Source organism: Trachypithecus francoisi, unplaced genomic scaffold (genome assembly GCF_009764315.1).
Source record: "Trachypithecus francoisi isolate TF-2019V2 unplaced genomic scaffold, Tfra_2.0 Lachesis_group0, whole genome shotgun sequence".
Classification (NCBI taxonomy): domain Eukaryota; kingdom Metazoa; phylum Chordata; class Mammalia; order Primates; family Cercopithecidae; genus Trachypithecus; species Trachypithecus francoisi.
Window position 1 is genome coordinate 168,465,342 of NW_022681453.1, and position 288,358 is coordinate 168,753,699.

General features: G+C 40.0%; 2 protein-coding genes and 1 pseudogene across 4 annotated transcripts; 1 reads left to right on the forward strand and 2 right to left on the reverse strand.

The window, feature by feature from the left end:
• Positions 1-20,847: 20,847 nt before the first annotated feature.
• Positions 20,848-139,491, forward strand: KAT2B (lysine acetyltransferase 2B). Of its 3 annotated transcripts, none has more exons than XM_033212776.1 (18): positions 20,848-21,793; positions 53,799-53,925; positions 77,831-77,976; positions 82,447-82,539; positions 83,855-84,036; positions 94,732-94,923; positions 98,370-98,476; positions 103,660-103,785; positions 107,004-107,140; positions 109,960-110,168; positions 111,174-111,300; positions 122,097-122,207; positions 125,476-125,619; positions 131,304-131,418; positions 133,003-133,039; positions 133,280-133,343; positions 133,440-133,524; positions 137,429-139,491. In XM_033212776.1, the coding sequence occupies exons 1-18, from the start codon at positions 21,491-21,493 to the stop codon at positions 137,620-137,622; spliced, it is 2,499 nt and encodes an 832-aa protein (XP_033068667.1). In that variant the 5' UTR covers positions 20,848-21,490; the 3' UTR covers positions 137,623-139,491. The 3 variants fall into 3 exon arrangements, with proteins under 3 accessions (XP_033068667.1, XP_033068668.1, XP_033068669.1); XM_033212778.1 differs by lacking the exon at positions 20,848-21,793 and adding an exon at positions 47,471-47,559; XM_033212777.1 differs by lacking the exon at positions 133,440-133,524 and having other exon boundaries at positions 21,368-21,793; positions 137,429-137,570.
• Positions 139,492-155,031: 15,540 nt separating this feature from the next.
• Positions 155,032-171,686, reverse strand: SGO1 (shugoshin 1). The gene is made up of 8 exons (XM_033212779.1): positions 171,538-171,686; positions 169,117-169,265; positions 168,839-169,035; positions 163,743-163,819; positions 162,053-162,111; positions 159,745-160,548; positions 156,600-156,789; positions 155,032-156,375 (listed from the first exon to the last, which is right to left on the reverse strand). The coding sequence occupies exons 2-8, from the start codon at positions 169,256-169,258 to the stop codon at positions 156,264-156,266; spliced, it is 1,581 nt and encodes a 526-aa protein (XP_033068670.1). The 5' UTR covers positions 169,259-169,265; positions 171,538-171,686; the 3' UTR covers positions 155,032-156,263.
• A 92,575-nt stretch (positions 171,687-264,261) lies between these two features.
• LOC117084591 lies at positions 264,262-264,362 on the reverse strand (annotated as a pseudogene).
• Positions 264,363-288,358: the final 23,996 nt, after the last annotated feature.

A 288,358-nucleotide genomic window follows, 5' to 3' on the forward strand; every position in this document is an offset into this window, starting at 1 on the left:
CTGAGACTACAGGCACATGCCACTGTGTCAGGCTAATTTTTTGTTGGTGGGTTTCTTTGTTTTTCCTTCACATTTTATTTTATTTTATTTTATATTTTTTGAGATGGAGTTTCACTCTTTTTGCCCAGGCTGGAGTGCAGTGGCCCGATCTTGGCTCACTGCAAACTCTGCCTCCCAGGTTCAAGTGATTCTCCTGCCTCAGCCTCCTGAGTAGCTGGGATTACAGGCGCCTGCCACCACACTTGGCTAATATTTGTGTTGTTTTTTTTTTAAGTAGAGACGTGGTTTCACTATGTTGGTCAGCCTTGTCTGGAACTCCTGACCTCAGGTGATCCACCTGCCTCGGCCTCAGAAAATGCTGGGATTACAGGCATGGGTCACCGTGCCTGGCCTACACATTTTAATCTTAAAAATAAACCAATTTAGGCCAGTTGCGGTGGCTCACGCCTGTAATCCCAACACTTTGGGAGGCTGAGCTGGGCAGATTACCTCAGGTCAGGAGTTTGAGACCAGCCTGACCCACATGGAGAAACCCCATCTCTACTAAAAAAAAACAACAAAAAAAAAACAGAATTAGTCAGGCACTGTGGCGCATGCCTGTAATCCCAGCTACTCAGGAGGCTGAGGCAGGAGAATCTCTTGAACCCAGGAGTTGGAGGTTGTGGTGAGTTGAGATCATGCCTTTGCACTCCAGCCTGGGCAACAAGAGAGAAACTCTGTTTCAAAAAAATTTAAAAACAAACCAATTTAAAAGGAAAAAATCATAAAAATGTACTTGCTTCTTATTAAAGTGGAAAAAGCTAAGCAAAGTCAGGCTCTGATGTGAAAGTGTTCTTTTCCTCCTTCCTCAATCCATCACCCAAAGATAGACTCACTGGAAGACATGAAACATTCCAATATGGGTCAGAAAGCAGTTTTATTATATTTCACATATACTCAAACTACAGAAACAGTTTTTTTAAAAAAAACTTATTTTTTAAATTGAGATGGGGTCTTGCTATGTTGCCCAGGCTGGCTTCAAACTCCTTGGCTCAAGCAATCTTCCCGCCTCAGTCTCCTGAGCAACTGGGACTACCAGCATGTGCTACGGCATCCAGCTGAGACTATTCTGTCATCTGCTTTTTTACTTAGCAATGTGAGTATGCAAAAAGTTATCTAATACTTTCTCTATTGATGGACATTTAGTCTGTTAACAGCATTTGCCTTTTACAAACACTGCTGCAACAACAACAACAACAAAATTTGCATATGTGTCTATTAGATAAACTCCCTGTAGTAGAATTCCTCTGTCTGTGAATAAGTAAATTTTGAATTTTTCAGATTAATTCAACACTTTATTGAGGATGTACTATGTGCCAGGCACTGTTCCACGGAAGAAAAATTGACAGGCCAGGTATGGTGGCTCACATCTGTAATCCCAGCATTTTGGGAGTCCAAGGCAGGAAGATGGCTTGAGGTCAGAAGTTCAAGACCAGTCTGGGGAACATAGTGAGACCCCCATCTCTATAAAATTACAAAAATTAGCCTTGCATGGCAACATACACTTGTTGTCTCAGCTTCTCAAGAGGCTGAGGTTGGGAAGACAGCTTGGGCCTGGGAGGTCAAGGCTGCAGTGAGCCATGATTGCACCACTGCACTCCAGCCGGGGCGACAGAGTGAGACCCCGCCTCAGAAAACAAAATGAAAAAAAAAGAGAGAGAGAGAAAATGAAAAGACAAGCCACAGACTAGGAGAAAATATTTTGTAAAACATACATCTGATACAGGACTTGTATTCAAAATATGCAAAGAACTGTTAAAACTCAATAAAAAACACAACTCAATTTTAAAATGGGCATACAATCTGGATAGACACTACACAAAAGAAGATACACAGATGGCAAATAAGCATATGCAATGATGCTAATAATGTATGTCACTAGAGAATTGCAAACTAAAACAAAGAGATACCACTACACACCTATTAGAATGGCCAATCTAAAACACTAGCTACAGCAAAGGCTAGTGAGGATGTGGAGCAACAGGAACTCTCATTCATTACTGGTGTGAATGCAAAATGGTATGGCTACTTTGAAAGACAGTTTGGCGGTTTTTTACAAAACTATACATAGTGTAACCATATGATCTAGCAATGCTACTTCTTGGTACTTATCCAAATGAGTTGAAAATTTATGTTCACGCTAAAACCTACGAACAGGTGTTTATAGCAGCTTTCTTCATAATTGCCAAACTTGGAAGCAGTCAAGAAATCCTTCAGTAGGTAAACAGACAAACTATGGTACATCCATACAATAGAACGTTGCTCAGTGATAAAAAAATAAAATAAATAAATAAATATAAATAAAAATAAGCAGGCACAGTGGCTCAGGCCTGTAATCCCAGCACTTTGGGAGACTGAGGCGGTCAGATCACCTGAGGTCAGAAGTTCGAGACCTGCCTGACCAACATGGTGAAACCCCATCTTTACTAAAAATATAAAAATTAGCTGGGCGTGATGGTGCGTGCCTGTAACCCCAGCTACTTGGGAGGCTGAGGTAGAAGAATCGCTTGAACCTGGGAGGTGGAGGTTGCAGTGAGCTGAGATCACGCCACTGCATTCCAGCTTGGCGACAGATCAAGACTCCGTCTCAAAAAAAAAAAAAGAAAGAAAGAAATGAGTTGTCAAGCCCCCAAAAGACATGGATGAATCTTAAATGCATATCACTATCACTAAGTGAAAGACGCCAACTGAGGCTGGGCATGGTGGCTCACGCCTGTAATCCCAGCACTTTGGGAGGCTAAGGTGGGTAGATCACCTGAGGTCAGGAGTTCGATATCAGTCTGGCCAACATGACGAAACCCTGTCTCTACTAAAAATACAAAAATTAGCTGGGCGTGGTGGTGCGGGCCTATAGTCCCAGCTACTTGGGAGGCTGAGGTGGGAGGATCACTTGAGCCTGGGAGGCAGAGGTTGCAGTGAAGCAAGAGCGTGCCACGCCACGGCATTCCAGCCTGGGTGACAGAGTGAGACTGAAGAAAAAAAAAGGAAGAAAGGAAAAGAAGAAAGGAAGAGAAAGAAAGAAAGAAAGAAAGAAAGAAAGCCAGCCAATTGGAAATAGCTACATACTATATAATTCCAATTATATGACATTCTATAAAAAGCAATACTATGGAGACAGTAAAATGATCAATGGTTTCCAGGGGTTCAGGAGAAGGGGATAAATAGGTGGAGAACAGGAGATTTTTAGGGCTGTAAAATTATTCTGTATGATAACGTAATGGTGAATGCTTGTGACACGTTTGTCAAAACCCATAGAATGTACAACACAAAAAGTGAACTTTAATGTCAACTGTGGACTTTAGGTTATAATGATATATCAATATTGGCTCATCAACTTTAACAAATGTACCACATTAATGCAAGATGCTAATAAGGGAAAGAAGTGGTGGGAGGCAGTGAAGGGTATATTGGAAATGTCTGTACTTTCTGCTCAATTTTTTTGTAAACCTAAAACTACTCAAAAGTAAAATTTATTAATTAAAGTGGTATGTGTGTTTGTGCGTGTGTGTGTAAGTAGGACATTCTAAGAAAATATCTTTCTGGAAGTGCATCTAGTAATTTTTCCTCCTAATTCATATCTAAAACAGATACACATAAACAGTGAATGTTGTAGGAAATTAGAAGACAGACCACTATCTTGGGAAGGCTAACAACGCAAGAGAAGAATTCCTTTAAGATGGTTATTTCAATTAATTATTTTATATATTGAGCACCTACCGGGGTAGGCACTAGACATACAGGCCAACAGCAGGTCTCTGTGCTTGTTGAGCTCAGTGCCTGTCACGGGGAAGACAGACACACAGATGCACTACTAGATAATAACATTATCAGTGCTGACCATGTGCTGTGCTCTTTCTAAGCATTCCACCCACATTGTCTCTCAACCATACAACAACCCTACACACAGGCACTAATAATCTACTTTACAGACAAGGACCCTAAAGCTCGAGAAAGTGAGTTAACTTTGCTGCAATAAATGGCAGAGCCCAGGTGTGCTGACCTGCAAACAATGTGTCAGAAACTGCCAAACTGTCTTCCAAAGTGGCTGTAAAAATCAATTCATTTTGGAAGAAGAGGACAATCAGTGATACATTTGCTTAGATGTTTCTTTCACATTATTTGAAAGCATTGAACTTCAAATACATTCACAAATCTTAATATCTGATTCTCATTCTTCTGTTCTTGCCTTTCTTTCACTGGAATAAATTCTTTTTTTGTTTGTTTGGGTGGGTGCGGTGGCCGGATCTCAGCTCACTGCAAGCTCCGCATCCCGGGTTTACGCCATTCTTCTGCCTCAGCCTCCCGAGTAGCTGGGACTACAGGCGCCCGCCACCTGGCCCGGCTAGTTTTTTGTATTTTTTAGTAGAGACAGGGTTTCACTGTGTTAGCCAGGATGGTCTTGATCTCCTGACCTTGTGATCTGCCCGTCTCGGCCTCCCAAAGTGCTGGGATTACAAGCTTGAGCCACCACGCCTGGCGGAATAAATTCTTTGACTTGTCATCCTTCCAACTGCAGGACAATCAAATACATGTGGCTTAATGGGAAGGTGGTCAGATTAGAAAATAATGAAAGTCAATCTCTCCAGTAGGGAGCCCTTGTTTGGCTTGAAACTGCCCATCAAATTCAAGTTTCTTACATGTTCCACAACTATGATTGTAAAAGTCAAGGCAGCAGGCACCAGACTGTGTGGAAGAAAGTTATATTTAGTATTCCTTTCGGAGTTGTCTCTTTGGATATCGCGGAGATTCTGGTACAGGCTGTTACTGTTTGAGGGCTTCTGGGCCTGTGGCAGAGAAAGAGTGGGTGGTTTGCTGACAGTTCTTATAAATACCCCCAGTATTTATTTAATGGCAGAAACACACAGAGAGAACACACAGAGCATTAGAGGAGAGAACATAGCTTAGCTCCATTCATCCCCTGGGCCCAGGACCAAGCACTTCTAATCTGTTCTGAGGAACTGCTTCTGGGGCCAGCTGCAGCCCTGTGTCTGGGGAAGTCACCTGCCTGCTTGCTAAAGGAGGAAGGAAGGAAGGAACAGGGAACAATGAGGCCCTTGTAAAAAGCCAAGTTTTGCTTTTTTTTTTTTTTTAAAGTTTATTTTCTAACCATGTCACTCCTCTGCTTAAAATCTTTCAGTAGCTTTCCACTGTTTCTGGAATAAAGGTCAAAGGTCTTAATATGATGAGCAAAGTTCTGTAGGGCCTGGCCAAAGCCTGACTCTTCAGCCTAATCTCTTCCCACTTTCCCATTCATTAACATTCCTCAAACATAATCCACACTCTGCCCACCTCGGTACTGGACATGCTATTCCCTCTGCTCAAAGGCTTTTCTCCCCACTGGCACTCAGTTAATTCTAACTCATTCCTCATTTCTCATTTAAAACCTCATTTCCACAGTTGAACTTCAGCATCATCAGAAAAGTGTTTCTTGATGCTTCACAGGAATCCTCCACACTTTGTCAAATGCCTCCACAACTCCTTATGCTTTGCATTGATTCAAGTTTTTTATTTTATTCTATCATATTTTATTTATTTATTTATTTACTTACTTACTTATTTGAGTCAGAGTCTTGCTCTGTTGCCCAGACTGGAGTGCAATGGCACCATCTCAGCTCACTGCAACCTCCGCCTCCCGGGTTCAAGCGATTCTCCTGCCTCAGCCTCCTGAGTAGCTGGGATTACAGGCATGTGCCACCATGCCTGGCTAATTTTGTACTTTTAGTAGAGACGGGATTTCTCCATGTTGATCAGGCTGGTCTCGAACTCCGGACCTCAGGTGATCCGCCACCTCGGCCTCCCAAAGTGTTGGTATTACAGGTGTGAGCCACCAAGCCTAGACTTTTTTTTTTTTTTTTTTTTTTTGAGACAGAGTTTTGCTCTTGTTGCCCAGGCTGGAGTGCAATGGCTCGATCTTGGCTCACCACAACCTCTGCTTCCCAGGTTCAAGCGATTCTCCCGCCTCAGCCTCCCGAGTAGCTGGGATTACAGGCATGAGCCACCACGTCCGGCTAATTTTGTTTTTCTTTGTTTTTTTTTTTTTTTTTTTTTGAGACGGAGTCTCGTTCTGTTGCCCAGGCTGGAGTGCAGTGGCCGGATCTCAGCTCACTGCAAGCTCTGCCCCCAGGTTCACGCCATTCTCCTGCCTCAGCCTCCGGAGTAGCTGGGACTACAGGCTCCCACTACCTCGCCCGGCTAGTTTTTTGTATTTTTTAGTAGAGATGGGGTTTCACCGTGTTAGCCAGGATGGTCTCTATCTCCTGACCTCGTGATCCGCCCGTCTCGGCCTCCCAAAGTGCTGGGATTACAGGCTTGAGCCACTGCGCCTGGCCTAATTTTGTATTTTTAGTAGAGACGGGGTTTCTTCATGTTCGTCGGGCTGGTCTGAACTCCCGACCTCAAGTGATCTGCCTGCCTCAGCCTCCCAAAGTGTTGGGATTACAGCCACCACACCCGGCTGGTTCAAGTTTGCAATGTTAGTAATGATGTACTTGTTTATTTAAGCAATGTCGGTCTCTTCATTCCCATTCTGCTTGCCTTTTTAATCCCAGAGCCAATTCATAGATTTGTAGTAAATATGCCTGCTATGTAGTAAAAGTTTCATAAATATTTATTAAACAAATGAATGAACAAATAAAGTAAGCATTTGAGCTCTTAAATATTTAGTTTTTAATAGAGGGAGTAAGAAAGATTCCCATGTTTTTCCCTCATCCTCAGTTCTTAGCAGTGAGGTCTTAGTCTGAAGATACGTGCCTCAGAAGCTGGCCAACAGAATAGCTAAGAGAAAGGAGAGTGGAGTATTAGAAACTCCTGGACTCTGCTAAGAATTCAGCTACCAAGCAGTCATCCCCTTTAGAACTGTGCTGTCCAATATGGTAGCTACCAGCCACATTGGCTATTTAAATTCAAACTAGTTAGAATTTTAGCTTATCAATCTTAACCACATTTCTCACACTCACACATGGCTAGTAGCTACCATATTGAATAGTGCAAATAGAGAACATTCCCATTATCACAGGAAGATGTATTGAAGAGTGCTGCTCTGGAATAGAAAATACCGTCTTCTGCACAGAGCATAGGATTCTCAGCAGGGTGACAGAAGAGAGCCCATTTTCCCCTCTGCTTTCAAATCAGGAGATAGGGGGAGACCCTGTCTCTGTTACTACTTTTGTTCTATCACATGTAATTGTAGGTGCTGCAGCTGAAGGTGCTTTATTGCGATTAAAACCACTAAATGCTTCCAAATATAGGGTTGTTGTGAAGATTAAATTAGTTACAATCCATGTTCAGGCCCTTAGTTGGCTCTCAATAAATGTTAGCTATTTTGCAATACTCATCATGTGAATGAAAAAACAAAAAAGGTCAATTTAAATTTAAAAAGTTGGACACGGAGGTTCACGCCTGTAATCTCAGCACTTTGGAAGGCTAAGGTGGGAGGACTGCTTGAGTCCAGAAGTTTAAGATCAGCCTGGGCAGTGAGATCCCTGTCTATACAAAACTATTTTTTAAAAATTAGCTGGGGCTGGGTGCAGTGGCTCACGCCTGTAATCCCAAAACTTTGGGAGACCAAGGTGGGTGGATCACTTGAGGTCAGGAGTTTGAGGCCAGCCTGGCCAACATGGTGAAACCCTGTCTCTACTAAAAGTACCAAAATAATTAGCCGAGCATAGTGGAGCACCTGTAATCCCAGCTACTTGGGAGGCTGAGGCAGGAGAATCGCTTGAACCCAGGAAGTGGAGGTTGCAGTGAGCCGAGATCACACCACTGCACTACAGCCTGGGCAACAGAGTGAGACTGTGTCTCAAAAAAAAAAAAAATTAGCTGAGCATGGTGGTGCACGCCTGTAGTCTAAGCTACTCAGGCAGCTGAAGTGGGAGGATCACTTGAGCCAGGGAAGTCGAGGCTGCAGTGAGCTGTAATTGTGCCACTGCACTCCAGCCTGGGTAACAAAGCGAGACTTTGTCTCAAAAAATAAATTAATTAAATAAATAAAAAATAAACAGATGGTAGTCACAATCGTTATTGGCTGAAAATCAAAGTGTTAAGTGCCGGATAGACTCTGGTGAAAATAATCTAACTTCTCTGAGCCTCAGGTTCCTCATCTATAAAATGAGAATAGCTTTTTCTATCCTGGTAGGATTACATAGCATGTTTTGCAAAAAGGGGTTATCATAGTACCTAACATGCACTAGGTTCCCCAAAACTGTTAGCTCTTCTTGTTTTTGTTGTTGTTGTTGTTGTATTTTTTTTTTTTTTTTTTTTTTTTTTTGCGATGGAGTCCCGCTCTGTCACCCAGGCTGGAGTGCAGTGGCGTGATCTCAGCTCACTGTAAGCTCCGCCTCCTGGATTCAATCGATACTCCTGCCTCAGCTTCCAGAGTAGTTGGGATTACAGGTGCCCATCACCACACCCGGCTAATCTGTGTATTTTTAGTAGTGACAGAGTTTCACCATGTTGGCCAGGCCGGTCTTGAACTCCTGACCTCAGGTGATCCACCCACTTCAACCTCTCAAAGTGCTGAGATTACAGACATGAGCCACCGCGCCTGGCCAACTCTTCTTGTTTTATTATTGGTGAATGCTATATCAAATTTGACTTTCTCAAGAATCACCTTAGAAATTGGATTCCAGCTGTTAAAACATTCCAGGTGTGTGTTTTAAGATATACGGATGTGGCTAGTAGTGCTAACTTCCTGAAGCTTTCATTTGGTTTTGCTAGGGGCTGGCAACCCAACCTGTAAGTCAAATTGTTGGCATGAGTTAAATTTCCTTTGGTCCCACCCGCGTTTCTTAGTGCCCATTACTTCTCACTAGGTCAAGAAGTGCCTGGCAAATGCTGTATGTCAGAATTCTACTAAAAAATGTTATTCATCTTGAAGAACTGAACTTCTAATTTTTCCATTTGACCTTAGCTAGGTTTCTCTAATGTCTCCTGTCAAATCTTCTGGCTCTGTTATCTTCCAAATTTTAGGATTGTTTCCATAAAGCAACCAAATTTCAAACAGGATATGTATGTTTGTATTCGGAGGGTGGAGAGTGGGAAAAGAAAGAGGAAGGGAAATGATGTTTAATCTGATGTCAGGTTAAAACCAAGAGAGAGAAAGTAGGGGTGGCAGAAGGGGACCCCTAATACTTACTGAAAATGCACCATTTGCCAAATACTGTTTTAAGCACTTACTTTTTTCTTATGAACCTTCTTTTCCTCCTTTAAAAATTTTTAATTCAAATTAATATATGTACATGGCTAAAATGTTATTACATGTGCATGGTTTAAAATATAATTGTAGTCAAATTGTTCAATTTTTTTTTTTTTTTGAGACAGAGTCTCACTCTGTTGCTCAGGCTGGAGTGCACTGGCATGATCTTGGTTCACTGCAACCTCCACCTCCCAGGTTCGAGCAATTCTTCTGCCTCAGCCTCCCAAGTAGCTGGGATTACAGGCACAGGCCATCAAGCCCTGCTAATTTTTGTGTTTTTAGTGGAGACGGGGTTTCACCATGTTGGTCAGGCTGGTCTTGAACTCCTGACCTCAAGTGATCTGCCCACCTCGGCCTCCCAAAATGTTGGGATTACAGGCGTGAGCCACCACACCCGGCCAAACTGTTCACATTTTAAATGTATTTTTATCCAGAAAATATGAATGACAGTAAATGTAAAAAAATCTAAAAATTATTTTTCACATAAAGTTCTCTTTTAAAATATTCAAAATGATCTATCAAAACTAAATGGCAAATGAAGTTGTGGTTAATCACTCTCAGATTTTTAGTCAAAGATATTTAAATAAGGCTGAACATATTATTAGTTTTTTACAAATTTGAATGAAGGTATTGTTTTGTTTTGTTTTGTTTTTGAGGAGTTTCGCTCTTGTTGCCCAGGCTGGAGTGCAGTGGGACGATCTTGGCTCACCGCAGCCTCTGCCTGCTGGGTTCAAGCAATTCTCCTGCCTCAGCCTCCCAAGGAGCTGGGATTACAGGCATGTTCCACCACACCCGGCTAATTTTTTTTGTAGTTTTAGTAGAGACGGGGTTTCTCCATGTTAATCAGGCTGGTCTCAAACTCCCGACCTCAGGTGATTCATCTGCCTCAGCCTCCCAAAGTGCTGAGATTACAGGCGTGAGCCACCGTGCCCCACCATGAAGGCTGTTTTCTTTTTTTCTTTTTTTTTTTTTGTTGAGACGGAGTCTCGCTCTGTCGCCCAGGCTGGAGTGCAGTGGCCGGATCTCAGCTCACTGCAAGCTCCGCCTCCCGGGTTTACGCCATTCTCCTGCCTCAGCCTCTGGAGTAGCTGGGACTACAGGCGCCCGCCACCTCGCCCGGCTAGTTTTTTTTTTTTTTGTATTTTTAGTAGAGACGGGGTTTCACCGTGTTAGCCAGGATGGTCTCGATCTCCTGACCTCATGATCCGCCCGTCTCGGCCTCCCAAAGTGCTGGGATTACAGGCTTGAGCCACTGCGCCCGGCCTGAAGGCTGTTTTCTAAGAATGTTTAGTCTTTGCATTCAATGTTCATCTATTTGTCAAAAAATCCATGTCATGTTTCCCATATGTAATATTTAGATCTCTATATATACAAATGTGAGGGTAAAATGAATTTATACTACGAAATGTTTCTCAGCCACTCTGTGCAATGCTAGTGAACACTGTGCTAATTCATGAGGATCTTCAGAACCATGAATTGGAATACAAAGAGAAGCAAAAAAATCAGCTGCTTGGCACTCTGGGAAACAATACTTGGTTGTGCAAGAATCTTTTGCATTCATGCTAAGAAGGAGGATTTGACAAGCTAATTAATTTGTCTTTTCTCTTACCTAAGTACTCCTGCCACTCAAATTCTTTCTGCACTCCAAAGCCATGCCTCTTTCACCAAAAAACTTCTCAGCATTCCAATGCGGGTGCCTTTTGTTTTAAGGATCTAGGGCAAGGGATATGCTGGAAGTGTGTCTCCCCAGGGCTTGAAGATTGTTAGGCAGAAGGGTGAATGTCTAGGTTTACAAGGTCGCCCTGTCTAGAACTCATACCAACAGGCAATAACACCACCACCCCCATCTCACAACTCACACACCTTTTGTTTGTTTGTTTGTTTTTTGAGACAGTCTTGCTCTGTCTCCCCGGCATGATCTCAGCTCACTGCAACCTCCACCTCTCAGGCTCAAGGGATTCTCCTGCTTCAGCCCCTTGAGTAGCTGGGATTACAGGCGCCCACCACCACGCCCAGCTAATTTTTTTTGTATTTTTAGTAGAGGCAGGGTTTTTCCATATTGGTTAGGCTGGTCTTGAACTCTTGAACTCCAGCGATCCAGCCGCCTAGGCCTCCCAAATTGCTGGGATTATAGGCATGAGCCTCCACACCCGGCCTCACACACCTTTTTTTTTTTTTTTTTTTTTTTTAAGTGTTTATGACACGTGGAGCTCTCTAGACTATGAGACCTGGCATAGGATTCCTCTTGCCTGAGTGTAAAAGTGATCCAGCTTTAAAAAGAGAGTTAAGGCTGGGAGTGGTGCCTGGCTCAGGCCGATAATCCCAGCACTTTGGGAGGCCGAGACAGGCGGATCATCTGAGATCAGGGGTTTGAGACCAGCTTGGCCAACATGATGAAATCTTGTCTCTACCAAAAATACAAAAAAATTAGGTGGGCGTGGTGGCACACACTCGTAATCCCAGCTACTCAAGAGGCTGAGGCAGGAGAATTGCTTGAACCCTGAAGGTGGAGTTTGCAGTGAGTTGAGATCCTGCTGCTGCACTCCAGCCTGGGCAACACAGTGAGACTCTGTCTCAAACAAACAGCCAAACAAAATAGAGTTAAAAGACTGGGCGCGGTGGCTCATGCCTGTAATCCCAGCACTTTGTGAGGCCGAGGAGTGTGGACCACTTGAGGTCAGGAGTTCGAGACTAGCCTGGCCATCATGGTGAACCCTCATCTCTACTAAAAATACAAAAATTAGCCGGGCATGGTGGCAGGCGCTTGTAGTCCCAGTTACTCGGGAGGCTGAGGCAGGAGAATTGCTTAAACCCAGGAGGCAGAGGTTGCAGTGAGCCAAAATAGTACCACAGCACTCCAGCTTGGGTGACTGAGACCCTGTCTCAAAAGAAAAAATAAAGAGTTAAAGAAAAAACAATCATTAAAGGGATACAATAGTATTCTTTAAAAGCACTACAGTGAACTTACAGTAAAAACTGAGCTATACTGGCTGGGAGCCATGGCTCATGCCTATAATCCCAGCACTTTGGGAGGCCGAGGTGGGTGGATTACCTCAGGTCAGGAGTTCAAGACCAACCTGGCCAAGATGGCGAAGGATTTGAGGATTTGCCCAGTCTTTCTTTCTTCCTTTCTCTCTCTTTTTTTTTTTTTTTTTTTTTTTTTTGAGACAGAGTCTTGCTCTGTCACCCAGGCTGAAGTGCAGTGATGCGATCTCAGTTCACTGAAACCTCCGCCTCCAGGGTTCAAGCAATTCTCCTGCTCCAGCCTCCTGAGTAGCTGAGATTACAGGTGCCTGTCACCGCGCCCGGCTAATTTTTGTATTTTTAGTAGAGACGGGGTTTCAGCATGTTGGTCAGGCTGGTCTTGAACTCCTGACCTCAAGTGATCTGCCCGCCTTGGCCTCCCAAAGTGCTGGGATTACAGGACTGAGCCACCGTGACCGGCCACTTTCTTTTTGTTTTTGAGACAGTCTCCTTCTGTCACCCAGCCTGGAGTACAGTGGCACAATCTTGGCTCACTGCAACCTCTGCCTCCTGGGCTCAAGAGACTACCTGAGTAACTGGGATTACAGGTGCATGCCACCATGCCTAGCTAATTTTTGTATTTTTAGTAGAGACGTGATTTCAACATATTGGTCAGGCTGGTATCAAACTCTTGGCCTCAAGTGATCCAACTGCCTCAGCCTCCCAAAGTGCTGGGATTACAGGTGTGAGCCACCATGCCCAGCCAACACTGTCATTTTTATACACTGGGGATAGGAGTTTAAACTGGTATGATCACTTAGCAAAACTGGAAGTATCTATTAAACCAGATGTGGTGGCAGGTGCCTATAATCCCAGCTACTTGGGAGGCTGAGACAGGAGAATTGCTTGAACCTAGGAGGCGGAGGTTGCAGTGAGCCGAGATTGCGCCATTGTACTCCAGCCTGGACAACAAGAGTGAAGCTCCGTCTCACAAGAAAAAAAACAAAGAATAGTCATAACAACTTTATTAATAATAGTAAAAAACTAGAAATGTCTATCAAGAAAATAGGTAAATAGTGGTAGAGTCATACAGTGGAATACTACATGGCAATTTAAAAAAGTGACATGAGGCCAGGCACAGTGGCTCATGCCTATAAGATGAGCACTTTGGGAGGCCGAGGTAGGCAGATCACTTGAGCATAAGAGTTCAAGACTAGCCTGGTCAACATGGTAAAACCTTATCTCTATAAAAAATAAAAATTAGCCAGGTGTAGTAGCGCCTGCAGGTAGCCCCAGCTACTTAGGAGGCTGAGGTGGGAGGATTGGTTGAGCCCTGGACGTTAAGGGTGGAGTAAGCCATGATCGCACTACTGCACTCCAATCACAGAGTGAGACGCTGTTTCAAAATCTAACAAACAAGCAAACAAACAAAAAAAGTGACAAGGCTAAATGGAACAACAGGATGGACTTTATAAACATAATACCTTTAAAAAGGAGGCCAGGCGTGGTGGCTCATGCCTGTAATCCCAGCACTTTGGGAGGCCGAGGTGGGTGGATCACCTGAGGTCAGGAGTTCAATAACAGCCTGGCCAACATGGTGAAACCCTGTCTCTACTAAAAAAACAAAAAACAAAAGAAACAAACAAAAAAATTAGCCAGGCGTGGTGGCAGGCGCCTGTAATCCCAGCTACTTGGGAGGCTGAGACAGGAGAATTGCTTGAACCCGGGAGGTGGAGGTTGCAGTGAGCTGAGATTTCGCCACTGTACTCCAGCCTGGAACAAGAGCAAAATTCCATCTAAATAAATACATAAATTTAAAATAGCAGCCCAACAACAAGAGTCCATGCTGTGTTATTTTTATATGAATTTTATGAATAGGTGAGACTAACCTATGATGATAAAGCTATTAGCAATTGCCTTAGGGTGTTGATTAGAAGTGGGCAAAAGGAGTCTTTTTTTTTTCTTTTTTTTGAGACGGAGTCTTGCTCTGTTGTCCAGGTGAGAGTGTGGTGGCGTGATATCAACTCACTGCAACATCTGCCTCCCGGTTTCAAGTGATTCTCCTGCCTCAGCCTCCCAGGTGGCTGGGATTATAGGCGCATACCACCACGCCTAGCTAATTTTTTGTGTTTTCAGTAGAGACAGGTTTTGCCATTTTGGCCGTGCTGGTCTCAAACTCCTGACCTCAAGTAAGCTGCCCGCCTTGGCCCCTCAAAGTGCTAGATTAGAGGCGTGGGCCACTATGCCCAGCCAGGAAGTCTTTCTGGTGTTGGGAATGTTCTATATATTGATCTGGTTGGTGAGGAATCAAGTGTTTCCATATATGAAAATTTGCTGAGCTGAACAATTAAAATTGGTGTACTTAACTAAAGCATATTACCTCTTATTGTATTTATTTGCTTATTTTAGAAACAAGATTTCACTCTATCCTCCCACACTGGAGAGCAGTGGTGCCATGATAGCTCACTGCAACCTGGAACTTTTGGGTTCAAGCTATCTTCCTGCCTAACCCCCCAAGTAGCTGGGACTACAGGTATGTGCCCCTGTTCTCAGGTAGCTTTTTTATTTTTTGCAGAGACCAGGTCTTGCTATATTGTCCAGGCTCATATTATCTTAAAAAAAAAAAAATTGCTGAAAATAGAATACATATTCTAGAACAGAAAGACAAAAACAGCTGAAGACACATATATATTGGGCTCTGTCTCCTTTTGTTTCTTTCAGTGTTAAAAAATGCATAAAAGCTTATTTTAAAAAATTGATGTTAAATGCCATTTGGAGTAGATGTCATTTTTCTTTACAAGCTAATAAAAATATTAAACTCAACAGAGCCAAATATAATACACATTTGTTGGCAGGTGTTTCACCTCCTACAGATTAAGGCCTTCCCTGAGTAGAAGACTAGCTGAGTAGTGGTTTAGATCCTTTCGGAAAGAACTGCTGAAAGATATGTTTAGCAAGAAAAAAAACCAATGTAGAGTGAAGGAGATATTGAGCATAGGAATCGTTAAAATATATTGGAAATGTTAATGATCTATTGATTGCATGTTTTGGGCTGAATTGTGTCCCTCCAAAATTCATCTACTGAAGTTCTAATCCCTACTACTTCAGAATGTGACTGTATTTTGAGACTGTCTTTAAAGAGGTAGTTAAGGATAAATGAGGTCATGCGGATGGGCCCTAATCCCATATGACTAGCGTACCTAGAAGAAGAGATGAGAACACAGAAACACACAGAGAGAAGATCACGTGAAAACACTGGAGGAAAACCACCGTCCACAAGCCAAGGACAGAGGCCTCAGAAGAAACCAATCTTGCTGTTACCTTGATCTTGGGTTTTTAGCCTCCAGAATTCTGAAGAAATAAACTTCTGTGTTTAAGCCACCCAATCTGTGGTACTTTCTATGGAAGCCCTAGCAAACTTATATACTGCGGTAAAATCAGAAGTCGGTTTCTGTCATAAAAATGTAGATAAAAAAGTATAGACATTAACAAGAAAGATGGGAGCATTTGGTGAGTGCTTATATACTAATATCTTGCTTAATTTTTAACTATGTAGGATAAACACACGTCCTTTCCTAGAACATGATACCTTGGCAGAGTCGAGTAGTTATGAGAGATGACAACCCACAAAGCCTCAAATGTCTTCATCTAGCCTTTTACAGTGAAAGTTCACTTGATCCTTCTCCACGGGTTTATTTTGCAAACATCAAAAAACATGACCAAAGATACACTTCCATACATATTTACTTCTGGGGTGGGCAGGGAATTGGGAAATGAGATAAAGAAAGGTATAAAAGAGCAGTCTTTAATTATATATTTAATATATATATTTATGGAAAATGAAAACATTAAAAACCTGGTTGGTGAATATACAAATATATCACTTTATTTTTCAATGTATTTGAAATATTTTATGACAATATAAAATTGTTGTGGTTTTGAAGGGATATCATGTTACTATACTAAACAGTTGTCATTTTTCTTTGTTTTTCTTACCCAAAGCATTTGCTGATGTATAGCACCTATTTCATACATTGGAACACACTGCTCTGTGCTTTGATTTTAGACTTAAAAGGTCAGTGGCCGTGTGCTCAGCCAATCAGGCGTTAGGGTTAAGAAATGGAAGCCTTTTACAGAAAAGGCTTCCCTTATAAGGGGACCCTGAATTAGAAAACCTGTTCTGAGAAAGATATTTTTTCCTAATTTGTGAAACTATATGTATGAATGTTTTTATACATTTAGGGAATTAGAATCCCTCAGGTTTATTTTAAACAATTATCTGGCACTAACAGGAATATAATTTACGATGTTCTTATCATTCCAGAAAATCAAGGTCATATCAAAGTTTGGTTCTTTGGAAATTTGATTTTCTTATATAATTTTCAAGGTGCTTGAAACAGTAAATTCTCATGTACTGCTTTTGAAAAGTAGAAAGTTTAGAGAGCTGACTTCATTTCTTCTACTTATATTGTACTTTCATTGTAAATGATAAGTAAACTGGTGAAACAAGTATGTGTTAATATTTAAAACAGAAAGCAATAGAAAAAACCCCTCTGTCTTTACAAGGGCAAGGCTTAGCCAAATATACTTAGGTCTATTCATATTAATAATAGAAGATTGTTACTAAGAATAACTAACAACAAAAATAAATAAGGTTGGGTAGTGCAGTGGCTCATGGCTGTAATCCCAACACTTTGGGAGACCCAGGCAGGAAAATCGCTGAGGCCAGGAGTGAGAGACCAGTCTGGGCAACATATTGAGACCTTGTCTCTAATAAAAATTGGAAAAAAAAAAATAGCCGAGTGTGGTGGCACATGCCTGTAGTCCCAGCCACTTGTGAAGCTCAGGTAGGAGGATTACTTGAGCCCAGGAGGTGGAGGCTGCAGTGTGCCTTGATCATAACACAGCACTTCAGGTTGGGTGACAGAGCTAGACCCTGCTTCAAAAAGAAAAAAAAAAGTTGAATAAAATAGCACTAATGGGGCTGGGCATGGTGGCTCACACCTGAATTCGCAACACTTTGGGAGGCCGAGGTGGGTGAATCATGAGGTCGGGAGTTCAAGACCAGCCTGGCCAACATGGTGAAATCCTGTCTCTACTAAAAATATAAAAAATTATCTGGGTGTGATGGTGGGCACCTGTAATTCCAGCTACTCGGGAGGCTGAGGCAGGAGAATCACTTGAACCCAGGAGGTGGAGGTTGCAGCGAGCCGAGATAGCACCACTGCACTCCAGCCCGGGCAAAAGAGCGAGACTCTGTCTCAAAAAAAAAAAAAAAAAAAGAGCACTAATGGTATTTGGGGCATGGTTAAGATTCACACTGGAAATGATGATTTAATTCATAAATGCTTGAAAACTAGGGAAGGGGATTTTATGTTTCCCCATCCTTTTTTTTTTTTTTTTTGAGACGGAGTCTCGCTCTGTCGCCCAGGCTGGAGTGCAGTGGCCGGATCTCAGCTCACTGCAAGCTCCGCCTCCCGGGTTTACACCATTCTCCTGCCTCAGCCTCCCAAGTAGCTGGGACTACAGGCGCCCACCACCACGCCCAGCTAGTTTTTTGTATTTTTTTTTAGTAGAGACGGGGTTTCACCGTGTTAGCCAGGATGGTCTCCATCTCCTGACCTCGTGATCCGCCCGTCTCGGCCTCCCAAAGTGCTGGGATTACAGGCTTGAGCCACCGTGCCCTGCCTATGTTTCCCCATCCTAAGATTCATTTTATTATTATTTTCAATACTTTTTTCCTTGGAGGATTTATTTTATTTAATTTAAAATTAAATGTTCAGTAATTATAGCCACTTCCCTCAGAGGAACGTTGGCCCAAGGGGCCCCACTGAGACACTGACCTCACGTCTCTTTATTTCACACTCATATCCAACTGCTGTTTCTAAAAGCAGGTGGCTGGGAAGAATGTCAGTCATGGGCCATGCACTGGGTCAAACCTGCACTTTGACCTTTGACCACTTGATCTGTACCCTTAGCATCTGTGCCTTTACTGGGGACAATTTCAATCCATCTGTGGGATTCAGGGTTAGTGGTACATTACAGAAGTTGTGTAGCCTTAGTAGGAAGGAATATGGCAAGAAACTCTGCTAGATGATATAACAATAGATGGCCACAAAACTTGCCTTTCTTAGGAAGGCATCTTGGAGCAAGGAATACCAGATGAATAGGGCTAGCCATGCTGTTTGGTGGAGGGTAGCCACATAGTACAGCAAATGCAAAGGCCCTGAGGTAGGAAAGCGTTTCCTGAGTTTGGCTGAAGTATACTGCAGCACCAGGGAGAATGGGAAGGGGTGGACCTTGTCAACTTCTTGTTATATAATATCATGTTGTGAAGTTGAAATTTTATTTTATTGCTATGCACCTTTTAAAATCTTTTCATTACTTTTGAATTTCCCATGCCTTTATTGAACATATACAAAATTGTGCTTATATGTCAATGTGAGTTTGTTTTTAACATAACCGCTGCACTGAGATTTATTCAACAGTGTTTCTTACAGATCTGTTATTATATTTTTATAAAGGTCATTCTGTATAACAGCTATAAAATATTCTATCGTGTGAATATACCACAAGTAACCTCCAGTGGTCAGCCTGCCTCTACTATGCCCACTCTCCAGGCTTTTATTTCCTGAATGTAGCTTCTTTACCTCAGTAAGTGGTAAACACTTTGTAAATGAAAACATTGCCTTTTATTTTCTTGGTAGTCATTTCTTAAAAGTACTGTGTGCACAGAAAGAGCATACTGAATGCTTACAACAACCTAGTTATGGAAAAGCAATAAGCCTCCTGAATCCTTTGCCCTTGAAATTTCCTTGCCTGGTGCTCATAACACACTTTGAATAGGTCTTGAAACTGCGGGCCTTCAGCCTAAGGCAGTATGTCATCTGGGTACTCTGAGCAGGGAAATAATGAAAAATAATGTTCAGTTAATGGCACAAGCCATTCACCACACAGACAGTGATGGTTTTCAGAGTGGATTGAAAGGAGAATGGCTACTTCTGCTTCAAAACATCCTGGAAATTGTCTGCCTCCTGAATTCTGAGGGACGCTTGGGAGGAGGAGGTGATAGGTGCCTTAATGTTAAATCTGGGTTCCCTCCCTCAATATGTTCCTGTGAAAATTTTCAAACATACAGAAAAGTTGAAAGAAATGCGCAGTGGGCCCATTACCTAGACTCTACTATTATATGGTCCCCTATTTGCTTTATTGTATCCCTGTTCATCCACCCTTTACCCATGCATGGAGGCATCCATACAGCTTATTTTTGACGCATCTCAAAGTACAAACAGCACCATTAAACAGAGTTCAATGCTTGTAATTCTTTTCTTTTTTAAAAAATTTTGAGGTAACATTTACATCCAGTGAAATGTACAGATCTCAAGTGGACCATTCCATCAGTTTGACAAACGCCTACAAGGTGGAACCCAAGCTCTTATTAGTATCTGTTAAATCCATGTTAGAGTTTGATTAGAGAAGCACAGCCTTTAAGACTCTCACCCTGCTTTGAGGAGAATGGCAAAAACCTGCGAAACATCTCAGCCGAGTCAGGAGAGAGTAACACTGGTAACGTGAAGCACGTCAAGCTAAGAAAGGAAGCACTGAAGTTAATTGTCCTGAACGGAACTTGATAAGAATCTGCCATTTCATCCCCTCAAGACTGCACTCAAGTTGGGAGAGAATATTGCCTTTTGCCCTGTCTAAACTAATATCACTGTTTAGATCTACAAAGTCCCCCACCTTCCCATGTTTATATATTACCCTGCATTACAAGTCAAAATAACACAGAGAATCTGGAAAAAGGAGAAGGGGAATGTTTCCAACGAAAAGCACACCCCTTAAGGCGTCTGGCCTGAGAGCTATATAGCATGTATAAAATCTGATAATAAGCACATTATGACCTACATTGCATATAACAAAAAGTAGGGCACTTCTGAAGGGTCCTGAGAAACAGCCCTGGACTTTTAAAACCTGTTTTAGGAAGGCGATCAAGCGTACGCCACTTTCAAACGCAGCACTGACATGTATGCTCCACAGTCATCAACAGAGAAAACAAGTTTTCAACAAGAGTTGAAAACACTGAGTTGAGGGTTTTTTTTTTTTTTTAAGTTTGAGGCCAAAATCGGTATTTATTCTTTTGAATGATGCTTATATCTTTTTCCTGGTTAATATGCACGCTGGTGGTACAATTTTGAAAACTACGTAACGTGATAGAACCACCATCCAGAAACGAATCCTGTTAACAAACTTTTTGTATTCAAACTTTTCCCACTGCACATAGTTTTAATTTTGACAATGCTTTTAGACAGTCGTTCTTTTAGCAACCAGCACTTTCAAACAAAAAGTACAGGGAATAGTAAGTTTTTTCCCCTCTTCTGGCAGATCTGACCCACAAATTGCTATAGGAAGAAAGTGTTAATTATATTAAAACATAGTTTGACAGAAAGTATTTAAGAAGAGAAAGGGAAAACATCACGCTTTTATTTTGGTGAATTAGCAACAAAGAAAAGGATTAGCATGGACGGGTACTTTTCAAAAATATTTTTTTTTCCTCTGGCTCCCGCTAGGGTGGAGGAAGTTGTCTCTGCTCAGAGACAGGGTGGAAGAGAGTGGAAGGACAAACGACTGAGAGGCGGCCCTCTCCTACTGGTGCGGGCGTGCGGGGGTCGGATGGGGGGCCGCGGAGGGGGGAGGTGGCCAGCAGGTGCCTGGGCTCCAGTCCCCTACCCCCACCCTCATCCCCACCCTCACCCACACCCAGGGATTGGCCTCGCCCCCTGGCGGGCGAGCAGTAGGTGTCGAGGCACTGGGGTGGGGGGTGCAAACCCCGCGGGCAGCGGAAAAGAGGCCGTGGGGGGCCTCCCGGCCCCGGCACACACTGCGAGGCTGGCACCCGCCCGCACGCACACCCAGTCCGCAGCCCCGAGGAACATGTCCGCAGCCAGGGCGCGGAGCAGAGTCCCGGGCAGGATAACCAAGGGAGGGCGTGTGCTGTGGCGGCGGTGGCAGCGGCAGCGGCAGCGGCAGCGGAGCCGCTAGTCCCCTCCCTCCTGGGGGAGCAGCTGCCGCCGCCGCCGCCGCCGCCGCCACCATCAGCTCGCGGGGCCCGGCCGGAGCTAGCCCGGCGAGCGGCGCGCGAGGGGGAGGGCGGGGGCGGGGAGGGGGGTGGGCGAAGGGGGCGGGAGGGCGTGGGGGGAGGGTCTCGCTCTCCCGACGACCAGAGCCCGAGAGGGAGACCCTGGCGGCGGCGGCGGCGCCTGACACTCGGCGCCTCCTGCCGTGCTTCGGGGCGGCATGTCCGAGGCTGGCGGGGCCGGGCTGGGCGGCTGCGGGGCAGGAGCCGGGGCAGGGGCCGGGCCCGGGGCGCTGCCCCCGCAGCCCGTGGCGCTGCCGCCCGCGCCCCCGCAGGGCTCCCCCTGCGCCGCTGCTGCCGGGGGCTCGGGCGCTTGCGGTCCGGCAACGGCAGTGGCTGCAGCGGGCACGGCCGAAGGACCGGGAGGCGGTGGCTCGGCCCGAATCGCCGTGAAGAAGGCGCAACTACGCTCCGCTCCGCGGGCCAAGAAACTGGAGAAACTCGGAGTGTACTCCGCCTGCAAGGTACGCGCTCGCCGTTCTCGGACCGCGGATGGGTGCTAGGGGCCCAGCCCGCGGGACCCCCCTCCCCCCCCGCTTCCACCTCCGCCTCCCGCCTTCTGCCTCTCGCCTCCCGCCTGGGGCCGCTGCACCGCGGAAGTGCTCTTGTCGCCCGCGCCCAATTAGCTTCTTCTTGGATAAGAGTCCTGCTGGGTTTGAAGAAGGGGATCACTAAGACGGAGAGCCCTTCATTCCTTCCGCTTGAAAGGAGTAGCTTCGGAATCCGAGCTCCCAGGCTACTCTGGGGTTTTGTTGCTCTGTAGGAGCTCGCTGGAGTCACTTTCCTGGGAGTGGAGCGGTGCTCTCCATGTGGCGGGCGACCCAGGGGCAGGGAAACATCTTTTGGGGGACTGAGTGGTCCCTTCTGCAGTCGATCCCTTACCGTGTCCCACTGGGAGGAACTGGGTGCAAGGAGTCGGGGTGAAGAAGACTCCCGGACTCCTGGCGCTTTGGGAAAGCGAAGGGGAGGAAAGCGGGGAGTGCGAAGGTGGGCAGAGCCGGAGGCTAGGGTCTTGTGGCGCCTGAAGCCCTCGGCTGGGGGCGGAGGCGCTGCCGCGCGCAGTGACAGCCCTGTCATTATTGTATTATTACTTGTTTAGTTAAAACGCTGTCCCAGCTGCTCGAGGTGTAAACAGGATTTGGCAAGGTGACAGCCCAGCACCGCGGACGCTACTGCTTGGTTTGAGGACACTCATTTCTTGATACCCACTCTCCATGCCAGTTTAGGCACCCTGTCATCCCCAGCTGCACATCCAGATGTGGGGGCCGTGCTCCCGAGGTGGGAGGATTGCCCGAGGCCGCGGGGCAGGCTGGCCCTGCGCTGTCAGCAGCGGCTTTGTTTTGACAGGGTGACAGCTGAGGGGGGCGGGGACTTGGCCTTGTCAGCTCCTGCGGCCTGTGGCAGAGGCAGGGAAGAGACACACTCACACACACTCACACACCTCCCTATATTCTTCCTGCCTGCTGCAAAGAGGGTCAAGTTCCCAGATTCCGGATTCCCAATTCCCACAACCAAGCTGCAGTGGCCACTTCTGAATTTTGACATAACTATTATGTATTCTGCTGGAACATCTGGGTTGTACTCTTCTTAGTATTTACAGGAGCTTCTTGGTCACAATGGAATGTCTGTGCTTGCTCTTTTTCCACACCGTATCCTCATGTTTATGTTGAGCACCTCTGTATCCTATACTGGTTCAATAAATATTTGTTGAGTGAATGTGGGATCTAGCCCAGTGCTCCTCAAACTTTAATGCGCATAGGAATCTCCTGGGAACCTGGTTAAAATGCTGATTCTGAATCAGGTGGTCTGAGGTGGAAGCTAAGAGTTTGCTCCCAAGTGGTACTACGCTAGTCCACAGACCACATTCCAGTTCAGACCTGGACAACATATTATTTGTCCCCTTTGAATTTAGCAGAAAAGACAGAAACAAATAATAATGCCGTGTGGTTATTTCTGAAGAAGGAATGCAAAAAAGATGAAGTGGGGAGTGTGCTTTTTGAAAGGTGCAAGCCCAGGAGTTGATCATGAAGGGCATTAGATGAATGAGAACAGGACACTGACTGTAGTAGGCAGAAGGGAGAGCTATGTACAGAATTAAGAACAAGGTCACGGGTTCAGGGCATACTGCTTGGGTGATGGGTACACCAAAATCTCACAGATCACCACTAAAGAATTTATGTAATCAAACACCACCTGTTCCCCCAAAACCTATTAAAAAAAAAAGAGCAAGGTCAATTACTTGGTGGCCTTGGTGTTTTGCAGCCAAAGTGGGCTCATGCAGGAACTGTGTCAACTCTGTGTTTCTGTCCTGGCTTTATTTTAACATTTATTTATTGGGTTATCATTACCAGCACCTCTTAAAGACTTCCTGCTGCCTGCTGTAGCTTTAATATCTGAGAACTTTCCTGAAGTTTTGGTTTTGTCTAAAACCATGAGCATATGTGGCCTGCATTGATATTTTTGATCTTTTCAAATTTCCATGGGTGAGATGTAGCACCACTTCCAAAGTTTGGGATTTGAGTGTTTTCTGGTTACTTTCATGACCAAACAAGAGAAAGAGAAAATTTATTTTAAGGCCCTTTTGTTTTTTGAAACAGGGTCTCACACTGCCTGCAGGCTGGAGTACAGTGCCATGATTGTAGCTCATTGCAGACTCAATCTCCCCGGGCTCAGGTGATCCTCCTACATCAGCCTCCTGACTAGCAGGGACTACAGGCATGCACCAGTACACTATTATTACTATTTTTGTATTCTTTGTAGAGACAGGGTTTCACCTTGTTGCCCAGGCTGTTTTCGAACTCCTGAGCCCAAGTACTTTGCCTGCCTTGTCTTCCCAAAGTGCTGGGATTATAGGCATGAGCCACCATGCCCGGCTGAAAGTGTTCATTTTTATGTGTCCATTCATTCAGTAAATATTTAGAGGGTTACCAACTGGGTGTCAGGCATTGTGCTAGGTGCTGGGCCTATGACACACAGCATTTGTCCTTCAGGAGTTATTTACTGCATGTGTGCACAAGTGCATGTGTGTGTATGCATGTGTTGGGGCGTAGGGAGGGCAGTGAACCAGAATTACAGAGAAGTTCAGAAAAACTACTTTCTTGGAGTACTTGCAGACCCAGAGCAGGACAATTCATAGACTGGGGCACTGGTGGGGTGGGATTGCCTTCCTGGAGGAGGTGTCAGGGGCTGCTAAGAACTCTTGGCAGGGCAGGGTGGGGTGGGGTGAAGCTTCTTGTAGTGGAGAAACTGAAAGCAGTTCTGGAAGCTTGGAGGTCGGCCAACTCGAGCCAGACCTTTGTTGCCTAGGGCCACCTGGTTGGGGGTGGGGGGTGCGTGGCCAAGAGGGCAGTGAGGAGTGCAGGAATCTTAATCTGGGGAATGACACTATCTCAGATTTGCTTTAAAAAAAAAAAAAATTAACTGGGCTTGATTGGATACTAGGGAGTGTGAGAGAGCAGAATCTGTGGTTCTCTCTTGGCTTGTTTCTGCACTTAATATGAGCAAGCCCAAAAGGACAGATTGCTCTACCTTTGCCACAGGCCCCTTGGCAAGTTAGATTAGAGAGATTAGAGAATGAGGAGGAATCTAGAAAGAGATAAGGTAGTTTACTGGGGGGCTTTTGAAAGAAAAACAGGTCCCAGGCCTGATATAAATCTGGCCTTTAAACTTCACAAACAAAACCAAAAAAGAAGGGAGCTAACTCAGCCAGGGTGACGTGCCACACCCCAGAGAAAAGAAAAAGAAAAAAAAAAAAAAAGGAAAAAGAAAAGAAACAAACAAACTTGTTTTGCAGGATCCAGATCTTTGAACTGTGTCCTGGTAAAGGTTACTTCAGAGTCATTTTGCTTATGTGTGACACAGCCAGAGTGATCATTAAAAATGTAGATCTGGGCCAGGCGCCGTGGCTCATACCTGTAATCTGAGCACTTTAGGAGGCTGAGGCGGGAGGATCATTTGAGTCCAGGAGTTTGAGGCCAGCCTGGGTAATATAGTGAGACTTCGTCTCTACAAAAAATAAAAAATTAGCCAGGCGTGGTGGCAGAGGTTGCAGTGAGCTGTGATTGTGCCACTGTACTCCAGCTTGGGTGACTGAGCGAGATTCTGTCTCAAAAAAAAAAAAAAAAGTAGATCTGACAATGTTATACCCCAATTTCAGGCCCTATAATTTCTCTTTATTGCGGTCCACAACGCCCTGCATGGCCTGGCTACTGCTATCTGTGGCTCCTTATTAAGGCTTCAGACACATGGTTTCCTTTCACCTAGTGGGGGGTGAGGTGGGGTGAGGGGCTTTGCACATGCTGTTCCCTGGGACTGGACGCTCTTCTTTCCACACTTTAAGATTAGCTACCAACCCTTCCTACAGAACTCAGATTCCTTGCCTTTCCTTTACCGTCCTGAGCAGCCTTCCCATTAGAAATTTTTGAAATTCATCCGTACTCTTTCTGGTGCTTTTATTATGATTTTTATGATTTGTATGATTATTTGATATGCATTTATAATCTTTGAATAGATTCTTAGTGATGCGGTTATTGACTAAGTGAATGAACCAGAGAAGAGAAAGTGGAAGAAATGATTAGCTGTGATGATAGCAATTGTGGCATTATAACTTAATCACTTCTTGACAACTGAGTAGAGATTTGTCATATAGGACAGTTCTAGGTATCCCACAGATATTGATAGGATTGGGTTATTTATTTATTTATTTATTGAGACAGGATCTTGCTCTGTCACCCAGACAGGAGTACAGTGGTGTGATCTTGGTTCACTGCAACCTGCACCTCCCAGGCTCAAGTGATCCTTCCACCTTAGCCTCCTGAATAGCTGAGACCACAGACATGCACCACCACACTCAGCTAATTTTTGTACTTTTTGGTAGAGATGGGGTTTCGCCATGTTTGCCAGGGTGGTTTCAAACTCCTGGGCTCAAGCAGTCTGCCCGCCTTGACCTCCCAAAGTGCTGGGATTACAGGTGTGAGCCACCACACCTGGCCTATTTATTTATTTATTTATTTATTTTAGAGACAGGGTCTTGCTCTGTTGCCCAGGCTGGGGTGCACTGGCATGATCATAGCTCACTGCAGCCTTGAACCCCTTGACTCAGTTGATCCTCCCACCTCAGCCTCTTGGGTAGCTGGGTCTACAGGCCTGCACCACCATGCCTGCTTGGGATTGGGTTTTTAATGTTATAACAAGAAACCTCAAGTGAATGTATGAGTAGGCCAAATCCAAGTCTTCTTGAATTAAAGTGTATCATCTACTAACTTCAAAAGAGAAACAAAACCCATTGACTAACCCTTCCTAAAGGAACAGGCTATTTATATTAATACATAAGGGGAGACAATAGGTTATAGTGGTTAAGAACATGGGCTTCCGAGTTCAGACTAATCTGTGTTCAAATTTTGGGATATCCAGCTCTGCAACCTTGGTTAAGGATTTCATTTAAGCCTTTATTTTCCTGTCTGTAAAGGAATGATGCTACCCCCCTCATGGCATAACAGTGAGGTTTTAAAATGGGCTGTATTAGACATCCAGCATGGTGTGTTGCCCATGGCAAGCCCTCAGAAGGTAGGGGAGACACTGTTAACTTGGAAGTCAAGTAAGAGCAACAGACTCAGTCCTGAATCCACCCCAGCTCTGCCACTTGTGTGATCTTAGGCACAAGTCACTTAGTTTTTCTCTGAGCCTCAATGACTGCATGTATAAGGTGGTAATCATGACTTCAACCTTAAAGTTAAAAGAAAAAAGTGTCCCCAGAATTCCTAGAACATAAAGATGCTAGGTTAATGCTAGCTAAACTGAATTGCCTGGTGCTTTACTCATATATCAGAGCCAGTGGCCACGAAGCATTTATGGAGAACCCAGTTGCGTGGGTTCTAGGCAAGGTGCCACATTTAAGGAGTTTCATGGACACAGGACTATAAAATTAGTCTTAATTGAAAAAATAGGGCCAGGGCGTGGTGGCTCATGCCTGTAATCCTGGCAGTTTGGGTGGCCAAGGCAGACAGATTACTTGAGCTCCCGAGTTCAAGACCAGCCTGGGCAACATGGTGAAACCCTGTCTCTACAAAAATTAGCCGGGCATGGTGCTGCATGCCTGTAGTCCCCAGCTACTCAGGAGGTTGAGGTGGGAGGATGGCTTGAGCCCAGGAGACAGAAGTTGCAGTGAGCTGAGATCATGCCACTGCAGTAGACCTTGTCTCAATATAATAATAATAATGATGACTTATTAATCTAGAAGTAGCACTGGCTGTAGAATATACAGAGAGCATAGGTGGATGTGCCCCCATAAAAGAAAAAACATCCTCTGTTGGCTAAGGGCTGGTGGGTGGGGCACTAGAACAAGACTTACAGTTGGAAAGTGCCCCTAACACCTTTGTGTTTGTCAATCACTCCCCCAGAGAGCAAATGTCTTTTTCAGTTGTCAGCATCTAGAGCAGAGGCTCTCACCAAGGAGCTATTTCACCTCCCAGGGGACATTTGACAATATCTGGAGACATTTTCTTTTTTTTTTTTTGAGATGGAGTCTCGTTCTGTCACCCAGGCTGGAGTACAGTGGCCGGATCTCAGCTCACTGCAAGCTCCGCCTCCCGGGCTCACGCCATTCTCCTGCCTCAGCCTCCCGAGTAGCTGGGACTACAGGCGCCTGCCACCTCGCCCGGCTAGTTTTTTGTAGTTTTTAGTAGAGACGGGGTTTCACCGTGTTAGCCAGGATGGTCTTGATCTCCTGACCTCGTGATCCGCCCGTCTCGGCCTCCCAAAGTGCTGGGATTACAGGCTTGAGCCACCGCACCCGGCCGAGACATTTTCAGTCTTTGCAGTTGGGAGGAGGGAATGCAACTGGCAACTAGTGAGTGGGTCAGGAATGTTGCTATACATCCCACAATGCACAGGACAACTCCCCCCAACAAAGAATTATCTGGTCCAGAATATTAATAGAATTAACAGAAGCTGAGAAAGCGTGTTTTAGACAAATACCCTTGCAGCACAGAAAGAAAAAAAATCAATGTTTTTTGTTTTGCCCTTTTTTTTTTTTTTTTTTTTGAGGCTTTTTTGAGGCAGAGTCTTACTCTGCTTCCCAGGCTAGAGTGCAGTGGGCTCAGGTGATTCTTCCACCCTAGTCTCCCAAGTAGCTGGGACACAGGTGCATGTCACCATGCCCGGCTAATTTTTGTAGTTTTTATAGGGATGTTTCGCCAACCTGGGTTTTGCCATGTTTGACAGGCTGGTCTTGAACTGCTGGGCTCAAGCAGTTGGCCTGCCTTGGCCTTCCAAAGTGCTGGGATTACAGGCATGAACCACCACGCCTAGCCTAAACCATTGCTTTTAATATGAATTTGACTAACACTTAAAATCTGAAAAATCTCACTTTGAATCATGGGCACATATTTTAAACAGTTTTATTGCGGTATAATTTATAGATCATAAAACTTGCCCACTGTAACTGTGCAGTCAGCTGCTTTTGAATTAATGTATATAGTTGTACATCCATCACCACAACCCAGTGTTATGACTTCTTCCATCCCCCAAATTTCCTCTTGCCATGAGTACCTTTTTTTTTTTTTTTGGGACGGAGTCTCACACTGTCACCCAGGCTGTAGTGGAATGCAGTGGTGTGATCTCAGTTTACTGCAACCTCTGCCTCCTGGGTTCAAGCAATTTGCCTGCCTCAGCCTCCCAAGTAGCTGGGATTACAGGCAAGTGCCACCATGCCGTGCTAATTTTTTTTGTAATTTTAGTAGAGACAGGGTTTCACCATGTTGGCCAGGCTGGTCTCAGACTCCTGACCTCAGGTGATCTGCCCGCCTGCGCCTCTGGAAGTGCTGGGACTACAGGCCTGAGCCACCACACAAGGCCCATGACTACCTTTTTAAAGTGATATTTTGTATCAAATTGGTTGTTGGTTTGCAAACAGAAACTAAATTAGAAATACCTTTTTGGCAACGCTTCGAATAGGCAATATTGTCACAGCAAAGTACAAAACATAGAGGGAGGTGGATAAGATGTTTTAAAAGATCAATCTTTAGCCACATAAGTTTATTGCATACAATTATATCCTGTGGTGACTTCTCTAAATTGCAGTATCATAAAGCCAAGCATACAAAGGAAAAAATGTTTCATTTGGCAGGCACAATACAAAAAGCCTGAGAGAAAGATGTCCAAGTTTAATTCTGTGTCCTCAGAAATTTTCAGGAAAGATGGAAATTCAAGCCTGCAAAGCCTTCAGATTGCAATTTGTAGTTTTATATAACTGAGAAAGTAGTTTACAGGGCAAAACAGCAAAATCTGCTGAGGACTGTTTTGTTTTAGGAAGTGTGTGCTTGCAAATAGCGATTTGTGATGTAGCACTGTTTAAGGTTTTTGTTTTGTTTTGTTTTTAAAAATCACCCAGCAGATTTAAACCCAGTTGCCTTGGTGTTAGCCAGATTTAATTCTGTGGTAGTTAAGTAAATCCATAGGGTCCCACCCTTCATAGTGACTATGGAGGGTGAAATATACACTTTCCTGTAAGATGCCTGGGAGCAGTCAGCACATCTGCTTCTCAGCTGAATACTCCATGTAGTGCCAATAAAATTAGGATTTTCAAGGCTCAGTGGCTTCTGATTTAGTCTGTCGTTAAGAGAAAAGTGGCTATTTGGGAAAAATTGTCAACAGTTTCCTACTCTTGCATGATACTTTTCTGCTGTGGTCATCTGATTCAAAGGGGGAATTAGAACAGGCACATTGGCTACTTGCACATTTGGAGAGGAGGGGAATCCTTGCTTCCTTCCCTCTATGCTGGGTGCCCTTGGGCAGCGCCCCCCTTTTCTTTTTTTGGAGACGGAGTCTTGCTCTGTCGCCAGTCTGGAGTGCAGTGGCATGCACTGCAACCCCCGCCTCCCAGGTTAAAGTGATTCTCTCCTGCCTCAGCCTCCCGAGTAGCTGGGACTACAGGCGCGTGCCACCATGCCTGGCTAATTTTTGCATTTTTAGTAGAGACGGGGTTTCATCATGTTGGCCAGGATGATCTCGCTCTCTTGACCTCGTGATCCTCCTGCCTTGGCTTCCCAAAGTGCCAGGATTACAGGCATGAGCCACCGTGCCCGACCGCGCAGCACCTTAACTGCCTAGTTTCAGTTTCCTCTTTGGTGAAGTAGGAGTCCAGGTGCCACCTCATTGACTTATTGTGAAGATTAAATGCTTCAGCATATATGAAAGTTCTTGGAACCTAGGCATTCCACAAATGTCTATTTAATTTTATTTGTAAAAACATTCCATTGATATTAGCAGTTTGTGTGTTTGCCAAAGTGTTATGTCTCACGTCATTTGATTCTTCTACCCGGGGTAAGTGGAAGGTAAGGGAGGTCATTTTACTAGCAGGGAACTGAGACCCAAAGAAGTTAGGTGACTTCTTCAAGCTACAGTGGTTACTCAGGAAAGCGCCCGCCCAAGTAGATCCTCTTTCCTATGCACCATTTTGCCTCCTCTTCCAAAACTTTCGCATGGGGGTGGAGAGAGTCGCTTTTCTTCCAAATGGTTTCCAGAGAGGATTACATTTGTTTTAGGCATTCTGCTATCATTTGAAATTTATTGTACTCCATTTGAGAGGTATGTTTAAAGGATTTTCTAGTCCATTGAACCTGTGCAGGCCATAAAGTGAACAAAATAAGTATTCTTTATTACTGGCCCAGGACAGACATATACATGTTCTTGATTGTTTTAAAGGTGACAATCACGACTGGTCACTGTGCTGGCCCAATAGAATTCCCTGTTGAAGGAAGATGAAAGCGATACCTACTCAGGCTATAGAAGTGCCAAATGTGTCAGAAAGTTAAGAAATTGACTGTCTTGAAAGTTTAGAAGTCCAGCTGGGCACTGTGGCTCCCCCTTGTAATCCCAGCATTTCGGGAGGCTGAGCTCAGGAGTTCGAGACCAGCCTGGGCAACACGGCGAGACCCGGTCTCTACTAAAACAACAAATATTAGCAGGGCATGGTAGCTTGCGCCTGTAGTCCCAGCTACTCAGAAGGCTGATGTGGGAGGACGGCTTGAGCCCAGGAGGCGGAGGTTGCAGTGAGCTGTGATCACACCACTGCACTCTAGACTGGGCAATGGAGTGAGACCCTGTCTCAAAAAAAAAAAACAATTTAGAAGTCCCCCAATCAGTTTATATAAGACTGTTCACACAACAGTATCTCAGCATGATAAAAAGGAGTCATTAAAAAAAACTTTCAGTTGCATTATGCATAAAGGGCTCAAATCATGTTTACAGTGCAATTAATTTTTACATATGTATACATCTATGCAACTGCTACCTAGATGAAGCTGTAGGACATTTCCAGCATCTCAGAGGGTTCTCTTGTGCCTCCTCCCCACTCCTGGTAATCCTTATTCTGACTTCTATTACCGGTGATTAGTTTTGTCTGTTCTTAAACTTTACATAAATTGAATCATATGGTATGAATTATTTGTGTCTGGGTTCTTTCACTCAACATTATGTATGTCAGATGCATCTGTATTGTTGCGTATAGCAGTAGTTTGTAAAGACACGTTTTTAAATTAAAAAATTAAAACATTGCCAGCAGTTTTCAGGATGGAAGTCATTGGACGTGGACAACCTCACGGGATGAATCTTTAACTAGGCTTTTGAAAGAAAGGATGGGAATTTGATAGTCAAATTCAGAAGAACCCAGAATGGCAGGAATGTGGATAAGAAATCAAGGAGGTAGCCGGGCGTGGTGGCTCACACCTATAATCCCAGCACTTTGAGAGGCTGAGGTGGGCAGATCAGTTGAGGCCAGAAGATCAAGACCAGCCTGGCCAACATGACAAAACCTTGTTTCTACTAAAATACAAAAATTAGCTGGGCATGGTGGCATACACCTAATAGTCCCAGCTTCTTGGGAGGCTGAGGCACGAGAATGACTTGAACCCAGGAGGCAGAGGTTGCAGTCAGCCAAGATCGCACCACTGTACTGTAGCCTGGGTGACAGAGCAATACTCTGTCTCAAAAAAAAAAAAAAAAAAAAAGGCCGGGCGAAGTGGCTCAAGCCTGTAATCCTAGCACTTTGGGAGGCCGAGACGGGTGGATCACGAGGTCAGGAGATCGAGACCATCCTGGCTAACACGGTGAAACCCCGTCTCTACTAAAAAATACAAAAAACTAGCCGGGCGACGTGGCGGGCGCCTGTAGTCCTAGCTACTCCGGAGGCTGAGGCAGGAGAATGGCGTGAACCTGGGAGGCGGAGCTTGTGGTGAGCTGAGATCCGGCCACTGCACTCCAGCCTGGGTGATAGCGAGACTCCGTCTCAAAAAAAAAAAAAAAAAAAAAAAAAAAAAAAAATCAAGGAGGGGTACTTGGCCACGTAGATATAGATAAGGAATACAGAAAGGAAGAGAGGCAGAATGATGAGGAGATGGGTGCATGTGGGCTGATGATGTCACTGCTGGTGGTATGTCTAGCCTGCACGGCTCCTTCTCCCCTGGAGTCCGTATTGGTGAGTCCTTACTGGTAAATATTCATATGAAATGCTGTTGCCACCTGTCCCTGGTTCTGGAAGACGACTAGAGTTGTTACACATTGTAGTCGGTGAGCCATGCAGAAGCATACATGTTGAGAGTGATGGCAGCTTTCCTAAAAGGTTGACCAGAGCCCAGTACATAAAGATCCAGTGGGCAGTGCCACCTTTGTTATATGGGCCTAGTTGATAGAGATGTTCACGTGTTCTTTAGAACTACCTGCTGAGGCCATTCAATGCCACCGTCTCCCCAGGAATGGCAGTGAGAAGCAAAGATTACAGCTCCACAAAGATTTTTCATAACAACTGGCCCTGAAAAGTAGTATCGAATATATGATTAACTTGTTATTTAATGGCTTCATTCGAACCATCCACTTATAAATTAGTCTTTTCCATAATTGATATATTTAACAAAATGGGAATTTACTTAAAGATTGTGTGTTTGGACACATGGGGTGTTATCTCTATTGCCATTTATTTATTCATTTAACATTAAATTCCATGGGCTGCTTTGGAAGATTTCTGCTCAGGTACCTCCTGTTCAAACTTCTTAAGATAATTTATCACCTAGTTATAATTGAAATGGAATCGAGTCCTTTCTAATTTTGAATCACATTCATCTCTAACATCTAATTGTGCGTGTGGTTACCTGCCGCTTTGCATACTTTTCTCTCCCATGTATCTCTTTATCTTGTTCTCAAAGCCTTATTCCAGTCTGTTCTTAAATGCCAGCTTCTCAGAGAAGCCTTCCTGACTCTCCGGTCTAAACTAGCAGCACCCTATCTATCACCCCATAATCTAATCTTGTTTTGTTTTCCTTTACTGCACTTACTAATATTTGGAAATTGTATTTTTAAAAATGGTTTCTTGTCTGTTTGCCTTATGACAATAGAAGCTCCATGAAGCAGAGATTTGAGTTCATGGAGCCCGTAAGGCCTCAGCCCGTGAGGGGTGACAAGTTGTATGGGGATGAAATTCCATTAAATTTTCCATTAAAGTCATATCCCAGGTGGATCATACCTTGCACATAGTAGGCACTTGATGAATATTTGTTAAGTAAGTTGGTAATTTGCTATTCACAGGCTTTGTGAGATTGGTGGAAAGGAAACTGTGTTGTAAAGATGGCCAGGCATGGCGGCTCATGCCTGTAATCCCAGCACTTTAGGAGGCTGAGGGGGTGATTCAGCCTGGGCTATGGAGAGAGACGCTGTCTCTTAAAAAAAAAAAAAAAAAAAAAGAGAAAGAGGCTGGGCATGATGGCTTATGCCTGTAATACCAGTACTTTAGGAGGCTGAGGTGGTGATCCAGCCTGGGCTATGGAGAGAGACCCTGTCTCTTAAAACAAAAAGAAGAAAAAGAGCCCAGGCACGGTGGCTTATGCCTGTAATCCCAGCACTTTGGGAGGCCGAGGCGGTCGGATCACCTGAGGTCGGGAGTTTGAGACCAGGCTGGCCAACATAGTAAGACCCCATCTCTACTAAAAAAAACCATGAAAATTAGCCGGGTGTGGTGGTGGGTGCCTGTAATCCCAGCTCTTTGGGAGGCTGAGGCAGGAGAATCGCTTGAACCCTGGAGGTGGAGGTTGTGATGAGCTGAGATTGCACCACTGCACTCCAGCCTGGGTGACAAGAGCTAGACCCTGTCTTCAAAAAAGAAAGATGAGGAAACTAAGGTGCAGGGAGGTTTAGTAGCTAGCTTTGTGGTCTGCAGCAGGGCAGCCTCCAGCTGAGGTTGGAACAACACCTACTTATAGTTAACTGTGGTTCCCCTTGGTTCATGGCAGACTTGATGACAAGCAACACTTATCTGATGGCATGAACGTCTCCTACAAATCAAGCAAAGAGGAATCACCTATATTTTAATCCTCTCCAACCACTGTTTCCTCTTCTGCAAGTTACAGTTAAATTCTCAAGGCCAGGAATGGTGGCTCACGCCTATTACAGGTGTGGGATCCTACTTTTGGGTGGCCAAGGTGGGCAGATTGCTTGAGCTCAAGAGTTTGAGACCAGCCTGGGCAACATAATGAGACCCCATCTCTATAAAAATACAAAAATTAGCTGGGCATGGTGGCATGTGTCTATAGTCTTAGCTATTCAGGAGGCTGAGGCAGGAGGATCACTTGAGTCCAGGAGGTCAAGGCTGTGATGAGCCATGAGTGTGACGCTGCACTCTAGCCTGGGTGACGGAGTGAGACCCTGTCTTAAAAAATACAAGACAAAACGAAAAAACTCACAAAGGTATCATGAGTATTATGAGATCAGTGAGTTAAAAGCTACGAAGTGAGACAAAGTTTTAACATATAGTCTAGAAGTCTGTACTGTATTAGTAAACTTAAAAAAAATCAATTGTATATGAAGGCATTCTTTACTATTTATATTTTTTGCTACTTTGTGGCCTACTTTAAAGTCTACAGTAGACTTCTTTATTTGTTCTTTTACTGTTTAGGCTTATTATTTATTTATTTTTATTTTATTTTATTTTTTGAGACAGAGTCTCACTCTGTAGCTCAGGCTGGAGTGCAGTGGCATGATCTCAGCTCACTGTAACTTCCACCTCCAGGTTCAAGTGATTCTCCTGCCTAAGTCTCCTGAGTAGCTGGGATTACAGGCACGTACCACCACACCTAGCTAATTTTTGTATTTTTAATAGAGATGGGGTCTCGCCATGTTGGCCAGGCTGGTCTCAAACTCCTAACCTCAAGTGACCCACCCGCCTCGGCCTCTCAAAGCGCTGGGATTACAGGCATGAGCCATTGTGCCCGGCTTTAGGCTTGTTTTTATTTTTGTTTTTTGTTTTTTTTGAGACAGAGTCTCACTCTGTCGCCCAGGCTGGAGTGCAGTGGTGCGATCTTGGCTCACTGCAACCTCTGCCTCCCAGGTTCAAGCCATTCTCTGCCTCAGCCTCCTGAGTAGCTGGGATTACAGGGGCCTGCCACCATGCCCGGCTAATTTTTGTATCTTTAGTAGAGACGGGGTTTTACCATCTTGGCCAGGTTGGTCTTGAATTCCTGACCTCGTGATCCACCCACCTCGGCCTTCCAAAGTGCTGGTATTACAGGTGTGAAGGAGATGGATGCATTTATTTTGGAAAAACAGTGTGAATAACGTCTCTAATGATCCACTTGGAACAATACATCACTTAATCTCAGGAGGAGCCTTAAGGTAATCTTGTCAGGGACCTCAGGGCAAGTTGTATGGGGTTGCTTCCATTCAATTCCGTGCCATCCTAATCAGTCCCCATGCATTGCATACTCTTGGCTTGTGCAGCCTTTTGCGAGGTTTGTGTGGTATGCAGGAGGTTCCAGAAGTACGAGGATGAGACCTGAGTAATATCATAGTGATTGATGGTGGCAGTGCCAATTTGCATCAGCTCTGACAAGCTGGTGTTGAAACTAGATGGCAGAATGCCAAAGACGCCAAGGTCAGCATACTTTGAAATAACGAAGTGAGTCATGTAACTCTGGATTTGCACATACTCACAGGACTACCTGACTCATCCCAGCTCTGAAGGAACACATCTGTGAGCCCCGGTTAGGGGCCTGTGGCCACTTCTCTGCTACACGTGCTAAAGGAAGCAAAAGCCACAAGGAGCCCTTTTCTTGTTGAGGAGACAGATAAAGAGTGAAAGAAAAATTAAAATGAATAATCAAGCATGAAGTCAATGCAGGGAGAAACCATCATGAGCTAGGGGCAGGTGAAAGGGTGGGAGAGAGGCCCAGCCCAGGTGGAGGGAATAGAGTAAAACCGAGCAGAGAAGCAAAACTGATGTGAGCCAGACATGAGAGTAGTTTAGAACATGGACCTGGGCACCAGACTGCCTGGGTTTGAACCCTGATGTGTGACTGTGGGGAGGTTACTTATGCTTTACAAGCCTCAGATTTCGCAGCTGTAATATGGAGACAGTGATATATGTCAAACTTTTTCCGTTCACTCAACACATTGTTATTTAATGTGCCAGGTGTTGATTTAGATGCTGGTGATACAGGGACAGATGGGTCCTTATTCTTGCAGAGCTTGCTTTCTGGTAGCAGAAGCAGACAATAAGCCAGAAAATAACAGAAAGTGGTAAGTGCCTCGCAGAGAATGAAAACAGAGAATTAAATGAGAGTGCCTGGGGAATTCCTCTAGATACATGCCCAGGAAAGTCCTTCCGCAGAACGGACACGGACTGAGGCCTGCATGTCAAGAAGTGAGGAAGAGGGTGCCGTGCAAAGACTCTGGGGCCAGAAGTGGCTCGGTGTGTGTGAGGCCTGTCAGGAGACCTGTGTGGCTAGATGGAGGTGGGTGGGGTGGGGGGCCTGAGTGTAGGAGATTAGGTGTAAGGGATAAGTAGGGTCCAGATTGCCAACATAGAATTTTTACACAGTGATGTCAAGATCTTTAATTCTGGTAAGTTTCAACAAATATATATCAAGACACAGAACTTTTCATCTCCCTAGAAAATTTCCGCCTGCTCCTTGCCGTTCAAATCTCTCTCCCGTGGAAGTAACCACTGATCTGATTTGTGTCACTTTAAGTTAATTTAGCTGTTTTTCATATAAATGTTACCACATAGTACATACTGTTCTTTCACTCAGTATATTTTTGAGATTAATCCACGTTGTTGGATGCATTGATAGTTAATTTCTGTTTATTACTGAGGAGTATTCTGCTATATGGACATACTAGTTTGTTTATCTGTTGACTTGTTAGGGACATCTGGGCTGTTTCCAGTGAATTCAAATTAGATTTCCGGTTTGAAGTGACCCCCCTGGCTGCTCTGAGAATAATAAAGTATATGAGGGAAACAGTAGATAAAGAAGGCCAGTTGGAAGTTATCGTAGTCTAGGTATGAGTAGATGGTGTCTTGGGCTAAGGTAGTAGGAATGGAGGGGTGAAAATTAGTTTGGGCTATATTGTGAGGGTAGAGGCAACAGGACTTAATTTGTTATGGGGGAGGGGGTGATGAAAAGACAGAAATGAAGGATAATGTCTAGGTTTTTGGCCTGAGCAACTGAATGGATGTAGTTCCATTTACCAAGATAGAGAATACCATAGGAGAAGCAGGTTTGGGTAAGAATAAGGAGTTCTTTGTTGGAGGTGATACATTAGATATGTCTGTTAATAGAAAAATGCTGTTTTGATGATAAAATGAAATAATGTATTTAGCAAATTGGTATAGCATATAGAACATTCAGAATGCTGCATAGATGTCAGTTACTATTACAATCAAAACAATGCTAAATAACTTGGAGGAAAAGAGAAATACGGGCAAAGAGAAACTGGGAAATAGGGTCTGCTAGGTTAGGAAGAAATGAGTTGATAGAAAGTCTTGAATTTCAGGCAGAAAATTTTGAACTGAATCAATTTGGTAATAGGGTCCTTGCCCTTTAAGAAGGAGGAGGCACAAGGTATTTTAGAATGCCACAGAGGAGTTCTAGGTTTTGGTGTTGGCTCCTTGTTCTTTGCCAGCTGGGTGAACTCAGGCAAGCCACACCCCTTCTCTAAGCATTGAATTACTTGTCCTACAGGGTTGTTGGGAGAGGAACATGACATGATTTGGACTGCAATTGCCTTGGAAAGTAGCAACACAAATGCTTGACATTCTTAAGTGATATTTTAGAGTAGAGTGATGTGAACTGGTATTAGGAGGAAGGTTGGGAGTGGGAATGTATTGGAAGAGGGGAGGAGGTATTTCTTTTAGTTGGTGATAAGGGCCTGAACTGGGGCCCTGGCAATGAGAATGGACAAGGTATAGATCTGACAAAGTTTGAAAGAAGAATCAGTTGGCCTGGATGAGGGCATTGAGTGCAGATTAACTTTAGGAGCTGGGAGAAGGACAGTGCCAACAAAGGGAATATAAAGGGAATAGGGTAGTTGAAAAGGGAGTATTGGGATGGAGGGCAAGCCTTTTTATAAAACTTACTGGGCAGAAATGCTGGATGTAGGCAGTTAGAAATGAGGGCTGGAAGTTCTGCTTTACAGGTTGGGCTGGTTATGTGGATGTGAGAGTCGTCATCTCAGATAATGACTGATACCATGAGAACGTGAGCTATCCAAGGAAACAACATATAAGGCACTATTTATTTTGCTCATCCTGGTTGATTTGGTGCCAAAACAACAGGCGGAAGAGTGAAGAATTCTGTTAGTCAGCTGGTTGTCTCAACTGCTCAATGTTAGCCAAGCAGTTTGACAGATCTTTCCACTGTGTGTGTCGAAGTCTAAGTTGACCCCTCTGGCATTTTGACAGATAATTTCTGATAAATTCTGTGTGTGTGTATTGAATGGAAAGAAATTGTCTTGGATTTAGCATTCCAGGGTACTAGTTACTATGCTCTAGTGTCACTCAGGACCTCCTGAGGCCCTTCCAGGGCTGATGCATGCTTAGGTTTGCTCCTGGAGAGGTCACTCAGATGTAATGAAGGGTCTGGCCAACCCCTAGGCTATTTGGTAGCCACTGGAGCCATTCCAGCATCTTCAGAGAGCCAGCCAAGGGGGTTCCAGACCTTTCTGTCAGCGGGGCCTAATTATAATATTTAGCAAAGGGAGGGCAGTTTCTTATTCAACTCCAGCATAAACACAAGGATTTCTTCCAGACAGGGATGTCATGAAGATTTTCTGTTGATTTGATTTTGGAGGAACCATGGAGAGCATAGATGAGAATTTGAATGAGGTGTTTATTTATACCTGGGTTGTTTTGTCTTGGGTCATTTCCTCATGATATGCTTTCCACTCTCCTTCTGTAGCCTTGACCACTCTTTAATATTTGTTTTTTTGATTCCCTGTGGCTTTACAGACCAAAATGGTACTCTAAATTAAGGCATTCAGCCAGGTGCGGTGGCTCACGTCTGTGATTTCAGCACTTTGGGAGGCCGAGGCAGGCAGATCACCTGAGGTCAGGAGTTTAAGACCAGCCTGGCCAACATGGTGAAACCCTGTCTCTACTAAAAATACAAAAATTAGCTGGGTGTGTTGGCAGGTACTTGTAATCCCAGCTACTCGGGAGGCTGAGGCAGGAGAATTGATTGAACCTGGGAGGCAGACATTGCAGTGAGCCAAGATTATACCACTGCACCGCAGCCTGGGCAACAGAGCGAGACTCTGTCTCAAAAAAAAAAAAAAAAAAAAAGGTTTTCAGAGGTGCTTCTGATAGTGAATTACCTAACTAGTTTTTTCTCTCTTACAATTCTATTTCTATCTCAATTCCAGCAATTTTGTTCTCCTGAGGGAACCCCGACCCCCACCTGGTACACTTTCCTCTTTTCACTTGTGTCAGATTTTTAAAGTTTCCATAGTTAAAAAATCCCAGCTTGAAGTCATAGCATTACGGAATCTTCTGCTGGCCTTCCATGTGCAACTGTGTGAACTGGAAGGATTGTCTCACAGTGGAGGAAGAAAAAGGGCTTATGTCCCAGGGAGGATTACTGAACCATTTAATCTGTATATGAAAAGCTAAAGTTAGTTCAGGGAGAAGAGAAAGGTGTTTCTGAAATCAAACCTTCTTTATCTCTTCAAATCTTTGCTACTCAAAGAGTGGAGTTCACCCAGGAACTTTTAGAAATGTAGAATCTCAGGTTCCACCCGATACCCACTGAATCTTAATCTTCATTTTGACGAGATCTCCAGGTGATTCCTGAGCAGACTGGAGTTTGAGAAGCACTACTCCAAATTACATCAGCATAATTCAAACTGCTCCTTTCCAAAGAGAAAACTTTTGGCAATCCCAGCTGCTTACAGTGGACTCCAGGTGTTGTTTTTTAAAAATATAATTAAAATGTCTTGCTGGGTGTGTGGCTCACACCTGTAATCCCAGCACTTTGGGAGGCTGAGGTGGGTGGATCACTTGAGGTCAGGAGTTTGAGACCAGCCTGGCCAACATGGTGAAACCCGTTCTCTACTAAAAATACAAAAATTAGCCAGGTGTGGTGGCGTGCGTCAGTTAGCCCCAGCTACTTGGGAGGCTGAGGCAGGAAAATTGCTTGAACCTGGAAGGCGGAGGTTGTAGGAAGCTGAGATCATCATGCTACACTTCTCCAGCCTGGGTGACAGACTCTGTCTCCAAAAAAAAAAACCCAACCAAACCAAACAAAAATATCTTTTTCAAATACATGTACACAGTTAAGTGGAAAACTCAAACAGTTGGCAATGGTAGCAAATGAAATTGAGATTTTAAATCCTGTCACCACAATCCTCCCTCATTGTCTGTCTCACTCCTTATTCCCTTTTAATAACCATTTCCAGAAACTCTTAGTCTCCTTTCCCCACCCTTAGGCTGTGTCTTACATGTTACATGGCAGTTTTGTTTTTCATGTTTTTTTTTTTTTTTTAGATGAAGTCTTGCTCTGTCGCCCAGGCTGGAGTGCAGTGGCACAATCTCTGCTCACTGCAACCTCCACCTCCCAGGTTCAAGCAATTGTGTTCCTCAGCCTCTCGAGTAGCTGGAATTACAAGTACACCCCACCATGCCTGGGTAATTTTTTGTATTTTTAGTAGAGATGGGGTTTCACCATGTTGACCAGGCTGGTCTTGAAATCCTGACCTCAAGAAATCTGCCTGCCTCAGCCTCCCGAAGTGCTGGGATTACAGGCATGAGCCACTGCATCCAGCCTGTATGGTAGTTTTAAGAAGGGAACTAGAATAACTATGTAGAAATTCTCTTTAATTAATTAATTAATTAATTTAGAGATAGGATCCTGCTTTGTCACCCTGGCTGGAGTACAGTGGCAGGATCGTAGCTCACTGTAGCCTCTAACTCCTGGGCACAAGTGATTCTCCTGCCTCAGCCTTCTAAATAGCTGGGATTACAAGTGTGAGCCACCATGCCTGGGTAATTTTTATTTTTATTTTTTGTAGAGATGGGGCCTGGCTGTGTTTCCCAGGCTGGTCTCCAACTCTTGACCTCAAGTGATTCTCCCGCCCCGGCCTCTCAAAGGGTTGGCATTACAAGCCTGAGTCACCACACCCAGCCCAAAGATTCATTTCGATTTCAATTTGGCTCTAATGAATTTGTGAAAAGACCAGAAAGTTGGACTTACTTGCTGAAGTAGAGAATCCCAAAATGAATACCAACACCACCAGTCTTTATTATTAGCAAGTTTTAATTGTTTCAAACTCTCCATTAATTTCAAAAACAGGGCACCCTACTTAATGACTCACTTGTCTTGTCCTTTGCTATTTATCTTTTGCCAAGTCAGATTCTGACAGTGAAGGAAGGACCACATAAAGAATGTAGCTTCTTTTGCTTTTTTAGATCTGAAAAGGACTGGGTTTGGACAGAGAAGAAGACCCCCATGTGCTAGTCCTATTAAAACAATTTTGTTTTAAGTTGTAAGTGTATCTGTCTTACTAAAGCTTCCTTAATTTGTGAGGAGAAAATAAGCCCCAATTCTGCGACGCATTTTGGGGAAACTTTTCAGAATGCCTATCTTTGAAGTGATAGTTACTATCAGTTCTTGCCTTCTAAAATACAACTTTGTTGAGTTATAATTTAGGTACCATGATATTCTCTAGTTTTAAGGGTACAATTCAATGATTTTTAAGAAATTGACAAGTTGTGCAATCATCACCACAATCTACCTTTTAGAAGGTTTCCATCACCTCCAAAAGATCCTTGGGTCCATTTACAGTTCACCCTGTTCCTACCCCCAACCCCAGATGGCCACTAATCTTTCTGTCTCTATAAATTTGCCTTTTCTGGATAGTCATGTAAATGGAAGTATACAGTGTGTGGCCTTTCATGACTGGATTCTTATGCTGAGTGTGTTGTGTTTGAGATACATCCATGTTGTAGCATGTGTCAGCACTTCTTTATTTTTCATTGCAAGTAATAATCTGTGATATGGCTAGAACACGTTTTGCTTATGTGTTAACTAATTGATGGGCATTTAGATTATTTCTGCCTTTTGGCTGTCATGAATAATGTTGCTGAGGCATCTGCATGCAAGTCTTAGTATAGATATATTTCTGTTTCTCTTGGGTAGATTCTTAGGAGTGGATTTGCTGGGTCATGTGGTAAATTTATGTTTAACTTTTTGAAAAAATTGTTGTTTCTTTAAAAAACTGTGGGCCGGGCACGGTGGCTCACGCCTGTAATCTCAGTACTTTGGGAGGCCGAGGCGGGCAGATCACCTGAGGTCGAGAGTTTGAGACCGACCTGACCAACAGGGAGAAACCCCATCTCTACTAAAAATACAAAATTAGCTGGGCGTGGTGGTGCGTGCCTGTAATCCCAGCTACTGGGGAGGGTGAGGCAGGAGAATCACTTAAACTCAGTAGGTGGAGGTTGCAGTGAGCCGAGATCACGCCGTTGCACTCCAGCCTGGGCAACAAGAGAGAAACTCTGTCTCAAAAAAAATAAATAAATAAACCACTGTGGTAATGCTGGGCATGGTGGCTCATGCCTGTAATCTTAGTACTTTGGGAGGCTGAGGTGAGGTGGGAAGATCACTTGAGCCCAGGAGTTTGAGACCAGTGTGAGTAACATAGTAAGACCCTGTCTCTACTGAAAAATAAAAATTAAAAATTAAATTAAAAAATTATCCAGGTGTAGTGGTACATGTCTGTGGTCCTGTCTACTCAGTAGGCTGAGGTTGGAGGATTGCTTGAACCCAGGAGGTTGAGGCTGTAATAAGCTGTGATCATGCCACTGCACTCCTGGGCAGCAGAGTGAGACCCCGTCTCAAAACAACAACAACAACAACAAAACTGTGGTAAAATATACATGATACAAAGTTTACCATCTGAACTATTTTTAAGTGTCTAGTTCATTGGTATTAAGACATTCACATGATTGTGCAATCATCACCACCATCCATCCACAGAACACTTTTCAGCTTGCAAAACTGAAACTCTGTGTTCATTAAACAGTAACTCCCTTTTCCTTCCTCCAACCCCCCGGCAACCACCATTCCTATCTCTATGAATTTGGCTACCATCGACACCGTATCTAAGTGGAATCATACAGTATTTGTCATTTTGTGACTATTTTACTTAGCATAACATCCTCAAGTTTCATTCAAGTTGTGGCACGTGTCAGAGTTGCTTTTCTTTTTAAGGTTATATAATAGCCCTTTGACTGTATATACTACGTTTTACTTATTTATTCATCTCTCAAGGGATGCTGGGGTTGCTTGCACCTTTTTGCTATTGTGCTTAATAGTGATGCTGGAACATGGGTGTCCAAATATTTCTTTGACTTCCTACTTTCCATTCTTTTGGGTATATACCCAGAAGTGGAATTGCTGCATCATATGGTAATTCCATTTCTAGTATTTTGAGGAACTGTCATACTGTTTTCCATAGCAGCCGTACCATGTTACATTTTCAGCAGGAACATTCAAGGTTTTTCAGTTTCTCTACATCCTCTCCAACACTGTTTTCTGTTTTTTGTAGTAGCCATGCTAATGGGAGTGAGGTGGTTATTTCATTGTAGTTTTAATTTGCATTTTCATATATATATGAAATATTATATATATATATATATATATATGATGTAGTTTTGCTTAGTCACCCAGGCTGGAGTGCAGTGGTATGATCTCGGCTCATTGTAATGGCCGCCTCCCGGGTTCAAGTGATTCTCCTGCCTCAGCTTCCCGAGTAGCTGGGATTTCAGGCATGCGCCGCCATGCCCAGCCAAATTTTGTATTTTTAGTAGAGACGGGGTTTTGCCTTGTTGGCCAGACTGGTCTTGAACTCCTGACCTCAGGTGATCCACCCGCCTCAGCCTCTCAAAGTATTGGGATTACAGGTGTGAGCCACCGTGCCTGGCCCATTTTTGTAATTATTAATGATGTTGAACATCTTTTCATGTGTTTATATATCTTCTTTCAAGTTTCAAGTTTCATTCACGTGCCACAACTTGAATGAAACTTGAGAGAGGCACTTCTTTGGAGAAGTGTCTGCTCAAGTCCTTTCCCCATTTTAAAATTTTGTTGTTATTGTTGTTGTTGAGTTGTAGGCATTCTTTATATATTCTGAATATTAACCCCTTATCAAGTATATGGTTTGCAAATATTTTCTCCCATTCTCTGGGTTGCCTTTACACTCTGTTGTGTATGTCTTTTGGTGCACAGAAATTTAAAGTTTTTACTAATTCCAGTTTATCTGTTTTTCTTTTGTTCCCTGTGTTTGGTTATTTGAAAAAGGATCTTGCCCTGTTGCCAAGGCTGGAGTGCAGTGGCACAATCATGGCCTGTTGCTGCCTTGAACTCCTAGGCTTAAGGGATCTGCCCGCCTCAGCATCCTGAGTGACTGTGACTACAGCATGCATCACTATGTCCAGCTAATTTTTAAAATTCTTGTAGAGATGGAGTCTTGTTTGTTGCCCAGGCTGGTCTTGAACTCCTGACCTTCCCAAAGTGCTGGTATTATACACGTGAGCCACCACACCTGACTGCCTGTGCTTTTGGTGTTATATCCAAGACACCATTGCCTAATCTAGTATCATGAAGTTTTTTTCTGTATTTTCTTTTAAGGTATTCTTTTTTTTTTTTGTCTTTTGAGACGGGGATCGCGCCCTGTTGCCCAGGCTGGAATGCAGTGGTGCAATCTCACCTCACAGCAGTTTCTGAGTAGGCCCTTCTTTTTTTTTTTTTGAGATGGTTGCTCTGTCTCCCAGGCTGGAGTGTAGTGGCACAATCTCAACTCACTGCAACCTCTGCCTCCCGGGTTCAAGCAATTCTTCTGCCTCAGCCTCCCAAGTAGCTGGGATTACAGACTTGCACCAGCATGCCTGGCTAATTTTTGTATTTTTAGTAGAGACAGGGTTTCACCATGTTGGCCAAGCTGGTCTCCACCTCCTGACCTCATGATCCAACTGCCTCGGCCTCCCAAAGTGCTGGGATTACAGGCGTAAACTACCGTGCCTGGTCGAGATTCATAGTTTTAAGTTTTATGTTGAAGTCTTTCATCTATTTTGAATTCATTTGTGTGTGTTATTAGCTGAGGCTCCAACTTCATTCTTTTGCACGCAGGTATCTAGTTTTTCCAGCCCCATTTGTTGAAAAGACTGTCCTTTCTTTATTGAATGGTCTTGGCACACTTGTCAAAATCATTTGACCATTATCTGTGAGGGTTTATTTCTGGGCTATCTATTCTGTTCCATTAGTATATAAGAAGCTAGCAAACTGTTTTCCAAAGTGACTGTACCTTGTTACATCCCACAAACACTGTATGAGGATTCCAATTTTTCACATCCGTGATAATTTGTTATTGTCTACTCCATTTGAAAAAAGAATTTATTTTGTGTTTAATTGACACTTAATAATTATACATATTGATGGGGGCATAGTGTGGTGTTTTGAAACATGTATATATTGTGTAATGGCCAAATCAGTGTAATTAGCATGTTCATCATCTCAATCACTTGTCATTTCTTTGTGATGAGAACATTCAATATCCTGTCTTGTAGCTATTTTGTAATATGCAATATTTTATTGTTAACTGTAGTCACTCTACTGTGCGATAGAACACCAGAATTTACTCCTCCGATCTATATTTGGTTAGAGATATCTTATTGGGTATGAAGTTACAGTTTTGATCTTTGACATTTAAACATTATGCCTTTGTCCAACATGGAGCAGAGAGGTAGTGAATAAGAGCGAGGCCTTCCTCACTCACAACCACAGTGCCAATTACCTGCCTGGCCACACTTTGTGCTCCTGCGGGGTAGAATGAGTAACCCCAGGCAAGTCTCTTATCACCTAGAGCCTCAGCTTTCTCTTTTAATAGTGGCAATAATTCATACTTTCCTTATGTCAGGTGAGATAAGAATACATGTACATTTTTAATTTTGGGAGCTAAATAAATGTTGGGTTCACAGTTATACTGAATAAGTTTTCCATCAGCGTGTTCTTGCTGTGGGACATCCTTGACACTAATTTAAGTTTTCCAACAAATGTGACTTTCCAATATTTTAAGCATGACAGAATCCTACTAGACAGCTGGCTGTCTTTCTCCTGTTCCTCTGGATGTCACTCAAATATCCTCACACCCATCTCACTCATTAACACAGAGTGAAGTGTGAGCTCCCCACCCCTTGTCTGTCTGTGATCTGGGTTGTGACCACTTGTTTATCCTGTTTATCTTCTTTCTCATCATCCATCCTGGTTTCTGCCTACTATGACAAAATCGGTTGCATGCTTTTGATCTCTAACCCTGGATCCTGTTGGGATGAAAACATTATCCCAGTCCTGTTGAAAGTAGTGCAGTGGCCTTTTCTTCCTTCTTGATTCTGCAATGTCTGCAGAGACTTGCTCTTGGGGGAGATGAAGTCATCTGGTTAGCTTTCCCCTCCCTGTGCCCAGGTTGCTAGCTGCTACAGTAATTGGCTTGGCAGTGCACTTCCCAAAAGGTTGTCCTTCTGCTGATACTTCGTTAAAGCTGCAAGGCCAACTCCCTTGGGAGTTGCCTTAGACAGCAGCTGTCATGCCTAATTAAGGAGAGACATGGGAAAGGTGTTTTGAAAGGAGACCTCTTATCTCAAAGAACAGTGGCCAGACCTGAACATTAGAATGGGGAGATGAAGGCCAAAGTGGAGGGCATGGTAGCAGTAGCTCAGAAAACTTGGCAGAAAATGCTTTGCTGGCAGTCAAGGATAAGAGCATTGACTCTTTTTTAAAGGACATAGTATGTCCTTTTTAGCAAATCAGTGAGTCCCATATGTATTAAAAATTTTGTACACTTAGGTTGTTAGGTGTCCCATGGAGCATGCACACGTGCAAGAACCAGTTTTCATATCCTACAAAAAGTACTGAAACAGGTAAGGAAAACTCAAGGGATTCTTGGATATATCAATAGGGTATAACTTTAATGAGTTAGGACCACTTTGGGATGCTGAGACTATTCTATGCTTCAACTGTTAGGGTCCATAGTGAAGACCTGGGGCTTGGGGGTAGAGTTCCTTTATAGTCCAGTGCACTAATATCCAATAGAAATATGGGGGCCGCATATATTATTTAACATTTTCTGGTAGTCCTATGTATTAGTTTCTTAGGCCTGTCATAACAACCACAAAATATGTGGCTTAAAACAACAAATAGAGTTTTTTTTTTTTTTTTCATTCACTGTTTTGGAGGCTAGAAGTCTGAGATCAAGATGTCATCTGGGCCACACTCCTTTTGAAGGTTATAGGGAAGAATCCTTCCTTGCCTCTTCCTAGCATCTGGTGGTCCTTGGCATTCTTTGGCTTATAGTGGGATCCAGCCTCTGCTTCTGTTTTCACTTAGCCTTCTTTGCTGTTGGTCTGTGTCTGTCTCCAAATCTCCTTCTTTCTCTTAGGAAAACACCAGTCATTGGTTTTAGGGGTCAGGATAATTTCATCTGCATATCCTTAACTGATCACATCTGCAATGAACATATTTCCAAATATGACCCCATTCTGAGGTTCCAGGGGAACATGAACTTTATTTACTATTATGATTATTTTTTGAGACAGTCTCACTCTGTCACCTAGGCTGGAGTGCTGTGGTGCCATCTCAGCTTACTGCAACTTTGGCCTCCTGGGTTCAAGCAATTATCCTGCCTCAGCTTCCTGAATAGCTGGGATTATAGGTGCGTGCCACCATGCCTGCCTGATTTTTGTGTTAATAGAGACAGGATTTTACCACGTTGGCCAGGCTGGTCTCGAACTCCTGACCTCATGTGATCCTCAACCTCGGCATCCCAAAGTGCTGGGATTACAGGCATGAGCCACTGCACCTGGCTGGGACAAGAACTTTAGGGGACACACTGTTCAACCCACTGCACCGGATTAAAAAAAAAATCAGAAAAGCCAAAAATTAAATTTTATTAATTCTAATGTTTACTCTAACTGAATGTTTCAAAATATTATTATAATATGTAGTCAATATAAATTAGTTCTTAATGTGATATTTTAACATTCTTTTTTTAATACTAAGTCTTTGAAATTCAGGGTATATTTTCAAACACGCATAACACATCTCAATTTTTATTGCCAATTTTTAAAGACTCCGTATTCACTTGTGGCTGGCTGCCACATCTTGGACAGCACAGTTGGAGTGCTGCAGGGCTGACAAAACTTTTATACTTCTCAGTGTTTCACCCCATGTTGTCTCCCTCTCTTCATTCTTCTTAGTTTTCAGGGAATTTTAATTTGTTTCGAAAGTCTCAGTCATTATGAACAAAAGAAATAAAAATCTACTTTGTACTGGGATCCCAAGACTCAGTAGAGGAGGTAAAATCAGCCAATTTTGAAAGAAAAGATCTTTATTCAGTTACATTTTTAAGCATCAGTGTTTATTGTAGGGTAGAATTCATTAACCACTCTGTCACAAGTGGTTTCAACACGTGTGGTTAATATTTAGGATGTAACTTTTTTTTTCTTTTATTGAGTAGGGGGAATATAAGACCTTATTATTACAAATCTCCCTGCCATGAGATTTGTGACTCACCCATTTATGAGCCCCCAGTGAACACAGCCATTATTCTCTGTCATGTTAAAACAAGAAGAGGCATAAATAAACTTTTTTTCTGGGCTGACTGAACTTAAGTCTGTTGCAACAATGAAGATCTACATCTCTAAAACTCTGTATTGTCTTCTCCAAGAATTTAAAGCTTGTTACTTGTTAGCATGAATCTCAGGGCAAGGCAGAGTTTTATAAGCAAGCCCATAGGAAGAAAAGTTTTAGATCCTTGAATTCTTTATTTTATTTATTTTTAATTTTTTAAAAAAATTCTGAGACAGAGTCTCACTCTGTCACCCAGGCTGGAGTGCAGTGGTGCGATCTTGGCTCACTGCAACCTCTGCCTCCCGGGTTCAAGCGATTCTCCTGCCTCAGCCTCCCAGGTAGCTGGGATTACAGGCATTCACCACCATGCCTGGCTAATTTTTATATTTTTAATAGAGACGGGGGGGGGGGTCTTGCCATGTTGGCCAGGCTGGTCTCGAACTCCTGACTTCAGGTGATCTGCCTGCCTTAGCCTCCCAAAGTTCTAGGATTACCTGTACCTGTCCTGTCTGGCTTAATTTCATCTCTTTTCTTTTCTTTTCTTTTTTTTTTTTGAGGCAGGGTCTTACTCTGTCACCTACGCTGGAGTGCAGTGGCATGATCTTGGCTCACTGCAACCTCTGCCTCCCGGGTTCAAGTGATTCTGCTGCCTCAGCCATCTGAGTAGCTGGGATTACAGGTGTGCACCACCATGCCAAGAAATTTTTGTATTTTTAGTGGAGATGGGATTTCACCATGTTGGCCAGGCTGGTCTCGAACTCCTGACCTCAGGTGGTCCGCCTGCCTTGGCCTCCCAAAGTGCTGGAATTACAGGTGTGAGGCACTGTGCTCGACCCTGTCTGGTTTAATTTCAACATGTCTTCACCCACTGTGCTGTAGCCACATTGGCCTTTGCTTTCTGTTGAGCAAGCCAGGCAACTCTCTTGGCTTTGCACTAGCTGTGTTTCCCTTATACTGGATACCTAATGACCAGCTCCCTCCTTTTTTCAAGTCTTTGCTCTAAGGTCATCTCAAAAAGTCCTAGTTAAAATTATGCCTTTTATCCCACCCTCTGCTAAGTTCCCCGTACCCGTCCTTTTATCTTTCTTTCCATAGCACCATCACATTCTCCAGTATATTCTATAATTTACTTATGTGTTAATCTTGTTTTCCCCATCCCCGGCCACCCCTAATGTAATCTCCAGGAGAGCAGAATCTTTGTTTCGTAGTCAACAGTACCTGGCATGTAGTAGGCCTCAATAAATATTGTTGAAAGAATGAGTCAGTGTGCATAACTCTTTGGCTCGAAATGCAGTTCTCCAAACTCAAGGTGTTTTTGGTTATTACTGTTTTTTGCTTCTAGGTTTGACCTGCCATCCTTAATTGCTTTGTGGGGGCTGTGTAGTCATTTTTTTTTCTCAGACTGAAGGTCCTTTGGGAAAGGGCTGTGGATCAGACCAACTACTCAGAAGAGCTGGAGGCTTAGGGAGTTCCTGGAAGTAGTTATGCAGCAACTGAGAGAGGTTAGTCCGCAATAAGAGTGGTTTCCTCTGACCCTACAAAATCTTAGTGATACTTTTGTAGGGGAAGAAAGCTGTTTTCCCTTTACCATTTTAGATGCATCAGTTGGGGCCCCGTCAGTCAGACTAACAAAATACATGAACAAGAGAAAAACAAAAACAAGTATATTGATGTATTCATTGTGCACGAACATGGGAGCGCCCGTGAAGAGTACCTCAAAGAGGTGGTTAGAACTTGGGCTTGTGGGCTATCTCAGCAGACCAGCACATTTTTAGAGAAGTGAGGAGACAAAGGAAAAGGACCTTGAGCTGCTAGGGACAGCAGATTGTGGGAAGGCAAGTAGGTGCGGAAACCAATGGTAGATTAGGGCTGGTTTTAGGAAGGTTTGTTATGTACATTCCCCTGGTACCTTGTCTGGGCTGATAAAGGTCTAGAGTTGTCTCCATGATCAGCTTCTGTCCTTCTTGGTAGAGAGGGAAGAAGGGATACCTTTAAGAATTTATGTCCTGCTTCTGGGGATATAGGGGAGGGCAGAGAGCTTTTCTTTTTCTTTTTTTTCTTTTTTTTTTGAGACAGACTCTCACTCTGTCGCTCAGGCTGGAGTGCAATGGTGTAATCTCAGCTCACTGTAACCTCTGCCGCCCGGGTTCAAGTGATTCTCCTGCCTCGGCCTCCCGAGTAGTTGGGATTACAGGCGCCTGCTACCATGCCCTGCTAATTTTTGTATTTTTAGTAGAGACGGGGTTTCACCATTCAAGACTGGCCAGGCTGGTCTGGAACTCCTGACCTCATGATCCACCCGCCTCGGCCTCCCAAAGTGCTGGGATTACAGGTGCGAGCCACTGCGCCCGGCCAAGCTTTTCTTGTATCTGCATTGTAGTAACCCTTATACCAAAGCTATATATTTTGGCTTGCCATATTCTGCTATTCACTGTCTTCATTGTAAATTCTCATGACAATTTCCCTCAAGAACATGGCCCCTGAGACCTTTGCAGCCTCTGAAGAGGTGGATGGCTCATTGCAGAGAATTTCAAGGCCAGGTTCAGCCTGGCAACAGAGAACTCTGGGGGTAAAAGTTGGGCCTGCATGATGCCTAGACAAAAGAGGGTCACGTGAGCTACTCACTGGGGGATGTAGCTATGGGGATGCTAATGTAGGTGCTTCTCCTGGCCCTGCCTTCTCCATCCTCATTAATACAAAATGGGAAAAGCAATCAGGTTAGGTGTTCCAGATTCACATGGCCCACTGAAAAAGACTCATTCAAAAGCAGATTTTTCTTCTACCGTGACCCTTCTTACCTTGCCAATGGTTTATTTTCTTTTCTTACACTGTTATACACAGTTCAGAAATGATCTCTATCTTGGAGAATTTTATGTATGAAGTCAAAGCAGCAGCCTCTAACATTTTCTTCAAATTAGACTTATGCTGCTGGGCATGGTGGCGCACGCCTGTAATACCGGCACTTTGGGAGGCTGAGGTGGGTGGATCACCTGAGGTCAGGAGTTCGAGACCAGCCTTGGCAACATGGAGAAACCCTGTCTCCACTAAAAACACAAAACTTAGCTGGGCATGGTGGTGCATGCCAGTAATCCCAGCTACTTAGGAGGCTGAGGCACAAGAATCACTTGAACCTGAGAGGTGGAGGTTGCAGTGAGACAAGAACGCACCACAGCACTCCAGCTTGGGCAACACAGAGAGACTCTGTCTCAAAACAAAACAAAACAAAACAAAACCCAAAAAGTTTGGATAACTGTATTACAAAAGTAAAAAGAAGTCAATATTAATAATATCTTTTCTTTAACCCATATATCCAAAATAATACATTTAAACATATAATTTCAATATATAATATATAAATCATTAATGATATATTTTATATTTTGCACTAGCCTTCTAAATCTGTATATTTTACAACTACAGTGCACTTTGATTTGAACTAGCTGGGTTTCCAGTGCTCAATAGCCACACATGGCCAGAGGCTTCTATACTGGATAGTGTATGTAGATGGCTGTACCCTAGAGTGACTTCATCTGTGTTACATGTTATTCTAACAGTGTACTTTCTGGTTTCCCAGCCATAGCTGACTTGAAGCACAAAATAAATGGTGAGAGCGATGGAGTGCTAAGGATAGTAGAGAAGGGGCAGAATAATTATTTTTATAAGTGGCTGGGGTCATTCATTGCGAGCATGCTAGCCTTTCATACCTTGAGACCTGCCAAAGCACACAGGGTGGTACCGGGTAGAATAATTGATAATTTTTCACGCTTGCCTTCCATTTCATGGGTCAAATCACTTAAAGAAGGCCACATCATGTTCACGCTTGTCTACAAACATAGAGAGGTGTGAAGAGTATGTGGACAAAGTTAAGGAAGCTTTCTATCAAGTGTTGCTAAAATAATGGTGTTCTAGTACAGGAAACCTGGAGATATATGTATAAGTAGAAACCCAGGACTACATGATGAAGCCCTCTTCAGTTCTAAAGCTGGGAGCTCACAGAAGTCTTGGAGGAGCCTGCAAGTGTGTCTTCAGCTGGGTGTGCCCCGTCTCATCTTCCTAAGATTGCTAACTTCTTCAGTCCTGTGGGTTTCCCTTCTGGTCCATGGGGCAGAGATGCAGCTGGTGCCTTAGAGCCTGCAAGGCTCAACCTTAGCCTAGACCTTAGCTGTGTTTGTGGGACATCAGGAGTCTGGCTTGTGGATTTGGAAAGTCCATCTTTGAGATGGACTTTCTTGGAACTGACCACTTCATGGATACCCATTGAGGGTAATGGGAGCAAAGTGTGTGGGTCAGCTGCATGAGCTGTAGCATGCAGATTCCAGCCAGCAGAAAACAAAAGAAAACAAAAAGCAAAGCACCGAAATCAAACACCACCTTTGGCTTTTCTATTTTTCTCTTGTGTATATGGAAGACGACAAAGTCAGGGTGAGGGGGTAGCTGTCATATAACTAGTGTACATTGTTCTCTTGTAAAACTATCAGTCCATGGCTGCCTGTTACAGATAATTTTATCTGTTTCTTTATTCCTTTTTTAGGCTGAGGAGTCTTGCAAATGTAATGGCTGGAAAAACCCTAACCCGTCACCCACTCCCCCCAGAGCCGATCTGCAGCAAATAATTGTCAGTCTAACGGAATCCTGTCGGAGTTGTAGCCATGCCCTAGGTGAGTTCCTAAATCTTCAAGGAAAGTATAACGAGTTCATTGTTGCCTGAGACTCTTAACTTACTGAATTCTGTGGGCTCACCAAGTTTGAATGCTGTGTACCTCTGTATGAGACCAACAACAAGAGCCTCTCTAGTCTCATGAGTTTGCTGGGAAGGGCTTCTTGTGAGAGACAAATGCTGCACTGTGAGCAATGACTTTGTCCCTTCTTCCTTTCAAGAGCTGAGTTGGACTGGGGGATTGCCAAGTAAGATGAAACATGACAGTCGTGCTAGTTAGCATGAATAATGTGTAACATGTCCTGATTCATTTTGGGGGTTGGGGCCTGAGGGTCTTTGACCTCAGGGTTGAAACCTCAACCAATGGGTTTAATGATAATAATTATCATTTTGATTATTTCTGTTGCCCTGAACTTTCTGGGGTGCTTCATTTTATCTTCATGTTCCTTAGTTTTGTGTATCTCATAGCTCTTTCTTCACTGGGTTGCTCTTTACTGTGTTTAGTGAATGTTTACTGGTGGTTTCCCTTTCAACTTTCTTATCTTACCCTGCAAAATAATCATTGTCAGTGATGGCACAGTAGGCCCTGCTGCAGTTACTCAAAAGGACTGTGCTAGTATGTTGTTCTGTGTCCTGATACTAGTTTTATAATTAAAATATTTTTTAAAAATCATATGTTGTTTGAGTAGATAAAAGTTGAGGAATTAGTTTTTCCTAGATACTAAAATTTCAGTCCATGAAGAATCTTAGAATATTCTTTTTTATTTTGAGATGGAGTCTCGCTCTGTTGCCTAGGCTGGAGTGCAGTGGCACCATCTCGGCTCACTGCAAGCTCCGCCTCCCGGGTTCACGCCATTCTCCTGCCTCAGCCTCCCGAGTAGCTGGGACTACAGGCGCCCACCACCACCCCGGCTAATTTTTTGTATTTTGAGTAGAGACGGGGTTTCACCGAGTTAGCCAGGATGGTCTCGATCTCCTGACCTTGTGATCTGCCCGCCTCGGCCTCCCAAAGTGCTGGGATTACAGGCGTGAGCCACCGCGCCCCGCCAAATCTTAGAATATTCTTACTTTTCTGCCTTCAGTTATACAGTCTCCCCCAAAATGTCAACAAGGCCAGTTTGCTGTCCACGACGGCAAGGATATAACACTGGGCAGAACATTCTTGCTAAGATGCCTGCTCTTTCCACCTGACCGTTAAAAGTGAGTGACTTCTTATGCCATCATTTCTCTAGAGCTTCCTGCTTACAAGAAATGGTGTTGCCTCCAAGGTTAGCATGGTGTTAGGTCATCTGAAATTTTATTTTGTACTCAGAGAGTATTTCAACATTTACAGAGCATAAAAGTAGATAATGTGATCTTCCCAAGAAGTCATCACATTGGAATAACCTTCTGAAACTAGAAATAGTCTTGATCTCACAAAAGAAACACATTAATAATTTCATCATTTTGTCAACTTAACTGGTATCTCAAATAATGTAAGCTTTGAGTCTTGAAATACCCAATACAGAGCAAAAATTTCAAAAGTTTGAGAACTATCCTTGATTATAATCTACTTTTTTTTAAAAAACAAAACAAAACAGAACAACCACTAGCTATGACTGGAGTGAATGGAGTTTAGGATTGCCTCAGGAAATATGATGTAATAAAAGACTGGACTCAAGAAATCCTTAAGCCCTAGGCTTGAAGTGTATTTGTTATTGATTGGGAAATCCTATTATCCTACATCAATTAATATTTAAAACAGGATCTTCTTTCTTCCTTAGCTGAGCAGATTGTCTCCATTCTAAGCACGTAAACACACATGAATGCCTGAAGGCAGAAACAGTGCTTCACACAAAAAAGCCAACTTTGTTTCCTTTTTTATTTCTTAACAAGCTTTGAAAACAAATGCCCTCATTCTGCAATACATAATCAAGAATGCAGACTGAAAAAAAAATCACATATCCTTTGACCTGCCAAATCCATGCCAGAAATTTAGTCTATGTGTAAATTAAGGCATGCCCTCAAATTAAACTAAAAGGATAGTGACATGTTTTATGGCCTTACTTATAATAAAAAGCATGAAACAACCTAAATATTCCAGAGATGATTGTGAAGAAATCAGGTAATAAAGCAGCTTGATAGGAGGTTTTATAGTTTAGGACTAAATTATTGGATGTGTCAGCCTGAGTTCAAATCCTGGCTCTATAACCGGTAGCTGTGAGTAGCAGCACATTACTTAATCTGCCTGGACTTCAGTTTTTCAGTTCTGAAATGGGTTAATACGTAGTAGTATTTACCTTGTAGGATCATTGTGAGGATTACATGAGATAAGAAAAAATCTTAGAATAGTAAATACATGATTATTAGCTGATGTTTTTAGTAGTAGTGGTATTATAACACTATCAAGGTTCTTTCACTTCACACAACAGATATATACTCTGTCTAGCTTAAATAAGAAAACAATGCATGTAAGAAGGATACTAGTAGCTTCTAGAAGCTGAAAACAGTGGGAAAACAGGTTTTGATCTCATTTGGGGATCTCAGCTGCAGAACTTCACAGACCTTCTGTGCAGTCTGCTGCCACTGAATGACTTAGGATTCAGCTCCAACTGCCTCTGTCCCTGTGAGTATTGGTTCCGGATTTAAATACCCTGTGGAGGAGATGGTGCCTGTCATGTGCCTAACCCCGAATTTTACCCCAAGGGAACTAAGAAGTTGGTCCTTTCCCAAATACAGGATGCTGACTGAGGAACAGCATTGATGTTTCATGAGTATTATCCCATTTTTTTTTTTCCGAGACGGAGTCTCGCTCTGTCGCCGGGGCTGGAGTGCAGTGGGCGGATCTTAGTTCACTGCAAGCTCCTCCTCCTGGGTTCACGCCATTCTCCTGCCTCAGCCTCCCGAGTAGCTGGGACTACAGGCGCCCGCGACCTCGCCCGGCTAGTTTTTTGTATTTTTTAGTAGAGACGGGGTTTCACCGTGTTATCCAGGATGGTCTCGATCTCCTGACCTCGTGATCCGCCCATCTCGGCCTCCCAAAGTGCTGGGATTACAGGCTTGAGCCACCCGCACCGGCCTGTATAATCCCATTTTATTAGTTAAGAAAATATAATACTATAAGGCCGGGTGTGGTGGCTCATGATCCGAGATGGGTGGATCATGAGGTCAGGAGATCGAGACTATCCTGGCTAACACGGTGAAACCCCGTCTCTACTAAAAGTGCAAAAAATTAGTTGGGTGTGGTGGTGAGCGCCTGTAATCCCAGCTACTGGGGAGGCTGAGGCAGGAGAATGGCGTGAACTGGGAGGCAGAGCTTGCAGTGAGCCGAGATCCCGCCACTGCACTCCAGCCTGGGTGACAGAGCAAGACTCCGTTAAGAAAAAATGGTGGCAGGCGCCTGTAGTCCTAGCTACTCGGGGTGCTGAGGCAGGAGAATTACTTGAACCCGGGAGGTGGAGGTTGCGGCGAGCCGAGATCGCGCCACTGCACTCCAGCCTGGGTGACATTGAGAGACTCTGTCTCAAAAGAAAAGAAAATACAATGCTGTAAAACTTTTTTTTATTTTACTCAACACAGAATACTTCTGTGACCAGCTGTGTGTGTGTGTGTGTGTGTGTGTGTGTGTTTGTGTGTGTGTGTGTGTGTTCACTCACCAAGCAGTTCTCCCACTCTGAACACTAGCTGGATGTCCCATAATTCATTTCAGTTCTGTCATGACCTACCTGGAGATAGCATCACATCCCACAGGATAAGGGCTCAGTCCCACAATACTGCTCCTACTTCAGATGCCAATTGCAAGTCCCAGGTTGTGACCTTTGCTTCTGACCGACTGGCTATAAATCAGGGTTCCCACCATATCCCTTCCTTGGTTTCAATACTTTGCTAGGATGGCTTACAGAACTTAAGGAAACACTTGAGTTTACTGGTTTAATATAAAGGATACACAGACGGCCAGATGAAGGGGATGCACGTGGCAAGGTTTGGGGAAAGGGAGTGAAGCTTCGTTTCCCTCTCCAGGTGCACGACCCCCCAGGCACCTCCACATGTTCAGCAACCTGGAAGCTTGAGACTGTAGTCTCAGCTACTTGGGAGACCGAGGCATGAGAATCGATTAAACCTGGGAGCAAAGGCTGCAGTGAGCTGAGATCGTACCACTGCAGCCTGGGCGACAGAGCGAGACTCCATCTCAAAAAGAAAAAAAAAATTTTTTTTTTCTTAGGGCTTTATCTCTACACTTTCCCTCCCCTACCTTTCTTGTAGGTTGATGGGAGGGGCTAAAGGTTCTAATCTTTTAATCCTCTAATAACCTGGTCTGTCTGGTGAGCAGCTTCATCTTGGGTTATCTATGCACTACACCTTAAGTCACCTCATTAACATAAACTCAGGTATAATCAAAAGGGGCTCTTGATGAACAATGAAAGACACTCCTCCTGCTCAGGAAATCCCAAAGGTTTTAAGAGCTCGTGACAGGAACTGGGACAAAGACCAAATATATTTCATACTATACCACAAACATAAATTTTAATATAAATGATCAGGAAAAGGTCTGGAAGGATGTATGTTGATTTGCTGACTGATTTTCTTAGAGTACTGGGGGTATAAGTATTTTAAAAATATTTTCCCCTACTCCTTCCTTTTTTCCTTGTCTCTTCTCTATTCTTTAGTCTGTTCTCTTAAAACTGAAATTACTGCACATTTTCAAGTGGTCTTGGAATTATTGTTGGAATGCCAGTGTTTATTTATTGGTCTTAGAATAACGGCTCTAGAAAACCTTTTCCTGAGATTACTCTTCCTTCCTCCCTCCTTTCTGTGCTTTTTAAAAAACTTTTTTTTCTTAATGGAAAGTTTTAAACACCCTTAAAGGCAGAAGGGATAGTTTAATGAACTGCCTTGGACTCAGCACCCAGCTCTAATGATTATTTACATTTGCCAATTTTGTTTTATCTAACCCCCTGCTTTTATTTGCCAGAGTATTTTAGCAAGTTTCCTACATTTTTTCTTATCTTAATCGTGCAGGTATCTTCTTAATTGTTACTGACAAAGTACAAGTTGGGGTCTAGGGAATTCTGTTAGGAATTATGCAAGCCTGAATTCTCAAATACATTTCAGTTGGTATACATTGTTGTTCTGTTTTCACATACAGTAGTCACCATTCTGAGCATGGTTGATTTACTCACCAGTAATTGTACACACGTGTCGATACGAAATGTTATTGAATTTGTCAAAACAGAACAATACTGGCTTATTGATTGAGATGGTATCGATTCTATTGATTAAATGTTGGGTTTCTTTTGCCTCAGCCATATATGTTCTTTGGAGCTCTGGTTTTATGTAATCTCCTGACAATTTCTTTCATCCCAGACATCCTTGTTCTGACATAATTTAATACTATTCTGTGTTTCATGGACATAAAACACAGGAGTGAGATAGTCTGATCAAGTAGAAAAAACATTCATTTGGGAACTAGGAAGTAAGAACGTGGTTTGAGCCTGTAATGGCAGCTACTCAGGACACTGAAATGGGAGGATCCTTTGAGCCCAGGAGTTTGAGGCTACAGTGAGCTGTGATGGGGCCACTGTATTTTAGCCTTGAAGACAGAGCAAAACCCCACCTCTAACAAAACAAAACAAAACCAAGAAAAGAATTCTAGCTTGGCCCTGCAATTTACCAAGTTCCTTAACCTTTTTGCTGTTTAGTATCTCCATCCGCAGAATGAAATGTTTGGTCTAGACCTGTGCTGTACAATACAGTAGCCACTGGCCACATGAAATGTGTTTACTTTGAATTGAGATATGCTGTACGTGTAAAATACACACAGTTTTTGAAGACATCATAAGCAAAAACAATGCAGAATATCCCAGTAATTATATTTTATATGGATTATATGTTGAAATGATAATATTTTGAATATGTTGGGTTAATATATTATTAAAATTATTTCTACTGGAAAATTTGAAATTATGTATATAGCTCACATTATATTTCTATTGAATTGTGCTGGTTTAGAATATTCTAGTTCATTCTCTGAAATTATATTTGGGATTGGCACAATAATATTCAGTTTACAAAAATTTTACAAAGGGCTCTAACAAAGTGCTTTAGTTGGTCCCAGCATTTCTCCTTATTTTAGTATTAATAAAGATTTTTCTTATTTTGGGGCTGCTATTTAAAAAGCAGCTTGGTTCTTGCGTGGTGGCTCACACCTGTAATCCTACCATTTTGGGAGGCTGAGGCAGGTGGATTGTTTGAGCCCAGGAATTCGAGACCAGGTTGGGCAACATGGCGAAACTCCATCTCTACAAAAAATACAAAAATCAGCCAGACATGGTGGCATGTGCTTGTAGTCCCTGCTACTCGGGAGACTAAGGTGGGAGGGAGGATGGCCTGAACCTGGGAGACAGAGGTTGTAATGAACCGAGATCGCACCACTTGTACTCCAACCTGGGTGACAGAGTGAGTCCCTGTCTCAAAGTAAATAAATAATAAATAAATAAATAAAAAAGAAAATAAAAAAGCAGCCTGTTTTTACGAGCAGCAAAGTAGGAAGCAAATCCTTGTGATCAAAACATGGTTGGAATTTCTGTTGTTATTTTGGAGTCCATTGTTCTGAACTGTTTCAGAACAGACTGATTATTAAATTTGTCTAGTAATAGTATTTTAGTTTATGTAGAAGTTTTTTGATTATTTTTCAGCGTCATCACCTTTTTCTTTCTCTTCTCCCTGGGCTGGTGTGCAGTGGCGCAATCTCAGCTTACTGCAACCTCACCATCTTGGGCTCAAGCTATCCTTTCACTTCAGCCTCTTGAGTAGCTGGGACCACAGACATGCGGCAACATGCCCAGCTAATTTTTTTTTTTTTTTGTATCTTTGGTAGAGACGGATTTTGTTATATTGCCTGGGCTGGTCTCAAACTCTTGAGGTCAAGCAATCTGCCCACCTCGGCCTCCCAAAGTGCTAGGATTACAACTACCTCACCCTTCACCTTCTTTCTCTGATACGTGTGTGTGTGTGTGTGTGTATACACACACACACATTCAGCAGTGGGAACTCACTGTTTTTTGTCACTATAGATTCCTTGCTTTCCTGCTTGTTTACAGTAGGAAATTCCTTTTCTGTTAACTTTTAAAATATCGAGTTAGGCAGACCCCTCACCCTACAACCAGAATTGATTCAAAGAGACTCCCAGAGTTTTTTTTTTTGTTTTGTTTTTTGAGAGGGAGTCTTGCTCTGTTGCCCATGATGGAGTGCAGTGGCATGATCTCCATGATCTTGGCTCACTGCAACTTCCACCTCCCAGGTTCAAGCAATTCTCCTGCCTCAGCTTCCCAAGTAGCTGGGATTATAGGCTTGCACCATCACACCCAGCTTATTTTTGTAATTATTATTATTTTTATTATTTTAGTAGAGACGGGATTTTGTCATGTTAGGCACACTGGTCTCGAACTCCTGACCTCAGGCAATCCACCCACCTCGGCCTCCCAAAGTGCTGGGATTACAGGCGTGAGCCATCACACCTGGCCTTTTTTTTTTTTTTTTTTGCAACAGAGTCTGGCTCTGTCACCCAGGCTGGAGTGCATTGGTGCAATCTCAGCTCACTGCAACTTCTGCCTCCCAGGTTCAAGCTATTCTCCGGCCTCAGCCTCCCAAGTAGCTGGGATTACAGGAATCCACCACCATGCCTGGCTAATTTTTGTGTTTTTAGTAGAGATGGGTTTTATCGTGTTGACCAGGCTGGTCTCGAACTCCTGATCTCAGGTGATCTGCCTGCCTTGGCCTCCCAAAGTGCTGGGATTATAGGTATGAGCCACTGCGCCTGGCCTGAGACTCCCAGAGCTTTTTAAGGAAGGTCAAGAATTAGCTTTAACAATCACACTAGAGCTTACTTCTTGAGTATTATGAAGAAAATACCAGTATTTTTCTCATGGATATTTCAAATATTTAAATCATTTAGGCAGATCATTTGACTCAACACATTTTCTTTGGTCATATGACATTTGCATAGACTTGTACCATATAATCGCCCCCTCAGTTCCCATTTACACATGTACTGTGCAGATGCCAAAGGACGTAAACATGGGGCCCAGCTAGCACAATGACACAGCCTTCTCAATTGAGCCAGCATATTCCTCTGGCTGGGTGTCCACTGTTGGCTAATGCAGGCTTTCAGATGCTGGTTTCAGAGTTTTCAGGACCTATGAGTCGGGCACAGCAGGAGTTAAGGGGATAATACTGGTAATGTTTTATCTGCTCATTTGATATAAGTTACGTCTCCCTGGCGTCCTCTGGTCATGAAGTCCTGTTTGATACTCCCTTCAAGTCCCTCCCTCTAGCGCTGGCTGAATTTAGGCTTTTCCTCATTATTCCTTGCCCGTGTCTGCTGCAGCTTCTGGAGTTCTTATTTCCATTCCTGCATACCTGGCTTCCCCATAAAGTGATGATACAATGTGTCACACTCTCCTGCTTAACCCCTCTGAACTTCCCATTATCCTCAGAGAGAAGGGTGATCTGTAGTTGAGCAAGCAGGTTCAGTTCATTGAGGCCTCTTTATTTTCAAAGCTTTTCTCCAGTTATCTTCATTGCATTTTGGCCATCAGGCTGCTCCATGTTCTCCAAAGGTTCTTTGAACTTTCTCTCCCTTCTGCCTTAGAATCTGGAAGCTCACACCACCTGCAATGCCTTTCTTTCATTTTCTGCCAGGGAATTCTGCTTATCCTCCAAGGCTTGACTACAGAACTCTACATAATAAAGGCCTTCTTAGAGCTCTATGGCAATGTTCCTTCTTATATAACCATAATTATATACCAATATGTACTGAACTGTGATTAAGAGTTGACTTTTTCTCTAGTTTGTAATATATTTAGTGCGTTGAGCATACTTGTACTTATTCTTTTGTTGATAAATAGTCATTGAATTCAATAATGCTAAAATGAGGGCTGGTTGCATTTATTTGCAGAGGAGCTTTCAAAGTTTATAATCTGTACCTACTGTGTCCAACACAGTAGCCACTAGCCATTGTGTGGCTATTGAACACTTGCAGTTTCACTAGTTTGAATTGTGCTGTAAGTGTGAAATGTACACAGGTTTTTTAAACTTAGTAAAACAAGAGGGATGTAAATAGTAACTTTTAATATTGCATAGATATTGAAAGAATAATACTTTGGTATATTTTAGGTTAAGTAAAATGTGTTATTAAATGAATTTCACCTATGTCTTTTATCTTTTTAAACACAGCTACTGGAAGACTTAAATTTACATACTTGGCTTGCATTATATTTCTACTGGACTGCTGTCATCTAATGGGCTCTTACTCTTAGTCTTCTCTTTTTTTTCCATTCCAGATCTGCGATTACAGAAAATGAAACCACTTATAAATGATAAACCTTTTTGCACATTAGTCAATTTGGCAGATTTCATTGCAGTCATTAATTTTACCTCTTCTAGCCTCAATGCCAAATTCTCATGAACAAAAAAATGTATTTGAGCAGCCTTTAAATCCTACTGTGTTGTTTGCTTCTGGTCCAGAGGAGCAGGGACGTGTTAGCTGCCTGCCCAGCTGCTGCCTGTTCACACTGCAGGGCATGTGAGGACTGGCTGGCTGTCTTCACGAGAAGTGCAGGCCAGTGATATATGGAGCCAGCCAGAGCTTAGTGAGGGTCACAGCACACAGTGACAGTGTGCTTCCTGTTCTCAGCAAGGTTGACAGCTGCACCGTGATTCTTGGCAGCAGTCATATGGCGGGTCACTCTCTGGCACCCTGGGTGTTTGCAGGTCTGACACAGCACCGAGAGGTGCCAAGGTACACCCTTCTGGAGAGATCTAAAGAAGGCAAAGCCTCCCCTCATCCCCTCACTTGCACCTTCTGTCTGCTTGCTTGTGCCCTTCACACAAAGTGGACACTGGGGGAACTGTGGCCCACCAAAAGGTATAAACTTTGCCACAACTCAAGGGTTGGTCAATCTTGGGTAATTAGTGTATATCAATGTTTTGTATCAGGCTCTTGGGAGACTATTTAAAGTAAAAGCAGGATTCTTTAATGATCAAATTCAGGTGGAGGAAAGATTGTAAAAAAACTTTTGATTTGCAAATAATTAAATATTTACATAAAAGTCATGAGAATAATAATGAAGAATATCCCATAAATCCTTTCCCTAGATTTACCTATTAGTAACATTTTATTCTATTTGCTGTTATTGGCTCATATATATGTATAAATGTATATAGAGAGTCTCATATATGTAATATATATATGTCTTTATGTATAAATTGTTTTTTCTGGAACTATATGGGAATAAGTTACTTATATATCATAGCCCTTCCTCCCCTAAATATTTCAACATACAGTTCCTAATAATAAGGTTTCCTATTTTTGAAATGAAGTCTCACTCTGCTGCTCAGGCTGGAGTGCAGTGGTGTGATCTTGGCTCACTGCAACCTCCACCTCCTAGGTTCAAATGATTCTTGTGCCTAAGCCTCCCAGGTAGCTGGGATTACAGGTGTCTGCCACCATGACTGGCTAATTTTTTAATTTTTAGTAGAGATGGTGTTTCATCATATTGGCCAGGCTGGTCTTGAACTACTGACCTCAAATGATCTGCCCACCTCAGCCTCCCAGAGTGTCGGGATTACAGGCATGAGCCACCGCGCCTGGCCAAGGTTTTCTGTTAATAACCTCAGTTCAATTACCAACTTTAGTAAATTTACCGTTAATATAATACCTTTATCTAATCTACTCTTTGTTTTCTAATTTTATCTGTTGACCCGAAAATATTCTTTATAATATATTTTCCATTAAGCATCCACTCAAGAATCACATATCTGTTTATTTGTCATGTCTCTTTAGTTTTCTTTAATCTGGAGTTCCTCAGCATTTTTATTTTATTTTTTGACTTTTATAACATTGACATTTTGATGGAGGAATGTTTTAAACTTTAAAAACAAACTCTTTAAAGAGCTAGGAAAAATACATTTTTTGTTATTTTTCGGTTATGTAGAAAAACCTTTGCAAGCAAAACCTTAAAGAACTGCCAAATGTAGATATGACTTTCTAAACAAATTAACATTTCTTTACAACCAAACCAAATAAACCAAACAAACCCCTCCCCACCAAATACATAAACATTTGCAATGAATATGGCAGACTAAAGGTTAGTACATAAGGTTTATTCAAGGTGGTAAGAAAAAGACTAACATCCTAGAAAACCAAGCAAAGGAACTCAAATTGGCAGTACACAGGAGATCAAATACAAATGGCCCATATTATGAAAAACAAACAACTCCCTGGTCTTTCCGTTGAATGCAGATCAAAACAGTGGAGGGTGCTTATTAATTTTCAAAAGATTGGTTAAATTACCAAAGATGGTTCTCCACTGTAGGCAAAGCATAGGAAAAAGGAATATTCTCTCACCACAGATACAGTGTACATTGATGCACATCTTGATGAGGGAGGTTAAATTAGGGAGCAATACATCAGAGCTTTAAATAGCAGCGACTTAATATCTTGAGTTTTGCGGCAGGTTGACTGCTATAGATTTGTGCATTGTTGCTTACAGATTTTTATTTTATTTTTGAGTTTTTAATATGCTCCTAGACTCATAAATAATAGAAGCCTGTCTCTTTTAAGAAAACATGCTTTTAGATAATTGAAGGGAGCCTATTTGCATCAAAACGTCTTCTTTATAAAAGATTAAGAGAAGGGTTTCTTTTAATAATGAGTGACTCTTTTTTGGTTTAATATGAATTGATTGTCAGTATAGTAAATAGTTTAGCTTTGCAGTTAGAGTGAGGTTCACCTGGGTGTTGACATGGGTTGGGATTAATCAGGTGACTGGTAAATCTAGAGATAGGTTAAACAAGTCTAATTCTGGTCAGCATCCCCAAAGAGCCAGGAGTAGTCTCTGGATTTGGTAGATATGCAGTTGTTTAAGGAAAGTGGTATTTTAGGAAGACTACCCTGGCAGCAGAGAGAGCAGTCTGGGGGGCTATTTTATTACTGTAGGTTTGACATTCCAGTGGAACAAAGGTAGGAAGGGGGAACGCAGCGTCTCTGAAAGAGAATGAGGAAGCTCAGCGGAGTCTGGTGGCTGGTAATGTGTGGAAGGTAAAGGACACTGAAGGAATGAATGATGGGCTTGTTGGCAGAAACAGGGCCAGCAAGAGGTAGCTGCCATTTTGAGGAGGGCCACGAGGCGTTCAGTCTTCGAGTCATTTTCCATGATGGTGGTGCACCTATCTTGTTGGGATAGGGAGGATGGAAGGTGGGGTTTGGGGAAGATTGGAGCTGTAGAAGAGATTAGCTGGTGACATGTATGTGTTGAGAACAGAAAGCTCAGTGCTAGTTCCTCGGAGACGGAATTAGGTGAGAACTGAAAAGGATTTTTGGTCAAAAGAGATCTGCATTTGGCCTCCTTGGAAAGGGGCTACATTGGAGGGTCTGAGAAGTCGGCACATTTAGACAACTATGTATTTATATAGTGTAGTCATAGCTGTTCTTGTCTGGCGTTCTTATTACGGGAAGCTTCTCTTTGATAGCAACTTGTCTGGACCTTTCCCCCCCTTCCCCATCAGAGTGTCCACTCCATCTACTTTCATTTGATCTTCCTCCACCTCATTGTTTATTCTAGGAAGCTTAACCTTTCTCATACAATACCCTCCTGCCTTAGTGTACTCCCTACCACCCCAGACCTACGTTTATTTCCCTCTCAGAGGAAGAGATATCCTCTTCTGCTGTGAAAGTTACTCTTTGTACAGTAGAGCCTTTCTTCTCTTCTGGGAAACTGTTGCTGCTTTATTTACGTTTTCCCCCATCTCCACCTCCCTATTCCTTTCTACTTTGGGTTTCACACAAAGCTCTGAGGAGAGATCACACATTGCAATATGGTAATAAATAAATAAATAATAAATAAATGCAAAAAAAAAAATCACAAAACCACAAACAGATTTCATTACGGGCAGAGTCAGAGGGAAACGAGCCTCCCCAGGTCTCACTTAAGCATTTTAATTTTTGTGAGGTCTGTTCTTCAAAATATGCAAAAAGTTGGTTCTAAACAGTGGTTTTAAAACTGCAGAATCCCAACAAGGGAATGGGATGGGTTCTTGAGCCTTCTGAAAATAGAAGCTTTCACCTCTATTTCATCCAGAGCAGCTCCTTCTAATTCTGATTAGTAATTTATTTTGGTAAAGTGTTTTGTGGCTTTAAAAAAGTAAGCTACTATTTCAAAAGTAAATTATGGCATGTATTTCCATGCGTTAAATCTACTATATGTTAGCACCTTAGATGGTTTCATATTATGGAGCATCTGAAGGAATTTACTTGATATTATATACTGATTGCTTTCATAGCTTAGCACAAAAAGAGATTAGAAGTTTATAAGACAGGCCAGATGCAGAGGCTCACACCTGTAATCCTAGCACTTTGGGAGGCCAAGGTGGGAGGACTGCTTGAGCCCAGGAGTTTGAGACTAGCCTGGGCAACATAGTGAGACTCCATCTCTATGTCTGTTAATTAAAAAAAAAGTTTATAAGACAAAAATAGTCCTAAATAAAATTATTTCTGTAAATAACTGACATAAAAATGTTGACCTAGTTGTCTCCAGAATGAGGCCTGTTTCCCAAAGGCTTCAGACTGACCTCAAGGAAAATTTTGCAGTCTTAAGAAAAAGATGACCCAGCAAATGTTCTACCTAAAATGAAGTCCGATTTTGGGTTCTTTTAGAAAGTGATGAGGCAATGTATTGTATAGCCAAATAGAAAATATATTTAAACATTAATTTTTGTGTTTACACACACACATCATTTTTCTTTTTTCTCTCTTTCTCTCTCTCTCTCTCTCTCTCTCTCTTTCTTTCTTTCTGTCTGTCTGTCTGTCTCTCTCTCTCTCTCTCCTTTTTGCGTGGGGGACAGAGTCTTGCTGTCTCCCAGGCTTGAGTGCAGTGGTGCAATTTTGGCTCACTGCAGCCTCTGCCTCCCGAGTTCAAGTGATTCTCCTGCCTCAGCCTCCCAAATAGCTGGGACTACAGGCATGCGCCACCACACCTGGCTAATTTTTGTGTTTTTAGTAGAGACAGGGTTTTGCCACACTAGCCAGGCTGATCTCGAACTCCTGACTTCAGTTGATCCACCTGCCTTGGCCTCCCAAAGTGCTGAGATTACAGGCGTGAGCCACTGCGCCCTGCCTAGATGTAATTTTTCTATGATGTAAATTATTTATATACTTAGAAACAATGTAATTGATTATTCTTTTTCTATTTGATAATGCAGTAATATGGTGTTGACATTTTATTCAACACTGCTGAAGTCAGACAGATTATAAAGATTACTTCCCCTCTTCTTACCTTTTAAAAATGCTGTTTTGAGCGGGGCACGGTGGCTCACACCCATAATCTCAGCACTTTGGGAGGCCAAAGTGGATGGATCGCTTGAGCTCAGAAGTTCGAGACCAACCCGGACAACATGGTGAAACCCCATCTCTACATAAGAATACAAAAACTAGCTGGGCATGGTGGTATGTACCTGTAGTCCCAGCTGTTTGGGAGACTAAGGTGGGAGGATTACCTGAGCCCAGAAAAGTTGAGGCTGTAGTCAGCCATAATTGTGCCACTACAATCCAGCCTGGGTGACAGAGTGAAACCCTCTCTCAAAATAAATAAATAAATAAATACAAATTTAAAAAGAGGGCCGGGCGCGCTGGCTCAAGCCTGTAATCCCAGCACTTTGGGAGGCCGAGACGGGCGGATCACGAGGTCAGGAGATCGAGACCATCCTGGCTAATACGGTGAAACCCCGTCTCTACTAAAAAATACAAAAAACTAGCCAGGTGAGTTGGTGGGCGCCTGTAGTCCCAGCTACTCGGGAGGCTGAGGCTGGAGAATGGCGTAAACCCGGGAGGTGGAGCTTGCAGTGAGCTGAGATCCGGCCACTGCACTCCAGCCCGGGTGACAGAGGGAGACTCCATCTCAAAAAAAAAAAAAAAAAAAAAAAAATAGGAAGAAAGAAAAACAAGCTGCATTGGAGGCTGGGCATAGTGGCTTACACCTGTAATTCCAGCACTTTGGGAATCCGAGATAGGAGTATCCCTTGAGCCCAGGAGTTCAAGACTAGCCTGGGCAATATGGTGAAACTTTGTGCCAACAGAAAATACAAAAAAAATTAGCCAGGTATGGTGGTATACATCTATAGTACCAGCCACTTGGAAGGCTGAGGTGGGAGGATCACTTAAGCTCAGGAGGTTGAGGCTGCAGTGAGCCGAGATCACACCATTGCACTCCAACCTGGGTGACCGAGGGAGACCCCGTCTCAACACTGCCCCACCCCCCAAAAATACTATATTGGGGTGCACACCCATGCATGTTTCTCATCACGGGCCCATCACTCTTCCTTTCAATTACTTTTCTGTAGTACAGAGGAATGAAAGGTGAGTGGCCTGTACCACTCTAATTTTAACCCCTTTAATCTGTCTTCCTCTAGGACATTTGTGTCATTTAAAAACAAATAGAGGTTGTTTTGTTTTGTTTTGTTTTTTTGAGACGGAATCTCACTCTGTCGCCCAAGCTGGAGTGCAGTGGCACAATCTCGGCTCACCACAACCTCCACCTCCCAGATTCAAATCATTCTCCTGCCTCAGCCTCTCAAGTAGCTGGGATTACAGGCGCGTGCCACTACGCCTGGCTAATTTTTGTATTTTGAGTAGAAACGGGGTTTCACCATGTTGCCAGGCTGGTCTTGAACTCCTGACCTCGTGGTCCACCTGCCTGGGCCTCCCAAAGTGCTGGGATTACAGGCGTGAGCCACCGTGCCCTCCTGAGATTTTTTAAAGGGTACAAAATTACAGCTCTATAGGAAGAATAAGTTCTAGTGTTCTATGCCACTGTGAGATGACTATGGTTATGGTTAACAATGATACCTAGTTTTAGATATCTAGATGGATGATATCGAGTGTTTCCAACATAAAGAAATGATAAATGTTTGAGATGATGAATATGCTAATTATACTGATCTGATCACTATATATTAAATGTATCAAAATATTGCTGGGTACCTCATAAATATGTACAATTATATGTTAATTAAAATGAGAAAATAATTTAATTTTTTGAGCTTTATTAAGATTTAATTAACAAAAATGTATATATTTATTGTGTATGATGTGATATTTTGAGATATATACATTGTAAAATGATTAAATCAGGCTAATTAGCGTATCTGTCAACTCACATACTTTTAATTTTTGTGGTGAAAATATTTAAAATTGATTCTGTTGGCAATTTTCAATTATATGATTACAATGCATTATTATTAACTATAGTCACCATGCCATGCAATTGATCTCCAGAACTTCTGTGTAAATGAAACTTTGTACTCTTTGACCAACATCTGTACACATACCCCACATTCCAAGCCCCTGGTAACCATCATTTTACTTTCTGCTTCTCTGAGTTTGACTTTTTAAGATTCTACATATAAGTGAGATCATGCAGTATTTGGCTTTCTGTGCCTGGCTTATTTCACTTAGCATTAAGACAGGCTCTCACTTTGTTGTCCAGGCCAGAATGCAGTGGTGCAATCATAGTTCACTGTAGCCTCAAACTCCTAGGCTCAAGGGATCCTCTTGCCTTAGGTTGCTAAGTAACTGGGACTACAGATCCGAGCCATCATACTTAGCTAATTAAAAAAACTTCTTTTTTTTGTAGAGACAGGGTCTTGCCATCTTACCAAGGCTGGTCTTGAACTGGGATCCAGCAGTCCTCCTGCTTCAGCCTTCCAAAGTGCTAGGATTACAGGTGCGAGCCACTATGCCTGGCCGTTTCCTTAGTTTTTAAGACTGAATAGTATTCGATTGTGTTAATATAGTACATTCTCTTTATCCATTCACCTGTTGCGGTGGACACTTAGGTAAATTCCGTATTTTGGCTATTGTGAATAATGCTGCAGCAAATATGGGAATGCAGATGTCTTTTTGACATACCGATTTCCTTTTCTTTGGATATACATCCAGAAGTGGAATTGCTGGGTCGGGTCATATCATAGTTCTTTTGGATTTTTTGAGACATATCCATATGGTTTACCATACTGGCTGTACTAATTTACATTCCCACCAACAGTGTGCGAGGATTCATTTTTCCCACATTCTTGCCAACACTCATCTTTCATCTTTTTGATAATAGCTATCCTGAGCATAAAGTGATATCTCATTGTGATTTTAATTTGCATTTCTCTGATTAGTGATGTTGAACATTTTTCCATATATACCTGTTGGCCATTTGTATGTCTTCTTTTGAGAAATGTCTATTCATATCCTTTGCACATTTTAAAATTGGGTTGTTTTCTTACCATTAAGTTGTATAAGTTCCTTATATATTTTGGATATTAGCCTCTTATCGAATGTATGGCTTGAAAATGTTCTCTCCCATTCCATAGGTTATTTCTTTACTCTGTTGATTGTTTCTTTTGCTATATAGAAGCTTTTTAGTTTGATGCAGTCCAGTTTGTCTGTTTTTGTTTTGTTGCCTGTGCTTTTTGATCATATTCAAAAAATCTTGGCCAAGACCAATGTCAAGAAGCTTTTTCCTATGTTTCCTTCTAGTAGTTTTACAGTTTCAGGTCTACATTTAAGTCTTTAGTCCATTTTGAGTAGGTTTTTGTATATGGTTTGAGATAAGGGTCTAATTTCATTTTTTTGCATGTGGATATCCTGTTGTCCCAACAGCATTTATTGAAGAGACTGTCCCTTCTCCTTGACATCTTTGTTGAAAATCAGTCGACTATAAATGGATGGATTTCTGGGCTGTCTATTCTGTTCAGTTGGTCTATGTATTTGTTTTTTATGTTGGTACCATTTTGTTTTGATTGCGATAGCTTTGTAGTGGATTTTGAAATCAAGTGTAGTGTGATGACCCTGCCTTTGTTCTTTTTGCTCAAGATTGCTTTGGCTATTTGGAGTCTTATATGGTTCTGTACAGATTTTAGGATTATTTTTTCTATTTCTGTGAAAAATGTCATTGGAATTTTGATGGGGATTGCATTGAATCTGTAGATCGCTTTGGGTATTATGGACATTTTAACAGTATTAATGCTTCCAACCTGTGAACATAAAAGATATCTTATCACTTATTGGTGTCTTCTTCACTTTTTTTTTTTGGAGATGGAGTCTTGCCCTGTCACTCACGCTGGAGTGCAATGGCACAATCTCAGCTCACTGCAACCTCCGCCTCCCAGGTTCAAGTGATTCTCCTGCCTCAGCCTCCTGAGTAGCTGGGATTACAGGCGTGTACCACCACACCCGGCTAATTTTTTTAATCTTTAGTGGAGATGGGGTTTCACTATGTTAGCCAGGCTGGTCTCGAACTCCTGACCTTGTGATCCACCTGCCTCAGCTTCCCGAAGTGCTGAGACTACAGGTGTGAGCCACTGCGCCCAGCCTACTTTCTTTTATCAGTGTTTTTTAGTTTGCAGTATACATATCTTTCACCTCCTTGGTTAAATTTATTCCCAGATATTTAACTGTTTTTGATGCTATTATAAATGAGATTGTTTTCTTGATTTTTTGTTTTGTTTTGATAGTTTGTTGTTAGTATACAGAAACAGGGCTGGGCATGGTTACTCTTGCCTGTAATCCCAGTGCTTTAGAAGGCTGAGGTGAAAGGACTGCTTGAGCCCAGGATTTGAGAAGACCAGCTTGGGCAACATCGTGAGACTCCATCTCTATTAAAAAAAGAAAAAAAGAAAAGAAAAGAAAAAAAATAGTACTGGTCTTTGTGTGTTGATTTTGTATCCTGCAACTTTACTGAGTTTGTTTATTAGTTTTTAAAGTTTTTTGATGGAGTCTTTAGGGTTTTCTGTTTATAAAACTATGTTATCTGCAGAGACAATTTAACTTCTTCCTCTCTGATTTAGATACTTTTCATTTCTTTTTCTTGCTTAATTGCTTTGGCTAGGACTTCCAATACTATGTGGAATAGAAGTGGCAAGAGTGGGTATCTTTGTCCTGTTCTTAATCTTAGAGGAAAAGCTTTCAGCTTCTCACCATTGAGTGTGATGTTAATTGTGGGTTTGTCACATGTGGCCTTTTGGTGTTTCGGTACAGCATGTTCCCTCTATGCCTAATTTGTTGAGAGAGTTTTTATCATGAAAGGATGTTGAATATTGTCAAATGCTTTTTCTGTATCTTTAGGGATTACCATATGATTTTTCTCCTTCATTCTGTTAATGTGCTGTATCAATTTATTGCAGAACCATCCTGGGATTAATTCCTCTTGCTCGTGGTGAAGGATTCTTTTAATCTGCTGTTGAATTGAGATTGCTGGTTTTCTGTTGAAGATTTTTGTATCCATGTTCATCAGGGATATGGGTCTGTAATATTCTTTTCTGGTAGTGTCCTCGTCTGGCTTTGGTATCAGTATAATGCTGACCTTTTAAAGTGAGTTTGGAAATATGCATCCCTCTTCAATTTTTTGAAGAGTTTTTTTTTTTTTTTTTTTTTTTTTTTAGAGTTTCACTTTGTCATTCAGGCTGGAGTATGGTGGTACAAGCATGGGTCACTGCAGCCTTGATCTTGTGGGTTCAAGCGATCCTCCCACCTCAGCTTCTTGAGTAGCTGGGACTACAGGCATGTGACACCACACCTGCCTAATCTTTATTTATTTATATTTTTTGTAGAAACAGGGTCTCACTATGTTGTGCAGGCTGGTCTTGAACTCCTAGGCTTAAGCATGTCTCCTACCTCAGCCTCCTGAAGTGCTGGGATTATAGGCATAAGCCACTGCACTTGGGCTTTTTGAAGAGTTTGAGAAGTAGTGTTAGTTCTTTTCAAAGTGTTTGGTAGAATTCAGCCTTGAAGCCATCAGGTTCTGGGTTTTCCCATGATGGAAGATTTTTTAATTTAATTACTGATTCAGTCTCCTTTCTTGTTATTAGTTTGTTCAGATTTTATATATTTTCATGATTTAGTTGTGGTAGGTTGTACATTTCCAGGAATTTATCCATTTCTTTTAGATTAGCCAATTTATTGACATAATTGTTCATCATAATCTCTTACAATCCTTTGTATTTCTGTGGTATCAGTTATAATGTCTTCTTTTCATTTCTTATTTTGAGTCTTCTCTATTTTTCCTTTTGTAGTCCGGCTAACAGTTTGTCCATTTTTTTATCTTTTCGAAGAACCAACTTTTAGTTTTGTTGATCTTTTCTATTGTTTGTCTTGTTTCCATTTATTTCTGCTCTGATCTTTTTTTGTTTACTCTTTCTACTAACTTTGGACTTTAGTTTGTTCTTCTTTTTCTAGTTCTTTGAGGTATAACATTAGATTGCCTATTTGAGATCTTTTTTTCTTTTTTAATGTAGGCATTTATTGCCGTAAGCTTCTTTCTTTGAACTGCTTTTGCTGCATTTTGTAAGTTTTGGTATGTTGTATTTCCACTTCTGTTTGTCTTAAGATACTTTTAAATTTCCCTTTTAAGTTCTTCTCTGACCCACTGGTTGTTCAGGAGCATGCTGTTTAATTTCCACCTATTTGTAAATTTTCCAAAATTCCTCCTGTTAATGATTTATATAGGTTGGTCCAAAATAATTGCGGTTTTTGCCATTGAAAGGAATGGCAAAAATACAATTATTTTTGCACCAATCTTATAGTTTCCTACCAGTGGGGTTGGAATAGACACTTGGTATGATTTCAGTCTTTTAAAAGTTGTTAAGACTTGTTTTATGGCCTATCATCTGATCTGTCCTAGAGAACATTTCACGTGCACTTGAGAAGAATGCATATTCTACTCTTATTGGATGGAATGTTCTGTATATGTCTGTTAAGTCCATTTTCTTTAAAGTATAGTTCAAGCCTAGTGCTTTGTCATTGATTTTCTGTGTAAATGATTTATCCATTGTTGAAAGTGTAATATCGAAGTCTCCTACTATTACTGTATTTCATTCTATCTCTCCTTTCAGATCTTTATTTATTTATTTATTTTTGAGCTGGAGTGTTGCTCCATTGCCCACGCTGGAGTGCAGTGGCATTTTCTAGGTTCACTGCAACCTCCAACTCCCAGGTTCAAGTGATCATCTCCCGTCAGCCTCCCAGGCAGCTGGGATTACAAGCATGTGCCACCACATCCAGCTAATTTTTTGTATTTTTAGTAGAGACGAGGTTTCACCATACTGGCCCCACTGGTCTCAAACTCCTGACCTCAAGTGATCCACCCACCTTATCCTCCTAAAGTGCTGGGATTACAGGCATGAGCCACTGTGCCCAGCTCAGATTTACTAATGTTTGCTTTATATTATATTTATATTTTATATATTTACAGCAAACATTAGGTGCTGTAACATTAGGTACATATATATTTACAATTGTTATATTCCCTTGATGAATTGATCCTTTTGGTCTCTCTGTATAATTTTTTTTTTTGAAATAGAGTCTCCCTGTGTCACCAGGCTGGAGTGCAGTGGTGTGATGTCTGCTCACTGCAATCTCTGCTTCCCAGGTTCAAGCAACTCTCCTGCCTCTGCCTCCTGAGTAGTTAGGACTACAGGCACGTGCCACCATGCCCAGCTAATTTTTGTATTTTTAGTAAAGATGGGGTTTCACCATATCGGACAGGCTGGTCTTGAACTCCTGCTGACCTCGTGGTTTGACTGCCTTGGCCTCCCAAAGAGCTGGGATTACAGGCGTGAGCCACCACGCCCAGCCAGTTTTTGACATAAAGTCCATTTTGTCTGACGTAAACATAGCTACTCCTGCTCCTTCAGGATCCCCTACTCCTTGGTATTTAATCCTCTTAACTTTCTGAAAATGCATTTGTTTAGATATCTTAGTTTGAGCTCCCCAAGAAACAGACTGTGAGACAAGGATTTGAGTGCAGGTAGTTTATTTGGGATGAGAGTAGGAGATTGAAAAGTGAAACAATGAGGAAACGGTGGCCAATAAATAGTGAATTACTAAGCCAGCTCTCACTGTGGGCAACTGGTACTAAATTCTGTGGGAGAAAAATTGGGAGCTGGTATAGAACACTTACCTCAGAGTTATTCCATCTGAAGAGTAAGGAAGTGAGTATTTATACCCTAACTTCTTTAGTCTTTGCCTAAGAGCTGCTCTTGAGGGGTATCTAGGTGGCAGAGTAGGTTAGGGTGATAAGAAAAGCCCTTAGGCCAAATGGAGCTGCTGGTAGTTGGAAACCAGGAGCTGTGGTAAGGAGGAGGGATATATAAGTGGATATTAGTAGTGTCCTCTATCCCAGGCTTCTGTCTCAGCATTGTGGCTCAATGGTGAGTGCATCATGGTCTTCAAAGTAGATTGACCCATGTCCACCACCTACCAGATATTCCTCAATAGCCTTTAGTTTCATCTCCCTTTAAAAGAACAAGGAATAATCTATCACTTTTTAAAACGTATTTTAATCTTTCTTTAAAAATCATTTCAAGCACTTTAATGTTCAAGCATTTTTAGGCCAGTACACTCGGAGCTATACCTAAGAGGATCATTCTTGAAGTGCTGCCTCCTGTTATGTGGCAAACATAGTAATAGATGTTGGGGATAACAGAAATAAAAGACATAATTCCAGCCCAGAGGAGTTCCTGGGTGAGTGGGTGATTATTAGATGGTTTATCTAGAGATACTTTTTCAAGTGAAAAGGGACTTGAAGTGAATCATTTAATCCACAAAAATATGTTTGTAGGTGCTTTAGAATTTGGGTCAAATCTTTTTCAGTTTCAAACCCTAGCTCTGCCTTGTTGGCTGAGGGACATTTGATGAAACAATATTTAGTCTGTCTGAGACTGTATTAGTTCATTTTCACACAGCTATAAAGAACTACCTGAGGCTGGATAATTTATAAAGGAAGGAGGTTTAATTGGCTCACAGTTCTGCATGGCTGGGGAGGCCTCAGGAATCTTACAATCATGGAGGAAGGTGAAGGGGAAGGAAGGCAAGTCCTACATGGCTGCAGGAGAGAGAGAGCGAGCAAGTGAGGAGGGACTTGTTGAACACTTTTGAACATCAGATCTCATGAGAACTCACTATCATGAGAACAGCATGGGGGAAACTGCCTCCATGATCCAATCACTTCCCACCGGGTCCCTCCCTTGACATGTGGGGATTGCAATTCGAGGCGACGTTTGGGTGGGGACACAGAGCCAAACCATATCAGAGCCTTAGTTTCCTCAATTGTAAAATGGAATTACTAATGCCGACTACATGGGATTGGGGATTAAATGCAATAACCTTAAAAGATGGACTGTATTTGAGTAGAAGAGATCACAAAAGGATGAGTGAAGAGAGGGTCAATGGATAGGTCACAAAACCTAGAACAAAGATGCAAAAGTGGGTTTGCAGTTGAATCATGGAGGATGTTGAATCTCAAGCTAAAATAGGCCATGGGGACTTTGCAGCAGACAGTGAGGTTTTAGTGTGTCTCAATCAGAAAGGCTGAAGAAAAAGGCCTTCAGTTTTTACACTATCATGATATTCTTTGGTGAATGAGCTCTTCATAGGAATTAGAGCTACACCTTTAGGGAGCTTGGTTTTCTGCATCTCTGAACCACCAACTTACAAATCCTGCATTCATGACTAGGACCATAGAGAACCCTCTTGACATGGTGGAGAATTTGCTTTTATGGAAACCTAAGAACTTGACCCTATCAGGACTAGTCTTGGTGCTACCAGTACTGGTTCTTAAAATGTGCATTATTTGCGTACATTAGTCACCAGCCCGTTTTTAATGTTGAACGGGGAGACTAAGGCTCAGGAACATGGTAGTCTCTTAATTATAGGTAGATTTTCTGAGAAGACTTCAGTCCTATAGGAGTTCAGAAATTTTCTTTTATTCCCAATGAGCTTAAAGGATTGATGGTAAGATTGATGAGAGAGAACCTTCTATTTTAAAATGGGGAATGTTTGGTTTCCAATTGAGTTCTTACATATGTTTCTTTGATCTTATCATAAGCTGCTCATGTTTCCCACCTGGAGAACGTGTCGGAGGAAGAAATGAACAGACTCCTGGGAATAGTGTTGGATGTGGAATATCTCTTTACCTGTGTCCACAAGGAAGAAGATGCAGATACCAAACAAGTTTATTTCTACCTATTTAAGGTGAGATTTTTAACATTTTAAAAACATTTTCTCTCATTATTCAAATGTGCTCAGTCTCCATATGCCAGGTCATGGGTGTGAAGGCTTTCAGCTCGTGGTATATTTTGCCCTCAGAGTGTGCTGAACCATACGTTTCTTCATGATGGATTCTCTAAAATGACCCATCATACTTTGAACACATCACTCTCTTTGAGAGCTTTCACACTTGTATGCAAAGTTGAGTATCTTGATTTGCATATGCAAATAGATTTTTCCATCCACCCAACAAATATTTATTGCACATCTGCTCTGTATGTGGCACTAATGTAGGCATGAAGGATAGAACAGTGGACAAAACAGAGTTCTTCCCCTCATGAAATATACATTTCAGTAGAAGAGACAGTCAACAAGTAAATAATATCTTTGCAGGTGGTGATAAGTGTTCTGAAGAGAAACAAAGTAGGATAAGTGGAATCAGAATGGCAGCGATGGTGGCAAGTTGGGGACATGCCAGCGAGGAAGGTCAGTTAGGATAGCCTCTCTGAGGAGATGGAAGTTGAGCAGAAACCTGAGTGGGAGATAGGAGCCATCTGTACAAAGTGCTGGGTGAAGAGCCTGCCAGGCAGAGGGAAAAACAGGTATTTTAGGCCGTGCACTAAGAGAGCTTGAAGTGATGTCCAAATAGCAAGGAGGGCAGTATGGTGGAGCCCAGCGAGCAGAGGAATGGGTGGGAGGAGATGTAGTTGGAGGAGTGGCTGTAAGTCCTGTATCTCTAATGCTTTCAGAGGAGGAATCAAGATATTCCAAATTTATTTTGGTATCTTAGCCACCATTATCTGTTTCTCACTGACACCAGTCACCGATTATTGCTACCATTCCTCTACCTGTCTCTTCACTAGTTCTGCCTCAGCTCCATGTGGGTCACATCCATTCCTTTCCCATAGATGTACATCTCGTCAAGCTTCTGATTAGACCCAGGACTAACAGATGTGGGAAGCAAACTGGTGGTGGAAATGGATAGCAAAACTTCAGGTTGCCAAAAATAGATCTATAAACGAGGCTGCCAGAAGGAATAACCTTAAAAGAGAATAAACCTGCTATTGAGGGCGTTGTAGATTATGTTGTATTGTGTAACCCTCACAAGGATGTTAAAAGCAAAACAAAAGCACTCAGAGATTACAGGTAGGAAAAGTTTGCCTCTTCTAATAAGAAGCACTGTGCTTCATTTTTGGAAATAACTCCCCTTTAACTCATTTATATTTATTTGTGCTTCATTTTTATATGACAAAAATAGCTAAATTTTCCAGTAAGTTCCCTCTTTTGCTTCGGCTGCTAGGAATCTTAGTGCAAATTTTATATCCAATTCCTATAGCTTTTTTCTTTTCTTTGTCTGAACTTATTTAATTCATAATTTTGCCTTTCCCCCTTTTTATTAACTTATCTTTTATTGTACTAATGGGGTTTTTTGGGTGGTTAGGAGATAGGAGAGGGAGGTAAAATTATATTTTTAAAATTTGATAGATATTAAATTTGGGGATATTAATTTTACAAAGAATAATAGGAGAGAGAGAGAAAGAGAGAAAGAGAAAAAGAGTGGGGGAAGGGAGAGAATATGAACAGCTGGATTCCCCACAGCCATTAACAGGCACTAGACCACTTTAGGCATCCAGGTGACAACTTGTTGACGTGGCTGTGAGGCTTGAGTCATTCAGCTCGAGCCCTGGTAGGTTCACAGTGTTTAGAGCTTCTGTGGAAAAAGATCTTAGTTGAAGAAAAACAAGGTCTGCATGACTACAGCTATTATTTGTCTTGGAACTGTGCTCCCTGGCAGCTCCCACCACCCTGCTGGAAGTGAAGGTGGCGTCAAGGTTTCCATCCTGTCAGCCTCTTTTTGGTTTATAACCAACCAAACAGGCCAGAAAGCATTGCTCTGCTTTAAAGTACATCTTCTCTCTCTTTCTTCCCTCCTTCATCTTAAAATAACAGTGCATATATATTTGCTTGTGGAAACACAGTCCAAAATACTAGCATTCTCCCCACCTCCTGCAAAAAGTATTATTCTTGGGCAAATGAGTTATAAATAATCTATTCCTTAGCTTCTGAAAGGCAATTCCTAAAAACAAAACAAAAATAATGATTACAATTTTTAAAAATTTTAATTTTATTGAGACAGAGTCTTACTCTGTCATCCAGGCTGGAGTGTAGTGGTGTGATCCCAGCTCACTGCAACCTCCACCTCCTGAGTTCAAGTGATTCTTCTGCCTCAGCCTCCCGAGTAGCTGGGATTGCAGATGTGTGCCACCATGCCTGGCTAATATTTGTATTTTTAGTAGAGATGGGTTTCACGTTGTCAGTCAGGCTGGTCTCGAACTCCTAGCCTCAAGTGATTTCACCCCCCTCGGCCTTCCAAAGTGCTGGGATTATGGGTATGAGCCACTGCACCTGGCCCATGATTTTTTAAAAAGAACAAAGGAGAAAGGCAGTTCCTGTGTCTCATGTGTCAATAATTAAAGTAAAATGTGTTATGTATTTTAGTAGCATTAAAAAATTTCAGTCTTAGTCTGGGCACGGTGGCTCACGATTGTAATCCGAGCACTTTGGGAGGCTGAGGCAGGCCCATTACTTGAGGTCAGGGGTTCGAGACCAGCCTGGTGAACATGGTGAAACTCTCTCTGTACTAAAAATACAAAAATTAGCCAGGCGTGGTTGTGCATGCCTGTAAATCCCAGCTACTTGTGAGGCTGAGACAGGAGAATTGCTTGAGTCCAGGATGCAGAGGTTGCCATGAACTGAGATCATGCCTCTGCACTCCAACTGGGGTGACAGAGTGAGACAACATCCCAAATAATAATATTAATAAAATCAGTCTTACATGTTGAACATAAATCCAGTGGAAAGCTGCGTCCTAAAGTTGAAGTATGCCTTAGTGCTTACAAGTGTGGCTCTGGAGTCTAACTACCTGGGTTTAAAACTTTGCTCTATCACTTACTAAATGTGACTTTGGGCAAGTTAATCTGCCTTGTTAGTAGTAGCACCTACCTCAAAAGGTTATAAGTATTAAATGAGATAATACATATGAAGAACCATGAAGATCGTCTGGTGAAATTAAGGATGCAAATGCCTGCTGCTATTAAGAACTTTTTTATATGCCCACTTATCTCAGCTTCATCATCTTATAGATAAACTGAAGTTCAACATCTCCACAATCCATCAGTTTACCTCCAAATTGAAACCCCCAATGGGCCAAGTTCCTAAATGGTCTTATTTTAACTGGGGGAAAAAAAGCAAGCAACCAGAATTATTTGTATTTAATTTTTATGACCAATCTTTAGATATTCTTAGAAACATATACAATGACTTATCTTTATTACAAATTTGCTTTTATAAAGATGGGCATAATACTTGAAAGGATGAACAAATGCCCCATACTCATAATTTGTGTGGCACCCTTGGAAGGAGTTGAGGTCTTTGTAAGACCCAGTTCAGTGGTAAGACATGGTCATCTTCAACCTTGGTGGTTCATCGATTTCCATTTACCCCTGAGAGAAAGGTTTTCATGTTTTGTTTCTACTGAAAAGGCAGTAAGCAGAGAAAGGAGGGATTGATGTTACTTAAATAACTGTGTGGCCATATCTAACTGACCCACATGTAAAAGTTACAGAAGATTCAAGCCAAGATTGAAGGTAAAGAATTTCAATATCCAATTTATTTTCTGCGTTGTTCTTGGTAAGTGGCTCTGTGTTCTCTTTTCTGTTTGCTCTTTGAGAGCTTTAAATTCCAGTGGCAGGAATTAAGAGCAGTGTTTTTGTTTTGTGGGCCTTGAGATGCCAGAACAGTTGGCCTGCCTTCTACGGATGGAAGGGAAATGAAAAAAAGACTGCAACAGTGAAAGTTGCCCATTTAGAACTCTGCAGACTTCCTTCCCAAAAAGCCTGGGCCCTAGATGATGCGTATGCCATGCAGCTGCTGTAGACAGCTCCTGTCCCCTGGCCTCCTTTGTGCAGAATAGATCTTGGTCTTTCACGTCTTTAAATAAGATCCTCTAGAGCTTTAGCACACCTACAGTGGCCTGGAGGGGCAAGTGCCAAGTGTGTAGGGTTGCATACCAGGCCTCTGGGTCAATGGAAAGCCAGAAAGAGTAGGAGAAGAGGGAAGTGAATGGGACACTGGTGTCTGTTGGACCAGCATGGGTGGCCTAGGCTGCCCAGAACATGAAAGATGTCCAGTTCCTCTTAACTCTGGCTATGGATGTGAAGGCCAATTTGGGTTACCTGATATTCGTTGCCCATTTGATTGACTTAAGGATTTGTTTATATATAGTTAAGATAAATAGAATATGGTAACTTCCTTTAAAGGCTGTGTGTGTGTGTGTGTGTGTGTGTGTGAGAGAGAGAGAGAGAGAGAGAGGAGAGAGAGAGAGAGAGAGACAGGAGAGAGGAGAGAGAGACAGACATGGCAATTAAGTTTTTTTTTTTAATGATTTCTTTGCAGCTCTTGAGAAAGTCTATTTTACAAAGAGGAAAACCTGTGGTTGAAGGCTCTTTGGAAAAGAAACCCCCATTTGAAAAACCTAGCATTGAACAGGTAAAAAGATTTTTAAAAGTCCTCTTTTTATTGGCTTAAGGCTGAAGAAATCTTTTAATCCTCCTTTTACATGTCTGTCTATGGCTTCCCTCCTGCATACCGAGGTTAGAGATGTTTACCAGTCTGTGGAAATTGTCCTGGAGGCTTTGGATCAGAGGTGTATACCTAATTTAATACATGATCTAGCTTTTGCCTTTTCGGGTTGTTATATACTCAGAGTTTACTGTGTGTGTGGGGAAGAAAAAAATTAAGTAGAACATGTAGTTTGTAAGAATACGTGAAATGTGCTTTTTCTTGTTGCTGATGCTTTAAAATGAAGTCTTTGTCCATTTGCTTGGCACTGTCTGAGAAAGCCTATTGAGGTGAGGGAATTTAGTAGCAATGTGAAAAACATTGTAAGTCAAGCAAAAAAGAAATAAGATTTTGTACCCAGAAATGGACTTCCTGCTACATTATGATTCCTGGAAAGAAGCCGTTTTACTCAGGGAATGTGTTAAAATGTAAAGAGTTTTTCTGTTAGGTGTTGTCAGTGTCTTTCATTAGCATCACTTTTTTAGCCTTTCATTGTTTGGCTAAACAAAAACACTCTGGACTGAATTTTTTGATGAGAATGCCTACTGAAGTCATGATACCAGAGTCCTTAAAAATAAATGCATTTTTATCAGTCAGTTTTCAGTAAATTTTATTTTGCCTCCAAACTCTATTAAATAAGAATTCATTGCTCTTTTATTTGAAATTAGATGAGATGGAATATTCTGTAGAAAGATTAACAGTTTTTTAAGAAGCCCATAATTCTGAATGATATATATATTTTGGTAAGCTTATTGACTTCAAACAAATGATGGTAAAGAGTTTAAATTTTAGTTGTTTAGTTCAGTGGCAGGCATGTAGCAGCCTTTTGATTAGCATTTTTGTACTGTAAAAACATAATATTTATCTAAGAACTGCATTATATGTGGGCTACTCTGCTGATAGTGAAGCAATAATTATTCTGCACAACAGTCATATTTTCTTGATTCAGGGTTTTGACCTTTTCAGTTCATGGTTTTGATTTTCTCCTTAATGCTTCAGGATTTCAGCAGGCGTAAAGTCATAACTCACAACCTCTCTGTCTTGTCACTTTTCATCCACTGTGATCTGAGGCAAGATTCCCACTGGGGATTGCTATTTTCTTTTAGGGAAAAGGAAGAGATTTTTGTGAATAGAGAAATGTCTGTTCTTTTGCTAATAACCACCAGTCGTGCTGGCTGTGTGGGTGTTCAGAATTAGTATGATTGCATAGCTGCATGAAGAAATTGCCTTCCCTCTTTTTAAGGGTGTGAATAACTTTGTACAGTACAAATTTAGTCACCTGCCAGCAAAAGAAAGGCAAACAATAGTTGAGTTGGCAAAAATGTTCCTAAACCGCATCAACTATTGGCATCTGGAGGCACCATCTCAACGAAGACTGCGATCTCCCAATGATGATATTTCTGGATACAAAGAGAACTACACAAGGTAATCAGATGCAAGTTCTTTTCCTTTGGCCCCATAAAGCCTGTTACAGACATAAAATTCTACTTGACTCTGTAAGTAGAGGGTTGCCTAGTTATCATTATGACTCCTTCTAATTCAGAGATAATGTCTTTATAATTTAACTTACAAACTCCTACTTTTCATTACTGTCATAATATGTTGAGGGGTGAGGGATGTAAATCATCTATACCCAGTATGATAGCCACTTGCCGTATGAGCACTTGAAAATGTGGCTAGTTTGAATTGAGATTTCTATGATTGTACCAAACAAGAGTTTAAAATTGCTCATTAATAGTTTTAAAATATTGATTACTGGCCGGGCGCGGTGGCTCAAGCCTGTAATCCCAGCACTTTGGGAGGCCGAGACGGGCGGATCACGAGGTCAGGAGATCGAGACCATCCTGGCTAATACGGTGAAACCCTGTCTCTACTTAAAAAAAAAAATACAAAAAAACTAGCCGGGCGACGAGGCGGGCGCCTGTAGTCCCAGCTACTCGGGAGGCTGAGGCAGGAGAATGGCGTAAACCCGGGAGGCGGAGCTTGCAGTGAGCTGAGATCCGGCCACTGCACTCCAGCCTGGGTGGCAGAGCAAGACTCCGTCTCAAAAAAAAAAAAAAAAAAAAAAAAATATTGATTACTTGTAGAAATGATAGTACATTGGATATATTGGATTAAATAAAATATATTAAAGTTAATTTTACCTGTTTTTACCATTCCATTGTGGCTACTAGAAAATTTAAAATCCGGCCGGGCACGGTGGCTCAAGCCTGTAATCCCAGCACTTTGGGAGGCCGAGACGGGCGGATCACGAGGTCAGGAGATCGAGACCATCCTGGCTAACACGGTAAAACCCCGTCTCTACTAAAAATAGAAAAAAACTAGCCGGGCGAGGTGGCGGGCGTCTGTAGTCCCAGCTACTCGGGAGGCTGAGGCAGGAGAATGGCGTAAACCCGGGAGGCGGAGCTTGCAGTGAGCTGAGATCCAGCCACTGCACTCCAGCCTGGGCGACAGAGCGAGACTCCGTCTCAACAACAACAACAAAAAAAACAAAAAAAGAAAATTTAAAATCCATATGTGGCTTGTATTATTTATCTATTGAGTATTGCTGACTAGATAGCTACACTAGAACTCTGAAATTAATTAGAGCCCTCACTCAAAAAATGCAATGACCATATAATGAAGTTAAAGAATTTTTTTAGGCTGGGCATGGTGGCTCACGCCTATAATCCTGCACTTTGGGAGGCCAAAGTGGGTAGATCACTTGGGTCAGGAGTTCAAGACCAGCCTGGTCAATATGGTGAAACCCCATCTCTACTAAAAATGCAAAAATTAGCTGGGCATGGTGTCACATGACTGTAATCCCAGCTACTTGGGAGGCTGAGGCAAGAGAATCACTTGAACCCAGGAGGCAGAGTTTGCAGTGAGTTGAGATTGTGTGCTACTACACTGCAGCCTGGGCAACAGAGCAAGACTCTGTCTCAAAAAAATTTTTTTTTTCTTTTAAAGGGAAGATTAGCTTAGATCCAGAACTGTGATGGAACTGATATCTTATACATATTATCTTCCAGGTTTTGTCCCTTTAAATAACATTTTATATTAGTTATAATGAAAGAAAATGTAGAATTTTGTAGCCTTTGTCTCTTTACTTAACATCATATCAAACATTTCACAGGTTACATTATAGTCCATTGAGTTGATTTACCCTAATTTACCTAACCATTTCTCTATTGCTGGATACTCAAACTCTGCAAATAGTCTTGGATTGAACATATATTTTCTTTTAAGTAGAAATTTATTTTTATTGCTTATTACTTGCAGAATAATAGAATTGGTTTTACAAATCTTAAACTTGTACCATACAAAATATAATGACCTACATTTATTTTCATTTGTAGGAATGTGACTTGGGTCATCCATTCTTTTCAACTTTTTTATAACTTTTCTCTGTTTATATTTCAGAGGCACATCAAACTTCCATCAGGGGATATTAGGGAGCTTTAGTGCATATTTTTTTCCTGATTTAAAGTGGGCAGTAGTATCTTTTGATAGCCTGTCAAGACCACTTGTGCCCAGGTTATTTTCTGTAACAGCACATAACATGGAAGAATGGTATCATTTAAAATAAGCTTTCCTCTCTGTCATTGACCTAATTTCATGTGTAGCACACCCGATTTCCTCTCTTTCTCTTTACTTTTACAATATATGCAATTTCAGTTACAAAGTATTTTCTCCTTAATAATTGATATTTATAGGAATTGCAGATTTCTTCAAAATAAGTTTTTAAATTATATCTTTATTTCTATGTCTTTCATTTTAGGATTTTACATTAACAATAGTCCTATATTATTGAAACTCTTGTTTATAATAAGAGTTGAGACAATAAGTGTCTCAAAAATATATATTTGTTAATCCCACCTGTGAACAATTGACAAAGCTAAATATTTGTCAAAGCCAAGGCCCTGAATGCATTTGCCACTTTTAACAGAGAAAGTAATTGTTTCATCAAGAAAAAGGAGAATTAATTGTGAAGCAGCTTAGGAGACATTACTACATTTTGTTTTATTTTTATTTTTATTTTTTCTAGAGATGGTGTCTCATTCTGTATCCCAGGCTGGAGTGCAGTGGCACGATCATAGCTCACTGTAGCCTCAACCTCCTAGACTCAAGCAATTCATATATCTCAGCCTCCTGAGTAGCTGGGACTACAGGCACATGCCACCATGCCTGGCTATTTATTTATTTTTTATAGAGATGGCGTCTCACTATGTTGCCCAGGCTGGTCTCAAACTCCTGACCTCAAGCGATCCTCCCATCTTGGCCTCCCAAAGTGCTGGGGTTGCATGTGTGAGTCACTGTGCCCAGCTATGATATTTTAGAACACAGAATAAAAATGCAAGGTAGTCTTTGAGAATTACTAAGAAGTTGGTGGCACTTACAAATACTTAAGAAGTAGTAAAAATGGAAATTGGTTTGGATGAGTGCTGGGTTTGAATGGTGTGGGTCCATCTCTCCCTTGTTATGTGAGCTTTAGACCAGTCTCTGGTCTAAAGAGACCTTTGATTTCTTTCTCTGTCCAAGTGTCATGAGTTTTGTGTATTCCATGGGTGGTTTGTATGTAGTTTCTGACACACAGAACAGGTGCCAGGAAGATGCTCATCATCATTTTCCTCCCATGCACATTGTTCTCTAAAACTCAGTCACTGCCAATGTGGAGCTATTAAGCTAAAGCCTTAAATATATAATTGAGTGAGTGTGTAATTATTTGAATATCACTTTAGAAATTAAGATAGCAGGGAATAGAAAAACGGCAAAAGAGTCCTTTATAGCCCAGCATCCTAAGCCAACAGCTGAAGGCAAAGAGTGGAGTCAGACAATGGAAAAGAGAAACTTGCTGAGAGAAACTGAAATGAATATGCCCTGATGAGGTCTGAAACCTGCTGATTTCTAGGTGAAATGTAGACCAAGAACCCCTATTAATAATAAATAAGGAAATGAAGGTAGATGACACCAGCCTCCCCCACGTCCCCACCATCACGTCATGTTGATGAGGAAAGGGAAGTAGAGAGGAACAACCTGTGAAAATTAGGAGAATCAATATTCAGAGTAAAACCTCACTGCCATGACCACATGGGGAATTAAAAAAACCACATACCACCACAGCATGATGTCTCACTGATACTGATCTTCTTAAAAATGGGTAATATTACTGGCTGCAGGCACCAGCAGGCTTTATCTTGATGTTACTGTAAGAGAACCTCAGGACCTATAACGCTGGTTCAGCTTATAACTTAGGGCAGTTCCTGTAAATATTAGAACAAAGATGTGCCGAAAATGTTTGCAGTACATCAGTCTGAAAATGAAGTTAAACAGGATTCTTTGTGGAAAAGACTGGACTTAGAAAATGATTGTGTTCATTACAGAGCTAACTTGTAAATATTTATTCCATCAAAATTAAAAGCAAACTGGACAGTAGTACTGCTTAACTTACTTGTCTGTTCTGAATAAAAGAAAATATAAATATTCCTTTTTTTTTTTTTTGAGATGGAGTCTCGCTCTGTTGTCTAGACTAGAGTGCAGTGGTGTGACCTCGGCTCACTGCCACCTCCGCCTCCTGGGTTCAGGCGATTTTCCTGCCTTGGCCTCCAGAGTAGCTGGGATTACAAGTGCGTGCCACCATGCCTGGATAATTTTTGTATTTTTAGTAAAGATGGGGTTTCACCATGTTGGCCAGGCTGGTCTCGAACTCCTGACCTCAGGTGATCTGCCTACCTCATCCTCCTCAAGCGCTGGGATTAAAGGCATGAGCCACCACACTCAGCCTAAATATTGTTACATAAGTGTATGTTAACTGTACCTAATATATACTTCCAGAAGCACTGTGGTTATAGAAAAAAATGTGGGCAAATATTTTGAAGTTCCTGAATTTCATGATAGTATACTATTATAATTCCATGAAGAAATAACCCGAGAAGAAAGTCAGAGGATTATGGCTTCTTAAAATACAACTCATCAACAGTCTGCTGAAGGAAAGTGGCAAGTAATTAGTCTTAGATTTTGAATTGTGTAGAACTTTTGAAAGTTAAAGCTTACACCCACACTGAGGAGATGTTTCACAAGTATACAGAGCGACTGGGTGCAGTGGCTCATGCCTGTAATCCCAGCAACTTTGAGAGGCTGAGGTGAGAGGATCGCTTGAGCCCAGGAGTTTGAGCCCAGCCTGGGCAACAGGATGAGACTTCATCTCTACAAAAAAAATTAATAAACTATCTGGGTGTGGTGGCATGTGCCTGTGGTCCCAGCTACTCTGGAGGTTGAGGTGGGAGGATTGCTTGAGCCCAGGAGGTCAAAGCTGCATGGAGCCGTCCATGATCCTACCACTGCACTCCAGCCTGGGCGACAGAGCACAACCCTGTCTAAAAAAAAAAAAAAAAAGAGAGAAGAAGAAAAAGAATACATAGCAAGTTAGCTGAAACTAACTTGTTTGTTTTGGGAAACAGTTTTATTCAGCCATTCAGCCATTCTTCTATGATGTATAGCCTATTGCCATGTGTACTGAGCATTCATTATTAGACATGTAAATCTAGAACAGAATTTATCAGGAAGCATGCAAAGAACACTAGGAAACAGGAGATCTGACTTCTAGTCTGGACTTCAGTAGTAACTGGGCCTCAGTCCCTGTGAACTAGGGCAGGTCAGTTTATTCCTGAAAACCACAGGATTTTCAGTTCAGCAAGTCAGTAGAATGAGTTGGTCTTCTGTGTTCACATTTTAAAATTCTGTTCACAGAAGTTACAAATCATCATGATGATGTGAAAAATCTGGGAGTTATTTGAACAGTCAGAAAATAGCATGCAAATACCATCCTTATTAGACATACAAAAATGAATGAACTATCATTTTGCTTCTTTTTAGTAGACCTGAAATCAGTCATGTAGGTAAAATCTTTTCCTACAGTTACTTCTTTGGAGGAATGCATGTGCCCATGCACGTCCATTTCCTTCTTTCTGTCTCATTATGTGCAATAATATCAATCAATGTATTAAAACAACACTAGAAGTACACACACACACACACTCTCATTCTTTCTGTCTCTTACACACACACACACACACACACACACACATGACTTGGCCTCATTGTCTTAATCTACTGTGAACTTTAGATTACAAAATAAGATTAATCTTGGAAGTTAAGAAACAGTTGAAAAGTATAAATTGAGGCCTATAAAATGGCTTTGAGGAAATGAATGAAAACCCATTATTTGAAAATTTTTACTAGCTAATAACAATCTGTGCTGTCTTCTTCTACCCTGGGAAGATTGAATAACCTGTTAAAGCACTTTTGGATAACTTTTTAGGATTTTATGATAATATTTATAACCTATCATCTTTGTAGGAGAAATAATGTCAGTCTTAGAGCCTTAGACGTCTGCAGATCTCTCCTCAGATGGAAATGCTCTTTAGACTCTAAATCAGCACTGTCCAATAGATATATAATATGAACCAAAAATGCAAGCCAGATATATAATTTAAAATTTTCTAGTGGCTACGTATAAAATGAATAGATAAAATAAATTATTTTGAATTTTATATATGTGTGTGTGTGTATATATATATATATATATATTTTTTTTTTTTTTTTTTTGAGATGGAGTCTTGCAGTGTCGCCCAGGCTGGGGTGCAGTGGCTCAATCTTGGTTCACTGCAACTTCCACCTCCTGGTTTCAAGCCATTCCCCTGCCTCTGCCTCCCGAGTAGCTGGGATTAAAGGCATGTGCCACCACACCTGGCTCATTTTTGTATTTTTAGTAGAGACAGCGTTTGACCATGTTGGCCAGGCCGATCTCGAACCCCTGACCTTAAATAATCTGCCCGTCTTGACCTCCCAGAGTGCTAGGATTACAGGCATGAGCCACCACACCTGGCCAATAATATATATATATTTTTACCCAATATATCAAAAATATCATTTCGGCTGGGCATGGTGGCTCACGCCAGTAATCCTAGCACTTTGGGAGGCCAAGGCAGGTGGATTGCTTGAGGTCAGGAGTTCAAGACCAGCCTGGCCAACATGGTGAAACCCTGTCTCTACTAAAAATACGAAAATTAGCCAGGCATGGTGGCGGACACCTGTAATCCCAGCTACTCAGGAGGCTGGGACAGGAGAGTAGCTTGAATGGGGAGGGGGAGGTTGCAGTGAGTTGAGATCATGCCATTGCACTCCAGCCTGGGGCACAGAACAATACTCTGTCTCAAAAACAAAACAAAACAAACCACAAAAACAAAAAACCCACAAAAATATAATTTCACTATGTAACCATTGTGAAAAATTATTAAGGATGTATATTTACTTTTTTGATACTGAGTCCTTCAAACCTCCAAATCCAGTGTTTATTTTGCTTTTTCCTTTTTTTTTTTTTTTTTTTTTTGAGGTGGAGTGTTGCTGTGATTCCCAGACTGGAGTGCAGCAGTATGATCTCGGCTCACTGCAACCTTCGCCTCCCAGGTTCAAAAAATTCTCTTGCCTCAGCCTCCCGAGTAGCTGGGACTACAGGTGCCTGCCACCATGCCTGGCTAATACTTATATTTTTAGTAGAGATGGGGTTTCATCATGTTCCCCAGGCTGGTCTTGAACTCTTGACCTCAGGTAATCCACCTGCCTCAACTTCCCAAAGTCCTGGGATTACAGGTGTGAGCCACTGCATCCGGCCAAATCCAGTGTGTATTCACACATCTTAATTCAGTAGCTAAATTTTAAACAATTTAAATGGAGTCCTACTAGAACAATCAAGTTATGTTTAATGGGAAAACATTTTACACTGTTTCTACTTAAAAGTAAAATTGAAATTGATTAAATGAAATTAAAAGTTAAACTTCTAGGTCATACTAGCCACATTTCCAGTGCTCAATAGTTACCAGTGGCTGGTGGCTACTGTGTTGAATAGCAGAGACATAGAATCATCCCCATCATCAGTGAAAGCTTTATTGGACAATAAATCTTTAAACCTTTCATTGCAGAAAATTGGACATATTTTGTTATTTTTAAAATTTAGTCATGTTCTGCATAATAACGTTTTAGTCAGCAATGGACCATATATAATGACAGTCGTCCTTTGAGATTATACCAAAATTTTGCTGTACTTTTCTATGTTTAGGTATATTTAGATATACAAATACTTACCGTTATGTTACAGTTGCTTGTAGTATTCAGTACAGTAACATGCTGTACAGGTTTGCAGCCTAAGAGCAATAGACTATGCCATAGAGCAGGGGTCCCCAACACGTGGGCCATGGTCCACCATGGGTCTGTGGCTCATTAGGAACCGGGCCTCACAGCAGGAAGCAAGTAGTGGGCGAGTGAGCATTATAGCCTGAGCTCCCCTCCTGTCAGATCAGTGGCGGCGTTAGATTCTCATAGGAGCACGAACCCTATTGTGAACTGTGTGTGTGAGGGACCTAGGTTACGCATTTCTGCTGAGAGTCTAAGGCCTGATGATCTGAGGTGGAACAGTTTCACCTGGAAACCATCCCTTCTACCCCGTAGCCATGGAAAAATTGTCTCATGAAACTAATTCCTGGTGCCAAAAAAGTTGGGGACCTCTGCCATAGAGCCTAGGTGCCAAGTGTGTAGTAGGTTCTACCATCTAGGTTTGTGTAGGAACACTCTCCAGTGTTTGCACAGTGATAAAATCACCTGACTCATTTCTGAGAATGTATTCCCATTGTTAAGCAAGACATGAAAGACATGACCATATTAAGTCTTACAGATAGTCTTGTGATTGCCTAAGTGTCACGAAATTGAACTTCTGATTATGAAGATTTGTGACTGTTTAACTCTACATTTGTAGTTTCATTACTAGTTATTTGGGATCTGACTTCCCCTCAGCCCCAGATAGATAGATAGATAGATAGATAGATAGATAGATAGCATGTCAGTGTCTCATTCTGTCACTGTCACCCAGGCTGCATTGCGGTGGCACAATCATAGCTCACTGCAGCCTAGAACTCCTAGGTTCAAGCAATCCTACCTCCTCAGCTTCCCAAGTAGCTAGGACTATAGGCATGTGCCAATACACCTGGCTAATTTTTAAACTTTCTGTAGAGATGGGCATCTTACTATGTTGCCTAGGCTGGTCTCGAACTCCTGGGTTCAAGCAGTCTTCCTGCTTGGGCCTTCCAAAGCACTGGGCTGACTGGTGTAAGCCACCATGCCGTGCCTAGCCAGCCCGTTCTTTTAACTTAATTAAGTGGCCACAGACTAACATCTAGCAAAGAATTGGCTTTGAAAGCAATGAATTTCTATATGAAGCACCTTATGAATTACAAAACAAATGTACTTTCTAGTTTTTTTCTGCTACCAAGATCACTCTTTCAGACAAGAGACAACATTAACACTTGAGGTACCCATTTCAGTATTGTAAACATAAACGACATTTGGGGGGTAAATTATTAAAGGAAAAAAGTTGAGAGAAGAAATAGAAATAGTAGCGGAAGTTTTAGGTTATTTTTGAATGTAGGCAGACGAACTAAGACTAATGAAAGCATTTTCTCCAAAGGTGTTTGAACCACTGCGACAGCCACCACCATTTCCACCACCAGCACACATACAGGCAAAACATTTTATAATACAGAATAAGATTTTTTAAAAAATGTCAGAAGCATGAATAATATTATTCCTCTCTTCATTAAAGGGCTTAAAGTTCATCGGGAGCTTTTTGTAGCAGCTTGGGCACGTTAGAGAGCTGTCTCCCGTTTTAAAGGAGAACAGGAAAGCACATAGAGAGGAGAGGTTTGATTTTTGGAAGGCAGTCCTTTTCTAGAAGAGGGTGATTTGGGTCTGCTCTCGAGGAATAAGAATCTGTGGAATAACGCTTTTTGACCTTTTCCTCGTTTGATGCCACCCTCCATGCCTACCACTGTTACATTTATGTTGCTGGGTCCTGGGAAATTCACATCTTCCACTTCTAGGAGATTAAAAAAAAAAAAAAATACCGTTGGCTGAGTGTGGTAGCTCATGCCTATAATCCCAGCACTTTGGGAAGCCAAGGTGGGTGGATCTCTTTAGTCCAGGAGTTCGAGACAAGCCTGGGCAACATGGTGAAACCCCGTCTTTACAAAAAATACAAAAAAATTAGCCATGTGTGGTGGTGCATGCCTGTGGCCCCAGCTGTTCGGCAGGCCAAGGTAGGAGGGTCAACTTGAGCCCAGGAGGTGGAGGTTGCAGTGAGCCGAGATTGTACCACTGCACTCCAGCCTGGGTGACACAGTGAGACCCTGTCTCGAAAAAAAAAAGAGAAAAAGAAAGAGATTTATTTTTGAATAGACTTTTACTCTCCACTGTATGTTGGCTGAATGCACTTTCTAAATTAGATGACCTCTGTTGTCAGTGTACCCTGGAACTGTGGTCAGATCTCAAGAAAACTCCTGGCTTCCCTCTGGTCTGGTCCTCCTCCAGCATCGTGCAGTGATGCTGAGGTGCATTTTTGACTTTGAGTCTGAGAAAAATGTACCTAGGTGACAGATGGTAGAAGCTTAATACTTCCTACATTTTTGACTGAGTTTTAAACAGTACTGGAGATCGTTGTCTTCCCACCAAACCTCTGATAAGTGCTGTGTAGGCTTTTTAAATAAATCTTAACATTTTCCTCAGAGGACTAGGTGGTTAATTCTGATTCTTTCACAGAAGAGACTTCCTCAGCTTCTCCTTTAACTTTTTCTTTTATTTAAACTACCATTAGTGTGCCAGTAACTCCAGTTATACTATGCCTTTTATATACAGTATTTCATTTAATGCTAACAAGAACCCAATGAGGTAGGTATTTTTGTTGTCCCCATTTTACAGGTAAGGAAAGAGAGGCTAAATAGCATAATTAAATTTTCAAAGTTATGCAGCTAGTTAAGTGGCACAGCAGAAATTTGATCCCAGGGGCTGTTTGACTCCAGGACTCACTGTGTGATGCTGCAGAATAAGTTGACTTTAACAGAATTAGACACAAATGGTGGTGTAAAGGCAAGCTAATTCCCAAGTTTCACTAGCTGGTAGGGATATTGTTGCTTCTTATTGTAGGCCTAGTTTTTTTCCTGCTATGGTTAATAGTACGAGATAAACATAATTGGATATTTCTGATGTCCTGGGGGTTTACAGGATATTGATGGTGCTTGACTTCTCTTGTCGCAGGTGGCTGTGTTACTGCAACGTGCCACAGTTCTGCGACAGTCTACCTCGGTACGAAACCACACAGGTGTTTGGGAGAACATTGCTTCGCTCGGTCTTCACCGTTATGAGGCGACAACTCCTGGAACAAGCAAGACAGGAAAAAGATAAACTGCCTCTTGAAAAACGAACTCTAATACTCACCCATTTCCCAAAGTAAGGGAGAGTTTTTGCTGGTCTTTGTTTGATCCTAGAGCTCGAGGTTGCTAAATACAATGCCAAAGCCTGCATAAATAACAAGATCAGGAATGATAGAAAAAGCATTCCAGGCCAGGCGTGGTGGCTCAAGCCTGTAATCCCAGCACTTTGGGAGGCCGAGACGGGCGGATCATGAGGTCAGGAGATAGAGACCATCCTGGCTAACACGGTGAAACCCTGTCTCTACTAAAAAAAAATACAAAAAACTAGCCAGGTGAGGTGGTGGACGCCTGTAATCCCAGCTACTTGGGAGGCTGAGGCAGGAGAATGGCGTGAACCCGGGAGGCGGAACTTGCAGTGAGCTGAGATCCGGCCACTGCACTCCAGCCTGGGCGACAGAGCGAGACTCCGTCTCAAAAAAAAAAGAAAAAGCATTCCAAGGGGGAGGGAGAAAAGTCCCTCAGTTCCCTTTGTGAATCTTCTTGGGTATTTTCCAGTCCATTTATTAGCCTGACTTTGGGTTGACTGCCGTCATTGCTCCCTTATCCCCTCCTCATCCTACCTGAGTCATTGTCTCTGACTCTTATAGAATGGGGCAGTGCTTTCTTTTGTATATTCAGCGGCCAGGAAGCTCTAGAAAGATGAGGGAGAATGTTTAGGTACATTTTCCAGCCACTCAGAAATGGTGCAAAAGTAGTCAAGTGGTTTTTTTTTTTCCATTCAATTTCTCCAACTTTTTCTAAGCACTGGTGAACCATCCCTGCCTCAGCTATAGTAGACTTGCCCCCACTCTTTGGAAACTAGACTGCAAAAGCAGGGATGAAGAGGAACAGAGACCTCCTTCAGCATGACCTTTGAACCTCTATACTAAATTTCTTGTAGAATATGCATACTTTGGTGCTTCTTGCACCTGTCAGAGCTCCAAAGCATAAATAATCATTTAAATATTTTAAAGGGAAGGAAATGCTTCAAAGCAATAGAAAGTTGCGGTGCTGCACCATTGGCCTTGGAAATGTATTTTTAATGCTAAGAACCAAAAATTTAAGCTAAGAGGTTGGATGCTGGTGAGATAGGCCAAGGGTGCAGTTGATGACTTCTCATGGAGCAGTAACAGTGAGAAATGAATGAGACAGTTCATTTTGTGGTTGTCATTCTGCCTAGATCAGCATTTGGTCAGGAAGGCAAAAGGCGTAATTTGAAAAGGCTGGCTAGGTATGATATAGCCTTCCTTCCCTACACCATTCTGAACTGCTGATGTAGAGAATAGAATTTGAGAGGAAGTATTCTTTGGTGAAAGATTGATGAAACCCTGTTTTGTTTGAGAAACTAGATTTTTATTATTGAGATAGTATTATTAGATTACAGAATTTTTGTCTCACTAAAGATAGAGTTTTAATTCATAGCAATAAGTTAGGTTCAAAACAACAACAAAAACAACAAAATAACAAAAACAACAAAACAACAAAAAACCAAAATGGTTTTCTGAGAGAAATTGACTGAAGATTCCATGGCGTTTTAACCCAAATCCTAAACCTTAGATAGATGTCATGAGTAATTCTGATGGGCTTTGGCGGAACACCTAATATTTGCACATATGTTTCAGCAACCTGATTGTCAAAATTTTCTTTAGAGAACCAGTACATGAGACTAAGTCATGACATGGACATTTTGTTGTCCTCTGTGGAGGGAGATTCTGAAGCACTTAAACTGCAGTTTGGATGTTGCTCCCAAAACGGGTTATGAAATTAGGGCACACTCATGTATTTCAGTGTCTTTTAACTGACGTAAGCTCCTTTCCTTAGAGACTGAAGCAGTTTTCTTACTTATGTATCTATTACATTTGCTATATAAGCAGCATTTTATGTTTTCAGGTGATAGCTGTCATTCTGTCTCTGAGTCAGGGGACAAAGAAGACTCCTCCCTTCCCAACACCTGTTGTGGTATTTAAAGAGAAATTTTAGTTACTTTGCATAATAACATTTTTCCCATAACAAATTCATTTTTTGCTTCTTGCAGATATTTGCTAATTATAGTGTGTTTTGTTCCCTCAGCCCATAGTTCTGGCATGCTTATGCTAAGAGCTAAAACATCCATGCTGCCTTCTTTTCTTCTCTGTTACTAATGGTGGGGTAAAACTACCACCCACTTCTCCTTTTAAATCCCTTTCCACCGAATATGACAACATTTAAGGCTATTGGGGATTTGTACCTACAGTTTTGGCAGCAGAACCACACATGTTGAAACCTGAGGTATTATTTGAGTCTTGGGCACTGTTTCAGCGTTAGAGCTGGGACCGGCTTCCCAGCACCCAGGGAGGTCTCTGCAATTCTCAGATGCATTTTCAGGGCTTACATTCTTGTCTTCGTATTCTTCATATGTGCTGCCTTTTTTCCCACTTGGCTTTAACATGTGCCTCTTTCCCCATTCACCTAATTACAAAGTTTTTTTTAAGTTTTTGTATCTATATTTCATTCTAAAAGTGAAGAAAATTTGGTCCAGGGGAAAAAATGAAGAAGACCACTGATAGCTTCACCACCCTGAACTATTTTTAGTGCTTTTAGATATTTCTGTTTTCCCCCCACTTATTGACGAAAAAAAATTCAGTAAGCCTCAGAGGGACTTAGGTATCTGTATTTCTTTTTTCTTTTTTTCTCTTTTAATTTTTAAGTTTTTAAAATCACCTGCCCTATTTTGATAAGCATCTGTATTTCTAATAAGGTTTCCAGATGATTTCTATGGGTTGCCAAAACTTGAGATCCATTTGGTTTAAAGTTAGCGTAGTAATGAATTAGTTACTGGTTCCAATCCTGATCCTGCCATTTACTAGTTGCAGGAATTTGATCCAGTTATTTAACTTCTCTGTGCCCTACTTTCTTCATCTGTGAAATGAGTATGAATTTTATCTCATAGGGTTGTTAAAAAGATCAAGTGAGTTAGTATACATCAACCACTTACACCACTGCCTATCATGTAGTAAGAGCTATACATGTGGGTGACAAATAAAAATAGAAAATATAACTCATAGAGTTGATGTGAGGATTCAGTAAGAAGTTCTTAGAGCAGTGCAGGCACAAAGTAAGCACTCAATAAATATTAGTAACTTTTGTGAAGGTAATGACAGTGACAATGCAGCTATATGGAGGGCTGAAATCATGCTCTGAGATTCACTGAGGAAGATTAATGAATTTCTACTGATGTAATTCATGTGTCTGTATCCTATGTTGTGTTAAACTATGCAGGGTCAAAAGAGTAAACATTTGTATAAATGCATTTCTGTATTTGTATATACCAGGGCTGCCCAACTAAATTGTAATTTCGGTTGTAATCCTCCATTATATTTCTGATTGAAGGTTTGAGACACTGATGTTAAGGTGATTGCCACAGATTATTAGGGCTGTTGTCCTTACAGTAGTTTTTTTGTTTTTTTGTTTTTTAAATCTTATTGCTATTACTCTTGTGTCTAGATTTCTGTCCATGCTAGAAGAAGAAGTTTATAGTCAAAACTCTCCCATCTGGGATCAGGATTTTCTCTCAGCCTCGTCCAGAACCAGCCAGCTAGGCATCCAAACAGGTAAGTTTCCTTTTACATAAATCAGAGAACAACCAGGAAGGCCAACCTGACGTGTAAGTTGCAGTGAACTACAACTTATACTTAGCTCTATAGTCAAATGAGCTTAGCTCTATAGTCAAATGTTGGCTCTTTCCAAACCCAATTATAGTCTCAGTTGATGGCTAGACACACCTAGGAATCAAGTCTCCGTCTGACCTCTTCATCTATGGTATCTGTTTTGTACATCAAGTTACCACCAGGTATAATGGTGGATAGCGAGTGAGAATGGCAGTCTTGAGTCTCAGTCTCAGGATGTGAACTACTTCCCTGTGGGAGCAGGGCATCCTTGCTATTGCTGAAATCAGCCAGTGGCATCAGTTGGCATTTTGTGAGGAAGGAAGACAGGTGCCTTCTGGAGTCACAGTGATCCCAGAAAGAGGATCTGAATTCCTGCCTTTGACACTAGGAAGACTCCATGGAGAAGTTTGGCAAGAAATGCCGAAACAGTTTATATCTGGCTATGGGGAAAGACAGGATGCAAAATTTTGATGTCAAGAGTTTTTTTTGTAGTGCTCTAGGTCAATGTGTAATATGGGGGCTTGTGAGTATTGCCTCTAATGCCTCCAGCAAAGAAAAAAAGATTTATTCTTGCTTTAAAAACAAAATTGAAGTAAAATTTATATGTAGTAAAATGTACTCTTTTTACCGTGCTATGTTTTGACAAACACATATATTTGAGTAATTACCACTGCCATCAAAATACAGAACAGTGGCCTCCTTCCAGACAGATTCCCTTGTACCTCTCTGTAGTGCATTCGTAGTCCTACCTCGAGCTCTGGCAACTAGTGATCTGTTTTTTTGTTCTTATAGTTTTGCCTTTTCCAGAAAGTCACAGGAGTGGAATCATATAGTAGACAACTTTTTGAGACTAATAACTTTAACTCAGCATAATGCATTTGAGAGGTGATTTTTGAAAAAGGTTTTCATCTAGAGCTCAAGTTTAGGTGTAAATATAACTAAATCCCTACAAACCAAAGTACTAGTGAATGAGGAATTTTATTTGAATCATACTCTTTTTGTTTGAGCTCATTACCAAAAACATGTCAAAAACATATTTGTGTCCTTTTTTTTTCTTTTTTATAACCTGAGGTCATAATTTCATGTATCTCTGATCCAAAACCTGTAGTGCTTTGGGGCCTGTCTGTGCCTATTACATGTTTCTTCTACAGTTGAGCAATCAGCATTTAGTAGACATGTTTTCTGTGGTTACTGGACATATCCTTTGCATTGCTCCCTCTGTACCTGTGCTATTCACTTTACCTTTGATTTGATTTCACCTAACTTTCAAATGACATTTCTTCTGCAAACTCTTTCCTAAGTTCTCCCATCCCTTCTAGCAAGGACTGGATCTCTTTTCTTCCAGACTTTCACAGAGCCTTGAATATATCCTATCCTTGGTTCTCAAACATGACTGCACAATGGAATCACCCATGGAATTTAAAATGCACTGTATACTGATTTCTGAGTGCCATTCCAAGAGAGTGTGAGATTATTGTCCTGGGGTGTGGCCTGGACATTGGAACTTTTAAAAAAACCCCAGGTAATTTTAATGTGCAGCGACATTTGAGAATGACTGTGTTAGACAATACTCACCTCATATTATCCTAGCCCCATTTTTTCTGTATGTCTTTTATCTCTTGTGGATGCAGCTTTTTGATGGTCAGAGACCCAGTTTTGTCGCAATAATTGATACATTTATTAAGTGCTTGGCTAAGAAGCTTCGTTGGTATCTTTAAGCCTTTTCACAAACCCTGGGAGGTTGGAATTATGATCTCCTTTACATAGTTGAGGAAATAGAAGCTCAAGGAGGAGCAACAAATTGCCCAAGATAGACCTTGTAAATGACGGAACTGGGTTTCACATCCGTATTTAATTCCTAAATATTACACTGTAGTAAGAGAGCCAGAACTCTAACCACTACATCACACCATCTTGGTGTGTGCTGCCAATATACAGCATACACTTGTGGAAGGAATGAGTGAAGAACAGTTTCCTCCCTCAGGCAGTGGGGGACCAAAGTTATTCAGCAGGATCAGTATAGTTCTCCTTTGGTGGGTCTGTGGAGAGGATTTCTCTGTATGTGAAAACTCCCCTTTACCCTTGTTTGCTCAAAATTCTCCAATCTGCTCAACTTCCAGCCACATTGTTATCTGTCATAGTACAGGATGGAGAAGGAAGAGGTTGTTGTCTGTGACCGTATGGAAATTTTATTCTTTTTTCTGTGGCTAAGGTTGTCACCAGGTTAAGTTGGATTGTACACTTTAGTATTACCTGAAGCCGTCAGAAGCGGGCTGTCTTCTCTTGTTCTACTGTAATTGCAATGTGTTCTCTTGGGGGAAAAGAAGAGTGTAATCATCTACTTAATTAGCATGTCTGTGCGTCGATGCAACTGTGATAAATGACATTCATAAGGATGGATCTGAAATTTTACAAGATACTCAGATGTCTTCTGAATCACCAGAGCTTTCTCTTTGTTCAGAATCACTCCAGTATGCTTTGAAATTCAGAAGGCCTATATATATTGGGAGAAAAAAACATAGAGCATGGCACTTTAGTATATTCTGATTTTTGACAAACCACTAGCTATTCAGTTAGAAGTGCTATGGGTTGGTATCTCTCTTACTTGGTTTACTTATTTTTTTTTTTTTTTTTTTTGAGACGGAGTCTCGCTCTGTCGCCCAGGCTGGAGTGCAGTGGCCGGATCTCAGCTCACTGCAAGCTCCGCCTCCCGGGTTTACGCCATTCTCCTGCCTCAGCCTCCCGAGTAGCTGGGACTACAGGCGCCTGCCACCTTGCCCGGCTAGTTTTTTGTATTTTTTAGTAGAGACGGGATTTCACCGGGTTAGCCAGGATGGTCTCTATCTCCTGACCTCGTGATCCGCCCGTCTCGGCCTTTACTTATTTTATTGCCTTCTTGGCTGCTCGGAATGTCCTTGTTGACTGAATTGTGACTGTGTTGAAAGTTAGATGAATATTCTCTCTGACAATTGTCTGTACTGCCATGCTGTGTCTTGTGTGTGACTAGTGTTTTTGAGAATGTCTATACCCCTTGTCACCTCTCACCTCATCAGCCACTAGTCAGCAACACAGCTAGCAAAGCAGCATTCTACTCTGTAAGGCTTTTTTTTTTTTTTTTTTTTTTCCTGTGATGGAGTCTCACTCTGTCGCCCAGGCTGGAGTACAGTGGCACCATCTCTGCTCACTGCAAGCTCCGCCTCCCGGGTTCACGCCATTCTCCTGCCTCAGCCTCCCGAGTAGCTGGGACTACAGATGCCTGCCACCAGACCGGCTGTTTTTTGTATTTTTCGTAGAGGCGGGGTTTTACCATATTAGCCAGGATGCTCTCCATCTCCTGACCTCGTGATCCGCCTGCCTCGGCCTCCCAAAGTGCTGGGATTATAGGCGTGAGCCACTGCACCCGGCCTACAATGGCCTTTTCTAAAAAACAGAAACATAAAAACCCTTTTTGTTTGGAAATACTATCAAACTCACAGTAGAGTTACAAGAAGAGGACAAAGAAATCCTGTATATTTTATATCCTTTACCCGGTTATAAACCAATTGTTAACATTTTGCCATCCTTGCTTTATTATTACCCTTTCTCTATCCCTTCTTTTTCTCTTTTATTCTCTCTCTACTCTTCCCCTAAGTTATTTACATATATATATATAATTTAGGAGAAAAAATTAAATATATAAGATATATATTTTTATTTATATAATATACAAATATTCACATACGTAAATATATATTATATATTATTTATATATAGGTATATATATTTTCTCGTAAATTTGTGTGTGTTTGTGTGTATGTGTGTGTTTATGTATATATAAAACTTAGGGGAGGAGTAGAGAGAGAGGAAAAAAAGAAAGAGAAAGAGAGTGACATATAGGCCAGGTGTGGTGGCTCATGCCTGTAATCTCAGCACTTTAGGAGGCCGAGGTGGGCGGATCACCTGAGGTCAGGAGTTTGAGACCAGCCTGCTCAACATGGGAAAACCTCATCTCTACTAAAAATACAAAAAATTAGCCGGGAGTGGTGGTAGGCGCCTGTAATCTCAGCTACTCGGGAGGCTGAGGCAGGAGAATAGCTTGAACCGGGGAGGCAGAGAAGGTTGCAGTGAGCTGAGATCGCACCACTGCACTCCAGCCTGGGCGACGAGAGTGAAACTTTGTCTCAAAAAAAAAAAAAAAAAGCTATATATATAATATATACTTTTAAAAATATATATTTTTTATATAAAAAGCTATATATAATATGTTCTTAAAAATATATAATATCCAAATATGTAATATATATATTTTTGAAAAAATATATTATATATATTTTGAAAAATATATATATTTTTGAAAATATATATTATATATATTTTTTTCTCCTAAATTAATTGAAAGTTACAAACATCATGCACCTTTAGTAATTTTGATGTCTCTCATATATTCTCTAACGTAAAAACTATAGTTTTCTGTCAGCAAATTTAACGTTGATGTAGTATTGTTATCTAAGCTCTATGCTGTCTTCTGTTTTTGCCTCTTGTCTCAATAATGTGGTTTATTGCAAATTTTCCATTGCATCAGGAGGCATATGATGTTGGCTTGTCCCATCATTGTTGGTATTAAGTTTGATCACATGGTTCTGGTGGTGGTCACCGGCTTTCTCCACTGCAGTATTACTACCTTTCCTTTTTAATAAAAAGAAGTACTTTTGTGGGGAGATATTTTAAGACTGTATAAATATCTTGTCTTCATCAAAATTATACTCACCAGGTTTAGCCTACACACATGATCTTCCTCAAATCAGTTATCATATGGTGGCTGCCAAATACTGATTTTTTTTTTTTTTTACTAACTTCCACCATTGCTTCCTTATTTCTTTGTTGGTATTCTTGAGCTTTCCTCATCTCCACTTATTTATTTATTTATTCATTTATTATTTTATCAATATGGACTCAGATATCCTTGTTCTGTTTAATGAGTTTTAATCCCTACTGTCTTTGTTATTTTGATGCCTTTGGCTTATGTTTTAAAGATGACTTATTTTGTGGCATTGGGCAGGAATGGGGTAGTCCCATTGCACTTGGTTTCTTGTTGCCTAAGAAAGGAGTCAGTCATCTAACACCTTCTTCTCCTTTTGCCCGGGCAGTTATCAGTCCACCTCCTGTGGCTGGGACAATTTCATACAATCCAACCTCATCTTCCCTTGAGCAGTCAAATGCAGGGAGCAGCAGTCCTGCCTGCAAAGCCTCTTCTGGACTTGAGGCAAACCCAGGTAAGCTCTTAAGAGGGATAAGACAGGGCTGTGACCTGCCCCAGGAGCTCTATTACCTGAGGAGTGCAAAAGGTAGACTTAAACCAACTACAGTTTCTGCATGTCCAGGATTTTAATGGCCAGAAATCACTTTGTATTAGGCTTTTGGCTGTACTGGTTAGTTATTACCATCTTAAAACTGTAATAACTGGCTGGGTGTGGTGGCTCACGCCTATAATCCCAGCACTTTGGGAGGCCGAGGTGGGTGGATCACGAGGTCAGGAGATCGAGAGCATCCTGACTAACACGGTGAAACCCCGTCTCTACTGAAAATACAAAAAATTAGCTGGGCGTGGTGGCGGGCATCTATAGTCCCAGCTACTCGGGAGGCTGAGGCAGGAGAATGGCGTGAACCCGGGAGGTGGAGCTTGCAGTGAGCAGAGATCTTGCCACTGCACTCCAGCCTGGGCAACAAAGTGAGACTCCGTCTCAAAAACAAAAACAAATAAAAACAAAAACAAAACTGTAATAACTTATTGTCACAGCTCACTCATTTGGTGTGTTGCCTGAGAGTTGGCTGATTTCAGCTAGTCTCACTCAATCTTGGCTAGGCTTGCTTGCAGATTACCCATTGATTATAATCTCTGTTTTGGGCTTGGCTTGGCTAGAGCACTTAAGCTGAAGCAACTCTGCTTTACATATTTCTCATAATTTTCCTGGGACTATTAGGCTACCCGGAACATGTCCTTCTTCTGAAGAGAGAGGGCAGGAAGAAATACACAGTCTCTTGAAGCCTAGGCTCGGAACTTGTAAACCATTGCTTCTGCCACATTCTTTTTTTTTTTTTCTTTTTATTTGAGATGGAGTCTCACACTGTCACCCAGGCTGGAGTGCAGTGGTGCGATCTCAGCTCACTGCAACCTCTGCCTCCTGGGTTTAAGCGATTCTCCTGCCTCAGCCTCCTGAGTAGCTGGGATCACAGGTGCCCACCACCACGCCCGGCTAATTTTTGTATTTTTAGTGGAGACAAGTTTTTCCCATGTTGGTCAGGCTGGTCTCAAACTCCTGACCTCAGGTGATCCACCTGTCTCGGCCTTCCAAAGTGCTGGGATTACAGGTGTGAGCCACCATGCCCTGCTGACTTCTGCCTCATTCTGTCGTCCAAAGCAAGTCATATAGTTGAACTCAGAGTTGAGAGGTAGAGAAGTGGAAAAAGGTAGTCTATTCCTTTCGTAGGAATCACTGCAAAGTCACATGGCAAAGACTGTAGATACCAGGAGGGTAAATAATTTGGCCATTAATGTAATCTGCCACGTGGGCAAAAATATCTCTTGATCCTAGAAGTATTTCACAGTTAGAGAATGTTTTGAAGGTTGCTTTTCTGTCCACAGACTTGACATCAGACAAATCTTGGATGTTACCAAATTGTTAAATAAAAGAAGTACCGTGAAAGAGGGAAAGAAGAGGACCTTATAATATAAGAAGTACCAAATATTTATTATATGCCACCATTCCCTTTCACTTCCAAGGGAGATATCACTAATCCATGCAGAAACTCTACCAGTGAGCTTGGATTCAGCCTCAGATTTAAAAAAAAATCATAAACACCATTAGCAGTGTAAGAAGCGGGGGGCATATCAATTAACAAACCCCAGCCATGAAATAAATAGTTTTCAGCATTACTCTTAGAGAATCATGGAATTTGAGGACTTATTGGTCAAATGTCTGAAAATATTGTTACTTGTTTCCAAAAACAAACAACAAAAGAATTGTAAAAAAAAGAACTCGACAAAAGCCATTTAGTAAATAATATGTAATATTTCTGGAAGAATATTCTACAGTCAGGTTGCTTTATATTGTTCTGCTCCTTTTCAACTAAAGATAGTGAGAATGCTGTGTGGAGAATGTTATATTGAGATAGCAGTGGGATTCACATGTGAGGAAATAAATTAGATCTAGACATCTTAAAAATTCAGAAAATTTACTTGTAAAAATAAATACATGTTATGTCTGGAAAAAACTGGAAAAACCAAACATGAGAATAGAAAGGAGAAAAAAACTACCATGCAATCTCATGAGGAAAGTAGAAGAAAGTTCTCTTTGCCTTTGCATGGCCTCTCCTATTGTGTGGAATGGTGAGATTGCATCTACTTGATAGGCTACTGGCCGTGCTCACTTTGTGAGGCATCATTTTAAGGCAAAAAAGCGTTGTAAAAGATGAAGTGTGTCATTTTGTAATAAATTAAATTCATTGTTTATTAAAAATAAAACAATTTATGGTATATTTCAAATATATAATATTAGACATATATACATAATATATATACATACATATACATATACATACGTGTGTGTGTGTGTATAGCCAAGCCCAGCAGAGATTCCAATCAATGGGTAGACTCATGAGCAAGCCTGCCAAGATTGAATGAGACTGGTTGAAATCAGCCACCCATCAGTAAACACACCAAATGAATGAGCTATGATAGTAAGTTATTATGGTTTTAGGACTGCATTTGGGGTTGGTTTATTACATAGCAATAACTAATCAATAAAGCCCAAAGCCTAATGCAAACTGATTTCCATACATATATGGTGGAGTGGGGGTGGCGGGGTGGGGGTGCAGAATTAACATGACTTCAAGGAGAAATAATCAAATCAACCAACAGTTGAGTGTTTAAACAAACAACTGAGTAATTCATAGGTCAGACAAAAATACCAGTAAGGCTCTGGAAGCCCATACAACATGATCAGTAAACTTGAGCTAATGGAGTTATAGAGATCAAAATGTGAAAATACACATTCTTTCCAAGAAGACACTACACATTTACAAAAGACTGATCTTATTTTAGGCCATAAGGCAAATTTCAAAACATTTTGACACTTTGGTGTCATATGGACCATGTTCTCTGACCTCGAAGAGACTATATTAGATAGTACTAACAAACCATAGCTAGAATCACCCCTTTGCATTTGCAGATGAAGAAACATGTACCTTAATATTTCATGTATCTAGTTAAACATCATCATAGAAAGTAGAGAATATTCAGAATGAATTGGGTTGGCAGTTATTGTGAGCTTGTCCCTTCTCTTTCCTATCTTCCTTTGTCACCCCTTCCCCTGGTGGTAAGGATAGAATTGACCTCCATACCCATCAGTGCTGTTAGAAAATTAGGCAGCGTGTATTATTTGTTTTTTGTTTAGAACCACCCATTGTTTGCCTTTTATTTTGATCATCACAGGAGAAAAGAGGAAAATGACTGATTCTCATGTTCTGGAGGAGGCCAAGAGACCCCGAGTTATGGGGGATATTCCGATGGAATTAATCAACGAGGTTATGTCTACCATCACGGACCCTGCAGCAATGCTGGGACCAGAGGTCAGCAGGGTAAACCTGGGCAGCCAGCTGGTAGACCTCTTCTGCTCTCCTGGCCACTCCAGCTGTCAGAAGTGGGGATGCTAATGCTGAGAGTTAACATGTTATGCTACCCTGGTTTGCATTTAACCTGGTGGTCAGTGTGGAGAGGGCAGGAACAACTGATCAAGAGGTAATTCCCCTTGATGAATATCACATCACAGGTCCACTTACTAATAATCTCACAGTTGAAGGCATCGTTCCCAGCTTTTTATCCTGAAAAATTTCAAGCCCTCATAAATGTTGCAAAAATGCTGTGATAAAAATCCATAGACTCTTCACTTAGATTCAGCAGTTAACATTATGCCACATTTGCTTTCTCTCTTTCTCCCTGCGCCTTCGCATATGCTCTTTTCTCTTTCTCTCCCTGCTTCCCATGAACCATTTGGAACCGTTTCAGAATTAAAAACACATGTCGTAATACTTCACCCCTAACAATTTTTGCATGTACTGTATCTCATAAGGAAGCTATTCTCTTACATAACCACAATGCAGTCATTACTGTTAGAAAATTTAGCATGGTTACAATATTTTCTAATACAGGGTTGGTGAATTACAGCCTGCAAGCCAAATCTGGTCCACTGGCTGTTTTTTCAAATAAAGTTTTATTAAAACATATTGTCTGCAGCTGTCTTTGCATTACAACTGTAAATTTGAATAATTGAGACGGAGAATGTGTGGCTTGCAAAGTATGAAATATTTATTATCTGGCTTTTCACTGAAAAGTTTGCTGACCTCTGGCTTAATATAAAATCGTATTTAAATTTCCCATATATCTAGATGATGTCCGTTATAACCTTTGTTGTTGTTGAAGGATCAGTTAGGGATTGTGCATTGCATTGAATTCTTCTCTCTTCATTTCTTTATTCTCCTTTAAAACAACTCCCAGCCCTGTTTTGGTCTTTTGCAGCACTGCCATTGGTGAAGAGTCTTGGTCGCTAGTTTTGTATAAGGTCCCTGTTTTTGGATTTCTTGATTGTTTACTAAGGATTAGATTCAAGTAAAGGCATTTTTGGTAAAAGTGCTTCTGTCATCTCATTGCCTTGCATCTGAGGGCATGCAAAGCAATGACACTTCTTTAGACATGCCTGTCTTAAGACATTTCTGACAGCTTCCAGGAAATGAAGAAATGGCTTGGAGATTATATTACAGTGTTAATTTTCAATTTGCCATGTTTCCTTAAGTATTTATTTTATGATATTGAGGATACTTCAGAGAACCAGAATGTTGTGATAGAAAAATCTTTTCCTAAAATGATCTTTCCATTTCCTTCTAGATATCCAGTCTGTGAGGGCTTAAGACTATAGTTTTTTTTAGGGATTGGGTAACATTGCAGATTAGCTGAGTTTAGTTTTTTTCAGCTCTCAAATGGGAATTTGTACTAGTCTATTGCATTGCTACAAAGAAATACCTGAGACTTGGTAATTTATTTTTTTTGAAAAGAGCTTTAATTGGCTCACAGTTCTGCAGACTGTACAAGAATGGCATCAGCATCTGCTTAGCTTCTGGTGAGGCCTCAGGGAACTTCTACTAATGGTGCAGGGTGAAGTGGGAGCAGGCACATCACATGGTGAGAGAGGGAACAAGAGAGTGAGGAGGAGGAGCCAGACCCCTTTAAACCACCAAATCTCCTATGAACTAACTGAGCAATAACTCATTCATCAACAAGGGCATGGTGCTAGGCCATTCATGAGGGATCTGCCCTGATGGCCATTCATGAGGGATCTGCCCTGACTTCCCGCTAGGCCGCACCTCCAGCATTGGAGATTGCATTTCAGCATGAATTTGGAGGGGGCACACATTCAAACGACATCAGGATGCAATCACATGTTTCAAAATATTTTGGATATATTAATATTTAGTAGTGTACTGGAGCTGGCTTATACTGGAATGCAAAGAAAATTGTTAAATTTTTAGGAATTTTGTGAGCTGGTTGTTCCATATGTTGGTAGCTTGAAATTGACCACCATGGCACCTGGTTACCTGGATAGCCAGTTCTGGACTAATGAGATGAAGTGTCGCCAGTTAGGGCCTTCCTTACCTGAAGAGCTGTTTGTGGAGCATTTACTTGCAAACCACTGGGCAGATTAAATAAGATGGGGAGCATAAGTGCTGGCACGTGATTGTGCTTCCAGCTATGGTTGAGTGTAAGTCAACAGATATTGTCTGGAAAAAAACCTGTTCTTTAAAAAGAAGTGTTAAGAGTATATTCATGAGTGCTACTATTGGGCCTGTAATGAGAATTTGAATCTGTCATCTCAAGGGTCCTTCAAGCTCAGCTGGAGAGGATTCCTTTAAGCCAGAGGTTGGCAAACAATAACCCACAGGCCACATTTTGTCTGCTTACTGTATTTTTAAACAAAGTTTTATTGGAACAGTACTGCACTCATTCTTTAACATATTGTCTGTGGATGCTTTTGCATTATAGCAGATGAAGGAGTAGTTGTGACAAAGACCTTATGGCTCACAATGTCTAAAATATTTTCTATCTGGCCCTTCACAGAAAATTTTGCTGGCCCCTAATCTACACTGAATATCATCCATGTACACATATAATACTCCAATTTCTCAAAATGCTTTACCTGCCTTTTCTGTCTTGTCTTCATAACTTGTATGTATATATGTCTCTGTGTGTATGTGTGCACACATGTGTGAATTTAGGACTCTGAAAATCCACAAATGTGTATCTTATTAGAACACAGATGAGAAGCTTGGATGTGTCCCATCCCCACTGTCTTGAGAGAATAGCTCTGTGTAATTTTTTCCTGTCTCTTGCATCTCAGACCAATTTTCTGTCAGCACACTCGGCCAGGGATGAGGCGGCAAGGTTGGAAGAGCGCAGAGGTGTAATTGAATTTCACGTCGTTGGCAATTCCCTCAACCAGAAACCAAACAAGAAGATCCTCATGTGGCTGGTTGGCCTACAGAACGTTTTCTCCCACCAGCTGCCCCGAATGCCAAAAGAGTACATCACACGGCTGGTCTTTGACCCGTAAGTGGTACTTTCTGTTCCTTCTTCCTTATTTCCTTTTTAAATGAAAGAGGAACTACTTAGATAGTGAAAGTCAGCCATAGTCATCCACCGAATACCACTGCTCCTGTCTTGCTGTGGATACAGAGCTGCACCAAGCTAATTTTCATGTCTGAAAGTGCTAAGATTAATTTTAAACAATTTACAGATTTTCTTGTTAATGATAATGAAACTTTGTATTTTACATCGCTGATGACTATCCTGTGCTTCATTCTTTATAGCAGTGAGAGAATGTAACACTAAGATGTTCTACTTTTTTCATAGTCAAAATATTGGTTTTGGTATCTTAACTAGGTGCCATTATTGCCCAGGTCTGTGGGCAATTACTGGGATATAAGACAGGTTAACTTTGAAAATCCATTGCTTTAAAAAAAAAAAAAAAAAGCCACAAAACCCCAAAGAACTAAACTTCTCTAATTGAATTTATTTTAACATATATAGCCCAGTAGCCTCTGGGGACTGTGATCCATGCCTGTGACAATTCAGAGTGATGCTTTAGACAGAGAGAAGGATTCCATAATGCAAAGTTTCACAAATTGTATATGTATATTTTAAATTCTTTTTCATAATGTTTCTGTAATATTTTGGAGTAGGACTTAACTCTTCAGAGACACGTATCATGTTTGTCCATGACTTCCTGCTCTCCCCTGACCCCTCCTTGGCACTGGATGTGCCAGTTCCAGAGTACCTCCGCACATACACTGTTCTCTATTTTAAACCTCAGACACTTCTTAGGTGACTGGTACTTTGTTCTGATGGGAGTGCTGATGACGTCTTGTGCAGTCAAGCTTGCTCTAAAAAGTTCAGATAAAAGGGTAGTCTAGTGAGATAGGGGCTACATGAAGGAAGTTTCTATAGAAACTTAGGACATGCCCCTCTTTCTTAGTTGGTTAATAAGGAACACCCCAAAAAGTATACTTGTATAACTAGGATAGGTAAAACTTTGACATAATCTTATTCTTTCAGGAAACACAAAACCCTTGCTTTAATTAAAGATGGCCGTGTTATTGGTGGTATCTGTTTCCGTATGTTCCCATCTCAAGGATTCACAGAGATTGTCTTCTGTGCTGTAACCTCCAACGAGCAAGTCAAGGTAAGGGTAACCCAAGGTCTTAGAAGAAAAGCAGAATGTGGGTCTTCTCACTAAGGCCTGCAGAGCTTGGGAAGATCTCTCTGTGCCATGTCCAGAGAAAGTTCAAAGTGGAGTTAAGGACTTTCTGGGAATAGTCCTCTCACTCCAACGGTCCCCAACCTTTTTGGCACCAGGGACTGGTTTCATGGAAGACAATTTTTCCACGGGCCAGACTAGGGGTATGGTTTTGGGATGAAACTGTTCCACCTCAGATCATCAGGCATTAGGTAGATTCTCATAAGGAGCATGCAGCCTAGATCCCTTGCATGCACAGTTCACAATAGGGTTTGCACTCCTATGAGAGTCTGGTGCCACCACTGATCTGACAGGAGGCAGAGCTCAGGCGGTAATGCTCACTTCCCTGCCGTTCACCTCCTGCTATGTGGCCTGGTCCCTAACAGGCCACGGGCTGGTAATGGTCTAGGGGTTGGGGACCTCTGTCTCACTGTGAGTGTATGTGTATGTGTGTGAGAAGAGTAAATGGTTTCACCTACCAACAAGTAGGGTTGTACCAAGGCTTTGTCGGACTTTGGGGCAAGGTAGCAGGATACTGTACAAGTTCAATGTGTCACTCAACTATCTATAGCAAATGAAGGGATATTTGAAAATAAATCTCAGTTAATTTCTTTTTTTTTTTTTTTTTTTTTTGAGACGGAGTCTCGCTCTGTCGCCCAGGCTGGAGTGCAGTGGCCGGATCTCAGCTCACTACAAGCTCCGCCTCCCGGGTTCACGCCATTCTCCTGCCTCAGCCTCCCGAGTAGCTGGGACTACAGACGCCCGCCACCTCGCCCGGCTAGTTTTTTTGTATTTTTTTTAGTAGAGACGGGGTTTCACCGTGTTAGCCAGGATGGTCTCGATCTCCTGACCTCGTGATCCGCCCGTCTCGGCCTCCCAAAGTGCTGGGATTACAGAGTTAATTTCATTTCATTGTTAATTTACACACACACACACACAAACACGTAATCACAATTAGTGACACTGAACTACTGGAAAGGATATGGTTAATGTGGATTAGAAAGATGATTCAGGCAGCTTACACTTCAGAAAGATTTCTTATGACCTTGTCCCTAAGGGAAGACAAGGACTAAAGAAATTCTTTAAGGGAAGTCATGAAATTCTATAAGGGAAGTCATGTAAATTTATGAATAAATTTCAGAAGTTATTCTGTAGGGTTTGGCGTGTGTTGGAGTGTCTTTTTGTTTTGGTTTGTTTTGTTTTTTATGTTGCTAATTTACCTTCCCAGTTGTCTTTGGCCTAGGTCCCTTCCTTTCCGGGAATTGTGTCCATGTTTTATTGGTATTGCAGTTGGTGCCGCAATCTGGCAAGAATAAACTAGACTCTGAATTGACAGAAAGAGCTCTCATCTAGACCTTGTCCTGTTCTACTTTCTTGCTTTTAAGAAAAGGGAACCAGAAAACGTGTCCTTAGAACGTTATTCACTTAGGACTGGGCGCAGTGGCTCACACCTGTAATCCCAGCACTTTGGGAGGCTGAGGTAGGTGGATCTCCTGAGATCAGGAGTTTGAGACCAGCCTGACCAATGTGGTAAAACCCCATGTCTACTAAAAACACAAAATTAACTGGGCGTGGTGGCACATGCCTGTAATCCCAGCTGCTTGGGAGGCTGAGGCAGGAAAATCGCTTGAACCCAGGAGGCAGAGGTTGCAGTGAACTGAGATCACACCACTGCACTCCAGCCTGGGCAGTGGAGAGTGAAACTCCATCTCAAGAAGAAAAAAAAAAAAAAAAAAAAACAACTTTGTTATTCATTTAGGATTTTCATGGGCAGACTAAAGATTAGCAGCTCAGGATTAAGATGGCTGCTGAGAAGAATTATTGGAAGGTCTAAAGCAATGAGTGCAATAGAAATATAAAGCAACTTGCAAATATGAGGTTATAAAAGCACACATATATGTGCTTTTAAATTTTCTGGTAGTTATATATTTTTTTTAAGAAAAGCAAGTGGAATCCAGTGAGATTAATTTTGGAAATATATTTTATTTTACCCGTATATCCAAAGTGTTATTAGTATAACTGCAACAGCCATTCAGCATCATGAAGAATTATGGAGACCTTTTACATTACATTCTTTGTTCTGTACTGTCTTTTTTTTTTTTTTTTTGAGAAGGAGTCTCGCTCTGTCACCCAGGCAGGAGTGTAGTGGCTCCATCTCGGCTCACTGCAAGCTCCGCCTCCCAGGTTCACGCCATTCTCCTGCCTCAGCCTCCTGAGTAGCTGGGACTACAGGGGCCTGCCACCACGCCCGATTGATTTTTTGTGTTTTTAGTGGAGACGGGGTTTCACCATGTTGGCCAGGATGCTCTCCATCTCCTGACCTCGTGATCCACCCACCTCGGCCTCCCAAAGTGCTAGGACTTACAGGTGTGAGCCACCGTGCCCGGCCTTTTTTTTTTTTTTTTTTTTTTTGAGACAGGCTCACACTCTATTTCCCAGGCTGGAGTGCAGTGGCGTGATCTTGACTGCATCCTCTGCCTCACGGATTCAAGTGATTCTCCCACCTCAGCCTCCCAAGTGGCTGGGAACTACAGGCACGTGCCACCATGCCCGGCCAATTTTTGTATTTTTAGTACAGATGGGGTTTCACCATGTTGGCCAGGCTTGTCTTGAACTCCTGACCTCAGGTGATCTGCCCGCCCTGGTCTCCCAAAGTGCTGGAATTACGAACGTGAGCAACCATGCCCAGCCTTGTACTAACTCTTTGAAACCAAGCATGTATTTTACATTTACAACACATCTCAATTTAGACAAGCTGCCTTTCAAGTGCTTGACAGGCACATGTGGCCAGTGGCTCCTGTATTGAACAGCGCTGGTCTAAGTATTTTCTTGACTCCTTCAGCTTCAAAGAAGCAATGCCATTTACGGAAACCAAAAATAAGTCCCTGAAAGGAATCATTCTCTGCATTAGGGGCACAGCCTGTGCTGCAACCTCCACCTCCTGGGTTCAGTTGATTCTCATGCCGCAGCCACCTGAGTAGCTGGGATTACAGGCGTGAGCCACCGCGCCCGGCTTCAGTGCCAATTATAGCTGCTGCGATGTATTTATTCTCACAAAGCACAAGTGGGCTTTTTGTCTTTGACTCTTTGCACTAAGCATCAAAGGGCAAATGCAATTCAGCAGTCTTACATTCATCATTCTGACTGGGGAAGGTGAAGACCCATATTTGCTTGAAACTGATCTCTGGCTCATTTTCAAGGAATTCTGACAGTGTGTCTTTAGATGGTGCTGTTGCTGTGTTTATCATTATTCCCCGCTAGCCGAAGTGACAGATGTCCAGATGTTTCCAAATGTTCAGAGTAAGAACTTATTTAAAGGAAAATTTTCTTTGGCTTTTCTTAGGGTGAAGACCTGGAAAATATGTCCTTGGTTTGTAATTTTAGAAAAAGATGGCATAATTTTTATTTTCAAAGATAGCTATACCAAGCACCTTGTTTGGAAAGGTTGATTAAGGTTGACTTGGACACTTTTAGGGATACTAGAGGGAAACTGAAGGTATTTAGTATGAATTGGATACTTTGTCTTATTACTTCCCAGAAAGGCATTTTTTCCCCCAAACCATGTAATTTTCTAAAGACTTGAAAAGGTGGCCAAGCATCACAGACTCAGTAGGAAGAACAAGAAAAGCAATCACTTCTTGTAAGTGACTTGAAACTGTAGTTTTAGAAAATGAAGATTAGTCTTTCAAAACAAAATAGAATGGATGAGTTTAGTGTGTGTGTGTGTGTGTTTGCATGCGTGCGTGTGTGTGTTTTAATGGTGAGAACGTGTGTGTGTGTGTGTGTGTGTTTTAATGGTAAGAACCAATCTTTAGTAGAAGTAAGAATGGGAGAAACAGTTCTTCCATGAATTTCCTGGTCTTTTTTTTTTTTTTGAGACAGAGTTTTGCCCTTGTTGCCCAGGCTGGAGTGCAGTGACGTGATCTTTGTTCACTGTAAACTCCGCCTCCTGGGTTCTAGTGATTCTCCTGTCTCAGCCTCCCTAGTAGCTGGGATTACAGGCATCAGCCACCATGCCTGACTAATGTTTGTATTTTTAATAGAGACGGCATTTCACCACATAGGCCAGGCTGGTCTCGAACTCCTGACCTCAGATGATGGCCTGCTTTGGCCTCCCAAAGTGGTGGGATTACAGTTGTGAGCCAGTGTGCCCGGTCAATTTCATGGTCTTTTTACTGTCCTGTGTCATTAATGATTAATGAACAACTTTTGAGACATCACACTGCCCAAGATATTTACATTTTCACTGGCGTATAGTCTAAGATAAAGATTGCTGAGCTCTGCCAATCCAGCAACACTAGACAACGTGGAAGCACTGCTCCAATATGGAGTACAACTGAATGGGTCCCAGTGGCTGTAGCATACATTATTGAAAACAGCAAATTCATAACAGATTTTATTTTTATTTTCATTTTTTGATTTTTTTGAGATGGGGTTTTGCTCTGTTGCCCAGACTGGAGTGCAGTGGCATGATCACAGCTCCCTGTGTCTGCGACCTCCTGTGCTCAGGTGATCCTCCCACCTCAGCCTTCTGAGTAGTTGGGATCACAGATGTGCACCACCATGCCTGGCTAATTTATTTTTTGTAGAGATAGGGTCTCCCTATGTTGCCCAGGCTGGTCTCGAACTCCTGGTCTCAAGTGATCCTCCCTCCTCAGCCTCCCAAAGTGCTGGGATTATAGGCGTACGCCATTGTGCCCAACCATAAGCAGCTGTTTTAAGTATTTATTTTACTATATTAAAAATCGTGGCTAAATGGCATTTTAAAGTCTGTGTTTGGTCATTTTGGAGAATCACGCTGATAAACAAATTCCTGTGAATTCTTTTTTTTTTTTTTTTTTGAGGCGGAGTCTCGCTCTGTCGCCCAGGCTGGAGTGCAGTGGCCGGATCTCAGCTCACTGCAAGCTCCGCCTCCCGGGTTCACGCCATTCTCCTGCCTCAGCCTCCGGAGCAGCTGGGACTACAGGCGCCGCCACGTCGCCCGGCTAGTTTTTTGTATTTTTTAGTAGAGACGGGGTTTCACCGTGTTAGCCAGGATGGTCTCGATCTCCTGATCTCGTGATCCACCCGTCTCGGCCTCCCAAAGTGCTGGGATTACAGGCTTGAGCCACCGCGCCCGGCCCCTGTGAATTCTTTAAATTAGATTTGTATGTGGATTTATTGTGCTGAAAACACAAGATAACATTTGAGAGTTTACTTGAAGCTCCTCTCCTGATTTTGGAATATCTTGTAATCTAGCCAGGTGCGGTGGCTCACACTTGTAATCCCAGCACTTTGGGAGACCAAGGCAGGTGGATCACCTGAGGTTGGGAGTTCGAGACTGGCCTAACCAACATGGTGAAACCCTGTTTCTACTAAAAATGCAAAATTAGCCAGGCGTGGTGGTGCGTACCTGTAATCCCAGCTACTCAGTGGCTGAGGCAGGAGAATCACTTGAACCCAGGAGGCAGAGGTTGCAGTGAGCCGAGATTGAACCATTGCACTCCAGCCTGGGCAACAAGAGTGAAACTCCACTCCAGCCTGGGCAACAAGAGTGAAACTCCATCTCAAAAAAAAAAAAAAAAATTGAATTTGACATTATATGCAGCTTTAAAATTATGTAGCTAATGTTTGTTTACCATAGTAGGTATTTAAATAAACACTGAAGTTACCAGATAGTTAGAAAATGATCCTTTGGATGGCAGGTAAAAATAAAGGTGTACAAACAAGGGGAAAGAGTTCTGGGGTTAAAATCTAAATAAACATTTGCTTATAATAGCTTTATGTTGTCACTGCCTCTCTAACCAAGGCAGTACTTAAACTACCATGACTGCTAGTCACAAATACTAGTTAGATACAGCGGAAGTTCAAGTTAAAAGACAGAGCCCCTTCTCACAAGCAACTTGGAATCTGGAAAAGTTTTTTGGAGAGATGACAAATTTGTGGTCACTGATGAAAAATATCTTATGCAGGTTTTGAGAAGCTATTTACCAAAGAACCATTGTTATTCTTGAGTAAAATTAATTGGATTGTGGATGAGGGGGACAAATTTATAGTTTCTATTAACTCCTTACAAGATGGTGCATACAACATAATAATCTCTCTTGTACTGGCATCCATGTTAAAGTGAATTTCATCAGAAGACACGTTTCTTACTAATTTTTAGAGATTATTTTTCCTGTGCACATGCGTTCACTCCAACTGGCCAACTGTTTGCTTCCCTCTAGTTAAAAAAAATTTTTTTAAAAAAATTTTTAATTATGTAAGACATATGCAAATACATTTTCAGATAAAACAAAAATCCCATTTCCCCTTCCCACTACCATCCTGCTATTTTTATCAGCTTGGTACGCATCCTTCCAGGTCTTTTTTTTTTTTTTGAGGTCCTTTTTTTTTCCTGTCGCCCGGGCTGGAGTGCAGTGGCGGGATCTCAGCTCACTGCAAGCTCCGCCTCCCGGATTTACGCCATTCTCCTGCCTCAGCCTCCCGAGTAGCTGGGACTACAGGCGCCCGCCACCTCCCCCGGCTAGTTTTTTTGTATTTTTAGTAGAGACGGGGTTTCACCGTGTTAGCCAGGATGGTCTCGATCTCCTGACCTCGTGATCCGCCCGTCTCGGCCTCCCAAAGTAGAGACGGGGTTTCACCGGGTTAGCCAGGATGGTCTCCATCTCCTGACCTCATGATCCGCCCGTCTCGGCCTCTCAAAGTGCTGGGATTACAGACTTGAGCCACAGCTTCCGGCCTCCAGGTACTTTTGTATTGACACATGTACTGGAACTTACTGAACCTACAGATAAGAGGTGATTGTGTGGTTTTTTGTTGTTGTTTTCTTTCCCATTTAAATAAATGGAGTTCATATTGTATGCATTGCCTTACTGGAAAAAAACTTAACATTGTCTTAGAGACCTTTCAGCTTTAGTGCCTATATGTGATTGTTTAAATTTATATTTAGATACATTAAATTAAAATGAATGTTTACATCCTTGGTTACTCAGGTACTCAGTAGCTACATGTGACTAATCATTATCATATTGGATAGCATAGATAAAGAACATTTTCATAATTGCAGGAATTTCTATTAATGCTGATATATAGCTACTTTATTCTTTTTGTACAGTATTTTATAATATGGATGCACCATAATTTATGTAATCATTTCTCTACTGAAGACATATATGCTTATTTCCAGTAATATTCTATCACCAACAATGCTCTGTTTAGAAATGTTTCCTTAGACACTGAGAAGCAGAATTCCTATATGAATTAATATAGCCAGTCTAAATTTAAAAAATTATTTCCGGATTGCCTTCTCAGTGGGTCTACCAGTTGACATTTTTCACCAGTGGTGTTGGAGAGAATAGTTCTCCCTACCATTACTGGCACTGGGTACATAAACTGTAAACATATTTGCATACCGTAAGTGAAATATTTCATTTTATGGTAGAGTGCTCTGATCGCTATTGAGGTCGAACATATCGCTTATATTTACTGGTAATATTCTTGTTCTATCCTTTGACAAATTTTCTTTTATTCTATCTCTTTTTTTGTACTGATTCTATAGAAGATATTTATGTATTTTTGATATTAAATCTTTGTAATATATGTTGCAGCTACACCCCCTAACTTGTCATTTGTCTTTTGTTTATGGTATCTTTGATTATTTATGGTGCCTTGAAGAAGTTCTAAAATTTGAAGTATTCTACTTAATAATCAGTCTTTTACTTCATGCTTTTGCATTTTATATTTTCTTTAAGAAGCCTTTTTGTAACCCTAAGTTATATGCCCACTTTTCCTGTATCTTTTTATAATACTTTTGTAAAGGTTTATTATACCTTACATTTAGATTTCCAATCCATTTCCTTCTCTTGTTTCCAATTTGCAAAACTTTTTTAAGGCCTAGCTTAAACATTTTCTTTTCCTTCTATTCCCCCTCTCTTTACCACCTTGATTATGGTCTTTTGCACTATTGTTTTGTTTTGTTTGTTGTTGTTTTTTGAGATAGAGTCTCACTCTGTCGCCAGGCTGGTGTGCGTTGGCATGATCTTGGCTCAGATCTCGGCTCACTGCAACCTCTGACTCCCTGGTTCATGCCGTTCTCCTGTCTCAGCCTCCCGAGTAGCTGGGATTACAGGCACATGCCACCACGCCCAGCTAATTTTTGTATTTTTAGTAGATGGGGTTTCACCATGTTGGCCAGGATTGTCTTGATCTTGTGACCTCGTAATCCGCCCACCTCAGCCTCCCAAAGTGCTGGGATTATAGGCGTGAGCCACTACACCTGGCACACTATTGAAGATACAAATATATCACTCTGTACCAACACTGCATAACAGAAATGTAATGCAAGCCTCAAATGCAAGTCACATATGTAATTTCAAAATTTTGAGTAGCCATATTAAAAAAAGTAAAAAGAAACAGGTGAAATTAATTTTGACATTTTTTATTGTCTTGTCAACATGTAGTAAGTATAAAATGTTAGTAATGAGAATTTTTTTCCTAGTGTGTTTTTATACTTCAGGACATTTCAAACTGGACTAATCTCATATCAATTGCTCAATAGCCACATGAGGCTAGTGTCTACTCTGTTGAATAGTATGCCCCTTCTCTACACCTGTGTTTATATGTTTATCTTCCCCATTTTCCTATCATTTCCTCAAGGAGAGAAATAGTTCATTTGTCTTTTTATCCAAGTTTTATTCAAACTCTCTGTGTTCAGTATTGTGATATGTTTGGGAAAAGCTAAAAGCTAAAATGTCTTTGGGTGACATAAATGGAAGAATAATTTGCAGAAGAGGGAGATGATGATACTGTTCTGTTTACTGGACATACTGTCCCCTTATTATTATGCTTGGTCCTAGGATCCATGCTTTAGAAAGGCATTGTTATATTAGAAAAAGCTCTGAAAAAAGTGATTAGTGGCCGGACGCAGTGGCTTCCGGCACTTTGGGAGATGTAATCCCAGCACTTTGGGAGGCTGAGGTGGGCAGATCACGAGGTCAGGAGATCAAGACTATCCTGGCTAACACCGTCTCTACTAAAAATACAAAAAATTAGCCAGGTGTGGTGATGGGCACCTGTAGTCCCACATATTCAGGAGGCTGAGGCAGGAAAATGGCATGAACCTGAGAGGCGGAGCTTGCAGTGAGCCAAGATTGTGCCACTGCACTCCAGCCTGGGCGACAGAGCAAGACTCTGTCCAAAAAAAAAAAATGTGATTAGTTTGATGAGGTGTCATTCAGTCATGCCATATGAGGAATGACTATTACCTTGATGGTGCTTGGCTTGGGACTGGGGAAGTACGGATGGGCATGTGTGAGAGAGTATAATCTTCAAAGGCTTGAAGGGCTGTTAAAAGCAGGAATGAGTCTTTGTAACTGTAGGAGTAGAACTAAGGCCAGTAAGTAGAAATAACCATGACCAGATCTTGGGTGAATGTTAGGAAGGAATTTCCAACCATATAATGCCTGAAAATGAATTGGTCTATCTCACCACCAAGGAATTGCCCTACATTGGAGGTGTTCTAGCCGATTGCCTTTTCATGATAGATGGCAAAAGACCTCTAGCCTCATATGGGTTAGGGGGTTAGACAAAATGACTTCCAGAGATCCTTCTGTCCTTGAGAGGTACTGTGATTCCATGAGATCATACCTGGGAGCATACTTGAGTTACTTAGAAAAATGTGCCATCAAATTGTAGAAAATTTATGTGAAGATGTTTTTGTCTGGATGCTTGGATTTACTTTTTAAAAAAAATTTTTTTTTGAGACGGAGTCTCGCTCTGTTGCCCAGGCTGGAGTGCAGTGACCAAATCTCAGCTCACTGCAAGCTCCGCCTCCCGGGTTTACGCCATTCTCCTGCCTCAGCCTCCCAAGTAGCTGGGACTACAGGCACCCGCCACCTCGCCCAGCTAGTTTTTTGTATTTTTTTTAGTAGAGACGGGGTTTCACCATGTTAGCCAGGATGGTCTCGATCTCCTGACCTCGTGATCCACCCATCTCGGCCTCCCAAAGTGCTGGGATTGCAGGCTTGAGCCACCGCGCCCGGCCGGATTTACTTTTATCTCTCTTCATGAGGTTCTGAAACAATCACATTAGATTTATATGTTTTCTGTAAGCTTTTGTCACTAAAAAAGCTTCATATTATAAAAATATTTCAGTCACTGAGTTTATTCAACATTGTTCACTACCTTTAGTTATTCAGAGATTCTGGGCTTCTCAGACCTCACTTGGAAAGGTCTGATAAGACCAAATTTAAAATGCTATGTTTGTGATGATTCAGTTCTTTCGAAGGGTTGCCAATTTGTGGTTTACAGTAAACACTTGGGTTACTAAATATTCTAGTGAAGATTAGCACTTTTCATTTGCATCTTTTTTTTTTCTTCTGAGAATCTCAAATACCTTAAAGATAAGCAGAAATTAATCATCAGCATTCATTCTGAAAACTTTTATATTAATATTCAGCAAGTGATCTTTAAGATTGAGTTAGGAACTTGTGGCCCTGGTGTGTTATTTTCAAATAACTAGAAACTTGTATTTTTAAATGACGATTTTTATCTTTGAAGCAAGGGTTTTGATTTTTTTTTTTTTTAATAGCTTATTTTCAAAGTTAAGAAATGCAAGAAAGGGTGTCAATATATTTCCTTCAGGAAAGGTCCTGGTTGGTAAAATACGTAAAAGTACAAACTCCTAAATTCGCCATCATTTCCTGGTGGATTTATAAAAATTTTTCTCCAGAATCTAATGTATCATATTAACTTCCACACAGGGCTATGGAACACACCTGATGAATCATTTGAAAGAATATCACATAAAGCATGACATCCTGAACTTCCTCACATATGCAGATGAATATGCAATTGGATACTTTAAGAAACAGGTTGGTTTCTCACCGCACAACACTGTTTTGTCATGACTTTTCTTAATATGTTCTCAGGTAGCCTTCTTCCAAATAAGTTTCTCCCCCAGTGTTTTCCACTTACAAGAACAGACGTTTGTTTTATATCAAAATAAAACATATTTTATCAAAATATATTTTATCAAAAGTAAGCTTCAGCCTGGATTAGAGAGTCACTAGTACATAGTAAGTACTGAATAGCTGTTTGTTGAGAGAATGAAGGAACGTCATCTGTCAGTGAGGTATAATATTGCATCCTAACATTCTAAAATATGGTTTCTAATAAGAAATTCCCAGTCCTGGAATTTGGTGGGTAGCATTCTCCGTGAATGAGAAAAACAGATTCAGTTTCTGGAAGACCTCCATTTATGATAGCAGAGAGGAAATCCTGGAGTTTACAAAAAACTGCAAGCAGTACTGACTCTACAGCACAGAGTGGGCTAGGAGCTTGGCTGTCATCTTTGCAATTCCTTCCTTTCTCCCTTCCTCCCTTCCTTTCTTTGTTTTTGAGACAGGGTCTCACTTTGGTGCCTAGGCTGAGACTGTAGTGGTGCAATCTCAGCTCACCACAGCCTTGACCTCTTGGGCTCAGGTGATTCTCCCACCTCAGCCTCCCAAGTAGCTGTGACTACAGCCAGGTAATTTTTTGTATTTTTAGTAGAGACAGGGTTTTGCCATGTTACCCAGGCTGGTCTCGAGCTCCCGGACTCAAGCAATCCACCCACCTCGGCCTCCCTAAGTGCTGGGATTACAGGTGTGAGCAACTTCACCAGGACTCTGTCCTAACAGTTTCTTATCAGAAGTTTTCAGCTCAGGCTGGGTGCAGTGGCTCATGCCTGTAATCCTAGTACTGTGGGAGGCCAGGGCGGGAGGATTGCTGTGCTCAGGAGTTTGAAACAGCCTGGGCAAAATAGTGGGACCTTGTCTCTCTTTAAATAAGTCTTAAAACAAGTTTTCAGCTCAGCTTTTTGAGGACTATTCTTTGGCTGCATATTTTTTTAACAGTGATTTGTAATTCCTAAACATTCTCATTTACTTTTCTGACTATAAAAGTAATGTATAATCATTGTAGAAAATGTAATAAAGCAAAAGAAGGAAAGAAAAATGGCTTGTAATTGCATCACCCAAAGAAATTTTCTGTTAATGCTTTGATTTTTTTATTTTAAAATTTTTCCTTTGTTTTTCCCCTCAGCTCATACCTATGCTGCTAATGCTTTGACATAAACCTTTTTAATATTTTTTCTGTGTGTATATAAACATAAAAATTGGTTCATACCTATATATATAATAATATATATATATTTTTGATATTTTTGTGTATATAATAATTTTGATGGTTTCCTAGGATTTTGTTGTAGAAATAGAAAATAATTTCTTTAACCAATACATTTTTGGCTATTTAGGTGTTTCTTGTAGGTAACGTGCATAAGTATGGGTGTGTGTTTGTGTACGTGTTTTGCCCTCATTGATGGTAATTTGCTTAGAATAAATCTCTAGAAGTAGAGTTGCTTCCAGACATTTTTGTTATGTGTTGCCAAATACTTTAAAAGTTTCCATTTTTGTCAGCAGTGTATCGGGGGTCAGGAAAGGAGTTGGTAACTAAAAAAAAATTTAACACTTTTCCAGATAATAAATTGTGTATGTTTGAATTTATTTGATTATGTGAAGTTTGATTTATTTTTCCATGTTTATCAACTCTTTGTATTTGTTCCTTTTTTGGATTGCTAATTCATTTTCTTTTGTCCCTTTTTCTATAAAAATGTTTAGTTGCACATTGATTTATGAGAACTATTTATATATAACAATATTAAATTAATTGTTAATAACAATATTAACCTTGGATAATATTTGTTTCAACATTGCTCATGGCTTTTTCTTTAAATCTTCAGAATGTTAAAGATTTTATTACATAAAATGTATGAACTTGGTTTGGTTTGGATTTGTTTGTTTGTTTGCTGTCTGACAGGGTCTTACACTGTCACCCAGGCTGGAGTGCTGTGGCATGATCACAGCTCACTGCAGCCTCAACTTCCTGGGCTCAGACAATCCTCCTGCCTCAGCCACCTGAGTAGCTGTGACCTCAGATGCATGCCACCATGCCCAGCAATTTTTGTTTTAAATCATTTGTAGAGATGGCGAGGGGTTGGGAGGGAATCTTGCTATGTTGCCTGGGCTGGTCTTGAACTCTTGGACTCAAGTGATCCTCTTACCTCAGCCTCCCAAAGTGCTGAGATTACAGGCATGAGCCACTGCACCCAGTCAGACTTTTTTTTTTTTGATATGTTCTTATGTAATTAGAAAGCTTTTTGTGCTCTGAAGACAGATAAATAATCTCCTATTTGTTATCTTCTCATTGTTTGAGATGCATTTTAACTTTTATGGTAAAACTTACTAAGAAATTAATTGGATTGTTTCACTGAGGTCTTGAGCATCAGCTTTCCTTGGCTATAGCTGTAGTGCAAAGCATGAGATCTCAGCCATGGTTCTTAAATGACTTGTCTGTAGTCCTCTTTGAGGATGATGGCAATAATTACTTGGAAAATAAGTTTTTGTTGAAAGATGAGGCAGTGAACTGCTGGTGATGGTGCTGAAGTTCAAGTAATTTTCTGCAAATAACTGAAATAGATACTTAAGGAAAATTATGTTTATATTATAAATATTTATAATTTTGAATATATACTCTCAAGCAGTCTGTTATTATGGCTTAAAGTATGTAAATGAGTATATTCCAAAGCATTAATGTCACTGAAACAACCACACATTGTGACTATCTGGAATTTTTTTGCCTGCAAAGAAAGGATTTCATTTCCTTAGAAACATTAAGTTTCTAATAACTTTATTTTTTTGACTATCTTTTCTTTGATAATTTAGATCAATGTTATTGATTTGTTGAGAATCCTGGGGATCCCCTCACCACTTTGGGAGAAATTTGCAACAGTCATATTTAATTATGTAATTCAGTACAAAATTAAACCTAATTTGTACTTAATACCTGTTTCTGTTTTAACTTTTTAATATTTCTTTCTTTTTATTAGGGCCATTTAAAAAAATGTTGTCTTGCTTCCTGTTTACACAGATTTCTGGTGTTTTTGAACTTCATGGGTGGTTTTAAGCTAATCCTCTTCAGAATAGTACAATAAGAACTTCAAAGAAGCTTGTCTTGATTCCTCACATAGTGCCTGGAACATAGTTAGCACTCAGTAGATATTTGTGCATGGTGTTCATGTGAATGAATTTACTTTCTTTTCAGGGTTTCTCCAAAGAAATTAAAATACCTAAAACCAAATATGTTGGCTATATCAAGGATTATGAAGGAGCCACTTTAATGGGGTGTGAGCTGAATCCACGGATCCCATACACAGAATTTTCTGTCATCATTAAAAAGCAGAAGGAGGTAAGCAGGTGGTTGACTCACTCACCTTCTGTACAGGCCAGTCTTAGCTGAGGTGGGTTGCATTTCCTTGGGTGCTGTGTGTACATATTTACTGGATAGCAAACTCTCAGTTTTCTTGTTTTTAGTGGAGACAGCATTTCACTGTGTTGGCCAGGCTGGTCTCGAACTCCTGACCTCAAGTGATCCACCTGCCTCGGCCTCCCAAAGTGTTGGGATTACAGGTGTGAGCCATCACGCCTGGCCATAGATTTCTTCTTTAAAGGTATCCTTGATCTGTTTCCTTTCTCGGTTACCATTTCTACAAGAGTCATTACTTTTTAAATTTGTGTAAAATACAAAATGTGTAAAATATGGTGACATATTTTAACTTCACCTTCAAGCCATTTTACATTCTGGCCTCAATTATCGTTCCCACTCCTATCTCTTTACTTTCATCTCCAAATACTCCAAATACATCTATTTACTGATCTCCAAAGTGTCTTCGTCCATTAGCCACCCGCTTCACTCAGCACACGCATAAATCAAACCGTTTCAGCGTGTGTTCCAGTTACTCTTGTGAACTTCTCTAGCATCAGTTTGATCCACCTATTTGAATTTCAATTATTCATTGTACGTAGACATTTACCTTAGTGTATGTTAATCTCCGCTTTTACATTGCAAGTTCTGAAGGCTTATCTTTCTAGGTATTAAGTGATTTGTTATCTGGTATTGAGGTGACATTTTTTATGCATATGAATGAAAAGAGAAGCAGTAAAAGGGAAAGGTTGATAGAGTTGAATACATAATAATTTAAATTTTCTAAGACAGAAAAAAAAAAACCCATGATGAAAAGAAGAGAACGGGGGAGAGTACACAAAGGCCATTTACTGAAAGAAAGAACTTTGTGTGTTAAGCGCAGGATCACCTCCTGGCTGCCCCCAGTTGGGTGGAGTTTGCAGCTGTGTCATCCCACATCAATTCCACTTGATACTTCTGTTATTCATTTAGTGCCCTTTTCTCTAACAAATAGCTAAGGAGGACATCTGTCTTATCCATCTTTGTTTTCTGGTTTCTACTAACCTCCTTAATCCAAGTTCTTAGTTATTTGTCAGGCATTATCTACGTAACAGCCCTAAAGCTTTTTACACAGTGTCTGGTGCATAGTAGTTACTCATTAAGTATTTTTTTTTTACTTAAAGTGGCTCAGTCTTGTTCTTATGTTTCCTGGGGAAGTGAGCAAAGGCTTTTTTTTTTTTTTGGATTTGAAAATAAAAACAACTTTTGTTGCTTTTTGTTCAAAGATATCAGCCTAAGAGAGAATTCCAAGTAGGCACTTGGAAGAGTTAATAAAGCACAGCAGGCTCCTCTCTCTCCCTGTCTCTCTGAAGAGCTGGCTTTCCTCATTGTTCTCTCTGGGGCTTAATGAGCAGGTCTGGATTCAGCAGCACATCATTCGGCATTAGAAGTTGCTGGCCAGCTAAAGCCATCACCCTGCTGTCAGCTGCTCTTTCCTCATTCCTCCTCCCAGCAGCACTAATTCATCCCCACGGTGTTAGCTGAGAGCAGGATTCCCTTGGCAGAGCCTGCAAATTCACATTGTACATGATCTGTTGGCCCTTCAAACCTACAGGGGAACGCCAGAAGCGCAGAGCTATTTTAGATGGCTAACAAAGCAGTCTACTTTTTAGAAGCTTCTCCTCTCCTCCCCCTCCCTCTCTGCCTCCAGCCTTCGCTCACATATTCCGTTGAATGGGTGATGGAGGTTTGGAGCTCTTAATCTAGTTTTTTAAAAAGCTATCTGAAGTCACTTCAATAAAAATATATTTGGATTCATGTAGTATTTTTTTCCACAGAATTCAGTTGATTTTTTACAAGCGTTACTTATTCCAACTGTGAAAAACCCCTCAAGGAAGTTAGGGATTCATGGTGGCAGCAAAGAAACAGTGAATATTTTGAGGCACTTCCTAGCCCCTGAAAGTATACAGGAGCAGAATAAGTTGTAGTTGTCATTAATGGAGATAGAGAGAGAAAACTAGTGTAGTTGAACGAGTGGACCAAGAGTGGAGAGTTAAGTGCTACTTTGTGAGTGTTGACTCCAAGGGAAAGGTAGGATCTGTAGGGGCCTCATGTCACGTGACATGACTTTTTTGTGGGAGATTTGTTTTGAACTGGGCAGCCTGGTAATGAAATCTGCATTAGCAGAGACTCAGAGTCCAACGTGAACAGATTTGTGGGCACATGAACAGGTAGGACCTTTGTTATGTCGGTGATGAAGGCACTATTTGAGAAAGTGCAAATAGGCTATGAGCAAGCATAATTGGGTATATATGTGCCTATTCATGTGTGTGTGTGTGTACATGCATACATGTATGTGTGGATAGGCTAGGTGGTGGGTGGGGGGATAAATTCTTAAATCTTAATCTACATGTGACAGTACAAGGAATTGGGGTTGGAGAAGCCAAAGTAAGGATGGGGAAACTCAATGCAATTTTTTAATAAGGAGACATGCAAAGACTGGGTGATGTATTGGAGATGGGGAACTACTCCACTGAAATTTTCTGCTTCGGGAGACCCTAAAACTGACAGCGGTAGATCATAGGACTGAGCTATGGACTTCAGGAGAAGAAGATGAGGACATACTTTCATCTGGAAGGCATTGATTTTATGGTCATGGTAGGGAGTTGAAGTGAAGATATTTTCTAGGGAGGTGAAGATAATATACTAGAACACAATGAAAATACCTCTTTTCTGAGATGCAAGTCAAAACCACAATGTGACAACCATCTCACACCAGTCAGAATGGCCATTATTAAGAAGTTAAAAAAATGACAGATGTTGGCAAAGCTGTGGAGAAAACGGAATGCTTATACACTCTTGGTGGGAATGCAAATTAGTTCAGCTCCTGTGGAAAGCAGTTTGGCGATTTCCCAAAGAATTAAAAATAGAATTACCATTCCATGCAGCAATCCTATTACTGAGCATATACCAAAGGAAAATAAATTGTTTTTCCAAAAAGATACATGTGCTATTATGTTCATTGCAGCGCTATTCACAATAACAAAGACATGGAATCAATCCAGGTGCCCATCAAAGGTAGATTGGATAAAGAAAATGTAGTACATATACACCATGAAATATTATGCAGCCATAAAAAAGAACAAAATCATGTCCTTTGCAGCAGTGTGGGTTTAGCTGGGGCCATTATCCTAAGCAGATTAACACAGGAACAGAAAACAAAATGATGCATGTTTTCTGTTATAAGTGGGAACTGAACATTGGGTATAGATGCTCACAAAGATGGGAACAGTAGACACTGGGTTTTCCAAAAGAGGCAAGAGAGGGAGAGGAGTGAGGGTTAAAAAACTACCTGTCAGGTACTATGCTCACTACCTGGACAGTGGGATCATTAGAAGCCCAAAGCTCAGCATCACACAATATACCCATAATACCCCCTGTATCTAAAATGAAAACAAAAAATTAAAAAAGATCTCTTCTCCATAGTGATTACTGGAGGTACAGAGAACTTACGAAGCCTCCCAGTCCCATTAACAGTCACTTCTCAGGAGCCCACAATCTTTAAGGTGCTACATGAGGTGTGTGGAGGTCATTGCATTTGAGAGTCCCTTGGTGAAGAGAAGGAAAGTTTCCAAATTGAAACAGTCTTCAGCATATTCTCTGAAGGTGTCTATTTAGAAGATTGCCCTTGGGAATTTTTTTTTTTTTTTTGAGACGGAGTCTCACTCTTTCGCTCAGACTGGAGTGCGGTGGCACCATCTTGACTCACTGCAAGCTCCACCTCCCGGGTTCACGCCATTCTCCTGCCTCAGCCTCCCGAGTAGCTGGGACTACAGGCGCCCGCCACCACACCCGGCTAATTTTTTGTATTTTTAGTAGAGATGAGGTTTCACTGTGTTAGCCAGGATGGTCTCGATCTCCTGACCTCGTCATCTGCTGGCCTCGGCCTCCCAAAGTGCTGGGATTATAGGTGTGAGCCCCCGCGACCGGCCGGGATTCTTAGTTTTTTAAAAAAGAAGATTTGGACTTGCAAATAAATGGAAAGCACCCATCTAGATCAGCCCTGTCAAAAGTGGCAGTCACTAGCCACATGTGGCCACTGAGTACTTGATATGGTTAGTCAAAATTAAGGCATGCTATAAGTATAAAATCCTCTGATTTTCTTTTCTTTCTTTATTTCTTTTCTTTTTTCTTTTTTTTTTTTGAGAGGAAGTCTCACTCTGTCACCCAGGCTGGAGTGCAATGGCACAATCTTGGTTCACTGCATCCTCCACCTCCCAGGTTCAAGCGATTCTCCCGTCTCAGCCTCCTGTGTAACTGGGATTACAGGTGTGCACTACCATGCCCAGTTAATTTTTTGTATTTTTAGTAGAAATGGGGTTTCACCATGTTGGCCAGGCTGGTCTCAGCCTCCTCACCTCAAGTGATCCACCCACCTTGGCCTCCCAAAGTGCTGGGATTACAGGTGTGAGCCACCATGCCTGGCCAATCCTCTGGTTTTCAAGAGTTCATATGAATAAAGCAATGTAAAATATCTTACACTTTTTTCCAATTGTATGTTACAATATTTTAGATATAATGGGTTAAATGAAATACATTATTAAAATCAATTTCACTTGTTTCTTTTTGCCTTTTAAAAATGCAGCTATTGGAAAAATTTAAATTACATGAGTGGCTTGTATTATGTCTCTATTGGACAGCACTGATCTAGATTTACTAGGAATATACTTTTACTAGCTCATTTATTTTATGAAGTTATTTGTTTAACTGTTAGGATTACATATTCATGCTGCAGTATTTACCAGCTATATGTTTGAAATCAATCAGGAAGTAGATTTTTTTGTTTTCCTTTGTGAATGCAATTAGTGATTTCAATTGTTTTGTTTCATTTTTCCAAAATTTCGTTGTGATATGTTTAATTTCCGGATGGTGATTTTTTAGTTTTTTTTTTTTTTTTAAAGGGATAACCTCACTGTCTTGGAAGTAGTTACCTCAGCATATTAATAATTATTTTACACAACGAACAAAACATCTCTTAACATTTCTCAGTCAATGTGGTGGCTCATGTCATGGTTGTGTTGCTTTAATAGATGATACTTTAAATTGTATTATTGTTTTCTTTCTTCTCATGACAGCCTACTATTATAGAGCTGCTTTTTTGATGCAGCTAGAATAGGTTGGAGCTCCAGCCTTGAAAAGTTTAAATAGTAAAGCTTTAACTACTGTAGGCGTTGGGGACTTTCTGGGGCCCGTTTACCTGCCTCTCTAGTCTGAAGGGAACAGTTCCTAGTTATGGGATGTGAAGAGATTCTGTCACTTGTCTGAGTCGTGAATGCTCAGGGCTGCTTTCCTGTAATTCTGGCAGAGCCTCCTCAGAGAGGCAGGGCAAAATAATTGGCTGTTATGCTACAGATGACAAGTGGGCCCTAGGGGCTGTGTGTTTTCTCAATATTGGCTTTTCTGGATGGCAGGGACAAGTAACTCAAAGATGTTTTTGTGAATGTCACTAAATAGACATGGTATAATATAATCTGTTCATTTCTTACCTGTTATATAGCATTCACCCCTTTCTCCCATCTCATTTTATAAAAAAGACTGTTTTGTTAGGAAAACATTTCATTAGGTTGGCTGACTTGAACTGTATCCATAGACCTCTTTCCCTAAACACATTTCCTTCTTGTGCTTTACAGATAATTAAAAAGCTGATTGAAAGAAAACAGGCACAGATTCGAAAAGTTTACCCTGGACTTTCATGTTTTAAAGATGGAGTTCGACAGATTCCTATAGAAAGCATTCCTGGAATTAGTATGTATAGACCTTCTTTTAAAAGCGAAATTTTTTTTTTTTTTTTTGAGAGAGTCTTAAAAGTGAAATTTTTTAGTAATGCTGTGATTTGTGTTTGAAACAATTTCTAGAATGCAGTAACTTGGAAAGCTATATTGCCCTGCCTGTCTCTGTGTTATCTCTAGTCTTTTAAGAAAGGCGGCAAATGTCATCCTTTTATGTCTTCCCTACCACCCAATACAAACAAACCAAAGGGAGCTTCGATGCCCCCTTGTAATAGCTGTTAATATCCACCATTTATTAAGAGTCTGCTGTTTGTAGCACAGTGCGAATTATTACGCATATGCAACCTTGAAAGCAGGGAATCCTATTTTATAAATGGGGAAATCGAGTTCCAAAGCAGTTAGATCATTTACTGCTAAAGGGCACATAGCCAGTAACGGTCAGAATGAGAAGCAGCCCAGTTCTGATGTCCAAACAACTTACTGTTTGCACCGTGTCTCATTGCCACCAGGGTTGCAACCTCCAAGGTCAGTGCTTGACTAAACTAGTCTCCCCAAACTTCTAAAACATATTATTTGTTATGCGTGATGGAAATTGTATACCTTGTTTCATATTCCCTATTTTACAGTAGTTTTCCTAAGGGTTCTTGGCTGTATGTTAGAGTTGAGTTGTATTGGGTTAAACCATACCAAATAGTTGTTTTTATAGGTCAAAAGCTATTGAATATCATTTGGCAATTTTATTCAGTTCAAATCCAAGTTCTTTTTAATATATTTAAGCATTAATAAACAAAACAAAAACAAGCAAAAATTTTCCAGAAAAAAAAAATGTTATTTTGGCAAGATATATCACTTTATTACATCTGCCCTCTGGGAGATCTTACTTTTATGCTAAATCCAGAAATTCTACTTCCATGTAATATCTCTATTAATGACATAATAGCAACCAGATCATTGAATGCCTACTTGTGCCACACATTTATCTGTGCTTTTTTTTTTTTTTTTGTACATCAACTACTCTCAATAGGGATGAAACCACCTGATTTTTAGGGTTCTGTTTCATAGATCGATAAACTGAGAGACAACTTACTCTTATTTAGGGTGAGTTACGTTTTAAGGAAAGAACAGGAAATCACATCCAGATCTGTCAGACTCCAGGCTGTTTTCTATCTGCTACACTAAACTTTCTTGCATTACAAGCAGGGCCTTAGCCAAATAGAACAGAGACCAGGACAGAGTTTGTTCTGACCTAAAATAACAGCTTAACTCTTTTACAGGGTCATCAGCAAAACATTTGACTTTCAGTTTAAAAAATACACATGCCCACAGTACTGTACATATTTATTTTCTATGCTCTCCACTGAAAGGCTGGTGTTCCTGCTTTAAAAACAGTAACATCTGGGGCAGCGTTGTTAGTCTTGGAAATGTTTTATCTTGTTAGCGGTATAAGGAAGTAACTAATTGCCATTAATTTCAGTCTTTTCTCAGAAGTAGATTTTTATTGAGGCATGCCTGTAATTTATTGTTTTTGATAAGTATTAACTATGTTACTCTCTTGACCAAAAGCACTTCTCATTCAGTGTTTCATTTTGTTGATGTATAGGAGAGACAGGCTGGAAACCCAGTGGAAAAGAGAAAAGGTAAGTATGACAGGCAAAAGGATGTTAATGGAAGTGATTTTTTCCCCCCACCCAGCAACTTAAAGAAAATGGGCAAACTAATTGTAATCACTCACACAACAGTTGGTGGGTTTTGAGTTTCCTAAAACGTTCTGGAATGATTCCAATTTTAGGTTTTTGTAAGAATAAGCTGAATAGTAATCAGCTGGCAATAGGGTAAAAATCTAATCATTGCTCCTTGTTTCCCTTTTTCCTTTCAAGTAAAGAGCCCAGAGACCCTGACCAGCTTTACAGCACGCTCAAGAGCATCCTCCAGCAGGTGAAGGTGGGTGTCCTCTTTATTCACCTCATGCACATATTTTGAAATGATTTCCTACATGGAATTTCCATATTAGATACCTTACTTTTTTCTTTACCCAAGAGCCATCAAAGCGCTTGGCCCTTCATGGAACCTGTGAAGAGAACAGAAGCTCCGGGATATTATGAAGTTATAAGGTTCCCCATGGGTAATGCCATTAACATTTTCTAAGTATAGATTTAAAACTCTGGATGGCGGTGTGGGGGACAAATGGTTGCTGAGGTTGATTTGTACTCCTCTGTTTAGGGTAGGAAGTGTATGACGGGTGGTGGGATTCCATGCACCGTGGAGGGGCAGTGATGGCAGAGAAGTGGGTGGCTGTGTTCATTAGAGACATTCTGCAGCTGTCGTTTAGAGCCCACGTGAGCTTAATGACACTAGACACAGAAAATCCAGGGTAACTGCAGATAGCACTAGATATGAAAGCTGGTACTTTAGATATAACTTTGCTTATATTCTAACTGTTTGGTGCAAATAGAAAACATCAGCTTATCCTCTTGATATGCTTTGAGTCTGTCGTAAATAGGTATTCCTTTTAATAATTATTCAAGATAATAATGAAAGAAGTTAAACTACTTGACTGCTGTGCTTTCAGAGGGAGAAATTCTACTTACCACAATTCTGGATTTTCCATGCCCTTGATGGGTACTGTTAATGTCACTGTATATACTCTTTATTTTAAGCTTTGTCTCATATCCAAAATCAAACAAAAAAGGATGTCTTCAGAAATGTAGAATTGTGCAGTTTGGTGCTTTGCCCACACTATGCTAAAATGAATGATTAATTGAATCAATTGAGAACGCTCAAATTAAACTAATTTGGCATTGTGTGGGTGACAGACAGCTAGCTGAAATGTTTTGTTTTTATCAGCTATGTGGCCATATTTTTGGAGAGAGCCAGAGTCTTCTGTCTCTTTTCTACTTGTAATCTATTCCAGGTGCTAAAAATTGTGGAAGTCCAGCCTGGGTAAGGTAGTGAGACCCAGTCTCTACAAAAAGTAAAAAATTAGCCAGGTGCAGTGGCATACGCCTGAGGCCCCAGCTACTTGGGAGGCTGAGGTTGGAGGATCGCTTGAGCCCAGGAGTTTGAGGCTGCAGTGAGCTGTGATTGCACCACTGCACTTCAGCCTGGGCACTGGAGGGATACCCTGTCTCAAAAAACAAAACAAAACAACAACAACAACAAAATTATGGAAGTATTAAAAATGTGAAAAGGAAGAGTGAAAGGGATGCATTAGCTCCTTGATAACTGAGTTATTTATAGGTGTTTTCTATAGCATTTAAATGTTTCACATGAATATTTTATATATTTGTAGTAATGATTTCAGTAGCCTACACCCCTTAAAGTGGACACACATCTATATGCTTTTCTTTCCCTCTTCTCTCTGCCTTACCACTATTTATTTCAGTACAAGACAATAAAGGGTAGGGTTGAGTCAGTCTAGAATTCTGAATGGAAGGCTGATTTGGGAATCAGTATTGTCCACTATGTGCAAAATATGTTAAAACTCTGTGTCCATTTCTAACCATAAATTAACTGATTTTTGTATCCTCTTCTCTGGACTGTCTCAGCTTCTTTTGTGAAACCCTCATGGGAAGCTGTGTCAGTTTGGGGCCCTTTCAGCCCCTGTCCACATGCATTCTGAAGACGTGCAGTGATAGGTCTAGCAGATCCCATGGATCATAGCCTACTTACAGCCTGCTTTCTTAAAGTGGTTTGCTTGGTCCAGCCTGTGAAGGTTGTGAACTTCTCCAGTTGGATACCACCTGTGTGCATAGCTGAGTCTCACGAGGGGAAAACTGAGCTAATTGAGCAAGGCCAATGATGGGCTGAAATGTGTGCTGGACAAAGTTAATTAAAGCTATAAATGGTGTTCTTCAGTAGGGCAGTATTTTTTTTTTTTTCTTGATATTGTTTAGATGCTGAGTAAAATATTTAGTTTTGTCCCCAAGATTATCATGTATTTGAAGACAAGAATGACAAATCAATAATTTTACATTTTCCCATTGTTTCCTTATTTGATTTTTCTAATAACGTTACTTTTCTTTCCCCATATTCTAAAAATGGATGGGATTTTCTCTCATATGGATGGGATCTAACCTGCTTTCTCTCATATGGATGGGATCTAACCTGTTTTATTTAGGGAGTCACACACTGGACATCACCTGTATAGTCTGGCCCAAGCATGACTTCTTGGATGGCTAGCCATGGATGGCTAGGCAGGGTTTTCCTGCTTATCCAGAATTCCCAAATTAAGGGGAAGGGACATGAAAACAGAATAATTTAATGGTGTCTCTATATTTGGTACCACCAATATTTAGTCACCTTTTTTAACCCACCTCATTTTGTCAATTGAAAAAACTCTAAGAAGGCCAGAGGAAGAAAAATGCTATCTATAGCTATAGAATAGAAAGGAAGTATTCAGAATTGTTTATAGTTATTCAGAAAAGTCCAGACACCTCCATAATTCTTGTTTTGTTTCTGTTGCATTTTAGGCTCTCTCCATCTTTTCTTACCCACCTCCTAAAAGCAGTTCGAAAGCTTTTGGACAAACTTCTTTGTGTTGTGTCATCCTTTTGCTCCCCCTCCACCTTTTTTGGGGGTACATGTTTCTTCCTTTTAAAATGTTATAAATATTATATTGGGCAGCATATCTTAAGTGGTAGACATTTAGGTGGAAAAGTGAAAGGAATGTAAACATCTACTTTTACTTAGGGCCAATTTCATTGTTTTTTTCTTCCTTAAATGAGAGAACATTTTGATCTGTTTAGTCACACTTGGATGGGACATTTAGTGTGGATTTGATGAGTCTTTGTGTTTCTTAATGCTTTTAGATTTTTCTCTCTCTCCAAACTGTTTTAGTTAGAGAAGAAAGAAAAGTTGAAAGTTGAATTTATAGATGTGATGACATACACTCTAACCGAGATAGGCTTTAATCAAGAGATAGGCAGAAGCAGCTTTTTTCCATTTCTTCTTTGATGCTTTTGTGGTGGATTTAGGATATTGATGCAAATGAATTTCTTCCCATTTGGGGATATTGTACATCAATTTACTTACCTTATTAAATGATGATCCCAGTGTATTTGGTTATAACTTTCTTTCCCCCTGGAAATTTTGTAACATATTTAGAATTTGGGATATTGGTAGTCAAAAGTGTTTTTTTCCCCCCCATTTGACTTATTTTTCCACACATAGTTAATACAATTATAGCTTTTAACAATAAAGCCAGACTTCAAGACAACCATGGAACCATAAATAGACAAATGTTAGCATCTATTCTAATCTGCATATAATTCTTTAAATTAGTCCTGACAGTGAGGACTGAGGAAACCCCTCTTTAGTTTTATCAGTTTAGCTGGAGTACTGTTTTCACCTGTAAAATTCTGCAATTTAAAGCAAGCAGCTATATTGGGAAATTCTTTGCAATAGTCTCACAAGGCTCACTTGCTTTAGAAAATATATTATTAAATGAAGTTTGTTATTCTTATTTCAGAGATGGAGCTTGAAGCAAAATTCATTCGAATCATTTTACATGCAAGGTCACTGGTGTGTTCACAGATGTATTTATTATTAGTTTCTCTACTTTATCTATATGACACCAAAACAACTGTGAGTTTAGTGAAACAAACGCAGTCTGATAGTTTTAAGTAATTAAATGATTCAATACCAACGTTCCACCTGCTCTGCTCCACATAGAGAGAGCTTCTTCTGTATAATTCTGAATGAATAGCTAACAGTAGTCAGTTCATCATACTTATTGTTGCTAATCTACTTAGCTTCCTTGTGCTGAACAGGGGATTGAACCAGATGACTAATAATGGTCCCTTTAATGCTAAAATGGCTGTGATTTGACATTTTAAAAAACCCACAAGAGAATGAACATAAGATTTAAGAACTGTTTTCCTTGATCATAAGAATTTCTCTTAAATAAAAGCATTGGGATGATAAAAATGTAATCAAACCAACAACATAGATTTCTTTCCCAGTCCCAGTTTTATCAGCTGGTGTTTAAAATGAGTCAAAGATTGCTAATATTTTTTTTTCCTGTGCAGATCTGAAAACCATGAGTGAACGCCTCAAGAATAGGTACTACGTGTCTAAGAAATTATTCATGGCAGACTTACAGCGAGTCTTTACCAATTGCAAAGAGTACAACCCCCCTGAGAGTGAATACTACAAATGTGCCAATATCCTGGAGAAATTCTTCTTCAGTAAAATTAAGGAAGCGGGATTAATTGACAAGTGATTTTTTTCCCCTCTGCTTCTTAGAAACTCATCAAGCAGTGTGCCTAAAGCAAGGTGGTTTAGTTTTTTACAAAGAATTGGACATGATGTATTGAAGAGACTTGTAAATGTAATAATTAGCACTTTTGAAAAACAAAAAAAACCTTTTAGCTTTTCAGATATGTATTTAAATTGAAGTCATAGGACATTTTTATTTTATGGAATAGATTTTAATCTATTTACTACTATTAAGGTAAATTTTCTATGGCATGTCCATTAGCTGACTATTCCATGATAGATGATTAGGGGTTTCCTCAAAACCTGTGTGTGAGGAAATTGCACATAGTAGCAAAATTTGGGGAAATTCATAAAATTTTCAGACCGTGAATGTTTCCATTTTTTTCTAATGGAATGTGAGAGTTTATTTTTATTTTATTCTGAAGGACTTTAAGGAAGGGATACATGATTTTTAAAAAACCCTGTAAGAGGTGAAATATGTGATGTTTGAAGTCTCATTATAGACTTTTTATATATATTTTTTAAAACACTCGTCTAGATGAGGTGCTTTGAGCAGTTCTGAAAAATGCAGTTCCAGGAAAGCAACTGCTTTGATTCCTAAGGAAGAAATTCTAAATAATGCAAACTTTTTAAATAAGCATTTAGGTTTTTGATAATTCTGTCTACCTGCAACAAACTTGTTAGTACATAACCACTATTTTAATAATTATTTTCTCTACACAAATGTGTGATATCGTATTTGACTTTGCTTATGCAGGCCATAAGTTCCAAAAGATAATTTCCCTGGCCACAAAGGCATAAACTTGAAAACACATGAGATTGAATCAACATGCTTTAATAGGAAAAGATGTGTGGTCTATATATGTATCCATCTGGTGAATCCTTGTTCTAATAAATATTTTTTTCTTTTCTATGATACAGCCACACTGATAATATGTAAATGAACATTTTCCTTTTTATGTCTCCAGATTATGTTTATTGTCTGAGGTAAATTAAATTCCCACCAGGGTTTGCTGTCAGTATTTTAACACCCACATTAGTATATGGGTCCAGGGTCATAACCCCCTAAAATCCATCATGCAACATTATTAATCTATCTTGGGATTCCAGTTTAGTGCTTGGATTTATTTCCTGATTACACTACATAGAAAAGTGAGACATCTGCCATCCCAGCTCTGGGAAAACCAACTAATATACAACCATATAAATGAAGGCCATCTTGATGGTCTCAACACTAATTTTTTATGATGCAAATTTATAAACTGATTTTTGTAAAGGACAAACTTTTAAAAGTGTATTTAACTTGATGTTTTCTATCAGCATAAATAAAATGGTCATGAATAGTCATTAAAAACAGTTGCCAGTAATAATCTGCATGAAGGAAAAAGACCCCCGCAAATGGCTGAGTTGGAAGTATTGTTTTTGATATGTAACAGATATTCAGAATGCTTACACTGAAAATGCCTCAACTTTTTAAAGCATAAGAAACCACCATGAGTGGTGTCTAGATTTCTAATGAAGAATGATGATACAGTTTGGATTAAGTATCTTGGACTGGTTTTAAACAGTGCTTTGTACCGGATCTGCCGAAGCATCTGTCCAGCCTGGTATCCTGTGAAAGTTTGTTATTTTCTGAGTAGACATTCTTATAGAGTATTGTCTTTAAAATCAGATTGTCTCTTCTATATTGAAAGCATTTTTATGTTTTCTAATTTAAAAATTAATATTTTCTTATAGATATTGTGCAATAAAGCTGAAGTAGAATGTGTGGTTTTTGCAAATGCTTTAACAGCTGATAAAATTTTACATTTGTAAAATTAATATATTGTACTGGTACAAAATAGTTTTAAATTATATTTTAAAAAGCTTCCAATCTTGTGGTGTGTTTTATTCATTCAGTAGGCTGAGGTTAACAGAACAAATTATGATCTAGTTAATGACGATCAGTTGAATCCTTAAACCTTAGATCTTAAGCATTCTGTTGCATTTGGGGGAGGTTTCATAAAAATCCGTATCTCATCAGTAAGAGGTTTTCAGGAGAGATGCTTACTCTGTCTTTTGAGTTTTCCACTGCATCTTAACCACTCACCCACTAAACAATAACAAAAACGATCCATTGAAAGAAGAGTGTTGTCAGTTTAGAAATTAAAAGAATTTTGTTTTTATACTTTGCATCTGTGAAATATATGAATGAGACAGAAATACAGCCGATTTTTAAACATCTCCCATATGAGCTTTTAATGTTATTCAAAATGATGTCTGTAGGAAAGAATACTATATCCTTTTGGGGTTTGAGAGGACCCAACCAAGAGAACCCCTTTCTCTACTGAAATCTAAGCCAACTGAGAAGTTAAAAAAAAAAAAAAAAGGCATACAGTGGCCAAAATACTACCTTTAATACTAGTAAAATGGATATTGGAGAATGTGGCTTCTTTTTTACCTATGGACAATGGGCTTTCTAATGCTGAAACCCAGAATGTGATTGACCAGCTGCTCTGTACCACTGTTCTATATGCCAGAATGTTACTGACAAGCTGCTCTGTACCCCACTAATGGGGCAGGGACTTTCCCATTAAGCTCAGTGCAGCCCTAGAGCAGTGGTGCTCTCTGAAGGCAGGCCAGTCCTGAAGAGGCCCAGGTGAGAGCGGGCATATCATCCTATGTCCATAATAACCTATGGTAAGTATGTTACTACTTAACTCCTTAATTAGGCAAGTCCCTCCCAGGGGAAGAATGAATGAGGGGACAGAAGGAAGCCAGGAGATGATGTATGTCCTCCTTCAAGGAAGTAAACTTTTGTAATGGAGAATAAGTCTACTTCAATCAATAATTAAAAATTGGTCATATTTATTAGAAGCAAATGGTGAGAGGGAGACTTTGAGGTTTTCATTTTACCTAGATGAACAATTTATATTTCCAGAAACGAAGAAGTAGAAACAAGATCAGACTGAAGTACTATGGACCAGTTAATTATTTGTCACCCCGTTAAGCTGATATTCTTTAGACCAACCCTCAGTGTTTATTTAAAAGGATTTTAAGTGCTGCACAAGGAAGGGTAACTGGCGGCAGCTCTTGTCGTTACAGCTATTCTGCTCTATTCCTTAACTAGCATTCTCCTCTTAGCAAAGTAAAAATGCCAAAGAAAAGCCATCAGCTATTCTGGAATATCAAAGGTCAGAATGGTTTCAAGTTCTTACTTAAGAGGTAGTAATTAGGTTGACAGTTTTCTCATCTGTTGAAATATATGTTTAAAATTCGTGACCATTTTTTTTTTCTGGCAGAAAAAAGGTGTCTGTGTAGGGGGTAGTGGAGGGTGGGCAGGGAAGGTGGTGGCAGGGACTGAAATCAATGGCTGTGTTTGAGTCTTAAAGCTCCTGGTATTAAAGTTGTGTTTACTTTCTCCTTTGGGTGTATCAGTGCTATCAGTATAAGTGATGATAAAGATTGGCAGGATAAAAACAATGTTAACTAATGTCTCAGGTAAAGAGTTGAAATGAATTTAAAGAGAAAAAAAGAGCAAATGAAAGATTTACAGGTACACTTCGGAGGAAGAGCTTCAGCAAAGTGAAAAAAAGATGCTGTAAGGAAGTGAGAAAACCGTAAGCATTATGAAAGATCCTCTTTAATGTATTTATGTATATTTATGCTTGATTTATTTATGGGAACATCTTTCTTTCTTTTTTTTTTTTTTTGAGGTGGAGTCTCGTTCTGTCACCAGGGCTGGAGTGCAGTGGCCAGATCTCAGCTCACTGCAAGCTCCGCCTCCCGGGTTTACGCCATTCTCCTGCCTCAGCCTCCCGAGTAGCCGGGACTACAGGCGCCCGCCACCTCACCCGGCTAGTTTTTTTGTATTTTTAGTAGAGACGGGGTTTCACCGTGTTAGCCAGGATGGTCTCGATCTCCTGACCTCGTGATCCGCCCGCCTCGGCCTCCCAAAGTGCTGGGATTACAGGCTTGAGCCACCGCGCCCGGCCGGGAACATCTTTCTTATAGAAAAAGGAAGCTAACAATGACAAAGCTGGAGATTTTCTTTCGGTTTATTAAAAAGCAGTATTTCAACAAAGCAGAGAAAAATTAAAAGTCAAACTTCCTGCTCCCTCTTCTTCTTGGGAAGTCCGACACAACCTTCACAGGATCAGGAGTTGAAAAAGATGAGAAATGATATGTGTAATTTGTGTGTGTGTATTTATATACAGTCATGTACCACTTAACGATGGAGATAACTTCTGAGAGATGCAATGTTAGGTGATTTTGTTAGTGTGTGAGCATCCTAGAGTGTACTTACACAGTCCTAGATGGTATAGTCTACTACACACTGAAGCTCCATAGTATGGCCAGTGGCTCTTAGTCTAGAAAGTTGTATAGCATTTTACTGTAAATACTGTAGGCAACTGTAACACAAAGTTAAGTATTTTAAACATATCTAAGCATAGAAAAGGTGCAGTAAAAATATGGTATTATAATCTTATGGGACCACCATAGTATATGCAGGGTATTGTTGTCCAGACATCTTCGTTTGGCATGAGTCTGGGTGTATGCATGAAATTTTATGAGCTGAACCTCTCAGTTTATCTAGGTTTGAAGTTCTTTAAAAGAAATCCCAGAGAACTTGGAGGTTAAGGACCTTCTGAAAATAATGCACGTTTACATGTGTGCACTTTTCTGCATATCAGTTCACTTGGTCCTTGGACCCTCCCGAAGTTCATTGGTGAACCCCAGTTTAAGAATCTTTGCTCTCACTAGTCTGGGCAACATAGCGAGACCGTATCTCTACCAAAACAAACAAACAAACAAAAACAATTAGGCCAGGCATGGTGGCTCACACCTGTAATCCCAACAATTTGGAGGCTGAGGTGGGCGGATCACGAGGTCGGGAGATTGAGACTATCCTGGCTATCATGGTGAAAGCCCATCTCTACTAAAAATACAAAAAATTAGCCTGGTGTGGTGGCGGGCGCCTGTAGTTAGTCCCAACTACTCGGGAGGCTGAGGCAGGAGAATGGCGTGAACCCGGGAGGCAGAGCTTGCAGTGAGCCGAGATCGCGCCACTGCACTCCAGCCTTGGCAACAGAGCCAGCCTCCGTCTCAAAAAAAAAAAAAAAAAAAAAAAAAAAGCATCTTTGCTCCATCAACCTGCCATCTTCTAATGTTAACAGATGGACATCTAGTTTCTACTTAAAAACAACTGTGAACGGGAAATTTGCCTTTTTGTGCAATAGCACTCTTCAACAGTGGGACAGGCAAAGGTTTATAAGAAAGCCCATAGGTTGGGTTGAAGTCAGCTGTTTGTGATCAAGCTCTAGTTCGAGTTTCCCACAGAGTACTATTAGTGTGCCAGCACTGTTCCTATCCCTCAACACACCCAAGCATACTTGTACAGTTGTAGCTATGTGCACAACTCAAGATCCTGTCTATGTTTTAAAAACATTTTTAGGCTGAGCACAGTGGCTCACGCCTGTAATCCCAGTACTTTGGGATGCCGAGGCAGGTGGATCACCTGAGGTCAGGAGTTTGAGACCAGCCTGACCAACATGATGAAACCCCATCTCTATTGAATATACAAAATTAGTCAGGCGTGGTGGTGCATGCCTGTAATCCCAGCTACTCAGGAGGCTGAGGCAGGAGAATCACTTGAAACTGGGAGATGGAGGTTGCCGTGAGCCGAGATTGCATCATTGCACTCCAGCCTGGGCAACAAGAGCGAAACTCCATCTCAAAACAAACCAAAAACATTTTTTAAAATTTGAGGTATAGTTAACATACAATAAAATGCACTGGTCAGGCCAGGTGTGGTGGGTCATGCCTATAATCCTAGCACTTTGGGAGGCTGGGGCAGGAGGATCACTAGAGCCCAGGAGTTTGAGACCAGCCTGGCCAAACATGGTGAGACCCTGTCTCTATTAAAAAGCACAGGTCTTAGGTGTTAAGTTTGATGACTTTTGGCAATTATCTACACCAGTATAATCACAACCCTAAAGACAGGACATTCTTATCACCTAAGAAAAGTTCCCTCATGCCCCTTTCAGGTCAATTCTCCTTCTGTCTCCAGAAAACCACTTCTGATTTCTGTCACCATAGATTCGTTTTGTGTGTTACTTGATTTCATATAAATGGGGTCATAGTTTGTTCTGGGGTCTGGTTCATCCACATTGTAGTATGTATCAGAAGTTCATTCCTTTTTATTGCTGAAGAGTATACTCTTGTAATATTCCACAATTTATCTTCTCAAGTTTAGTGGACATTTGGGTAGTTTCCAGGTTTGGGTCTTACAATAATGCTGCCATAAACATTTTTGTGCAGGTCTTTTTGTAAACATATGCTTTCATTTCTCTTACGTGAATACCAAATAGTGAAACTGTTAGGTCACGAAGTAGATGAGGGCTTAATTTTATAGGAAGTTCCCCCTGCCCTTGTATTAACCTGTGAGGCATTTTTTTATTCCAGTTCCAATATTCACTGTTACCTATTCCTTCTACGTTTTACATTTATAAATTACAAATTTGTTTGTAAATTACATGTTTTCTCTTATTCATGTCATTGAAAAAAATATTGAACAGGATAAGGGAGAGGATGAAACTTTCCATTATGATGCTGGATACCAACTTTCAAGATGCCAAAGATCAAAATCACTCGAGTGTGACCATGCAGCTGTATGTGAACTCACCTAACAATCCCGATCCAGGCTACATTTCCCACCTTTTCTATAATACCCAGCTGGAATAAATTTTAATTACTCTCCGTTTTACTTATTACATGTATCTTCTTGCACAAATGCTACTTCCCAACACCCTTTATGATAGAACGCCATACTCATTATCTTGAGTCTATTCTCATTAGACACATGCTTTCCTGCTCAAAGCTGTAGTCAGGATGTATTTAATGTATGTGAAGATGATCTCAAGTGAATGTAAAACACTATATAAAATTTTAAGTTGACACTATAAATTTTAGAAAGGCTTTTTACCTAAACCAGTATTCAAGTATTGTTAATATGAGTATTATTTTATTTGTACTGGCACTAAGTGGGTTTGAACTAGCAGAATTTAGTGCAGATAGTCATCTGTGGATGCTGCGTAGATTCCTATAACCAAGTAATTTCCTCAGGAACCTGCACTTAGTAAGTGTTAAGCACTTTTCTAAGCATATTATATGTACTAACTCACTGAATCCTTAGAATTCAATGAAAATACTGAGATACAGAGAGGGAATTTTCCCAAAAAGGCAAATGCAGGGATTCTGGATCCAGAGTCAGTGCTCTTCAATGCTATGCAATGCCACAGCTACATTTAAAGAATGATGGTCCTAGTTTGTTGCAGCATGAAGTATCTGGATATTAAGGCTACCAACTGTAGTTCCTATTCCTTCACATTTCCCTGCTATTTACCTCAAATTCCTATTCCACATTTATTAAGCATCTCCTATGTTTAAAATGATAAAGCCCTTTAATGCTAAGATTCTATTACTGGGAAAGAAAAGTCAATCGGAGAAGAAATGTCACATCAATGAATTAAGAGATGAGAGACTAATTTCAGGTCAGGGTGAGAGTTGATGACGTGTTGTGGGATCAGGTTGGATAGAGTCATGAAACACCCTGCTAAGAGCCTGGCCTTCTAGACCAGGGGCCTAGGCCCAAGGGCCTAGAACAATGGCCCAAGAAGGCTACTGAAACTTGGAGTGTGTGTAGGTACAAAGTGATCAAAGTAGTAATTACATTTTCATGGAGAGGTCAGACATTGAATAGTAATTACAGGTATCTAGAGTGCTACAATGAAAGGTAGAGCCTGCAGTGGTGGGACTAAGGGTGGCTTCAACAAAAATACAAATTAAATAAAAAGACTTTTAAAGCAAATGTAGCTTTAATATATGTTTCCAGAGTACTCCCCTGGCTCCTTGTCCCAGTATCTCCTCCATTCAAAAAATCACCACTGTAGGGCCCTGTTTATAAGGAAATTCTGGAGCTTTTACTAGTATAGTGCTATGAGATTATAAAAAGGAAGACAAAATCTGGTAAGCAGGAACTTAGAGAAAGCTTCTGAGAGGAAGTGGTTTTTTAAGCTGAAAGATTAGAAAAGGCATTGACCAAGGCAAAATTTGGAAGAAGGCAGGCAGAGACAACACTGGCTAAGATCTCCAAAGAACTGAGAGAATTCAACATGACAAGAGTTGCAGAAGCAGAGGAGTGTAGTGTGAGATGGTGCAGGGCCATAACAGGCCATATTAAGAATAATGGATTTTATTTTAAGAGAAATAGGAAATGGATTTTAAGAGAAACAGGAAACAGCTGTTAAGCATAGTCACATTTTGTGATTTTAAAAAATCATCTAGGAAATGGGATTGGAGACTTTCGCTTACACAATATCGAACACTAAGATAACTTAAAAACTTTGACCCCTGAAAACACCTGGAAATGGTAGGTAAAATGCAATATATTTGAGGGCATAGCAGAGCTTACAAGAAAGAAAAGGCAGTCTCCAAGTGACACAACCAACAGGAAACTTAAAAGAGGGGTTCAATACATGTACGGATTCCTTGGTCACCCTGGGAAAGTTGCTACCTCTAATTAAAGGGCTTAGGTTTTAATACGTATGTAGGCTGAGTGAAACAGACTGTCAACACCCCTCCATCTCTCCCCCCACACATAAAGCTAGAATCTATTAAAGGTCTGCATACATTAGTGAACGCGTGGACTAAAAAAGTTTTCTAAGGATGTGAAGCCCCTGGACTTTACCTCAAGCAGATTTGGGTTTCAAGTTTTCTTTTTTTTTTTTTTTGAGACGGAGTCTGGCTCTGTTGCCCAGGCTGGAGTGCAGTGGCCGGATCTCAGCTCACTGCAAGCTCCGCCTCCCAGGTTTATGCCATTCTCCTGCCTCAGCCTCCCAAGTAGCTGGGACTACAGGCACCCGCCACCTCGCCCGGCTAGTTTTTTGTATTTTTTAGTAGAGACGGGGTTTCACCATGTTAGCCAGGATGGTCTCGATCTCCTGACCTCGTGATCCGCCCGTCTCGGCCTCCCAAAGTGCTGGGATTACAGGCTTGAGCCACCGCGCCCGGCCCAGGTTTCAAGTTTTCATTCCCTACAGTCTGGGAATCTCTAAACAATTCCCAAACATAATATAAAATAAAAATTGCTTCTTTGGCAGGTGATAGATACCTCCAGGGCTCCTGGTAAAAGCAAACACAAAATCAGTTTACACAGATGTTCCTACAACCTAGTCCACGGATTTTTTTCAGAAGGAAAAATAAGTTCCATGAAGGATGAGCTCACAATAAAAACTTAGAAAATATGTGAGCAAAAAAAAAAGAAAAAAGAAAAAAAAAAAACAACAACAAAAAAGAAAATATATGAGCAAATAATTGAAAGTCAGCAGATACAACAAATACCAGAATTAGAGTGCTTATAATTGCTAAAAATAGAGAACAAAACATTAAGTGACAGGTTAAATAGGTTGATATAACCAAGGATAGAATGAGTGAACTGGAAGATAGAACTGACGAAATGATACAGAAAGAATGTAGCTAAAGAGATGGAAAATATGAAAAAGGAGTTAAAAGACACAGGTTATAAACAATGTGAATTCCATCAGGGCAGAATATTGGTTTTGGTCATTGAGGCATCCCAAGGGCCTAGAACAAGGTCTAGCACAGTTGTTCCTGACTATTATTAGTTAAATCAAAGCCCAACAATTATGAGATATTGCATAAGGAGAGAATGGGAAAAACGCAACATTCAACAAGCCAATAATTTTTCATAATAAAAAGCATGAATATTTATAACCATAGTGAATCCTAAGCAGGATAAATTATTGACTTGCACTTCTGCCTATGAAGTCCTCTACTATGGGACTTGTTCAGCCACTATAAGCAAAAAGGATGGAAAATATTAATCAACTTTTTCAGAAATTGTGCAATAGCTAAAAAGATTATGATTCCAGAGAAAAGGAAAATAAGCAGTGAGCCCCACATTCTTCCTATATTTCTTCCCAACGTAGTTTCAGAATTGTGAGACAAGGAGTGAGAATCCAGAGTCCAGTAATATCACTGAGTTGAAGAGACAGACTGAAGTTTGGAGAGGCCGCAAATGTAGAATTTGCTAACAGAGTAATAGACAGGAAAGAGCTATGCAGAGAAAGAGCTCCAGAATTCTGTCTCCTGAGTGTTGACTGAATACGAATCCATTCATGTGTAGGATGAAATTTCATGTAACTATGGAAAGAACTGCAGGGTAAAGAACAATTGCAGGGAGTTGTGAGCCAAACAACACTCAAAAGTAATACTTTGAACAGGCTTGGGACTCATTCAAGCAACCAGCAGCCAGAATGGATAGACCTTGTTGAATAAACGGGACATTCAGTGAAGACCCCTAGATGCTTCACATCTTTGTACTGGGGGTAAGTGAGCATAGAGTGAAAGTTCTCATAGATCTGCCCCAAAAAACTTAAAAGCAAGCCTAATAAAGATGAAGCTGATCTCTAACAAGCTTAATTGCGTGACAAAACAAAGTTAACTCTTTAAAGGAATACAAGAAGATATAGCTTATACAAATGTAAAACTCCCAATGTACAGTATCCAATTTAACAAGTTACAAGATATACAAGGCAGGAAAGTATAATAAACGACTAAAACAAAAATAGGCCAATAAAAGTTGATCCAGAAATGACAGAGATAATGGAATCGGCAGATAGAGGTGTTAAAATAGTTATTCTGAACATTATAAACATGCTCTAGAATATGAAACATGAATACAATAAAGAGACAAATAAAAAATATATATAAAATAAAGAACCAAATGGAATTTCTAGAGGTAAAAAAAAAGAAAATACAATATCATGACAGAAAAAATACACTGGATAGGATTAATACATGATTTAAAAAAGCAGAAGAAACTATCCAAAATGCAGCCCAGAGGAAAGAAAAGACTAAAAATCACAAGAGATTTAGAAAATAGTCTAAATGACAACATATAAAAATTTGTAGGGTGCAGCTAATAGAGTACTTAAAGGAAAACTTACAGCATTAAAAATACTCATATTAAAATAAGAGAAGTCTTAATTCATAGTACCTTAAGAAGTTAGGAAAGGGCAAATTAAATCCAAAGTAGAAGGAAGAATGTCAAAGAGTAGGAATCAGTGAAATAGAGAATGAATAAAAAAGAGATACATCAATGAAACTAAAAACTGGTTCTTTGAAAGTCATAAACTTCTATTTAGATTGATCAAGAAGAAAGCACAAATAATCCCTTTTCCTGTTTGGACAAAAGAGCGTAGCTTGCTGCCAGCACGCGTTTAATTTTACATAAATATGCTCTTAGAGACTGAAGCAAATCTGATTGATTTTCAATGTGAAAATAAAATATAAAAACTTTTCTCGGCGTTATTTCTAACAGAACTAACATCAGAATTGTCTGAATCATCAGAATCTTCTATTTCGGAAAAACTGGGTTCATCAAATGAATCTTTGACCAACAACTGTTCAAGAATGATGTTAACATCACACATAGGATTGCTTCGTTTTCTAGAATTTGACATTTTCAGGTTTTGAGAGTTACTACATTTTCTAAATGGAAATATAGTACTACTATAAACAGAATGCTATATATAGAATATCTTTTGTTTCCAAAGTCAATATACTAGAGTGATGGAAAAACAATAAGAGCGAGATTATTTTGTGGCAAATTATCTTTGGGTAAACGGTGCAGCTACAAGTGCTGCCAGTCAATATTCTTGTGGCAAATGGGAAAAAGGTTATCAATATCAGGAATGAAAGAAAGGAGGATAACTAGAGCTCTTACATGCAAGACAAAAAATACAAGGGAATATTATGAATAAAATGTCAAACAATTTGATAACTTAGATGAACAAAATCCTTGTATAACACAAATTAGCAAAACTGTCTAAAGAAAGAGAAAATCTAAACATCTCTACATCAACTTTAAAAATGAATTCATAACTTAAAACGTTTCTACAAACAAAAGTCCTAGCGCAAATAGTCTCACTAGTGTGTCAAATATTCAAGAAAGGAGTAATATCAATCTACACAAACTCTTTCAGAAAACAGAGGAGGTGGAAGGACTTGTGAACCCCTTTTATGAGGCTAGTATTATTACCCTGATAACCAAAACTAGAAAAAATTTTAAAAACTATAAGAAAACCATAGACCAGTAACTCTCACAAACATAGATATGAAGGTCTTTACCAAAATATTAACAAAATTCAGCAATATACAAAACTGATGTTATGACTGAGTGATGGATTTATCCCATTAACTCAAGGTTGGTTTAACATGGGAAATCCATTAATTTAACTCACCATATTAAGAGAATAAAAGAGAAAAAAAAACTCAATAAAGTAGCTGACAAAGTTCAACAGTCACTCAAGATTTAAAAAAGAAAAAAGGAAAAAAAACCTCCCAGCAAAGAAAGAATACAAGGAAATGTCTTCAGTCTGAGACAGGTTATTAGTGATCACTTACAGCTAATATCACAGTAATGCCCTAGGACCAAATGCTTCCTCCCAAAGTCGAGAAAAAGGCAAAGACAAGGGCTCTTCTCACCCCTATTCAACATTATGGAGGAAGTTCTAGTAGTGCAGTAAAGCAAGAAAAGACATGCAAAACAGAAAGACAGAAGTAAATTGCCTTTATGTGTAGACTTTAAGATCATGTACAAAAAAAATCCTAATGGAACTGCAAAAAATGGTAGTAGAACTAGTGAGTGAATTTAGCAAGGTCTAGGTATGAAAATCAATTGTATTTCATAAACTAGCAGCAAAATAACTGAAAATTAAAAATAATACATTTATAACAAGTCAAGAATATGAGTTGCTAAGGGACAAACTAACAAATTATGAAGAAAAATTAGAATGACTAGACTTCTCAACAACAAAATCAAGTCTGTAAGAAAATTAGTAACTCTTAACCTATACCTCAGGAATGAGGGCAAAATTAAATTCATTTTAAGGGAAACACAGAATTTGACCATTATCAAAATGACATAAAGAAAAAGTAGTTTCTTAGTTCATTTGTGTTGCTATAAAGGAATACCTGAAGCTGGATAATTTATAAAGAAAAAATGTTTATTTGGCTTACAATTCTGGTGGCTGGAAGATTGGGCATGAGGTGAAAGTCTCAGGCTGCTTCCACTCATGGTGGAAGGCAAAGGGGAGCTGGCATGTGCAGAGATCACATGGAAAGAAAGGAAGCAAGAGAGAAGTAGCACCAGTCTCTTTTAAACAACCAGCTGTCTTGGGAACTAATTGAGTGAGAGCTTACTTATCTCCTCCTCCCAGTGAGGGCATTAATTCATTCAGGAGGGACCTGTTCCCATGACCCAAACACCTGCCATTAGACCCACCAGCAACACTGGGGATCAGATTTCAACATGGGATCTGGAGAAACCAAATTGTAGCAGATAGAAAGCAAAAAAAAAAAAAAAAAATTCGATAAAAGTAAAATTATAGCAGTTATCACAATACATGTACATTTACAACCCCCAAGGGAGAAAAATTAAACAGATTCAAGAATTAGAGAACGTGTAAGACTTATAATCATTAAAAAACTAGTACAAAATTTCCCCATGAAAGCATAGAAAGATAAGATGGTTTTGGTGTCAAGTTCACCAAACTCTCAGTAGGTACAATTTGTTCCCACAGATACCAAAAATACAAGGTGTATACAAGAAATTATATCGGCAAATTTTAGTCATGATCATAGATACAAAAAATCCTAAACAAAATGTTGGTTGGGCGTGGTGGCTCACGCCTGTAATCCCAGCACTTTGGGAGGCTGAGACACGCGGATCACTTGGTGTCAGGAGTTTGAGAACAGCCTGGCTAACATGGTGAAACTCCGAGTCTACTAAAAATACAAAAATTAGCTGGGCATGGTGGGCACACGCCTGTAATCCCAGTTACTTGGGAGGCTGAGACAGGAGAATTGCTGGAACCCAGGAGGTGGAGGTTGAGGTGAGCTGAGATTGCACCACTGCAGTCTAGCCTGGCTGACAGAGCGAGACTCCTCTCAAACAAAAAAAAAAAAGTTAGCAAACAAATCCTACCTATGCATTAAAAGAATTATGACTTAGAAGAAAACAGAAGGAAAAAAATAGACAAATTGGATTCAATCAAATTTCAGAACTATTGTACATCAAAGGACACTATCAACAGAGTAAAAAGGCAACCCACAGAATGGGGGAGGACATTTGGAAATCACATATCTGATAAGGGACTAATATCTAATATATATACAGACTAAAACATAACGAAAAATAGCCTATTGGATTTGAATAGACATTTCTTCAAAGATACACAAACTTAAATGTTCACTGATGCATAAAGAAAATTGTATACATACAATGAGATATTACTCAACCTTAAAAAGGGATAAAATTTTGATACATGCCATAACATGGATGAACCTTGAGGTTATTATGCTAAGTTAAATAAGCCAGACACAAAAGGACAAATATCTTATGATTCCATTTCTGTTAGTTACCTGAAACAGTCGAATTCATAGAGATAGAAAGTAAAAGTAGTGGTTACCAGAGATTGGGAGAGAGAGGAGAAGGCAGAGTGATTGTTTAATGGGTACAGAGTTTTAGTTTGGAAAGAAGAAAAAGTTCTGGAAAAGGGTGCACAATCATGTGAATGTACTTAATGCTACTGAACTTTACAAATAAAATGATCAAAATGGCCAGGTGTGGTGGCTCATGCCTGTAATCCTAGCACTTTGGGAGGCTGAGATGGGAGGATTGCTTGAGGCCAGGAGTTTAAGACTGGCCTAGGAAACACAGTCTCCAGCTCTACCAAAAAAAAAAAAAAAAAAAAAAAAAAAATTAGCTAGGTGCAGTGGTACACACTTGTAGTCCTAGGTTAAGGGGATCCTTTGAATCCAGGAGTTTGAGGCTACAGTGAGCTATGATTGGCCACTGTGCTGCAGTCTGGGTGACAGAGTGAGAATAAAAAAAAAAAAAACTTAAAAAGATCAAATGATAAATTCTATGTACATTTAACACCTCCACCAACATACCAAAAATTGTGACTATACAATATACCCAGCATAAAGCTAAACAAAGCAATGGAAAGAAGCCCATTCTATGACAAAGCTAGGAATATTCAGCAGTGGGGAAAGAAGACATTAGTCAATGAATTCTGCTGGGACAACTGGTTATCCTCATGGGAAAAAATAAAATTAGATCCCTAGTACTCAAAATAAATGCCATATGGTTTAAAGACCTTAAAGTGAAAAACAAAACTGTACAAATTTTAGACAAAATCTTAAGGAAGAAGGTGGTAGAGGATACTAATATTTCAAGCTTCTAAATATCAAAGGGAATTATAAGCAAGGTATAAAAAAGGGCAGAGATTGAAGAAAGATACTTAGAATACATGTAAACAGAAAAAAGGACTAGTATGTAGACTATATAAAAAATCCATAGTTTTACATTCTAGTAGAAAAGCAGGGAAAAGGTATAATAATTCATAAAGGAAGAAATGAGAATAATAAACACTTGAATTCTCATAAGTAATTAAATCAATGAGATACAAGTTCATAGTAATTAAAACAGAGAGAGAAATAATTTCATACTTCCTGGCTTGGCTAATTTTAATGTCTAATAAAACTAAGTGATCGACAGCGTGTGGTGTTATTTGAACTTAGAAATTGCTGTTAGGACAGTGATAGACTCCTTATAACAGAATTGGTGCAACCACTGTAGGAAGCAATTTCCTACAGTTCAATATACTCTACAACCGAGCAACTCCACTTCTAGGTATTAACTTTATAGAAAGTTAAGCACTTTAAGTTAAGTGTACAAAGATGCAGAATGTTCACTGCGGCACTAATTTGTAAATAATAAAGTGGAAATGAATTGTGTCTGAAAAGAAGAAATGAGTATGTCTGATTTATACAATAAACTGTACAATGATGAAAATAATCTACATCTGCCAACATGGATAAATCTGAAAAACAATGCTGAAAGTCAGTTGTAAAATGATACGTACAATATAATATTCATATAAAATGTTAAGATATAAAATAATACTTAAAAGCCTATGGATAAATATGACAAGATTATAGGAACATTAAAAATACAAACACTTTAACACTGATTTTAGGATAATGATTGACTCTTGGGATGCAGGGAAGGGAAGGATCAAAGCTAAATCAGAGTGTCAGAGCAGAATGATCTTTAAGGCAAAATTAAAGTACTCAATGGTCTAGAGCAGGAGTTGGCAAACTTTTTTGGTAAAGACCAGAAAGTAAATATTTTAGGACTGTAGGCCAAGAGGCAAACTCAAGAATATAATGTAGGTACTCTACTGGGGTTCAAAGTTACTGCTTCTATCACTAAAATTGATTTCAAGTCTTTGCTTTTTTTTTTTTTCAACTATTTAAAAATGTAAAAACTATTCTTAGCTTATAGACCATCCAGAAGCAGGTGGTGTGCTAGATTTGGCCCATGGTTCAACTGAACTTTCTGTGATGATGGAAATGTTCATTATTTCCTCAATTGTCTAATATAGCCACATGTAGCTACTGATCACTTGAAAGGTGGTTACAGGGATTGAGAAACTGACCTTTTTTTTTTTTTTTAAAGACATTGTCTCACTCTGTCGCCCAGGGTGGAGTACAGTGGCGTGATCGCGGCTCACTGCAAGCTCCGCCTCCCGGGTTCACGCCATTCTCCTGCCTCAGCCTCCCCAGTAGCTGGGACTACAGGCGCCCCCCACCACGCCCGGCTAGTTTTTTGTATTTTTAGTAGAGACGGGGTTTCACCGTGTTAGCCAGGATGGTCTCGATCTCCTGACCTCGTGATCTGCACACCTCGGCCTCCCAAAGTGCTGGGATTACAGGCGTGCGCCACCGTGCCCAGCCGAGAAACTGACTTTTTAACTGTCCGTAGTCTTAGTTTAAGATAGCTACTCTAGTGTTTCCATGAATTTAAAGAATAAGTATAAAGGGAGTAGTAAGAAAAAAAACTGAAAAATTAAGAGACTGTGATGGGAAACGGGTATATGAATCAGTGATGAGGGGGCTAGAAAAACTGGGGATGATGAAAAGGATTTCGGCTCTGACTGACATAGAATACAGAAAGATAGGGAGATAACAGCCAAGAAAATCTGAGATATCAGGATTAGAATGGTCCCCCCATAAAATTATAATTTGTTAATCATGAACTGGGAGATTACATAGAGAAAAGTTGGGAGAGAGAAGTGTTAGGTTGAAAGTATGGAGGGGAAGCTGAGAGTTTCACAGCAATGACTACTGAAAATACTAAGGATTAACTCACCTAGATCACACCGCCGCCCCCAAAAAAGAGAATACCAAGGGGAGGGGAGAGGAAATGTCCAAGGATGAGAATAGTGAGACAGAGAGATATTCTATTTTTGATATTTAAAGAATAGAAGGAAAGCAGTCACTATCTTATACAAGCTTTATTGCTCTTTAAAAATGAATAACCTACAAAGTTTTAAAATTTAAAGAGGTATATACAAGTATAGACATCAAACTTTCTGAACTGAACTAATTCCCTTTCGTTGGTTGATCAAAAATATGCAAAAACCCTAAATATTCACACATTTAATCTTTGAGATTTCTGACTAAATAAGGAGCTATCCTGAAAGTACATAACATTTGTAATTTTATTGAGGCATCACTCTGAACATACAATTAGAGCTTTGGGTTCAGAACTAGTCACTTACTTAGTCCCTGGGCCTAAAAAACAATCAATTTCTCTAGTCATTTTTCCATACACATTTTATCTGAAAAATTAAATACAACAGTGGTATGAGGAATTCATAAACAACTTAGGGTGTACCCTACTGTAAATATCAAAAATTTATTCTACTCAAATACTACACAGTTTCAAAAGATCCACAATAATTTATTTTACTTAAATACTGTACTGAAGGGTTTCAAAAGATCCTCTTAGAAAATCATTCACTTTAGTATCCTCCACTTAAGGGAAAAATAGAGATGCCAGAAGCTTATAATGAAAATATCTTAATTTGAGTAATCATTATTCATTTCTAAAATGTTTGTATAAGATATATTTTGGGCTGGGCGCAGTGGCTCATGCCTGTAATCCCAGCACTTTGGGAGGCTGAATTGGGCAGATCACCTGAGGTTGGGAGTTCGAGACCAACCTGACCAATATGGAGAAACCCTGTCTCTACTAAAAATACAAAATTAGCCTGGCGTGGTGGCGCATGCCTGTAGTCCCAGCTAGTTGGGAGTCTGAGGCCGCAGAATAGCTTGAACCTGGGAGGCAGAGGTTGCAGTGAACTGAGATCATGCCACTGCACTCCAGCCTGGGCAACAAGAATGAATTTCTGTCTCCAAAAAAACAACAACAAAAAAAGATACATTTTGACTAACATTAAGAGGTTTAGACAGCATAAGAAATCGGTATGATGATAATGCTTAAGTTCAGTTATTTATATTCAAAGGAAAAAACAAATTAGATTTATTAAAGTTTTAATACAAAACATCCCATTTGAAGCATAGTTCTGAAGAAATGTTTATGAGCTAGGTCCTGTCAAGAGAATATTCTATGGCAATGGCTCACTCTGTTTATGTACTCTTATAGATCCTCTCTTGAAGCAACAGAAAGAGGTGTAGATTGAATTTAAACAATATCCATCAAAACCTTCATTGTATTTGTTTCATACTTTTTTTAGAACGTCTCAAATCCTTTTTCTGCTTGAAAATAGGAGAATTCAAAAAGCACAAATCTGTAAAAGGGTCCCCTCTTCTCAGTTTCCTGTAAGAGTAAAAAGAGATCTCAGGCATAACATAAGCATCCCAATATTAACTTACTCCTCAGTATCAAGTTATGGTAATACACCAATTGTAAATGTTATCACCTCAGTTTTTTAAAATCAAATGTTTTTATTTCAGAAAAAACTCATTATTGAACAAAGCTCCATAACCTTATTCCCCCGACATGTATCATTAAAAATAAGTTCCCACAAACCAAATACTTACGAAGCGAGAGTGGGCTCCTTATAGTTCACGCTGACTGTGCACCTACGTTTAGGCAGAGCCACTGCTGGGCTTTCTTTATTCTTTTTTGGAGAAAGAGAAAGCCTTCCGATTTTCACAACAGGATACAAGGAGACATTGGTGATATCCTTCAGTTTAAGATGAGGTGACTGGTGAGTTTCAGGTGGTGTACCTACAAAACAATTTTTACTGAATGATTTAAAAAAAAACCCACACAGAACTAAAATTGTACTCTATTTTATATATCTTAACTGTATACAAAATCCAGCATTTAATACTAGAATTTTTTTTTAGATGGGGTCTCATTGTATTGCCTAGGCTGAAGTGCAGTGGTGTGATCTCAGCTCATTGCAACCTCCACCTCCTGGTCTCAAGCAATCCTCCTGCTTCAGTCTTCTGAGGAGCTGGGACTACAGGTGTGCACCACCATGCCCGGCCAATAATGCATTTTTTTTTTTTTTTTAGCTTTTTCATCATTTTTTCCTCTTCCTTTCAAACCAGACAGTGTTGAATTATTAATTATAACAGAACACTTCACTAAAACTTAAAATTCTTCTAGGATAGCTTGGGCATAATAAGTTAGTTTAACCATGGAATTTCATTTTAGTCATATCTTGCTATTTGGAATCAAGTCCTCTCTCTTTCAATACCAAGGTTTTTATCAAGTCTCTTCCTAGAGTCTTATAAAGCTGCTAAAACTCCTTCTACTAAACAAATGAGAATTCTAAATAACAGCTTCTGTGTAAACCAGGAGACAAACTAGCATGTTAAAAAGTTACTCAGTTTTTTTCCCATCATAAACATCCAAGTATACTTTGGAGCTACATCTATATTGGAAGGCAAATGTCCAACACATAGTAAAGACACTGCAAAATAATCTCCTCAAATAGCTTTAAAAAGCAAACTGTACCCCCAAAAAAGTAAACTATAACCGTGAAATGATTGTATACTAAGAGCCATATGCACAGTGTTATCTGGTTATTATAGTCTGTCCTTTTTGTTGCCACATAAATATATTGTACTGTATTAATTATTCCAACTTTCAGTCTGAGAAATATATCTTATGGAACAATATCAGATCAGTTGCTACATTCTGGAAAAATGCTTCTCAAACTTTAATGTGTATATGAATCCACAGGAGGACTTCTTAATGGCCAGGCACGGTGGCTCACGCCTGTAATCCCAGCACTTTGGGAGATCCGAGGTTGAGTTTCAGGTCAGCCTAACCAACATGGAGAAACCCTGTCTCTACTAAAAATACAGAATTAGCCGGGCGTGGTGGCACATGCCTGTAATCCCAGCTACTCGGGAGTCTGAGGCAGGAGAATAGCTTGAACCCAGGAGGTGGAGGTTGGGATGAGCTGAGATCGTGCCACTGCACTGTAGCCTGGGCAACAAGAGCAAAACTCTGTCTCAAAACAAAACAAAACAAAACAAAACAAAACACAAAGATGCAGATTCTGACTCCAGGGTATGGGCTATGGCCTGAGATTCTGCATTTCTAAGAAGAGGTCCAGGGATCAAACTCTGAGTAATACTATTTTAGAGTATATTTTTTTCTTTTAAAAATGTATTTTTTATGGATTTTATGTATTTTTATGGATACAGGCTCACACCTGTAATCCCAGCACTTTGTGAGGCCCAGGCAGGAGGACTGCTTGAGCCCAGGAATTTGAGACCACCCTGGCAACACAGTGAGACCTCATCTTTACAAAAAGTGAAAAAAAAAGAAAAAAAAAATTAGCCAGGTGTGATGGCGTATGTCTATAGTCCCAGGTACTGGGGAGGCTGAGGTGGAAGAATCACTTGAGCCTGGGAGGTTGAGACTGCATTGAGCCATGACAGTGACAGTGCCCTCCAGCCTAGGTGACAGAGCAAGACCCTGTCTCAATTAAAAAGTGAACAACCACCAAAAAAATCCCAACTTCTTCTGGACATTTTCAAACGTACACAAAGATGGCAATAACAGTATAATAAACTGAGTTACCTAGGTTCAATAATTATCAACACTCTGCCAATCTTGTTTGATTTTTGTTTTTTTTGAGACTGAGTTTTGTTCGTTGCCCAGGCTGGAGCACAATGGCATGGTCTCGGCTCACTGCAACCTCTGTCTCCTGGGTACAAGCGATTCTCCTGCCTCAGCCTCCCGAGTAGCCAGGATTACAGGTGCATATCACCATGCCCAGCTCATTTTTTTGCATTTTTAGTGGAGACGGGGTTTCACCATGTTGGCTAGGCTGGTCTTGAACTCCTGATCTCAGGTCATCCGCCTACCTCGGCCCCTCAAAGTGCTGGGATTACAGGCATGAGCCAACCCGCCCAGCCTACAGCATATTTTAAAGAAGATACTTGCCTGCTACCACTGACTAGCTGATTTAGAAAGTTGGTTCGGTTTTTAAGGTTTTAATCTCCTTATAAACAAAATAAGCATCATAACACCTATACTTCACAGAATTGTTCTGATGATCAAATAAAATGATAAAACAATATTTTGAAAATGATACAATTGACTATGTATGTTAGTTTTACTTGTATTAACTAAAATTGCCACATGAGAATCTTTGTGGACAGGTGTAGGTTGTATTATGAACATTTGAACTATGCCTACTTTTGATCTCATAAAATATTTTCTGAGCCAGTTTTTAGAGATGTTGTACAAAAGAATACTAAGCCTATCAACTGAGGAAATCTTCACTAACTAGAAGATTATTTAAAATCATGGTTCCTGTCAAATTTAATATAAAACAAGGCCATTAAAATAACAAGTCTCTGGATTCAAATTTGATTTCACTTTCAAGGGGATACTTCAGGTAAGTGTATAAAAGCTACTTTAATTCAACCTAACTCCACAAAAGAGTCCCTCTGTCCTCTGGGAGTCCTCATTTACTGAAAATAAAAATTCTGTCTCCACAACAAGCAATCTCTGAATTAGGTCAGAGCAATACAACTGTGATTTCCACACCCAGCCCCACACTGTTTAATCAGACCATAACTTCCCCCAAAGAGAGACAGATGGTAAGTCTCCAACCTCCACCAGAGAAACAGATGGTAAGTATAGTATATAAGCATCAGGAGTGATCATTTATCACAAACATTAAAAACGCAGGTAAACAAGTAGATCACTTACTAGTAGTTTTTGTTGGTTTAGAACCCTCCGTCTCTTTTTCATCTGTATATTTCAGTCCTCTTTTAGCTAGAGGCCTGGTGACTGGTCTTGTATCCGAATCGCTGGTGGGATTCTGAATGTACTTGCAAGTGGGCAAATAGAGGTCATCGGAATCATCTCCTGAACCACTTGATTCACAGAGGCTCACTTCAGACTCATTGTTTTCTTCTCTATTAGAGTCATTGCTCATTTTTTGTCGGAAAGGAGTAAGATGAACACCCTCTTCCAAATTAAAATTGTAAGCATCATTGGAACTGACAGATTTGTGCATTTTCTTTTTGGAAACAGTTCTTTTATTTTCACTTTTATTCTCTTTATATTTTGACATAGGTTTTGATTTTCTCCTGTTAGCTTTTCTTTTCTCTTCTCTTTTTCTTTCTCGTGTATCTCTTTGCTTACTTTTAGTTTGTTCAGATTTAGATTCTAAAATGTCTTCTTTTGTTTTAGTAAACATTCCTGGATGCATCAGTTTTGAAAGTGATAAGTTAGCTTGGTCCTTGCTCCATTGACAAACATTGTGTTGTACATTTTCAGGCATGTTTACTAGTGGGTCTAAAAATCCAACTCTTTCGAATTCAAAAGACTTCCCCGCCAAATGACTGGTTTCAAAATCATCCAAGCTATCAAACTGACATACACTGTTACAATGTTTCTTTAAACTGCTACGGACAGATACAGTTCTAGGTAAGACATTATCAGAGGACTTAGCTTCACCTGAATCAAAATCAAATCCCAGTGTGTCTTGAGGAATAGTAGGTATCTGATCTGAGAATTTAAAAAATAAATGAGAAAAATAGTTTGACTTTGTGGAAAATTGAATTTCAAGAACTTTAGAATTCAAAGTAAAAAACTGAATGACCAAAAAGTCATTCTGTAGTTTTCCTACATTATAAAATCTGTAAATAAAAATCTGGGGAACTAAAATATTATCATCTATTTACTTGTCAATGATCAACTGATGGCTTATATCTGACATGTGAAAGAATCTTGTACAAGTTCAGTATCCCTAATCTGAAAATCTGAAATCCAAAACTTTTTCAGTGCAGTCATGATGCTCCAAGGAAATGCTAACTGGAGGGTTTTGGATTTCAGATTTTCAAATTAGGGATGATGAACTGATATAATGTAAATATTCCAAAATTTAAAAAATAAATCCAAAACACTTCTGGTCCCAAGCATTTTGAATAAGGGACACTCAATGTTTATAATCTTTAAAAATATTATAGGCCAGGCACAGTGGCTCACGCCTGTAATCCCAGCACTTTGGGAGGCTGAGGCGGGTGGATCATGAGGTCAGGAGATGGAGACCATCCTGGCTAACACGGTGAAACCTCATCTCTACTAAAAAAATATATATAAAAAATTAGCCGGGCATGGTGGCAGGCACCTGTAGTCCCAGCTACTGAGGCAGGAGAATGGCGTGAACCCAGGAGGTGGAGCTTAGAGTGAGCCGAGATTGCGCCACTGCACTCTAAGCCTGGGCAACAGAGCGAGACTCCGTATCAAAAAAAAAAAAAAAAAAAATTATAACAGGCGTTTACATGCTCTTAGTTTAAAGAAAATGAATATATGTTTCACTGAGTACAGATTCAGAGAAGTACAAACGCATATTCCAGAGTGGGGCAAACGAGAAAGTGGGAGCTAAGTTGTTCTTTGAAAAATAAATAAGATTTGGATAACTAGAAAGCTTCTTAGGTAAGAAATATAATCTGTATTTTAAGGAGAAGTGAGGCTATGTCCGGTTTTGCTTATTCAAATACTATCCCTCTTCGAAGCTTAGTTCAAGTGGAGGAGATTGACATTTGAGAACACAGACATATCAATTTAAAAGTAGTAAGAAGGGGATGGCTTTGGAGTTCAACTTTGATTTTAAATACTAGCTCTTAACATCTAGACTTCTTCATGTGAGATATTTTATCTTCTTGAGTTCCTATAAAACGGGACTAACATACTTATATTCCTAGGTTGTTGTGAGGGTTAGGTGAGATTATGCATGTAAAATGCCTAACATAGAGCTTGACACATAGTAGCAATCAGTAAATTGCTGCAATAGTCATAGCCAAAGTTTCAGATTACAGATTTGACATAATAAATATATTTTAAAACTCTATTACTCTGTGTAAAATAAACAGATTTCCTTTGAGCAGAATACCAGATGAACAAATTTTAAAAGTTTAGAAAAAAAGAATTAGAGAAATTTAATTGTATTATTTGTTCTCAAAGACCTTATCTTGCCCTTAATAATATTTTTAGATTTTCACTTGATTACCTTCTATTTGAAATGATTCTCCTTGTCCTGGAAGTTCAGTTTCTTCAAGAGGAATTTGCCTTAGAAAATACCAATGAAAAAACAGAAATTTAACGATTATGTAATAAAAACAAATTCAGTATTTTCCTAATTTTTATTTCCTTTAGTATCATTTCATAACTCGATTTCAAATCAATACATCTATTCTGTATCAAAGGAAACCAAAGGACACTTATGCTGATTACAGGGAGATTGATTTGTTATGACTGACATTCAACTCCCACTTGAAGAACTAACCTATCAAGTTGGATAGTTCCACCTGAAAACATGTTATATAACTCAATTTCATTTAACTAAGGAAACGGCCAATGACAATTAATTTGTAAAATGTTTTTTAAAAAATGTAGTTTGATCACTCTTTAGGAGCCTGCTTTATCATTACAAGAGCTATGATTTGTTTGTAATATATGCTTTTATGGTGCTTAACTATTGAACTCTTCTGAAGTTAACATTGTTCATTTTCTTTAAAAATGTTGTTCTTTAGTTCATGAAACATGAAGTGTTCTTTATACTCTAACACTATTACTGGCAGTTTCATTCTAATTGTAATTTTATTCTTTATTCTCTGTAGAGAATTTTCCACTCTAGACATTAAACAGATTTAGGTAATGGCTGTGGCAACTAATAACTACTTTAGAAAACTTCTACAAACTTGATTACCTTATCTTACTTTTTGCCCACAACATAAGTTTGTCAGATCTTAAAGTCCAACAGTTTAAAAACTACTAATGATTAAAAGTAATCTACAGCAATAGAAATCATCTCAGTGGTTACTTCTGTGGAGAAGGGGATGGGCTTGAAAGGCATACGAAAGAACTGTCTGTGGCAGTAGTTCTCCTCCAAGGGCAATTATGCTCTCCAGGGAACATGTGGCAATATCTGAAGTCATTTTTTGTTCTCCTGAGGGATGTTACTGGGATTCATTGGGTGGAGGCTATGGATGCTACTAAACATCCCATCATGCACAGACAGCCCTCTACAACAAAGAATTATCTGGCCCAAAATGTTAATAGTAAAAACACTATGTCTTCATTGACATTTTTGTTCCACGATATATAATTAGTCAAACTCATCAAACTGTGTAACTGTGATCTGTGCATTTTACTGTTTATAATTAAAGCTTAATAATTCATAAACAAATAAATAAAGTACATTTGATCCAAGAGAAGGGGACGAGGGTATAGCAGATCTAGAAAAATGAACTGGATCAGCGAGACAATGGGACAACTGTGTTAAATATGATTTTTTTTTATTTATTTATTTATGTATGTATTTATTTATTTATTTCCCAAACCAGACTATTTATAGGGCGGGCAAAACACCTCATTTCAATAGCTAATCCTTCTTAGAATAAAAACATGGTACACAGAAAAGTATGACTGAAGGAAAGTATGAAGTAGAACTAAAAATTCTGGTAAGGCTTCTTTTTCTTAGGCATCAAAAAAGGAGTGAAATATGAGAAAAAGGGGTTTAGCTTGGCTATATGTGATAGAATTTCAACACATCAAATTCTCTTAAATATATTCTCAGCAGAGAAAGCATCAGACTACAAATATAAGAGTTGACATGATGCACATTTCCTTTCATAAATGAATCACAGAATTAAATCTTTCTTAGTATTAATAATCATAATAAAGAATTTGATACTAACGGTAAATCCTTCACAAATAAATTTCTGGAGTTGTCATCACTATTGGGGTCCATTCCAGAGGAACATATTTCCTGGTTCTGTTAATGTATTAAAACAAAACACTGTTATAACTGAAGTATTCATAAGAAAGCATTAATTTATTCAACAATATGCACTTGTTGACAGTCTACCATGGTGCCATGCCATAGTTCTAGGAACTGAGTCTATAAGAGCTCAAAAGCGGAGTAAGTCTTATCCTCTTAAAGCTTACATTCTAGTGCAGGGAAATAAAATTTTAAAAAGAGAAGATATACGTACAAAATTTCAGATTGTGGTAAGTGCCATGAAGGAAATACCCAGGGTAAGGTGATAGAGAGTAACTCAGGTTGGATTGCTCTTTTAAACAGAATGAATCTGATATAAATCAGAAGACTGCAAAGGAGCCAGCCACTGAAAGAGCAGGAGGAAAAGAAGGCAGTGGAAACAGCAAATACACGTACGAAAAATCTTGCTGTGTTTAGGAAAGAAAGGCTGTTGTGGCTGGAACATAGTCACTGAGAACAGTAGGAGATATACATGCAGAGGCCACATAATGTAGGGCCTTGAGAACCATGAGTTTAGATTTCAGTCTAAGTAGGATGGGAAGGTACTTAATATTAAGAAAGGAAGTAAACTGATTTAAGTTTTTGAAAGATCTGAATTAAAAGAAGCCAGGGGTAGAAAGAGTTGAGAGATCATCATAGCATATCTGGCAAGACATGGTATCAGCTAAGATTAGAGTCATGGCTATGGAGGTGAAGCCCAGTGGAAGGCCTTGAGATGACAGGTCAAGCTCAAGGACTGAAAAGGGATGGAGGTGGGAACAATGAGGGAGAGGAAAGCCTCTTGTGGTTTTGGACTAAGCAAATGGGTAGGCTACTTTACTGAGATGAGTAAGACTTATAAAGGAAGGTAGGAAGTATACAGTATCTTTGGGGGAGGCAAGGGGAAGTTGTGCTTTATATAAGGTATGTTTGAGATCCCTTATACATCTTTAAGTGGGGATAGCAAATGGTGGCTGTGTGTATACGTGTGTATGTGTTTGTTTTTACATTCTGTACTCTAAACTGGGAAGGCATCAGCAGACAGTACATAAAGCTATGACAGGGCATAAGATGAGTCTACAACAACTGGCATTTATTCATTTTTTGAAATAAAGTCTTGCTTTGTCACCCAAGCTGAAGTGTAGTGGTGGTGCTATCATAGCTCACTGCAGCCTTCAACTCCTGGGCACACGTGATCCTCCTGTCTCAGCTTCCCATGTAGCTGGGACTACAGGTGCATGCCACCACAACTGGCTAATTTTTATTTTTTATTTTGTAGAGATGGGAGTCTCGCTGTGTTGCCCAGGCTGGTCTTGAACTCCTAGGTTCAAGTGATCCTCTCACCTCAGCCTCCCAAAGTGCTCAGATTACAGGCATGAGTCAATGTGCCTGGCCAAGAATTGACATTTAAAGGTAGAATGAGGAAGAAATCAGCAAAAGAGACTGGCATGGAACAGTCAGAAAGGTAGAATAAAAACCAGGGAAGCATAATATCATGAAAACTAATAGATCAAAGTATGTCAAGTCAAGAGTGGTCCCTGTTTTACATATTATTACTGCAAGGTCAAGAAGAAAGAGAAGTTACCACTGAATGTGGTAACATGGAGGTTTTGGTGACCTTGACATGCAGTGACAACAGAATGGTAAGGATAAAATCTAGATTCAGAGTGGCTGCAGGCCAGGCGTGGTACCTCATGCCTGTAATCCTAGCATTTAGAGAGACTGAAGCAGGGGGATTACTTGAACCCAGGAGGTCAAGAGCAACCTGGGCAACATAGTGAGGTGGTCTCTACAAAAAAATTTTTAAAAATTATCTGGGCGTGGTGGTGTTCCAGTTATTCAGGAGACTGAAGTTTGGAGGAGCACTTGAGCCTGGGAGGTCAAGGCTGCAGTAAGCCATGATTATGCCACTGCACTTCAGTCTAGGCAACCGAGCGAGATCCTGTCTCAAAGAAAAAAAAAAGAGTCATTTCAAATGTGAATGGAAGCTGAGGAAGTGAAGAATATACTGTTTTCTTTTAAAAAGTTCTGCTGTGAAGGGAAGCAAACAAATGAGGAGATAAAGAAATATGAGACAAGGAGAGGTTTCATTACTTTCTTCTCCTCTAAGGTTGAGAGATGCGAAAGCACATGTTTATGATGACTGAAATGATCCAGTGGAGAGGGGGATAGATGGAAGAGAGAACAATCTTCCAGGAATAAAGTTGCAGAGGAGGTGAGAAGAGAAAATCTGATGCATGGGCTAGCGAGCGGCTGGGGGTAGTGCTTGCCTTTAGCAGGAACAGGGTCCATTCTGCCACTGTAACAAGAGGGAAGATGAAGAACCTAAGTATGGAGGTGGATTTGTAGATCTCTGTTATGAAGATGACAATTCTCACTCAATTCCTAAGAAGCCAATTCTAATTTAATGAATTATCTTCTGAAATTTGATGAACATATGTTGACATTATAATAAATAGGCTAAAAATGTTCATTAAAAACAAAACAACCAGAAATTTAATCCCATTAAAAGCTTTCGGCCAGGTGTGGTGGCTCATGCCTATAATCCCAGCACACTGGGAGGCCAAGGCCGGAGGACTGCTTGAGACCAGGAGTTCAAGACCAGCCTGGGCAATATGGCAAGATCCTGTCTCTGGCAAAAAAAAAAAAAAAAATTAGCCGGGTGTGGCAGTGCATGCCCATAGTTCCACCTACTCAGGAGGCTGAGATAGGAAGATCGTTTGAACCTGGGAGGTGAAGGCTGAGTGTGCGTGAGCCTGGGAGGTGAAAGCTGCAGTGAGCTGTGATCACACCACTGCACCCCAGGCTGGGCAAGAGCGAGACTCTGTCCCCCTCAACCTACCCCGGCCAAAGACGAAAACTTTAAATGTAGCTAATGTTCTGAAACGAATATTAATGCAGGTAAATAAAAAAGAACATTTAACTATATACTAATGTAACTTAAAAACAAGTCATTAAACAATCTATAAAATTAGGGAACAAAAAGGCTGTTAAAAATTACTTAAACGTTAACTATTGCTAGGCTAGGCAAGAAAACATTCTTGTAAAATTCTTACATTTTAAGCTTCTCCATCACTGCTAAATCGATTTGATAAGCACTGAAGCATGGGTGTACAATGAGGTTGAGAATGAGTGACACAAGCAATTAGTATATAGCAGAAAATACAAACATTGACATTCTAAATGCTAAGAATATATTTGCGTAGCAACTAACAATGTTTTTAATAAATACTCAAAAACCACTGAGTTGCAGTCATAGAATTTTTTCCCAACTGCTTTTGTAATTATCTCATCGAGTATTCGCTTCCTACTATTTCTGTTTTTCAGCAAAAACTTTGTAAATGGAGGAGGAAGATTCAAATGCCTTTAGAGGAACTGTTTCCCACTACTAGTTGACTGAACAAAGAAAATACAAAATTAGAAAAGATTACATGCTGGAAAAAAAAAAAGTAATCTACCACGCTTAGCACAGTGGCTCATGCCTGTAATCCCAGCACTTTAGGAGGCTGAGGTGGGTGGGACACTTGAGGCCAGGAGTTCAAGACACCTGACCAACATGGCGAAACCCATCTCTACTAAAAATATAAAAATTAGCCAGGTGTGGTGGCACATACCTGTAATCCCAGCTCTTGGGAGGATGAGGCACGAGAATCGCTTGACCCCAGGAGGCAGGGGCTCCAGTGAGCTGAGACTGCACCACTATACTCCAGCTTGGCGACAGAGCAAGACTCTGTCTCAAAAAAAAAAAAAAAATATATATATATATATATATGTGTGTGTGTGTGTGTGTGTGTGTGTATATATATATATATATATATAAACCTCCCATGAGGGTAAAGAAAATATACCTAATCTTTATAGAGGCAGTACTCAAATATATCATATATGTACTTATTGTCTATGTGTATATATACATATATATTACATGTGTCTTAATCACATGGAGAAAAATAATAAGGAATCAATAGGGAGTGAAGCAAGAACTCTTTCACTGACTTCTTCTGTCAATGGAGAAGTGACGTTAATTCCATTTTCAATTACCCGCCCACCTCCTCCCACCCCCAATATCCCTCCCCTAATCATTATGTTCTCACTTTCTTATCTGACCTTCCGGTCTAAGTGCCAACTCAAATGTTTTCACTGGTATAGCGAAGCAATGATCACTGGGAAGAATTTCAATGTTCTGTACGCCTGACACTCACCACTGCTTTTTTTCTTTCTCTGCCCCATTTCCCTGGCAGTGGCTACTGGAAAAAGGGATAAATAAACTAGCTCATCATTACTTTCTTCATAAGTAATGACACACATTACATAAGTAATGTACACAATGATACACAATGGTACAGCAAGACACAAAGAATATCCTAAAGCAAACCTTCTCCATATCTGTTATATTTTGGCTAGCAGGACCATATTTGAACACCTTCTTTATAATCTTAGACAAAAAGAGAATCAGATTGAAACTTTGAGCAGCAAAATGTTTATGATCTTACTTGTCTGGGAGTGAACAGTCTTCTCTACTTAGCCAACAAGCAGGTAAAAACGATTCTCCAAAAAGCATTTAAATACTCCCTATGTCCTAAATAAAGGTAGTTCTTGTAAAACCCCACTGGATACAGCAAAACAAAAGGCTAAGTTTGTAAAAGCTAAGATAGCACTGATTAAAACTTTTGGATGAGTCCACTTCAGCTACCACTTTTATATCTTTAGCTTAGTTGCACTATCTTTGACTCACTTAGTTGAACATTCAAATGGACCAGCAATGCAAAAGGCTAAAACTATGTCTTCTGCATCCTGTCTTGCTACCTACTTTAAGAATGAAATAGGCAGGAACAGGCTTCAATCACCTATATGCTTGAAGATTTCTTAACTGGCCAAATGCAATAGCTGTGCTCTGGAGCACCAAAGAAGGATGTTTTAAACAATTCATGGATAATTGAGCTATCAGTAATTCATTTAAATAAAATAACTGATCTAAACTACTTATTCATGGCTTAACTAAACTAAGAAATTCGGCCTCAGTAATGAAAATACCTTAGCAGGTTCTTCTGTTTGTTGTGATTTAAGTTTTCCTTTCAATGCATATAACTGGCAGGTGAGATAGTAACATTCTTTTCTCAGCTGTAGGATGATATCTTGGGCTTCTCTCACTTTGGATTTTTCATTTTCCAAAGCTAAAACTAACATTTTGTTGTTGTCTTGGTAATTTTTCAGCAGTGTAGAAGTGTTGGCTAAAAGAGGATAAAAAAATTTATCAGTTATTAAATCTAAACTTAAAAGTGATATAAAAGGACAACATAAAAATCTCTTACTAATTATTTGGCATGGTGCAGCTATCAAAGACCTGCGTTTGCCAATCTCTGCCAAGTTTTTATTCCTTTTCTCTTTCATTCGCTTCTTTATGTCTTCAAGACTATCTTGAAAGGACTTCTTCAGGCATCTTTCCTTGGCCATCTTTTGCCTAAACAATAAAAAATAATTTTTCTCAGAGAGAATATTATCAAATATAAAACTTTAAAAAACATAGGCTGTTCATAAAGAATGCATTAAATGGACTAAACTGTAGAATTAGCTCAAAGTAGACAGTTAACTAACTTGATAACATACCTTTCCCCCTTTTAAAATCTCATTCATATTTTTGATGTTCTCTCTTCCTCCTCAGGCACTTTATAGAAAAGTTTTATTGACTATAGATTTCCAACCCAAAGATTCCACAATATGCCACTTATTCATTCTTTAACAAATACTCACTGTGGCATATATGCCAGACACTATTGAAAATGCTTATTATTATATTTTGATGCCATTATTATTTATGCTTCTTAAAGAAAATGTTTAGGACCAACTTTTAGTGCTTAGGCTTACAGCATTAGTTCTGAGGCAATTATATATCTGGGTTTTGTTTTCCAGCTCTTCTTTAATGATTAATTCATCACATTAGGTCATTCAACTATTTTTCCATACTCTTTTAACCTAATTATCGCTTATGATATACACACACTCTCAAGAAAGTCAAGGTGATCCTTAGAGGTTTAAACTATGTAGCACCACATACAATTTTATTAGGCTATTGTAACAATTACAGAGCTAGAGCAGAAACGGGGAGAAGAACACTCTAGTATTCTCAAAGTATGGCTAAAACTTAGGGCTGTTAACTCCCAGTGAATTATGAACATAACAAATCAGACATTAAATATTGTTGTACATGCAGTTAAACGCTGAGTATTAAATACATAAGTATACTTAATCTTTCAATGTTGCAAGTCAGGTAGGTTTTAGCATGCTACTAAACATGTCAAACCACTTTTCAGAAACATCTTTTACTCTAGATTGCACTTTGAATATCTTAAAATTGAAAAAAAACTTGTTTCCCATAATAATCTATGCATACAATTTTCACCACAAAGGATATCTTTACCTTCTCTAAGATAGCCAAACATTTTCCTAAACCTTACACTTTCTTATTTTCTCTAGGCCTTATTTTCCTCTATGCAGTGTCTGGAATCTTAAATATAGATATTGTAGATTAAGAACTTTCTACCAAGGTATATACTGGGAGGTTCCTAGCAGAGATAGGATAGCTATTTTTAAAAGCACTAATGGTAAAGGGGTTGTTTTACACAATTAAGTTAGAATTGGAGGCCGGGGGCGGCTCAAGCCTGTAATCCCAGCACTTTGGGAGGCCGAGACGGGTGGATCACGAGGTCAGGAGATCAAGACCATCCTGGCTAACACGGTGAAACTAGCCCGGCGAGGTGGCCAGCGCCTGTGGTCCCAGCTACTCGGGAGGCTGAGGCATGAGAATGGCGTGAGCCCAGGAGGCGGAGCTTGCAGTGAGCTGAGATCCGGCCACTGCACTCCAGCCTGGGCGACAGGGCGAGACTCCGTCTCAAAATAAATAAATAAATAAATAAATAAGTTAGAATTGGAGATGTTTGAGAGTCATACAGATTAAGTTACTGATCTAGTTTGGTTAAGGTATTTTAAAGTTTTCGTTATTACTTTTAATCAAGCTAAAATCACAAAAGAAACTTTCCATATCAAAAGTTTTATATCCTGTCTAAATTAGGCGATGGTGTTAGCAGGGGGTGTGGTAGACAGAAGGAATGAAAACAAAGACAGGCTACAGCGCGAGATGACGGTCTCAGTCTGTAGAGTACTCGCGTGGCGCTCTGGATTCAAAAGAACCTAGCATATTTGATCTCCGTTCATAATTATCCAGTCAGTTCTGCTGCGAAGACAGCCAGGTAGGACACTAGTCAGTGCCGGCCTTTTCAGGGTAAGTGAGGAAGAGAATGGCCTGGACAAGGAGGACGTCAACGGTATCACGCTGCACAAAGAACTGCTGTCAATTTTCTTGCGTTGAGCCAGGCTTTTAACTACCGTAAAAAGCTTTATTTGCACATCACTTAATCTACACAATTTTGCAAAGTAGGATATTAGGCTCTCCATTTATTAAACATAAGAGGAAGACGGAACATAAGAAAGGGCAGATCGAGTGGCTGAACCGCGAAAAGCGCGCGGCCAGTGGGACTCCAGAGCCCGTGCTTTTGGCCACCGAATTTGGAACGGTATTGAGAACCCAAGGGAAGTCAAACACGGATCACTACGCCCTTGTTGCCCACCTTAAAACCTACTTCCTCCTCTTTCAGAAGGAGGAAAGCCGAGGGGAGGTGGGGCTGGCGGAAGTGGGCCCTGCGACCCTCCTGCCGCAGGCGCGTCCAGAACCATACCTTGGCCACTACTTCTGCAAGAGCTATCTTCCTCCTTCTCACATTTCAAGGCTCTTCGAGGCTCTCCCGTGCGAGCCACGCGCAATGGGATCTCCAGGACCGTACCACCGTACCCCGTCGCCTGGGACTACCGTCGCCACATTCGAAATTTTCCGCCTCGTTCCTCCATTGGTTGGCTGGGAGGCGGTCACGTGCACCCAACACCAACCGGCGCCGGCAGAGTCCCGCCCCGCCAGGCGACGTCACGTTGCACAAAAGCCTCACGTCCACATCCGGGCATCCATCGGGCCCGGGGGCGGAGCCGGTGGTTGGGTCTCGGCGACCGGCTGGGACCTTTTTCTCAGAGACGTGGGGATTTTACGGGTGGAGTCACTCCGAAACCTTTAAGACGGGGTGTGATTGGTAGTCCAAAGCTTCCTGTTTCTTCAGTCTGACAGTTTCCAGTGTCCCAGGTTGTGCTCAAAGCCTCGCTCATGTGAGAAGAATCTCTTTGGTTGCCTGTTAAAGCGGTCAGCCAGCTTGCAACACGGAAGCAGCGTTTAGGGGAATTAAAACCAAAGCAAGGAGCAAATTCTGGATTAAAGAGGTATTAGGGAAACTGCAGATACCTGAAAATTGGAGCTCCATGTTTCTCTCTGCCGGCTACCTCTGGCTCTTTAACTCTTCTTGAGAAATGGCACCAACATCCATCCAGTTACCGACTAGAAGCCTGATAAATCATCCTTAATGATTCTTTATCCTCTCTTAACCTTTGCCAGTCCAGTCAGTCACACGGTCTTCTCAACTCTGCTTTCCAAGTTTCTCTCATGCCCACTTCCCCCCCCAATCCAGCTTCCAGCCTAATCTTATTCCCAGAATGGCACTCGGACCCACTCTGACCGCAGACTCTACTCCCTATATTCTTCATAGAGTAATATTTTTACAAAACAGGTATCAAATAGGAAACTTTACAGTGGCTCCCTACTGCATTTAAGGTGAAGTTCAAACTCCTTTAAGATATTTTGTCCTTAAAGAGCTCCACGATTCCTGATTCCACCACTTGTACATTTTATTAAAATTCTTGCCACTTTTGCCAATACTTTCTGTCAAGAACATTCTTTCTCTTGGCCTGACTTTCTCATATGTATACTGAAGTTTCACTGTACAGATGAATTCTTCCAGAAAGACGTATCTGACCCTAAAGCCCCTTAGTATCTGTTTTACACTTTCTTAGTGCCCTGCATTTTTGGGGTATGCCTTGTGACACCGACTTGTCGTTCATTGCCTGTTTCTTGAAGTTGAATAAGGGCAGGAACTACATCTGCTTTATTGATAGCTAAATTGTCAGCATCTCGTTGCACTTTGAAGTAGATAGTAAATATTCACTGGGACAATAAAGGAACAAATGAAAACGTAACAAATGCTTTGAATCTAGGCATTCTTTATGAAGGTGTGTTGTTTTTTAAAAGTAGCTAACACATGCTTGCTCTAATCTAGGGACCCGTCCTAGCTCGAGTGGAAGAGGCTGAAACACCCTTCTCCAGCCAACAACTCCCTTGTTTTCCAAGTTAACCAGACCAAGTCCATGAATCCTCAGTTTACTGCCACTGGGCAGTGTGGCGTATATGTGCAGAAGCATCGAGAAGGAATGGGCAGAGAGCTTTTTTGTTGTTTGAGGTCAGAAGAGTATGAAGTGGAAAGTGAGAGCAGAGAGTAGGGCCAGCTTCATCAGCAGGCAACCAGTGCTTAGAAGCGCTGTGCATTTGGTTTAATGCTTTGCTGTGGCCATCTTGAAATGCTTAGTAGTTTATATTTGAACTTATGTTTTGTAAGTTATGTCTGATGAGGCAATGAAGCAATCTTGTGAGCAGATGTGATTCATGCAATGCGTGTCTGTCACTGTTTTTTTGTCCCATGTCATACAGTGTTCAGGATGCTCACTAAATGGCTTCCATGAACCACTTATTTTGTAGTTAGGGACCTAAGTACAAAGTGCTCAGAAGGGCTCACCCTTGCCGTCTTGAAATTATTACGGAGTTTTGCTCTGTCTCCCAGGTTGGAGTGCAGTGACACGATCTCAGCTCACTGCAGCCTCCACCTCCCAGGTTCAAGCAGTTCTCCTGCCCCAGCCTCCCAGGTAGCTGGGATTACAGGTACCCACCACCACACCCCGCTAATTTTTGTATTTTTTTGTAGAGACAGGGTTTTGCCATGTTGCCTAGACTGGTCTCAAACTCCTGAGCTCAAGTGATTCGCCTGCCTCAGCCTCCCAAAGTGGGATTACTGGCTAAGCCACCATGCCCAACCAACCTTATTATATTTGCTAACCGCTTACCCTAAAACTGATGGTGTGAAAGGAAAAGGAAAGGTAAGACATTCCACAGTTCCTTTTCTTTTCAGTCTTTCTCTACTTATCGGTAAGCTGAAGGTTTTTGTCTTGCATTTTTAACAAGGAGCATCATATTTTCATTTCACATCGGCCCACAGAGATTATGTAGTTGGCCCTGACCAAAGGCTTGGAGGTTCTGACTTTTTGAGGGGTGTCTTCCCCGTTCCCAATTTAGAAATGGGTCAGACTTCAAATCAAGTGTTTATTATAGAGCCTTAAAGAGTAGAAATGGCTGAATTTAGAGGCAGTAAGGGAAAATACCACCGGAGTCCTAGCATGAATAACTTTCGTACATCAAAATGTTCTACTGCCGCTGATTTTGGGGAACTAAATTCCTGTTGGAATCAACAGCTCTTTTCAAATATTGTGGAAACTACAGCTGTTCCCAAGAAGAGTGCACATATTCCTTTTTGAACAAAAATAGGCATATTTCAAAGAGTACTAAATGGTGGACTGGAGTTTGAACCCAGGAAGCCTGGCTCCGAAGTCCATGCTATTAACAACTAGACTATGTTCTGCTACTTCTCCATTTTATTATATCACGGTAGTACCCAGCCTCATTCAGAGATAATCCATGGTTTAATTATATCAGCAAAGTACAGTGTAGGCGAGGTCAGGAGATCGAGACCATCCTGGCTAACACAGTGAAACCCCGTCTCTACTAAAAAAAATACAAAAAACTAGCCGGGCGAGGTGGCGGGCGCCTGTAGTCCCAGCTACTCGGGAGGCTGAGGCAGGAGAATGGCGTGAACCCGGGAGGCGGAGCTTGCAGTGAGCTGAGATCCGGCCACTGCACTCCAGCCTGGGCGACAGAGCGAGACTCCGTCTTAAAAAAAAAAAAAAAAAAAAAAAAGTACAGTGTAGGAACATGTCATCTAGCTGACAAACTGAGAAGAACCTATGAAAGGGTACCCAATTAGTCAAAATTCTTTGTTTAATTTAGTAGATGTTTAGAATAGTTATGGCGTAATTCAAATCATTTTAACTTCTTAAAAATCTTGCTCTCAAATGACAGTGAATATTTGTAGCTGCATTACTATCAGGGTTTTTCAACATGTGAATGCATGTTATTTCTACTTTCATTAATTTTAACTTTATGATGTATATAAAATATAATGAGCACTCACATTCTCCCCTGCAAGTTCCTAGAATCCCAATAAGACTGGTTGTTACTAATCTTTAACTGCCTTGTTCCTAACATTTATTACTATATGCAGATTTTATGATTTTTACTTATGGAACTGAAGTCCTGCACGGACTTGATATCTTCTGATTTCTCCTTGGTGGTTGTTGTTTTCTGACAGGGTTTGTCACTCTGCTGCCCATGCTGGAGCGTAGTGTTGCGATCATGGCTCGCTGCAGCCTCAACTTCTCAGGCTCAAGTGATCCTACCACCTCAACTTCCTGAGTAGCTGGGACCATAGGCATGCATTGCTGTGTCCGGCTAATTAAAAAAAAAAAAAAAAATCTGTGGAGACAGGGTCTTGTTATGTTGCCTGCCAGGGCTGGTCTTGAACTCTTGGGCTCAAGTCACTCTCCTGCCTTGGCCTTCCAAAGTGCTGGGATTACAGGCATGAACCACCATGCTCGGGCTTCTCCTTAGTTATTATTATTTTGTATTTTTATTATTTCTTTCTGGTTCCTGTTCTCTCATGATCTCCTTAGTTTTTAAAGAAAAAAAGTAAACTCTTCTATGTTTATTTGGCAATCAAAAAATATATTAATATGTCTCCTCTCTGGAATTAATATTTTAAAAAATCTTTTTTGAGAAAGTTTCATACAATAGTTATCATAGAGTGTGGTGTGCATTAACTTGAATAGCAATACAAAAATTAGTAATTTGGTGTCCAAAATTGTCAAAACTGAAATAGAGCAAAGCATGAAAATGTTTTGTGACTGTATTTTTCTGATATCTGCTTTTATTAGTTTAGTACTTTCTTCTGCTCAGTAGTAACAGGCTTTGGAGAGTTTGTACATGCATAAAGTGGGCAGAAGACTACAAGGAATATATAGCACTTTATGCTGTTTTTTATGTTTCGTTTGTGTTTTTCAGAAATATACATATGTATTGCTTTCATAAGGCTATTATTTATTGTATAGTGGGATTCATGTCTTATAGTTTTTTTTTTTTTTTTAGTGGTTCCCATTTCTCTTAGCATAGCGAGACATATGAACATTTAGTTGAATTATAATGGCTAACACTGAATGAGGGCATACTTTGTGCCAGGAAAATACCAGTGCTTTATATGAATTAACTCGTTTTATCCTCTTGATAAAGCTTATAAAGTTGGCAATGTTATTAAACCTATTTTTTTGGATGAAGAAATTGAGGCGTAATGTGGTGAATCTAGTAAGCATGAAGCCAGGTACAAGCTTTGCTGTCAATCTGACTCCAGGGCCTGTGTCCTTAATCATGATGCTGTATACTTTAAATACATGTAAATTGATTGATGTTGCTTTGACATTTATCAAATCATTCAAATGTCTAAAGGCCTACCACGTACAAATATGAGGAAGTCTTTGTGAATGGCTAATGTCAGTGTAAGTCCCAGAGGAAAAGGGATACATACACACATGCCAGAGTTACATCATTTTTGTTAAAGCTTTATACTAGAAACACAAATTATTGATGCTATGTTATTTTGTTGCTAATTTTGGTTTTGTGTCATGTGCTGATATCATGAACCAACAAACACTTATGGATCATTAAAAGGGATATAAGCATTAAAGGAAGAATAAGAATAGTCAAGTATGATCAAAATCAGTGTTTGTTTAGTTCCATCTCAAGCAGCCTGGTAAGAATAAGGCAGAGAGAAATTTGATGCATACAGAGAGAAGACAATGTGAAGATGAAGACAGAAATCATAGTCATGAGGCCACAAGCCAGACACAAGAGAGGGTGATGTAAAGACTAGCAGAGGGAAAGATGTCACAAACCTAGTAATGCCGACAGCTGCCAGAAACTGGAAGAGGCAAGGAATGGATTTCGTTCTGGAGCCTCCAGAGGGAGTACCACCTGCTGACACCTTGGCTTTGGACATTTGGCCTTCAGAACTGTGAAAGAATAAATTTCTTTTGTTTTAAGTCACCCCACTTGTGTGGTAATTTGTAATAGCAGCCCTAAGAAACTAACACACCACCTATCCAACAAAGGACTAGTCTTTATAATAAGTATATAAATATCCAAATTCAACAATGAAAAAGCAAATAATCCAATTAGAAAATGTGCAAGACCAGACACGGTGGCTCACGCCTGTAATCCCAACACTTTGGGAGGCCGAGGCAGGTGGATCACGAAGTCAGGAGATCGAGACCATCCTGGCCAACATGGTGAAACCCCATCTCTACTAAAAATACAAAAATTAGCTGGGTGTGGTGCGGTGCGTGCCTGTAATTCCAGCTACTAGGGAGGCTGAGGCATGAGAATCACTTGAACCCAGGAAGCACTCCAGCCTGGGTGACAGAGCGAGACTCTGTCTCCAAAAACAAAAACAAAAACAAACAAACAAAAAAAACAACAAAAAAGAGAAAATACTTGCATGAATAAAAAGAACTATTTTTTTTAGTCAAAACAACCTATTGTGAAAGTTTTGCCTCCTTTATTTCGTCATGTTTATTTCTTTATATATAAACATAGTTTTTCTTAAGCCAGTCAAATTTAGCAGTGGGAGGGTTGTATACCAACTTTAGTGACACTAATATTAATAAGTTCTGATAACCCACTACCATCAGACCAGCCTAAACATAGATTTTTCCCCCCTGAATTAGTTGAGAGTAAGTTGTAGACATCATGCACCTATACTCAAAACTATATAGTCTTTGTTTCCTAAGAGCAAAGATATTTTTTACAATACAATGATCAAAATCAGGAAATTTAACATAGATATGATATTCCTACCTAAACAACAGTTTGTCTTTAAATTTTGTCAAGTTTCCCAATAATGTTGTTTATGGCTTTTTTTTTTTTTTTTTTTTGGCTGAGGATCCAATTCAGGATATTGCATTACATTCAGTTGTCACATATCTTTATTTTAATCTGATCATCAAATCTTTCTTTTATCTTTCTTGGTATCAACAGTGTTTAGGATTATAGGTCAGTCACTTTGGGAAGCCAAGACAGGTGGATTGCTTGAGCTTGAGTTCGAGACCAGCCTGAGCAACATGCTGAGATCCTGTCTCTACAAAAAACACAAAAACTAGCTGGGCACAGTGGTGCGCACCTGCAGTCCTAGCTGCTTGGGAGACTGAGGCAGGAGAATGGCGTGAACCCGGAGGTGGAGTTTGCAGTGAGCTGAGATCCGATCACTGCACTCCAACCTGGGCGACAGAGCGAGACTCTGTCTCCAAAAACAAAAACAAACAAACAAAAAAAACAACAAAAAAGAGAAAATACTTGCATGAATAAAAAGAACTATTTTTTTTAGTCAAAACAACCTATTGTGAAAGTTTTGCCTCCTTTATTTCGTCATGTTTATTTCTTTATATATAAACATAGTTTTTCTTAAGCCAGTCAAATTTAGCAGTGGGAGGGTTGTATACCAACTTTAGTGACACTAATATTAATAAGTTCTGATAACCCACTACCATCAGACCAGCCTAAACATAGATTTTTCCCCCCTGAATTAGTTGAGAGTAAGTTGTAGACATCATGCACCTATACTCAAAACTATATAGTCTTTGTTTCCTAAGAGCAAAGATATTTTTTACAATACAATGATCAAAATCAGGAAATTTAACATAGATATGATATTCCTACCTAAACAACAGTTTGTCTTTAAATTTTGTCAAGTTTCCCAATAATGTTGTTTATGGCTTTTTTTTTTTTGGCTGAGGATCCAATTCAGGATATTGCATTACATTCAGTTGTCACATATCTTTATTTTTTAATCTGATCATCAAATCTTTCTTTTATCTTTCTTGGTATCAACAGAGTTTAGGATTATAGGTCAGTCACTTTGGGAAGCCAAGACAGGTGGATTGCTTGAGCTTGAGTTCGAGACCAGCCTGAGCAACATGCTGAGATCCTGTCTCTACAAAAAACACAAAAACTAGCTGGGCACAGTGGTGCGCACCTGCAGTCCTAGCTGCTTGGGAGACTGAGGCAGGAGAATCGCTTGAACCTGGAATGCAGAGGTTGCAGTGAACCAAAATCAAACCATTGCAATCCAGTTTGGGCAATGGGAATGAAACTATCTCAAAAAAAAAAAAAAAAAAAAGAAGTATGGGCAGTTATTTCATAGAATGTTCCCCCAGTTGGGGTTTCTCCAGGGCTTCCTTGAAGTTAGATTCAGGTTATTCATTTTTGGCAGGAATACAAAGTGGTGTTAGGTCTTTCTATGCATCATATCTAGAGACCCATGCTATCTATATGTTTATTTACTGGTGAGTTCTTTAAATAAATGATAATTAATTTGATCACTTTGAACTACTACATCGGTTAATGAGGCAAGCCAACTTCTGAGCTTTTTCATTATATTCAGTTATTCCTTCAGTCATCATCTCATCTATACAAGTTTTTCTTCTTTTTTTAACTTTTATTTTAGGTTGGAGGGTATATATGAAGGTTTGTTACATAGGTAAACTCATGTCACAGGGGTTTGTTGTACAGATTATTTCTTCACTCAGGTAGTAAACCCAGTACCCCTCAAGTGTTTGTTGTTCCCCTCTTTCTGTTCATGAGTCCTCATTATTTAGCATTCACTTGTAAGTGAGAACATGCAGTATAAGGTTTTCTGTTGCTGCATTAATTTGCTAAGGATAACAGGCTCCAGCTCCAACCATGTTCATTTAAAAGCCATGATGGCCGGGCACGGTGGCTCAAGCCTGTAATCCCAGCACTTTGGGAGGCCGAGACGGGTGGATCACGAGGTCAGGAGATCGAGACCATCCTGGCCTACACGGTGAAACTCCATCTCTACTAAAATATACAAACAAAAACTAGCCCAGCGAGATGGCGGGCCCCTGTAGTCCCAGCTACTCGGGAGGCTGAGGCAGGAGAATGGCGTGAACCCGGGAGGCGGAATTTGCAGTGAGCTGAGATCCGATCACTGCACTCCAACCTGGGTGACAGAGCGAGACCCCATCTCAAAAAAAAAAAAAATAAATAAATAAAAGCCATGATCTTATTTTTATTTTTATTTTTTTATGACTGCATACCATTTTTAAAATGACAAAATTTTAGACAGGAGGGCAGACTAGTGGTTGCAACGGAATAGAAATAAGGATAGGGAGTGGCAGGAAAAAGGTAGGTATGATTTAGGGCAACCTGAAGGATCCTTGTGATATACCATTTCCCCCCTAACCTCTAAAAAATAAATAACAGGTTAATTGAGATGTAATCCACATACCATAAAATTCACCCACTTAAAGTATATAATTCAATTTTTTTGTATATTCACAGATATTTGCAACCATTCTCCCAATCAATTTTAGAAAATTTCCACCACCTCAAAAAGAAACCCTGTAAGTATTAGCAGTAGTTCCCTATTTCTCCCTCCACAGCACTAGTCTACCTTCTCTCTCTAGATTTGCCTACTTGGTACATTTCGTATAAATGTGATCATGAAATATTTGGTCTTTTGTGACTGGCTTCTTTCACTTAGCATAATGATTTTAAGGTTTATCTATAATATATCACATAAGCGTACTTCATTCCCTTGTATTATCCAATGAAATATGCCATTGTATTTTTCTGCCACATTGTATTTATCCATTTATATGCTAATGGATATTTAGCTTGTTTTTTTCTTTTTGGCTGTTATGAATAATGCATCTATGCACAATTGTCTACAGGTTTTTGTATGGACGTATATTCTCATTTCTCTTAGATATAAAAAATGGAAGTGCTGGGTCACATAGTAACTCTGTGTTTAATCATCTGAGGAATTGCCAGATTGCTTTCCCAAGCAGCTGCACCATTTTACTTTCCCAACAGCAGTATATGAGGGTTCCAATTTCTCTGTTTACACACCAACACTTGTCATTATCTTTCTTCTTGATTCTAGCCATCCTAGTGGGTATAAATGGTATTGCACTGTGGATTTCATTTGCATTTCTCTGATGGTTAATGATATCAAGCATCTTTTCATGTACTTATGGGTCATTTGTATATCTTATCTGGAGCAATGTCTATGAGACAATTTGTTCATTTTTAAAAACTGGGTTGCCTTTATTATTGAGTTGTAAGAGTTCTTTACATATTATAAATAAAAATCCTTTACCAGATAAATTATTTATAAAACTTTTTTCCCATTCTGTGGGTTGTCCTTTCATTTTCTCTCTCTCTCTCTCTCTCTCTCTCTCTCTTTTTCTTTTCTTTCATGGAGTTTCACTCTTGTCACCCAGGCTGAAGTGCAGTGGCGTGATCCTGGCTCACTGGGGGTTCCGCCCCACCTCGGGTTCAAGCGATTCTCCTACCTCAGCATCCCAAGTAACTGGGATTACAGGCATGCACCACCCCGCCCAGCTAATTTTTGTATTTTCAGTAGAGACAGGGTTTTGCCATGTTGGCCAGACTGGTCTTGAAGTCCTGACCTCAGGTGATCCACCCGCCTCAGCCTTCCAGAGTGCTGGGATTACAGGCATGAGCCACCACACCTGACTTTTTTATTTTTTATTTTTTATTTTTTTTAGAGTCAAAGTCTCCCTCTGTTGCTCAAACTCTTGGCTTCAAGGTATCCTCCCACCTCAGCCTGCTACGTAGCTGGGATTATAGGCTCAAACCACATGCCTGGTTCTTTCACTTTCTTAATGGCGTACTTTGAAGCACAAAATTTTAAATTTCTATAACTTTATTGAAAATTTAATTCTCCATTACTATTGATTTATTTATTTGCTGTTGCTTGTGGTTTTGATGTCATCTCTCAGAAGTCACTGACTAATACAAGGTTACAAAGATTTATATCTATATTTTCTTTTAACAGTTTTGTAGTTTTACTTCTTACATTTAGGCCCTTGTGGTTTATCTCCACTGTGATAGTGGATATATAAGCCTACACAGGCAATAATATAACTTACAGACACACATACACACAACACACAAAACAGATGAATGCTGGTCAAACTAAGGAAATCTAAGATTTCAATGTCAATATCCTGGATATTATATGATAGTTTTGCAAAATGTTACCAATAGGGTAAATTGGCCAAAGTGTGAGAGGGATTTCTTAGTATTATTTTTTACAGTTACATGAGAATCTAAAATTAGTTCAATAAAAATTTTAATTAAGAATAATTGTGGAAATTGCTACTTTTCCTTTTCTTAATGTTATACAAATTGTGGGTATTCACCTTTTGAATTTTTTTTTTTTTCATCTGAAAGAAGGGGAACACTGGAGTAATTATTGCCAGGCAAATTAAGAGCATTGTGTGGGTATAGATAATTCTTCTCTTTAAAAATAAACAATGAGCATATAATAGTTTTGGTGTTAATTCTAAATATACACCTAGCACTGTTTTAATGTATAGTACTGATTTTGATTTCTACCAATTGCTTTATCACAATGGCATACATAAGTGCAAATTTGGTAGGGAGGAATAATTTTAGGTGGACCAATAACTTATACAAGTAATCATATGTTGTAGTATATTATGCTTAATGTAAAATAAGAAGTAAATAAAGACACAAATGATCTAATTCTTTAAATTTATGAGTTTTCTGGTATATAAACACTTATAGAAAGGTATACCATAATCCTCTACGTAGATAACTTTTCCTAACATTATTAAAAATTAGATAATCATTTATTTACCTATTAACATATAATAAACATACATAGATCTAGCAAGAAAAATTGTGAAAAATTTTAAAGTAGTTAAAAAATATTACTATGTGTCATCTTGAGTGTGCTCTTCCAGCTTATCTCAGCCTTTCATTGTTTTGGAGCTATTTTACAATTTTATATATTGTAGAAAATTGGTAATAATGCAAATGATTTTTTTTGTCCATAGAAATGCAGATGATTGTGTCCACTAGAATTCAATTAATTATTTTCCTGAGGATAGATCTATTTGTCAGCTATTTACAAATTCATTTTAGCATTCCTGATTTTCCATATTCACATGATTCTTAGAATTCTCCTTTGAACTGGTTATAACATCTTACTGATTTTCTCAATAATTGATGAGTTACATCAAATTCTGACATCAATTCATTTTAATTTGTATGAGTCATGATTTTACCTCTAAAAAAATCCTTTAATAGATGGCTACAACATTCAAACAGTACAAAATAGAATAAAATGAAAAGTGAAAATCTTCTTCCCAGCTGGTGTCATCTTCATGGGCCTTATAGTCCCATGGTGAAGACAGATGTTTATCCGATAATGTAAGATAAATATAAAATTGTAATTCTGATAAATGTGATGAACACAGTACCGCGAGAACGTACGTAACAGGGTAACAACTTAGCCAGGGAGATCTGGGAAGTCTTCTCTGAAATAATAACAAGTGGCCTGAGATGTGACTATAGGTAGGGAGAACCATTATTTATCAATATAAAATAAGACCCAATTGCTTCCTCCATTAATGCTTCGTGATAGATTGTAGGCATAAAAAAAAAAAGTACCTGGGTTGATGCAGGCCTAGGAGAGAAGGACAGAGGGTAATTTTAGGGTATTGGCAAGAATATTACTGAAATAATGGTTCGTGGAATTTAAGATGGGTAAGTAAGCAAGTGAAAAAAAAAAGCTGGTGGGTGGTTAGGACTAATGACTTGAAAGAAAATAGAAGTACTCATAAACTTGAAGTTCTGGTAAAGTTGACAATAGAAATTAGAAAGAAAGTCTATTATTAGAAGAGCCTGGGTTGTCTGAAATAGAAAATTTTGAGGAGGAGCAGTTACAGAAAATGAAAAGTTCAAGGTGTCCCATTGGAGTGGGTGAGGAGGGTAAAAAGAAGGACATTGGAGATGAAGAAGATAAGGATCTAGGAGGTCATTTATTTGATTGCTTGCCTGTATGGACACTGAGGTCCCCTGGCATTTATGACAGGGATTGACGGTGAGTCACTTGCCAAGTCACAGCTGAATGTGGTGAGTGACTTGAAAGAGTTATAAACAGGAAAAGGTAAGGGAGGAGTAATGGCCTGGAAGAGGTCCAAAGGTCCAAGGAATGAATCTACCACCACCTGAGAGGGCTACAGGGCCCGGAGCGCCGTTGGGAAGAATCTCAATTTAAGTTGATTCAAGCTGTCCTTTATTTTCCTGTAAACTGCTTGTGTGTGTCTCTGTCTATTTAAAAGTGGACTGTTTGTCTTTTTCTTATTGACTTTTTCACTAGCTCTTAGTAAATTAAGGAAATTAGCTATTTGTCTGACATCCATGTACATTACAAATAATTTTTCCCGTTAGTTGTCTTGGACTTTGTTTATGGTATTTTTGCCATGTAGCAGTTTTAAATATTTATGTACTGGTTATATCAATCTTTCATTTTTGTGCTTCTGGATTTGCGTTTCTGGGTTTCTGCTCATAAAGACCTTTCCCCTCTAATATTATAAATAATTCCAGTTGTGATTTGTTCTAGAAATTTGATGGATTCACTTTAATAGTCAAATCTTTGCTCTACCTGGAATTCAATTTGGTATAAAAGTGAGGAAGGGATTTAGTTTACTTTTTCTTTTCCACGTGTGTGTTTATTTGTTCCAATACCATTTCTCTACTGGTATGAAATCTCACACTTGTCATAATAAAATTCCAGTACGTATTTGCATCTAATTAGAAGAAAAAAAGGTTCATATGAGACTGCATGATATAATCAAGAGGCATGTCTCAGAGTAAACGGACTTTAAATCCTGGCCTTTCCTGTTGACCTTAGCCAAGGAGCTGAACTTCTCTGGGCTCTAGTTTCTTCATCTTCAAAATGGAATAATAATAGCCTTTGAGGATTGGTGACAATACATGACATATATGAGCCACTGTGGCTAGAGGAAAGTGCAGAAGGAAGAGGATAGAGGAGAGGAGGTGAGAAAAATATCAGGGAAGTAGAAAAATCTAAGACTTTGCAGGCCATTGTAAAGATTTTGTTTCTGTTTTTCTGAATAACGTGAGAAACCACTAAGGATTTTAAGCAGAGAAGTGATATGATTTAACTTACATTTTAAAAGACTTCTGTGTTGCAATTATACTGTGGAAAGAAGCAAGGTAAAGCTAATTTCAGTTTTCAGCAGAGAGATGATGATGTCTCAGGCCAGGATGGGAGCGAAGATTTGCGTAAGAAATGGTAGAATTTTAGATGGAGCTGCTGTCAGCTGAGATGGGAAAGACTTGTGAGTACAGTAAGTCTGAGGGCAAAGATTGAGAGCTCAGATTTGATCATGTTAAACGTGAGAGATTTGCCACATATGCAAGCATAAGTGTCAGGTAGGCAGTATATACTCTTGGGGTTCAGGAGAGAGATCTGAGCTGGAGAAAAAAACTGGGAGTCATTGTATAGCACATAATTGTATTTAACAACTTTAAGGTCATATGAATGAAGCAGATAAGCAAGGCAATGAGTATGGACAGAGAAGGGAAGAAGCTTCAGGACACCAACATTAAGTTGGTGGGCTCACCAACTTATTAAGAGATTGAAGAGAAAGGAGAAACCAGTGAAGAAAGTTGAAGAGTGTTCAGTAAGGCAGGAAATACTGAAGAAAAGCAGTGTGTTAGAAGCCAAGTGGTGGAGTGGTAGGGGTAAAAGCCAGATTGAAGTGGGTTTAAGAGAAGATGGCAGGAAAGGAATTGGAGAAAGTGAGTACATAAAGCTCTTTTAAGAAGGTTGAATGGGGGAGGTGGTGCTGGTGAGAAGAAGAAAGGAGAAGGTATGACCTTATTACTTAGGAGAGTCATGCATTTGCTAATTACAAGTATTTGGGTTGGTGTTTACCAAAGTGCATCCAGCATACCAGTGTTGGTATGTGAGGTGATGATAAGTGATGCCTGAAAGCATATTTTTAAATTTTGAGTCTATTGTGTATTTTAAAAATACAGCCAGTATTTGTAGTGACATAAAAGTGATGGTATAAATTTCCTTTTGAAATAAATTTATTTTGGCAGAGAAAGTGAATCAGTTTAAAAAATATATTAAAGGTAGTTTATCGATGTGATGGGTTTACACAAATAATTTTAGGTTTAGGAAACACATACTTAGGGCATTCAAGGACCTTTGCAATCTAGCTCCTTACCTGAGTGAAGGTGAATTTTCTTTCTCAACCTTTCTGTAGAATCCTTCCCATCAATATTTCTCTGTTCTTTTCTGCCCATTGTCTTCTTCAAATCCTTTATTTTGACATTGGACTATATTGTCTCATTTATATATTGGAGTCTGTAGGAACATTGAAAAGCTAGAACTGGACTAGTGCCTAGGAAGCTGGCAACTAAGCTGCTATGACAGCTGGTGCAGGCCAGAAGAGCCAGGCAGCTCCAGGTACAATGTCTTAAGATTAGAATAACCATAGAAGCAGCTCAGGTGGTTGTCAGAATAAGGAGGTCAGGCCTGGTGATTAGGACATAGCAGCAAGCACTTCCAGGTAGCAGTTCATTAACAACCAGGCAGGGAAAATTATTAAAGCAAGGAAATTTGCACATATGCAGTTAGACTGTCACTTTTCTGCTGGGTTACAGGAAGGAGATGTCCAGCCTCAGGAAGGAGGCCTGCCAGACTTAGGTGGGTATCAGGATCCCCCTCACCAACTAGGAAGCCTCCTGGTTTCTAGAAGCTTATTTTAGTGGAACAGACTTGGCATCAGAAAATCTGGATTTGAATCCTAGCTTCATCTAGCTATGTGGCCTCAGTTTCTCATCTATAAAATGGTGATAATAATTCCAATAATTATTAATTAAATTAATTACATATGAAAAGAGCCTTATATAATAATGAATATTGATTATAACACTTTAATTATTAATATAGTTAATAAATAAAAAAAGAGTAGAAGATCCTAACAAAGGGATTTTACCATGTCAGGGCTTAGGCATAATAACCTGAATTATGGTCAATGATAGTATAAGTTACTATGTTATCTTAAGTCATTAGTGGAATGAATTGGTGTTGTAAATCAATGTGTCAATCACCCAATACCATGAAGTGGCATTATTATTTCTAATGTAAATGGGACCTATGGGGTCCTGGATAAAATTCCACTGCTGTATTCAGAATGTTAGGCCACTTTTAAGTGATATTTTTAGTTTAAGTGTGTAGAAATTGAAGAGGGCTCAGGCCATAAATTATTAAATGCATTTGGTCATTTGTTTCACAAATGTTTATTGAGGGCATACCCAATGAAATCACTTCCCTAAGTGGGCCTTGAGGAGATGGTAATGAATGGGATAGAGGCTGTCTCTGTCTTTTGGAGACAAGCAACTCATGTCAGTTAGTTAATTATAACTGTAATGGATGCTAGATGAAGTACAGGATGCAAAGAATGCATCTAATAAGGGGGAACCTGTGCATATCTAGGGGTGGTTGTCAGGATGTTTAAACTGAGACCTGGAAGATGGGGAGAAGTCAGTTGGATAAAGTAGAAGGGAAAGCACATTCCAGGAAGGAGGACAATGGGCTGAGGCCCTGAGGTTGAAGGAGCATGGATTTCCCAGAATTAAAAGATGTTTGGTATGGCTAGAATGCAGAGAGGGATCAGTGTTGGAGAATGTGACTGGTGGAAAATCCAGCAGGCAGGACCTTCTGGGTGAGATTAAGGAGTTTAGATTATTCTAGTTTAGATTTAGAAATCGGGGAAACTTATGCACATTAGTGAAATGAACTGAGAGATCACTCTGGCAGCAGTGTGGAAGAGGGTAGGCAGCAATTCCAGAAGGGATGGGGGAGACCACTTAGGAAGCTGCTGTAGTGTCCCAGATAATACATGATAGGGGCTTACACTCAGGTGGTGGCAGCAGATGGAGAGATGCAGACCAATTTGAGAGACATAAAATAGCTCCCTTGGGAAAAGAGACTATTTTTTCCAGAGAAGAGAAGGCAAAGGTTTTATATGTTTTAAAGTGTTACCATGAAGAGGGTATTGGCTGGTTGTCATCTATCTCTACAGAGAAAGAAAGAATAAATTACCTTATCATTTAATGAGGCAGAATTTGAGTTTCCTTGTTATCCTAACAGACCTGCCAATAGAAACTGTTTAATTTTTATCTGAGGTACTTTTAAGATGCAGAAATCAACCCTGGAGGCAAGGAGATGAATGCAATGACCTCTTGAACTATTTCCTACTTCAAATTATATTATTGTTCAGCAAATTTGCCTGGAGCATCATAATGTCTTAGGAATACTGGGATATATTCTATTTAAAACTCATCCCAATCTTGAGCCTTGAGTATTCCCAGAAGTTTTGCTGAAGTATTTTCACATTTTATAAGTGTGAGAAAGAGAAAAGCAGACCCTGACAGCTGGAAACTGTCCTGGCACACACAGCTGGGCCGTGGTGTTTTGCTGAACATAAACACCAACACTGGACAAGGCCACTCTGTGACCATGGTGGACCAAGACAAAAACAAAACCACCCTATAGTCAGGGTTGAACATAGACAAAAACATGAGCATTATCCAAACCACAAAAATGGCCAAACATCCCCATATCCTGGCTGATATAACTGACTGCTGTTTTTAAAAAAAAAAAAAAAAAAAAAAGACAGCTTTAACTTTACCCCAATCATCTCATCATCTAAAATAGACAAGAATAAGAGACCCAATCACATAATTACTCCACTTCCTGATACTATCCAATCCAGAGCACAGCCCTGCTTCCTGGAACTCTTCCCCAACTCACCTAATCAAACTCTAATCCTAATAAATAATTATTATAATAATATAATTATAATAATAATCCTTATTAATAAGCTAATAAGCTCTTTCTAATACCTCTTACTGAGATTGCCTCATAGTTCCCTACATGGTTCTCCATTACTACAAGTCAAGAATCCCAAATTTGTTCAACTGGAGGTGTATTCCTGGCAGTCCTTGACTGGAGGTCATTGGCGAGTATAAGGAACAGACTGTAGGTTTTGTTCTTTTTCTCCCACTTTTGTTACTGGAATAAACATTTTGGATTTTCTATGTTCTACTGTATCATATAGCTGATTATCTTTTAATTTCCTCTATGATTCCTTGATATGTGTAAGGTCACAACATTCTGGCTTTTTAAAAGCCTTGTAAGCCACTTCTTTACCTTTCTTTTTTTTTTTTTTTTGAGACGGAGTCTCGCTCTGTCGCCCAGGCTGGAGTGCAGTGGCCGGACCTCAGCTCACTGCAAGCTCCGCCTCCCAGGTTTACGCCATTCTCCTGCCTCAGCCTCCCCAGTAGCTGGGACTACAGGCGCCCGCCACCTCGCCTGGCTAGTTTTTTTGTATTTTTAATAGAGACGGGGTTTCACAGTGTTAGCCAGGATGGTCTCGATCTCCTGACCTTGTGATCCGCCTGTCTTGGCCTCCCAAAGTGCTGGGATCTTCTTTACCTTTCTATATCATCAAGTTCTTACATCATGGGAAACATAACCATTGACAAAAAATCTTTAACTTTTTTGTTACCACTTTCAACTAGAAAAACTGTTAAGCAAATGATATAAAAAGTATAACAATTTTAACAACTCAGCCAGATCATACTGCTTGTTTGTAATTATAGTGTCTTCCCTTATCCTCAAGGGATATCTTCTAAGCCCCCTAATGGATGCCTGAAAACTCAGATAATACTGAATGCCAGATGCACTATGTTTTTTCCTATGCACACCTTTAATTTATAGGTTAGACATAGTAAGAGATTAATAATGGTAACTAATAATAAAATAGAACAATGGTAACAATATACTGTTCTAAAAGTTATATGAATGTGATCTTTCTCTCGCTCCCTTTCTCAAAATATCTTACTGTACTGTACTTACCCTGCTTTTTGGCCACGGATACCTGAAACCATGGGTAAGTGAGATACTACTGTGTAAGGTTATTCTGTGTGAAGCAAAAGTGGCTTTGTGTGTATGTGTTCAAGAGTCTTAGTTTGCCCTTGTTTGTGGGATATTCTCAAAGATACTTCGGTCTTCTGTATCCATGTATGAGTATTCATTGATGATACTCATTATTCATTACCTGTGCATGGGCAAACTGCTGGATACTGACTTTGTATACATAGCTTTCTCTTTTAGCTAATTCTCTATGTAGAACACAGTACTCAGCAACATCTCGTATGTAGTAGATTTGGGACAGACTTTGGCAGGAATTTGGCCATTTGTAGGTACCTACATTAAATGGTTGTCTGCATTTGGAGAATGTTGCTGTTGAGAGAAATACTGCAACGTCAAGGACTTTGTTTCAGAAATACACAAGTCCTCACTGCAATTTGTATCACATTCTGGTGAAATATAAATGCTCAAATAAAAGCGTAATGTTTATCTGCATGTATGTTTTGGTCTGCTTGTGTAATCAAAGTGACCGTGTACTCATCATTCACATGCTTCTCTTAGGTCAGTGAATACTTCCTTCATGCCCCCTGTGTTTTTCTTGATGGAATGCTTTCCCTTTTATGAATCAGAAGCAGTCAGAAAAGGTGAAAGAAGGAGGTAGCTGAAAGAAGGAGACAGCAGGGAATTATTATATGACACTGGTTGCTAAATAATAACTGCTGCATCATTTTACCATGCTTTTGGGATCAGAATGAAGGTGAGGTAAAGGAGACGGTTTAAGAAAGAACAACTCTTTTTGCAGCCCAAACTGTTATCACATTCTCCTACATAGTAATTCGTATGTTGAATACTCCTAGGATGTTACTTCTATTTTGACAGAAAGAGAGGACACCAAGAACGTGGAAAATGATTAGATATGATCAAGATTTGGAACACCTAATAGGAAATCATTTCTATTTTATTTCTTGAGAAAATATAAACAGCACTTTTTTTTTTTTTTTTTTTTGAGATAGAGTCTTGCTCTGTCACCCAGGCTGTACTGCAGTGGTGCGATCTCAGCTCACTGCAACCTCCGCCTCCTAGGTTTAAGCAGGTCTCTGCCTCAGCCTCCTGAGTAGCTGGGATTACAGGTGCCCACCACCACACCCAGCTAATCTTTGTATTTTTAGTAGAGACGGGGTTTCACCATGTTGGCCAGGCTGGTCTCTAACTCCTGGCTACTGGCAGTCCTCCCGCCGTGGCCTCCCAAAGTGCTGGGATTATAGGTGTGAGCCACCGTGCCCTGCCCAAACATTGCTTTAATAAATTAAATAATTTAAATCTTTTGAACAGCCATGAATAGCAATTAAATGTATTTGTTAAATTATTTATAATTCATTAATTCTCAAATATTAAATGTTAACCTACAAAAAGTCACTTTTAAATTATTAAATCTAATGTTTTAAGAGTGGAGCTGGTTTTACAATTTGGAAACTTTATTTTTTTAATTAATAAAAAGGTCACTGAAGGTTTTCTTCTGGAACAGTTTCATAAGGAAGGAGAATTACACAATCACTCTGTCACCCAAGCTATAGTGCAGAAGTGTGATCATAGCTCATTGTAGCCTTGAATTCCTGGGCTCAAACGGTCCTGCTGTCTCAGCTTCACGAATAGCTGGGACTACAGCTGCATGCCACCACACCAGACTAATTTTACTTTTTTATTTTTTGTAAAAATGGTGTCTTGCTATATTGCCCAAGCTTGTCTCATCTTTTTAAAGGATGTTTTTGTTTTGTTTGATTTATATTAAATTGTTTACCTTTTTTTGTTTTGAAACAATTTGAAATTAACAGAAAAGTGCCAAAAGTAATACAAAGGGCCCAAGAACTGTGTATCTTCTTCAGCCAGATTTCCCAGTTGTTAGCATTGTCCATATTTGCATCCTCTTTCTCTAGTCCTCTACACACACACACACACACACACACACACACACATATACACACAATCACATCACTGTAGGTTTTTTCCCTACGTGCCACTTGAAAATAAGTTGCAGACAAAATCTCTTAATATTTGGCATGTATTTACAATTCCAAAATCAAAATTATGAAATCAACATTTATCTAACAGTACCATCTAATCCACAGATCCCATTCAAACATTACTTATTTTTTCCAAAATCTTCTTTAGAGGTTCAGAATCCAATCCAGGGTCATATATTTGTTACTCCAACTTGGAACAGTTCCTAAATCTCCCTTTCTTTCATGACTATGACATTTTTAAAGGGTAATGCCACTTACATTGCAGCATCTCTCATGACTTAAAAATTTTGACTTTTGTATATGTTACATCATACAGATGATTTCTCCGAAGAATAGCACATGTGTGTAACTTATAAACAAATAAATGGAGGTACATACTCAATTTTTTTTTAACCAGTGGTGACACATATAGATAAAGGGTTGGAAATCACTTGCTAGGTGATCAGCAAGAGTAACCAGCCACTGTCTAGAAGCTGGGTCATAGAAAGAAGAGAATAGGCAGTTCATATTGAGAATTGTTGTGGGAGACCAGGAGCCTTGAGCTGTTGAATCTTGGTTCTGGATAAGTACATTATTTTAAGCTTTTAATCATTATGTGATTGAATGCTTCACTCTAATATAAAAACTTGGTGTAGCATTTCATGATACAGAAATTTGAAACCTATTTTTTAAATTATTTGAATAGTACTTGATTTTAATGGCTGTTGTAGTCAAAAAAGTTCTTCTAAAGACCTGTATGCCCAAATGGAAAAAGTGTACCTTTGAGTATGCATTCCAAATTGTGATACTTATCATTTTTTTTAAAAAAAATTTATTATTATTTTTTAAACTTTTATTTTAGATTGGGGGTACATGTGGAGATTTGTTACATAGGCAATCTTGTATCACAGATTATTTCATCACCCAACTGTTAAACCCAGTGCTCAATAGTTATCTTTTCTGCTCTTCTCCCTCTTCCCTGTCCTCAAGTAGACTCCACTGTCTGTTGTTCCCTTCTTTGTATACACGAGTTCTCATCATTTAGCTCCCACTTAGTAGTGAGAACATGCAGTATTTGGTTTTCTGTTACTACACTACTTGCCTAAGGATAATAGTCTCTCCAGCTCTATCCACATTCCCACAACATATATAATCTTGCTGCTTTTAATGGCTGCATATTATTCCATGGTGTACATGTACCACATTTTCTTTATCCAGTTGGTCATTGATGGGCATTCAGATTGATTCCATGTCTTTGCTATTGTGAATAGTGCTGCAGTGCACATTTACATTCATGTGTCTTTATGGTAGAATGCTTTATTTTCCTCTGGTTATATACCCAGTAATGGGATTGCTGTATCGAATGGGTAGTTCTGCTTTTAGCTTTTTGGGAAATTGCCACACTGCTCCCCACAATGGTTGAACTAGTTTATACTCCCACCAACAGTGTATAAGTGCTCCCTTTCCTCCACAACCTCACCAGCATCTGCTACTTTATGACTGTTTAATAATAGCCATTCTGACTGGTGTGAGATAGTATCTCATTGTGGTTTTGATTTGCATTTCTCTGATAATCAGTGATATTGAACTTTTTTCATATGCTTGTTGGCTGCATGTATCTTCTTTTGAAAAGTGTCTGTTCATGTCCTTTGCCCACTTTTTAATGGGGTTGTTTGTTTTCCTTTTGTAAATTTATTTAAGTTCCTTATAGATGCTGGATATTAGACTTTTGTCACATGCATAGTTCACAAATATTTTCTCCCCTTTGGTAGATCTCTTTCCTCTGTTAATAGTTTCTTTTGCTGTGCAGAAGCTCTTAAGTGTAATTAGATCCCACTTGTCAATTTTTGTTTTTGTAGCAATTGCTTTTGGTGACTTTGTCATGAAATCTTTGCCTGTGTCTATATCCCAGATGGCATTGCCTAGGTTTTCTTCCAGGGTTTTTATGGTTTGGGGTTTTACCTTTGTTTTTAATCTATCTCGAGTTTGTTTTTGTATATGGTGTAAGGAAAATGTCCAGCCTCAGTCTTCTGCATACAGGAAACCAGCTATCCCAGAACCATTTATTGAATATGGAGTTGATATGTTTGGCTCTATGTCCCCACCCAAATCTCATCTTGAATTGTAATCCCCACGTGTTGAGGGAGGGTCCTGTAATCCCCACATGTCGAGGGAGAGAAGTAATTGAATTATAGGGGCAGTGTTACTCGTGCTGTTCTCATGATAGTGAGTGAATTCTTGCAAGCACTGTTGGTTTTATAAATGGTAGTTTTTCCAGTGCTCTCACATCCTCTCTCTCCTGCTGCCATGTAAAACGTGCTTCTTTCCCCTTCTGTCATGATTGTAAGTTTCCTGAGGCTTTCCCAGCCATATGGAAGCATGAGTCAATTAAACCTCTCTTGTTTGTAAATTACCCAGTCTTGGGCAGTTCTTTACAACAGTGTGAGAAGTGACTAATACAGGAGTCTTTTCCTCATTGCTTGTTTTTGTCAGTTTTGTTGAAGTTCAGATGGTTGTAGGTGTGTGGCCTTATTTCTGGGCTCTCTGTTCTGTTCCATCGATCTACAGGTCTGTTTTTGTACCAGTACCATGCTATTTTGGTTACACAGTGCAGTAGTATAGTTTGAAGTTGGGTTACGTGACACCTCCAGCTTTGCTCTTTTTGCTTAGGATTGCCTTAGCTATTCAGGCTCTTTTTTCGTTCCATGTGAATTTTAAAATGGTTATGAGAAGAATGTCATTGGTAGTTTGACAAGAATGGCATTGAATCTGTAAATTGCTTTGGGCAGTATAGCCATTTTAATGATATTGATTCTTCCTATCCATGATCATAGGATGTTTTTCTATTTATTTGTGTCTTCTGTGATTTCTTTGAGCAGTGTTTTGTAATTCTCTTGGTAGAGATCTTTCACCTTTCTGGTTAGCTATATTCCTAGGTATTTTATTCTTTTTGTGGCAATTGTGAATTATATTGACTTCCTGATTTGGCTCTTGGCTTGGCTGTTGTTGGTGCATAGGAATGCCAGTGATTTTCGTGCATTAATTTTGCATACTGAATCTTTGCTGAAGTTGTTTACTAGCTGAAGGAGCTTTTGGGTATGTCTATGTCTAGAGTTTTTCTAGACATAGAATCATGTTGTCTGCAAACAGAGATAGTCTTCTCTTCCTGTTTGGATGACTTTTATTTCTTTCTTCTGCCTAATTACTCTGGTTAGGACTTCCAGTACTGTGTTGAAAGGAGTGGTGAGAGAGAGCATTCTTGTCTCATGCTGATTTTCACAGGGAATGCTTCCAGCTTTTGCCCATTGAGTATGATGTTGGCTGTGCGTTTACGACTTTTTTTCAGTGTCTAGTTTATTGGGAGTTTTTAACATGAAAGTGTATTAAATTTTACCAAAAGTCTTTTCTGTGTCTATTGAAATAATCATGTGGTTTTTGTCTGTAGTTCTGTTTGTGTGATGAATCACATTTATTTGCATACGTTGAACTAACCTTGATTTGCATATATCGAACCAACCTTCATCCCAGGGATGAAGGCTACTTGATCATGATGAATTAGCTTTTTGATGTGCTGCTGGATTTGGCTTGCGAATATTTTGTTGAGGGTTTTTGCATCAATGTTCATCAAGGATATCGGCCTGAAGTTTTTTTTGTTGTTGTGTCCCTGCCAGGTTTTGGTATCAAGATGATGCTGGCCTCATAGAATGAATTGGGGAGGAGTCCCTCCTCCTCAGTTTTTGGAATAGTTTCTGTAGGAATGGTACCCGCTCTTCTTTGTACATCTGGTTGAATTCAGCTGTACATCTGGTGAATCCATCACATCCTGGGCTTTTTTGTTGGTGGTAAACTATTTATTACTGATTTAATTTTGGAGCTTGTTACTGGTCTGTTTATGGAATCAGTTTCTTTCTGGTTCAGTCTTGGGAGGATGTGTGTGTCCAGGACTTTATCCATCTCTTCTAGGTTTTCTAGTTTGTGTAGAGGTGTTTTTAGTAGTTTCTGATGGTTATTTTTATTTCTGTGTGGGGTCAGTGGTAACATTCCCATTATCATTTCTATTTATTTGGATCTTCTCACTTTTCTTCTTTATTAGTCAAGCTAGCAGCCTGTATAGCTTATTAATTTTTTTAAAACACTACCTCCTCAATTCATTGGTCTTTTGAATGTTTTTTTTTTGTATCTTCATTTTCTTGAGTTCAGCTCTGATTTTTGTTATTTCTCATCTTCTGCTAGCTTTGAGGTTGATTTTTTCTTGCTTCTCTGATTATTTCAGTTGTGATGTTGTTAATCTGAGATCTTTCTAACTTTTTGATGTCAGCTAACTTGTAATACTTGTCTTTCAAAGCAAATCCAAAATTATGTAAATATTTCTGTTGAAAAAATAACTAGAAAATTTCTGTGTATTCAAGCTCTATACTTTAAAAATTTTAACATGTAGGCTTAACATGCACTAAAACTTCAATATTATTAACAAATCATAATAATTTTCCAGGTTTCGTTTTTTTCTTTTTGAAATAAGGTCTCACTCTGTCATCCAGGCTGGAGTGCAGTGGCATGATCATTGCTTACTGCAGCCTCAACCTCTCAGACTCAAGCAATCCTCCTGCCTCAGCCTCCCTAGTATGTGGGATCACAGGTATGTGCCACCACACCTGACTATATTTTCATTTTAATTTTTTTGTAGAGATGTGGTCTCACTGTGTTGCCCAAGCTGTACTCGAACTTCTGAGCTCAAGTGATCTTTCCACCTATGCCTCCCAAAGTATTGGGATTACAGGCATGAGCCACTGCACCTGGCTATTTTCCAGACTTCTTAAGTGTGCAAGTATTAGAATTTCCATAGTCTACATAATCTTTTTATTATTATTATTATTATTATTATTATTTTTTTTTTTTTTTGAGGCAGAGTCTTGCTCTGTCGCCCGGACTGGAGTGCAGTGGCCGGATCTCAGCTCACTGCAAGCTCCGCCTCCCGGGTTCACACCATTCTCCTGCCTCAGCCTCCCGAGTAGCTGGGATTACAGGCTTGAGCCACCGCGCCCGGCCCCATAGTCTACATAATCTTTAACAACAACAGTGTATAATGCTGGGAACACTTCAAAGGTTTTGTTTTTAAAGAGCTCTCTCCATAGATCATATGGTAGTTCTGTCCACAGCCCTTCAGGACTATGTTGATGGCTGATGTCTCTCAGTTGCTTCATTCTCTAGGTATTGCACTCAGGGAAAGAAAGCTGTCTCGCCCAAGGTCACACTGCTTCCCAGAGGGCAGCTCTCCTCCAAAGACCAGCCTATGGTAAATTCAAAGGCCTGAATCCTCTTACGCTGTGGGTGGAAATGTAAATTTGGAAATGTATAGACAACAGTGTAGAGACTCCTCAAAAAACTAAAAACAGAACTACATATGATCCAACAATCCCATTTCTGGGTATATATCCAATGGAATTGAAATCAGTATGTTGAAGAGATGTCTGCATTCCCATGTTCATTGCAACACTGTTCACAATAGTGAAGATGTGGGAGCAACCTAAGTATCCATCATCAGATGAATGGTTAAAGAAAATATAATATATATGCACAATGGAATACTACTTAGCCTTGAAAAAGAAGAAAATTCTGTCATTTTTCACAACATGGATGAACCTGGAGGATATTATACTAAGTGAAATTAACCAGGCACAGAACGACAAATGCCACTTGATCTCACTTATGTGTAGAATCTAAAAAATGTTGAACTCATAGTAGTAGAGTTTACAATGGTGGTTACGAGCGGCTGGGAAAGCAGGTGAATGAGGAAAGGAGAGATGTTGATTGAAGAGTAAAAGGTTTCAGTTAGGAGGAATAAGTAAGTTCTGGCACAGCATGGTACCCATAGTTAACAACAACGTATATTTCAAAATTGCCCAAAGAGTAGGCTTTAAATGTTTTCACCACAAATGATAGATATGTGAGGTGATGGATATGTTAATTAGCTTGATTTAACCATCCCACAATGTATACATATATAACAACATCACATTGTACTCTATAAATACATACAATTGTTATTTGTCGCTTAAAAATAAAATAAATTTAAGAAAAAAAAGGGCTGGCTAGCTTGCTGCAAGGTGAGACAATACTGACAGGCTGTCTGAGCTCCCCACGGGATTGGTTGAGGACACTGTGGTAACTGCATCAGAGTTCAGCTTCTTCCTCTGCTCATTCCTGCTTCCTTCACTTCACCTTGGCTGTTGAGCCTGAGAGCACTCGCCAATATAATTTCTTTTTCTTTTTTTTTGATCGCTGCTCATTGCAGCCTCAACCACCCCAGCTCAGGTGATCCTCCCATCTCAGCCTCCTGGGTACTGGGGACCATAGGTACCCACTACCACGGCTGGCTAATATTTTGCGTTTTTTTGTAGAGACAGGGTTTCACAAAGTTCACCAGGCTGGTCTCAAACTCCTGGGCTCAAGCTATCCTTCTGCGTCGTCCTCCCAAAGTGCTAGGATTACAGGCATGAGCCACTCCCCCCAGCCCCAGTATCATTTCTATATGCAGCTCTCCATGTCAGAATCTTCTTTCCAAAAAATTTGATCTAAATTGGTTACATTCCATAAGAGAGTGCAAAGAGTCCTCTAAAATTTTAAATGTCTTGTTTTTATAAAACTAACCTCATCCATAACATCCTGTAGCACTTTGCTCTCTTCTGGCTTCACCATATTTTTCATGACAGCTCACTTGAGAGTGAGAAAGAAAATGTATTTCATGTGGGGTATTTTATCTGTATCCTTGCTTGGGAATTTAAAAAATTCCAATTCAAATAGTTGCCCCATGATTTTTCATGTATCATAGTTTTTCTAAAATAAACCATTTATTATTGAAGGAAATATTACTTCTTTTAACAGCTCACATACAAAAAAAAAAAAGCAGTTATTCGTGTGTTTTATTATTGGAAACAGAATCCAGAAAATACCATAGCTAAAATGTGTTAGAAACATCAGTGCTTCATCTAAATATATACCAAACCTTCAACACTATATAATTTGTTCCAACATTTGTTTCTGCACTCTACTATGATGTTTTCTATATATCATCCAACAATATTTGCTGACAAAGACATGAATTTAGGTTTCATCATATGCTCTTTCTTTTGTATTATTTCAGCCGTTTTTACCATAACAGAAAGAACAAGTGTTTCCCCAGTGGATGTGGCTGTGCGTTTTACCTTTGCTTTAAAATGAGAAATCTCTAAAGAAGCTTCTACATTTTTATTACTATATTTCTTGATACTTTGTAAAATTCTATATTAGTGTTACGTGACTTTATAAATCCCTGAAGAATTGAAGTCTTTTTTCTTTAGGTTGGAATGCTTAGTTTGTTTTTCTTTTCTTTTTTTCATCAGTTTGGTGAAAAAAGGGATGCTTAGTTTTAACATATCCTGCTAAATTTGTGGCATCATACCACCATTTTCTATTTCTATTTCTGGCAATATGGCAAATTATATTACCCAGCGAACTTCCTGATTTCCTTTCCTTTTCCTTTTCCTTTTCCCTTTCCTTTTTTTCTCCTTTCCTTCCCGTCCCTTCCCTTTCCCTTTCCCTTTCCCTTTCCTTTCCACAGTCTTTCTTGGTCACCCAGGCACAGTCTCGGCTCACTGCAACCTCCACCTCAATTCTCCTGCCTTGGCCTACCGACTAGCTGGGACTACAGATGTGCACCACCATGCCGGCTAACTTTTTTTTTTTTTTTTTTGTATTTTTAGTAGAGATGGGGTTTCGCTGTGTTGGCCAGCTGGTCTTGAACTCTTGACCTTATGTGATCCACCCACCTCGGCTTCCTAGAGTGCTGTGATTACAGATGTGAGCCACCGTGCACAGCCACCAATATCTTTCTTTAAAGCCTGTGAAAACCCTGAGCATTGGCGAAGTAAATGTAAAACTTCTTTGAAGGAACATCTTCAATCCAGATACAATTACCGCCAATAGAATCCTGCTGCTGAAGATTTCATAATACAAAATTGCAAAATGCATAAGAAAACAATATGCCACAATTGAGAGTCAGCATACACGATAAGCTTTAGTAATATACTATCAAAAACATAAAAGAACTATTGAATAGTAAAATAAATATGCATAAAACGGTTAAGTATATAAACAGGAAATCCAAAGCATGAGAGAAAAAAACACTATCAAAAAGACCAAGAAAATTTAAAAAAAGAAATAAAAACAACCAAATTGAACTTTTAGAAATAAAAAAAGTAGTCATTGATATTAAAAACTCAGTAGACAGATTGAAAAGATTTGACTCAGCTGAAGATGGAATTAACACACTGGAAGATAGAGCTGATTGGAAATGAAATTGTGATGCATTTTCTTTTATTATGCCTTTGGACATTGTACCTTACCCATCTGGCCTCTTCTCTGAAGTGAAAGCCTGTCGCCTGTTTTGAGTTAGCATCCCATTCTCTATTCTGCTGTAGTGTGCCAATCTTCTATTTCTGGCTCCCTCTCCTCATGAGTGAACCATTTGCCAGAGATATTCCTACTTGTAGCATACACGAGTACTCTTAATGAATCTGCTTCCTTTTTGATAAAGTGTACATTTTTTTCTTCTCTTTTCTTTCTCTTTCTTTCTTTTTCTTTCTTTCTCTCTCTCTCTTTCCTTCTTTCTTTCTTTCTTTCTTTCTTTCTTTCTTTCTTTCTTTCTTTCTTTCTTTCTCCCTTCCCTCCCCTCCCCTCCCCCCCTCCCCTCCCCTCCCCTCCCCTCCCCTCCCCTCCCCTCCCTTCCCTTCCCTTCCTTCCCTTCCACAGGGTCTCACTGTGTCACTCAGACTGGAGTGCAGTGGTGTGATCTTGGCTCACTGTAAACTCTGCCTCCCAGGCTCAAGTGTCTCCTCCCACCTCAGCCTCCCAAGTAGCTAGGACTACAGGCATATGCCACCACACCCAGCTAATTTTTATATTTTTTGTATAGATCAGGTTTCACCATTTTGCCCAGGCTGGTCTTGAGCTCAAGTGATCTGCCCACCTCAGCGTCCCAAAGTTGTAAGATTACAGGTGGGAGCCACCGTGCCTGGCCTAATTGGTACATTTTCATAATATTGAAAGAAGTTGCACTTTAGATCACTGAGCCAGTACTAGTCATCATAGAGGAAAGTAGGAAAGCTAGAGTTAGGCAAATAGTCTTGGTTTTTATTAATAATAAATTATTAATAATAAAAAATAGATAAAACATATTCTATAAAGTAGGCATTCTAAATTTGCTTACTAACCTGAAAATATTCCAAAACAGATAATCAAAACAATTTTAAATAATTATATTAAGAAGTGTGGCTTTATGAATTAAACTTTTCAAAAGAGAAAGTTACACACACAGATATGTATGCATGTACACAGACATACATGTAATTTACTGATAGATCAGAGGAATACTATAGACAGAATGTATGTAAATTATTCTGGGCAAGTTAGATTAATGTTTACTATGTTAGTCAAGGTTCAGTGCAAGAAGTAGAAACAATTGTAGATATTTTAGGCATAAAAGAATATTTCATAAAACTTCACCAACTATCAGGTGCACCATTATTTCTAAAAAATGCTAAGTGCTATTAAGCTATGCCAAACTGCCTTAATGATAGTCTTGAATTAGTTGGTCACATCAACCTTTTATTATTTGAAGTCATGTTACCTATTCTGTGGGATTTGGTTATTTCTATTGCTTTTGGTTGCATTGCTTCACATGAGATAGGCAAATCTTTTGCACATATTTAAGTAATGAAATTGGGGATCTCTGTTATAAAGCAGGGGCTGGCAAACTATGGCCTATGGGCTAAACCTGTAAATAAAGTTTCACTTCAACACAATCATGCCCTTTTTTTTTTATCTACTATATCTGATCCTTCTACAGTGGCAGAGTTCAGTGATTGTAACAGAGAGGATTGTATGACTTGAAAGAAAAGGTGGGCCCTTTGCAGAGAAAAATCTTGCTCACCCCTGCTACAGGGAAATATATATTATAATAGGAGCTATCATCTCTTGATGTTGTGGTACACGATGCTAAGTACTTTATGTGGCGTAGAAGTCTCTTATCTAACAGGGAGACAAATGTGAGTTGATTGATTGATCCATTCAATCAGTCAACAAATATTTATAGAGTAACTACCATCTACCAAGAGACATGTTCAAGGAATTTGAAATATAGGGCATTAAAACACAAAAAGCATTGTTTTTATAGAACATACACTCTAATTGCCTATGAGAGGGCAGGATAGGTCTCAATAAAGAGGAGTTAGAAAATGACGGAATTAATATGTAAAAAGTATTATGACAGATCATGATAAATGCATGTGAAAAGAAATGCAGGAGAGGTCGTGCTAGAGGCAGGGCTTCAGATTAAAAATAGAGAAATCAGTTATGAGATAATCCTGGGCAAGGACTTTTTGGAAAAGATGTCAAAAGGTCAGGTAAGAAGAGCACAAATAGACAAATGGGACTACATCCAACTAAAAAGCTTCTGCACAGCAAAGGAAACAATCGACAGAGTGTGAAGAGATACCCTACAGAAATGGAGAAAATATTTATAAACTATGCATTAATTAAGAAGTTAATATTCAGAATACCTAAGAAACCCAACTCAATAGCAAAAAATATTCAATCAAAAATGGGCAAAATCTCTGAATAAACATTTCTTAAAAGAAGTCCTACAAATGCCCAACAGGTATATGAAAAAAATCCTTAGCATCGCTAATCATTAAGGAAATGCAAATCAAAACCATTATGAGCCATCACCTCACCCCAGCTGGAATGGCTGTTATCAAAAAGATGAAAAATAGCAAATGTTAACTCAAATATGGAGAAAGGGGAACTCTTCTTGTACGCTGTTGGTGGGAGATGTAAATTAGTACAGCCATTATAGAAAACAGTATGGAGATTCCTCAAAAAATTACAAATAAGGGTGGATGGGGTGGCTCATTCCTGTAATTCTGGCACTTTGGGAGGTTGAGGAGGGACGATTGCTTGAAGACCAGCTTGGGCAAATAGTGAAACCCTGTCTATGCAAAAAATAGAAAAATAAGAGAAAACTAAAAACAGAACTGCTATGTGATCCAACAGTCCTACTACTGGTGTATATCCACAGGAAATGAAATCAGTATGTCAAAGAGATATCTGCATTACAATGTTTATTGCAGCACTATTCATAATAGCCAAGATATGGAATCAATTTAAATATACAAATATCCACCAATGGATGAATCGATAAAATGTGGTGTATATGATTCAGCCATAAAAAGAATAAGTTTCTGTCACTTTTAACCACACGGATCAACCTAGAGGACATTAAGTGAAATAAATGAGGTACAGAACAGCAGATACTGGGCCGTACGCGGTGGCTCACACCTGTAATCCCAGCACTTTGGGAGGCCGAGGCGGGCGGATCATGAGGTCAAGAGATTGAGACCATCCTGGCCAACATGGTGAAACCCCATCTCTACTAATTAGCTGGGTATGGTGGCATGTGCCTGTAGTTCCAGATACTTTGGAGGCTGGGGCAGGAGAATCGCTTGAACCTGGGAGGTGGAGGTTGCAGTGAGCCGAGATCGCAACACTGCACTCCAGCCTGGTGACAGAGCGAGAATCTGTCGCAAAAACAAACAAAAAACAAACAAACAAACAAAAATCTCTCTCATATGTGAGATATAAATAAATTGATTTTTTTTTTTTTTGAGACGGAGTCTCGCTCTATCTCCCGGGCTGGAGTGCAGTGGCCGGATCTCTGCTCACTGCAAGCTCCGCTTCCCGGGTTTACGCCATTCTCCTGCCTCAGCCTCCCAAGTAGCTGGGACTATAGGCGCCCACCACCTCACTCGACTAATTTTTTGTATTTTTAGTAGAGACGAGCTTTCACCGTGTTACAAATAAATTGATTTTTTTTTTTTTGAGATGGAGTCTCGCTCTGTCTCCCGGGCTGGAGTGCAGTGGCCGGATCTCTGCTCACTGCAAGCTCCGCTTCCCGGGGTTATGCCATTCTCCTGCCTCAGCCTCCCAAGTAGCTGGGACTATAGGCGCCCGCCACCTCATTCGACTAATTTTTTGTATTTTTAGTAGAGACGGGCTTTCACCGTGTTAGCCAGGATGGTCTCGATCTCCTGACCTCGTGATCCACCCGTCTCGGCCTCCCAAAGTGCTGGGATTACAGGCTTGAGCCACCGTGCCCGACCTATAAATTGATCTTATATAGAAGTAGAGAGTAGAATAGTGGTTACCAGAAGCTGGGGGAGAGTACAGGGAAGGAGAATGGTGTGAGGTTGGTCAACAGGTACAAAGTAACAGGTAGGAGAAATTAGTTCTGGTGTTCTATTGCATAGTAGGGTGACTATAGTCAACAATAATATATTGCATACTTCAAAATAGCTAGAAGAGTGGAGTTTGAATGTGCTTACCACAAAGAAATGACAAGTGTTTGAGGTGATGGGTATGCTAATCACCCTGATTGATCGTTGTGTAGCGGGATGAGCCTCAGACAAAACTCCTCAGACACCGGATTAAAGAAGGAAGAGGTTTTATATTCGGCCCGGAGCATCAGCAGACTCGTGTCTAAAGAGCCGAGCTCCCTGAAAAAGAAATTCCTAGCCCTTTTAAGGGCTTACAACTCTAAGGGGTCCATGTGAAAAGGTCATGATAGATCAAGTAAGCGTGAGGAACATGACTGGGGGCTACATACATCAGCTAACAGAACAAAAAGTTTTACAGTGCTTTCTCATACAATGTCTGGAATTTACACATAACACCAGTATTTTGGTCAGGGGTTAATATTATTATTATTATTTTAACCACCAGGGACAGGTGGTGGCGCCAAAGTTGTCTACCTAGTTATCTTACTTCTGTTTCTTTCCAACTTTTTGCTTTCTCCCTTTTCTCCTGTCTTATAAACTAGGGAAAAGGGGAGGTGGGGGAGAAGCAGGGAAGGACAACAGGAGAGGTGGTGGTCTCATTCCATCATTGCACAATATATATACACATTGAAACATCACACTGTACCTCATAAATATGTGCAATTATTGTATGTCAGTTAAAAACAAAGAGAATGGAAAAGTCAGGAAAGTTTCACAAAGGCAATGGTATTTGAATGAGGACCTGAAGGAGGTGAGGACAAGCCATGAGGACATCTAGTAGGAAAGCATTCCAGGTGGAGGCAGCAATCACCTCACAGGCAACAAGGAGGGGAAACGTCTTGCAGTTTTGAAGAAAAAGTAAGAAGGCTTGTATCTTTAAAGTGAAGAAATAAGTAGGGAATAACATCGAAGAGGTAAAAAGAAATGGTACAGGGGCCGTGCAGATTATGGACTATTGTGAAGATTTTAGTTTTTGTTGTGAGTGAGTTGGGAAGCCATTGGAAAGTTTTGAGCGGAGGAGTAATATGAGCCTACTGAACTGGATACCTCTGTTGCTTTGTGGAGAATAGCTGGAAATTGGGCAAGACTGAAAGCTGTTAGAAAGGGCTTAGGAGGCAATTAAGGAGCATTTGCCATATCCCACCTAAGAGCTAGGAGTGGCTTAGACCTTTGCAGTAGTGACAAAGGTGGTAAAAATACATATGCAAACTTTTCATGGTGGAAAATATAGAACATATATGGAAGTGGAGAGAAGAATATAAGAAACCCCTCCAACTTCAAAAAAATTAGTAACTCAGGACCAATTTTCTCTTGTTTATTACCCATTCAATCCTCCTACCATATTATTTTGAAGAAATCTCAGACAGTTTTGGATGTTTTTAGAAGGTAAAGCTGATAGGATTTACTGCTAGTTTGGATATGGGGAGTAGGCTTCAAGGAAGACTCCTTGAGTACCAGGAAGGAAAAGCTGAGATTTACTGAGATGGGAAAGACTGAACAAGGGACAAAGCTTTTTATGATGTTTATGTGGGGTGAGTGAAAATTAGGAGTTTGGATTTTCACATAATAGTTTTGAGAATTTATTAGCTATTCAAGAGATGAGATGTATATCTCCATACTTCTCAGTGTGACAATTTGGGGGATCTTTTTGATTGGCACCTGCTGACCTCACCCATTACATTTCCTTCCAATTCCCTACAGGAATTGGAACCTCTTTTGTTTTTTTGAATGTCAGTGATTCCCAAATGTTGCTGCATGATAGGACCACCTGGGAGAGACTTAAAAAACTCTAATGTGCAAGTTGCATCTCAGATCCACTGTATCTGAATGTCTGAGGGTGGACCCAGGCATCAGTACTTTTGAAAAGTCTCCAGATGATTTCAATATACAGCAAAGTTTGGAAACACACTGCTCTAGTTCCAGTATTGCAAAGTGTGGTCCTCATCCAGCAGGTATGGTCCTTCAGCCAGCAGTGTTGGCAACACCTAAGAATTTGTTAGAAATGCAAAATCTCAGGCCTCACGCTGACCTCCTGAACTCAAACCTACATTTTAACATCTTCTAGTGATTTATATTCACGTTAATGTCTGAGAAACACATCTGTCTTTTGTTTTTGTGCCTTTGCAGAAGTTGTCTTCTCTGCCAAGTTGCCTGCCCACCCATCCTGCTGCCTCATTCCCATTTATCCTTTAAGATTGACCTCAGCCATTCCCTTCCTGGAAGACTTTCTTATCCTTCTCACATCATGCTCAGGCTATTCTTCTGGGGACACCCCCTATTTACCTTTATTGTATCTTTTATTACAGTTTACTGTAATTGTTGGTTTAGCGGATAGTCTCTTAGGTTTTGGGCCCACCGCGGCAGAGATCATATTCCTGGTAATATGTGCTCAGTCAGTGTTTGTTGAATGGAGCAACTAAGGCAGGAATTGGTCAGGTGGGACTGCCACAGGCCTAGATGGCAGGGCACTGAGTCTGTCAGATGAAACCACTGGAGACACTGGTTGTAACAAGCAGCAGCCCTGGTGTGGGTGAGCTCTGATCTTTGAGCTGCATGAGACTATTTATTCTCTTTTATCTTCTGTGTTATGGGGAGAAAGATTGTGGCTTGCAAGATGTATGCTCATAGCCTGAACTTTTTTTTTTTTTCTTTGAGACAGAGTCTCATTCTGTCGCCCAGGCTGGAGTGCAGTGGTGCGATCTCGGCTCACCACAAGCTCTGCCTCCCAGGTTCACGCCATTCTCCTGCCTCAGCCTCCCAAGTAGCTGGGACTACAGGCACCCGCCACCACGCCCGGATAATTTTATTGTATTTTTAATAGAGACAGCTTTTCACCGTGTTAGCCAGGATGGTCTCGATCTCCTGACCTCGTGATCTGCCCGCCTAGGCCTCTCACAGTGCTGGGATTACAGGTATGAGCCTCTGTGCCCGGCCCATAGCCTGAACTTTTGAGGTATACCCTCCTCATAGCAGTGATAGGGAATGAGGGGTTAGCATAGCTTGAATTTATTCTAAATTTTGTTAAAATTGTTTCTTATGATAATTTATTTTCCTAATCTTTAAACCAGTACACAGAAAAGAACAATGAAAATATAAATTATTTGCAATTCTAAAACAGCAAAATAGAATATTATTTTAGCTTGTGCCTTTCTAGTATTAATATAAAAAAATACTACCTTTGTCATATAAGGACCCACATCATCTGATCCCTTTAGTACCTATCTAACTTTCTTTTCTCTCACTTGTTTTCTCTTCTTTAGACACACCTACCTCATTGCTGTTGCTTTTGCACCCCAGGCACACCCACCTTCAGGACTTTGCTCTGGCTGTCTTTTCCAAGTGGGGTAATCTCCCTCATACCTCCTTGCCTTCTAGTCTGTGCTCAAATCCCACATTCAAAAATTGCCTATCCTGACCATGCTATTTAAAACTGCAACCCATTTCCACATTTTATCCGCACCTCCAATTCCCATGTCCAGTCCCCATTGTCCTGCTTTACTGTGCTTTTCTTAACAGAATTTAGGATTTTCTAACAGACTATGTAATGTACTTATTTTATTATAGCTATTATTTATTGTCATTGTTGCTTCTCTACTTCCTCCCCATTTAATCTTCAAGGGCAAAAGATTGTTATGAATTTAATAGTGACAGGCATATAATAGATGCTCAATAAATATTTGAATATATAATTGTAACTAAAATGTTAATATAACTATGTTTTGTGTACTGTTGTTTTTCATTTAGCAATATACTCTTTTACTGTATTGTTAATTTAGCAATATACTGTGTCTATCTCTTCACATAAATTAATATTCTTTGACAGATCTATATCCCTGAATGTTTTTACAACTCCAAACAATTTCTGTAAGCATTGATAAACTCCAACATCAGTAAAGATTTGAAGCTTGACTAGGGAGAAGCTGACCACATCCCGTTCTTTTATTCAGTGTACACACACGTGGCCTACTGTATGAAAAAAAAATAGTGGTAGAGAAACTGAGAAAATAAAAACCCAATTTATATATATTGAAATAAGATTCTTGCAGGCAAGATTCTTGGAGCTACATGTGACTTTGCTTTTCTTTATTTCTTTATTTTATTGACTTTATTTTTCTCTTGTCATTAGTACATGGTAGATTCTCTCTCCAGCTCTGTTTGGAGTCAACCCATTCTCACTTCCAACTTACCTTGGAGTTGTCTGTAATGAAACTGCCCCTCTCCTGTACCGGACAGCAAAACCAGCAGGCTTCTCTTTTTCATAGCTGCTGATTCTGGGCAGCTGTGAGAATCTGGCAGCCCCTGTTTCTATGGGTAACTGGTCCTCTGGTTGGTGGCAAAATAACTCCAGACTAAAATGCACTTTTTATTCTTAGATATCAGTCTCAGATTTAGGGGGAAATTGTATGTCATAGAGAAGAAAGAGGCACAGAGTCTTGTGATTAATGGAAAGAAAGAAGTTCATTTTGCCTCTAGTCCCTTTCTTTGTTCCCTGATCCAGCTTATTCTCCCTTACTCATTGTCCTGCCGCTGACCATTGTGATTGTTTGGCCACCTATGGCTTTTTCATTTATTTACCAGCATGGTTCACACATTCCAAATGACAGCAGAGACATTAGGAGCCATAACTCACCCAGCGAAAATGGCCAGTTTTCTTATTGTTCTTCTTTGGCATTTGTGTTATTTTAAATTACTTGTCTAGCTAATTATCCCAGGAGACAGGGAGCATTAAGGACCTTACATTTGACTACAAACGAAGTCAGAAAAGGCTAGCATCTCTTTTCAGAAATGAATTTTTAAAAAGTGAACACTTCTGAAATGCACGTTACTCTTTTCCTTAGGATGAAGAAACATCCTGAGAAGGTTGACATGCTGAATACCTTAAAGAGTTTCAATTGAGATGCCAGATTAAAGTGTAACTAGAATTTCTATGGCTTAAATAATGAGAGTAAGAGGCCTCTATTGTTGTTATTCTGCCAGTTTTTTTCTCTTTCTCTTTTCTATGTTGTGTATTTGTCATCTTTTTTGAAATACTGTATTTCAATAACTATTACTTCTTTCAGTCCAAGGAGATTTCTGAGAAGTCCTACTTGGGATGAAAAGATGGAATTACATAATAAAATATAATTTATAAAGATAATTTGAACATAAAATAGATCACAAGACTATCTTTCCTAGAGTCGGAAGATGAATTTGGTAAGTCTGACGTGTGTATAAAAATTATATATCACGTATTTCTTAGAAATGCGATTAGATGTCAGTGTTATTTCTGATTAGTCCAGATAATTAGGAAAGAAGTAGAGGGAGAAAAACACTAGAAGTAAGAAGATTTGATTTCATATGTAATCAGAAGAAATATGCAAGTAATTCATCACTAATTCAAATAGTCAAGAAAAGTCTAGGAAAAGCCCTAGGAAGCATAATTAGCTATGCTGAGGGTTGAAACATTTGCAAAATGTCACAGTTATAAATTGCTATTTTCTTCCCCCTGAGACCTGAGCAATACTTTATCAACAGATCCCAGAAGACTTTTTAGCAAGTCTCAACATGAAATACTTGTACCTGATGCAAGACTTTTCACCTAGAAAGAAAAGTGGCCGGCTTTGGAAGGTTAGCTTCTTACTTTTTGAAAAGCTTTCTGGAACTCTGCCACTTACACTTTCTGGGCTTCATTTACCCTTGGTGAAAAATGGAGGGACTGTACCTGTCACCCACTTTTCTCCCAAGGGTGTTATAGAGCATCTAGAGAAAGTCGATTTACCCACAATCCTGTGCTGTGAATGACAGGCCAATGGGCCTCCCTGGCCCAATAATGTGTTCTTGGTCTCTTCTGCTTCAGGTAAGGGAATGTCTTATTATCCCCCAATCTCCTATTGGTAATATTTATTTGCTACAGTTCAGACAGTGCTTGATTGAATACTGAACTCAAATACTTACCTTAGACAAGAACCTTGACCAGAGCAGTCATTTCTAGGCCTGGTTGGCATAGGTTCTCTTCACAAAGCATACTGGGAATAGATGAAAAGTTCTGATATTGCAGTTTCTGGGTGTGCTCAGGACTCTTCCTCGCTATCACTGGTTGTGTCTGAGACTGTCTAGCTGGGGAAATTTGGTTGGGGTAATGGGTGAGGGAGGGCTAGAACTGTGGGATGCTTTTTTATTTCCTAGATTTCCTTCCAAGAACCTCTAGAGTCACTGGAATTTCACCCCTGTGGTTTTGGTTAGCAGCTGGAGGAAAATTTACCTTTTCATTCCTAGAGCTACATTAGGGGAAACAAGTACTATGCTGTTTGGGGTGAAGTTGGTATTAATTTTCCCTGAGAAACAATACTGTTGATGATGATTGGGTTCTGTGGGCCTGTTAGTAACAATATAATTCATCTATAGTATGAGTTAAGTGGACTTGTGTGGGCTATTCTATTAATACATTGTCTGTAACATTGTTTCTTTGAAAATAATGTATCCTGAGTTCCAAAAAATGGACTTCAAACATTTGGAATACACACCATTACTCAGTGGGGACTGATGTGGGGCAGCCATAATGAATGATTCAGAAAATATGGTCCCTGCTGGCATTCACTAGCGCTTATAAATTTCAGTCTCCTAGCTTTCAGTTTCTTGAAAACTCTTCATTTCTTCACACAGTGTAGGAGGTAGAATGTGTGCAATTTTCTAGTCAGCTGAGAAGGTTCATTCTCAATCCATTTATTTTTGTAGTTTGGTAAAAGGATATCCTTTTACTTTTTAAAATTTAAATTATTAAATAATAAATGAACATTGAATACATATATATATTTTCTACATTCTTGCCATTTTGGGGGTAAGAATATACTCTTATGTAGCAATAATCAAAAGTATAAAAATTCCTTATATAATTTCCTATATATGTAAAACTCTCTATAAATTCCTTATATAATGTCAACATCATTTGGTTCTGTCCATTTTTGCTTTTAAAGTTATGCTTTAGATGTAGACAAGTTAAAATTTTTCTGTTATTTTGGTGAAATGACCCTTTTAAACATGAAGTCGTAATTTTTTTTTGTTAATAATGCTTTTTGCTTTAAAGGTAGTTTAATCTGATATTAATAAAACTATATCATGCAAAATTGTATATTCAGAGTTGTCTGTTATAGAGGAAAACTGGCAGCAACAAAAAAGTTTAACAGTAGGACATTGGATATACAGAAAGAATATGTTTATACTTTGATATACTACGCAGCTATGTAATACAATGTTATACATTATAACCTTCATGAAGAAAAAAGCTCACAGCTATGCATATAGAAAAGAAAATGTAAAAAAGAAAAAAAAAGAAGCATACTACAAAATAGCTTGTATTATAGGATGCTATTTTTGTACACCCTGATACATACGTAAATATATGTTTAGCAAATAATCTGATATTATCCACTAGAATATAATATTGAATACTTTTGGGTGAAGAAATTATGAATAATTTTAAATTTTTTGTTCTCTTTAAAAATATATTCCTGTGTCATAAGTTAATTATTTATTTCAGATAATGGACATATGCTACTTTTAAAAGAAATATAATATAGCCTTTTATCTGACAAAAAAGCTCTCCTCTTATTCTGTAGTTTATAAACAAGAATTCTGAGCCAGATAAATAGCTATTTTTAAAAAATGTCCATGATTCTTACTTGTTTTCTTTGTAGCTTTTTAAAGAAAGATGACTACTTTGAATTACATAAACTTTGATTTCTAAAACATAAATGTCTGGGTAGAATAGTAAAATTGTATCCCCTATCTACTCAACAAAAGTAGTCATAAACTTAGAATGGAATGTGACATAATAAATTGCAATAATTATATAAGATTTTCAGTTTCAAACATACATATTAGGAAGGCCTAATTGAGACTAGAATTTTAGAAGTACAAATGCAATTTTTTTTGCATCATGAATGAATAGAAAAAAATCCCCTCAAGTTTGGCTAGCTGAATGAGCATGTTGTAAGTAGAATGTATTATTTTGTTAGTGTACCCCTCAGAGGTTGGCAGTTGGGTAGCAGCAATGCAGTAACAATATAAAGCTGTCACTTGGTGGAGCTAGAATACTATGTAATTCCAATATCCTCTTTCAGCAGATTTCTTGGGGAAAATGGTTTAACGGCAAAATTTAGGACTATTGCCCCCAGTTGCCAAATATTGAAGTACTTAGTCTTTGGGGAATCTGGTTTTATGGTTTTCTTTATTATTGTGCCAGAGTATGAGTAAATGCCAAACTAACTGGGCAAAAGGTCTTTACTGATTACACTTAATAAATTACAATCTTTTCATCATGCTGAATTCAATGCCTTTCCCCCACCCTGCCCTAGGAGTTAGTTTAAATGAATATATCATCTATTGATTCAGTGACATTTTCACACATTCCATATGGCACCTAATAACCCAGTATCATTTCACTTGCTATGTCAATTACTGCAAAATCAAGATGGGCTGTTAGATAGCTTATGATGCCTGGAACAAAATGCTCAATGGATGTTATACAAGTGTTTGATGATAAATACCAGCTTTTGGGATTCCCTGAGCAGGGTAGAAATTTTAGATCAATTCAAATATTGACCAAAACTTTTTAGATGAAATTTTAGGGTGACCAGTAAATGAAGACTACTATAGACTCAGACAATCCTTCCCTGGAATGAATTTAACACTTTTGGAAAATTCTGGATTGGAGCCATTCTTACTTTGGTCTTCCCAAAATTGAAAAATTGAAGAAAGATTTTTACATTTGTATTTATACGTGGGTGTGTATAGTTTTATGCCTTTATCAAGGTTAAATTGTGCCAACCTTTTCTCTCCGGTATTAGGCATATTCCAAAAAGACTAATTTTAAAATTAGATTAATATCTTTCATACTTACAAGGTGTTAGCTCAGATAAAATTAATGCATACCTTGACTATGTGAATGGATGCTGAAATTAATGTATTTATGGATCATTATGTTGACATGTGAAGAACAATAATTGAGTTTTTTATTTTTTAACTTTTTAAATTTAAATTACTTTTTTTTTTGAGACAGGGTTTCGGTCTCATCCAGGCTGGAGTGCAGTGAAGTGATCACAGCTCACTGTAGCCTTGACCTCCAGGTTCAAGTGATCCTTCTGCCAGACATGGAGCCACTGTGCCCAAATGAGGATTTTTAAATATTTCCTATTCCTAATTTGGCTGGGTTCTGATTCTCTTATACTTTTATTTTTTCATAGAAGCTTTTTTTTTTTTTTGAGACGGAGTCTCGCTCTGTCACCCGGGCTGGAGTGCTGTGGCCGGATCTCAGCTCACTGCAAGCTCCGCCTCCCGGGTTCACGCCATTCTCCCGCCTCAGCCTCCAAGTAGCTGGGACTACAGGGGCCCGCCACCACGCCCGACTAATTTTTTTGTATTTTTAGTAGAGACGGGGTTTCACCGTGTTAGCCAAGATGGTCTCGATCTCCTGACCTCGTGATCCGCCCGCCTCGGCTTCCCAAAGTGCTGGGATTACAGGCTTGAGCCACCGTGCCCGGCCTGATTTTATTTGTCTTATAGATAATTCTATTTGGGAAAAGTGTGGAAATAGGATAATCAGTCTTCTATTACATATTATGGTCAGGGTAGATCCAGGTTTTCTGAGACTAAAGCCTGTGTGGTTTGAGCTCTTTTATGTAAAAGGATACAAAATTACAAATGCAAAGTTAGGCATAAAAGTCCACATTTATTTAAAATTCGAAAAAAGTAACCGATTCAATAGTTTAAAAAGCTGGGACAAAACCGTCAAACAGTGAAAGATCCAGAGAAATTATATTTTTATTAAATAACTGCCAACACATCTCTATAATTATTTCCACATACCAACTTATGGTTCCATACATTCACAATCTAATTTCTTCTCACATAATTCCAGTTTTGACTACCATAGGCATATTCATATCATGATAGGACTCTGTCTCTCACCTTTGCAAAAAAAATGCTGGATAACTCTCCACAGTGGGCATTAGGAGTATTTTTGGAATCCATTTCTGCACTAGGAAAGCCAGCAATAACTTAACTATACAGGGAACTTACTGTGAGCCACATAAATAATGCACATTAAACTCAAACCAAATGTATCTCCTACTCAACATCCCAGGCTCTTGGAAGGACCCCATGCAAATGAGGGACCCTAAAACCTAAAACTCTTTAGTATCACAGTGATTCTACCTTTTTGAAATCCTTCTATCAATAATGAACCTCACTTGATTAAAATCGTCATCATCTTTAGGGTGATTTAAAGTTAGGGAATCACTAACAGTAACATTCGTATATGAAAGGATAGTAAATTTGGGTAAAAGTATTCTTAAAACTATTAGCCATATAGACAAGGAGGACATAACCATAGGGATGTTATTTCAAGACCTTATTTTCTAAGTATCACTTATTGACTTTTAGCAAAGAGTACTAAAGAAAGTGTTAGGACTGTCTTACAGATTTTTACAAAATTCTTACAAAATATTTCTGATTCACCATTATTCTTCTATACCATTAAGAAGTACTGTTTTTTTTAAACAACAGCTTGAAAGGCATAGCTACTTTCCTATTATTTAATTTGTATTCTTAATCTACCAGAAAAATCTGCAACTCCAGCAGTATAATCACTGGCTATTTATTTCATGGATAATATCCATGTTGTTGAAAGCCTTCCCGTTTTAGTGATGAAACAAACAAAAACAAAAACAAAAGCAACACAGCCTTGTATCAGACATGAAATTGTGTTTCTATTTGATGATTCCTGGAAGTCTCTTGACTCCTTAAAAGAGCACCTTATGCATACACTTGAACACTAAAGCCACAGTAATAGTAATAGTTAACATCTATCGAGTGCTTTCTATGAGCCAGACATTTAGTGAAGGGCTTTACTTGCATTCTTTGTTTAATTTTCTGAACAGCTCTATGAGGTACGTACCATTTTATGAATGAAAAACTGAGGCTTAGAGAGTTTAAATGACAAGCCCAGATCCATGCAGTTTGTAAAGTGGCAGGCATGGTGGCTGAATATATACTTATTTTAACTGCTTTGCAAGAGTGTCACAGAAGCAGTCATTCAATGAATGTCAGAAAGGTTCAGAACTCATAGGTAGCACTTGAATAACTACAACTTCAAAAGGGGAGAAGCTCTAAATTTAGGAGAGAGTACAGCATAGGAAAAGACAGTAGAAGTCCAGGCACTAGAGTCAACTGTATTCTGGCTCCATCATTTACTAGCTGATTGACTTTTGACAAGTTACTTAACCTTTCTGTGCTCCAGTTTCCCTTGTAAAAAGAGGATAATCTTAATAAGGTATGAGGATTTAATGAGGTGGATGAAACATTTAAACCAGTGGCTGCCACAGTAGACTCTCAAAAAGTTGTATCATTGGCCGGGCGCGGTGGCTCAAGCCTGTAATCCCAGCACTTGGAGGCCGAGACGGGCGGATCACGAGGTCAGGAGATCGAGACCATCCTGGCGAACACTGTGAAACCCCGTCTCTACTAAAAAATACAAAAACTAGCCGGGCGAGGTGGCGGGCGCCTGTAGTCCCAGCTACTCGGAGGCTGAGGCAGGAGAATGCGTGAACCTGGGAGGCGGAGCTTGCAGTGAGCTGAGATCCGGCCACTGCACTCCACCCCGGCGACAGAGCGAGACTCCGTCTCAAAAAAAAAAAAAAAAAAAAAAAAAAAGTTGATCATTATTGTCTATTAACATTTATGCTTATTCATATACTTTGAATAAAGTATATGACTTGTGCAATGATAGGTACACAGTATTAAAAATTTTGTCGTCTTTCTTTTCCAATACATGTGTTATTTAGTTAAGGACCGTCGAAGTATAATGGAGAATGTGTTCACAGAAATATTGTAATATCAATACAAAAATGCATCCTAGATTTAAAAAATAAAAACACTTCCAGGAAAATTAAATTTAAAAAATTTGTACCATATTTATATTTTTAAGTTGATTTAAAGGATATTGCCACTATGTGGAAGAATTTCCAGTCCAGGTATGTTCCTGTAGATGTTGACTTCTCAAAACTTAACCTACTATTTATGTTATAAAAGTATTAATATCATGTAGCTGAGCAGAAACGTTAGTATAACAGAATGACAAAAGTTGCATCTCTGCTCCTGATACTCTTAAAAAACACATTATTCATTTTTTATTCAATTCAACTGCAAATAGCTATATTGAAAACATTACCAAAGGGTACATTTCTATTTTAGGGTGACAGGAAAATAACTCCTGAAGAGTCTTAGAAGTGAGAAACAAAATATGAATTATATAGTAGGTGGGAAAGCATAAAAGATTCTGATGTCTATGAATAACTATATTTCCCAAAGGAATAAACATTAGTGACTTTAATTAGATTATAATTGCTCATGAGAGCAAGCTCTTGCATGAGATAAAAACACCTGACAATGCATTATGACTGAGCTTTTCTGTCGGCAGCATAGAATGGATTAATATAAATGCGATTAAAAGGTAGAGAATTGTCTAAATGTAAACTAAGCCCTTAATCAGTGCTATTGTGATGGAAAGATACTCTCATAAGTAGGTCACGTTCTATTTTGGTCTTGACAGTTGTGCATCATGTTGAGATTTAAGACAGGACTGTAACTGTGGAAGACTCCAGAATGTTATCTCTTACTAACATTTATTCACAAATGGTGTAAAAATAAACAAATGAGAGTTTTTTTTGAAAGTTGCAATTTATATTGTTTCTTTTATTTACTGGAGGAACTCTCTAGAAGTAATCTGTTTGGGATTAGATTTAGGGATTTTCTTTCCTTTCTTGGGCACACTTTTGGAGTCTGTATTTGCTCCATCAGTCATTTTTGGTTCAGAGGACTCTGTTAAGAATAGATGCATTTTGCAGTTTCCTCAGGTATTAAAATGACCCAGTTATAGGTGGAAAAGCCCGCTTCAGTCAAGGATTTCTAGACCTTTGGAAAAACAGTGAATATTTATTGATGTGCTAAAAACCTAAGTTCTCTAAAATTTCTTAATTTGTCTTGTTTTTGAATCTTTTGTTGAGGGGAAAAAAATCTCAGGTGGGGCAAATCTGTTATTAATATTATAGAACTTTTATGAATTATGATGCTTTAGATCTATCTAGTAGTCCAAGGCTTGGCTGACCAGTGCGTATAATGCATTTTATTGTGGTTTTGTTAGTAGTGAGTTAATCTGTCACTGGCCTCACCGTACTTCACTGTATTGAGTCAAGTTTCCTGTGGCACCTTTCAGAGCCCATTAAGTCCTTACAGAGCTACAAATTCCATCTTCAACACAAGTTAGGAAGGTAATATAAGTCAGTGAAGCAGGTGACGGGGGACAGTAGCAAACTGGAGGTCCATCCTCTGACTAAGGGACAGCAGATACTCAGCCTTATCGTAAGATAATCAGATCTTACGATAAAAAAAATGCTGGAAATCTGGGTTTTCACATAAACATTTTGATAGTTAAATGTTATCAACGAATTAAACAAAAACAGTAAATGAATTAAGCCATGTCTGTTACCCTTTTATGATGTCTATATAAGGAATTTTTAAAAATCTGTCAGTCTCTGTTTTTTTGTATACCTTTTCCACACTACAGACCAAATGCTGCAATACATTTGAAGAAAAGCCATCTAAACCAACATATTATATTATTCAAGCATCATTTCTCCCATGCATTTCACTTCCAGGTGTTTTCCAAAGTGAATGCAGTTGTATTTTAGCTAGGTATGACTTTGTATGACTAATATAGTACAACACAGCAGTGATAATGTGCCATATTCAAAGAGGAAAGGTAAATATAAATTTAGCCTAATAGATAAAGATTTGGCTTTCTGTTTATTTAAACCTTTGGGCTCCACGTTACAAAGGGATTAAGAAACATATGGGGAAGTTTTGATTTAATAGCACAGAGTGCCAATTCTGTAACTCCAGGTGCCTTTTGGAGAAAAAAAAATCCTGGCTATAGTATCTTGTTTTGAAAAGCCACTCAAAACAATTGAGATATTCTGCAAATATAAAATGGCTCCTGAAAGCTTTTAAATTGTACAGGATCTAGTTCTGAATAAACCAATGTTGGGTTTCTTAAAAAGAATTTTATATACAGCTAGAGAGGATGTATATACATAGAGAAAGGGAGGCACATAATCATAATACATGTAAAGATTTATCTCCACTTGCAATGAAATTCTACAGGACTGAAACATGAATACCTAATGTAGACTTAATGAGTACAAAAAGAAAAGAAAATAGAGGTCACAGAGAAGCACAAAATTGAAAATGAATCAGAAAACAATGGAATTAAATGAAGAATAAATTAACATAGGATAAAAGTGAAAGACACTGGCCAGTTATTAGTAATATATATTTTAGTAATTTCCAATGTTAAGGGATAAGTTACTCATCAAAAGCAATTATCTTGTTTTAGGCTGGGCATGGTGGCTTACATCTGTAATCCCAGATCTTTGGAAGGCCTAGGCAGGTGTATCACTTGAGGTCAGGAGTTTGACACCAGCTTGGCCAACATGGTGAAACTCCGTTTCTACTAAAAAATACAAAAATTAGCTGGGTGTGGTAGCCCATGCCTGTAATCCTAGCTACTCTGGAGGCTTAGGCAGGAGAATCGCTTGAACTTGGGATGTAGAGGCTGCAGTGAGCTGAGATCACCCCACTGGACTCCAGCCTGGGTTACACAGTGAGACTCCATCTCAAAAAAAAAAAAAAAAAAGCAATTTTCTTCTTTTAAATCAATAATGTCTACCCATAGTTTACTGTTTAATATTATTTTTGCAATATATCACCTTAGAATAAAGATTTTTTTCCCTCACCTTCTGTAAGACTAAATATACATCAAACAAAAGACCCTACCTTGTTAACTTGGCAGTGTACAGCATGGTATTTAAGGATTTGGCTTGAGGTCCTGGGCTTAAATCCCAGTTCTGCTTCATATGAGATATGCACCATTGGGGAAATACTTCACTTTTCTGACCCTGATTTCCTTATCCATAACTGGAGACAATAATAATATTTATACCATGGGGTCATTGTAATGTTTATAGAAAATAGTCTATGTTTACAATAGTCATGTTTACAAGACACAGACAAATAGCAAGTGTGTAATAAGTAGTGACTGCAGATACTGTTACAAAATAAGAAGTCTAGACAGTCCAGGTTCATTATATGAAACATGATGGGAAAAATTTGATTTCAATTACTTCCCTTAATAAGCACTTGTTGTTTGGATTAAGGCAAAAAGCTGTCAAATTACTGTAAAATACTGTCAAAGGAATATTCTTTATTTAGCTAGGAAGAGAAAGCCTGATATGTGTCCTAATATTTTAAATATTATTAAAAAGAATATAAAGATTTTAAAAAGAATGGTTCTATTTATTTGCAGAGTGATTGAAAAGAAAAGATTGACCTTTTTAGCATTAGTAGATACTTGGAACAAAATTGAAAACTGATGTGACACACTGAAATGAAATTATGATAGTTTTAAGACTCTTTTTCTTTGCAGAATTTGTAGTTTATCTTTCTTGGGTGGATTGTAGACCTTGAAAGATAGAATTGTTAGCCTTGAAGTCAATAATTCCACCATTATTTTATTTTTGTCCAATAATCAAACTGTCATATATATATTAAATATAGAATTTGAATAAGAAGAGAAATACTATTAAAAATAACTGGATTAAAAATAAAATGAGCTATGGCACTTTACACTTGGCCAAGTCCACTTAGCAGTAGTGTGGTTATAAGTTCACAGTGCAGAGTTTGTGTAACTAAATGCTTATAACCTGGGATTTGAAAAAGCAGCCTCTGGGTCAAAGATCAGAATTTTCTATAAATGGATTTGGACATTATATTTGACTGATAATTTGATATAGAAATAAGTGGTAACAGAATACAATACTTATGGAATATATTTTGGAACCAAATTCAAATCCAAAGCAATCTGAGGTTCCTAACAGAGTGTTTTTGAAATCACTAAAGAGCACACTTTGCAGTTATTTTCCTTGGTGAAAGAACCAAGGAAAGTATTGCATAAGCATGCTTTTTTTTTTTCTTTAAGTAAACTTCTTATCTAGGTTCACAGGGCAAGACCACATCTAATGTGGTTCATATGTTTTGTGGAAACATGTATTTTTATTCAGAATAGCTATGTGGAAAAGGAAAGGTAAAACGGATCCCAAGGGCATCTTAAACACACTAAAGATGTATTACAGGCCACATAGTTCAACTCAAGAGTGTTTTGGCAAGCAGAAAGTGGCAGACAAATTACAAGCCCAGCAATGTATATAAAAGCCTATGAAACATGTCTATGGATAGAATTCAATAATGCAATTAGTTGGGGAAATCTTGAATAAACATGTTAAGTAGTCAGCATTTATGAAATACCCTTTCTGAGGAGAAGGAAAACAAGAGTTACCATGAGGTAGAGTAAGAGGTCACATAATCTGTGAGTGAGGGTTAAATCACCACACAAAGATATCTGAGGGTACTGTCATTTTGAATAAGGTTAAAGCTGTCAAACTAGTTATAAAGAATGACTTTGAGCCAGGTGGTACTCGTTGAGAGTGGAGGTACCTGCTCCTGTAACTGTAAAACTATTTAAACATACTAAAACTATAGAAGTAAATCAAGGTGTTTTAAAATGGTTATACAACTCTCCCTCTTTGGTCTCCTGTTATAGGCAGTCTAAGGAAACCATTAGCAATTGTAAGTCTTTCCACATTTAATCATTCAAGTACTACCTTGATGCACCATCTTTAATATTTATATAAGAAATAATTTAAAGATTTGCTCACTGTTTCACTGTCAGGAAGGTTTCTATAATTTGTATAAATGAACAACTAATATCACTAGTCATAAATACTCGATAACCTTACTTAAAAGTAAAAACAAATGAAATGAAATGTTATTAAGTTCTAGCTAGACGCTGTAGATTGTTGAAGGCTGTAATTCTGAGGCATACTCTCTGTCAACACAGATATAAAAAATGCCCTTATCCATTTACATAGATATTATACAATTAGGAATGTAGCCTGAAGATTTATGACTGCGTCAAATGACCTTATGCACAAGGTTATTTGTTGAAGCATTGTTTGATGTAGCAAAAGACTACAATAAAATAAATAACAATGATTAGCAAAAGTTAATGTGCATTCATATATATATATATATTTGTGACAAGGTTTTGCTCTGTCACACAGGCTGGAGTGCAGTAGCATGATCAGGGCTCCCTGCTGCCTCGACCTCCCGGGGTCAGAGATTCTCCTACTTCAGTCTCCTGAGTAGCTGGGACCACAGGTGTGTGCCACCAAGCCTGGCTAATTTATTTTTACTTTTTGTAGAGACAGAGTCTCCTGGTGTTGCCCCTCCCCACTCCCCTCCCCCTCCCCCTTCCCTTCCCTTCCCCTCCCCTCCCTCTTCCCCTCCCCTCCCCTTCCCCTCCCCTCCCCTCTCCCCTCTCCCCTCCACTCCCCTCTCCTCTTCCCCTCCCCTCCCCCTTACCTCTCCTCCCCTCTCCCCTCCACCCCTCTCCTCTTCCCCTCCCCTCCCCCTTCCCCTCTCCTCCCCCTCCCTCCCTTTCCCCTCCCCTCCCCTCCCCCTTTCCCCTCCCCTTCCTCCCCCTTTCCCCTCCCCTCTCTCCCCCTTTCCCCTCCCCTCTCTCCCCCTTCCCCTCCCCTCTCCCCTCCCTCCCACTCCCCTCCCCTTCCCCTCCCCCCCCCTCCCCTCCCCTCTCCTCCCCTCTCCTCCCCTCTCCTATTCCCCTCCCATCCCCCACTTCCCCTCCCCCCCCCTCTCCTCCCCTCCCCTCTCCTCCCCTCTCCTATTCCCCTCCCCTCCCCCACTTGCCCTCCCCTCCCCTCTCCTCCCCTCCCGTCCCCCTCCCCTCCCCTTCCTTCCCCTCCCGTCCGCCTTCCCTCCCCTCCCCTCCCCCCTCCCCTTCCCCCTCCTCCATCCCATCCCCCTTCCCTCCTCCCTCCCCTCCCGTCTCCCCCTCCCCTCTTCTCCCCATCCCCTCCCCTCTCCCCTCCTCTCCCTACCCCTCTCCCCTCCTCTCCCATCCCCTCCTGTCTCCCCTCCCCCCTCCCCTCTCCTCCCCAGTTTCTCTCTTGTTGCCCAGGCTGGAGTGCAATGGCACCATCTCTGTTCACCGCAACCTCCACTTCCCAGGTTCAAGTGATTTTTCTGCCTCAGCCTCCCCAGCAGCTGGGATTACAGGCTTGCACCACCATATCTGGCTAATTTTGTATTTTTAGTAGAGCCGGGGTTTCTGCATGTTGGTCAGGCTGGTCTCGAAATCCTGACCTCAGACTCTGCCCACCTCTCCCAAAGTGCTGGGATTAAAGGCGTGAGCCACCACGCACAGCCTGCATCCTCCACATTTTCTGGCCCAGTGGTTTTTACCCTTAGGATTAGGAACAATTGGAAGCTCATGAAATTAACTAAGTGGTTTTAAAAAATAAATGAAACAGAACAGAATAGAAAAAAATAAAATAGAAAATAATCAGAGTATTTACTTCAGAGTAAAGCTAAGTATCATTTTATGAAACTCTCTCTTCCCCACCCCCCCAAAAAAGTCTGAAAACTGTCATCTGTTTCTGAAAATCCAGTAACAATTCCTTGATATCTGGAGAGATGATTGTCTCTAGCATTGTGTGTTTGAGGACAAAAGTCAGATCAAACTAGGAACTCCCAGGAAAAAGTTGAAATCACCAGGACCAAAGCCGTCTAAGTCCCAATATAATCCTAGCTGCCTATGGACTCCAACAGCCTCAGGAGAAAATGGAGGGACTGGAAGGGCATTTAGAACTTATTAACCAGAAGCTTGGATCTATGACTAGGAAATAAGAAGATAAAAGTCCTAGAGACTACGTACAATCGACTGGTTCGCTTCTGAAATGGGAACATGCCACATAGCCCACATGTTCTTTTTTTTTTTTTTTTTTTTTGAGACGAGTCCCGCTCTGTCGCCCAGGCTGGAGTGCAGTGGCCGGATCTCAACTCACTGCAAGCTCCGCCTCCCAGGTTTACGCCATTCTCCTGCCTCAGCCTCCCGAGTAGCTGGGACCATAGCCTCGCCCGGCTAGTCTTTTGTATTTTTTAGTAGAGACGGGGTTTCACCGTGTTAGCCAGGATGGCCTCGATCTCCTGACCTCGTGATCCGCCTGTCTCGGCCTCCCAAAGTGCTGGGATTACAGGCTTGAGCCACTGCGTCCGGCCAGCCCACATGTTCTTGTTGTGCAAGTCAGGTTTAATATAGCAGTCTTTTTTTTAATTACCTTCTATGAATTATCAAAATATCAGCCGATATTAAAATTTCTTACATATTTTGAATGCTTAAAAGTCTAGATACATTTAAATATTTCTTACATTCCTTAATTTTAAGCCCTGTTTTCTCTGTGTAAGAAACTGCATTTCTCTCCTAGTTATAAGAAAAATTAGAGAAACTCAGCAGAGAAAAATATGAAGAAAATAAAATTATGTAATAGACACTACCAGAAAGATTAGAAAATTTAGGGAAGTAAATGGAAGAAAAGTAAAATTTATCCGTAATGCTCCAATCCAGCAATACTATTAGTGTTTTGCATGTTTCTTTCTGGTCTGTATGTGTATGTATGCTTGTGCATATGTGTAGATAATTTCGAATTTTTTCTATTATTAGTAACACTTTGACAAATAACCATATACATAAAACTTCACCTGATTATTGGGTAAAAGGAAATACCCATTTTAAAGACTCTTTTTATATATTGACAAATTGCTTTCCTGGAAGCTTATATAATTAACATGCTCATCAGTGGTGCCAGGAGTATAGAGTCTATTCCAACATATTCTCATCAACACTGGTTATAATTATCTGTCTGAATATTTGCTAGTATAATGGCAAAAAAATTTATCACATTGTTCTTTTACTTTTTGACCACTAAAGAAGTTGAATTTAAAAGTGTATTTGTTAGCCAATTTTATTTCTCTTCGGAATTGTTCGTTCATGTCCTTTGCCCCATTCCTATTAGAGTATTAATGTCTTTTATTAATCTTATGTTGTCGATTAAGAAAGGGTTTTTGTCTCTTATATTTGTGGCAAATAACTTCTCCAGACATATTTTTTTTTTATCTTTTTATTTTTTATTTTTTATTATACTTTAAGTTCTAGGGTACATGTGCATAACGTTTATATCATGTATAACACCCCAATGCAATCCCTCCCTCCTCCCCCCTCCCCCTGATAGGCCCCAGTGTGTGATGTTCCCCTTCCTGAGTCCAAGTGATCTCATTGTTCAGTTCCCACCTATGAGTGAGAACATGCGGTGTTTGGTTTTCTCTTCTTGTGATAGTTTGCTAAGAATGATGGTTTCCAGCTGCATCCATGTCCCTACAAAGGACGCAAACTCATCCTTTTTGATGGCTGCATAGTATTCCATGGTGTATATGTGCCACATTTTCTTAATCCAGTCTGTCACAGATGGACATTTGGGTTGATTACAAGTCTTTGCTATTGTGAATAGTGCCGCAATAAACATCCGTGTGCATGTGTCTTTGTAGTAGAGTAATTTAAATCCTTTGGGTATATACCCAGTAGTGGGATGGCTGGGTCATATGGTACATCTAGTTCTAGATCCTTGAGGAATCGCCATACTGTTTTCCATAATGGTTGAACTAGTTTACAATCCCACCAACAGTGTAAAAGTGTTCCTATTTCTCCACATCCTCTCCAACATCTATTGTTTCCTGACTTCTTAATGATTGCCATTCTAACTGGTGTGAGATGGTATCTCATTGTGGTTTTGATTTGCATTTCTCTGATGGCGAGTGATGACGAGCATTTTTTCATGTGTCTGTTGGCTGTATGGATGTCTTCTTTTGAGAAATGTCTGTTCATATCCTTTCCCCACTTTTTGATGGGGTTGTTTGTTTTTTTCTTGTATATTTGTTTGAGTTCTTTGTAGATTCTGGATATTAGCCCTTTGTCAGATGAGTAGATTGCAAAAATTTTCTCCCATTCTGTAGGTTGCCTGTTCACTCTGATGGTAGTTTCTTTTGCTGTGCAAAAGCTCTTTAGTTTAATTAGATCCCATTTGTCAATTTTGGCTTTTGCTGCCGTTGCTTTTGGTGTTTTAGACATGAAGTCCTTGCCATGCCTATGTCCTGAATGGTACTACCTAGATTTTCTTCTAGGGTTTTTATGGTATTAGGTCTAACATTTAAGTCTCTGATCCATCTTGAATTAATTTTCGTATAAGGGGTAAGGAAAGGATCCAGTTTCAGCTTTCTACTTATGGCTAGCCAATTTTCCCAGCACCATTTATTAAATAGGGAATCCTTTCCCCATTTCTTGTTTCTCTCAGGTTGTCAAAGATCAGATGGCTGTAGATGTGTGGTATTATTTCTGAGGACTCTGTTCTGTTCCATTGGTCTATTTCTCTGTTGTGGTACCAGTACCATGCTGTTTTGGTTACTGTAGCCTTGTAGTATAGTTTGAAGTCAGGTAGCGTGACGCCTCCAGCTTTGTCCTTTTGACCTAGGATTGTCTTGGCAATGCGGGCTCTTTTTTGGTTCCATATGAACTTTAAAGCCGTTTTTTCCAATTCTGTGAAGAAAGTCATTGGTAGCTTGATGGGGATGGCATTGAATCTATAAATCACCTTGGGCAGTATGGCCATTTTCACGATATTGATTCTTCCTATCCATGAGCATGGTATGTTCTTCCATTTGTTTGTGTCCTCTTTGATTTCACTGAGCAGTGGTTTGTAGTTCTCCTTGAAGAGGTCCTTTACATCCCTTGTAAGCTGGATTCCTAGGTATTTTATTCTCTTTGAAGCAATTGTGAATGGAAGTTCATTCCTGATTTGGCTCTCTGCTTGTCTGTTACTGGTGTATAAGAATGCTTGTGATTTTTGCACATTAATTTTGTATCCTGAGACTTTGCTGAAGTTGCTTATCAGCTTAAGGAGATTTTGGGCTGAGACGATGGGGTTTTCTAAATATACAATCATGTCATCTGCAAACAGGGACAATTTGACTTCTTCTTTTCCTAACTGGATACCCTTGATTTCTTTCTCTTGCCTGATTGCCCTAGCCAGAACTTCCAACACTATGTTGAATAGGAGTGGTGAGAGAGGGCATCCCTGTCTTGTGCCAGTTTTCAAAGGGAATTTTTCCAGTTTTTGCCCATTCAGTATGATATTAGCTGTGGGTTTGTCGTAAATAGCTCTTATTATTTTGAGGTACGTTCCATCAATACCGAATTTATTGAGCGTTTTTAGCATAAAGGCTGTTGAATTTTGTCAAAAGCCTTTTCTGCATCTATTGAGATAATCATGTGGTTCTTGTCTTTGGTTCTGTTTATATGCTGGATTACATTTATTGATTTGCGAATGTTGAACCAGCCTTGCATCCCAGGGATGAAGCCCACTTGATCATGGTGGATAAGCTTTTTGATGTGCTGCTGAATCCGGTTTGCCAGTATTTTATTGAGAATTTTTGCATCGATGTTCATCAGGGATATTGGTCTAAAATTCTCTTTTTTTGTTGTGTCTCTGCCAGGCTTTGGTATCAGGATGATGTTGGCCTCATAAAATGAGTTAGGGAGGATTCCCTCTTTTTCTATTGATTGGAATAGTTTCAGAAGGAATGGTACCAGCTCCTCCTTGTACCTCTGGTAGAATTCAGCTGTGAATCCATCTGGTCCTGGACTTTTTTTGGTGGGTAGGCTATTAATTGTTGCCTCAATTTCAGAGCCTGTTATTGGTCTATTCAGGGATTCAACTTCTTCCTGGTTCAGTCTTGGCAGAGTGTAAGTGTCCAGGAAATTATCCATTTCTTCTAGATTTTCTAGTTGATTTGTAGAGGCATTTATAGTATTCTCTGATGGTTGTTTGTATTTCTGTGGGGTCGGTGGTGATATCCCCTTTATCATTTTTTATTGCATCTATTTGATTCCTCTCTCTTTTCTTCTTTATTAGTCTTGCTAGCGGTCTGTCAATTTTGTTGATCTTTTCAAAAAACCAACTCCTGGATTCATTGATTTTTTGGAGGGTTTTTTGTGACTCTATCTCCTTCAGTTCTGCTCTGATCTTAGTTATTTCTTGCCTTCTGCTAGCTTTTGAATGTGTTTGCTCTTGCCTCTCTAGTTCTTTTAATTGTGATGTTAAGTGTCAATTTTAGATCTTTCCTGCTTTCTCTTGTGGGCATTTAGTGCTATAAATTTCCCTCTACACACTGCTTTAAATGTGTCCCAGAGATTCTGGTATGTTGTATCTTTGTTCTCATTGGTTTCAAAGAACATCTTTATTTCTGCTTTCATTTCGTTATGTACCCAGTAGTCATTCAGGAGCAGGTTGTTCAGTTTCCATGTAGTTGAGCGGTTTTGATTGAGTTTCTTAGTCCTGAGTTCTAGTTTGATTGCACTGTGGTCTGAGAGACAGTTTGTTATAATTTCTGTTCTTGTACATTTGCTGAGGAGTGCTTTACTTCCAATTATGTGGTCAATTTTGGAATAAGTGCGATGTGGTGCTGAGAAGAATGTATATTCTGTTGATTTGGGGTGGAGAGTTCTATAGATGTCTATTAGGTCCGCTTGGTGCAGAGATGAGTTCAATTCCTGGATATCCTTGTTAACTTTCTGTCTCGTTGATCTGTCTAATGTTGACAGTGGAGTGTTGAAGTCTCCCATTATTATTGTATGGGAGTCTAAGTCTCTTTGTAGGTCTCTAAGGACTTGCTTTATGAATCTGGGTGCTCCTGTATTGGGTGCATATATATTTAGGAGAGTTAGCTCTTCCTGTTGAATTGATCCCTTTACCATTATGTAATGGCCTTCTTTGTCTCTTTTGATCTTTGATGGTTTAAAGTCTGTTTTATCAGAGACTAGGATTGCAACCCCTGCTTTTTTTTGTTCTCCATTTGCTTGGTAGATCTTCCTCCATCCCTTTATTTTGAGCCTATGTATGTCTCTGCATGTGAGATGGGTCTCCTGAATACAGCAGACTGATGGGTCTTGACTCTTTATCCAGTTTGCCAGTCTGTGTCTTTTAATTGGAGCATTTAGTCCATTTACATTTAAGGTTAATATTGTTATGTGTGAACTTGATCCTGTCATGATATAACTGGTTATTTTGCTCGTTAGTTGATGCAGTTTCTTCCTAGCCTCGATGGTCTTTACATTTTGGCATGTTTTTGCAATGGCTGGTACCGGTTGTTCCTTTCCATGTTTAGGGCTTCCTTCAGGGTCTCTTGTAAGGCAGGCCTGGTGGTGACAAAATCTCTAAGCATTTGCTTATCTGTAAAGGATTTTATTTCTCCTTCACTGATGAAACTTAGTTTGGCTGGATATGAAATTCTGGGTTGAAAATTCTTTTCTTTAAGAACGTTGAATATTGGCCCCCACTCTCTTCTGGCTTGTAGAGTTTCTGCCGAGAGATCTGCTGTTAGTCTGATGGGCTTCCCTTTGTGGGTAACCCGACCTTTCTCTCTGGCTGCCCTTAAGATTTTTTCCTTCATTTCAACTTTGGTGAATCTGGCAATTATGTGTCTTGGAGTTGCTCTTCTGGAGGAGTATCTTTGTGGCGTTCTCTGTATTTCCTGAATTTGAATGTTGGCCTGCCCTACTAGGTTGGGGAAGTTCTCCTGGATGATATCCTGAAGAGTGTTTTCCAACTTGGTTCCATTTTCCCCCTCACTTTCAGGCACCCCAATCAGACGTAGATTTGGTCTTTTTACATAATCCCATACTTCTTGCAGGCTTTGTTCATTTCTTTTTCTTCTTTTTTCTTTTGGTTTCTCTTCTCGCTTCATTTCATTCATTTGATCCTCAATCGCTGATACTCTTTCTTCCAGTTGATCGAGTCGGTTACTGAAGCTTGTGCATTTGTCACGTATTTCTCATGTCATGGTTTTCATCTCTGTCATTTCGTTTATGATCTTCTCTGCATTAATTAGTCTAGCTGTCAATTCTTCCACTCTTTTTTCAAGATTTTTAGTTTCTTTGCGCTGGGTACGTAATTCCTCCTTTAGCTCTGAGAAGTTTGATGGCTGAAGCCTTCTTCTCTCATCTCGTCAAAGTCATTCTCTGACCAGCTTTGATCCGTTGCTGGCGATGGGCTGCGCTCCTTTGCAGGGGGAGATGCGCTCTTATTTTTTGAATTTCCAGCTTTTCTGCCCTGCTTCTTCCCCATCTTTGTGGTTTTATCTGTCTCTGGTCTTTGATGACGGTGACGTACTGATGGGGTTTGGTGTAGGTGTCCTTCCTGTTTGATAGTTTTCCGTCTGACAGAGGACTGTCTGTTGGTCTGTTGGAGATTGCTTGAGGTCCACTCCAGACCCTGTTTGCCTGGGTATCAGCAACAGAGGTTGCCGAAGATAGAATATTGCTGAACAGCGAGTGTACCTGTCTGATTCTTCCTTTGGAAGTTTCCTCTCAGGGATGACTCCACCCTGTGAGGTGTGGGGTGTCAGACTGCCCCTAGTGGGGGATGTCTCCCAGCTAGGCTACTCAGGGGTCAGGGACCCACCTGAGCAGGCAGTCTGTCCGTTCTGGGATCTCAACCTCTGCCTTAGGAGATCCACGGCTCTCCCCAAAGCTGTCAGACAGAGTCGTTCGCCTCTGCACCGGCCCCCGCTGGTTTCCCTATTGGACCTCAGCTGTGGGCTGTCCCCAGAGGTGGAGTCTACAGAGACAGGCAGGTTTCCTTGAGCTGCTGTGAGCTCCACCCAGTTCGAGCTTCCCAGCGGCTTTGTTTACCTACTTAAGCCTCAGCATTGGCCGGCGCCTCTCCCCCAGCCTCGCTGCTACCTTGTGGATAGATCGCCGCAGACTGCTGTGTTAGCAGTGAGGGAGGCTCCGTGGGCGTGGGACCCTCCCGGCCAGGTGTGGGATATATTCTCCTGGTGTGCCTGTTTCCTTAAAGCGCAGTATTGGGGTGGGAGTTACCCGATTTTCCAGGTGTTATGTGTCTCAGTTCCCCTGGCTAGGAAAACGGATTTCCTTCCCCCTTGTGCTTCCAGGTGAGGCGATGCCTCGCCCTGCTTCAGCTCACGCTGGTCAGGCTGCAGCAGCTGACCAGCACCGATTGTCCGGCACTCCCTAGAGAGATGACCCCAGTACCTCAGTTGAAAATGCAGAAATCACCGGTCTTCTGTGTCACTCGCGCTGGGAGTTGGAGACTGGAGCTGTTCCTATTCGGCCATCTTGCTCCGCCCGACCTCCAGACATATTTTTTAAACTTTTGATTGTTTGGAAGTTTTTAAACAAAAGCTTAAATTTTTTTCTAGTCAAATCTATTTTTTTTTTTTGGATTATTCTTTGTAGTTTGTTCCATTGTTTTTATGTTTAGAAATTCCTCTCTCGGCTGGGCACAGTGGCTCAAGCCTGTAATCCCAGCACTTTGGGAGGCCGAGATGGGTGGATCACGAGGTCAGGAGATGGAGACCATCCTGGCTAACACGGTGAAACCCCACCTCTACTGAAAAATACAAAAAACTAGCTGGGCATGGTGGCGGGGGCCTGTAGTCCCAGCTACTCAGGGGGCTGAGGCAGGAGAATGGCGTGAACCCGGGAGGTGGAGCTTGCAGTGAGCCCAGATCGCGCCACTGCACTCCAGCCTGGGCGACTGACAAAAAAAAAAAAAAAAAAAAAAAAAGAAAGAAATTCCTCTTTCATTCTGTGACCAGATAGGCATTTATTCATATTCTTGTGTGATTTTCAGAAGAAAATGGTTTTATTTTTAATTTTGAAGGCTATGCTCCAGTTAGAGTTTTCCTTCGTGGATTTAGGTAAGGATCTAAACTTGATTTCTTGCCATTTCCGTAATTAACTCACTGATTTAGCTCCATTTAAAAAATAATTCTCTTTCATTCATGTAGAATACCAAATTGATTTGTTTCATCCTCTTTAATTGCTTTTTCTGTCACTATTTTGCTGTATTATTTAGATTACTGTAGCTTTATTATGTGTTTTGATATCTGTTTAGAACACTTTATTTATTTAAACCTTTTATTTTTATTTTATTCTCAAGATAGTGGATTAGAGGCTTTTGGCATGCCTTGGCCCCATGGAAATAGTAAGATGGTATATATAAAGATCAACTCTCTGAGCTGTAATTCAGGAAGGAAAATGGGAGTCCACCGGAATCATGAAGGACACCCCTGGTGCCTGGGAGGAGAATGTGGGCAAACAGTCCCCATGATGGTGTTACAGCTGATATAAGTGGGTTAAGCCCCAGTAAGTGAGAGAGGCAGAGAGCCTGCCTTTGTGACTCACCTTTCCAGTTGGGATCTGAGTAACCCAAGCCGAGGGAGGGCACTTTGTCTCTTCCAAACCCCAGAGCTACCTTGGGAAGAAGCTTGGAGGTGCTGAGTGGGAAATAAACTGGGAAAAGCTGCAGGCATTTTCCCAGACCCATGACTAAGAGTGAGACACCATTTTCAATCGGGGTGCATATAAAGTCAGCCAGTCGTTGGGGACCCAGCAGCATGGTCATGCAGGCATCATTGTCTTGGGCCAGATATTGGAGCACTTGCTCCGGAGTGAGGAAGGGGCCTCCACAGCTAGAATTGTGAAAAGCACCTCAGTAGTAGGCACTTCAATTGTGCTCTCTGTCATCATAGGCCTGGCTGGGAGGAGAGCTGTTACAGCTGCAGTTTCTTCTAGGTGATGAGACATGCAGCCAGGGCCAGTTTGATGACCTGGAACCAGTCTGTGTGTGTCATTGCTCAGTGCCTCAGCCTGCTCCTCTGACATCATGGAACAGTGAAACTTTCTCTGCTTCACCCCTATACAGAACTCCAGGCATTTGGAGCACGCATTTGCCTGGACTAGCAGCCTGAGCTTCCCATCCTTCCTGGGCATAGATTGAGGTACAGCAGGGCCCTCTCTGCTCTATTCCCAGATATATCTCCAGGTATTTGGATCACCCACTCACCCAAATCAGCAGTCTGACCCACCCAACCCTCCCTGTACAGAGATCCTGGTGCAATGTTGCTCTCTCTGATTCAAGTCCAGGCAGAGGGCATATGGAGCTCCTGCTTGCCTGGTTCAGCAGCCTGAGTCGCCCCAGCTTTCCTGGGCAGAGATACTGGTTCAGAGGGGATCACTGTACTCCACATCTAGGCAGATCTCCAGGCATTTGGGGCACCTATTTACATGAACTGGTAGTGTGAGCTGCCTTAACCTTCCTGCACAGAGATTGTGATGCAGCAGGGTCTTCTCCACTCTATGCCCAGTAGTCAGAACACTCACTCACCTGGATTTGCACTGTGTGCTTCCCCATCATTCCTGTGCAGAAATGGTGGTGAAGTGGGGCCTTCTTGGTTCTACACCCAGCCATATCTCCAGGCATTCAGAGCAACAAGTCCTCTGAATTACTGGCCTGAGCTGCCCGTCCTTCCTGTGCAGAGATTGTGGTGTAGTGGAGCCCTTTGCACTCTCCAAACACTTGCCGCACTAACTCTCCTGGATTAGGAATTTAGGCTGGCCCCCATGCCAGTGTAGAGAACTGGGGGCTAAGGGGATTTCTCAGCTCCATGCTTAGGCATACCTCTGGGTACTTGGTGGATGCCCATCGAATTCTTGCTCAGCACTAATGTTGTGCCCACCTCAGGGAACCAGTAGGTGAGTCTGCTGGGTCTGGGCCTGCCCATCTTGATTTGTCACCTTGGGGCTCTGTAGGAAGCTCAGACCACTGTGCACTGTGCAGATCAGACCACTGCCTGAGGCAACAGAGAGCTTTTCTCAGGAAACAAGGGTCAAGTATATATCTATCTACATTGGCTTCAGTTGGCTCTTACCTATAAGCACCATCTATTGACCTGTAGGTCAAAACAAATGGCCCAATATAAACCTGCTGACAGGGTGCACAGAGCTATAGAAGCAAAGCCAAAAGATTCTACTTAACATTCTCTACAGTCACAACCCCTTGGGAGGGGAAAAGGGAATAAAAACAGCTCAGTAGTATGGTAGGAAAAGAGAACGAGAAAAAAATCCTATCTGTATGAAAATAATTACAAAAATTAGAGATGCCAGTGTCTCCAGATGAGAAGGAGCCAGCAGAATAATTCTGGTATCACAAGAAATCTGAATGTCATGACACCAACAAAGGGTCACACTAGCTCTGCAGCAACGGTCAGTAATAAAAATGAAAACTCAGAAATGACAGGTAAAGAATTCAAAGCATGAATTGGAAGGAAGCTCAAAGAGACCCAGGAAAAAGTTGGAAATCAACACAAGGAAACTTCTACAGCAACTCAGAAAAATGAAAGAGAAAATAAACATCTTAAAAATAAATCAGAGCTTCTGGAATAAAAAAACTCACTTAAGGAATTTCAAAATACAATCAAAAGCTAGACAAGCTAGACTTTTTCCTAGACAAGACCAGGAAAAATAAGACCTAGAAGAATTAGAAAAACAAGAACAAACTAACTCAAACTAACTCCAAAGTTAGCAGAAGAAAATGAATAACTAAAATTAGAGCAGACATGAACAAAATTGACACCCCAAAATGCATACGAAGAATCAATGAAACCGAGAGTTGGTTGTTTGAAAGGCTAAACAAGATTAATAGACTGCTGGCTAGATTAACAAAGAAAAAAAAAGAGAAGATCAAAATGAGCATAATCCAAAATGACAAAGATGACATTCCCACAGAAATACAGAAGAGACTAGTGTAAATACCCCTATGCACACACACTAGAAAATCTAGAGGAAATGGATAAATAACTGGAAATACACAACCTCTGAGGACTGAATCAACAAAAAATGGAAACACTGAACAGATCAATATTAAATTCTGAAACTGAATCAGTCATAAAAATCCCTACCAATGAAAAAAAAAAAAAACGTGGACCAAGTAGACATACAGCTGAATTCTACCAGATCTACAGAGATGAGCTGGTACTAATCCTACTGAAACTATTCAAAAAAGTCAAGGAGGGTCTCCTCTCTAACACATTCTGTTAAGTCTGCATCCCTCTGATATCAAAATCTGGCAAAGACACAACAACAAACTACAGGTCAGTATCCTTGATGAATACTGATGCAAAAATTCTCAACAAAACATTAACAAATTAAATTCATCACCACAGCAAAAAGATTATGATCAAATAGGCTATTTCCCTGGGTGCAAGTTGGTTTAACATAAGCAAATCAATAAATGTGACTCCCCATATGAACAGAATTAAAAACAGAAACCATATGATCATCTCAATAGATACAGACAGCTTTTGATAAAATTCAACATGCCTTCATGGTAAAAATCCTCAACAAACTAGGCATCAAAGGGATGTACCTCAAAATAATAAGCACCATCTATGACAAATCCACAGCCTTCAGGATACTGAATGGGAAAAAGCTGGAGGCCTTCCCCTTGAGAACTGGAACAAGACAAGGACACCCACTCTCAACACTCCTATTCAAAGTAGTACTGGAAGTCCTAGCCAGAGCAATGAGATAAGAAAAATAAAAGGCATCCAAATAGGGAAAGAAGTCAAATTATTTCTCCTCACTGACAATATGATTCTATGCACAGAAAACACTAAAAACTTCACCAAATGCCTCTGAAACTGATAAATGACTTTGCTAATGTTTCAAGGTATAAAATCAATGTACAAAAATAAGTAGCATTTCTATAAACAAATAACATTCAAGCTGAGAGTGAAATCAAGAACAAAATCCCATTTACAGTAGCTTAAAAAAAAAAAAAAGCCCAGGAATACCCCTAACCAAGGAGGTGAAAGATCTTTACAAGGAGAATTATAAAACACTACTTAAATATATCAGAGATTACAGAAATAGAAAAGCATTCCATGACCATGGATTTAAAGAATCAATATCATTTAAATGACCGTACTGCCCAAAGCAATCTGCAGATTCAATGTTATTCCTATCAAACTACCAATGTCATTTTTCATAGAATTAGAAAAGTTTATTCTAAAATTCCTATGGAACCATAAAAGAGCCTGAATAACCAAAGTAATCTTAAGTACAAAGAACAAACATGGAGGCATCACAGTACCCAACTTCAAACTATATTTTAAGGTTACAGTAACCCAAAACGCATGGTGCTGGCACAAAAACAGACACATAGACCAGTGGAACATAATAGAGAACCCAGAAATAAAGCCACTACAGCTATTAGATCTTCAACAAAGTCAACAAAAATAAGTAATGGGGGAAGGACTCTCTATTCAATAAATGGTGCTGGGATAGTTGGCTAGCCATATGCAGAAGAATGAAACTGGACCCCTATCCCTCACTATATACAAAACTAATTCAAGATAGATTGAATATTTAAGTATAAGATCTCAAACTATAAGAATCCTAGAAGAAAACTGGGAAATACCATTCTGGATATTGGTTTTGACAGAGAGTTTATGATTAAGTTTTCAAAAGCAATTGCAACAAAAACAAAAACTGACAAGTGGAACCTAATTAAACTAAAGTGCTTCTGCACAGCAAAATAAACTATCAACAGAGTAAACAGCCCACAGAATGGTCAAAAATATTCGCAAATTATGCATCCAATAAAGATCTAATATCCAGAGTCTATAAACAACTCAATAAGAAAAAAAAAAAAAAAAAGTCCCCATTAAAAAGAAGGCAAATCATCAGTGGTAGACTGGATAAAGAAAATGTGGTACATATATGCCATGGAATACTATGCGACATAAAAAAGAATGAGATAATATCCTTTGCAGTAACATGGATAGAGCTGGAGACCATTATCCTAAGCAAACTAATCCAAGAACAGAAAACCAAGTAACGTATGTTCTGACTTATAAGTGGGAGCTAAACAGTGAGAACACAGGGACACAAAGAGCGAAGTAACAAACACTGAGGCCTAACTTAAGGTGGAAGGTGGGAGGAGGGAGAGGATAAAAAAATACCTATCATATACTATACTTATTACCTGAGGGGGCTAAGTAGTCGTCTGTACACCAGTCTCTGTAACATGCGGTTTACCTATGTAACAATCCTGCACATGTACTCCTAAACCTAAAATAAAAGTTTAAAAAAGTGGGTAAAGGACATGAACAGATACTTTTCAAAAGAATATATACAAGCAGCCAACAAACATGAAAAAAAAATGCCCCACATCACTAATCCTGAGAGAAATGCAAATCAAAACCACAGTGAGATACCATCTCATACCAGTCAGAATGGCTTTTATTAAAAAGTCATGGCCAGGCTTGGTGGCTCATGCCTATAATCCCAGCACCTTGGGAGGCTGAAGCAAGTGAATCACCTGAGGTCAAGAGTTCGAGACCAGCCTGGCCAACATGGTGAAACCCCATCTCTACTAAAAATACAAAAATTAGCTGGGTGTGGTGGCACATGCCTGTAGTCCCAGCTACTTGGGAGGCTGAGGCAGGAGAATCGCTTGAACCTAGAAGGTTGCAGTGAGCCAAGATCACGTCATTGCACTCCAGCCTGGGCAATAGAGCAAGACTGTCTCAAACAAACAAACAAAAAACCAAAAAGTCCAAAAACAACAAATACAAGGGAACACTTATACACTGTTGGTGGGAATGTAAATTGGTTCAGCCATTGTATGTAAAGCAGTTTGGAGATTTCTCGAAGAACTTAAAACAGAACTACCATTTGACCCAGCAATCCCATTGCTGGCTATACACCCAAAGGAAAATAATTATTCTACAAAATAGATATGTGCACAGGTATGTTCCTTAAAGCACTACACACAATAGCAAAGACATGGAATCAACCTAGGTGCCCATCAACAGTGGACTGGATAAAGGAAGTTTGATACATATGCACCATAGAAAACAACACAATCATTAAAAAATAATGAAATCATGTCCTTTGCAGCAACATCGCTGCAGCTATATAGACCATCAATCTGAGCAATTTAATACAGGAAGAGAAAAGCAAATACTGCATGTTCTCATGTATAAATGTGAACTAAGCATTGGATACATATGGACATAAAGAAGAGAAAAATAGACACTCAGGACTACTAGAGGGGAAATAAGAGGAGTGGGACAAGGGCTGAAAAACCACATGTTGGGTACAATGCTCACTACCTGGGTGATAGAATCATTTGTACCCCAAACCTTATCATCACACAATATACCCATGTAAAAAACCTGCACCCATATTCCTGAATAAATAAAAGTTGAAATTATAAAAAATTGAAAAAATAAATTACCAGATTGAACATACCTGTTTTATACAGAAAAGAGTTTTTCTAAGTTTTAGGAAAATCTATACATCGAGTTTAATATGGAAAAATGGAGGAAAAACATTTTTGCAATGAAAAGGTATATCTTTATTATATAGCGTTCTTATATGTGAGAAAGATAATCACAAACACCCCAATAGAAAAAGGGCAAAGATGCAATTTACAAGGTAACAAAACACATTATAGATATTATATTTTGAGGAAATTGTTGTGACTATAATTCACCTACATATTCTTTGACTTCTTTCATAATTTCTTATTAAATATTTAATTAATTTATCATTTTAATGTTGTGTAAAATATGATGTAGGAAACCAGTTATGTTTTTCTAAGTGATTAGCCTTTTGTTTTTATTGACTAATTAAGTTATACTGGTTCATACTGCCTTTACAACATATTAAGTGAAGGATACCTCTAAAATTCCACTTTCTTCCTAACAGTAAGATTAGGGAAATTAGAGCTGGGTAGAATTTCAGATACCAACTAGTCCAACTCCATTATTTTAGAGAAATAGAAGATATGGAAATAGAAGCTAGGTTAGGTTAAATAATTCAACTATGGTTATTCAGCTATTTACTGATAGAGTTAGAAATTGTAATCAGCAACTTATTTTTTTTTTACTTAGTAAGAATATGGTTATCCATTTAATCTTTTGCTAAATCTAAGATAAGAAAGCTGGTAAGCCTAAAGATAAGATAAAAATGAATCAAACATCAGACAAAGATGCTTTGAACAACTTTTGTGGGGTTTCTAAGAGCCACCTCTATTAATTTAGTCCCAATTTTATTTGTAAAAATTTTACTAAAAATGGAGGTTTCCAATAATTTTTTTTCTATCAAATATATTCCCTTGCCCTGTTTTGTACATGAGACACAGTAATATGTTGAGCTTTTAGATGAGCACATCTATGTAGCAGAGACAATGTGCTCTAGAGACCTATGAAAAAATGATAAGATCTCGCCAAGTCTTTGTGAATTCTAACATCAGAATTAGACTAAAACTCTTCTGAAATTTGGGTTGTGCTTAGTGTTTATGAAATGCAAACTGAAGTTTCATAAAACAAACCGGTCATTGGAAAACCTAACACAAAGTCCAAAATTTCTCAGATAATCTGCTATTGGTATGGATTTGAGTATCAGAGGAAAAGTTAAATGATTAATTTTAATTCCACATAAACAGAATTGAAAATTCTAGATAAGACAATATTTGGCTAACAATATCTTTTGTAGTCTCTCTCAATTTCCCTTTAAAATATTTACAAGACAGAGGAAAAACAGAAACACAAAGCAATGCCAGACTTGATGGATATAGCTTATAAAATCTGCATTAAATATCTGTAATCATAACATAAATAGTACTTAAGTTAGGGTCTCCCTATATTCTCTCTTCCTCTTAACCAAAAAAGGGGAAAGCACATCCTTCTTTTGGAAAAGAAGATGGTTCATGTTCATCGATCCAGGTGTCATCAAACAGAAAATTAGATAGGTATCTTTTACTGTGAGACATATTCTCTGTAATCAGTGGCATGAGAACTGTATTAACCGTTGTATTTCAACCCATGTTCCAAACAGAAGAAGAATCAAAGACATAGTTGCTTATTTGATGAGTTGATCAACTGGAATCTATTGATCCTCATCACTGTCTCTCAACCCCCTCATGTTTTCACTTCTCCCCTTACCTACTTTAAATTACATTATCAATCTTTATAATTGCTCATTTGTACTTTTGTTCTATTTTATTGTCTGGAAAACCTCCAACCTTGATTAAACATACTGACACTACACCTGTCTTGTACACCTGAAAGTTGATGGAGAAAATCACTCAACTAGACTGACATGAATTAACTTAAATTCCTCCCACTAACTCTAGAGAGCCCTTCATGGTGTCTGTAAATATTGCCACATGTCCATAGTTTGTTCACACTCCTACTTTCCTACTCCTGTTTCTCCTCCTCACCCCAAAATATATCATGTTTCTGCTTATGTTCTTCTCTAGCCACAATTCTATTTCTCTTGTTCTCTTAAAGCTTCAAAACTCCTGGAACTGCTTGTCTATGTGTCTCCAAGTTGTCTCCTCTCATTTCCTCTCAGAGCACTGCCATCACCTCAAGCACCCCACCAAAATTTGTCTTTGACCTTTACATTGCTAAATCTAAAGAAATTTTTTTTCCTTTTCTTGTTTGAACTATAAAGAGCATTTCACACAGTCTATCCCACCCTTCTTCTAGAAATTTTTCTTCACTTGACCTAAAAAGCGTCAGACTCTCTGGTCCTCATCCGGTATCTCAGGAGTATAAGCATAGTTCAATAAGGGCATGACAAGGTCACTACTGCTATTTTCTATTGTCTTGGAAATTCTAGACAAGGCAGTAAAATATAATAAATTAGAGGTAAATATATATACATGGAGACAACAAAATTATTATAAAGTATGGAGAATTATTTTCCTAGGAAATTTCAAGAGAATCAGTAAGAAAACCCATGAAAACCAGTAAGAGTTCAGAAAGGTGGCCAAATGAATAAGAAATATATAAAAATCAATAGCTTTTCTGTATTCCAGCAATGACTACTTTAAAATATATTGAAAAAGAGATACATAATAGTAACAAAAATTGTAGTTTCTAAAAATTTCAAAACAAAATCTAGAGTTTCTAAATGAAAAGAACCGCAAAAGGTAACTAAGAACATGAAGGATGACTCAACAAAATCAAAAGACATAAATGCAAGAATCTTAAAGTGGAAAGTGAATAGCTTATGGAAATGTTGGAGACTGCCTCTGAAACCCTCATTACCAAAATAGATACTGTGGTCCTGAATTAGAACTCTAAGTATCATAGAGATGTCAATCTTGACAGATTAATCTACATGTTTAATAAAATTCTAATTGAAATCTTAATATGACATTTTCTATGGTGTCAATGTTGTTCTCAAGTTCACCAAGAAGACTTTACAAGCAGGACAAGAGAGAATCATTGCAAAAACTAGGGAAATCCAAATGAAGTCCAGTGTTTAGTTAACAATGTGCCAACTTTAATTTCTTCATTTTGATAATTGTCCAATGGTTATGAAAGGTGTTAATATTAAGGGAGGCTGAGTGAAAGGCTGAGTGAAAGGCACTCTCTGTATTATCTTTGTAAACCTTTTGTAGATCTAAATTTCCTTCAAAATAAAAAGGTTATTTGTTTTTTGTGATTTTAACTCTTATTTTACATTCAGGGGGTACATATGTAGGTTTGTTGCATGGGTATATTGTGTGATGCTGGGGTTTGGGATACGAGTCATTCTGTAACCCAGACAATGAGCATAGTACCCAAAAGTATCCTCCACCCTCTACTGGTCCCCATTGTTTATTTTTTCCGCTGTTATATTCGTGAGTAACCAATATTTAGCTCCCACTTGTAAGTAAAAACATACAGCATTTCATTTACTGTTTTTGCTTTAATTGGTTTAGGATAATGGCTTCCAGCTGCATCACTGTTGCTACAAAGGACATGATTTTCTTCTTTTTTATGGCTGTGTAGTATTCCTTGGTGGATATATATTACATTTTCTTTATCCAGTCCACCATTGATGGGCATCTAGGCTGATTCCATGTCTTTGCTATTATGAGTAGTGCTGCAAGAAACATATGTGTACACATGTCTTTTTTTTGTAGAATGATTAATTTTGCTTTGGATATTTAGCTAATAATGGCATTACTGGTTTGAATGGTAGTCCTGTGTTAAGTTTTTTGAGAAATCTCCAAATTGCTTTACACAATGGCTGAACTCATTTACATTCCCACCAACATTTTATATGCATTCTCTTTTCTCTGAAACCTTGCCAGTATCTGTTGTTTTTTTGACTCTTTTAATAATAGCCATTCTGACTCGTATGAGATGGTATCTCATTGTGATTTTGATTTGCATTTCTCTAATAATTAGTGATGTGGAGAATTTTTTCATACTTTTTTTTGGATGCTTGTATGTCTTCTTTTGAGAAGTGTTTGTTCAAGTCCTTTGTCCATTTTAAAATAGAGTTATTTATTTTTTGCTTATTGATTTATTTAAATTCCTTGTAGATTCTGGATTTTCGACCTTTGTTGGATGCATAGTTTGCAAATAATTTTCCCATTCTGTAGATTGTTTGTTTACTCTGTTGACAGTTTCTTTTGCTGTGTAAAAGCTCTTTAGTTTAATTAGTTCTCATGTGTCAATTTTTTGTTTTTTGTTGCAATTGCTTTTGAGGATATGTTCATAAATTCTTTGTTAAAGCTGATGTCAAGAATGGTGTTTCCTAGATGTGTGAGTCTGTCCTCATGCTGCTAATAAAGACATACCTGAGACTGAGTAATTTATAAAGGAAAGAGGTTTAATTGACTCACAGTTCAGTATGGCTGGGGAGGTCTCAGGAAACTTACAATCATGGTGGAAGGAGAAGCAAACATCCCTCTTCACATGGCAGCAGCAAGGAAAATTAATGAGCAAAAGGGGGAAAAGCCCCTTCTAAAACCATCAGATCTCATGAGCACTCACTATCATGAGAACAGCAGCATGGGCGTGACCACCTCTGTGATTCAATTACCTCCCACCAGGTCTCTCCCATGACATGTGGAGTTATGGGAACTAAAAATCAAGATGAGGTTTGAGTGGGGACACAGCCAAACCCATATCACTAGGTTTTCATCTAGAATTTTTGTAGTTTGAGGTTTTGCATTTAACTCTTTAATCCATCTTGAGTAAATTTTTGTATATGGTACAAGGTAGGGGTCCAGTTTCATTCTTCTGCATAGGACTAGCCAGCTATCCCAGCACCATTTATTGAATAGGGAGTCCTTTCCCCATTGCTCACTTTTGTCAACTTATGTCAAAGATCAGATGGACATAATTGTGTGGCTTTATTTCTTGGTTCTCTATACTGTTCCATTGGTCTATGTGTCTGTTTTTGTACCAGTATCATGCTGTTTTAGTTGCTGAAGCCTTATAGTAGACTGAATTGGGTAATGTGATGCCTCTTGCTTTGTTCTTTTTACTTAGGATTGCTTTGGCTATGTAGGCTCTTCATGAATTTTAGAATAAAATTTTGTAATTCTACAAAAATAACATTAGTAGTTTGATAATAATGGTGTTTAATCTATAGATTGCTCTGGGCAGTATGGCTGTTTGTGTAAGTCTGTTTTTGCATTACTATACAGGAATACCTGAGACTGAGTAATTTATAAAGAAAAGAGGCTCATAGTTCTGCATGCTGTACAAAAAGCATGGTACCAATATCTGCTTTTGATGAGGGCCTCAGGAAGCTTACAATTATGGCGAAAGGTAAATGGGGAGCAATGTAGTCACATAGTAAGAGCAAAGCAAGAGGTTGTAGGGAGGTGCCACACTCTTAAACAACCAGGTCTCACATTAACTATCAGAGTGAGAACTCACTCATAACCAAGGGGATGGTGCTAAGCCAATCTTGAGGGATTCACCTCTATGACCCAAACACCTCCTACTAGGCCCCACCTCCAACACTGGGGATCACATTTCAACATAATTAGATTTGGAAGGCACAGATATCCAAATCACATCTTTTCAGTCTGGCCACAAAATGTCATGTTCTTCTCACAGTGCAAAATAAAATCATACTTTTTTTTTTTTTGTAACTGAGTCTTGCTCTGTCACCCAGGCTGGAGTGCAGTGGCATGATCTCAGTTCACTGCAACCTCTGCCTCCTGGGTTCAAGCGATTCTCCTGCCTCGGCCTCCCGAGTAGCTGAGATTACAGGTGCTGACCATCACCCCTAGCTAATTTTTGTATTTTTGTAGCAACGAGGTTTCACCATGTTGTCCAGGCTGGTCTCAAACTCCTGACCTCGGGTGATCCACTTGCCTCGGCATCCCAAAGTGCTGGGATTACAGACATGATCCACTGCGCCTGGCCCAATCATCCCTTCTTTTAATCCTCCAAAATCTTAACTTGTTCCAACATCAAGTTCAAAGTCTCATTTGGGACTCAAGTTATTTCCACCTATGAGCCTGTAAAATAAAAAAAACAAGTTATGTAACTTTCAAGATACAATGTTAGTACACATATTGGGTAAACATTCCTGTTCAAAAAGGGAGAAATCAGCCAAAAGAAAGGGGCTATAAGCCTCATGGAAGTCTGAAACCCAGCAGGCAGGCATTAAATCTTAAAGCTCCCAAATAATCCTTGACTCTGTGTTCTACATCCGTGGCACACCGGTGCAACCGGTGAGGTCTCAAGGCCTTCAGCAGCTCCACCCCTGTGACTTTGCAGCATTCGGCCTCCATGGCTGCTTACACAGGTTGGAGTTGTGTGCCAGTGGTGTCTGGTACAGGGCATAGGCTGCTGGTGGACTGACTATTCACAGCTATAGAGGGCAGTGGTTCCATTTCCACAGCTCCACTAGACAGTGCTACAGTGGGGAGTCTGCATTGGGACTCCAACCCCACATTTCCCCTTGTCATTGCCCTAATAGAATTTCTCTGTGTGGGCTTTGCGCCTGTGATACATCCTCTGAAATATAAGGGGGAAGCTGCGAAGTCTTCTTCACTCTTGCATTCTGTGTTCCTGCAGGCTTTAATATCACCTGGATGCCACCAAGCCTTACCACTTGTGCCCTTTGGAGTGGTGGCCAGAGCTGTACCTGGGCCCCTTTGTGCTGTGACGAGCTGGAGAGGCTGGGATGCAGGAAGCAGTGTCCTGAAGCTGTGCAGGGCAATGGGGCCATGGACCTGGCCCCCCAAATTATTCTTTCTTTCCAGGCCTCTGGGCCTGTGATAAGAGGCTGTCTCTAAGATCTCTGAAATATCTTTGAGGCCTTTTTCCCGTTGTCTTGGATACTAGCATTTGACTGACTCCCTTTTAGTCATGCTAATGTCTTTAGCAAGTGGTTTCAGTCCAGCCTGCTTGGATTCTTTCTTTACCACAGGACCAGGCTGCAAGTGTTCCAAATGTTTACATTCTGCTTCCCTTTTAAATATTAGTTCCAACTTTAAATCACTTATTTGTCCTCATATCTGATTTACGATGTCAGAAGCAACCAAGTCATCTTTTGAATGCTTTGCTGCTTAGAGATGTCTTCTGTCAGATACCCTAGCTCATCATCTTAAGTTCAAACTTCCACGGATTCCCAGGGCATGGACACAATGCAGCCAAGTTCTTTGCTAGGGAGTAACATGGGTGACGTTTGTTCCGGTTCCCAAAAGGTTTCTTATTTCCATCTGAGACCTCAACAACCTGGACTTTATGGTCTATGTCTCTATCAGCATTTGGTCATAACCACTTAACAAGTTGCTAAGAAGTTCCAAACTTTCCCTAATCTTCCTGTCTTCTTCTGAGCCCTTCAGATGTTTCCAACTTCAGCTCATTACCCAGTTCAAAGCTGCTTCCACATCTTTGGGTATGTTCATAGCAATATCCCACTCCTTGTTACTAATTTTCTGTGTTAGTCCATTTTTGCCTTGCTACAAAGGAATACCTGAGACTGAATTATAAACAAGGGAAGTTTAATTGGCTCACAGTTCTGCTTGCTGTACACGAAGTGTGGTGTCAGTATCTCCTTCTGGTGAGGGCCCCAGGAAGCTTACCACCATGGTAGAAGGTGAAAGGAGACCTGGTGCATTACATGGTAAGAGTGGGAGCAAGAGAGTGAGGTGGGGAGGTGCCACGTTCTTTTAAACAACTAGATCTCATGTGAACTAGCAGAATGAGAACTCACTCACCACCAAGAGGATGGCCCTAAGCCATTCGTGAGAGATCAGCTCCCATTAGGCCCCACCTTCAACACTGGGGATCACATTTCAACATGACATATGGAGGGAACACACATCCAAACTATATCACCATTTTAATCATATTGGTTCTTCCAATCTCTGAACATGAAATGCTTTTCCACTTGTTTGTGTCATCTCTGATTTCTTTCAGCAGTGTTTTACAGTTCTCCTTGTAGAGATCTTTCACCTCTACAAGGATTCTAAAATAAAGGTATTTTAAAAGAAAGGTATTTTAATTTTTGTGGCTATTGTAAATGGGATTTTGTTCTTAATCTGGATCTCAGCTTGAACATTATTGGTGTGTAGAAATGCTACCTCTTTTTGTACATTGATTTTATATCTTGAAACTTTACTAACATTTTTCAGTTCAAGGAGGCTTTTGGCAGAGTCTTTAGGGTTTTGTAGGTATAGAGTCACATATTCAGTAAAGAGAGATAGTTTGACTTCTTTTTTCCCTATTTGGATGCCTTTTATTTTTTCTCTTGTCTCATTGCACTGGCTTAAACATCCAGTACTATTTTGAATAGGAATGGTGGGAGTGGGCATCCTTGTCTTGTTCCAGTTCCCAAGGGTAATGCTTCCAGCTTTTTCCCATTCAGTATGATGTTGGCTGTGGGTTCATCACAGATAACGTTTATTATTTTGAGGTATGTTCCTTCAGTACCTAGTTTGTTGAGGGTTTTTATCACGAAGGCATGTTGAATTTTATTGAAAGCTTTCTCTGCATTAATTGAGATGATCATATGATTATTGTTTTTAATTCTGCTTATCTGGTGAATCACATTTATTGATTTGCATATGCTAAACCAACTTTGCATCCCAGGGAAAAAGCCTACTTGATTGTGGTGAATTATCTTTTTGATGTGCTGCTGGATTTGTTTTGTTAGTATTTTACTGAGGATTTTTGCGTCATTGTTCATCAGGATATTGGTCTGTACTTTGTTGTTGTTGTTCTGTCTTTTTCATGTTTTGGTATCAGGGTAATGCTGGCTTCATAGAATGAGTTAGAGAGGAGTCTCTCCTCCTTGATGTCTCTGAATAGTTTCAGTAGGATTAGTACCAGCTTGTCTCTGTATATCTAATATAATTCAACTGTGAGTCCACCTGGTCTTGGGCTTTTCTTGGTTGGTAGGCTTTTTTATGACTGATTCACTTTAAGAACTTAATATTGGTCTGTTTAGGGTTTCAATTTCTTCTTAATTCAGTCTTAAGAGATTGTGTGTCTTCAGGAACTTACTCATTTTCTCCATTTTTTCTAGTGTGTGTGCCTAGGGGTATTCATAATAGTCTCTGAGGAACATTTATATTTCTGTGGGATTAGTTGTAATGTTACCATTGTCATTTCTGATTGTGCTCATTTGGATCTTCTCTCTCTTGTTCTTTGTTAATCAGTGGTCTATCCATCCTGTTTATCCTTTCAAAGAATCAACTTTTGGTTTTGTTGAATCTTTGTATGGACTTCTGAGTCTCAGTTCTGTTCAATTCTGCTCCAATTTTCATTATCTATTTTCTTTTGCTAGCTTTGGGTTTTTTTTTTTATTATTATACTTTAAGTTCTGGGGTACATGTTCAGAATGTGCAGGTTTGTTACATAGGTATGCATGCGTGCACCATGATGGTTTGCTGCATCCATCAGCCCCTCATCTACATTAGGTATTTCTCCTAGTGCTATCCATACCCTAGCCCTCCAACCCCTGACAGGCCCTGGTGTGTGATGTTCCCTTCCCTGTGTCCATGTGTTCTCATTGTTCAACTCCTACTTATGAGTTTGAATATGTGGTGTTTAGTTTTCTGTTCTTGTTAGTTTGCTGATAATGATGGTTTCCAGCTTCATCCATGTCCCTGCAAAGGACATGAACTCATCCTTTTTTATGGCTGCGTAGTATTCCATGGTGTATATGTGCCACATTTTCTTTATCCAGTCTATCATTGATGGGCATTTGGGTTGGTTCCAAGTCTTTGCTATTGTGAACAGTGCAGAAAGAAACATACACGTGCATGTGTTTTTATAGTAGAATGATTTATAATCCTTTGGGTATATACCCAGTAATGGGATTGCTGGGTCAAAAGGTATTTCTAGTTCTAGATCCTTGAGGAATTGCCACATTGTCTTCCACAATGGTTGAACTAATTTACACTCCCACCAATAGTGTAAAAGCATTCCTGTTTATCCACATCCTCTCCAGCATCTGTTGTTTCCTAACTTTTTAATGATTGCCATTCTAACTGGCGTGAGATGGTATCTCGTGGTTTTGAGTTGCATTTTTCTAATGACCAGTGATGATGAGCTTTTTTCATATGTTTGTGGGCTGCATACATGTCTTCTTTAGAGAAGTGTCTGTTCATATCCTTTGCCCACTTTTTGATAGGGTTGTTTGTTTTTTTATTGTAAATTTGTTTACATTCTTTGTAGATTCTGGATATTAGCTCTTTGTCAGATGGATAGATTGTAAAAATTTTCTCTCATTCTGTAGGTTGCCTGTTCACTCTGATGATAGTTTCTTTTGCTGTACAGAAGCTCTTTAGTTTAATTAGATCTCATTTGTCAATTTTGGCTTTTGTTGCCATTGCTTTTGGTGTTTTAGTCATGAAGTCCTTGCCCATGCCTATGTCCTGAATGGTATTGCCTAGGTTTTCTTCTAGGACTTTTATGGTTTTAGGTGTTACATTTAAGTCTTTAATCCATCTTGAGTTAATTTTTGTATAAGGTATAAGGAAGGGATCCAGTTTCAGTTTTCTGCATATGGCTAGCCAGTTTTCTCAACATCATTTATTAAATAGGAAGTCCTTTCCCTATTGATTGTTTTTGTCAGGTTTGTTAAAGATCAGATGGTTGTAGATTTGTTGCATTATTTCTGAGGCCTCTGTTCTGTTCCATTGGCTATATATCTGTTTTGGTACCAGTACGATGCTGTTTTGGTTACTGTAGACTTGTAGTATAGTTTGAAGTCAGGTAGTGTGATACCTCCAGCTTTGTTCTTTTTGCTTAGGATTGTCTTGGCTATACAGGCTCTTTTTTGGTTCCATATGAAATTTAAAATAGTTTTTTCCAATTCTGTGAAGAAAGTCAATGGTAGATTAATGGGGACAGCATTGAATCTATACATTACTTTGGGCAGTATGGCCATTTTCCCAACATTGATTCTTCCTATCCATGAGCATGGAATGTTTTTTCATTTGTTTGTGTCCTCTCTGATTGCCTTGTGCAGTGGTTTGTAGTTCTCCCTGAAGAGGTCCTTCACATCCATTGTAAGTTGGATTCTTAGGTATTTTATTCTCTTTGAAGCAATTGTAAATGGGAGCTCAATCATGATTTGGCTCTCTGTTTGTCTGTTATTGGTGTATAGGAATGCTTATGATTTTTGCACATTGGTTTTGTATCCTGAGACTTTGCTAAAGTTGCTTATCAACCTGAGATTTGGGGCTGAGACGATGGGATTTTCTAAATATACAATCATGTCATCTGCAAACAGAGACAACTTGACTTCCTCTCTTCCTAACTGAATACACTTTATTTCTTTCTCTTGCCTGATTGCCCTGGCCAGAACTTCCAATACTATGTTGAATAGGAGTCGTGAGAGAGGGCATGCTTGTCTTGTGCCGGTTTTCAAAGGGAATGCTTCCAGTTTTTACATATTCAGTATGATATTTATTGTCATAAATAGCTCTTATTATTTTTGAGATATGTTTCATCAATACCTAGTTTATTGAGAGTTTTTAACATGAAGCGGTGTTGAATTTTGTTGAAGAACTTTTCTGCATCTATTGAGATAATCATGTGGTTTTTGTCATTGGTTCTGTTTATGTGATGAATTATATTTATTGATTTGCCTATGTTGAACCAGTCTTGCATCCCAGGGATGAAGCCGATTTGATCGTGGTGGATAAACTTTTTGATGTGCTGCTGGATTTGGTTTGCCAGTATTTTATGGAGGATTTTCACTTTGATGTTCATTGGGGATATTGGCCTGAAATTTTCTTTTTTTGTTATGTCTCTGTCAGGGTTTGGTGTCAGGATGATGCTGGCCTCATAAAATGAGTTAGGTAGGAGTCCCTCTTTTTCTGTTATTTGGAATAGTTTCAGAAGGACTGGTACCAGCTCCTTTTTATATCTCTAGTAGAATTCAGCTGTGAATCCGTCTGGTCCTGGACTTTTTTTGGTTGGTTGGCTATCAATTGCTGCCTCAATTTCAGAACTTGTTACTGGTCTATTCAGGGATTCAACTTCTTCCTGGTTTAGTCTTGGGAGGGTGTATGTGTCCAGGAATTCATCCATTTCTTCTAGATTTTCTAGTTTATTTGCCTAGAGATGTTTATAGTTTTCTCTGATGGTAGTTTGTATTTCTTTGGGATCGGTGGTGATATCACCTTTATCATTTTTTATTGCATCCATTTGATTCTTCTCTCTTTTCTTCTTTATTATTCTTGCCAGCAGTCTATCTATTTCGTTGATCTTTTCAAAAAACCAGCTCCTGGATTCAGTGATTTTTTTTAAAGTTTTTTTTTTTATCTCTCTATCTCTTTCAGTTCTGCTCTGATCTTAGTTATTTCTTGTCTTCTGCTAGTTTTTGAATTTGTTTGCTCTTGCTTCTCTAGTTCTTTTAATTGTGATGTTAGGGTATCAACTTTAGCTCTTTTCTCCTTTCCCTTGTAGGCAGTTAGTACTATAAATTTCCCTCTACACACTGCTTTAAATGTGTCCCAGAGATTCTGGTACATTGTGTCTTTGTTCTCATTGGCCTCAAAGAACATCTTTATTTCTGCCTTCATTTCATTATTTACCCAATAGTCATTCAGGAACAGGTTGTTCAGTTTCCATGTAGTTGTGTGGTTTTGAGTGAGTTTCTTAATCCTGATTTCTAATTTGATTGCACTGTGGTCTGAGAGACTGTTTATTATAATTTCCATTCTTTTACATTTGCTGAGGAGTGTTTTACTTCGGATTATGTGGTCAATTTTAGAATAAGTGGAATGTGGTGCTGAGAAAATGTATATTCTGTTGATTTGGGGTGGAGAGTTCTGTAGATGTCTGTTAGGTCTGCTTGATCCAAAGCTGAGTTCAAGTCCTGGATATCCTTGTTAATTTTCTGTCTCATTGATCTGTCTAATATTGACAGTGGGGTGTTAAAGTCTCCCACTATTATTGTGTGGGAGTCTAAGTCTCTTTGTAGGTCTCTAAGAACTTTATGAATCTGGGTGCTCCTGTATTGGGTGCATATATATTTAGGGTAGTTAGCTCTTCTTATCGCATTGATCCCTTTACCATTATGTAATGCCCTTCTTTGTCTTTTTTGATCTTTGTTGGTTTAAAGTCTGTTTTATCAGAAACTAGGATTGTCACTCATGCTTTTTTTTTTTTTTTGCTTTCCATTTGCTTGGTTCCTCCATCCCTTTATTTTTAACCTATGTGTTTCTTTGCACATGAGATGGACTCCTGAATACAGCACATTGATGGGTCTTGACTCTTTATCCAATTTGCCAGTCTGTGTCTTTTAATTGGGGCATTTAGCCCATTTACATTTAAGGTTAATATTGTTATGTGTGAATTTTATCCTGCCATTATGATGCCAGCTGGTTACTTTGCCCATTAGTTGATGCAGTTTCTTCATCGCGTCGATGGTCTTTACAATTTGGTATGTTTTTGAAGTGGCTGGTACCAATTGATCCTTTCCATGTTTAGTGCTTTCTTCAGAAGCTCTTGTAAGGCAGGTTTGGTGGTGACAAAATCTCTCAGCATTTGCTTGTGTGTAAAGGATTTTATTTCTCCTTCGCCTATGAAGCTTAGGTTGGTTTGATATGAGGCTTGATATGAGCTTCTGGCTGAAAATTCTTTTCTTCAAGAATATCAAATATTGGCCCCCACTCTCTTCTGGCTTGTAGGGTTTCTGCAGAGAGATCTGCTGTTAGTCTGATGGGCTTCCCTCTGTGGGTTACCTGACCTTTCTCTCTGGCTGCCCTTAACATTTTTTCCTTCATTTCCACCTTGGTGAATCTGACAATTACGCGTCTTGGGATTGTTCTTCTCGAGGAGTATCTTTGTAGTGTTTTCTGTGTTTCCTGAATTTGAATATTGGCCTGTCTTGCTAGGGTGGGGAAGTTCTCCTGGATAATATCCTGAAGAGAATGGAACCAACTTGGTTCCATTCTCCCAGTCACTTTTGGGTATATCAGTCAAACATAGGTTTTATCTTTTCACAGAGTCCCATATTTCTTGGAGGCTTTCTTCATTCTTTTTCATTCTTTTTTCTCTAATCTTGTCTTCATGCTTTATTTCATTAAGTTGGTCTTCAACTGTGATATCCTTTCTTCCACTTGATCAATTCAGTTACTGATACTTAAGTGTGCTTCATGAAGTTCTCGTGCTGTGTTTTTCAGCTCCATCAGGTCATTTATGTTCTTCTCTAAACTCGTTATTCTAGTTAGCAATTCATCTAACCTTTTTTCAAGGTTCTTAGCTTCCTTACATTGGGTTAGAACATGCTCCTTTATCTCAGAGGAGTTTGTTATTACCTACCTTCTGAAGCCTACTTCTGTCAATTCATCAAGCTCCTTCTTCGTCCTGTTTTATTCCCTTGCTGGCGAGGAGTTGTGATCCTTTGGAGGAGAAGAGGCATTCTGGTTTTTGGAATTTTCAGCCTTTTTGCACTGGTTTCTCTCCATCTTAATGGATTTATCTACCTTCGGTCTGTGAAGTCAGTGACCTTTGGATGGGTTCTTTGAATGGATGTCATTTATGTTGATGTTGATAGTATTCCTTTCTGCTTGTTAGTTTTCCTTCTAACTGTCTGGGTCCCTCTGCTGCAGGTCTGCTGGAGTTTTCTGGAAGTCCACTCTAGATCCTGTTTGCCTGGGTATCACCAGCGGAGGCTGCAGAACAGCAAAGATTGCTGCCTGTTCCTTCCTCTGGAAGCTTCGTCCCAGAGGGGCACCCACCAGATGCCAGCCAGAGCTCTCCTGTATGAGGTGTCTGTCAGCCCCTACTGGGAGGTGTCTCCCAGTCAGGACACACGGGGGTCAGGGACTCACTCGAGGTTGCAGTCTGTCCCTTATCAGATCTTGAATGCTATGCTGGGAGTTCCGCTACTGTCTTCAGAGCTGCCAGGCAGGGGCATTTAAGTCTCCTGAGTCTGTGCCCACTACTCCCCCTTCCTCCAGGTGCTCTGTCCCATAGAGGTGGTGGTTTTATCTATAAGTCCCTGACTGGGGCTGCTGCCTTTTTTTTTTTTCAGAGATGCCCTGCCCAGAGAGGAGGGAATCTAGAGAGGCAGTCTGACCTCAGCACCTTGCTGAGCTGAGTTGGGCTCTGCCCAGTTAGAACTTCCCTGCGACCCTGTTTACATTGTGAGGGTAAAACTGCCTACTCAAGCCTCAACAATGGCGGATGCTTCTCCCCAAACCAAGCTGTAGTATTCCAGGTCAAGCTCAGACTGCTGTGCTTATAGCGAGAATTTCAAGCCAGCGGATCTTAGCTTGCTGGGCTCTGTGGGTGTGGGACCCACCAAGCCAGACCACTTGGCTCCCTGGTTTCAGCCCCCTTTCCAGGGGAGTGAATGGTTCTGTCTCACTGGCGTTCCAGGCGCCACTGGGGTATGAAAAAAAAAGAAAACTCCTGTGGCTAGCTGGATGTCTGCCCAAATGGCTGCCCAGTTTTGTGCTAGAAACTCACGGCCCTGGTGGCATAGGTATCGGAGGGAATCTCCTCGTCTGTGGGTTGCGAAGACCATGGGAAAAGTGCAGTATCTGGGCCAGAGTGTACAGTACAGTCCCTAATGGCTTCCCTTGGCTAGGAGAGGGAGTTCCCTGATCCCTTGCACTTCCCAGGTAAGGCAATGCCCCACCCTGCTTCTGCTCACCCTCCTTGTGCTGCACCCACTGTCCAACCAGTCCCAGTGAGATGAACTGGGTACCTCAGTTGGATATGCAGAAATCACCTGCCTTCTGCGTTGATCTCACTGGGAACTGCAGACTGGAGCTGTTTTCTATTCGGCCATCTTGCCAGCCACTTTGGTCCTGGGGTTTTTGTTGTTGTTGTTTTTCGGTTCTTATAAGTGTGATGTTAGAGCTTTTAACAAAGATCTTCCTAACTTCCTTGAGCACTATAAACTTTCCTCTTAGCACTACTTTTGCTGCATCTGGTAGATTTTGGTATGTTATGTCTGTGTTTTCATGTTTTTGATTTCTGCCTTAATTTTGTTGTTTACACAAAAGTCATTCAGGAGCAAGTTCTTTAATTTCCATGTAATTGTATGATTTTGGGAGATCTTCTTGGTATTGATTTCCATTTTTATTCCACTTTTTGCTGAGAATATGGTTGGTATGATTTCTTTGTCCTTTTTTTTTTTTTTTTTGCATTTTCTGAGACTGACTCTATGAGCATAATGATCAATCTTGGAGGATATTTCTTGTGCAGATGAGAAGAATGTGTATTCTGTGGTTAATGGGTGGAGTAGTCTGTAGATATTTACTAGGTCCCATTGGTCCAGTGTCGAATTTAAGTTCACAATTCTTTTGCTAGTTTTCTCCCTTTATGATCTAATGCTTTTAGTGGGGTGTTGAAGTCCCCCACTAATATTGTGTCACTGTCTAAGTCTTTTCATAGGTCTAGAAGTACCTGTCTTATGAATCCCGGTGCTCCAATATTGGGGGCATATATATTTAGGGTAGTTAAGTCTTCTTGTTGAATTGAATGCTTTATCATGATTTAATGCACTTCTTTGTTTTTTTTCCCTGTTGTTGGTTTAAAGTCTTGTTATGTAAGAATAGCAAACCTTGCTCTTTTTTGTTTTCTATTTGCATGATAGATCTTCAACCCTTTACTTTGAGTCTATGAGTGTTATTACATGTGAGATGGTTCTTTTGAAGACGGCAGACAGATGGGCCTTTTTATTTTTTAATCCAACTTAAAATGCGTTTTAAATGTGGCAACAATTTACATTCAAGATTGATATTGATGTGTGAGGTTCTGATACTGTTGTAAAGTTTTTAGGTGATTGCTTGTAGTTTCTATCCTGAAGTTGCTTTATAGAGTCTGGGATATGTATAATACTCTGTTTTTGTGGTAACAGGTATTATTCTCTCATTTCCACATTTAGAACTCCCTTGAGAGTACTTGTAAGGTTGGTCTAGTGCTAGTGAATTCCCTTAATGACTGCTTGTCTGAAAAATATTTTATTTTTCCTTTGCTTATTAAGCTAGGTTTGGCAGGATATGACATTCTTGGTTGGAATTTCTTTTCTTTAGGAATGCTGTAAATAGGCCTCCTGTTTCTTCTGGCTTATAAGGTTTCTGCCAGGAAGTTTGCTGTTAGCCTGATAGGGTTCCCTTTGTACATGATCTCACCTTTTTCTCAGCTGCCTTTAAGATTTTTTCTTTGGCGTTGACTTTGGATAGTCTGATGACTATATACTTTCATGATGTTCATTTTGTATAGAATCTCTCAGGTGTTCTTTCAATTTTTTTAATATGTGAATATTTACCTTTCTAGGAAGATTAGGGAAATTTTCTTTGGTTATTCTCTGAAATATGTTTTCCAGGTTGTTTACCTTTTCTCTTTTTCTCTAGAAAATGCAAATAATTCATAGGTTTGGTTACTTTACATAATCCTGCACCTCTTGAAGACTTTGTTCATTTTAAAAAATTCTTTTTAAATATTTTGTCTGACTGGGTTAGTTCAAAAGACCAGTCTTCAAGTTTTAATTCATTTTTCTGCTTGATCTAGTCTATTGATAAAGCTTTTAATTGTATTTTGAAATTCCCTGAGTTTTTCTGTTTCAGAAGCTCTGATTAATTTCTTTTTATGTTGTTCATCTCTTCCTTCATTTCCTAGGTTGCTTTATAAGTTTCTTTGTCTTGGCTGGGCTCAGTGGCTCAAACCTGTAATCCCAGCACTTTGGGAGGCCAAGGTGGATTGCCTGAACTCAGGAGTTCGAGACCAGCCTGGGCAACATGGCGAAATCTCATGTCTATAAAAAAATACAAAAATTAGCTGGGTGTGGTGGTGGATGCCTGTGGTCCCAGCTAGAGGTGGGAGGATTGTTTGAGCCCAGTAGGTTGAGGCTGCAGTGAGCCAAGATCATGCCACTGCACTCCAGCCTGGGTGGCAAAGTAGTGAGACCTTGTCTCCAAAAAAAAAAAAAAAAAAAGAAGTTTCTTTGTGTTAATTTTCAACTTCATCTTGGATTTCATTTAGCTTCCTTGCAATCCATGCTTTGAATTTTTTGTCTGTAATTCTGAGTTTCCATTTTGATTATCGACCATTGCTGGGAAGCTAGTGTGATCCTCTGTCAATATTGCAACATTCAGATTTCTCATACCAGGATTCTTCTTCTGGTTCCTTCTCATCTAGAGACACTGGTACTTCTAATTTTTGTAATTATTTTTGTGTGGATAGGATTTTTTTCTTTCTTTCTTTCCTTATCATATTATTGAGTTTTTTCCCCCCTTTCCTCCACTCCCTAAGGATTGTGATTGTAGAGAATGTTGGGTAGAGTCTTTTGATTTTGCTTCTATAGCCTTATGCACCCCTGTCCACACGTTTTTATATTGGGCTGTATTTTTGACCTACAGGTCAGCAGATGGTGCTTATGGGTAAAAATGAAATGAGGCCAATGTGGATGGGTAGGTACTTCATCCTTGTTTACTTGGTGAATCTCTCTGTTGCCTCAGGCAGTAGGCTAACCCAGGCAGTAGACAGTGGTGTGAGCTCCTTGCTCAGCACCATAGTGGGACACCAAGATGGGTAAGGCTGAATGAGGCAGGGCCATGTGCAAGTTACCCAATGGCAGGCACAAGGACCAGCACCAAGGAGAGGGTCCACTGGGCAGCCACCAAATGCCCTAATCTGGCAATTTCTTATTTCCATTGGTAACAAATACGATTTTCTAAAATTTTAAAGCATTATTTATGCTTTAACTAATGCTTACATGAGAAAATGCTTAAATGGAAAATAAGAAAATATAACAAGGTTTAAATTCCTTAATATATTGGTAGCTCTTAAATATCAATAGGAAAAATATACAAATTCTTATAGAAATGTGGTGAAGGAAACTAACAAGACATTTACCACTTCTTGACTTTATTACAAAAAGGAAATTAGATAAATATACAACAAGGTCCAAAGACAATCATTATTGCATTGTCTATGATAGTGAAATATTTGAATCAATCTGAAGATCTGTAAATAGAGCATTAGTTAAATATATTTAGGAATGGATGTGTAAATGAAATAATATGCAGCCTTATGCAAACCTAGATTTATTTTGGGGTATGTAGTTACTCAGGCTTCTAGTAAGTTTGTTTGTAATTCCACAGTCTGGAAGCTTTTAGTCCCAGGGTTAACAAGCCAAGGGAACATGGGTTGTTAATAGTCAAATATGAGGAATTCCTAGCCCTAAGGAATGTGCCTTATACCATTGGGAGGAAGATCGTAATTAAATGCTTGTCAGTTGATGTGTTGCCAATCACCAAAAAGTTTACTAAATTATAATGTTATTCCTTGAACTTGACTGACATGGTTTTCTTGGCCTCATAGTTTCATTGACTAATCCAAGGTAACCTTGTTCAGTAGATTGGCCCTCTTGCCTGAGGATATTAGTAATTTAAATTGAATAAGTGGTAAAATTGTGGACAGTTACATTCTGAGGTTGTCTCTTGGTTGACACATGGGCTGGTAAAACCACTTCAAAGGCGTATATCTCTTTAGCAGTGACGGCATGCATGCCAGGGAAAAGAAAACTGCACATTAGGATGGGTGAATGTTGGCATACTGCAGATGAATGTTTATATTACCTTTCTGTTACGAATGTTTAACTTAACTTGGCCTTTCAAACTCAAGCTCTTCATAATTTAGGAATTAATGTGTATATTGCTGCTTGGCGTCTTTCAGAAATGTTCAAAGCTTCACTTATTTTATTTTATTTTTGAGACAGAGTCTTGCGTCTCGCTCTGTTGCCAGACTGGAATGCAGTGGCACGATCTCGGCTCACTGCAACCTCCGCATCCTGGGTTCAAGTGATTCTCCTGCCTCAGTCTCCCAAGTAGCTGGGACTACAGGCACGTGCCACCACACCCAGCTAATTTTTGTATTTTTAGTAGAGATGGGTTTTCACCACGTTAGACAGGATGGTCTCAATCTCTTGACCTCGTGGTCCACCTGCCTCAGCCTCCCAAAGTGCTGGGATTACAGGCATGAGTCACCGTGCCCAGCCAAAGCTTCACTTTTTAAGAATCAGTATCAGTGTTTTTGTATAAATTATTGTATGACTAGCAGATCCTATTAAGTTGGTAGATTACCAACGGGAAGAAAAAAAAGAAAATTCAAAGATTATCTTTAAAGCAATGTGATAGAGTTTTGCAAATAAGATGGTGGGGAAATCTCCCTTCAATCCAATACAATTTCTTTTGGCTGTCTTTGTTGTCAGTATGTACATTTTTCTGTAAAGACATTAAAAATATTAAATATAAATATATTCAATTATTTGGAAATATTGTGTGAAAAATGTGGCTTTGAGGTCTTAGGATTCTATGTCCCTAATTTTAATGCCACAACCTGTAGAATTAATAGATCACAAGGGAAATGAGTCTGGGCATTCATCCATCAACGTAAACCATTTCAGTATAATTTATTAAGAAATAGTTCTCAGACATGATCAACAAATGGTGCAAACATTTCAGCTCTCCAAGATAAAAGAGTGAGACTTTGATTACAGAAAGTCAGAAACAGAAAGAAAAGTAGAAATTTAGAATAAAAAGAAAAATCAGACTATGGAAACTAAGAAACAGAAATAAGTATGCCATATATATTTGCAGCTAGATCTTTTTCTCCTCTTGTTAGGTGGTAGGAAGAGGGTGACCAAGGGTATGTGCAGGGTGGTGAAAGGATCCACCGGGGCAAATAGAGTCAGCAGAAAATACATCTTACAGGGGAACCTTACCTTTAAGAACTCAGGCAAACTACTTATTCAAGTTTCAATAGCATTTTACCTAGTATATCTTGTGTGTCTCTTGTATTCTCATATGAAGAAAGTTGGTATTTGTGAGCTAGCCAGAAAATGGAATTATTTATTTTTTCCTTTCATTTCATAGCCTTTTCAGGTTTTCCGGAACTTAAATTAAGATTCCAGACATCTCAGCCATAATTTTCAGACAGCTTTTGTTAATAATATCAGTCTGTGTGTTTAGTTCAGTGTAATCAAGGCTGTTTCTTTTTTTAAAAAATGCCTGTTTATACTCAGTGCTTATGTTCTGAAAAACATAGATGTGATAGATAATCATGGTAAAATATTTTAATTTTGAATGTCACTGGCTCCACTGAATAATAGAAAAGTTATCTAATTGGCTAATAATAGAAAAGTTACCTAATTGTTGTTAATTAGTCCCAAAAAAGTTCTCCCCCACCCCCATCTTCCCTGATGTTTTTATTCTGTTGAATTCTCTAGAATGCGTGCCAGTTATTTCTGTTTTACATCTTGATTTGGTAATTTTTTGGTATTGTATATAGATTCTAACTAGCAAAGTGTATAGCGTTTTGTGACTTTTACATTGATCTTTTATCTTAACATAGTTTATTTTTATAATTTTATGTAAAAATCATTCAAAAACAATTATCTATATGTGCTTAAACATTTTAAGTGGACAATTGATGTACAGAACAAAACAGATGGCATATTTTTCCAGGGAAAGTTGTATGCCTTGTATGTTTTAAATTCTGTAAGGTCCAACAGGCTAAAATCATCAAAATTACACTTAAATAATAAAAATTACACTCAAATAGAGATGCATTTTTAAAGGTGTGATTGATTGCAATTTTAGGTAAAGACCAAATGCTGTTTTTTAAAAATTCCCTCTATGAAGGGCTTTGTAATATGCTTATTTGAAGTATTATTCAACTGTAGTCAAAACAAGAAGAAAAATATAAATCAGGCTTTATTTAAGTTTATGACACTGCAGCAGCAATGAACAGAATTCTAGAAAAGTGACAATTGAAAAATTGTTGTCACAAAGTTCCAGGGATATCTGTGAGCAGGCAAATTGTGGGCAGAATTAAAAACATGCAGTGGATGTTTCTGTGCAATTGTATTGCTGAATATTGCAGAGTCAAATACATTTCCTGGCGTACTTTTACTTTGTTATTCTCCTCTCTTCAATATACAAAATCATTTGAACGCAGTGTATATGCTATAAGAAGGCCTTTAAACCAGATATTGCTATAACAGTGTCTAAAGGTGAAAGGAATTTGAATTCCCTCATTCTTTTTGTATGTTTAATGATGCCAAAGTTAACCAGGGAAAGACCTGCGCATCTTGACCTTCCTCAAGCTGAGTTTATCCTCAATCTCTGTGATGACTCATAATTTCTCAAAAGCTCCTACAATCTATATGGCTCTAATTTTAGTGGAAACTTCCCAAAATCTTAGAATAATTTCATTTAAACAATCTTTCAACTATTTATTAAACTGGCCATCACTATATATCTTTAAATCTTATATGGAAACGTTATTTTCAGAATAATCGTCTTGGAAGATTCTATATTCATGTTATAGTTGCAAAAATAATTTTTGGAATTGTGTATGTATTTGTGTGTAATTATCTTTTGTATAGATTCAGGGATGGAAAATTTTTATTCTGAGGATAGATCCTTTTGTTCCTTCCTTTTAATGTATAACTTTTCCCGACATGAATTTTAAATGTCTGCAGAATATTCCATTGTATAGTCAGGCCTGCATTTAGGCAGTTTATAATTTTCTGATAAACATCCTAGTTTTGATAGCAACAGGAGGCAGATAAATTCTAGTCAAAGAGGGGCAGGTCCCTGGCAAGACCCCACCTTCGAATCAAAAATTCTGAAACCCGTGGCCCAAACTGAGAACTTCCATTCTTGTATGCCTGTTCTGTCCTGATTGGTTCTTTCTGAATAATATTTTTTTACCAATGGAATGTTGCCTTTTCCAAAAATTCCTATGTCCTGCCCCACCCACATCCTGTGCCTATAAAGACCCCAAATTCAGCAGGCAGGGAGGAGAAGTGACTGGATGTCAGAGAGAAGCAGCGAGATGTTGAGGAGAGGTGACTTTGGCTTCAGAGATGGCAGCTAGATGAGGTTACTTGACTTCAGAAGAGAGAGACAGAAAGGCAGCTTGACTTCAGGGGAGAGCAACCTTTCCTTCCTGTCGCCTTTCCAGCTCTTCTCTCTACTGACAGCTGCTTTACTCAGTAAAATTCTCCACATTCACCATCTTTCAATTCATCCACGTGACTTCATTCCTCTTGGGCACTGGACAAGAATTCGGGACACACCAGGTATGGGTACCTGCTGTCATGCTGGCCCTTTGCCCTCACAGCCGCCCCACACAACAAGGGAAGGGGCTCATTGAGCTGATAACACACTGTTGTCTGCAGATAGCTGAGCTAAGAGAGCATTGTAGCATACCCTCTAGGGCTTTGGAGTCGCAAGCACCCCCACATAGATGCTGCTGTGGGGACTCCATGGAGTTCGCTCCGTTGCTAAAGCAGCCAGGTCCTGTACTCGCTCACGTGTATGCTCCCTCCTGCAAGGGATGGAACACAGCAGACCCAAGTGAGCGGTGTTTGCGCCTGCCAACACCAAAGTGGCTGGCCAGTTCCTGCACTCATTCGTTCACATGGTCCCTCCTGCAAGGGAGGCTGAGTAAACGAGGCACCCCTGTTGCAAGTCCCATGAAGGGGTCAAGAAAATATCCTGCATCAGTTTGATGATTATTGACCACTTCTCTGTATCTTATGATAGAATTCTAAAAGCGAGATTATTGATCAAAAGGCTGTGAAAAAATATGAAGTTTCCAGACATTGCTTTAGAGTATTTTAATAAGGACCTAGTTCAATTTGAATCACATAAACTGTTTGGATTCCACCAGATAAGGGTGGGCAGGAATTGTAAGATTAAAATATTTCTCCACTTCCACTTAGAGATTAGGTGAGGTTGTAGCCATTCACTTATCTATTTAAACAGAGTCATTGTTTATGCTTCCTTGTTATCATAGAATAACTATTTTTCTCCTAGTTGATATGTATGATTTACCTAATTTTTTATTATTATACTTTAAGTTCTGGGATACATGTGCAGAATGTGCAGGTTTATTACATAGGTACACATGTGCCATGGTGGTTTGCTGCACCCATGAACCATCATCTATATTAGGTATTTCCCCTAATGCTATCCCTCTCCTAGGCCCCCACCCCTGGACAGGCCCTGGTGTGTGATGTTCTCCTCCCTGTGTCCATGTGTTCTCATTGTTCAACTCCCACTTATGAGTGAGAATATGCAGTGTTTGGTTTTCTGTTCTTGTTAGTTTGCTGATAATGATGGTTTCCAGCTTCATCCATGTCCCTGCAAAGGACATGAACTCATCCTTTTTTATGGCTGCGTAGTATTCCATGGTGTATATGTGCCACATTTCCTTTATCCAGTCTATCATTGATGGGCGTTTGGGTTGGTTCCATGTCTTTGCTATTGTGAATAGTGCATCAAGAAACATACGTGTGCATGTATCTTTATAGTAGAATGATTTATAATCCTTTGGGTATACACCCAGTAATGGGATTGTTGGGTCAAATGGTATTTCTAGTTCTAGATCCTTGAGGAATCGCCACACTGTATTCCACAATGTTTGAACTAATTTATGCTCCCACCAACAGTGTAAAAGTGTTTCCATATTTCCACATCCTCTCCAGCATCTGTCGTTTCCTGACTTTTTGATTGCCATTCTAACTGGCATGAGATGGTATCTCATTGTGGTTTTGATTTGCATTTCTCTAATGACCAGTGATGATGAGCTTTTTTTTTCATACGTTTGTTGGCCACATAACTGTCTTTTTTTGAGAAGTGTCTGTTCATATCCCTTGCCCACTTTTTCATGTTTTTTTTTTTTTTAATTGTAAATTTGTTTACGTTCTTTGTAGATTCTGGATATTAGCCCTTTGCCAGATGGATAGATTGTAAAAATTTTCTCTCATTCTGTAGGTTGCCTATTCTCTCTGATGGTAGTTTCTTTTGCCGTACAGAAGCTCTTTAGTTTAATTAGATCTCATTTGTCTACTTTGGCTTTTTTGCCATTGCTTTTGGTGTTTTGGTCATGAAGTCTTTGCCCATGCCCGTGTCCTGAACATTATTGCCGAGGTTTTCTTCTAGGGTCTTTATGGTTTTAGGTGTTACATTTAAATCTTTAATCCATCTTGAGTTATTTTTTGTATAAGGTGTAAGGAAGGGATCCAGTTTCAGTTTTCTGTGTATGGCTAACCAGTTTCCCAACACCATTTATTAAACAGGAAATCCTTTCCCCATTGCTTGTTTTTGTCAGGTTTGTCAAAGATCAGATGGTTGAGGATGTGTGGTGTTTTTTCTGAGGCCTCTGTTCTGTTCCATTGGTCTATATATCTGTTTTGGTACCAGTACCATGCTGTTTTGGTTACTGTAGCCTTGTAGTATAGTTTGAAGTCAGGTGGAGTGATACTTCCAGCTTTGTTCTTTTTGCTTAGGATTGTCTTGGCTATACGGGCTCTTTTTTTGTTTCATATGAAATTTAAAGTAGTTTTTTTCTAATTCTGTGGAGAGAGTTAGTCCTAGCTTGATGGGAGTAGCATTGAATCTATAAATTACTTTGGGCAGTATGACCATTTTCACGATATTGAGTCTTCCTAAGCATGAGCATGGAATGTTTTTCCATTTGTTTGTGTTCTCTTTGATTTCCTTGAGCAGTGGTTTATAGTTTTCCTTGAAGAGGTCCTTCACATCCCTTGGAAGTTGAATTCCTAGGTATTTTATTCTCTTTTTAGCAGTTGTGAATGGGAGCTCAATCATGATTTGGCTCTCTGTTTGTCTGTTATTGGTGTATAGGAATGCTTGTGATTTTTGCACGTTGATTTTGTATCCTGAGACTTTGCTGAAGTTGCTTACCAAGAGATTTTGGGCTGAGATGATGGGATTTTCTAAATATACGATCATGCCATCTGCAAACAGAGACAATTTGACTTCCTCTCTTCCTAATTAAATACGCTTTATTTCTTTCTCCTGCCTGATTGCCCAGGCCAGAACTTCCAATACTATGTTGAATAGGAGTGGAGAAGGAGGGCATCCTTGTCATGTGCCGGTTTTCAAAGGGAATGCTTCCAGCTTTTGCCCATTCAGTTTGATATTGGCTGTAGGTTTGTCATAAATAGCTCTTATTATTTTGAGATACATTCCATCAATACCTAGTTTAATGAGAATTTTTAGCATGAAGGGGTGTTGACTTTTATCAAAGGCCTTTTCTGCATCTATTGAGATAATAATGTGGTTTTGTCTTCGGTTTTACATTTATTGATTTGCATATGATGAATCAGTCTTGCATCCTAGGGATGAAGCTGACTTGATCATGGTGGATAAGGTTTCTGATGTGCTGCTGGATTCGGTTTACCAGTATTTTGTGGAAGATTTTCGGATCGATCTTCATCAGGGATACTGGCCTAAAATTTTCTTTTTTTTGTTGTGTCTCTGCCAGGGTTTGGTATCAGGATGGTGCTGGTCTCATAAAATGAGTTAGGGAGGAGTCCCTGAGTAGTTTTAGAAGGAATGATACCAGCTCCTCTTTGTACCTCTGGTAGAATTTGGCTGTGAATCCATCTGGTCCTGGGCTTTTTTTGGTTTGTGGGCTATTATTGCCTCAATTTCAGAACTTGTTATTGGTCTATTCAGGGATTCAACTTCTTCCTGGTTTAATCTTGGGAGGGTGTATTTTTCCAGGAATTTATCCATTTCCTCTAGATTTTCTAGTTTATTTGCGTAGAGATGTTTATAGTATTCTCTGATGGTAGCTTGTATTTCTTGTATTTCTATGGGATCGGTGGTGATATCCCCTTTATCATTTTTTATTGTGTTTATTTTTTCTTCTCTCTTTTCTTCTTTATTAGTCTGGCTAGTGGTCTATCTTTTCAAAAAACCAGTTATTGATTTTTTGATGGGTTTTTTGGTGTCTCTATCTCCTTCGGTTCTGCTCTGATCTTAGTTATTTCTTGTCTTCTGCTAGCTTTTGAGATTGTTTGCTCTTACTTCTCTAGTTCTTTTAATTGTGATGTTACGGTGTTGATTAAGATTTTTCCTGCTTTCTCCTGTGGGCATACAGTGCTGTGAATTTCCCTCTAAACACTGAAAAATACAGAATGCTTCATGGATTTGCATATCTTCCTTGTGCAGGGGTCATGCTAATCTGTATCGTTACAATTTTAGTATATGTGCTGCCGAACGAGCACCTTATTTGTTCTTATAATAGAGGATCCAACATATACCTTTGTGATATTATCAGTATGTAGATGGTAGTTGAAGCCACATATATATAAATGACATGATCTAGGAAGAATATGTGGTGGAGAAAGAAAGAGTTGAATATGGAACCCTGGAGAATAACAACATTTAAGGTTCAGGCCTTTAAAGAAGTCTTTTTCCTGCAGATTGGGAAAGAATAGCTAACCAAGTGAGAGACAACTAGAGAGTGGAGAACTCCAGAAAAATACAATGTTTCAACTGTGATGGAGATATTAGGGATGTCAAATGCATCAAAAATGTCTAGGAAGATAAAAGTGGATAAGTGCTATGTTTATCAACACAATTGTTCTATTCCTTTTGAGAGGTGAAGCTGGCTGGGCTTCTGGGTTGGATGGGAATGTGGAGAACTTTTGTATCTAGCTAAAGGATTGTAAATGTGCCAATCAGCACTCTGTGTCTAGCTAAAGGATTGTAAATGCACCAATCAGCACTCTGTAAAAATGCACCAATCAGCACTCTGTAAAATGGGCCAATCAGCACTCTGTAAAATGGACCAATCAGCAGGATGTGGGTGGGGCCAAATAAGGGAATAAAAGCTGGCCACCTGAGCCAGCAGCAGCAACCCACTCAGGTAGCCTTTTCCACACTGTGGAAACTTTGTTCTTTCGCTCTTCACAATAAACCTTGCTGCTGCTCACTCTTTGGGTCTGCACTACCTTTATGAGCTGTAACACTCACTGCATAGGTCTGCGGCTTCACTCCTGAAGTCAGCGAGACCACAAACCCACCAGGAGGAACAAACAACTCCAGATGCGCCACCTTTAAGAGGCGTAACACGCACTGCGAAGGTCTGTGGCTTCACTCCTGAAGTCAGTGAGACCATGAACCCACCAGGAGGAACAAACAACTCTGGAAGCACCACCTTTAAGAGCTGTAACACTCACTGTGAAGGTCTGCAGCTTCACTCCTGAAGTCAGCGAGACCACGAACTCACCAGAAGGAAGAAACTCTGGACACATCTGAACATCTGAAGGAACAAACTCCAGACACACCATCTTTAAGAACTGTACAACTTATTGTGAGTGTCTGCAGCTTCATTCCTGAAGTCAGCGAGACCAAGAATCCACTGGAAGGAACCAATTCTGGACACATTTTGGTGACCACGAAGGGACTATCGCCTATCGCCAAGTGGTGAGTACCATCGGACCCCTTTTGCTTGCTATTCTGTCCTATTTTTCCTTAGAATTCGGGGGCTAAATACTGGGCACCTCTTGGCCAATTAAAAGTGACTACCATGGCCACTGGACTAAAGATACGGGTGTCAGGCTTTCTGGGAAAGGGCTGTCTAACAACCACTGACTCTTTGGAGTTGGTAGCGTTGGTTTGACTAAAACCAGCTTCTGCTTTTCCTGTACTTCCGGGCTGAGCCGAGGGTCAACAGAGAAGAAAGCCATTCAGCTCCGGGGTCTCGACAACAAGTTGGTTGACCCTGTGGCCATAAGCGGAACTCTCAAAGTTACATCGCCCAAGTGAGACTTGCCCATCTATCCTATGTATCCTGACCCTTGCCTCCTGGGTCCTAATGCCTGTCAGACAAACTTCCTCTTGCTTCTCTTCTCCAAGGCTAGTCCTGCTTCTAAAAACCATTCCCTGTTTCTGGTGCTTTTCTAGTTTCTCCTATAAGAATGATTTCTAGTATAAACTCCAGGACTCTATTCCCTTCTTTAGGCACCTGGGCTCACCAATCAGAAAGACATAATTTTTGCTCAAAGTCCCATCATAGGGGGTACTATCTGGAATTTTAGGATCCTTCCTTGGACAAGCAGGCCTAACAAAAGCTATTTCTGAAGCTATGATATGGGGAGCCTCAGAAATTGTATCTTTCTTATTCATATAAGTGAGGACAAAAGGCATGACTCTTCCAACTCTGGAGATCCCTTCCCTCCCTCAGGGTATGGCTGTCCACTTCATTTTTGAGGCATAACATTTTTATAGGACAGGGATAAAGTCCCAGTACTAATAGGAGAATGCTTAGGACTCTAGCAGGTGTTCGAGAATGTGTCGGGAAGGGCCACTAAATCCGACATTCCTCGGTCCTTCTTGTGGTCTAGGAGGAAAATTAGTGTTTCTGCTGCTGTATTGGTGAGTGCAACTATTCTGATCAGCAGGGCCCAGGACTGTTGTGGGTTTTGGGCAAGAGGTGTTTCTGCTGCTGCATCAATGAGTGCAACTATTCCGATCCGCAGGGTCCAGGGACCACTGTGGGTTCTTGGGCAGGGGAGAAACAAACAAACCAAAATCATGAGCGGTTCTGTCTTTCGGATGGGAAACATTCAGGCATCAACAGGCTCACCCTTGAAATGCATCCTAAGCCATTGGGACCAATTTGACCTGCAAACCCTGAAAAAGAGGTGGCTCATGTTTTTCTGCACTATGGCTTGGCCCCAAAATTCTCTCTCTGATGGGGAAAAATGGCCACCAGAGGGAAGTATAAATTACAATACTATCTTGCAGCTTGACCTTTTCTGTAAGAGGGAAGGCAAATGGAGTGAAATACCTTATGTTGAAGCTTTCTTTTCATTGAAGGTGAATCCACAACTATGCAAACCTTGCAATTTACATCCCAGAAGAGGACCTCTCAGCTTACCCCAATATCCTAGCCTCCCCATAGCTCCACATCCTATTAATGATAAGCCTCCTTTAATCTCCCCTGCCCAGAAGGAAACAAGCAAAGAACTCTCCAAAGGACCACAAAACACCCCTGGGCTATTGGTTATGTCTCCTTCAAGCTGTAGGGGGAGGAGAATTTTGCCCAATCTGGGTACATGTACTTTCTCCCTCTCTGATTTAAAGCAGATTGAGGCAGACCTGGGGAAGTTTTCAGATGATCCTGATAGGTACACAGATGTCCTACAGGGTCTAGGTCAAACCTTCGATCTCACTTGGAGAGATGTCATGCTATTGTTAGATCAAACCCTGGACTTTAATGAAAAGAATGCAACTTTAGCTGCAGCCTAAGAGTTTGGAGATACCTGGTATCTTAGTCAAGTAAATGATAGAGTGACAGCTGAAGAAAGGGACAAATTCCATACCAGTCAGCAAGCTGTCCCCAGTATGGATCCCCACTGTGTTCTAGAAGGACTAAGGAGAATTAGGAAGAAGCCCATGAATTGTTCAATGATGTCTGCCATAACTCAGGGAAAGGAAGAAAATCCTTCTACCTTCCTCGGGCAGCTACAGGAAGCCTTAAGGAAATGTACTCCCTTGTCACCCGACTCCCTCGAGGGTCAATTGATCCTAAAAGATAAGTTGATTACCCAATCAGCCGCAGATATCGAGAGAAAGCTCCAAAAGTGAGCCCTGGGCCCTGAACAACATCTGGAGGCATTATTAAACCTGGCAACCTTGGTGTTCTATAATAGGGACCAAGAGGAACAGGCCGAAAAGGAAAAGCAAGATCAGGGAAAGGCCGCAGCCTTGGTCATGGCCCTGAGACAGACAAACCTTGGTGGTTCAGAGAGGACAGAAAATGGAGCAGGCCAATCACATGGTAGGGCTTGTTATTAGTGTGGTGTGCAAGGACACTTTAAAAAAGATTCTCCAATGAGAACAAGCTGTCCCCTCACCCATGTCTGCTATGCCCAGGCAGTAACTGGAAGGCACACTGCCCCAGAGGGCAAAGGTTCTCTGTCATTACCCTCACTGAGCCTGGTACATTTAACCATTGAGGGCCAGGAAATTGACTTCCGCCTGGACGCTGGTGTGGCCTTAGTGTTAATCTCCTGTCCCGAACAACTGTCCTCAAGATCTGTTACCATCCGAGGAATCCTGGGACAGCCTGTAACCAGTTGTAATTGGGAGACTTTGCTCTTTTCACATACCTTTCTTGTGATGCCTGAAAATCCCATACCCTTTTTAGGGAGGGGTATATTAGCCAAAGTTGGAGCTATTATCTACATGAATATGGGAAACTGTTATGCCCAGACCGTTTATTCCCTGAAGAAGACCACCAGAGTCCAGAGTCAAAGCCAAGCGGCAAGGATCTTTACTGCAAGTTCGAACTTGGTCCCTCTGCTCCACAGCATACAAGAGGGCCCCGAACGATGCATGTGCTCGCTTTTTATAGCCCGATGTAAACAGGATATGTAAGGTTACAGAGAAACAAGGGAATTCTTTGGGTTACAGCATTACAATTGGTTAACATTTTAAGTTATACATTTAGCAGTTTTTTTTATTGGTTCCCGCACTTTCAGTAAAACCACTCCACAAACGGTTGTGACCTTATCGGGGACTCTCCAGGTGGTGTTTTTCTAAAGTTGAGACAAATGGAGGAATGTTTGCACTGGGCCCAGGAAGTTGAGACAAATGGAGGAATGTTTGTACTGGGCCAGGAAGTTGAGACAAATGGAGGAATGTTTGCACTGGGCCCAGGAAGTTGAGACAAATGGAGGAATGTTTGCACTGGGCCCAGGAAGTTGAGACAAATGGAGGAATGTTTGTACTGGGCCCAGGACTGAGATATATGGAGGAATGTGTTTGTACTGGGCACAGGACTAAGATATATGTTTGATTTCTTACAAGACAATGCCTTTCAAACTCTTATACCAGCGTCTGGAGTTGGGCAACATGGCTTCTCCCCTTTCTAGGTCCCGTGACAGCCATCTTGCTATTACTCACCTTTGGGCCCTGTATTTTTTAACTCTTCGTCAAATTTGTTTCCTCTAGGATTGAAGCCATCAAGCTACAGATGGTCTTACAAATGGAACCCCAAATGAGCTCAACTAACAACTTCTACTGAGGACCCCTGGACCGACCCACTGGCCCTTTCACTGGCCTAAAGTGTTGCCCTCTGGAGGACACTACAACTGCAGGGCCCCTTCTTTGCCCCTATCCAGCAGGAAGTAGCTAGGGCTGTCATTGCCCAGTTCCCAACAGCAGTTGGGGTGTCCTGTTTAGGGAGGCGGGTTGAGAGGTGAAGCCAATGGACTTCTGGGTAGGGTGGGGACTTGGAGAACTTTTGTGTCTAGCTAAAGGATTGTAAATGCACCAATCAGTGCTCTGTGTCTAGCTAAAAGATTGTAAACGCACCAATCAGCACTCTGTAAAATGGACTAATCAGCAGAATGTGGGTGGGGCCAAATAAGGAAATAAAAGCTCGCCACCTGAGCCAGCAGCCGCAACCCACTTGGGTCCCCTTCCACATGGTGGAAGTTTTGCTCTTTTGCTCTTCACGATAAATCTCGCTGCTGCTCACTCTTTGGGTCCACACTACCTTTATGAGCTGTAACACTCACTGTGAAGGTCTGTGGCTTCACTCCTGAAGTCAGCGAGGCCACAAACCCACCAGGAGGAACAAGCAACTCCAGACGTGCCACCTTTAAGAGCTGTAACACTCACTGTGAAGGTCTGTGACTTCACTCCTGGAATCAGCGAGATTACGAACCCACCAGGAGGAACAAACAACTCTGGATGCACCACCTTTAAGAGCTGTAACACTCACTGCGAAGGTCTGTGACTTCACTCCTGAAATCAGCAAGACCACGAACACACCAGAAGGAAGAAACTCTGGACACATCTGAACATCTGAAGGAACAAATTCCATACATACCATCTTTAAGAACTGTAACACTCACAGTGAGGGTCCGTGGCTTCATTCTTGAAGTCAGTGAGACCAAGAACCCACTGGAAGGAACAAATTCTGGACACACTTTTGTGACACTAGAGTCAATAGAGAAATGTGTGAGATAATGGAAGGGAGAGACTGACTGGAAGATGAGGATGCCAATGCAGAAACCATACATGAGACACATTTTTTAAAAAGTTTGACTTCGGGCCGGGCGCGGTGGCTCAAGCCTGTAATCCCAGCACTTTGGGAGGCCGAGACGGGTGGATCATGAGGTCAGGAGATCGAGACCATCCTGGTCTACACGGTGAAACCCCGTCTCTACTAAAAAATACAAAAAACTAGCCGGGCGAGATGGCGGGCGCCTGTAGTCCCAGCTACTCGGGAGGCTGAGGCAGGAGAATGGTGTAAACCCGGGAGGCGGAGCTTGCAGTGAGCCGAGATGGTGCCACTGCACTCCAGCCTGGGCGACAGAGCAAGACTCCTTCTCAAAAAAAAAAAAAAAAAAAAAAAAAAAAAGTTTGACTTCGAAGGGAAGAGAAAAAGAAAGGTACAACAGAGATGGTAATTACTTTTAGCTTTTATCTAAATAGGTGTTTTCTTTTAACTGAAACTACTGCAGCCTATTTAAATAGGAAGGAATCTATGGAAATAGAATAGTCGAGGGCACAGGAAAGAGGGGTGAAGTCAGTTGAATAGAGATATCTGAGGAAGCCAGGCAGTGGTATCAGATTGATCTCAGAGGCAGGGAAAGACACCTCGTCTAGTTTAACAGGACAAAGGAAGCAAATTTGCCCATATGTTGGAATTGGGAAGTGAGATAATATTTGAATAAATTCCTGAGCGATGATGCCTCTTTTTTTTCCCTGTAAAGTAGGAGATGATGCCATGGCTTAAGAGTAAGGAGTGTGGTGGAGAAGGAAGAACTTGCAGTGAGTGAAGGTGTTTTTAAAAGGCCACTGTGGGCTGGGCACGGTGGCTCACGCCTGTAATCCCAACACTTTGGGAGGCTGAGGCAGGCGGATCACGAGGTCAGGAGTTCCAGATTAGCCTGGCCAACATGGTGAAACCCCATCTCTACTAAAAATACAAAATTTAGGCCAGGCGCGGTGGCTCATGCCTTTAATCCCAGCACTTTGGGAGGGTGAGGTGGGCGTATCACGAGGTCAGGAGATTGAGACTATCCTGGCTAACATAGTGAAACCCCGTCTCTACTAAAAATACAAAAAATTAGCCGGGGCGTGGTGGCACCCATCTGTAGTCCCAGCTACTTGGGAGGTTGAGGCAGAAGAATCACTTGAACCTGGGAGGCAGAGGTTGCAGTGAGCCAGGATTACGCCACTGCACTCCAGCCTGGGTGATAGAACAAGACTCTGCCTCAAACAAAACAAAACAAAACAAAACACCCCAAAAATTATCCGGGGGTGGTGTTGGGCACCTGTAATCTCAGCTACTCAGGAGGCTGAGGCAGGAGAATTGCTTGAAACTGGAAGGCGGAGGTTGCAGTGAGCTGAGATTGGGCCACTGCACTCCAGACTGGGCAAAAGAGGGAAACTCTTTTTTTTGTTTTTTTGTTTTTGAGACAAAGGCCACAGTGCAGCATATAAGAGAAAACTGTCCGCAAACACACAGGATGGTAAGATAGAGCTGACAACTCATTTATCCTAGATATTATGAATTTGTTGTGACAACAATCCTTGAAAAATGGGCCAACTGTGAACCCCATGAGGACTGGATCCATGTCTGTCCTGTTCAGCAAAACACCTTCCAAATCTATCAGGGAATCTTGCACATAATAGAAACTCTATAAATATTTTTGAATGAATAAATGTAATTTTTTCTGATAATACTCAGCCTGATATGGAGATGAGATAACAGAAAATCGGCATGATCTAGAAGATTTTTTCCCCTTAAACCTGAGTGTTTTATGTTAGTGAATTCACTACAATGTATTGCTAAAGGTGGTTGTATCAGCCATTCTATTTGGAATCTCCTTTTTGTCCTGTTCAAAGTGAGAAAAGAACAACCTGTTTGAACCAGACATCAGATCATGATAGTTATGTGGGGAGAGGGCAGGTAGGGACTCAGTAAAGGGACCTGGTAGGGAAAGCAGAATCTACAGGTTTAAACATAACATTATGGCTCAGAGTCAGTCATTCTAGGAATTGGTCTCATGAAAGATGTACCCAAAGCTGCATTTCAAGTCGTGAGATTAAATTTTGGAGGAGAGATCTTGAGAGACATGAAAAGGATTATCTAAAATCTGAACAAGATTCTAAGGTGGAGAATGTCAATACAGGGCAGCATAGAAAATAATCTGAGCTTTAAGTAATAGGAGCCATTCAGATGGTGCCTTCAGACAAGCACTAGGTATTAGAAACTCAGAGGTGAGCAGATAATCCAGTTTCTGAGGGATTGGAGCATGAAGCATGAACTCTAGATAAGAATGGGGCACCTAGGAACTTGGGATTGTTTTATTCATCCTTACATGTGACTACTATTTATTGAAAGTACGGCACTGTGCAAGGCAAGGAAAAAAGGTAGGCACTGGGAATTAATACCGCAACGCAGTAATTAAATAATCGATATGTTAAGTTTGGAAATGGTTCAGCGGCAAGAATGACCAGAGTTGATCCACTATCAGGGATGGGCCGAACCCTCAGACAGGATTTACAGGCCTCAGCCCATGTGGACTGCTAAGCAAGCTAGTACAGCCACTTCTTTTAGATTGCTTTGGAGGGAGGGGTTTTTCAAGTTTGCTTTTGGTTTAAGGTGGTCAAGGCCATTGAGTTGAGCAAGGAAATAAGCTTTTCTTAAAGGACTGTTTTCCAAACAGGCTTGGTTCTGCGGACCCAAATGACAAGATAGTTTCTGGTTAAATCTCACAGATAAAGTTCTAACCCTCTTAAAAGAAAAATGATTTTCAAAAAGACTAAGGTCATTCATTCTAACAGGTAAGAACAACCTTCCATATACATGACAGCCAAAACTTTGTTATCAGGTGGGGAAAAGATCTTCCGCCACCTAGTCTGCTAAATATTATTTACAAATTTCTTTATGATGGGTACAAATACCCAAAATCCCACCATCACTCTTTATTATTATAGGTGGGAACATATGGGACTGTGATGTGACTCACCTCATTAAGATCTTTATTATTTTTATCGGTGAAAGGGGGGTAAGGGGTGCACTTAAAAATATTGTATTTCTGAGAGAGGGAAGGGAACGTTACAAATAGATGAGTAAGTCAACAAAAGGAGAAGGATGTAGAATGCCTGCAAACTATCTGATTATTTTAAAAAGTCTACGTTTTAAGGGAGATAGAATCAAAATTCTTGAGTGGACTCTGTTTATCCTATGCTGTTTGAAATGATAACTACATTTTTACTTTATGCCAATGGTGTTTCTGCTCACAGATTCCAAATTCCCTGGTTAATGTGCTGAAAACTTGTTTTGCTGAACATAAAACCCAATAAAATCATTGATTTCTACAATATTTGTATGGTGGAGCTCAATTCAATGAATAAATTAATAAAATGAATAAATGATAAATGAATTGAAACATAATAAATTAATAAAACCTCAATGTAATATGCCTTTTAATGTATTCAGGAGGGAATGTTTCAACTGTTAAATTGATTGCAGTTAAATGAATTAAAAAACAAAATAAATTTTAAAATGCTCCATTATTCATTAAAGTGCTTTAATGCCTCATTAATCTATTTTAGATCACTCAGGCCCATAAGTGCCTATTGTCAAAAGCTGATAAAGTGTGAGGAATTGCTCTTCATACCCTAGAGTCAACTGAATACAGCAACGCTTCTCAAAGTGTAAAGATCAAGTCTGTTGGGTATAAAGTGTCTTTGAAGCTTGAAAACTTTTTGAAGGGAATATTGGGAGGATTTTTTTTTTCCATGTTCAGATAGTCACATTTTAAAAATTGTTATAAAAAAAGGAAATAAAACAAACTTCTGGATTTTAAAGTATCCCATTTGTCTCCTTTCCAGAGCACTCTTAAGATGAGACACATCAGTGGGTCAACCTAAAAGATTTCCTGATTTAAAACACAGTTGCAACTTTTTTTTCCCCCCCAAAGGTGTTGTTCTTTCTAGTGACTTAATCTCTATTCCTCTTAGTTATTTGCATCTTCTTTCTCTAGTCTTAGCTTCCAGAGGTAAATTCCCAGTGACTTTCTGCTGACTCTTCTCCTGTTCTGCTGAGTCTTACTGACAAGATCAAGTCATCCTATGCTGGCTGGCTCTCTTTAGAGCAATCTCCTCATCAATGTCCTCCGAAATCTCCCTAGCCTCTTTTTTTTTTTTTTTTGCCTTGATATTTCCAAGATGCTGAGGGGAGGTGTGAGAACCCCAGCACCAGGAAGTGGTCAACTTGCAGGTTGTGAAACGAGTTTACCAACAACAGTGTAGGTTTGAAAATGGGAAGTTTATTAGAAAGGAGGAATGCTGCAAAAGGGTGTAGCGGAGGGCCTCAGTGAGAGGACTGAGCACCGCTTGGTGGATTTTCCTTAGGGGTATTTATGGACTGTAAGGCGGGGGCTTAGGGTTGTGGAATGAGTTTCAGCATGATATCCCAGAGAAGTATAGAAATTTTAGTTACTTGTAAAAGTTGAAAGAGGCCTGGAACGAGATGCGACCAGGTGGTCTTTGTTCCCTTCTAAATTCCTTAGATAAGAAGTTTTGCCTCCAGATGGTGTTTGATGGTCACCAGGTGATTTCTGCTCTTCTCACAAGGGTTCTATGAGTCATGAAACAGGCTTTGTTTGTTATTTTATAAATTCTATATATGAAGGGTGGGGTTTGTCTCACTCACTTTAGTATCCTACTGGCAGAACCCACTCTAGCTTTATTTAATGAATGCATTACACACTTAAAATTTATGTGACACTTATTTAAAGTCTCCTGATGTATACTTAAAAACCTATAATGAAATACATCAAAAATTACATTACGTAGTGATGTCTGTTATTGATTTTTTTTTTTTTTTGAGACAGTCTCTCTCTGTCGCCCAGGCTGGAGTGCAGTGGTGTGATCTCAGCTCACTGCAACCTCTGCCTCCCTGGTTCAAGCGATTCTTGTGCTTCAGCATCCTGAGTAGCTGGGATTACAGGCACCCACCACCACGCCCAGCTAATTTTTGTATGTTTACTACAGAGGAGTTTCTGCCACATTGGCCAGGCCAGTCTCTAAGTCCTGGCCTCAAGTGATCTGCCTGCCTCAGCCTCCCAAAGTGCTGGAATTACAGTCGTGAGCCACCGTGCCTGGCCGATAGTTGATATTTTATATGAAACTTGTTTTGTCTTTCTACAAGCTTGTAGATTTTTTCCCTTCACAATTTTTTCTCCAAATTTTTTTTTTTTTTTTTTTTTTTTTTTTTGAGACGGAGTCTCGCTCTGTCGCCCAGGCTGGAGTGCAGTGGCCGGATCTCAGCTCACTGCAAGCTCCGCTGCCCGGGTTCACGCCATTCTCCTGCCTCAGCCTCCCAAGTAGCTGGGACTATAGGCGCCCACCAGCCTCGCCCGGCTAGTTTTTGTATTTTTTAGTAGAGACGGGGTTTCACCGTGTTAGCCAGGATGGTCTCGATCTCCTGACCTTGTGATCCGCCCGTCTCGGCCTCCCAAAGTGCTGGGATTACAGGCTTGAGCCACCGCGCCCGGCCTTTTCTCCAAATTTTTAAAAATTTTACAATGATGTGGGTCAGTAATGATGTGGGAGTCAGAATATCTTCTCATGGAAAAGGCAGCTTTCAAAACAAATCACTTTATGAAACTTGTCAACTTTCTAAAAATGCTGGATTGACCAATCCTAATTTTTTTCATCAGTCATGGAACTTTACCACTAGCTCAGTAGTTTATTGATGACATTGTAGAAGGATAATTATGTGTGATATTTCTTTCTGTCATGAAAATAAGTAATTCCTCATTTATCATCCTTTATGAATTACAGCATAGAAATACAAATGAAAGCTTCAGAAATTAAAGCACATTTTAAATATTAAGAAATACTAGACTAGGATGGGTTTAAGCCCAGCCATACCATCAACTTACAATGATTGTGTGAATTTATGTAATGAATGTCTCAGGGTGTCACTTTCCATATTTGTAAAATGGAAAAATATTAGTATTTAGCTTACAAGGTTGTAGTGAGGAGTACATAAGACAATACAGGAATATTGTTGGAGTCTGGCACATAATAATAATTTTAGGTATTATTATGATGATGGTCAGGTATTTTATGATGGAACATAGACTCATTAATGATGGTAGTTTTTTTTTTTTTTATGGAGTGGGAGAGGTTTTTATTTGGAAATGCTAGGTGCAAGGCTGAAGGAGCCTTCTAAGGTAGAGAAGGAGAGAGGAATGTTGTAAAGGGCTTTAGCAAGGGCATCCAGCTGGAGTTCAGCTAGTTTCAGAAAAGAGTAGATTAAGAATGATTCTGAGGGAAGAATTGCTAAAGATGAGCAGCCACTGTTGGACAATTCGCATTTTACCAAGAGCAATGGAGAGGAACAGTGAGGAGTCAAGTCATGTGCAAGAGGGAGTGGAGAGGAACAGCAGGATGGGGTGAGTGGGGGCACTGTGGCAAGGGCTGCACTGGCAGGTGCTCTTTCTTTCAGTGTCCCTCACACTTACACTGCTGTCTCTCGATATTTTTCTTTTTATGTTTATATTTTATCTTCTTAGTTATATTTTATTTTTAATTAACATGTAACATTTATATGTATTTAGGGGTACAGAGTGATACACTTATGCATATAAACAATGTGTAATAATCAAATCAGCATAATTAGCATCTCTATCACCTCAAACATCATTTCTTAGTGTTGGGAATATTCAAAGTCTCTCTTCCACTGTAATTTCTATTTCTTTTTTTCTTTTCTCCCAAGATGGAGTCTCACTCTGTCGCCCAGGCTGGAGTGCAGTGGCGCGATCTCGGCTCACTGTAAGCTCCGCCTCCCGGGCTCATGCTATTCTCCTGCCTCAGCCTCCTGAGTAGCTAGTACTACAGGTACCCACCACCATGCCCGGCTAAGTTTTTGTATTTTTAGTAGAGACGGGGTTTCACCTTGTTAGCCAGGATGGTCTCAATCTCCTGACCTCGTGATCCACCTGCCTCGGCCTCCCAAACTGCTGGGATTTCAGGCGTGAGCCACCGTATCTTCCACTGTAGTTTCATAGTGAGAAAAAAATCCTCTCTTCCAGGTATTTGAAAATATACTATAGGCTGGGCACAGTGACTCGCACTTGTAATCCCAACGCTATAGGAGGCCGAGGTGGGTGGATCACCTGAGGTCAGGAGTTCAAGACCAGCCTGGGCAACATGGTGAGACCCAGTCTCTACTAAACATACAAATAATTAGCTGGGCGTGGTGACGTGTACCTGTAATCCCAACTGCTAGGGAGGTTGGGGCAGGAGAATAGCTTGAGCCTGGGAGGCAGAGGTTGCAGGGAGCCGAGATTGCACCATTGCACTCCAGCCTGGTGACAGAGCAAGACTCTGTCTCAAAAAAAAAAAAAAAAAAGAAAGAAAGAAAGAAAAAAGAAAATATACAATAATTATTGTTGACTATAGCCATCCTACAGTGCTACAGAAAACTAGAACCTATTCCTCTTGTCCAGCTGTGATTTTGTATTCACTAACCAACCTCTCTCTGTCCTCTCTCTCCTATCCTAGAGTAGAGAGTTCTATGCGTGCAAACTTTTAGCTCCCGCCAATGAGCGAGTACAGGTGATACTTATTTTTCTGTGCCTGATATTTCACTTAACACAATGTCCTCCAGGTTCATTCTTGTTGCTGCAAATGATGGGATTTTATTCTTTTTTATGGTTGAATAATATTTCATTGTGTATATATAACACATTTTCTTTATCCCACTCATCTGTTGATGACAGATTGATTACATATCTTGGCTATTGTGAAGAATGCTGCAGTAAACATGAAAATATCTCTTAGATACACTGATTTCCTTTCCTTTCCTTAATGGCTGTACTAATTTATAGTCCTACCAACAGTGTGTAAGAGTTCCCTTTTCTCTGCATTTTTGCCATCACTTGTTACTTTTTTCTTTTTGATAATAACAATTCTAACTGGGGTGAGAAGATATGTCATTGTGGTTTTGATTTCTATTTCCCTGATAATTAATGACATTGAACTTTTAAAAAATATATACCTGGTCATTTGTATGTCTTCAGTACTAAGCTGTTTTTGTGTTACTATAAACAAATACCTGAGACTGGATGATTTATAAAGAAAAGAGGTTTAATTGGCTCACAGTTCTGCAGGCTGTACAAGCATGGCTCCAGTATCTGCTTCTGGTGAGGGTCTCAGGAAGCTTCCAATCATGGCAGAAAGTAAAGGAAGAGCAGGTGATGTTACATGGCAAGAGCAAGAGCAAGAGACAGAGAACTATAGTGATGGTACTGGCATTGGATGAATATTTCCATTCCGAAAGGGAGAGATCAGCCCATAGAAAGGGGCAACAGGCCCCAAGCAAGTCTGAAACCCAGCAGTGCGGTCATTAAATCTGAAACATCCAAAATAATCTTCTCTGACTCCACGTCCCATATTCTGGGTACACTGGTGTAAGAGTTGGATTCCCAAGGCCATGGGCAGCTCTGCCTCTGTGTTTTGCAGAGTTGATCCCCCGTGGCTGCTCTCACAGGTAAGAATTGAGTGCCTGCAGCTTTTCCAGGCTGAGGATACAAGCTGCTAGTGGCTCTAACATTCTGGATCTGGAGGGAGGTGACCCCATTCCCACAGCTGCACTAGGCAGTGCCCTGGAGGAGACCCTGCTCAGGAGCTCCAGCCCCACATTTTCCCTTGTCATTATGCTAGTAGCGTTTCTCTGTGGGGCTCCCTGTCCTACAGCAGACTTCTCCCTATGCACCCAGGTTTTCTGATAGATCCTCTGAAATCTAGGTAGAAGCCACCAGGCCTCCTTCCCACTTGTATTCTGAGCATCTACCACACTTAACACCACATGAAAACTGCCAAAATTTATGGCTTGCACCCTCTAGAGCTGTAATCTGAACTTTACCTGGACTCCTTTGAGCTGAGGCTGAAGCCAGAAGAGCTAGGATATGGAGAGCGATGTCCCAAGGCTGTGCAGGGTAGCAGACCCTTGGGGTTGACCCCTGAAACCATTATTTCTTCCTAGGCCTCTGAGCCCATGGTGGAAGGAGAGGCCTGGAAGTTCTCTGAAATTCCTTTGAGGCCTTTTTCCTATTGTCTTGGATATTAGCACTTGTCTCCCTTTTAGTCATGCTAATCCATTTAGCAAATGGTTGCTCTGCAGTCCTCTTGAATTCTTTCACTGAAAATGGGCTTTCCTTCTATACCACATGGCCAGGCTGTGCTCTGCTTCCCTTTTAATTATAAGTTCCAACTGTAAGTCATTTCTTTGTTCCCACTTAAAATTATAGGTTGTTAGAAGCAGCTATGCCACTTCTCGAATATTTTACTTCTTAGAGATTTCTTCTAAGTCATTACCTTAAGTAATTGCCCTTAAGTTCAAACTTCCACAAAGCCCTAGAACGTGGAAACAAGGCAGCCAAGTTTTCTGCTAGGGAGTAACAATTGTGACCTTTACTCCAGCTTCCAGTAAGTTCCTTATTTCCATCTGAGACCTTATTAGCCTGACCTTCACTGTGCATATCTCTATCAGCATTTTGACCACAACTATTTCATCACTTTCTAAGAGTTTCAAACTTCCCCTCATCTTTCTGTATTATGAGCCCTCTGAACACTTTTAATCTCTGCCCATTACCCAGTTCTAAAGCTGCTTCCACATGTTGTTTTTTGTTTGTTTGTTTGTTTGTTTTGAGATGGAATCACGCTGTGTCGCCCAGGTTGGAGTGCAGTGGTGTGATCTTGGCTCACTGCAACATCCTCCTTCCCGGTTCAAGTGATTCTTCTGCCTCAGCCTCCCAAGTAGCTGGGACTACAGGTGCATGCCACCATGCCCAGATAATTTCTGTATTTTTAGTAGAGATGGGGTTTCACCATATTGACCAGGCTGGTCTCAAACTCTTGACCTCATGATCCACCTGCCTTAGCCTCCCAAAGTGCTGGGATTACAGACGTGAGCCACTGCACCCAGCAGATTCCACGTTTTTAGGCATCTTTCTGGCAATGCCTCTGTCCTCACTGTGAATTTTCTATATTAGGCCTTTTTTTCATTAGTATAAAGGGATACCTGAAATGAAATAATTTATAAAGCAATTAGGTTTTTAAAATTAATTAATTAATTTTATTTTTGATTTTTTGTAGAGATGGGATTTCTCTGTTGTCCAGGCTGGTCTGGAACACCTGGGCTCAAACAATCCTCCTGCCTTGGCCTTCCAAAATGTTGGGATTACAGGCATGAGCCACCACACCCAGTCAGGAAAGAGGTTTAATTGGATCATGATTCTGCAGGCTGTATAAGTACAACTGCAGCATCTGCTTCTGGTGAGAATCTCAGGAAGCTTCCAATCATGGAGGAAGGCAAAGGGAAAGCAAGCGATGTCACATGGCAAGAATGAGAGCGAAAGAGGGGGAGAAGTGGGAAGTCTTAGACTTTTAAACAAGCAGATCTCATGTGAACTTGAGAGACAGGACTAGCTGAATTTCCTAGGCCAAATAAGAATCTCTAAGCCTAGCTGAGAAGGTGACTGCATCCACCTTTAAACATGGGGTTTGCAACTTAACTTACACCCAACCAGTCAGGTAGTAAAGAGAGCTCACTAAAATGCTAATTAGGCAAAAACAGGCGGTAATGAAATAGCCAATCATCTATTGCCTGAGAGCACAGCGGAGGGGGACAGTGATCGGGATATAAACCCAGGCATTCAAGCCTGCAGCGGCTACCCTTTTTGGGTCCTCTCCCTTTGTATGGGAGCTCTGTTTTCACTCTATTAAATCTTGTAACTGCACACTCTTCTGGTCTGCGTTTATTACAGCTTGAGCTGAGGTTTCACTGGCTGTCCACCACTGCTGTTTGCTGCTGTTGCAGACCTGCTGCTGACTTCCATCCCTTCAGATTCGGCAGGGTGTCTGCTGTGCTCCTGATCCAGAGAGGCACCCATTGCTGCTCCTGATCAGGCTAAAGGCTTGCCATTGTTCCTGCAGGACTAAGTGCCTGGGTTCATCCTAATCGAGCTGAACCGAGTGAGCTAGTCACTGGGTTCCACGGTTCTCTTCTGCCACCCACGGCTTCTAATAGAGCTATAACACTCACTGCATGACCCAAATTTCCATTCCTTGGAATTTGTGAGGCCAAGAACCCCAGGTCAGAGAACACGAGACTTGCCACCATCTTGAAAGTGGCCCGCTGCCATCTTGGAAGTGGCCCGCCACCATCTTGGGAGCTCTGGGAGCAAGGACCCGCTGGTAACAAACTGATGGAGAACTCTGCTGTTACCAAGGGGATGGTGCTAAGCCTTTCATGAGGGATTAGCCACTGTGATCCAATAATCTCCCACCAGACCCCAACTACAACATTGAGGATTACATTTCAACATGAGATTTGGAGAGAACAAACATTGAAACTACACTATCTTCTTTTGAGAAATGTCTATTTAGATCATTTTTCCATTTTCTAATTTGATTTTTTTTTTTTGCTGTTTAATTGTTTGAGCTCCTTGTATATTCTGAATATTAGTCCCTTGTCTGATGCATAATGTGCAAATAATTTCTCCCGTTCTACAGGTTGTCTCTTCACTAATTTTTTTCTTTGCTGTACAGAAACTTTTTTAGCTTGAAACAATCTCACTTGTCTAATTTTGCTTTTGTTGCCTGTTTTTTTGAGGTCTTAGCCATAAAACCTTTTTCCAGACAAATTTCCTGATGCATTTCCCCTGTGCTTTTTTTTTTCTATTAACTGTGTAGTTTTGAGTCTTACATTTAACTCTTTAACCCATTTTGAGTGATTTATTGTATGGTGAGAGATAGGAGTCTAGTTTAATTCATCTGCATATAGATATCAAATTTCCCAGAATCATTTATGGAAGAAATTGTTCTTTCTCCAACAGATGTTCTTGGAGTGCTTGTCTAAAATCAGTTGACCCTAAGTACATGGATTTATTTCTGAGTTTTCTATTTTGTTCCATTGGTCCATGTGTCATTTTTTAGGATTTAAAAAAATTTTTGATGAAGAATGTCATTGGTATTTTCATAAGAATTGCATTGAATCTGTAGATGGCTTTGGACAGTATTGTCATTTTTACAATATTAGTTTTTTGAATTTATGAACATCTTTCCCTTTGTTTCTTTTTCAATTTCTTTCATCAGTGTTTTGTAGTTTTCATAGTAGACATCTTTCACTTTCTTGGTTAAATATATTCCTAGGTATTTTTTTGTGTGTGGCTATTGTAAATGAATTACTTTCTTGATTTCTTTTTCAGCTAGTTTGTTATTGTTGCATGTAAACACTACAAATTTTTGTATGTTAATATTGTGTCCTGCAACTTTATTGAATTCATGTATCAAATCTAAGAGGTTTTTTGTTGGAGTTTTTTAGGTTTTTCTATGTGTAAAAGATTATGTCATCTGCAAAGAGGGATGATTTGATGATTTTTCAATTTGGATGCATTTATTTATTTATTTATTTTTGAGATGGAGTTTCACTCTTATTTCCCAGGCTGAAGTGCAATGACGCAATCTCGGCTCACTGCAACCCTTGCCTCCTGGGTTCAAGTGATTCTCCTGCCTTAGTCTCCCTAGTAGCTGGGATTACAGGCATCTGCCACCACACCCAGCTAATTTTTTGTATTTTTAGTAGAGACGGGGTTTCACTATGTTGGCCAGGTTGGTCTCGAACTCCTGACCTCAGGTGATCCACCCACCTCGGCCTCCCAAAGTGCTGGGATTACAGGCGTGAGCCACCGCGCCAAGCCCACTTTATTTTTTCTCTTGGCTAATTGCTCTGGCTAGGACTTCTAATACTGTGTTGAATAAGAATAGTGAAACTGGGCATCCTTCTGTTCTACCTCTTAGAGGAGTGGCTTCCAACTTTTCCCCATTCAGTATAATGTTAGCTATGGGTTTGTTGCATATGGCCTTTATTATACTGGAGGATGTTTCTGCTATACCTAATTTATTGAGTTTTTGTCATAAAGGGATGTTGAATTTTATTACATGATTTGTCTGCATCTAGTGAGATGATCATATCGTTTTGTCTTTCATTCTGTTGATGTGACGTACCATGTTTATTGATTGTGTATGTTATGATTTGTGTATGTTGAACCATCTTTGCATCCCTGAAATAAATCCTACTTGCTCATGGTGTATACTCTTCTTGATGTGCTATTGAATTTGTTTTGCTAGTATTTTGTTGGGGAGTTTTGCATTTGTGTTCATCAGGAATATTGGCCTATAATTTTCTTTTTTTGTTATATTCTTGTTGGGTTTGTGTATCAGGATAATGCTTGTCATGTAGAATGAGGTAGGAAGACTTCCCTCCCTTCATTGTTTTCAAATAGTTTGAGAATAATTGGTATTCATTTTTCTTTATATATTTGATAAAATTCAGTAGTGAAGCCACCTGGTCCTAGACATTTCTTTATTGAGAGACGATGTTACTGATTCAATTTTGTTGTTTGTTATTGGTCTGTTCAGATTTTCTATTTCTTCATGATTCAATCCTGGCAGGTTGTATATGTCCAGAAAGTTATCCATTTCTTACTAGGTTTTCCAATTTGTTGTCTCACAAGTGTTTATAATAGTCTCTGTGATCCTTGCATTTCTATGGTATGAATTGTAACATCTCCTTTTTAATTTCTGATTTTATTTATTTGGGTCTTCGTTCTTTTTTTTTCATAGTTTATCTAATTATCTTTTGATTTTGTTTATCTTTTCAAAAAGCCAGGTTTTTGTTTTGTCAATCTTCTTTTTTTAGTCTTTGTTTTGTTTAGCTCTGCTCTGATCTTTATTATTTTCTTGTACTCATTTTGATTTGATTTGTTCTTGCCTTTTTAGTTCCTTTAGGTATATCATTAGGTTGTTTATTTTAAATCTTTTAATTGTTTTTGGGTGTAGGATTTTTTGCTGTAAACTTCCCTCTTAGTACTTCTTTGCTATATTTCATAGGTTTTAATATGTTGTGTTTTCATCCAGCAAGTCTATATCTTTTAATTATGGAATTTAAGTCATTTACATTCAAATAAATATTTTTTATTTTCTTCTCTTTAATTACTTCATTAACTCACTGGTCATTCAGGGTAATGTTGTTTTATTTCTATGTATTTGTACAGTTTCCAAAGCTACTGTTGTTATTATTTTCTAGTTTTATTCCATTGTGGTCTGAAAAGGTACTTTATATAACTTCAATTTTTAAAAATTTGTTGATACTTGTTTTGTTGCCTAACGTATGACCTATCCTGGAGAATGTTCCATGTGCTGATGAGAAGAATATATATTCTACAGTTGTTTGATAATGTATCCTATAATATCTGTTAGGTTCATTTGGTCTATAGTACAGTTTACCTGCAATGTTTCTTTGTTGATTTTCTGTCTAAATCTGTCCCATGCTGCGAGAGGGGTTGTCAACTATTATTGTACTGGGGCCTGTAGTTGGATTTTTTTCTTTAACTCTAATAATATTTGCTTTATATATCTGAGTTCTTCAGTGTGGGGTGAATACATATTTATAATTGTTATAGCCTTTTGCTGACTTGATCCTTTTTATCATTATGTAATGAACTTTTTTGTCTCTTTAAATGTTTTTTGTTTTAAAGTCTATTTTGTGTGATGTAAGCAATAGCTACTCCTGCTCACTTTTGGTTTCCATTTTTGTGGAATATCTTTTTTCATCCCTTTACGTTCAGTCTATATGTCTTTATAGGTGAAGTGAGTTCTTGAAGGCAGCATATATTTGGGTCTTGCTTTTAAAATTCTTTCAGCAAGTCTGTATATTTTAATTGTGGATTTTAAACTACTTACATTCAAAGTTGTTATGGATAGGTGAGGACTTACTCCTATCATTTATTAATTATTTTCTGGTCATTTTATATATTCTTTGTTCCTTTCCTTATTGCTTATTGTTTATCTTTGTTGTTGGACAGTTTTCTGAAGTTATAACATTTGATTGTTTTCTCTTTCTCATTGTGTATCTGCTCTATCAGTGAATTTTATACTTTCATGTGTTTTCATGATGGTAATTACAGTTCTTTTGCTTCCAGATGTGAGACGCCCTTAAGCATTTCTTGCAGGACTCATATATATGCGAATTCCCTCAGTTTTTGCCTGTTTGGGAGACTTTATGTCTCCTTCATTTTTGAAGGATGGCTTTGCTGGATATAGTATTCTTGGCTTACAGTTTTTTTTCTTTCTTTCATCACTTTGAATATATCATCCTATTCACTCCTGGTCTGTAAGGTTACTGCTGAGAAATCTGCTGTCTGCCTGATGAGGATTTCTTTATATGTGACTTGACACTTTTACTGTTTTTTGGAATTCTCTTTTTGTTTTTGACTTTTAACAACTTGACCAAAATATGCTTTGGGAAGGATGTTTGGGTTGAATCTGTTTGGGAATCTTTGAGCTTCCTGAAGCTGGATGTCCATATATCTCTCTAGACCTGGGAAACTCTCAGCTATTATTTCATTAAATAGGTTTTTTAAGAAATACCTTTTCTCATCTCTTCTCCTTCTATAACTTCCATAGTGCATTCTTTGTTTGTCTGTTTAATGGTGTCCTATATGTTCCATAGGCTTTATTTATTTATTTATTTATTTATTGCCTGACTGGGTTATTCCAAAAGACTTGTCTTCAAGTTCAGAAATTCTTTTTTCTGCTTGATCTAGTGTATCACTGAAGCTCTCAATTCTATTTTTATTTTACTTGTTGAATTATTCAATTTTAAAACTTCAGTTTTTAAAAAATGATAATCTATCTCTATTGAATTTCTCAGTCAGAGGAATTGTTTTCCTGATCTTATTGAATTGTGTATCTGTGTTATCTTGTATCTCTCTGAGTTTTTTTAAGTCATTATTTTAATTTCCCTTTTAGGCATGTTACTGGAAAAATCATTGTGTTTTTTTAAAGGTATCATTAAAGGTGTTATGTTTCCTTGCCCTTTCATACTTTTTGTGTTGCCACTTTATATCTGCACATTTGATGTAATTGTCACTTCCTCCAGTTTATGAAGTAGCTTTAATAGGGAAAGACTTTTTTTCTGTAGATGTGTCCTGTAGTTTCAGCTGGGTAGGCTGCTTTGGCTTTGACTCTTGGAGGGTAGAGTAGTGTAGTTTCCATTTGGTTTATTTGGCTGTAATCATTGTCAGTGGTGACTACAAGTGCCTCCATGGCCTAGGCTGCAGTTATTTTTAGAAATTGTGGAATAACTTTTCTGGGTGCTGGGATGACAAGCAGGCCAGTTCTTGGGCTCTGTTGGGGGGTGCACATGGCTGTGTGGCAGCTTTGTTCTGGAGGGAATTGGGTCACTGGTGGAGGTGGCAGGCCCTGGGTGGGCCAGTCTTCAGGCCAATGGGGGTCATCCACAAGTGTCTAGGTGTAGGACAACTTTGCTATGGAAGAGGAAGGATTACTAGTGGTGGCAGTGGGACCCAGTCTGATGGGTCTCAGGTTCTAGGGAGCATATACTTCAGCTCCCTCTTTCCTGGGGGGCTGCCTTCCCACTGTGATGGACTTCTTGTACCCCAATAGGGCATTGTATAGGCTTGGGTGCTATAATCATGGCCACACTGCTGGGTTCAGCTGTTTTCTTGTTGCTTCAGCCCTCAGGGTGGATGTGGTAGGATGTTGGTGAGGCCATGGGTATTTGGAGATGCAGGGGCAATTGGGCCCCAGGGCAGGATGCATTCTGATAGTGGCTCCACTCTCAAGGTGGTGATGTTCTGTGGCAGCCTGAATAACTGTGTGTTAATGGAGGGGGGAGTGTAAATTCCCTCTCCAGAATAATGCAGTCAGATAGACTCTAGGAAGCTCCCTATACTGGGCTTAGGGCCAGCAAGGGCTATGGAGCTCTTGTGAAGCTAGGATTCCAGGCATCTGTGGTGGAAATGCAGACTACTAAGGATCTCCTGTTTACCCTTTTCTTGGGGTGGGGAGCCTCTCTTGACCCCAAGATGATCCTGGCCCATGTGGTTTGCTTCCTTCCTTATGCTGCCATTCTGAGTCTCTGTGCTACAGAAGGTCTTTGGCACTTCTTTGCTGAATTTCTGTGTTCTCCCCTAGATATTCTATTTGATGTGTTGTCATATGTTTGTTTTTTGATCTTTGTTGGGGGACAAGTGTTGAGCACCTTTAGTCACCCATCTTGATGATTGTAGCGCTGTTTTTCAGATTGTATAAACAGCAGACTGTTTGTACCCAAATGAGTCAAAGTAAGATCAACTCTCCTCTTTAATTATTATTTTGAGGAACAATTGGTTATTGTAAAATAGCAGAATATGTATCTACATGAAAATAACTTATTTTTAAAAGGTCCTCTGTCCTTAGATCTGACAACCCCAGAGGCTATTGGAATTCAGCACTAAAATTCCAAAGTCAAACTGTGTTCCTACTATTTATTTAGTGAAGATTTGGGGTTTCTCAGATATTATAGTTTCATTGTTCTTGTATCAAATTCCACTAAGAATATTCTCCTAATCTTATCAGCTGCTTTTAGAATTCATTATTATCTTAGAAATTTGGAGAGTATTTATTAATTGAAATGAGGAAAAGGTAGCATTTTTCACATAGATCATAGAAAATGTTAAAAATAAAAGGAACATTGAGAAAGGAAAGAAACACTATCTGTTGTGGCTTCAATGCATTTTACTGTGAACATTTACAAGAACATGGTTGTCACGTAAAATAACCTTACTCTGTGTGATTTCTTTTTAGCAGATGCGAGAGACATTCATGGTAGAATGAATCCCTCAAGGAGAAATCATGTTAAGTAATTTATTAGAGCAGTTATTTTCATTGCCAATGGCTTATAAATGAAAAAAATCAGTAAATTTATTTTATATCAAGAAAAGATTCTAAAACAGAATGTCATGTAATATTTGAAGATTGTTTATCCAGAGCATGAAGGACTGACCAGCTCCAGGTAAATATTGTTTCTGGAGTTCAGTGAGCATAAATTCTATACAGCACAATAATTGAGGAAAGGCATTTTAGCATATTGTGTATGTAATTGTATTTGCACCAATATCAGCACCATCTATGTAGGTGGCATCTCAGAGTCTTAGAAAGAAATGTTATGCTACAGTTTCTAGTTACTACAACGTTTTTTGAAAGGCTCCACAAAATAATTAGTAACTTTCATTAATTGATGTATTTACTTATTGATAATTTCTAAATTAAAGCTGAGTAAAAATAAAAAACCCCAACAAAGTGATAAGAAACCAATTCTATA

Coding starts and splice junctions, on each gene's coding strand:
- KAT2B (XM_033212776.1), top strand. CDS start 21,491: ATGTCCGAGGCTGGCGGGGCCGGGCTGGGCGGCTGCGGGGCAGGAGCC. Junction 103,786..107,003: donor TGGACTTGAGGCAAACCCAG/GTAAGCTCTTAA, acceptor TGATCATCACAG/GAGAAAAGAGGAAAATGACT. Junction 125,620..131,303: donor TCATTAAAAAGCAGAAGGAG/GTAAGCAGGTGG, acceptor TGTGCTTTACAG/ATAATTAAAAAGCTGATTGA.
- SGO1 (XM_033212779.1), bottom strand. CDS start 169,258: ATGGCCAAGGAAAGATGCCTGAAGAAGTCCTTTCAAGATAGTCTTGAA. Junction 162,112..163,742: donor TTATTTGTGAAGGATTTACC/GTTAGTATCAAA, acceptor GTATTTTCTAAG/GCAAATTCCTCTTGAAGAAA. Junction 160,549..162,052: donor AGAATCATTTCAAATAGAAG/GTAATCAAGTGA, acceptor TTAAATTCTCAG/ATCAGATACCTACTATTCCT.